The following is a 288,358-nucleotide window of genomic DNA, read 5'->3' as shown; positions in this document are numbered from 1 at the left end:
TTTTTCTGGGTTCTCTATTCTGTTCCATTGATGTGTCTGTTTTTATGCCAGTACCCTGCCATTTTGGTTACTGTAGCTCTGTATAATAATTTGAAGTCAGGTAATGCGACTCCTCCAGTTTTGTTCTTTTTGCTTAGGATAACTTTGGCTATTCTGTGTCTGTTGTGGTTCCATATAAGTTTTAGGATTTTTTTTTTTCTATTTCTGTGAAGAATGTCATTGGCATTTTGATAGGGAATGCATTAAATCTGTAGGTTGCTTTGGGTAGTATGGACATTTTATTTTATTTATTTTTTTGAGATGGAGTCTTGTTCTGTCACCCAGGCTGAAATGCAGTGGCATGATCTTGGCTCACTGCAACCTTCACCTCCTGGGTTCAAGTAATTCTCCTGTCTCAGCCTCCCGAGTAGCTGGGACTACAGGCGCCTGCCACCATGCCCAGCTAATTTTTGTAGTTTTAGTAGAGATGGGGTTTCACCGTATTGGTCAGGTTGGTCTTGAACTCCTGTCCTTAGGTGATCTACCCGCCTTGGCCTCCCAAAGTGTTGGGATTACAGGCGTGAGCCACCGTGCCTGGCCAGACATTTTAACAATATTGTTTCTTCCAATCCATGAACATGCACACCATTTTTTGGTGTCCTCTTTAATTTCTTTCATTCAGTGTTTTATAGTTTTCATTATAGAGATCTTTCACTTGTTTGGTCAAGTTAATTTCTAGGTATTTAATTTCATTTATGGCTATTGTAAATGGGACTTCTTAATTTCTTTTTCAGATTGTTCACTGTTGGCATATAGAAATGCTCCTGATTTTTGTGTGTTCATTTTGTATCCTATAACTTTACTGAATTTATCATTTCGACTGGTTTTTTGGTAGAATCTTTAGTTTTTTCCAAATATGAGATTATATTATCTGCAAACAAGGATAATTTGACTTCTCCCATACCAGTTTGGATGACTTTTATTTCTTCTCTTATTGGATTGCTCTAGCTAGGACTTCCAGTATGATGTTGAATAACTGGTGACAGTGGGCATTCTTGTTGTGTTCCACATCTTAGAGGAAAGGCTTTCAGTTGCTCCCCATTCAGTGTGATACTAGCTGTGGGTCTACTGTATATGGCTTTTATTATGTTGAGGCATGTTTCTTCTGTATACAGCTTTTTAAGGGTTTTTATCAGGAAGGGATGTTAAATTTTATCAAATGCTTTTTCAGCATCAATTGAAATGATCATATAGTTTTTGTCCTTCATTATGTTAATGTGTTGAATCACATTTATTGATTTGTATATGCTGAATCATCTTTGCAGCCCATGGATAAATTCTAGTTAGTCATGATGAATGATTTTTAAAATGTATTGGTCGAATTCTCTTTGCTAGTATTTTGTTGAGGATTTTTGCATCAATGTCCATCAGAGATACTGGCCTGTAGTTTTCTTTTTCTGTTGTGTCTTTGTCTGGTTTTGGTATCAGGGTAACACTGGCCTCATAGAATGAGTCTGGAAGTATTCCCTCCTCTTCTATTTTTCAGAATACTTCGAGTAGGATTGAGTAGTTTTTCTTTAAATGTTTGGTAGAATTTAGGTGTGAAGTCATTGGGTCCCAGGCTTTTCTTTACTGAGATACTTTTTATTACAGCTTTGATCTTGTTACTTGTTATTGGTCTGTTCAGGTTTTGGATTTCTTTATGGTTCAATCCTGGTAGGTTGTGTGTATCTAGATTTGTGTCCATTTCTTCTAGCTTTTTCAATTTATTGGCATATAGTTTCTCAAAATAGCCACTCATGATCCTTTGAAATTTTGTAGTATCAGTTGTAATGTCTCGTTTTTCATCTCTAATTTTGTTTATGTGGGTCTTCTCTCTGTTTTTCTTAGTCTGGCTAAAGGTTTGTCAACTTACTTTAACTTTTCAAAAAACCAGCTTTTTGTTTCATTGATCCTTTGCAGTGTTTTCTTCATTTAAAAATTATTTATTTCTGCTCTGATCTTTATTTTCTTCTACTAGTTTTGGGTTTGTTTTGTTCTTGCTTTCCTAATTCTTTGAGGTGCATTGCTAGATTGTTTATCTGAAGTTTTTCTTTTTTTTCATGTATACACTAACAGGTATAAACTTCCCTCTTAGTACTGCTTTTGCTATATTCCGTAGGTTTTGGTATGTTGTGTTTCCATTATCATTTGTTTCTAGAAAATTTTCAATTTTCTTAATTTCTCCATTGACCCACTTGTAATTCTGGAGCATATTGTTTAATTTTCATGTGTTTGCATAGTTTCTGAAATTCTTCTTGTTACTGATTTCTAGTTTTATTCCTTTATGGTCAGAGAATATTCTTGATATTATTTTAATGTTTTGAATGTTTTAAGACTTGTTTTTGTGTTTGAGACAGAGTCTCACTCTGTCACCCATGCTGGAGTGCAGTGGCATGATCTTGGCTCACTGCAACCTCTGCCTCCTGGATTCAAGCGATTCTCCTGCTTCAGCCTCCCAAGTAGCTGAGATTATAGGCATGCACCACCATGCCCAGCTAATTTTTTTGTATTTTTAGTAGAGACGGGGTTTCACCATGTTGGCCAGACTGGTCTTAAACTCCTGACCTCAAGTAATCCACCTGCCTCGGACTCCCAAAATGCTGGGATTACAGGCGTGAGGCACCGCACCCAGCCCAAGGCTTGTTTTTTTGATCTAATATATGGTCTATCCTTGAGAATGATTAATGTGCTGAGGAAAACAACATGTATTCTGCAGCCATTGGATGAAATGCTCCGTAAATATCTATTTGATCCATTTGGTCTATAGTACAGATTAAGCCTGATGTTTCCTTTGTTGATTTTCTGCTGGGATGATCTAGCCAATGCTGAAGGTGAGGTATTGAAGTCCAGCTATTATTGTATTGGGGTCTATCTCTCTTTTTAGCTTTGATAATATTTCCTTTATATATATAAGTACTCTAGTATTCGGTGCATAGATATTTACACTTGTTATATTCTCTTGCCGAATTGACCTCTTTATTATTATATAGTGACCTCATTTGTGTCTTCATATGGTTTTTGTCTTGAAATCTATTTTGTCTGATATAACTATAGGTACTCCTGCTCTTTTTGGTTTCCATTGGTATGGAATATCTTTTTCCCTTTCTTCATCAGTCTATGTGTGCCTTTATAGGTAAAGTGTGTTTCTTGTAGGCAACAGATCAATTAGTCTTTTTTTTTTTTTTTTTTTTTTTTTATTCAGTTACTCTGTGTCTTCTGATTGGAGAGTTTAGTCTATTTACATTCCCTGTTATTACCGATAAGTAAGACTTACTCCTGCCATTTTGTTATTTGTTTTCTGGTTGTTTCGTGGTCTTCTGTTCCTTCTTTCTTTCCTTCTTGTCTTTCTTTAGTGGAAGTAATTTTCTCTGGAGATATGATTTAGTTTCTTGCTTTTTATTTTTTGTATATTTGTTGCATCCTTTTTGGTTTGAGGTTCCCGTGAGGCTTGCAAACACTATCTGATAACCCATGATTTTCAGCTGATAACAACCTAACACTGTTAGCATAAGCAAACAAACAAGCAAAAAGGAAACTAATAAAAACTCTATCCCTTAATTGCATCCACCCACTTTTTAATTTTTGTTGTTTCTATTTGTATCTTATTGTACTGTCTATGCCTTGAAACATTGTTGTAGTTCTTGTTTTTAACTAGTCCATTATTTGGACTTTCTACTTAGGATAAGAATAGTTTATGTATCACAGTTACAGTGTTATAACTTTCTGTGTTTTTCTATGTGCTTACTATTACCAGTGAGTTTTGTACCTTCTGGTGATTTCATATTGCTCATTAATGTCTTTTTGCTTTTGATTGAAGAACTCCCTTTAACATTTCTTGTAGAACAGGTTTAGTGTTGATGAAACCCCTCAGCTTTGTTTGTCTGGGAAAGTCTTTATTTCTCCTTCATGCTTGAAGGATATTTTCACTGGATATACTATTCTAAGGTAAAGTTTTATTCCTTCAGCACTTTAAACATGTCATACCATTCTATCCTGGCCTGTAATGTTTCCACTGAAAAGTCTGCTGCCAGATGTATTGGAATTCCATTGTATGTTATTTGTTTCTCTTCTCTTGTTGCTTTTAGAACACTATCTCTATCCTTGGTCTGTGAAAGTTTGATTATTAAATGATTTGAAGTAATCTTCTTTAGGGTAAATCTGCTTGGTGTTCTAGAACCTCTTATACTTGCATATTGATATCTTTCTCTAGGTTTGGGAAATTCTCTGTTATTATCCCTTTGAATACACTTTCGACCTCTGTCTCTTTGTCTACCTCCTCTTTAAGGCCAATAACTCTTAGATTTGCCCCTTTGAGGCTATTTTCTAGACCCTGTGGGTGGGCTTCATTGTTCTTTATTCTTTTATCTCCTCTGACCATGTATTTTCAAATAGTCTGTCTTCAGGCTCACTAATTCTTTCTTCTGCTTGATCAATTCTACTATTAAAAGACTCTGATGCATTCTTCAGGATGTCAATTGCATTTTTCAGCTCCAGAATTTCTGCTTGATTCTTTTTAATTATTTCAATATCTGTAAATTTATCTGATAGAATTCTGAATTCCTTCTCTGTGTTACATTGAATTTATTTGAGTTTCCTCAAAACAGCTATTTTGAATTTTCTGTCTGAAATGCCTTATGTTTATTTCTGTTTCTCCAGGGTCAGTCCCTGGTGACTTATTTAGTTTATTTGGTAAGGTCATGTTTCCCTGGAATATCTTGATCCTTGTAAATATTCATCTGTGCCTGGGCATTGAAAAATTAGGTATGTATTGTAGTCTTCACTGTCTGGAGTTGTTTGTACCCATCCTTCCTGGGAAAGCTTTCTGGATATTTGAAAAGACTTGTGTGTTGTGATCTCAGCTATATCTGCTTCAGGGGCAACCCAAGGTCAGTAATGGTGTGGTTCTTGCAGACTTGTACACATACCATGTTGATGGTCTTTGATAAGATCTGGGAGAATTATCTGGATTTCCAGGCATAGACTCTTGTTCTCTTCCCTTATTTTCTCCCAAACAAATGGAGCCTCTCTCTCCCTGTCCTGAACCACCTGATGCTGGAGGTGGAGTTACACAAGCACCCCTGTGGCCACCATCACTATGACTGCTTGGGTCAGACCTAAAGCCTGCAATGCACTTAGTCTTACCCAAGGCCTGCTGTGATCACTCCCTGACTACTGACTATGTTTGCTCAAGACCTTGGGGCTCTACAATAAGCAGGCGGCAAAGCTAACTAGGCATGTGTCCTTCCCTTCATGGTGGCGAGTTAGCCCAGTCCCAGGGCAGGTCCAGTGGTACCATCTGGGAACCAGAGTTTAGAGTCAAAAACCTTGGAAGTCTACCTGGTGTTCTATTATACCATAGTTCAGCTGACACTCAAACCACAGATGCAGTCCTTCCCACTCTTCCCTCCCCTTTTCCAAAGGCAGAGGAGCCTCACCCTGTGGCCACCACCACCACAGGCCCACGAGGAGTACTGCCAGACTACTGCGGGTATTCTCTTAAGGTACAAGGGCTCTTTAGTTATCTTGTGGTGAAAACTACCTGGCCTGGGGCTCATCATTCAGGACAGTGAGCTCCCCTCTCGCCCAGGGCATGTCCAGAAATGATTTCCAAGAGCCAAGTTTTAGAATCAGAGACCCCAAGAACCTACTTGGTGCCCTACTGTACTGTGGCCAAGCTGGTACCTAAGATATAAGACTAAGTCCCCTTTACTTTTCCCTCTTCTTTTGTCAAGCAGAAGGAGTCTCGCCCATAACCACCACAGCCAGGAACGTCCTGAGTCTCACCTGAAGCCAGCAAATCTCAGAGGCTCATGCAAGGCTCTCAATATAGTACTTGGGTAGTGCTGCTGGTTATCCAGGGCTCAAGGGCTCTTCAGTTAGCAGGTGATGAATTCTGTCAGGACTGGGTCCTTTCCTTCAAGGCAGCAGGTTCTCTTCTGGCCCAGGACAATATCTAGAAATGTCATCTGGGAACTAAGGGCTTCACAACTCTGACTGGTTCCTCCTCCTGCTGTGGCTGAGCTGGTATTCAAGATGCAAGACAAAATTCTCAACACTCTTCCCTCTCCTCCCTCCTCCTCTCCTCTCCTCAAGTGGAAGGAAGGTGCCTCTTTTGGAGCTGTGAACCGTGCAGCCTGGGGTGAGGGGAAGGGTGATGCCAGCATTCCACTAGATGCCCGGGCTGGTGTCTCAGTAGGTTGCATCACCCCATCTAGTGGTTCTGAGCCCAGTTTAGCACTAGCACTCATGTAAAAGTTGCAGTTCTTATGGCCTAGACTGCATTTCCAGTTTTTTAAGAGCCCCAGAACACTTTAGCTTGTGGTGGTGATTGCAGGGATTGGCAATTCCCCTCCAACTAAGGCTGATTTAAATGCTCCCTCTGCAGGTGGGCATCAGCTGAGTTTGGTCCAGTTTTCCTTTCTGAATTTTAGTCTTTATAAAGGTGTTTTCTTGTATAAATAGTTGTTCAATTGGTGTCTTTCTGGGGTTGAAGGGGGCAGGGAGGATAAGTGGAGACATTTATTCTACCATCTTGCTCCACTGTCTTATGATTGAACTCATTTCTTCATTGTTTACACTTCCTTACTCCACTGAAATGACTCATGTTGTGGATTGAATTATCTCCATGTCACTGAATTCAAAGGACATTTTAAAACCCCATCTTTATTGATTTCTTGGCAGTTTTTGATACTGATAACCACTTCCTCCTTGTAACATTTCTCTTGCTTTCTGTGTCACCATATTTTCCTGTTTCTACTTTGCTTCTTCTCAGACTCCTTTGCTGGGTTATCTTTACCATCATGATCTTGATTAGGTAGAGTCTTTGAGGCTGTATCTGAACACCCTTCTCTTATTCAAGGATCTCCTTCTAGGAGTTCCGTCTATCACAAAATCCTGTTGTTACACTGAAGAAACAGTGTCTGTCCCACCCACAACCATACTCTTGTTTTTCATTTGTTTGTTTGTCTTTGTTTTGAGGCAAGGTCTCACTCTATTGCCCAGGCTAGAGTGCAATGGTGTGATCACAACTCACTGCAGCCTCAACCTCCTAAGCCCAAGAAATCCTCCTACCTCAGCCTCCAAAGTATCTGGGACCATAGGCCTGTGCCACCATACACAGCTAATTTTTAAATTTTTTGTAGAGATGGGGTCTCCTATGTTGCCCAGGCTTGTCTCAAACTCCTGGGCGCAAGCAATCCTCCCCAGTCAGCCTCCCAAAGTGTTGGGATTACAGATGTGAGCCACTGTGCCCAGTGGCTCGTTTTATCCTTAACACTTACCAGTGTGTGGCACAAAATTAGACACCTGATAAATGTGTGTTGAATGATTGACTGAATGAATGGCTAGTACCCTTTCATTTATGACTTGATCAAGGATTATCTGATAAATTCTCAGGTTTTCAATCATCTTTGTGCCATCTACTTTTGACATTTTTTTATTTTACATTTCTTCTAGTCTTCTTCCTTTCATAAAGTTTACTTTTTTCTTTTTTTTTTTTTTTTTTTTTTTTGAGACGGAGACTCGCTCTGTCGCCCAGGCTGGAGTGCAGTGGCCGGATCTCAGCTCACTGCAAGCTCCGCCTCCCGGGTTCCCGCCATTCTCCTGCCTCAGCCTCCGGAGTAGGTGGGACTACAGGCGCCCGCCACCGCGCCCGGCTAGTTTTTTGTATTTTTTTAGTAGAGACGGGGTTTCACCGTATTAGCCAGGATGGTCTCGATCTCCTGACCTCGTGATCCGCCCGTCTCGGCCTCCCAAAGTGCTGGGATTACAGGCTTGAGCCACCGCGCCCGGCCAAGTTTACTTTTTTCATTTCATCTTTGGGACAATGGCATTCTCCATGTAATACCACAGACTACTCTCCCTTAATTTTGTCTGAGTTTAGCTTTTAAAGTCTATTCCTTCCTACCAAAACATTCATCTTAATATTCTAACTATAGGAAAGTCTCCTTTTATAATAGGGCTTTGTAATTTCAAGTCACAATATTCCTTGATATCCATCCTTGAAGCCTATAAAGGCTTTTAATTGCAGGCTTCCATTGCTCTTTCACTTTTGAAGAAGGTGAACATATGAAAACATACTCAATAACTGTGCATTTCTGAGATTTAATCACTCCTCATAAATTTATTTTTAGTGTGTGAGAAAATGAAAAAGAAGGCACTTCCTCTCTTTCCCCATAACTTTAAGTCTCTGTCCATTCGTTGACTACACCGATGGGGGAGTCACTAATTTTATTGCTTAGAGCCCAGATTATTAGTTGGGATAGTGTTGCTAATCGGCAGGATTACAGTACCCTAAAGTGTGTGCCTATAGACAGTCTGTTGTCTTGTGGTAAGTATCCTATACCTGGGGCAGGCTCAACACCCTCCTCCCTTCCATACCACGTGGCTTCCAGGGTCTCAGGACCCTTTTATTTGGGCAAAAGGAATGAGATCTTGCCTGCACTTTCAGCAGAAACTACATTCTCCAATCCAGGTAGGGACCACTTCCCTCTTTGTGGGAGTATCAAGCGCTTGCTCAGCTATTAATGAAGTAGAACGTTGTTTTGCATTTTGAGTTTTCTTTTCACGTGGCCAGAGCCAATTGAGTAGGAAGGATGCTTGGCAGTGCGGGATCTGGGCATTTCTGGGTCTCTTGTTTAATATGCTCAAAATAGGAGTATAAACTTTTACCTCCAAACTCTAATAACACACTTGTTTCTTTAGAAACTCTGAATTATAATTTCAGAGCTTATGCCATAAGGGTTTCACTTCTTGGTAGAATCTTTAAAATGAATAATAGAAAAGTCTCAATAAGTCTTCCAGTCTGTCTCCCCCAAACCAGAACAGGATCATTTCCTACATTAGGTCCAGCTAATGTTTTATCTGATTTAATTTTTAATATTTTGGATGATGACTTTCACAATTTCCCTGAGGAGGCCCTTTCATAATTTAATATTTATCTTCCGGACAGGGAGTGTTTCCAGTAATCAGCCTAAATTTTTAAATTTCATTTTGTTCTCTTGGAGATTAAATATTTCCTCTCTGTGAAAAGTTAACATTTTCAAATATGGTATTAATGTACCAAACAATTCCCCAGTATGCAATCTATTTCTTTAGTCTCTTCAAAGAAATTAATAGTTCTAACCATTCGTGGTTGTTCTTCAGAGATGGGGTCTTGTGATTTTGTCCAGGCTGGTCTTGAACCTTCAGGCACAAGCTCAAGAAATCCCTAACCTTGGCCTCCTGAGTATCTGAGATTGCAGGTGGAAACCACCGTGCCTGTTCCTAGCCATTGATTTCTATTGCTTTTCTGAATACAGATCATTTTCTTCTATCCTTTTATCATCTATATGAACTAAATTTTCTACTGTGGTCTCCTTTTTTTTTTTTTTTTAACTGTCTTTTATGTGGTGTTTTTTGTGATAAAATGTACACAACATAAAATTTACCATTTTAACTTTCTTTTTGTTTTAGCTTTTTAGAATTGAAATTTTAAACATTTACAAAAGCTGAAAAATACTGTATTATTCAACTTGAATAATTATTAATATGTGGTCAGTCTTTTAAAATTATTTTAACCTTCTTTGTTTTATTTTTTGAGGCAGGGTCTTGCTCTGTTGCCCAGGATGGAATACAGAAGCACAATTACAGCTCACTGCAGCCTCAACCTCCCTGAGCTCAAGCGATTCTCCTACCTTAGCCTCCCAAGTAGCTGAAACTACAAGCCCATGCCACCATGCTTGACTGACTTTTGTACTTTCTAAAGAGGGAGGATTTTGCCATGTTGCCCAGGCTGAGTTTAAACAAACCACCTGCCTCGGCCTCCCAAAGTGCTGGGATTACAGGTATGAGCCACCATGCCCAGCCAATAAGCATTTTAACCATTTTTAAATGTACATTTCAGTGGCATTAAGTACATTCACATTATTGTACCACCATCACCACTCTCCATCTCCAGAGTCTTTCATCTTCCCAAACTGAAACTTTATTCTAGTAAACTCTGTTCTAGTAAAGTCCTCATTCTCTCAACCCCAGTTCCAGTGGAAAGTAGAATCCTATTCTATTTTCTGTTGCTATGAATTTGACTATTTTAGGTACTTTGTCTAAGTTCATTCTTGTTTTTTCAAAAGAAATAACACTTCTGAACTCTAACATGTAGTAATTTTAGATGACAAAAATAACAATAACCTTATTACAGCCGTATTGATTCAAGGATGATATGAAAAATATTAAACAACTGGCATGACAGGGGCACTGGGCAATTGGAATGAAGCCCAGCCCAGTCAGAGTGGATGACTGATGGACCAGACCAGAGCGCACAGCTGCACAGCAACCCTTTATCTATTACATAACTCACCCTAATGCTGCTATTTGCTTTGTGGCATTTTTAGATATTTTCTTTTCATTTAATAGTTGTGCAGCTGGCTTTATTGGCTCACTGGATTTTTTGCAGACCTAGTGAAATTATAAATTCTTTAAAGTACTTGGGGGAGAGAAATACAATATATGTATTTCTCTATATGTATACATATATCTCAAGGAGAGTGCTGTCAGTGACCAGCCACAGAAAACTCCACTGAAGTAGTCCCATGGATGACAGAATTGAAAACTTGGCATAAAAAAGCATTTTGATGTATAAATTCTAACAGGAGTTAAGAGTTAGAATTTATGGTGATAAGCAAAAGAAACACATGTTTACAAAGGCTCCTATGAGATAGTAGCCTGGGGAAAAGTCAAATCATGACTTTCATATAAATATATAGTGGACACATGTTAAAAATTTATTTAACTCATTAATGAGTAAAGCAGCAGAATGATTCAGTTGATTCAAAGAGTATCTAGAAAGCTGATCTATAGGATTGGTGGAAAAAAAAAAAGACTCCTGGAGGAAGATGGCAGAATTAGATACAAAACTGATAAATGTCCTACAGGGCAATAAAGTCATAACCTTTGAGGTTATCTTATTAATGGGACAAAAATCATTATCAAGGTAATATTGAACTTTACAGAGTCCAGGCTCTAATCATCAGTAAATGGTAAATCAAACAAGATTATATCTTCTAGAGAATCTAAAGTCTTAGGCAGGCGTGTTAGATAATGATCTATTATGATATTGAAAGGCCATACAGTACTTTCTGTTTTATTTGCAAGTTTTGGACTTAAAAAAAAAATGGTGTATAGAGGCCGGGTGCAGCGGCTCACATCTGTAATCCCAGCACTTTGGGAGGCCAAGGTGGGCGGATCACCTGAGATCAGGAGTTCAAGATCAGCCTGGCCAACATGGTGAAACCCCATCTCTACTAAAAATACAAAAATTAGCCAGCTGTTGTAGGCACCTGTAATCCCAACTACTCGGGAGGCTAAGGCAGGAGAATTACTTGAACCTGAGAGGCGGAGGTTGCAGTGAGCCAAGATGGGGCCATTGCACTCTAGTCTGGGGGACAAGAGAGAGACTTCTCCTCAAAAAAAAAAAAAACAAAAAAGTATATAGAAAACATGATTCCTCAAATTTCCCCACTATCATTACTGAAGACATGTTGACTTGGTGGAAAATTCTTCCTACCAGAATGAAGTCCTTATAGGTTGGGAGAAGACCTGAATGGAGGCTGACCAAATTTTTTGTATCTCTAATCATGTTGGCTGGAAACTCCAGCACTAGATAGTTACAAAACCTAACCTTAGACAGTTATATTATCTGCCTTTAATGAGTCATAGTATCTAGATCTGACATTTGGGTACCAGATATAATTTCTTGTTATGCTACCAGTGCCATGGAAATATCACAAAAACAGTGCTACAAACACCCATGTATCCTTGACTTAGATTCACTAATTGTTAATGTTTTTTACATTTGTTTTATCACTTTTTTCACACTCCCATAAATATATTTTGTTCTTGAATCATTTGAACCGTACAGTATATATCATGAAATTTCACTTCTAAACACTATACTGTGTACTAAAAACAAGGACTTTGTTTTGTAGTGGATACTACAAAACTCTATCCAGATCCCCATTCAGGAATGAAGAGCTCATTCTCCCGTATTTTTTGGAGTATCACCAGCAGATTGCCCTTAGCTTCTTTGGAAATTGTCTTGGCTGAAGAGACTCAGCTCAAGCTCACACCCCACCTCCGCACTAGGGCCATCTGCATCCGATGACTGATGTGCAGGTCTAAAGGCCTGGGTTGCTTTCTTACTCCAGAAACCCGAAGGGCCAGACCAGCTTCAGCTCCCCAAGGTGCCAGCTGAGGCCTTTCTTGAGTCTGCTTTGCAGGCCAAACTTTCTCTCTGCCCAGTTCTGCCTGGCTTTCTTCCAGTCTCTTGCACAGGTATTGATCCCAAGAGCATTTCCTCATAAAATTCATGCACAACAATCTCCATTTTATGCTCTGCTTCTTAGGAATCCCACCTGTGCATTTGGTGCTAGAGGGAGCCTGAAAGAGCTGAAACTATTATTGGTTTTAGTGAGTCATTCCAGAATCTTAGCATCATGACAATTAAAAAGATTTTCTCATGCTAGACTCAAAACTCTCCTGTTTCAACAGACTCCCAGATATGTTAAATGAAAAAAGCAAGATACAGAATGTTGTATATCATGAGGTTTCATTTTCAAAAAGCAAAATGGAGAAATACAGTTACATATATGCTTACTTTTAATAGAATATCTTTGTAAGGAAATAAAAGAAATATGTGACAGAGGTTGCCTCTGGGAGAGAAGGCTAGGGGCTTGGGAATAGAGGAAATAGAGGATTTTTTTTTTTTATTGTAAGTCCTTCAATAATATTGTAATTTCTATCATGCACTGTAAGACTGCCTTTTTTTTTTTTTTTTTTTTTAAGGAATGTAGGAAACACAGTAAAACAAAATGGTAGTGGTTGTTAATTCTGGGTGGTAGAAATGTAGGTTTTGTTGGTTTTTTTTGTAGTTTATAAAATTAAAATTTCAAAAACCAAAAGGCTATGAAAAAAATTTTTTTTTAGAGGCAGGGTCTTGCTCTGCTACCCAGGCTGAAGGGCAGCAGTGCAATCATAGCTCACTGCAGCCTCGAACTCCTGGGCTCAAGCAACCTCCTGTCTCAGCCTCCCAAGTAGCTAGATCTACGGGTGTGCACCACCATGCCTGGCTAATTTTTAATTTTTTTTTTTTTTTTTTTTGTAGAGACAGAGATCTTGATACATTGCCCAGGCTGGTCTCAAGTGATCCTCCCATCTTGGCCTCCCAAAGTGCTGGGATTACAGGCATAAGCCACCAGGCCCAGCCCCTTCTGTTTAAACTTAATTAATTAATTCATTAATTTTTTTTTTTTTTAGACGGAGTCTCGCTCTGTTGCCCAGGCTGGAGTGCAGTGGCGCAATCTCAGCTCTCTGCAAGCTCCGCCTCCCAGGTTCACGCCATTCTCCTGCCTCAGCCTCCCGGGTAACTGGGACTACAGGCGCCCGCCACTACGCCCGGCTAATTTTTTGTATTTTTAGTAGAGACGGGGTTTCACCGTGTTAGCCAGGATGGTCTGGATCTCCTGACCTCGTGATCCACCTGCCTCGGCCTCCCACAGTGCTGGGATTACAGGCGTGAGCCACCGCGCCTGGCCAGAGGGTAGGTTGTTTCTTATCCACTCCTTTGGTTTCTATGACAAAGGATTTTTCCAACAAACTCAGCCTCTGTTGGTGCCTCTTATTCCTGCCTATGGATGGAGATGGAGTGGGCCACTCAGCTAGTGAATCTGGGAAAGGATCTTGAGGCTGGTGGTGGTAGAGGCATAGCCTGGCCCCACTGTCTTCTCCTCCCTTGGAAACACATTCAGTTCTTCCTCTCGGGGTGACTTCCATGGGGGCCCGTCCAGTGGGCATGTGTGTAGAATTTCCAGCACAGTGGAGACTGGGTGAGTGAGGCTGCCTGATTTGGGTTTTTACTGGGGATACCCATGTTTCTGCACATCTAAGCCTCATTTTTCAAAAACTGTGTTAATTGTAAAACTGACATTTTGATCTCCATCTGATTCCTTCTGGCATATCTTAACTCTCAGTTGGTTCTAAACCCAGTCAGGGAAAAGAGAAGTCTTACTTCTGGGTCCCCCACCTCAAACCTGAACATCATTTAACAAATCTTTTTGTGGTAAGTGTTGTGGAAAAGACAGTTGAGATCTGAAACATGAAGCAGAGTAAATGCCAAGAAGAAGATATGGTAAGAATTTCCAGGTTGAAGGAGGAAGGCCCTGTGGTAGGGGGACATGCAGATGTAAGATCTTGAAGGCAGGCTGGGGAGCTGGATGCAGAGAGGGAGGAGGATATGCATCCAGTAGGGGCTGATGTAGGCAGGCGGGGGCCACATTTATCCTAAGGGCAGTGGAAAAGCCATGGGAAAACTTTGCACTGTGAATGATCACTTCGGCTGTTCTGAAGGAGACCAAAATGAATGTGGATAGACGAGTCAAAGCTAGAGGATTTATGATCTCTGTGTGGTTTGAAGTGACAGTGGTAGATGTGAAGAGGACAGATTTGAGAGATATTTAGGAGGCCAACTGATCCAAACTTTGTGATGGATTGGATGTGGGCAATAAGAAAGATGGAAATGTTACAGTAAGTCCTGGGTTTTCAGCTTGCATAACTGAGAGAATGGGAAGCACCGTTCAATGATATCAGGAGCAAAGGAAGACCAGGTATTGAGAGAGAAAGAACATGTGTTCAGTTCGGATATGTTGAGTCTGTGGTGCCTTTGAAACGTCCAAGTAGAGAGAGAGAGATGATATATATATATATGATGTTATATATATAGTAATATATCATATATATTACTATATATAGTGTAAACTATATATACGCTAATTATACTATATTATTTACACTATATATAATATATAATACACTATATAGGCCGGGCGCGGTGGCTCAAGCCTGTAATCCCAGCACTTTGGGAGGCCGAGACGGGCGGATCACGAGGTCAGGAGATGGAGACCATCCTGGCTAACACGGTGAAACCCCGTCTCTACTAAAAAAAATACAAAAACTAGCCGGGCGAGGTGGCAGGCCCCTGTAGTCCCAGCTACTCGGGAGGCTGAGGCAGGAGAATGGCGTGAACCCGGGAGGCGGAGCTTGCAGTGAGCTGAGATCCGGCCACTGCACTCCAGTCTGGGCGACAGAGCGAGACTCCGCCTCAAAAAAAAAAAAATACACTATATATAGTGTAAATTAAAGACCAGGATGTAGTGAGATGACCTTGGGAGAAAATATAGCTAGATGGAGATGAGAAGGTGACCCAAGACTGAGCCATGGAGTCCTCTAACAAGTAGAGGTCAGATAGGGAGAAGTAACCCCTAAGACAGACTGAATAGAAGCAGCCAGAGAGGTGAGAAGAAAGCAAGAGAGCGTGAAAGGCGAAACAAAGGATGTTTCCAGAGAATGTCTGTTGTACTGAACTGGATATCTAACAAAATGGCTCTGCACCATCCATCCTAATTGTTATCCCTGTTTATGCAGGTTCTCGGAAATTGCTTTAATTTTTGCTTCCTACCTGTTTCAGTCTGTTCAGACTGCCACAGCAAAATCCCTTAGACTGGGTAATTTACAAACTATAGAATTTTATTGCTCACAGTTCTAGAGGCTGGGAAGTCCAGGATCAAGTTGCCAGCAGATTTGGTGTCTGGTGAGGGCCCATTTCTCATAGATGGTCCCTTCTTGTTGTGTCCTCAAGATGACAGAAGGGACAAACAGTCTCCCTTGGGCCTCTTTTATAAGGGCACTAATCCCATTTGAGGAGGCAGAGTCCTCATGACTTTATCACCACCCAAAAGCCCCACCTCTTAATACTAGCACATTGAGGATTAAGTTTCAACATGTGGATTTGGGGAGGACACGAACATTCAGACCACAGCACTACCTATGCTAGAAAATAACTTGCTTCACATTCTGTGTGCTCAATGCTCACTAATGATAACTCCATCAAAATATGCTGGAAGTTTTTGGCATTACTTCCTCCACTTTAGGAAAGAGAATGAACTTCTGAGGCTTGTAGGCAGGGCCTCTCAGGGGCAAATAATAGGTGGAAAGCAATGCAAGCTCCAAAGCTCTGGAAACCTGGTGGGCTGCACTAACTGACAGGCTGGAAATGATAAAAGAAAATGGTTTGCAAACACTTTGTTTTGCATTTAAGAGTCTGAATTTTGTGAGCTAATGCAGCCCTGATATGATTTGGCTCTGTGTCCCCACCCAAATCTCATGTTGAATTGTTATCCCCAATGTTGGAGGTGGGGCCTTGTGGGAAGTTACTGGATCATGGAGGTGGATTTCTTATGAATGGTTCAGCACCATCCCCTTGGTGCTGTTCTCATGATAGTGAGTGAGTGAGTCCTCAAAAGATCTGGTTGTTTAAAAGTGTGTAGCACCTGCCCCCAGGCTTGCTCGTACTTCTCCTGACATGTAAGACGTGCCTGCTTCCCCTTCATCTTCTGCCACCATTGTATGTTTCCCGAGGCCTCTCCAGATGCCAAGCAGATCCCAGCATCATGCTTCCTTCACAGCCTATGGAACTGTGAGCCAATTAAACCTCTTTTCTTTATAAATTACTCAGTCTCAGGTATTCTTTATAGCAATGCTAAATGGACTAATACATGTCCCAAATGCTATAATAATGACAACCTGGAGTACTTACTGTGGATTTTCCATTACCAACAGTTTATGACTCAGAACAACAGGGTGTCATCATTTGAGGGAAGGCATGAAACATGAGGGGTTGTTATGGTGTGACAGGGGCCTGGAGTGACAGGGCAGCTAGAGTGACATCTACTCACCTTTCTCAGTATGTCTGGATGACACTTGCTGGGAATATGAATGAGAATTAGTACAGCCCCTGTTTTCTCCTTGTGCTCATTTTTGGTTCAGGGCTTTTTGGGGTGGAAAAAGTGTCAGCCATCAATACTCTTTTGTATTTATTTGTAGTTATTAGACCAAGAATTGTAAAAACTGGGTGGCACAATTAGTTGTAAACTTCCAGAGTTTTGGAACTTTTGTTTTGTTCACCGCTGTAACCGCAATGCCTTCTGAGGCATTGTGGACTCAGTAAGTATGTATTCTGTAAATGAAAGAATAAAGGATACTCTTCATCAATTACATAAATAGAGAAATATGCTATCAACTGAAACAGAACCACTGAAATTATGCCCCCTGCCAAGGACGCAAAGTGAACTAAAATGAAGAGCTTGCTATAGCCAGTTGGATCCTTGCCATTCTGCCTGCTGTGCAAATGGCAGAGCTTGATTAGATTAACTCCTCAGTTGATGTCATGCATACTAGTAAGGCAGAAAACCACAGAGAGGGAACAGCTAGCACAGGCTTTGTACTCAGGAGACACTCAGCAATTTTTTTTCTCATTTTTCTCTTTTTAGAGACAGGGTCTCACTCTGTCACCCAGGCTGTAGTGCAGTGGCATGATCAAAGCTTACCACAGCCTCAAACCCCTGGGTTCAAATGATTCTCTGGCCTCAGCCTCTCTAGTAGCTGGGACTGCAGGAGTGTGTCATTGGCTAATTTTTCTTTTATCTTCTTTAAGAGACAGGGTCATGCTATATTGCCCAGGGTGGTCTCAAACTCTTGGCCTCAAGTGATTCTCCTGCCTCGGCCTGCCAAAATGCTGGGATTACAGGTGTGAATCACCACATTTGACCCTCAGTTTTGGCTCACTGATGACTATTTGAATCCTTACCAAAGTATTTAAATCTAAATGCCTGATGTTTTATCTTCTGGGATACATCATGAATTAGCCTTGCTTGTAGCAGCTTCTGAGGACTAATATATTCTTGAAAACTGGAAAAAGGCCAACTTAATGTCTTACTGAATGAAGGATGAAAGGGATGACCTTGAAAATTATTAAGCTTGCAGCAATACCTTGAAAAGTAGTGCAGTAAATCAGCAGATGTCAATTTAGAAATGCTGAGAAGGGAACAAAGCATAAGGCATGGCTTTGTAATAAATGATTCTTGTCTGACTTATCCAATTTCCTTCTGGGCAGATGTTTAAGACTGGTTGAAGGAAAGGGAGCAATAAATAAAACAATTTTTTAAACCTATCAAGAATGTTCATTTTGTCTTGTATAGCAATTTTAAATGAGAAAAACATATTCTAGGCAGATATATTGGTAGGATAATTAAATTCTAAGAAAAATCATTGTCAACCGCATAGAAATGGGTTGACAATGAGACTTCAAAAGTATTGAGTTCTACTGACTCTACCTTCAATTATGCAAAGCATATTCATTGAAAACTTACTTTTTTGCAGGCACTATTCTAGATGCTGGGGACATAATGCTGAACAAAACAGATTACAATCCTTGCTCCCATGGAGCTTACATTCTAGAGGGAGAATGGCAAATATACATATGATATATTAGATAATGTTAAGTGTTAAGAAGGGGAAAATAGGCAGGTAAGTGAGATAGAAAATGTAGGCACAAGGACGGGCGCAGTGGCTCACGCCTGTAATCCCAGCACTTTGGGAGGCAGAGGCGGGTGGATCACTTGAGGCCGGGAGTTTAACACCAGCCTGGCCAACACGATGAAACCCTGTCTCTACTAAAAATACAAAAACCAGCCAGGTGTGGTGGCAGGTGCCTGTAATCCTAGCTACTTGGGAGGCCGAGGCACAAGAATTGCTTGAGCTGGGGAGGCGGAGGTTGCAGTGAGCTGAGATCACATCACTGCACTTGCACTCCAGCCTGGGCGACAGAGTGAGATTGCGTTTCAGAAAGAGAGAGAGAGATAGAGAGAGAGAGAGAGAGAGAGAGAGAAAGGAAGGAAGGAAGGAAGGAGAGAAAGGGAGAAAGAGAGACAGAAAGAAAGAAAGAGAGAGTGAGAAAGAAAGAAAGAAAAGATAAGAAAAAGAAGAAAGAAAATGGGCACAAAGTGGGTGTATATATTTATGGGGTACATGAGATATTTTAATACAGGCATAAGATGCATAGTAACCACATTAAGGTAAATGGGGTATCCATCACCTCAAGCATTTATCCTTTCTTTGTGTTATAAACAATCAAATTATACTCTTTTACTTATTTTAAAATATACTGTAAATTATCATTGACTGTAGTCACCCTATTGTGCTATCAAATACTAGATCTTATTCATTCTATCTAATATATTTTTTGTATTCATTAACCATCCCCACTCCCTCCAACAACCTTTCTCAGACTGTGGTAACTATCCTTCTACTCTCTATCTCCATGAGTTTATTGTTTTAATTTTTAGATCCCACAAATAAGTGAGAACATGTGAAGTTTGTCTTCTTGTGCCTGGATTATTTCATTCAATACAATGTCCTTCAATTCCATCAGTATTGTTGCAAATGACTGATCTTATTCTTTTTATGGTGGAATAGAACTCCATTGTGTATATGTACTATCTTTTTTAAAATCCATTTGTCTGTTGACAGACAGTTGGATTGCTTCCAAATCTTGGCTATATTTGTCAATAGTGCTGCAATAAACATGGGAGTGCAGATATCTCTTTGATATACTAATTTCCTTTTTTTCAGGTATATACATAGCCATGGGATTACTGGATCATATGGTAGCTCTATTTTTAGCCTTTTGAGGAACCTCAAACTGTTCTCCACAGTGGTTGTGTTAATTTACATTCCCACCAACAGTGCACAAGGGTTCCCTTTTCTCCACATCCTTGCCAACATTCGTTGTTGCCTGTCTTTTGGTTAAAAGCCATTTTAACTGGAATGAGGTGATATCTTATCGTAGTTTTGATTTACATTTTTCTGATGATCTGAGCACTGTTTCATATACCTGTTTGCCATTTGTACATCTTCTTTTGAGAAACGTCTGTTCAGATCTCTTGCACATTTATTTATTTTTACTTTTTTTAAATGGATAAAGTAGGATGCAGTTTTGCACATTTAAAAACTGGATTATTGGCCAGCCATGGTGGCTCACCCTTGTAATCCCAAAACTTTGGGAGACTGAGGTGGGTGGATCGCTTGAGCTCAGCAGTTCAAGACCACTTTGGGCTACATGGCGTAACCCCATCTCTACAAAAAATACAAAAATAAGCTGATATGGTGTCGCATGCCTGTAGTACCAGCTACTTAACAGGCTGAGACGGGAGAATGGCTTGCAAGATCGGCTTGCAAGGATGGCTTGCATATCTGGCTAAAGATTTGTCTCTTTTCTTTAACTTTTCAAAAGCCCAACATTTCTTTCACTCATCTTTCATATTTTTTAAAATTTCAAATTCTTTTATTTCTGCTCTGTTCTTTATATTTCTTCCATTAATCTTGGGTTTGGTTTGCTCTTTCTTTTCTAGTTGTTTATTTGAAGTTTTTCTGCTTTTCTGATGTAGGCATTTATTGCTATAAACTTACCCCTTAGTAGTGCTTTCACTGTATCCCGTAGACTTTGGTATGTTGTGTTTCCATTATCATTTGTTTCAAGCAATTTTTCAATTTCCTTCTTAATTTCTTCATTGGCACACTGATCATTCAGGAGCATATTGCTTAATTTCCTTGTGTTTGTATAGTTTCCAAAATTCCTCTTGTTGATTTCTAATTTTATTCCATTGTGGTCAGAGAAGATGCTTGATATTATTTCAGTTTTTTTTTTTGAATTTTGTTAAGACTTGTTTTGTGGCCTAACATAGGCTTTATCCTCGAGAATGATCCATATGCTTGCTCAGGAAAGCAGCAGGTATTCTGTAGTCATTGACTGAAATGTTCTGTAAATATTTGTTAGGTCCACGTGGTCTATACTGCAGACTACATCTGATGTTTCTTTGTTGATTTTCTGCCTGTATGATCTGTCCAGTGCTTCAAGTGGGGTATTTAAATCTCCAGCTGTTATCGTATTGGGGTCTTTCTTTTTAGATCTAATAATATTTGCTTCATATATATGAGTTGTCTGGTGCTGGGTGCATAGATATTTACAATTGTGATATCCTTTTGCTGAACTGATCCCTTTATCATTATATAGTGACCTTCTTTGTCTCTTCTTAGCATTTTTATCTTGAAATCTATTTTGTCTGATGTAAGTATAGGTAGTCCCGTTCTTTTTTGGTTTTCATTGACATGGAATATCTTTTTCTATCTCTTTATTTTAATAGGTGAGGTGTGTTTTTTTAATAGGCAACAGATCAATGGGTTTTGCTTCATTTTAAATCCATTCAGCCACTCTGTGTCTTTTGATTGGAGAGTTTAGTCCACTTATATTCAATGTAAGTAAGGACTTACTATGGTCGTTTTTAAAATTTGTTTTCTGGTTGTTTTGTGGTCTTCTCTTCTTTCTTTCCTTCCTGTCTTTCTTTTAGTGATGATGATTTTCTCTGGTAGTATGTTTTAATTTCTTGCTTTTTATTTTTAGTGTATCTGTTGTATGTTTTTTGATTTGTGGTTACAATGAGGCTTGCAAATGACATCTTATAACCCATTATTTTAAACTTATGACTTATTTATTTATTTATTTATTTTTGAAGATAGAGTCTCACTCTTGCTCAGGCTGGAGTGCAGTGGCATAATCTCGGCTCACTCCAACCCCCACCTCCCAGGTTCAAGCAATTCTCATGCCTTAGCCTCCCGAGTGGCTGGAATTACAGGTGTGGGACACCACGCCCAGCCAATTTTTGTATTTTTAGTAGAGATGAGGTTTTGCCATGTTGCCTAGGTTGGTTTCAAACTCCTGGGCCCAAATGATCCACCTGCCTTAGCCTTTCAAAGCACTGGGATTACAGGCATGAGCCCCTGTGCCCAACCACTTGTGATTGCACAAACAAACTAACAAACAAAGAGAAAACTAATAAAAACTCTACACCTCTACATTTTAACTTCATCCCCTACTTTTTAACTTTTGTTTTCATGTATACCTTATTATACTATCTATGCCTTGAGATGTTACTGTAGTTATTATTTCTGATAGGCTCATCTTTTAGTCTTTCTACTTAAGACATGAGTAGTTTACACACCACAATTACAGTGTTATAATATTCTGGGGTTTTTTTTTTTGGTGTACTTACTATTACCAGTGAGTTTTGTACTTCTGGTGATTTCATATTGCTCATTGATGTCCTTTTTTTCAGATTGAAGAATTCCCTTTAGCATTTCTTGTAGCACATGTCTAGTGTTGATAAAATCCCTCAGCTTTTGTTTTTCTGGGAAAGTCTTTATTTCTCCTTCATGTTTGAGGAATATTTTCACCAGATATACTACTCTAGGGTAAAAGTTTTTTTCCTTCCACACTTTAAATACGTCAGGCCTTTCTCTCCGGGACTATAAAATTTCCACTGAGAAGTCTGCTGCCAGATGTACTGGAGTTCTTTAGTATGTTATTTGTTTCTTTTCTCTTGCTGCCTTTAGGATCCCTTCTTTATCCTTAAGCTTTGGGAGTTTGACTATTAAATGCTGGAGGTAGTCTTCTTTGGGTTAAATCTGCTTGGTGCTCTACAACCTTCTTGTACTTGAATATTGATATCTTTTTTGGGAAGTTTTCTGTTATTATTCCTTTGATTAAACTTTCTGCCCCAATCTCTTTCTTTTGAGGCTATTTTCTAGATCTTGTAGTCATGCTTCGTTCTTCTTTATACTTTTATCTCCTCTTACTGTGCATTTTCAAGTAGTTTGTCTTCAAGCTCACTAATTGTTTCTTCTGCTTGATCAATTTTGCTATTAAAAGACTCTGATGCATTCATCATATGCCAGTTGCATTTTTCAACTCCAGAATTTCGGCTTGATTCTTTTTAATTATTTCAATCTCTTTGTTAAATTTATCTGGTTGGATTCTGAATTCCTTCTAGGTGTTATTTTGAATTTTTTTGAGCTTCCTCAAAACAGTTGTTTTGAATTCTCTGTCTGAAAGGTCACATATCTTGGTCTCTCTGGGACTGGTCACTAGTGTCTTATTTAGTTTGTTTGGTGAAGTCATATTTTCCTGAAAGGAATTAATGCTTGTAGATATTTATCAGTGTCTGGGCATTGAAGGGTTAGGAACTTACTGTATTCTTCCCAATCTAGGCTTGTTTGTGCTTTTGCTTCTTGGGAAGGCTTTCCAAGGGACTTGGGTGTTGTGACCTGTCTTTGGTCACTGCAGCTGTACCTGTGTTAGGGGGTATGCCCATGCCCAGTAATGCCATGGTTCTTGTAGACTCATAGAGGTACCATCTTGGTGGTCTTGAATAAGATCTGGGAGAATTCCTGGGATTACCAGGCAGAGATTCTTGTTCTCTTCCCATACTTTCTCCCAAACAAACAGAGTCTCTCTCTGTCTCTCTGTGCAGAGCTATGAGACCAAGGTTGTGAGACCCAGTGCCGTTCTGCCTTCAGGGTCCACTGCCTGGCTACTGCCTATGTTCACTCAAGGCCCAAGGGCTCTATAATCAGCAGGTGGTGAATCCATCCAGGCTTGTGTTTTTCCCTTCAAGGAGGTAGCTTCTTCTGCCTTGGACAGGTCCAGATATACTGCCTGGGAGCCAGGGCCTGGAGTCAGGAACCCTAGGAATTTACCTGGTGCCGTGGATCCAAGCCACAGGATAAAGTTCTTCTCACTCTTCCTTCTCCTTTCCTCAACAAGTGAGTCTTTCCCCATGGCCACCACTGTTCCAGGCCCACAGTGAGCACTACCTGACTCCTACCAATGTTCACTGAAGGCCCAAGGTCTCTTCAGTCAGTTTGTTGAATGCTGCCAGGCCTCAGTTTCCCCTTCAGGGTAGTGGTCTCATCTTCAGACCTAGGGTGGGTCTAAAAATGTTTTCCAGTAGCCAAGGCCTTGAATCGAGGATCCCAGCAGCTGGCTTGGCCTTCTACTCCACTGTGGCCAAGCTGGTACTCAAGCTGCAAGACAAAGTCTCCTTTACTCTTCCTTCCCTTTTTTTCAAGCAGAAGGAGCATCTCCACATAGCCACTACAGCTGGGAATGTGCTGGGTCACACCTGAAGCTAGCATGGCTCTGAGTTCTGCCCAAGGCCCACAGCAAGTTCTGCCTCGCTACCACTGCTGATTATCTGGGGCCCAAGGGCTCTTTAGTCAGCAAATGATGAATCCTGCCATGATTGGGTGCTTCCCTTTAAGGCAGCGGGTTCCTTTCTGGCCCAGGGGTGTCTAGAAACGTCATCTGGGAAATAGGGCCTGGAATAGGGACCTCAGGACTCCACCTGTTACCCTGTCCTGCTGTTGCTGAGCTGGTATCCAAGTTGCAAGACAAAGTCCTCTTTACTCTTCCCTCTTCTCTGCTCAAATGGAAGTAAGGAGTCTCTCCTGGAGCTGGGAGCTGCACTGCCTGGGGTTGGGGGAGGCTGACTCAAGCACTCCTTAAACCCCCAAGCTGTGTCTCACTAGGTTGTATGTACCCCAAGTCCACTGACTCTGAGCCTAGCACAGCACCAATACTTGCCCAGGAATTACAGTCCTTGTGGCCTAAACCAGCAGTCCCCTGTCTTTTTGGCACCAGGGACTGGTTTCATGGAAGACATTTTTTCCGTGGACCAGAGGTGGCAGAAGGTTTTGGGATAAAACTGTTCCACCTCAGATTGTCAGACATTAGTTAGATTCTCATAAAAAGCATACACCCAGATCCCTTGTTGTATGGTTTGCAATAGTGTTCACGTTGCTATGAGAATCTAATGCTGCCGCTGATCTGACATGAGGTGGAGCTCAGGTGGTAATGCTTACTCGGCCACCGCTCACCTCCTCCTGTGTGGCCGGGTTCCTAACAGGCCATGGACTGGTACCGGTCCATGGCCCAGGGATTAAGGACCCCTGACCTAGACTGCCTTTCAAGTTCATTCAGGACCCCAGAGCATGTTAGCCTGCAGTGGCAGGGCTTGCCAGAACTCAGGTTCCAACCCCTGGGATGAATGAGTCCACTCTGGCTAGGGCTGGTCTAAATGCTCCCTCCTGGGTGCTGGCTGACTTCTGCCCTGTGTTGCTTTCTGCTGTGACCAGACAGCACTGAGTTCCAATGCAAAGTCCCACGGTCACTGTGCTCTTCCTCCCCTGAGCACACAGATTCTCTCTCTGCACCATGTGGCCACTGCCAGGGGATGGGGAATGGGTGGTGGAGGCAATTCAAGATGGTCTTCTGTACCCTCTTCTGTGCCTCTTTCAGGAATATGAAGTTAAAACCAGGTACTGTGATTGCTCACCTGATTTTTGGTTCTTATGAAAGTGCTTTTTTCGGTGTGTGTGGATAGCTGTTAAATTTGATGTTTTTGTGGGGTAGGGGGTGATTGCTGGAGGCATCTGTTCAGCCATCTTGCCCTGCCTCCCTCTCAGGTTTACAATTTTAAATAGAATGGCTGCAGTACAGTGTTATAAGAAGGCAATATTTGTGTAGAGACTTCAATAAGGTGAGAAAGGGAGCCATACAAATGTTTGGGGAAGAGTATTTCAGAGATGAAAATAGCATATGCAAAGGTCCCAAGGCAGGAACATGATTGGTGTTTTGCATTGAGACTAGAACAGAGTGAGTAGAAGTTGAGGTCAGAGAGGTAGCAGGGGCCAGATCAAGACAATTTACTGTTTTTGGCAATGACTGCTGAATGTACAAGACTAGATAGCTCTTTGTATTTGGGGACAGTACTCCATAATGTAAGTCTTGGTAGGAGGTAGAATACCCTCAGCTCCAACTTTTCAAGTTGAAAGGATCCTCTCTCCACTTTCTGGTAGATAAAGGAGCAAATAGAATTGATTATTCCTATCCAGGACTTGGAGCCATCGAGGAGAAGAAAAATCAACCCTGCAGGTTGAGGAATGGTGGTGCTGACAGCTCTGCAGAAACAGTGCCTATTGCACAGTGTGTACAGCACCAGCAGCAGTGCCCTGTCCAGTGTCCTTGTGATATCACTGTGGCTATGCCTTCCTGCCCAGCCTTCCTTAGAGTCTGCCCATATTCCGAGTTTACTTATTTAACCTTCGTACCTTCTGTCAGCTACTTGATAAACCAACAACAACAAAACCTTTCTGCTTAAGTTAGCTAGAATTGCTTCGTATGCCTTGGAACCAAAAACACTGACTGACACACACAGAACTCAGGATTATAACTCGACACATTCTTTACCAGATAATGTATTAATTAATGAGGAGATGGACATACAGGGAGAAAACTAATGCTAGATTCATTACTACTGCCTAGAACTGGGATTTATATTGAATTACCAACTAACATAAAATAAGTCTATGTAGTGTGGTAGCTCATGTTTCCAAAGAGGGCTGCAACACCATCTCCCATCTTGCACAATCTATTATGCTGTGACTCTGCCACTCCCCGCACTCCCCCAACAGGATGGGAATATGTTTCCTTTCCCCTGGAATCTGGGCTGGCCCTGGGACCTGTTTTGACAAATAAAATGTAGCAGAAGTGATGTTGTATGACTTCCAAGGCTGGGTCTCCATCTTGGAAGCCAGCTGTCACGTGAAAATGCCATTCTGTGGGAGACAGACAACTGGAAAGAAGACTGAAGACACTTGGAACATTCCAGTTCTGGCCAAACTCACAGCTGAATGCAGCTCAATGAGTGAGCCCAGCCAATGTTACATGAAGCAAAAGGACCAGTCAGCTCAGCCCAGTCCAAATTTCTGATCCACAGAATCTTGAGCTAACAAATCATTGTTGTTTTAAGCCACTAAGTTTTGGGGTTTTTTGCTACACGGCAATAGATAACTGAAACATACAGATATTGTCACAGTAAAAATTTTTAAGCACTTATGGCATATAGTTTCAGTCATGAGGTAACAAAGACGTGTGTGTGTGTGTGTGTGTGTGTGTGTCTGTGTGTCTGTGTGTGTAACATCTGCCTACCAGGGCCTTTACTTTGTAGTAGATAGAACTCTCCCAAGCACAAAAGTAAAATACTTAGACTATGGGAGAAAATCACAGAATTGAGATATAGTTAATATCATATTTAGATTAAATATGGGACAAAGATAAGTGGTATGTGTCTGTCTGTGTGTTGGGGAAAAGTCAAGGAGATTTCTGGGACAACTGAAAGGGAAGAAAGGAGAAAAGGAAAAGCAACCAATAGAAAGGTTCACTTTTCTTTCAGAGCCATATGCCAAGCTCAGGGCTTTGAACTCGAAAAGCACTAGAATTAAGTTTATTGGACTAAATCATGTTCAATTATTGGTCATATAAAATGTCATTCATCTACCACTACATCCTTCAGTAGAAATTGTCAGAAACATGATTTTGCCAGTTTTGCTCACTGATCCATGCCCAGTGACTGAAACTGGGCCTACCTCATAGGTAGTCACTGAAAACTTATGGCAGAAAATAAACTCAAAGGCAAACAGCAATATACTTAAAAATGTTTACCTAATAAATATCAGAAGTGTAATAGAGTTCATCCAACTTAGGGTTTCCAAACTGACGACTGGTTAGATCAGAAGAGGTGGAGTGAGTTGATGGAAGAACATTCCAGAAACCTGTAAAATAGATATATATCATTACCAGAAACTCAAAAAGGGTTAGGAAGGCTAACACTCCAAATAAAGCCAACATTCGTAAAAACTATGCATAAAAGCGTTTTTAAACCTATGTTTCTTAGCAACAGTTTCCTCTAACTTAGACCTCTAATTTTACCTGCAACTTTTTCTTTTCTCCTATTTCCTTTACTCAGAAAATAATCTTCATATTGGTAAGTATAAGATATACATGTAAAGAGCTCAGGCAAGTAGAGCATCTCGCGTCTCTTGGCTTTAAATGAGTTTACGCCTCTGGACCCTGCAAGAAAGCTTTAGTCAAGGGTAGCATGGCCTCACTGAGTGTCCGTAGTTGGATCTTCTTCAGTGGGTCTGGAGGTCCAGTCACCCTGATCGGAGGTGAGTCTATGTCTTACAGGTTTGTTCTTGAGCCCAGGTATTATTTGGGCTAAGCAGCTTCATAATGAGCCCTATTAGCCCCCTTTGAGGAAATGTGCTTTGATAAGCTGGTGGTAAGTCTCAGCAGTATTCGAATGGCCCTTTCCAACCCATCACTCTGTCCTCTGGCAGAGGTAGCACACCCCATGCCTGAGGGCTCTCCTCACTAGGCAGTCTTGCCAACCAGGCCCTGCCAAACAGGCTGCACAGGAGGGGTGGCTGGATGGAATTTCTCCTTTGGTCAAATGGGATGCCAGTCTCCATAACATCACGTATTCACAAGATAAACATAGAGAATCCTGTACTTGTCTGTTCTGTACTGGGGAACAGTCAGAAAACCACCAAGTGACCTCTCAGCCTCTGGAATGAGGCAAGTTTTGAAACTGATGCATACCTTCCTCAAAAGGCCAATGGTACACCGGTTGTGGATAGACATGCTGAGCCTTTCTCCTTTTTATAAACCTCTGCTGCGTTAGCATCTCCAATACAGTTTAAAATATTACTGATCATCAAAATTACCAAAATGAGTGAGCTTTTTCCCCAAGAACTCTGGAATGCTGCTTTGTTTAAATGACCTTGGCAGAAGCTAGGAAGTTTACACATACGCTGCCTGCTCTATTGAAATGAACTCATACTCTGCTCTATCTTCCAACATTCTTATGGATAAATGCCCAGAAATGAACTCATTAAGTTGAATAATTTTTCAGGCTATTGATCTGTTGTCTAACCTTAATTTATCCTTTAGCAAATGTCACATATTGGTTGGCCCACTGATTAAAAGAAACACTTTTTGAAATGTACAAAATGTTAAAAGATTTATACATTGAATTATATGGCATCATATCAAAATTAAATGTGTCATTTAAGTATTATTTTCAGAAAATATTAGAAGTAACTCAAATATCTATTAATAAAGGTTTTGTTAAATAAATTATGATACATCCAGATGATGGAATACTATGCAGCTGTTCAAAAGAATTAGGAAGCAACAGGTAAGGAAAGGTTTCCAAAACATGTTTAAAAAAATTCAGTTAAAAAAAACAAAGCCCAGAAAAGTATGTCATGCTTTGGCAAAGAAGGCAGAAATGTAAGAATGGGCAGGGTGTGGTGGCTCATGCCTATAATCCCAACACTTTGGGAGGTTTAGGTGGGTGGATCACTTGAGCCCAGGAGATCGAGACCAGCCTGGGCAACATGGCGAAATCTTGTCTCTACAAAAAATAAAAAATTAGTCAGGTGTGGTGGTGTGCACCTGTGGTCCCAGCTACTTGGGAGGCTGAGCTTGGAGGATCACTTGAGCCTGGGAAGGGAAGGTTGCAGTGGGCCATGACTGAACCACTGCACTCCAGCCTGGGCAACAGAGCAAGACTTTGTATAAAAAAAAAAAAAAAAAAAGACATTTAAGAATACATATTCATAATTTGCTTCTATGTGTTTTAAACAACTCTGGAACTAAGTACATGTAAGAAATTAAGCAGAATGGTTACCTGTGGAGTGAAGGAACTGGGAAAATGGGAGCCATGGGTTAGGGTGGGTTTCACTGTATAATTTTTTACATATTTTGGTTTTGACCTATGACAACATATTACCTATTTAAGAATTTAAATTAGGCCAGGCATGGTGGCTTATGCCTGTAATCCCAGAACTTTGGGAGGCTGAGGCAGGTGGATCATCTGAGGTCAGAAGTTCAACACCAGCCTGGCCAACACAGTGAAACCCCATCTACTAAAAGTACAAAAAAAACTAGCCGGGTATGGTGGTCGGCGCCTGTAGTCCCAGCTACTCAGGAGGGTGAGGCAGGAGAATTGCTCGAACCCAGGAGGCGGAGGTTGCAGTGAGCCGAGATCACGCCACTGCACTCCAGCCTGGGCAATAGAGTGAGACTCCATTTCAAAAAAAAAAAAAAATTAGCCGGGTGTGGTGGCGGGCGCCTGTAACCTAACTTCAGCTACTCAGGAGGTTGAGGCAGGAGCATCACTTGAACCCAGAAGGTGGAGTTTGCAGTAAGCTGAGATCACGTCATTGCACTCCAGTCTGGGCAACACAGCAAGACTCTGTCTCAACAAACAAACAAACAAACACAACAACAAAGAACACAAAAACAAAAAACAAAAAACAAAAAACCAAATTAAAAAAATACATGTGTATGAGACAAACTTCATTAATTCAGTTTCTAGTCAATGGGCATCTGTGGTGAGTGGATCACGTTAAAGGCAGGGGTGATGGTTTATTTCTTCATTCCATGGGGAAGACAGAGGCTCAGAAACTCTGGAATAGAAGCAGGCTCTTCTCCCGAGTCTCCAGCTCATGCAGAGAAGCAAATGGGAAAAAAGGGACATGCCCCTCTCCTTATCCCTGCTTTATCCATGTCCTCCACAGGAATTTCAGTGTTCTTGCAAGTTTTTAACAAAAGCCTAAAACCACTGGAGATGTGTGCATTCAGTAAACATTTGTCAAGTACCTAGTATGAAGATTCAAACATAAAGAGTAGCCCATCCCAGTCCTTTAGAGAAACACAGTCCAGGAGTTGGGGCAGGCAGGCAGGCACAGGTAGGCCCATCACGGGACAGCAGAGAAGCGGCTACTGCAGCCTTTGAAGGTGAACAGATGTGTGGGTGGTGAGGGGCGTGTCGGGGTGTAGGCAACGGGGAAAGAGTTTTTCAGCAGGACAGGTGAGCTGTGTTTTCTAAGACCACCAGGAGTAAAGTGAAAAGGAAGGCAGGAGGGAATTCCAGAGAAAGGGTCACAGAGTCACCATCCTCCTGCCTTGTGGGGTGGGGGAGAAGTAAGGGGAGGGCAAGGAAATGACCATGGGAGGATAGGAGACAGAGACCAGATTATGAAGGGCATTGAATGCCAGGCTAAGGAAGCTGGATTCTGATCTAGACACTAAGGGGACTTACATGTTAGGTTTGGGTTGTGAAGATAGGTGAACCTGGAGATGCTGAAAATTCAAGGTACCACTGAAAGAGGGAGGTGTAATAATTTGCCTGTGAATTATTGCTTGTGATTGTTTCTGGTTGCCCTAAAATGTACAACAGGCTTGCTGGGTTCTGGGAATATACTATGTGCAATATTTGGTGTTAGTATTTTTGAGAATGAAGACAGAGAATGATTATCTTGGTCAGAGTGCTAAGAGAAAGCAGATGCACACTCAGAGTAGGACAATTCTAGGAAGGTTTATTTACAGAGGGACATGACAAAGTTGGGCATAGGGCAAAGTCCCTGTAAGGGATGCTGTAGTAACCTGGGTTCGTAGCAGCCTGGCCGACACCACAGCCCTAGGCCCAAAGGGACAAGGGCAGGGAACCCATCCCTGAATCCAGGAGCCACAGAGTTGTGTAAAACAGGCCAGTGGAGTGAGCAGTGAACTTCTATTAGGAGACCTAGCCAGCCCGACAGATCTTGCAGGGAGCAAACCAGGGCAAGAAGTATTCTGACCTCCTCCTCCTCCCTCCTTATTTCCCAGCAGTCAGAGGGCTCAGAGGCCCAGAGATATGGGTCAGTCTTCAGGATACAGAAGGAGGGAGCTCGGGTCTAGAGGGGCAAATGAAAGGTATCTGGCATACATATTATAAGTACATTTCCTTCAACTTATCCTTTCTTTTGTCCACCCCCCTGCAAAGAAAAACAAAGGATAAAAATTTTGCTAGGCAAGTATATAAGTTAGGAAAAGCCAGCCACGGTACCAAACTGACCTTAAAATGTATGATGGCTGAAATACCGTAGCGTTTATTTCATGTTCAGGTAACAGTACTGGGTACACCTCACAGGCCAGCAGAGTGCCTCCTTCATTTGGGCACCCGGGCTGATGGAGTCTCTGCTGTTTATAACTGGTGGCTTTCAAGCTTTCAGGGTTGCCCTGGGGGTCATCTTCATTCCAGCCAGCTGCAAAGAGCAAAGAAGATGAAGCATGGGAAGTTGTAATGGGGCAGACCTGGAAGTGGCACACATCACTCCAGCTCATTCCATTGGCTAGACTCAGCCACGTGGCCACTCCTCCCTGTCAGAGGTGCTGAGGCATGTGGTCTAGCCATGAGCTCAGGAAGAAGAGAGCATGGTAAGGAAGCAGCTAGCATCTCTGCCACAGCATGTAAGTGATGTCCGTCAGCAAGATTGGTTTGCACTAAGTAATAGACTAAACTCTTGAAAGACCCACACTACTCTGAATGGTTTCAGCTCTTAACAGTGAAAATTGTTAAGTGTAGTGCAGTGCATGGACCAAATCACTAAATAGCTGAATTGGCTGAAAATGTAAAATTTTAATTTCAAAATGTATAGCCTCTTTATTTTACTTTCCTTACAGTGAAACCTCTCTCTGCTTCCAATTTATTCCTCATATTTGATGTTGTCATCCTTCCATAATGTACGTGAACGAACCCAGTCAGGTCTTTGAAAGTTGCTAAGAGCACATCAGAAATAGTACTGGCTGGGCACAGTGGCTCACGCCTGTAATCCCAGCACTTTGGGAGGCTGAGGTGGGCGGATCACTTGAGGTTGGGAGTTTGAGACCAGCCTGGCCAACATGGTGAAACTCCATCTCTACTAAAAATTAAAAAATTAGCTGGGCGTGGTGGCACAGGCCTGTAATCCCAGTGACTCAGGAGGCTGAGACAGGAGAATCGCTTGAACCAGGGAGGCGGAGCTTGCAGTGAGCCAACATCATGCCACAGCACCCCAGCCTGGGCAACAGAGTGAGACTCTGTCTTAAAAAAAAAAAAAAAAAAAGACACTACCAATAATCAAATAAGTTGACAGCGTAAGAGGAAAACACTTGTCTGTTTAGATGACCTGGAAGTATGGTTATAGAATTGTAATAGAATCCATCATGGATCCATTAACTACATTAATCATCCCTATGACTTTTACCACATAAGCTGTCCTCTTGAAGCTCCCAAACACAGCAATTCACCCCTTCCATGTGGGTTGCTGTGTGCTACTATTGCTCCCATCAGTGTGAATCGTACATATATACCCAGTTACAGGTTCGTCGCCCTCTGGAGAGCAGGTTCCCACCTTATGGCTTTTATAAATACTTAGCCTCTAACACATTACAAAGCACATGTAGGCAATACATTTGAATGAAAGAAAGAATGAATGAGCATTAATGACTGCAGTTTTATTTTGGGTCTCCGGAGATACTGACAGATGTAGTAATAATCATTATCTTTAAACTTCACATTCACAGGTAAGCCTATCTCAGCTTTCCATTTGGTAAAAACATAAGCAACCCAAAATGGCCTGTGTCCTGGGATCCCTGTCTTTTTTTTAATTTTTATTTTTTTAAAGGAGACTAATTGTAACAATCATTACAGCCTGCCTCCACTTTTATTCAACCACATTACAGAAGGTACAAACGTACCCTCACAATTCAAACAAAGTTATAACAAAGAAATTAAATAAGTGAAGAAAGAATATATCTGATTTGCAAACAGGTTTCAGGTAGTAGCAACATAACAAAGCACCAACATTTCATATGCCAAACTGTTAATAGTAATACCACAGTTCTTTATATAAACAAATTAATAGTTTGAGTTTGATTAAGCAATTGGTGGTTAAAAGATACTTTTATGTAACTCTGTGACAGCTACATCACAGTTTATAGGAGCAATAGGAATTCTATGCTATATTTTTCTTTAACTGTGTGTTTGTGTGTGTTTAAGTAAAGAAAGGCCCAAGATAAAAAAAAAAAAACTTGAACAGCATGAGGACAAAAATGCCTCTGTCCTACCTTTGTTCCGCTAATTTAGTCCCTATCACCAGAGGCATCAAATGATACTCTTTCTTGTGTACCCTGAATTTAGAGAGAATTCTCAGCATTTATAAGCAGGGTTGTTTATTTTTTAATTTTATTTTTTTGAGACAGGGTCTTACTGTGTAGCACAGGCTGGAGTGCAGTGTCACTATCATGGCTCACTGCAGCCTTCAACTCCCAGGTTCAAGCAATCCTTCTACCTCAGCCTCCTGAGTAGCTGGGACGACAGGTACACACTACCATGCCGAGCTAATTTTTTTTTTTTTTTTTTGAGACAGAATTTCATTCTGTTCCTCAGGCTGGAGTGCAGTGGTGTGATCTTGGCTCACACTGGTAACCTCTGCCTCCCAGGTTCAAGCGATTCTCCTGCCTGAGCCTCCCAAGTAGCTGGGATTACAGGCGTTAGCCACCATGCCCAGCTAATTTTTGTATTTTTATAGAGATAGGGTTTTGCCATGTTGGCCAGGCTGGTCTTAAACTCCTGACCTCAAGCAATCCTCCTGCCTGAGAAAGCGTTGGGACTATAGGCATAAGCCACGGTGCCCGGCCTGCAGGTTATTTTAAAAAAGTTACACATGCGGTTAGCAATATGAAAAAATGGTCTGAGTCATCAATTGTTAGGTAAATAATGGAAACGATCCTTCTTGATCACTTATAATCAGAGGCCCAAGGGATGGGGGTCTCTGATACAGATGTATCCCGTGTTAGTTTGCTAAGGGTGCCTTAACAAATTGCCACCAACTGGGTGATTTAAAACCACAGAAATGTCTTCTTTCATGGTTCTGGAGGCCGGAAGTGTGAAATGAAGGTGTTGGAAGTGCCTTTCTCTCTCTGAGGCCTGACAGGAGGATCCTTCCTTGCCTCTTTCAGCTTCTGGTGGCTTCAGGTGTTCGTTGGTTGGTGGCAGCAAAACTCTAATTACTGCCTCCACCTGCATACAGACTGCTCTTTATGTGTCTCTGTGTTTCAAATCTCCCTCTCCTCTTAGAAGGGTACCAGTCATTGGATTTAGAGCTCACTCAAAATCCAGCATCATTTCATCTGTGTGCAAACGGAGTCCCGTCTTTGTCACTGCCAGAAAGCCTGTGAAAGCTATCCCTTCCCAGCTACCCTGCCATGGGGAAAATGCCTTGTTCCAAGTCCCAGCCACTCTGCCATCCTCCTTAAGGCTCACTTACATCATCCTCTGTGCTGGGCCTGAAGCACAAAAGCTTCTTTACTTTTCATTGCGGGAAGAAGAGCACTAAGGACCACTCAGACTTTTAGAAACAACCAACATCCAACAAATTTAGCACATACAACACAACGAGTAATTAAGCTGGGAGTGGGGGCACTCTGTTGTAACATTTCCTTCTGCCCACCACAGCAGCAGTGGGCTGTGAATATAGAGAGAAGTCTCCACTCCGCCCAGCCTTCATTTATTTACTCAGGATGCCACTTGGATTTCCGTTTTCATCCCTAGGGCATCCTAAGGGCCTTTGGAATCACTGTGAAATTTGGAAAGAAACACTGGGTGTTTCATACCTGGTATTCATCTGTTCATTCTTAAGGGACAGGCAGGCACTCTAGTAAGATGTTGGATGGGGAGAAGCCAATTTCCACCCCAAAGCCCTCCACACACTCCAGTGGTGGATGACAGACATGTAAACAGACAGATAGGATAGGAGGTGGGGAGTGTAAGGACGGGTATCTGAAAGCAATATTGTGGGTCGTCCCTGCTTCTGGAGTATGACAGTTACTACGGGGGTGGCTTTCCCCAGGCAATGCTGTTGCTGCCTGTTTTGAAGCTAATCATATCTTTTGATAGTTTAGAGTCCTGGATGAACTATGAACTCATTCATAAAGGTAATGAGACCTACTAGTTTTAAATATCCTCAAAAATAAATGATTGTAATTAATCCAATGTAGAAGTTACAACAAAAAAGCTAAAATAAGAAAAACACAGAAACTGACTCAGAATGGTTTCTTTTTTTTTTTTTTTTTGAGACGGAGTCTTGCTCTGTTGCCCAGGCTGGAGTGCAGTGGCCGGATCTCAGCTCACTGCAAGCTCCGCCTCCCGGGTTCACGCCATTCTCCTGCCTCAGCCTCCCCAGTAGCTGGGACCACAGGCGCCTGCCACCTCGCCCGGCTAATTTTTTGTATTTTTAGTAGAGATGGGGTTTCACCGTGTTAGCCAGGATGGTCTCGATCTCCTGACCTCGTGATCTGCCCGTCTCGGCCTCCCAAAGTGCTGGGATTACAGGCTTGAGCCACCGCGCCCGGCCTCAGAATGGTTTCTAAAATAAGGAAATGTATTCACTCATATAATAAGAAGTCCAAAGATTGACAGGCTCAACAATATCACCCATCACCCCTAGTTTTCCTGCCTCTCTTTGCTATTGTCCATAGGCTTCATGTGAACGCTGGTTCCCTTTGTCTTCCTATCATGACCCATAGCAATTTTGCCGCATAAGTCCTTGTGTGTATCCACTAGGTGAGAGAGCAAGTAAACATCCTGGTAGACCAATTTAGTTCACATGCCTGCCCCTGGATCCATAACTCTCACCGAAGGGAATGCCATGTGCTGTTTTGTTCAAATCTAGATGACTGAACACTGGCAAAAGAGGAGAGAAGGAATTACTGAAATTAGTTTAGGCCAATCAGAGCCCATGCCTTGAATGGGAATTGGGGATACAGCCGCCTTCTCCTGAATCTCCTTGGCTGTTGAAGTTGCGTGCAGGACTGCTGGATGGATTAATGAAGCTGAGGTTCTGTTAGGAAGGAGGGAAAGGAGAACCATAAAGGATAACTGCAAACCCTGATCTACAATAATGAGGAAGGGCTTCCAGTAAAAATCAGTGAGGGCTGGTGAAGACCCCAGGATGGAACCTGCAGCCTGAGTCCCAGACACATTCTCCTATATGGTGTATCATGAGGGGTCACTCAACACTCCCTGGTTAGAAGTGATGTGCACAGGATGCTTAGGCTGGCTGCAGGAGTTTCCAGGGGGCACTGAGGAGTGGTAGGGGGAGGTGAGATTAAATGAAGAAGCACACAATCTTGTTCTAGTTGTAGGAAACAGTCTGTCAGGGAAGCAAAGTAGGAAAAAATTACCTGTGACTTGTGAACAGTCTCACAGTTGTTGATTGCTGCTGACTAGGGAACAGAAAGGGCATCACACATATACCAGACACACCCACACCCTCGTGTTACAAGGAACCAAAAAGAATTTTTGCCAGCGGAAAACACCAGTTTAGTCCCTCCATCATTGAAACCTCCTACCCATTGCTCTTCTGGAAATACCCATCTCATGTCTGGTTCTGCCCTTACTAGTTGTATGTTCTTGGAAAGTTGTTTAGCCTCTCTCTATTTCAGTTTGCTCTTATGTAAAAATGGGATAATAATAGTACCTACACTCATAGGGTTGTTGTGAGGGTTAAGTAAGTTAATAAATGTTAACATGTTAACAGTTAGAAAGTTACCTAGAACTTAGTAAGCATAAAGTGATGATAATGGTTATTGGCTGGGCATGGTGGCTCACACATGTAATCTCAGCTCTTTGGGAGGCAGAAGTGGGAGGATCGCTTGAGCCCAGGAGTTGGAGACCAGCCTGGGAAACATAGTGAGATCCCATCTCTCCAAAAAAAAAAAAAAAAAAAAAAAAAGAAGGCAGCAAAGGATAATGCTGGTTAAAAGAAGAGTAATATAAAATGAACTCTGTGTGTGTGTGTGTGTGTGTGTGTATGTGTGTGTGTGTAAAAAGAGAGGAGCAAGAAAAAATGAATATATGAAATAGAGTAATACTGCAATTGAGCTATGGACATTTTGAACAAACCTAAATCTGTGTGTTGCCATGCACCAGTGACTCCTGTGTACCTCCTGTTTTCTTCCTTTTTGAGTAGGAATGCCTCTAGCTGCTATCCTTCTCCTGTTCCACCATTGTACGTTGGGTGTGTGAGGCAAACAGCTTGTTTCACTTTTTTTTTTTTCATTTCATAGTTTTGCAAGTCTGCAGGAAGAGGAATTGTGCTCCAGGAGCTGGACTTAATGAGTTACACCTGAGGAGCCTCATCCGTACACCTGGACCTGATTTAGATGATGAGGTTTTGGCCTTCAAAGTGACTCTGTAATGGAATAAGACTTTTGGAGGACTTGAGATGGGGTAGATGTATTTTGCATATGGGAAGGACATGGAAGGACTGGGGGCCAGAGCGTGGATTATGGCAGACAGGCTACATGGCTCCCAATGAGCCCCACTGATATGGTTAGGCTCTGTGTCCCCATCCAAATCTCATCGCGAATTGTAATCCCCAGGTGTTGAGGGAAGGACCTGGTGGAAGGTGATTGGATCATGATGGTGGTTTCCCCCATGTTGTTCTTGTGATAGTGAGTGAGTTCTCATGAGATCTGATGGTTTTATAAGGGGCTCTTCCCCCTTCTTTCTCTCCTGCCACCTGAGAAGAAGGTGCTTGCTTGCCCTTTGCCTTCCATCACGATTTTAAGTTTCCTGAGGCCTCCTCAGTCATACGGAACTGTGAGTCAATTAAATCTCTTTCCTTTATAAATTACCCAGTCTCGGGGAAGTTCTTTACAGCAGTGTGAGAATAGACTGATATACACACCTCCTAGCATTCTCTCCTTGTATAATCTCCTCCCCTTGAGTGGGAATGGAACCTGGGACTTGCTTCTACCAATAGAGTATGGTATAGGAGATGGAATGTCACTTCTGTGATTACTTTAGGTAAGACTGTAACTTCCATCTTGCCAGAGACTCAATTGATTTTGCCCCTGCTGGCTTTGATGAAGCTGCCAACGTGGAGAGGCCCATGTGGCAAGAAACTTAGGGTACCCCCTGAGAGAAGGCTAGGAAGGAGCTGAGTTCCTCCACCTGACAAGCAACAATGAACTGAATCCTGCCAACAACCATATGAACTTGAAGGCAAGTCCTTCTCCAGTTGAGTCTTCAGTGAAACCCCAGGCTTGGCTGATACTGTCATCGCAGTTTTGTAAAAGACCCTAAAACAGAGGATCCTGCTCACCTGTGCCTGAATTCCTGGCCCAATAAATGGTGTTGCATCTACCAGAGAGCCAGCTGGAAAAAGATGTCAGTGGAGGCCTACTTATCTCATCACTACAATAAATTCTGGCTGGATTGCAGATATAAATACTCAGCACAAAATAATAAATCTTTGAGTAGAATATATCGTGAAAATTTTTCATAATTTCAAGGGAAATATTATCTAAATGATAAACTTTCTAGAGGCCAAGAATGAAAAGGTAAATTCAAAAACATAAAACTGGAAAGACTTCTGTATAAAACAAACACTGTAAGTATGGAGGCAAGAAGAAACAAATGGGGGAAAAACCCCTCCTATATGTACATTGACAAAACGCGATTTTCCCTGACATGTAGAGTTCAACAAGTCAAACAGCAACGTGATAGAAAACAGGCAGAGAACATGGTTCACAGAACAGAACATGCAAGTGGCTCTCAAACACAGGCAAAGATGTTCGACATTTGATAAAGATGAAACCAAATTAAAATTAGGATAAGGTATCATTTTTTAACCTATCAGTTGGGATAGGTTAAAAAGTTGGAATATTCTGTGCTAAGGGATGGGGAAACAGGCCCTCTCCTTTTGTTTGAGACACAGTCTCACTCTGTCACCCAGGTTGGAGTGCAGTGGTGCAATCTCGGCTCACTGCAACCTCTACCTCCCAGGTTCAAGTGATTCTCCTGCCTCAGCCCCAGAGTAGCTGGCACTACAGGTATATGTCACCTCACCTGGCTAATTTTTTTTTTTTTTTGTATTAGTAGAGATAAGGTTTCTTTGCCATGTTGGTCAGGTTGGTCTCGAACCTGACCTCAGGCGATCCGCCTGCCTCAGCCTCCCAAAATGCTGGGATTACAGCCGTGAGCCACACACCGGACCGGAAACAGGTACTCCCAGACCTGTGCGTATAAATTGGTACAATCTCTATGAAGGGCAATTTGACAAAATATCTATCAAAATATCCAAATCTGACATAGAAATCTCACCTCTAGAAATGTTACCCACACATGATATATTTTAAAAGATTGTCACTGAAGCACAGTTTGTAATAGGGAAAGATGGAAAATAACCAACATGTATATAAACAGGGTACTGTTTAAATATCTAGTGAAAATGAACGAATAAGGCAGTTCTGTTTGTACTGACATGACGCAGTTTTCAAACAAAGAGGAGAATATTGTGTATTGTATGCCATTTGTACAAAAACACTTACATATACCAGACATGTTTATACATGCAAAGAATATTTCTGGAAAAATACACAAGAAACTTGCTTCTAGGAAGAACTAGGTGGCAGAGGGAAAACAGACACTTCTTATTTTACAGTTTTTTGAATATTTGGGATGAATATTATGAATATATTCTCCATGCACAATTGTTAATACAAAAATGAAAAGGAAGTAATGTTTTGACACCCAAAGGCTCTCTCCAGGACTTAAAAGGGAGGGGTGTTTTTTAGGCAAGAAAGAGCCAGTGAATGCCCCTCTGTGGGTGCAAAAGGAGAGAACGCCCACTGCATTTTAAAAGTACATCTTAAAATAGTGCGTTGCAAAGCTCAGTGGGCTCAGCCCTTTATGATTGTTGGTTAGAAGACTGTCAGGGATCATTTTCCAAATGCCAACTTACAATCCCCTATCATCCAGAAAGTTCTTATTCCTGGGAGAATTTTTAGAATTTAGAGAATGGCTAGTAGGGCTGGCAGCCCCACGCAAAGCAGCTGGGGGAGCTTCAGAGGAGTGGTCCCCGTGCAGCTATTTCTCATCGTTTTCTTTCCTCGTTCCAGCCAGTGCTACCGGTCCTCTTTCCTGGGTCTAGCCTTTGACATAAACTGTGCAGCTGAGACCCCTGACCTCTCTCCCCGCTTCCCTGTCTTACTTAAGCCTGGAACAGCTCTTGCTGGCACCTCTGCAGCTGTGACTCATTGCAAATGCTTTGCATTCCGGGATGTTCTGCAGGGTTTTGGGTCTCCCCTGTGGCTCAAAGAACCAGGCAAGTTGAAAGGGAGGAGAAAAAGAGGCCCTGCAGCTGCCAAAACATTGCAGACATGAGGCGGAAAATTGTTAGGAAAACTGAAAAGGTTTTGTGCTGGAAGGACCCCAGCCAGTTGCTCCCTCGCTTGGGCCTGCTTGTAGCTGGAGCAGAGCTAGGGGACGCCTCCGTGGAAGCTGAGTCAACTGTGGGTTGTCCCAGCCCCCATGAGGTTCCATTCACAGATCCAGAGGCACCGCACCCCATCTGGAGACCATCTCCTTGTGTCCAGGAAGGACGGGGTTAAAGCTACTCTGGAAAGCAGAAATGGGGGTGTCATCTAGAAGTATTGTTTGTCTCAAGTGTTGTTAGTTTACCTTTACGTCACTGGAATGATTTTGTCAGCTTGTTCCGCCTCCTCACCACCTTCAGCTGTACACGATTTATGTTTATGTTTATATTCAGGTCAATTGACATCTACTCTTCTGACAGCTGTGTTCTTCCCTGCCCCTTAAAGCTATGAGACCCTATGTTGAAGGTCTTTAGGTAAAAGAAATTAGTGTCTAGCTGTCCAGGTTAATTCAATGGAGATGGGGGAGGGTAAGCTGTGCCCTCTCATCTTCACTTCTTTCCTGATCCTCTATAAAGACTCCAGTGGGACATCATTTTAAAAACCTTTTAAATAAACTTTATCGATGTAAACTTACGTATAAGAAAACACACCTGGGTTGGCTCCGGTTGCAGAGCTGAGTGTCCTGAGAGGTCAGATTGCCATCAGACATGGCTCATGAACATGGACACAGTAAAATGGAACTTCCAGATTGTAAACAATGGAAGATAGAGGGGACACCATTAGAAACTGTCAAGAAGAAGTTGGCTGCACGAGGGCTAAGGGATCCATGGGGCCATGATGAAGCTTGGAGATATGTGAGTGGCTTTGCAAACAATGGTTCCTTTATTGGTGCATTATTACAAGGATTCAAATGGAGATTTGCTGCATTTGTGGGAGCTGTAGGAGCTGAATATTATCTGGAGTCGCTGAATAAAGATAAGCATCACTGAAGATAATACCTGGAAGTATCATAGTGGTTTCTTAGCTCTCCAAAATAAGATTTCTTCACTATAGCCTACTTGTCTGGCTTATCCCTTAAAGAATATTAGTAAGATTTAATAAAGTAAAATATATGCAAAAAAACCCCACTCATTTTTGGTGTATAATTTTATGAATCTTGTGGCAAATCTACATACCCATGTAAGGCATAATTTGAAGCCAATGGCTTAATAGACATGAAAACAATGGAATAAATGCACATGAGGGGGTCAACAGTATCTCATATTCATCTACATTTCTCTCACCCTGTGGGTGCAACATCATCACATGTTAAGGCTCCTTTGCTATCAAACAATATTCAATATAGTTTTACTTGGATTTCATAGGAGGAAACAACTTGGATTGAACAGAAAACAAAATATGAAGTTAAGTGGAAAGGGAAAAAATTGCTAGATTTTTTAAAAATTAAAATTAAAATTAAAATTTTTTTTTTTTTTTGAGACAGAGTCTCGCTCTGTCACCCGGGCTGGAGTGCAGTGGCCGGATCTCAGCTCACTGCAAGCTCGGCCTCTCGGGTTTACGCCATTCTCCTGCCTCAGCCTCTCGAGTAGCTGGGACTACAGGTGCCCGCCACCTCGCCCGGCTAGTTTTTTGTATTTTTTAGTAGAGACGGGGTTTCACCGTGTTAGCCAGGATGGTCTCAATCTCCTGACCTCGTGATCCGCCTGTCTCAGCCTCCCAAAGTGCTGGGATTACAGGCTTGAGCCACCGCACCCAGCCTTTAATTTTTGTTTTACTTTAGTTCAGGGATACATGTGCAGAACGTGCAGGTTTGTTACATAGGCTAGATTTCAAATAATTTTTTTCTGTATAACAAGTATTAGCTCTTAAAAGTTCTTTCTGAAATTAAGAAATTTCAGAAGTAATGATGCTTTTTTTTGTGAACCACACATTTCAGTGTTATACATTGATTGACTTCCACAAATAAATGAGGATTATCATACTTTCTATCCTCACATTACCCTCTCCTCAACTTTCATATTTTTATTTTTATTTATTAATTTTTGAGACTGAGTTTTGCTCGTCGTCCAGGCTGGAGTGCAGTGGCACAATCTTGGCTCACTCAACCTCTGCCTCCTGGATTCAAGCAATTATCCTGCTTCAGTCTCCCAAGTAGCTAGAATTACAGGCACCTGCCACCATGCCTGGCTAATTTTGTATTTTTAGTAGAGATGAGGGTTCTCCATGTTGGTCAGGCTGGTCTTGAACTCCTGACCTCAGGTGATCCGCCCGCCTCGGCCTCCCAAAGTGCTGGGATTACAGGCGTGAGCCACCGCGCCCGGCCTTCATAGTTTTATTTTGACAAGTTTATAACACTAACATTGTCTTCAGTGATAGTCCAACAGTTTTGTGTTGATCTATATTTAAATTAATTTGGTGTTCATGAAAACCTTTTTTTTTTTTTTTTTTTTTTTTTTGAGACAGTCTTACTCTGTCATGTTCTCGGCTCACTGCAATCTCTGCCACCTGGGTTCAAGTGAGTCTCCTGCCTCAGCCTCCTGAGTAGCTGGGATTACAGGCACCTGCCACTGTACCCAGCTAATTTTTGTAGTTTTAGTAGACACAGGAGTTCACCATCTTGGCCAGGCTGGTCTTGAACTCCTGACCTCGTGATCCACCCACCTTGGCCTCCCAAAGTGCTGAGATTACAGTCATGAGCCACCATGCCTGGCCCACCAAAACCTTTTATATGGCTTCTGCTCCTTTATTTCTTTCTCAAAGTCTTCTCTTAATTGCCAGGATATCATCAAGTAGTTTTTCTGAGAGAGGCTCATGGATGCTGTGCTTCCTGATGTTTTTCTTGCTTGGGAGAGTCCTCTTTGCCCGTGTGTGGGAACTTACTTGCATAAGATCCTTGGGTTATACTCCATTAGCCATTGGTCCACTGTCTTCTGTCATTAAGTTCTGAGGTCAGCCTGTCCCCTGAATAAAATGTGTTATTATTTGTCTGAATGCCTGAAGAATTCTTTATTTTTGAATTTCAATAGGTAGGTCAAGATACGTCTTAATATTGAATGTTCTATGTTGAAGTTGTTTGAAACACAACGTGTTCTTTAATTCTACAGAGTCGCTTTTCTTTGTTTCAGGGATATTCTCTTGAATATTTTTCTGTTCAATTTGTTGGACTTTCTACTTCAGAGACACAGTTTGTCATTATATTACTTCATCATCATCTAGTTCTCACTTCTTCCTATTGTAGAGGAGGGAAAATAATTTTCTCTACCTTTCATAGTTCTTAGTGAGATTCTTATAATCAAAGACAGATTAACAAGAGAAAAACAGAAGTTGATTAACATGTATACCTCAGGAATACATGGGAGATACACAGAGAAATGAGTCAATCTCAAAGAAGTGGCTTTGAATTCAGCCTTATATACTATAGTTCACTGAAACAAACAGGTGTGGGGAAGGCCAGTTATGGAGAGGTAACCAGGGAAAGCATGGGTAAACCAGGGTAAGGTTTGTCATGTGGATTTAAGTTGGTGCCTTCTCGATTGACAAGAGTCTTTTGTTATTCAGACTCATCCTCTCCTCCTGGTACAGAGAGAAGTCATCCTTACAAATGGAATTTTCCTTACAAGATGGTAATTTGTTTTCAGAGCTAGTCCTTTGCTGTTGCTCAAAATAATCCTTGTGCCAAAAAGGCATATTTCGGGTGGCATATTCTGGTCTCCTACAGCCATATTTCAGATGTTATATTCTGGTCTCCTACACCACTTTATTTATTTGAGACAGGGTTTCACTCTGCCATCCAGGCTGGAGTGCAGTGGTGCAATCTCGGCTCACTGCAGCCTTGACCTCCCAGGCTCCAGCAATCCTTCCACGTCAGCCTCCTAAGTAGCTGGGACTATAGGTGCACGCCACCACACCTGGCTAATTTTTGTATTTTTTGGTAGAGACGGGGTCTTGCCATATTTCCCAGGCTAGTCTCAAACTTCTGGGCTCAAGTGATCCTCCTGCTTCAGCCTCCAAGTAGCTGAGACCACGCCTACCACACCCAGGTAATTAAAAAATTTTTTTGTAAAGACGGGGTCTTGCTATGTTGCTCAGGCTTGTCTGGAACTCCTGGTCTTAAGTGATCCTCTCTCCTTGGCCTCCCGAAGTGCTGGGATTACAGGTGTGAGCCACCTCACCTGGCCTAGTTTTTTTTTTTTTGAGACAGGGTCTCACTCTGTCACCCAGGCTGAAATGCACTGTTGCAATCATGGCTCACTGCAGCCTCTACCTCCCACCCTCAAGTGATCCTCCCACCTCAGCCTCTCAAGTACCTGGAACACAGGTGAGAGCCACCATGCCCAGTTAATTTTTTTTTTTTTTTTTTTTTTTGTAGAGATGGGGTCTCCCTGTATTGTTCAGACTGGTCTTGGATTCCTGAACTCAAAGCAATCTTCCCACCTCAGCCTCCCAAAGTGTTGGGATTACAGTCATGAGCCACCATGCCCAGCTAAATTGCAGCCTTGGTTAGACTCTTTGGGCTCTGCTTTCCTGAAATTTTGTTAAATATCTTGTACCAGTTTTGTTTTGCCCAGCTGGAGGTTGTATCCTATTCTTAGGTTGGAATGACTGAGTGGGGAGAAGGCATACTCTCAAGTTTAGGATTATTTAGTGAAGAAGTGAAGGACATGTCACCCCAAAAACATATGCTGCTTTGGCATGTTGTTTATTTTGAGCTGAAGGCACTTGAAAAACAGCAGAAGCAGGAAGGGCTCTCTGATCTACCCTTTTCTACGTAAGAACAGGCCATAAAATTCCCCATAAGAAAGGAGCCCTCCCTGTACAAGGAAGAGAAGAACATCCTTAACACCAGAGTCTGGGAATCAACACCGAGATCGATCTGCATAAACTTGCTAAAGCAACCCTTATCATCCCCTAGTTTTATCTCCCTCCCAATATATTTCCTGGCCACTTCCCCACAATTTACTGTCCCTACCCCAAACCCCTTTGTCTGGTCATCACTTCAAAAAGGTATCATTGCTTTGACTAGAAGGTATAAAAGCTTTTCTACTCTGTTCAACTTCTTTGGGTCTTCGTTCTCTTGTGAAGGGTTCCATGTGCATCTAAAAATTTAATAAAACTTGTATACTTTTATCCTATTAGTCTGTCTTGTCAGTTTAATTCTTAGGCCTATTGGAGATCCTAGAGGGTAGAGGAGAATTTCTTTCCTCCCCAACAGTTCTGGTGATGAGGAGGGAATTTCACTGCTTGCCTTGGCTACTGTAGCTACTGAGAGATCTTTGGACCTTTGACAAAAGCCAGCAGAAGGTAGAAATTCTTACCACTTCAGTGTCCTAGATCTCTGCCTGCAGGGTCTGGTTGAAGCAAGACTGATGAGTCTCTTTTTTTCTTTCTACGCTTACATTAGCGGAGAAAATATTTGTGTGAAGTCATTCCTTGGGTGTGGCAACTTTGGCATTTTCTGTTTCAAGTATTCTTGTTTTCTATTTGATCCCATTCTTCCCAGAGATGGTCATTGTTTTCCTTTGTCTTCATCTTTTGTGTCATATGCTACTAGGGGGAACCCAGGTCTAGGGCCTGTAGTCTTGTGTTCGAGCTGGCCTCATGGACTGGTGAGTGCACACTTCTTACCAGATTGGTGTCTGTTTAGATAGTCTTTGTATGGGTCCCTGAAGCAAAAACAAGATGAGATTCTTTTACTTGTTTTATGTCCTCAAAGCTTGGCTTTGTGACCAGTGAGAATATTCTCTCTGGGCCCCACTAGCTCAGGGGAGTAAGTGTTGGCTTGCTTTGTGTCAGGTGGCCGGCCTACAGGGTGGAAGCCTGAGACACGTGATGACAGGTAGCATTCTCTTTGTTGGAACATGCCAGCTTCCAGGGCAGGTCCCAGTCCATAAAGGCCATTTGCTATCTCAATCTTCTTTGTCTTATTAGTACTGGGAATATCCCATCCTAGGGTTGCCCCCCTGGTGCTACAGATTGGTGGGTCTGTGGCTGGAGGTGTCCTATGTCTTATGAGAGACCAGAGACACCATTTCCATAAACAGAATTCTCACTGCTGGTGACAGCAAAGGTCTTTGCTTTCCTAGGCCACCTCTGGGTGTGAACTTTTTAGGATCATGTGGGTGCATCTTTTACACTCACTCTAGGGATGCCTTTTGCATCCAGGGTGAAGATTTATTCTAAGCCTGGAAAGTTATTTCACAGTCTTTCCATGAAAAGGTTTATTGGTTTCAGTTGCTATTGGAATAAACACATTCTTGGATATCGTATTGGTCAATGGCCAGATGATGGATCCTTTGAATTGGAAAAACTTCCCTATTTGAAAAAAATTTTCTCATCCAAAACAACTGTCCTATTGGCACTATGGGAAGATCACATTGTAAAGAGGACGTAGAGGAGGGTAACAGCTAGCTTTAGGGAAGAACAGATTTAAAACAAAAGTTAAAGTCCACACACACTACAAATCCTTCTCCATCCACTTATACTTCCCTGCACCCCCAACTCCCTGTCTCTGAGCCCCTGGCTTGAATCACCCTCCTCAAAATACGGCCCCATCTCTTCAGCAAAATCTTTTAACTCGTAAAAGTTTTCCAACTTTTTAGAAAATCCCTTAAACATTCAGCTGCCTGCTTTAACTTCCCTTTCTTGGGAAGATTACAGAGCACCCTCTGGCCTGATCTTCAGGCCTGGGGTATACAGGTTGCCTGTGTAAATGCTGATGGCCAGGAAGTAAATCTGGCCCAGGCTCCAAGAAGACTCCTCCTACTTCCCAGGGTTCTGCAAACTCTGTCAACTCCAGAGCTTTCTTTGCTGTGACCCCTGTGAATGTTATACTGGATCCCCACCACAAAGAATTTGTCTCCAGACTGCACTAGACCCTTTATTTTATTAAAAAAAAAAAAATATTTTTTGAGACGGAGTTTTTTTTTTTTTTTTTTTTTTTTTTTTTTTTTTTTGAGACGGAGTCTCGCTCTGCCACCCAGGCTGGAGTGCAGTGGCCGGATCTCAGCTCACTGCAAGCTCCACCTCCCGGGTTTACGCCATTCTCCTGCCTCAGCCTCCCGAGTAGCTGGGACTACAGGCGCCCGCCTCGTCGCCCGGCTAGTTTTTTGTATTTTTAAGTAGAGACAGGGTTTCACCGTATTAGCCAGGATGGTCTCGATCTCCTGACCTCGTGATCCGCCCGTCTCGGCCTCCCAAAGTGCTGGGATTACAGGCTTGAGCCACCGCGCCCGGCCTTGAGACGGAGTTTTGCTCTTGTTGCTCAGGCTGGAGTGCAGTGGTGCAATCTCAGCTCACTGCAACCTCCACCTCCCGGGTTCAAGTGATTCTCCTGCCTCAGCCTCCTGAGCAGCTGGGATTACATACATGTACCACCATGTCCGGCTAATTTTGTATTTTTAGTAGAGACGGGGTTTCACCATGTTGGCCAGGCTGGTCTTGAACTCCTGACCTCAGGTGATCCGCCTGCCTTGGCCTCCCAAACTGCTGGGTTATAGGTGTGAGCCACCGTGGCTGGCCTAAATATTTTTTATTAGTACAAATTTATGGGGTAGTGTGAAATTTTTAAATGTATATATAATGCATAGTGATCAAGTCAGTATTTAGGGTGTCCATCTCCTGAGTACAATATATTTTTGTTTACTATACTCACTCTGCTATGAAACCTTGAATTTCTTCCTTCTGTCTAATTTTGTGTTTGTACTCTTTAACCCACTTCTCTTCATCATCCCTCTTCCTCCCACTCACCCTTACCAGTCACTGTTATTTATCTTTTCACATTCTACCTTCATGTGATCAAATTTTTTAGTCCCCATATATAAGTGAGAACATGTAATACTTGTCTTTTTGTGCCTGGCTTATCTCACTTAAGATGATGACCTCCAGTTCCACCCATGTGGCTGTAAATGACAGGATTCCATCTTTTGTATGACTGAGTAGTACTCCACATTTTCTTTATCCATTCATCTGTTGATGGATATTTAGGTTGATGTTGTATAGTAGCAGGTCTTTTAAATTACAAAGCCCTTGGGTCCCCACTTTCAGAAGATTCTACCAGATTTAGAGAGGCATTAGAAGGATTGGTAGCCACTCATAATCCCACTCACAGGGACCTCAACTGGCCACTAAGATGTGTTCTTCCTACCGGTGATGATACTGTAGTTATTAGACAGGCCCCCCGACTCTAGGGGAACCAACTCTTCCCTACCCACCTCCAACCAGGAAATAGGTGGCTGGAACTACTTCTAGACCCTACTGCAAGAGACCAGGAAATGGCTCAGCTAGAGGCCAGTATTCCATGCCTAATGGAAATGATGAAAGAGGCCTTTCTCCCTAAGGTGAATTGGTCTCAGGTTGAAGTATACACTCAAAGGAAGGAGAATCTCTTAAGGTTCTTATGGAATACTTTATACAAACTTTTAAAAGCCACAATTAAACCAGGAAACCCCAGAACATAGAAATCTTTTAATTTCTGGCTTGGTTGGAAATCTTCTCCCTGATATAAAGAGGGAAATTCAGAATACTGTGGCTGCCTGGTTGAGTCAGTCTCTGAGTGTTATTACAGAAGCAGCTATGCAATTCTTTGAAAATAGCTTGCAGAAAATAAGAGGAAAAAAATTAAAACTGACAGCTCTGCCTTCTAAATCTATATTTACAGAAACAAAGCTATGACTCTATGAGTAACTCAAAATCCCCTCATTTTTCTTACCGACCACACTGCCTGCCTTGTTTGCCTCCAGATGTCTACAGATATTTAAAAAACCAGGACACTGGAAAAACAACTGTCCTGCACTTCAAAGAAAGATGAAGAAGAAAGAAAAACTGGGGTCCGTAGATCCCACCATCCTCAGAAGTTTCATTTTCCCCTTCTGAGGGATAATACCCCATTAACTGATGGGGTCAGCTGATCCTCAGCCACACCCCCAAACCCATCATTAAACTTTAAGCAGAGGCTTGGGAACTGGATTTCTTAATTGACACTGGTTTGACTTCTACCATAACACCCAGAGCATTTATTTTTACCTGTCACCTCTGATTCTATTTAAGTTGTCAGAGTCTGTGGGCAACCTATTTCACTGCCCATGTCTTAGGCCACCCCAGTATAATTAGGCCCTCTCAACATTGTGCTTTTGTAGTTTCTGACTCCTTACCAGCAAATCTTTCCAGAAGAGATTCTAATGCAAGTTTAATGTAAGCATATGATGTAATGAGAAAGATGTTTTTATTTTCCTGCCCTCGGAACAAACCTAAAACTTTCTACTTTCCTTAATGGAAACCCATCTCAATTTAAAATGCAACCTTAAAAGATGCCCGCACTAGTCTTTGGGCCTCGCATGTAAATGACACTGGCTTGCTACTAAGCACAGGGCCTGCGCACGTCGCCTGGGAAAGAAACAAACCTTTCCCACCAGCAGCCCACAATCTTCTCTTACGAGATGCAATGCGAGGAATCAAACATATATTGGACTCTTTTTTTTTTTTTTTTTTGAGACGGAGTCTCTCTCTGTCGCCCAGGCTGGAGTGCAGTGGCGCGATCTCGGCTCACTGCAAGCTCCGCCTCCCGGGTTTACGCCATTCTCCTGCCTCAGCCTCCCGAGTAGCTGGGACTACAGGCGTCCGCCATCTCGCCCGGCTAGTTTTTTGTATTTTTTAGTAGAGACGGGGTTTCACCGTGTAGACCAGGATGGTCTCGATCTCCTGACCTCGTGATCCACCCGTCTCGGCCTCCCAAAGTGCTGGGATTACAGGCTTGAGAATCGACTCTTTTTTACAGCAGGGTGCTGGGGTCTTTATTTCTTCACCCTGTAGCGCCCCAAGCTTGCCAGGAAGGAAAGAAGAGAAATTTGGTTCTGATGGGGGTGGGAAGGGGGGTGGGGGAATCACTTCTATCCAATTGTACAAGATCCAAGAGCCAAAAGCAACTCCTTTGTAATTCCTTGCTACCCTACCCCGTAGTCCCTAATCCAGCTACCATTCTTATCTCGATTCCTGCTGACACAGCCTGGTTTACAATAATTGACCTCTGCTTGATTCCATTGCACCCTGACTAGACATTTCTCTTTGCATTTACATATGAGAGAGATAATTAACATGGACTCACATTCCTCGGGGATATCATGAGTCTCCCTTAATGCTTTCCCAGGTCTTTAAAGCCCACTTAGACTCTTTAGCCCTTACCCAAGGCTCCACTCTTGTGCCATATGCTGATGATCTCCTCTGAGCCTTAATATTAGCATTGTTCATACACTGCCCTTGGCTTACCTAATTTTGACAACCTTTTCATCTGTATTGCCATAAAAATAATGAGATAGCTGCAGGTATTCTAAGACAACTGTTTGGATCTCAAATATGTCCTATAGCATATTTCTCATGTCAGTTAGACCCTGTGGTAGCAAATATGCCCTCATGCCTGTGTGCAGTTACTGCAGCTGCCACCCTAATTGGCAAAGGCAGTACTCTTATACTAGAATCCTCCATTTACCTCTATGTTCCCCGTACTGTGTCTGTCTGCTTTCTTATAAGTTTAAAAAACACAGGACCTCTCTACATGATGACAGACCACTTCAGAAAAGCCCTGTTAACCATCCCTCCATCACGTTACATCACTTTAGCACTTTCAATCCAGCTAGTCTACTGCCTCTCCCTGTTGATGAAGAGCTTCATTCCATTTCTCATCATTCCTTGATGCTGTAGAAATGGTCTCGAAGCCATGAGCGAACCTCTTAGCTATCCCTTTGGACAAACCAGACTTACTTCTATTTTGCGATGGCTCTTGTAGATGAAATTTCCAGGGAAACATAACAATGGCTAGTTTTCCCACATGAAACACTTGAGGTGTGCTCTTTGCTCGTTGTAAGATCAGCCCAAGCTCCTGAACCGATAGCTGTCACTCAAGTTCGCACACTGGCAAAAGAAAAAATGGCCACTCTTTACACTGACTCCAGATATACCTCTGGAGTCTGCCATTCGGTTCGCATTATCTGGAAATGCCTTGAATTTTTAACTTCTGCTGGTGCTTCTATTGCCAATGGGCATATAATTGTTGATCTGTTACAGGCTATTTTCCCCCTACTAAAATTGCTGTTGCTTATTGTTCAGCCCATACTAAGGAGTTTGGTATTATATCTCTTGGGAACAATAGGGCTGACAAAGCTGCTAAATACACAGCCAAAAATGGGCCACCTTTTTTTTTTTTTTTTTAAATCTAGTTTCTAAACCTACCTTTATCTCTAGCTGATACTATTGGTTATCAGGCAGATGCTCCATGATCTGAAAAGACAAATGGATACAAAAGCGTTCAAAACAATGATCAGATGGATTATACATTGGGCCAAAAGGTTTTCCTAGGGCCCCCATTCTTTCAGCCTTTTGGCTTGCACTTTTCTCCCATCAAATGGGATGTATGTGCAGAAAGAGGATAGTTAAGGGCCTACAAGATAAACCATCAAATGGGATGTATGTGCAGAAAGAGGATAGTTAAGGGCCTACAAGATAAATGGGGGCCAGGTGCAGTGGCTCATGCCTATAATCCCAGCACTTTGGGAGGCTGAGGTGGGTGGATCACCTGAGGTCAGGAGTTCGAGACTAGCCTGGCCAACATGGTAAAACCCCATCTCTATTAAAAATACAAAAAATTCGCTGAGAATGGTGGCAGGCACCTGTAATCTCAGCTACCTGGGACACTGAGGCAGGAGAATTGCTTGAACCAGGAGGTAGAGGTTGCAGTGAGCCGAGATTGTGACACTGTACTCCAGCCTGGGCAACAACAGTGAAACTCTGGCACCCACAAAATTTCTGGCCAAATTATTTCCCAGTGTACTGCTTGTAAATCTCACCAAATTTCTGGAGGAAACCAATATTCCTCAGGAAGTCCTCGAGGCCTACATTGCCTCTTGTGGCACTCCAAGTGGATTTCATAGATATATCTCCAGCTTTAGGTTACTCTTACTGTTTGCTTATTGTTTCTATGTTTAGTGGATAGACTGAATGCCATCTGACTAGATGTGCTGATGCCACAACAGTGGTGAATAAATGAATAACTAAGATTATTCTTTGTTTTGGCATTCCTTTATGAATTGAGCCAGACCAAGGAATTCATTTTACAGCAGAAATAAACCACTTGCTTGCAAAAACTTTAGGATATTCATTAAAATTTCATACCTTGATCATCCTTTATCTTCAGGGCAAGTGGAACAGAAAAATCTAGACATAAAAAGGACTTTGGGGACAGAAGCATTGGAGGGACTGGGTTGTTTTCACTGCCCTAGTGAGCATGAGCTTGAGTGTGGTGTGGGGAGGGCGTTAGGAGCTGAGGTGGCTGGTGCTTGGCGGGGGGTTGGGGAACCACAGTCCTCCAGAGAAAGCAGATAAAGTAGAAGTTCCCCCACATCTTTAAAAAATATTTTATTTAAAACAATTTTAGAGATAGGGTCTTGCTCTGTCACCCAGGCTGGAGCGCAGTGGTGTGACCTTGACCCCCTGGGCTCAAATGATCCTCCTACCTCAGCTTCCCAAGTAATTAGGACTACAGGCATGTACCACCACACCCAGTTAATTATTTTATGTTTTGTACAGATGGGCATCTTACTATGTTGCCCAGGTTGGTCATGAACTCTTCCTGCCTCGGCCTCCCAAACTGTTGGGATTACGGGTGTCAGCCACCATGCCCAGTCTCCCATGCTTTCTAAATCAAGTCTTCAGGCAGCAGAAGTCTCACCTTCAAATGGAGACAAGTGGTGAGTAACTGGCCCATCTGAATGACTTCCTGTTTGTTCACTGATTAGCAGAAGAGTCCAGGACAAATGCCTGTGAGAATAAATGTGGAGTCATCAAAAAGGAGCATGTACTGGCTGCAGCAAAGGGAATTCTAAAGAACAGAGGCTCAAAATCAACACATTCTTGAAAATTGTATGATGCATTATCTTCAGTGGTAACAGGTTGTAAAAGCACTTTATGAATCCATTAATATTATGGATTATTAAAATATTGGCTAGTTAAAAACGAAAAACTTTAGGAAAATTCTGTCAAGAGACTGCACTGAAATGGCCAGAAGCATTCCCCTAAATACATAAAACCTGGAATACTTGAAAAAGAAGGCATGAATTAACCCCTTTTGAAACAATACTTGGTTGTCCTATGCCTAGTGGTATCTCTAAGCCTTCTATTCTTGAATTGAGTGAACCATTATGGAGACTTAAGCAAACAATTTGATGCTATGACTAGTTATATACAGGAACTGACTCGTATACTTCGAGCATATCAGCAGGTAAAAATGACACGGCCTCTGCCAACTGACAATGCTTGCCATCTCTTTTGACCAGGAGATCTACGTACATCAAGGTTTTTAGAAGACATCACCTAGCTAGGAAGGACCTTATGAAGTACTGCTAACAATTTATGCCACTATCTGAATAAAATAAAAATCCTCATGGATTCCTGCAAGCCATGCTAAGCTAGGTCAGCAGTCTTAGGACAATTGAGAGAACCCAGATCAACACTCTCAGGACAATTTGGAAGACCATCCCTGCAAGTGACCTTAAAGTAAGGATTTCCAGGGTTAATCCCCAGGCCCTGGAAGCAGACAACATCATGAAGTAGACAGTTTTTTTCTAAGGTCATTAAGAAACTTCACTTCCACCGATTTCCTCCCCCATTACGTCTTCCTACTCCAAAACAAAAACAAAAATACCTCTTCCTTTTAATGAAGACTCCTTTTCTTTGGCCATTTATTTAAAGGCTGACTAGAGATTGCTCCTCTCAATCTATCCTGTTTTCACTCTGATTCTCCACTATGGGCTCTCTTCCAAACTCGATTAAGCTTTTATAAACTCTTCCTGTTTTCTCAACAGGCCAAGCAGAAACCTGACATTTTCCTACACCAGTTTCCCAAACCCTGGCATATTAGTTAATCAGATTGCTGGCTATGTCCAACATCTAGATCACACAGAAACTAGGCCAGGCGCGATGGCTCACGCCTGTAATCCCAGCACTTTGGGAGGCTGAGGCAGGCGGATCACCTAAGGTCAGGAGTTCGAGACCAGCCTAGCCAACATGGTGAAACCCTGTCTCTACTAAAAATACAAAAATTAGCTGCTGTCGTGGTGCATACCTGTGATCCTAGCTGCTTGGGAGGCTGAGGCAGGCGAATTGCTTGAACCCAGGAGGCAGAGGTTGCAGTGAGCCAAGATTGAGCCATTGTACTTCAGCCTGGGCGACAGAGCAAGACTCTGTCTCAAAAAAAAAAAAAAAAAAAAAAAAAACCTGAACCAATTTTAATTCCTGCCAAGGAATGACAGGTACTTGCAAAAAGCTGGTAGACCAAGACTGGAAAATAGATCTATGACAAGATATGGCATTTATCACCAAGGAAACAATGTCACTCTACTTCTCCTTTTAGTAAGTTACTTGGATATGGAAAAACTTTCAGGGACGCTCGAGGACTATCCTTTGCTCAGGTAAAGTCATTGGAAGGGAATTTTCCCCTTTGTCTTGAAAACAGGAGTGGTGCTGGGCCTTTCCTGTGTGACATACCAAGGCAAGACATACTCTGTGGTTTGATTTCACAGGCAGCATCCTCAAACCTCTTATGAAGGTCATAAATGGTCCTGACACTGATTCTTATGGTACAAACAATTGTCAAATTACCAGATGTTACAGCTGAACCACAAGCCACCCTTGTGTAACCTCGGGTAGCTCATCTGCTTTCCTCATTAGGCTGCCAAGCAAGCTGGTGACCCACGAAAGCTGGTTGCTGGCATAGTTTGAAGACCTGAGAGCCAGAGAGCCAATGGTATGGATTCCACTGTGGATCTAAAGACCTGGGAACCAGGAGTACTGAGGGCAGGAGAAGATAAATGCCTCAGCTCAAGCCGTCGGGCAGAGGGAGTGAATCCTTCCTTCCTCTACTCGGGCCCTCAATGGATTGGATGGTGCACATTCACATTGCGGAGGATAATTTCCTGTACTCAGTCTATCAATTCAAATGCAAATCTCTTCTGGAAATACCCTCACAGGCACACCCCAGGAGTCATGTTTGACCAGATATTTGGGCATTCCATGATCGAGTCAAGGTGACACATCAAATTAACTGTCACAGGATCTGACAAAACTTTTCTTAATACCTCTTATTTAAACGGCAGGATGGAGGTCTGTGTACTGGGTTATTCAGCAATTAAGAGGACCATAGCTGGTTGGTTAGCCATTTCGTTAAGATTAATGTATGTTCTTTAAATTAGAGGAAAGCCTGGTTACAATGATGGCTTCTGACCCTATCCTGTGCAATTCTTTGAGTCTGGAGAATCACAAAAGACTATCTAAAAAAGTGTGTAGCAGCAGAAACCTGGAAGTGTAAGCTCACTGGCTGGCAAAATCATTACTTGAGAGATATGATTCTCAAGTGATGAGCCCAAATTAACAAAGTGAAATTTTAAATATTTAAATTTTTTTTTTTTTTTTTTTTGAGACAAGGACTTGCTCTGTTGCCCAGGCTGGAGTGCAGTGGCAAGACATCTGCTCAGTGCATCCTCAACTTTCCGGGCTCAGGTGATCCTCCCACCTCAGCCTCCCGAGTAGCTGGGATTACAGGTATGTGTCACCATGCCTGGCTAAGTTTTTAATTTTTTTTTAAGAGGTGGGGATTTGCCATGTTGCCCAGGCTGGTCTCAAACTCCTAGGCTCAAGTGATCCACCTGCCTTGGCCTCCCAAAGTTCTGGGATTAAGGCATGAGCCATTGTGCCTGGCCTATAATAGATATTCATAATTTAGGTGGTCTAGCATCCAAACCCTTTTATTTATTTATTTATTTATTTAGAGACAGAGTCTTGCTATGTCACTCAGGCTGGAGTGCAGTTGTGCGATCACAGCCCACCGTAACATTGATCTCCCAGGCTCAAGTAATCCTCCTACCTCAGCCTCCCGGGTAGCTGGAACTACTTGTGGGTACCACCACACTTGCCTTTTTTCTTTGTAGAGACGAGGTCTCACTGTGTTGCCCAGGTGATCTTGAACTCTTAGACTCAAGTGATCCTCCTGCATTGGCCTCCCAAAGTGCTGGGATTACAGGTTTGAGCCACTGTGCCCAGCCTAAACTCACCTTATATGTGTATATATTACTTACAAATTCTTCTAGCTTCTATGTGGAATGTTGAGGATTGAAATACTTGAAGATATTTTGCATTTGTGAGAAATAAAAATATTGAAGGTAATTAAACCCTTTTGTTAGCCTGTATTAGATTGGTACAAAAGTTTACCTCAATGGCAAAAACTGCAATTACGTTTGCACCAACCTAATATATAAACTGGTTCTACAACTCCCAGGATCTATTGGCATCAAGAATTGAGAGAAGTTCTGGGGAAATGGAGGCCTTCTCACCTTTAACTCTCCTTGGCACAGCACAAAGGACCAAGGCTTCTTCCTGGGAAATACAATCTGGGTACTCAGTACTGGCAGGATTTAGAGTCAAACAAGAGCTTCATTCAGGCTAATGAGAGTTGGTACAAGTAATATTGCTGTAAGGATTCTTCTGACTACTGAGCATGCATATTAACCAGCTTAACTTTTGTTCCTTGTTTTTGCAGTTATGGCAAGTGATCTGGGTTAAGCCATCTTTCTTCCTTGTTTTTTTGCTTCGTGACACTTATTTCTGTAGTCTAATTGAGCCGCACCAACAGAACAGGCTGTGAGCTCCTAAGGTGGGAGTGGGGAGGTGGAAGGAGAGAGGCTTGGCTTACTGAGTTTTCTCTATCACCTCGGACAACTGCAAGCACATAGGAAATTACTGTTGGATTGAATTGAACCAAACTGGAATGGAACTAACTGACCCATAAGATGAAAACCACATACAAACAAGGAATGCTTGTGTTGGGGTTCAGAGAAAGATCCCTAAAATATGACACTTTGACATGCTGAATGAAAGAAGCAGGCTCAAGGTCTCTCTGACCTCCCTGCCCGCTTCTCTTTCAATAGTCTCTCTCTCCCAAAGCACAGGATGTAGCTGTTCTCGGAAGTTCCCTTATCTACCTAGAAACTGGACCCATGAAAGAGAAACACAGTTGTCTTTGATCCCCTACCTGAAATTTCATAAACCAGAGATTAAAACTCGTATCACCAAGGAAGAGGCTGAAAATTAAACACCACATCTAGAGCTCAGCTGAACTTTTTTTCCAAACTATTCTCCGTTCTCTGGTTCCATTCAATTCCCCAAAATAATTATTTGGTAGTCATTGTCTGAGCATTGGACCCATTCATTTCCCCTAAAAATCACTTATTACCTACTATAGTTTGGATATTTGACCCTCCCAACTTCATGTTGATTTTTTTTTTTGGACACAGAGTCTCACTTGTTGCTCAGGCTAGACTGCAGTGGCACAATCTTGGCTCACTGCAACCTCCATCTCCTAAGTTTGAGCAATTCTCTTGCCTCAGCCTCCTGAGTAGCTGGGACTACAGGCGCACAACACCATGCCCAGCTAATTTTTGTATTTTTAGTATGGACAGGATTTCACCATGTTGGCCAGGCTGCTCTCGAACTCCTGCCCTCAGGAGATCTGCCCGCCTCGGCCTCCCAAACTGCTGGGATTACAGGCATGAGCCACCGTGCCTGACCTTCATTTTGAAATTTTATCCCCAATGATGGAGGTAGGGTCTAATGGGAGGTGTCTGGGTCATGGGATGGATCCCTCATGAATGGCTTGGTGCTGTCCTTGAGGTAAAGAGTGAGTTCTTACTCTATTAGCCTTCAAGAGAGTTTCCCCAAGAACTAGTTGTTCAAAAGAGCCTGGCATATCCCTCCCATCTTCCTTGCTTCCTCTCTCATCATATGATCCCTGCACACTGGTTTTCCTTTGCCTTTCACCATGAGTGGAAGCAGCCTGAGGCCCTCACCAGAAGCTGAGCAGGTACCAGTGCCATGCTTCTTGTACAGCCTGCAGAATTGTAAGCCAAATAAACCTCTTTTCTTTATAAATTACTCAGCCTTGGGTATACCTTTATAGCAACACAAATGGACTAAGACACTACCCCTCAAAATGGCCATATTTCCCCCATCTCCTTTCCCCTATGAAGAAGGGTATATAAGCATATGGACCTCATTAGGTTGTTAATCATTCTCCTGCAATTCCCCTGTGTTTATGCATATTAAATAAACACATATACCTTTTTCTCCTAATAATCTGCTTATCTGCATTCATTTTCAGTGAACCTTTAGAGGGTAAAGGGGAAACTTTCCCTTGGTCTCTACACTTGCTAAATATTTAAACAATTAAATTAGTAGATAAAGCAACTTTGGACAGGGAGAGAAGCTGGGGATGTGTTTTTCCTTGATCTTCATATTATAGCCTGAACTATTGTATAATAATTTATTAAAAATTAAGGGATGCCAGGCGCGGTGGCTCATGCCTATAATCCCAGCACTATGGGAGGCTGAGGTGTTTGGATCACCTGAGGTCAGGAGTTGGAGACTAGCTTGGCCAACATGGTGAAACCCCATCTCTACTAAAAATACAATTAGCTGGCGTGGTGGCAGGCTTCTGTAATCCCAGCTACTTGGGAAGCTGAGGCAGGAGAATCGCTTGAACCCAGGAGGCAGAGGTTGCAATGAGCTGAAGTTGCACCATTGCACTCCAGCCTGGGCAACAAGAGCGAAACTCCATCTCAAAAAAAAAAAAAAAAAAAAAAAAAAGGAGGGGAGTGGTTGCAGAGGAAGGCCAGCTTAAGGAAAGTCAATTAAATGGGCATTAAAAAAAACTCCCATTTTTAAATGAGTGTGGTGGCTTATGCCTATAATCCGAGCACTTTGGAAGGCCAAATTTGGACTCAGATTACTTGAGTCCAGGAGTTCAAGACCAACGTGGGCAACATGGAGAAACCTCATCTCTACTAAAAACACAAAAGTTAGCCAGGCATGGTGGCGCATGCCTGTAGTTCCAGTACTTTGAGAGGCCGAGGAGGGCAGATCACGAAGTCAAGAGACCAAGACCATCCTGGCCAACATGGTGAAAACCCATCTCTACTAAAAATACAAAAATTAGCTGGGCATGGTGGTGCATGTCTGTAGTCCAAGCTACTTGAGGGGCTGAGGCAGGAGAATCTCTTGAGCCCAGGAAGTCGAGGCTGCAGTGAGCCAAGATCACACCACTGCACTACAGCTGGGTGACAAAGAGAGACCCTGACTCAAAACCCAGAAAACTCCCAAAATTCCTATTGTCACATTAGGTATGTGTTGCTTCCAAAAAAATAATCAACAATTCCAGAACCACAAGCCCTAGACAGTTAAACTTGTAATTATACTTACCTAAAGAAAGAAAATTAAGGACTTCATTCCACCTTTGCTCTCCAAATTTAATTCTCCTTTAATTTTTAAAAATTCTTCATATGGAGAAGAATAAAGATAGCACATTAATTTTTATTTAAACAGTTTCTGAAATGCTACAGTGGGCATGAACTGGCATTATTGCACCTAATACAGCAAAAGAGAGAAATGCATAAAGATAAAAGTAGTTACTTAAAAACCAGAAAACAGAAAAATAGTACTAATAAATAAAACCAAAAGCTAAAAAAAAAAGGTTATCTTCATTGTTTCAAAAGAAGAAAACAAATATACTAAAAATAGGCAATAGAAATAGGTTAATTACCACAGATATAGAGAAAATTAGCAGACTGAAGCTAATTTTACTTAGTGCTATGCAAAATAGTTTCTATGATTAAAGTGGATGATTTTCTAGTAGATATTACTTGCCAATGTTGTCCTCACAAGAGATAGACAATCAAAATACAGCATTCATTGTGAGAGAAATGTGGAAAGTTGTCAGCCTTCTTACCAAAAATAAACAATGCCCCAGTCACAGATAATTTTACTAGTACATTCTACTAACATTTAAATAACAGATAAAATCAAATGTTCTAGAGTATGCCGAAAAGAAAAGCCTCAAGGCTCTCATGACGAATCCAGCCTATAATTGATTTCAAAACTCAACAAAGGTAACAAAAAACCCCACAGACCAGTAGCACTTACGAATATGTAGAGGAGGGAAAAGTTTTCTTTTACCTTCTTAGGTTTGGTAGCTGAGGCCTTTGAATTAAATTGTGAATAGACAGATTAACAAGAGAAAGGCATACACATTTTATTGATGTTAATATTTTTATGTGCATGAGGGCTTCACAGAAAAGGAGAGAAAACCCAAAACAGCAGTAAGACTTAGAAGTGTATATACCATTTTAACAAAGAGTGATACATTGTGAAGTGATTAGATGAAAAAGGGAGTTGGGCTTCTACAGATGACGAATTGTGAAAAGGTGACTAGAAAACATATGGGGAACTAAAGAAAGATAAGAGTTATTTTAGTAAGGTCTGTTTGTGCAGACTTTTTTTTTTTTTTTTTTTTTTCTGAGACAGTTTTACTTTTGTTGCCCTGGCTGGAGTGCAATGGCACAATCTCGGCTCACTGCAAACCTCTGCCTCCTGGGTTTAAGTGATTCTCCTGCCTCAGCCTCCCAAGTTGCTGGGATTACAGGTGCCCACCACCACGTCCAGGTAATTTTTGTATTTTTAGTAGAGACAGGGTTTTGTCATGTTGGCCAGGCTGGTCTCAAACTCCTGACCTCTACCTGCCTCAGCCTTCCAAAGTGCTGGGATCACAAATGTGAGCCACTGAGCCTGGCCTGTTTGTGCAGATTTATTTTGGTGCTGATTTTCTGTCCCTGGTGATAAAGTTGTTCTCCTTATCATGGTACAACAGAGGAGATACCTTCACAAGGAAAATGTATGTTACTTTACAAAGAGAAATTTATGCCTTGCTTTTGGGAAATAAAGATTATTCAGTTAAAAAATGATTGTTTCTTTATGTATGTATGGAGAAAAAATGGTTGGACAGTTACCTGAGTGAACTTTTTTTTTGACAGTCTAACTCTTTCATCCAGGCTGGAGTGCAGTGGTGTAATCATGGCTCACTGCAGCCTCAACTTCCTAGGCTCAAGCGATCCTCCCACCTCAGCCTCCCGAGTAGCTGAGACTAAAGTTGTGTACCACCATGCCCAGCTAATTTTTGTAGAGACAAGGTTTCACCATGTTGCCTAGGCTAGTCTTGAACCCCTGGGCTCAAGCAATCCTTCCGCCTCAGCCTCCCAAAGTGTTGAGATTACAGGTGTGAGCCACCGTGCCTGACCTGAGTGACTATCTTAAAAATATGAGATTGTGTCCCCCTACTTCACTCTGTATACCATTAAATAATTCAAACCTAAAGCTGTTAGAACTTTAAATTATTTTGAGACTCGGGAGCAATGTGACTATGTGGCCTGAGTCACAGCATGCAACTGCAACTTCTCTTTCTTTGATTATAGATTAAATATCTTCCAAATTCTTGTCCTGTAAATGATTGGGAAAGGTCAAATAGCATCAGAGATCAAACCCCTCAAGACCATTACCCCTCCTTATAGGATGTGAAAGCAATCTTCATTGGAATATAGCAAGCTGTAACCAGTCAAATCACTATAATGTATGTATTGACTTTGTATGGAGACTGTTGCAACCCTGTTAACCCTTTTCCCGTTTTGAAAAAACAAGTGTGGCTCACTGCCAGGACTCACTTAATTTTATATAAACACACTCTTTGAGGCTGAAGCAAATCTGATTTTCAGTGTGAAAATAAAATATTAAAAAACTTCTTGGAGTTATTTCTAAACAGAACATCAGAATTGTCTGAATCATTAGAATTGTCTATTTTGGAAAAATCATTCATCAGATTAATCTTTGGCCAACAACAGTTTGAGAATGATGTTAACATCACATGTAGGAATGCTACGTTTTCTAGGATTTGAAATTTTCAGTGACTGAGGATGACTGCATTTTATAAATGAAAACACCACTACTAAAAACAGAGTGCTGTAAATAGAATGATGTCTTTTGTTTCCAAAGTCGATATACTAGAGTGATGCAAAAATAATAATAAAAGTGAGATATTCTGTGGCAAAGTTTTCCGGGGGTAAAAACTGTAACCATGAACACTGCTGGTGAGTATTTTTGGGGCAAACGGGAAAAGGGTTAAACATCTCTATCTCTTGTAATCCCAGCACTTTGGGAGGCCGAGACGGGCGGATCACGAGGTCAGGAGATCAAGACCATCCTGGCTAACATGGTGAAACCCCGTCTCTACTAAAAAATACAAAAAACTAGCCGGGCGAGGTGGCGGGCGCCTGTAGTCCGAGCTACTTGGGAGGCTGAGGCAGGAGAATGGCGTAAACCCGGGAAGCAGAGCTTGCAGTGAGCTGAGATCCGGCCACTGCACTCCAGCCCGGGCGACAGAGCGAGACTCCGTCTCAAAAAAAAAAAAAAAAAAAAAAAAATCTCTGTCTCTGCTTATATAAGAGAAATCTTAACTTTCTCACTTTGGGATGCTGACCCATTCTTTTGGAGTCTGTGTTTCCTGGATGGTCATCAAGATTTGTGCTTGAATAAACTCCATAGTTAATCTTATTTTTTGAATCTCATTATTTAAGGTTGACAATACCAAAATAAATTTGAGATAAAGATTTAACTGTAAACAAACTAATTCATAAAAGTACTAGACAAAAACATGGGAAGATTTTTATGAGCAAATTCTTTTTTTTAAATTATACTTTAAGTTCTAGGGTACATGTGCACAACGTGCAGGTTTGTTACATATGTATACATGTGCCATGTTGGTGTGCTGCACCCATTAACTTGTCATTTACATTAGGTATATCTCCTAATGCTATCCCTCCCCACTGCCCCCTCCCCACAATAGGATGCGGTGTGTGATGTTCCCCTTCCTGTGTCCAAGTGATCTCATTGTTCAATTCCCACCTAGAGTGAGAACATGCAGTATTTGGTTTTCTGTTCTTGTGATAGTTTGCTGAGAATGATGGTTTCCAGCTGCATCCATGTCCCTACAAAGGACATGAACTCATCCTTTTTTTATGGCTGCATAGTATTCCATGGTGTATATGTGCCACATTTTCTTAATCCAGTCTATCATTGATGGACATTTGGGTTAATTCCAAGTCGTTGCTATTGTGAATAGTGCCACAATAAACACACATGTGCATGTGTCTTTATAGCAGCATGACTTATAATCCTTTGGGTATATCCCCAGTAATGGGATGGCTGGGTCAAATGGTATTTCTAGTTCTAGATCCTTGAGGAATCGCCACACTGTTTTCCACAATGGTTGAACTAGTTTACAGTCCCACCAACAGTGTAAACGTGTTCCTATTTCTCCACATCCTCTCCAGCACCTGTTGTTTCCTGATTTTTTAATGACTGCCATTCTAACTGGTGTGAGATGGTATCTCATTGTGGTTTTGATTTGCATCTCTCTGATGGCCAGTGATGACAAGCATTTTTTCATGTGTCTGTTGGCTGTATGAATGTCTTCTTTTGAGAAGTGTCTGTTCATATCCTTTGCCCACTTTTTGATGGGGTGGTTTTTTTCTTGTAAATTTGATTGAGTGAGCAAATTCTTAGAAAGGTCTTTGGAGGAAGCAAGTATTTAAAAAATCTCAGGAGAAACTGGAAGTCTTGTGAAGCCGAATTTTCTGACCAAGCATTGGAGACTCGGTTAGCTTGAACTTCTTTAAAGTGTGTTGCCTATTTCTAGTCTCATGACACAGGTCTTGAATGGAGGAATGTATGACCCAGATGTCAGCTGAAGCACCTTTTCCTTTGAAATTCAAAGAAAATTAGCTTGAACTCTTGTGTCCCTCCTCAGGAAAATCTGGGTGATTTATGCATTTTCCAGTTACCTCAGTATTTGGAGAATTTGTATTTATTTTAGAGATTGAGTCTGTATCCCCAGGCTGGACTTAAGATCCTGGGCTCAAGCAATCCTCTTGCCTCAGCCTCCCAAGTAGGTGAGACTACAGATGTGTGCCACTGTGCCTCCCCATCTGCTGTTACTCTCCTGCATTGCTTTGTCCCAACTGAGGACTCTCAGCCTTTCCCCCCTCAGCCCCCCTCAAAACAATAATAATACTCACACAAGGCATTTGTGTATGAAACAAACTGTACTGAAGGCTGCTTGGTTTCCCTTTCCCTTTTCACAGCTTTTTTTTTTTTCACATGTTCCTATCTTTTTTTTTTTTTTTTTTTTTGAGACGGAGTCTTGCTGTGTCGCCCAGGCTGGAGTGCAGTGGCGCGATCTCGGCTCACTGCAAGCTCCGCCTCCCAGGTTCACGCCATTCTCCTGCCTCAGCCTCCTGAGTAGCTGGGACTACAGGCGCCCGCCACCTCGCCCGGCTAGTTTTTTGTATTTTTAGTAGAGATGGGGTTTCACCATGTTAGCCAGGATAAAGTTAACTGCTTCTGTGATTCTCTACTCTTCACTTTACTTCTTTCTTTCTATGCAGAACTATTTTTAAGTTTGGGGTACACGTGCAGGTTTGTTACAAAGTAAACTGTGTCATGTGGGTTTGTTGGTACAGATTGTTTCATCACCCAGGTATTAAACCCAGTTCCTATTAGTTACTTTTCCTGATGCTCTCCCTCCTCCCACCCTCACCCTCCACCTTCCGATAGGCCCCGGTGTGTGTTGCACCTCTGTGTGTGTCCATGTATTCTCATCATTTAGCTCGCACTTATGAGAACATGTTGTATTTGGTTTTTCTGTTGCTGCATTAGTTTGCTAAGGATAATGGTCTCTAGCTCCATTCATGTACCTGCAAAGGACATGATCTCATTCTTTTTTATGGCTGCATGGTATTCCATGGTATATATGTACTACATTTTCTTTATCCAGTCTATCATTGATGGGCATTTAGGTTGATTCCACATCTTTGCTATTGTGAACACTGCTGCACTGAACAGACACATGCATGTGTCTTCATGATAGAATGATTTATATTTCTTTGGGTATATACCCAGTAACGGGAATTGCTGGGTCAAATGGTAGTTCTATCTTTAGGTCTTTGAGGACCTAAATGTTGTCTTCCAAAATGGTTGAACTAATTTACACTCCCACCAAAAGTGTATATGTATTCCTTTTTCTCCACAACCTCACCAGCATGTTATTTTTTGACTTTTTAATAATAGCCAGTGTGGAACTATTTTGATTCTTTTTTTCTAGACCTGCCCTGCCCTATCTCAAAACTCATTAGTGTGTTTTACAAAACAATGGCTCATCTAAGGAATATGAACCTTGAGCTATAAGGAGAAGTGCAGTCAAAGGCTTTTCTTTTCAGCCTTTCTGAAGAAAAGCATGGGGACAGATAGTTAAATCATCCTACTTTTAAAGATTGATCCTTTATTCCTCTAATTCTGAGTAAGGCATTTCTTTCCTAATCTCACATCCTACAATCTCCTATCTGTCTCTGGGTTAGTAAACATGTTAATATTGCTCAATACTCTCAAAAGAATAAGGAACATTTAAGTTCCTTGGTATGTAGACTAGTATGTAAAATTATCAGAGATTATTCCTGTTATTTCTGCTACTAATGCTTTTTTGTTTCTTAAAAGATAAAACACAGTTTTGAATAGGTAACTCATGCAATTAAATATTCAAAAGGCACACAAAAAAAGTGTATATAGCTAAAATAAGCATACCTTCTACTCCTGTCCCTCAGTTATCTAATTCTGTTTTGCAGAGGTAACTACTAAGACTAATTTCTTGTTTCATCTTTCAGAGGTATTATATCCTATGTCTTCCTAACTGCCTAAAAATGGCATACATTCTAAACACTCTACAATCTATACATCCTGTTTTGCATTTGGGTTTTCATACAGCTTGGGGACTGTGCCATACCTGTACATATGGAACTGCCTTATCTTTAATCTTTAGGCTATACACAATTCCACTTTATAGAGGTACCATTATTTCTTTTTTTTTTTTTTTTTTTTTTTTGAGGCGGAGTCTTGCTTGTCGCCCGGACTGGAGTGCAGTGGCCGGATCTCAGCTCACTGCAAGCTCCGCCTCCCGGTTTACGCCATTCTCCTGCCTCAGCCTCCCAAGTAGCTGGGACTACAGGCGCCTGCCACCTCGCCCGGCTAGTTTTTGTATTTTTAGTAGAGACGGGTTTCACCGTGTTAGCCAGGATGGTCTAGATCTCCTGACCTCGTGATCCGCCCGTCTCGGCCTCCCAAAGTGCTGGGATTACAGGCTTGAGCCACCGCGCCCGGCGAGGTACCATTATTTCTTTAGCTATTCTCGATCAATGGAATTTACATTGCTTTTAATCTTTTGCTGTCACTAACAATTCTGTAACTAATTACTTTATATGTAAGTCATTTTTCAGGAGTGGTAATATTTGAAGGACAGATTTGTAGAAGCAGAATGGTTAGGTTAAAGGGTATGGGCATTTTCAGCTTTGATAGATATTGCCAGACTACCCTCCAAAAATGTTGTACCTACTCATATTTCCACCAGCAAATGTTTGGGAGTAACTTTTCTTGTACTCTCACCAACACAGCATGTTATGAAGCCTTTAGAACTTTGTCAGTCTTATAGATAAAAAGTGGCACCTCACTGATTTTTATCTTAGACTCTTCTTATAAATGATTTGAAATGCGTTTATCATATACTAAAATTGGCTATGTATCTGATATATTTCTCAGCTTTCTCATCTATTCTATTGGTCTCTCTTGTCTCTTCATACACTATTACTCTAGTGTTTTGATCACAACAGCATTATACTATGTTTTACTATCTAGTTGGCCAATTGTCCTCATTACTCTTCTTTCCCTCTTGGAAATTTCCTGACTATTCTTATTTTTTCTATACAAATTTAAGACACAGCTTGCCCAGTTCCAAAAAAGATCCTGTTGCATTTTTGAGATTGTATCGTATTAACAGATTATTTAGGATACTATCACTCACTTGGTAAAGCTTACTGTTGAAGCTTATCATTTGTCCATATGCTTTGAGTTGTATCTTCCTTGTGCTTATCACAACAATGATACCTTACCTAAAATGTTGTCTTATTAATTCTTTACAACAACCTTGGGAAACAGGTAGGGTAGTTAGAAGATTAGGGATTAGCTCAAGATTATATATGATAGATCACCCTAATCCAGTTTTATGTCTACTACTTGGTAATACGTCCACAGAGATTTCATAACAAATTAAAAAGACAAAACAGACTTTCCTACTAAGGGTTATATTTCCCTATTGCAAAAAGCCAGCAATATGCAAGCACAGTTCTACAGTGTATTTCTTGTGTGACAATCTGTGGCCAAGCACTGTGGAATGCATTCCAATCGTGGATTAACAATCTCAAAAGAATGTTGAAACCAGAGTTGGCTTGAATGTTGTACAATGACACCAAGGATCTTGGCCCAGTTCCCAGGTTTTCCCTTTTCGGTTTTCTAGCAAGTTCGATTATGCCTGGGAATTTGCGGAATATGGCACTTGGATCAGTGACTTCCTGAATATGACATTGAGATCAATGGCATTTGTCTGCCTGAAAGATTTTGGACTATGATTTTTAGATATATTGCAGTTATAAATAAGTTCTCTGTTGAAATGGTACTCAGGAAGCCTTGACACAGGGTACAAAGAGGAAGAGGAGTTTGTGAATTGCTTTTGGAAGGCAAAGATCTTGAAAGAAAGTTCTTTTGTGAATAGTGAGTTGCATACCTGGGCACACTGACATTCCAGCTGGAGGATCTTCAAGTCTTTAAAAAAAGATCTAGTGGATTAAAATCTATCTTTAATGCTTCATTTGACAAATGGCCACTCACCAAGGGTCAGCCAGACTGTTATAAACTGGGTCCCTCTTCCCATCGCCCTAGTTCAGTTGAGAGCTGACAAAGAGCCTGCATTAGTTACTGAATTATTTTTGAGGATAAAACTATGTGTTGACTTGAGCATATTTTTGGATTACATTTCCAAAACAAATAATGCATTCATCATTTTGTTGTAGTCAAACTTTTCTCAATGCCATGAGTAATTAAGAGCTGACTTAAAATTTTAAAAAGATGTTTAGCAGTATGATATACATACCTAGGTAAGTTTGATTTTCTGCCACCATATAAATGAGAACATTCTTTAGTTTGTCCCGCTGCAACAAAGACTACTGTGTTCTAAACTAGAATGTTATGCAAGAATCTGAACAGCATACAGTTTACTGAAAGCTCAGCCTGTATAGTGACAATCAAAAAGTAGGACAAAGGTTAAAAGCAAAAACTTGGGGCAAGTTCTAAGCAATAAAGTTAAAGGCATATGGGTGATCAAATATTTACCAACGCAGAGACCAGGTTGTAAAATCTGGCTAGTAAAAGTGTAAAGATGAGTTGTGATTGACATGGCTATTCAATTCAATGATCTCATTGGTTTGTTGAGCATTAAGAATGTTGCCGGCCGGGCGCGGTGGCTTAAGCGTGTAATCCCAGCACTTTGGGAGGCCAAGACGGGCGGATCACGAGGTCAGGAGATCGAGACCATCCTGGCTAACACTGTGAAACCCCGTCTCTACTAAAAAATACAAAAAACTAGCCGGGTGAGGTGGCGGGCGCCTGTAGTCCCAGCTACTCGGGAGACTGAGGCAGGAGAATGGTGTAAACCCGGGAGGCGGAGCTTGCAGTGAGCTGAGGTCTGGCCACTGCACTCCAGCCTGGGCGACAGAGCGAGACTCCGCCTCCAAAAAAAAAAAAAAAAAATTGCCAAAATCATGAAATTAGACCGCTTTTAATAGAGATGAGGTGGCATGATGGTGTAACATATAATGTGCCTTTTATTCCCACAATAAAGGCAACCCCTCAAGCTATAAATATTAACTATTTGTACATGAGAAATTATTGAAAGGTGAAGCAAAATAGGCAGCAAAAAGAAACTGTTACATTAAATTAAGCATAAAGCATATCAAGTTAGGAGAGCATTTTCAATTCTAGGAAAATGACCTAATATAGATTTCATGATTCTCCACATATATTTATATTTTAGAGGCAGGGTCTTGCTCTGTTGTCCAGGCTGGAGTGCAGTGGTGCAATCATAGCTCACTTGCAGCCTAGAACTCCTAGACTCAAGTGATCCTGCCACCTCAGCCTCCTGAATAGTTAGGACTACAGGTGTGTGCCACCACACCTGGCTAATTAAAAAAAAAATTGTAGAGAGGAGGTCTTACTATGCTGATGAGGCTGGTCTTGAAGGCCTGGGCTCCTGTAATCTTGTCTTGGCCTTCTTCTAAAGGGCTTAGGATTTCAGGTGTGGCTACCACATGTGGCAGATTGTCCTTATATTTATAGAATTTGTCTCAACTGAGTTATATGAGGAACACTTTTTACAAACAGACCATGCTGAGTCTTAACATGTACCTTAAGTATCATTAAGTGCTGTGGTTACAAGACTCAGCAAATCTCAAATAAATAGAAATCTGAGTCTGACAAGCCTCTCAGAAAAACGTAAAATATGATTCCAAAACTAAAGGGTATTCCAGTTCCTTTTGATGACAATTTTTAAAATTTAAGATTTGTGGACTCATTAAGGACCTCTGTATAGCTGAGAACCTGAGTGTCTTAGTTTTACATATATATACACACACACACAAATAAAACATATATATGACACATATGCCACATATGTGTTGTATGTGTGATTCCGAAGAACCTTTGAAAGATTTCAGGGTCTTTATTCTGGAAAAGACTTCACGCTGTTAAAAATGTGGCTCCAGGATGATTATGACAGATTATAATACAGGATATTTTCAGACTTAAACATGGGGAGTGTGAATTGAACCACTCCCAGGACTATGTTATTCCTAGATAAGAATATTTAGCTGTTGTATGTACTGGAAGGAATACAGGTAAGATTATATTCACTGGGAAAATCACTTGTCAAGATACCAGCCATTCTGCTCAAAGCCCAGAAGAGGCAAAGCAGGATGTGATCACCTTGGTTTCTTCTTCCATGTGAAAGGTTTCTCTCTATTCCACTCGTGCAAACTATAGTTATTTCACTAGTAACTGAGATCACTAGCAGGGGAGTAGGCTAGACTTTTGACTGAGTTACAATTATCAGGCCTCTACATACAGACATTTATGTGGAGTCTGGTCTCAAGGCCCATCTAGAAGGTGTTCCCAAACATTAAGCTGGGAGAGGCAGCAGAGTACAGGATTAAGCATAGACATACCACGGCTCTACCATTATCTCATAGCTGTGTGACTATGGTTACCTAACCTTTCTGTGCCTTGGTTTCCTTGTGGAAAGTTAAGAGCTAACAACGGTATTTCCCTCATAGGGATATTGTGGACAGTAAATGAGGGGAGGTATCTAAAGCACCTACAGTGCCAGGTAGATAGCAAACCTTCAGTAATGTTAACAGTGATGTTAATACAAGCTGCACAATTAAGGATTTAATAAATTTTGCAAGCTAGTAAGCTCTCACTCCTATACACACAGTCACATCCTTAAATCTTTTTACAGTTGATGGGGAAAAATGAGAATTCTTTGAAACAGGTGGTGTTAGCAAATATTTAAAGCCGCTGATCTTGTTGAGAAAAATGCTCAGTCTTTGATGTATCAGCAATGAGTATTCTCTACTTTGGCATTACTATGAGGAGCCAGACTCAACCCCTAAATAAGATGCCCCAGTAGTCTCCGTAGATTAAGTAACTTTCCACCATTACTATCTGTGGGAGGGGTTTATCTCCCACATTAGTTCTCCCTCTTCACTGTGTTGTGGTTTTCTCTCCCCACAGAAACAATTTTTAGTACATTAGTCACACCTTAAAATGCATTTATATACTGGTAGAAACTGGTGATCCTTAGCTTCCAAAATAGTTGCATTCCTGAAGTTAATAGCTATTTATTTAAAACTTGGAATATATTCCCTTCCTTATAAACAAAACACAACAACAAAACGTTGTAGTATCCCTCACAAAAGCAAACTAATTAATCACCATTTTCCACAAACCTCATCTTTTTCTCCTTTGCTTGTTTTCCCTTCCATTTTATTTCAGTTGCAGAATGAGTGAATCATAAATTACTGTCTGGCTTAGAGACAAAATAGTCTGCAGCTTAAAGGCACTGAGAAAGCACTGGGAATGTGTCTTTTTTCCAACTGCAACTCATTGCTGACTTCAAAATATATGAAAGTTCAATACATGGAAGTTTTCAGGGTGAGGGGACAGCAAATGCAAAGGTAGAGAGGGGTGAACATGCACTGTTATGTTTAGGGAACAGCATAGGGCAAGGAGGAAATACTTCTTGGTTTCTGTAGGAAACTGCCACTGAGTTACTATGGGACCAAGTTGGGGAGTGCCTGCAATTACAAATATTTTGTTAGGGATTTTAGCACAGGTTAATGTAACAGTTTTTTAAAAGAGCACACCCCAGTTCTGCATTCAAGTTCACCCTGACATATAATTTCTACTCTTCTGCCTTGCCCCACAAGCTACTAATTTTTCTTTCTTTGGTTGTGGAGAAACAATGTTCCTTTAGTCTGAGTCTTTTTGTTCTAGGTAGGGTTTGCCCTTTCTCAAGGCTTCTCCCAATTCAGCAGTTCTCATTATTTTGGTCACAGAGTTTGAGGGCAAAGATTTTTGTATTTTTAAAATTCATGGTTATTCCCAGCACTTAGAGCCTGGTTTATATACCGGTGTAGATATAATTCAGTAAATTTAAGCACCATACTATGGAGGGTCTGGTGATGATTAGGATTTCTCCCCTGCTTTAAAGAACTTACACACACAAGTGGGAGACTACAATGAAACCCCAAATTAAGGCAAAATGAAACCAGTGCAATTATTGAGAAGCACTTTTTTTTAATAAAAGATATTTTCAACTTTTCATTTAGAAACAATGGGTAAATGTGCAGGTTTGTGACAAGGGTATATTGTGTGATGCTGAGGTTTGAGGTACAGATCCCATCACCCATGTAGTGAGCATAGTACCCAATAGGTAGTTTTTCAACCTATCCTTCTGCCCTCCTCACCCATACAGTGTTCTAGTCTGCAGTGTCTGTTGTTCCCACCTTTGCATCCTCAGGTACTCAATGTTTAGTTCCCATTTGTGAGAACAGGCAGTACTTGGTACCTTTTGTTCTTAATTTGCTTAGATTATGGCTTCCAGCTGCATCCACGTGGCTGGCTGCAAAGGACATGATTTTGTTCTTTTTAGGGCTGCATAGTACTCCATGATTTATATGTACCACATTTTCTTTATCCAGTCCACTGTTGATGGGCAGCCAGGTTGATCTGTCTTTGCTACTGTGAATAGCACTGTGATGACCATATGTGCTTTTGGTAGAAGGATTTATTTTCTTTTGGGTATAGACCCAGTAATGGGATTGCTGAATGGTAGATCTGTTTAAAGTCATTTGAGAAATCTCCAAACTGCTTTCCACAGTGACTGAATTAATTTACATTCCCACCAACAGTGTATAAATGTTCTCTTTTCTCTGAAGCCTTACTGGCATGCTACTAGACTTCTTTACAATAGCCATTCTAACTGGTGTGAGATGGTATCTCATTGTGGTTTTGATTTGCGTTTCTCTGATGATTAGTGATGAGCATTTTTTCATATGTTTGTTGGTTGCCTGTATGTCTTGTTTTGAGAAGCACCTGTTCATGCCCTTCACTCATTTTTTTTTTTTTTTTTTTTTTTTTTTTTTTTTTTGAGACGGAGTCTTGCTCTGTCGCCCGGTCTGGAGTGCAGTGGCCGGATCTCAGCTCACTGCAAGCTCCGCCTCCGGGTTCACGCCATTCTCCTGCCTCAGCCTCCCGAGTAGCTGGGACCACAGGCGCCCGCCACCTCGCCCGCTAGTTTTTTGTATTTTTAGTAGAGACGGGGTTTCACCATGTTAGCCAGGAAGGTCTCGATCTCCTGACCTCGTGATCCACCCGTCTCGGCCTCCCAAAGTGCTGGATTACAGGCTTGAGCCACCGCGCCCGGCCTGCCCTTCACTCATTTTTTAATGGGGTTGTTTTTTGCTTGTTAAGTTCCTTATTGATTCTGGATCTTTGTTGGATGTCTAGTTTGCAAATATTTTCTCCAATTCTGTATGTTGTCTGTTTACTCTGTTGATAGTGTCTTTTGCTATGCAGAGTGCTTTAGTTTAATTAGGCCCCGACTTGCCAATTTTTGTTTTGTTGCAATTGCCTTTGGGGATTTAGCCAAAAGTTCTTTGCCAAGGCTGAAGTTGATAAGGGTATTTCCTAGGTTTTCTTCTAGGATTGTTATAGTTTGAGGTCTTACATTTAAATCTTTAATCCATCTTGAGTTAATTTTCATATATGGTGAAAGGTGGGGGGGGGTCCAGTTTCATTCTTCTGCATATGGCTAGCCAGTTATCCCAACATCATTTATTGAATAGGGATGAAATCCAACTTCCCTCATGATAAAAATCCTCAACAGACGAGGCATCAAAGGAACATACCTCAAAATAACATGAGCCATCTACAACTGACCCACAGACATCATACTGAATGAGCAAAAGCTGGAACTATTCCTTTTGAGAACTGGAATCTCGAGGATGCCCAGTCTCATCACTCTCATTCAACTTAGAGCAATCAGGCAAGAGAAATAAATAAAAGGCATCCAATTGGGAAAAGAAATCAAACTAGCTCTCTTCGCTGATATGATTTTACACCTAGAAAACCCCAAAGACTCTGCCAAAAGCTCCTAGCCTGATAAACAACTTTAGTCAAGTTTCAGGATACAAACTCAATGCACAAAAATTAGGAGCATTTCTATACACCAATAACGTTCAAGCTGAGAGCAAATCAAGAACCCAATACCATTTACAATAGCCATTAAAAAAAACTGAAATACTTACGAATACACCTAACCAAGGAGGAGAAAGATCTCTACAAGGAGAACTACAAAACATGGCAGAAAGAAATCAGGGATGAAACCAAAAAATGGAAAAACATTCCATGTTCATGGATTGGAAGAATCAATATAGTTAAAAAATGGCCATACTGCCCAAAGCCATTTACAGAATCAATGCTGTCCTATCAAACTACCAACCTCATTTTCCATAGAGGTTAGAAAATTTTCACAGAATTAGAAAACAACTATTCTAAAATTCAGATGGAACCAAACAGCGAGTCTGAATAGCCAAAGCAACCCAAAGCAGAAAGAACAAAGTCAGCAGCATCACACAGATGTGGCTTCAAACTGTAAGACCACAGTAACCAAAACAGCATGACACCGGTACAAAAACAAGACACATAGACCAATGGAACACAATAAAGAACACAGAAATAGGCCGGGCGCGGTGGCTCAAGCCTGTAATCCCAGCACTTTGGGAGGCCGAGACGGGCGGATCACGAGGTCAGGAGATCAAGACCATCCTGACTAACACGGTGAAACCCCGTCTCTACTAAAAAATACAAAAAACTAGCCGGGCGAGGTGGTGGGCGCCTGTAGTCCCAGCTACTCGGGAGGCTGAGGCAGGAGAATGGCGTGAACCCGGGAGGCGGAGCTTGCAGTGAGCTGAGATCCAGCCACTGCACTCCAGCCCCAGCGACAGAGCGAGACTCCGTCTCAAAAAAAAAAAAAAAAAAAAAAAACAAAACAAAAAAACACAGAAATAAATCTGCACACCTATAGCCAACAGATCTTCAGCAAAGCTGATACAAACAAGCAATGGGGAAAGGAACACATCGTTAATGGGGGCTCACAAGCAGTAATTAATTTCAACCACGGGATCACAAGACATTATCTTCAAAGACAACTCCATTAGGAATATGGAGGTAATTTTTTGTTAAATGATTATTAATTTGAACTCTTTTGGATCCAAGAGACAGAGATCCACCTCAAAAGAGTGTAAGCAAATAAAAGTACAACTGATCTGGAGGTGATACTCGCTTCAGTTCTCCAGGAACATTGGCTCATTTCTTGTGTAGGCTTCCTTTTCATGGCAGATGCACATAATCCATGTCCCAGGAAAGGGTGGAGTTTTGCCATGGATGGCTCCATCCTCATATCACCCCATGTGCCACTGGATTGTGTTTAACAGCCATAGAAGGCTACCTGCATATCAGGGCCACCAAATAAAATCCTATGGAAGGCTTCTGCCCTATCTAGTTAGGGTCCTGTGCCTATTTCTTGTCTAATCACTGTGGCTTATGGGGTGGGAAATAAGGTCTGATCTGAGTCATGTACTCATCTCCTGGCCATGGTGCAGACAGTGCTATGATTGAGCTGTTGGTGCTTACAGGGACTCACACAAAGCAGAAAATAATTTTAACTAGGAGCAGGAAAGGGTTCAAGACGACGTATGGAATTGGGTAGGAGAGGATCCAAAAGGAGGGGAAATAGGATGCTGGGCAGACAAAAACAGGTAGCCACTATAGTAACTAAAATGCAAGCATTTAAAGGCAAATGGAATGTAGTTTATTGTAGCAAAAATATAATTTGATTGTTGAAGGTAGGCAGAGGAGAAGCAGGCAGGAGAGTCAGGTTGGGCAGGCTGTGGGGAGCCTTGAGTGACAGATGGCATCATCAAAGGCCTTTGGTTGTCTTTAGACCTATGTGTCCCTATCCCCTTTCTCAGAAACAATGCCTCTGAAATGTCTAAGCTGTCAGACTGTCATGATCATGCACCAATCTCTTTCCTTTCACACGTTTACCTTTTCTTTCCCCCAATAGTCAGTACACTGTCCCATCTCAGTTCTATATGTAGTCCCTATAACCTGGCCACTTATTTCTCATCTAAGGTCAGTACCACCTCAGGGAATTGCTTTTGTTCAGCACTGAAATTCCTGGACTCTTAAAAAACAAGCACCTAAAACTTGACTTTTTAAGTCACTTTGGTAGCAAAGGTGGGGGAATGGGAAGGTGAGTGGAAATGTAGTAGGAGTAGGTCTCTATCTGCACGGGTTCTTGGAGTTAGCGTGAAGACCTCAGAGCTATTGTCATTGACTGAAGTCTGGACTGAGAAATTGTGAATGCACCATAATCAGAATATGCCTATTTTTTCTTATATATAAGTGTACTTTATCCTCTGATGTTCTAGAGAGAGTTGTGGCCACCAGCCTTCCTAGTAGAACGGAATGTGGTAGCCATAGTTGATGAATAGGGAGATCTTTCAATCTTCATAAACTTTTTGGAAGAGTTACCACAAACTGCATGATGAGGATTATTCTCCCCAGAATGCTTAGAACAGACTAGTATGAGGTTGCTCACTGTAGGGCACAACTACTTCTTTCGGGTGAGCAAGATAATAGATCAATTCAGCTAGAGAAACACAGTATAATGCAGAATAAAACATTTACTTCTCACTTCTTTGAAATTATTCAATGTGCGTGCATCAGTTCCAACTGAGAAAAATCAGAATTGGACAATGCTACAATAAAATTTTAAAGTTTCTGTCATCCAAACTGATCACTGCAGAGAGAAAACAGAAATAATGCATGCTTCAGTAAAACCGAAGATCCTGAGAAAACTAACCTGCCTTGGCTATTGAAAATAAGAGGTAACAAAGAAAAGGAAAAAGAAAAAGCCTGCCTTCAGAGAGTTGTGATTGCAGTCACTGACAAGTTTTGGTAGTGTTACGGAGAGTGAACATAAGAAGTCACAGGAACTGAAAGAAAGGAAACAAGGGTCTCAGGAGAGTCATGGTGCCAGCTGCTTCTGAGAAATGTCCCTATGAGCAAAAATTCTCCATCTTCTTACTGGCAACGTTGGGATTATGGCAGCCTTAGAACCAGAAAATGGTTATAATTTTTTGTCATGAAGCTCAAAGGGAAACAAAAAGTTTGAGACATCAAGCAGGGACGGAGGTGGGTGTGGGTACAGTCAAGGGAAGGTATGAGTGACGCTCCTAGATATTCAATGTCTTCCAGGAGAAAGCACTAAAGGTCGAGTGTTAACATACTTGTTTTTCGTCTTACTCCAACAGAAGACCAGATGTAATCTTCCTAAAGAATATTCCCCAACATATCCTGACAACTGTTGGGTGGGGAGGAAGCAAGTTGTACCATGTTACATATAAATGAAAAACCATAAGGTAGCAGACAATACTAAGCATGCACCCGCCCCTATTCAAACACAAAGGCAGAGGAAAAGTTCACGCTAACAATCTACCAAGGGACTATTTTTGGGGAACGAACACACACACACACACACACACACCAAAAAACAAAACAAAACACAATAGTAAGAACTCTTCTCGTAGTCTCCAAAAAGGATAGTACTTAAATTTTAAATTTCTGAGTTAACCTATGTTGGAACAGTTTTGGAAGTGACCTATTTGTCATGAATTGATAAAAGGCCAACACATAAACACTGCGGAAAGGAATGTTAAACATTAGTTAATACTGTGTAACTTGTTTCCTTAAGTTTGCATTTGTCACCAGAATAGAAAACTAACAAAATATTTCCTGGACATTTTATTTTTTTTCTTGATTTTCTTTTTGTTGTTTTGTATTTCTTTTTCTTTTTCCTGGGTATTTTGAATCTGAGGCATAAGAGGAAGTCTGTCCAGACCTGATAGTGTACTCTTACGAGAGTTTGGAAGGAAGGGACCAACTGGGAACTCAAGCCTATAGCCATGTGTTAACAGCTTGCTGAGTAAAGGATCAGATTACAGAGGTGTGTGTGTGGAGGGGAGGTTGGGGAACAAAAATGAAGACACGCAGTTTCTGCCCTTTAGGAGGAGTTTCCTATCAATTAGGGGAAACAGTCTGATATAAGACATAGTTGGGAATCAGGGGACTAGGTTCTAATTCTGATTCTGTCATTGATTGGCCATGTGATTGTATAGGGTGGAATTGGTCACTTACAAACTGAAGGAATCACATGAGGAGGTGAAACTGTAAAATTAAGGAATTAAATGTGATAGCATTTCTCTAGGTAAATGCCAAATTAAAAAATATGGTTAAATAAATTTGGAGGCCCCCACACAGCACCAGATAGATTCACAGAGCATTTAGTGTAGCAAAGGCTCCCAAAGCCCTGCTGTAAGGGAAATTTTTGAATTTGTCAATTCCTAAACTTAGTTTTTGACATGACACCTGTTAATATTTGCAAAATATTATTCAGAAAAGAATGGTCTCTATGCCCCTTCCAGCTTTAAAATTCCATCATTAATATTTTTTACTTTACCACTTCCCTCAGTTGTCGCTGTATTTAGTCTTTCATCGAGTCTGCTGCCCTTCACTTTACTTTTCATGACCTTTACTGCTATTTAAATGCTGACATGATACTATAACAGGGTTGGATTAAATGATCTCTAAAAATCGGTACAAACCTGGAAATTTTACAGTTCTTTGAAAACTATCACAAGCAAATAACCCAGGCTGTCACCAACTCAGCACTAACATTTACTAAATGAGACCTTTGAGATTCTTACGTTTTAAGTTCAGCCAGAGTACCATCAGATTCCTGGCAGAGCCTTGAGGCACAGGAATGACAGAAGAATACAGATAAGGGATAGAAAACTTCAGAATAACTACAGAGGTCAACTACCCCAAACACAGTTTAGTAAAACTTAGTTTCTTTTTCTAGCATATGATTGCTACTTTCTTTTTTGCTCTGCCTTGATCTTTAATATCTTACATTGTTTTAGAAGAGCAATTTTAATACATACACTCAAATTAGTTTTCTCTATTGTCCACACACCTTACTCATTAATTAGCTGAGAAGACAGAAATACCAATCTAATTGATCAAAAAGAAATTTATTTACTTGTCTTGTACTACAGACTTTACAGTAAAATTTCTTGGTTTGATCTGATTCCACTGGAAGGGGCTCATGTACTATCACTGGAATGAACAGAGGCACCAGCTGTGATACTGCACTGACAATTTCTTTTCCTTTTGTCTACCGGTTAGGCGATGCAAAGCTGGAATATGGTGTGTTAAATTTCTTGTAGACTAGGATGCTTTAGCTCCCAATGAGGAAACAGAGAGAAAAAAGAGACCAAGGATGAATGTTTACACGTCTGAGGCCTTTAGTGTGAGTATTCAGCATGAAGCATGTTCAGTGTGAGTACTTCAAAACATAACAGATGCCGTTTAACAGAAAGAAGTAAAACATAAGATTCCTAAGGCTTGCTTAACATACAAAAGAGCAGTTATGAGAACATCCAGTGTGTGTGTATGTGTGTGTGTGTGTGTGTAAACATATATATATATATATATATTTTGGATACAGGGTTCAGCTCTGTCACCCAAGGTGGAGTGCAGTGGTGCAATCTTGGCTCACTGAAGCCTTCACCTCCTCGCAATCCTACCCACTTCAGCCTCCTCAGTAGCTGGGACCACAGACGTGTGCCAACACACCCAGCTAATTTTTGTATTTTTTGTAGAGACTGGGTTTCACCATGTTGTCCAGGTTGGTCTTCAACTCTTGGGCTCAAGCAGTCTTCCCTGCTTGGCCTCCAAAAGTGCTGGGATTATAGGCATGAGCTGCCACACTTGGCCAAAATCCAGTATATTTTTAAATTATGTCCTAAAATACAGTAACACTGGATTATAAACAAAATTACTGTTGAAAAGAAAGTATGAACATAAGGCTTAGCAAGACTAATTTTAAAGTAAAAACAAAGCTAGATTTAATCTAAGACATTCTTACTCTGTCAATAATTCTTGGGAACCTAACTAAAGTTCAGTGATCTAATCAGTACTCGGGAGAATCATCATAGCATGTACACAAAATAGAGAATAAAATTTTAATGGTATCAAAAACAAAACTTTTTTTGGCTGATTTAGTACTTGCTGGAATAAAGTTGCAAAATGTTACTCAGTAACTGACTTAGCTTCTAATCAAGCCAGAAGGACACACAGTCTGTATATTAAGTATATACAAATACATCCAATATTAACATGCACAGACATAGAAACAAGGATACTACAAAACCAAAATCACCATCTCTACTGATAAAATAATGAACTGAAAACAAAACATCCATCCTCTAGTCCAGAACATCTTATTTTTGAAAAGGTTTTGAATATTGCTCTTTCCAAGAATTCAAATAAACTCCAAATGGTTAAATTTGACTGTTTCCTCAATATGAAAAAAAGGAAGCAGACATATTCCCATGGCTATAGGAACATACCTTTTACTCAGTGATATCAAATTAAAAGGTTTGATATAATTTCACTCTTCTCAGGTAAAAAGGGCTCTTCATATTCTAGTGGTTAAGGATAAATCCCTTAAAGTTCTTATGCATTTGAGTGTCATACCACCTACAGCAACATATGCTCAAGTACCTTTAACGATACAGTCATATAGCATGAGTTTAATTTTCCTGAGAACTAAATTAGACCTACAAAATAAACAGGCTATGAAAATGACCTGAGTTCATAGGAATCTCTAAGTTAGAGATTACTTTAGCTTTGCTAAGATTTCATCAAAAGCCTTTTATAGCAAGGGTTTCTTAGTGAGTCACATACTTGGTCATGGAGTCTTGGAATTTTTTTTAAACATTAAAAACAAGTGCTTCATGTTGTTGTGCAAATTCAACAAAAGGCCAAAGCAGCCAACAGTACTGAAGTGCTAAGTAAAACCTACAAGTAAGTCACAGATTCTACTATCTTATGAAGAAAGGAGGAGGTGAGATACAGCTGACCAACTTTGCTCCCAGTTTGACAATGATTATTGGGAAGCTAGGCAATTCCTTGCAAGGTAAGAAAAGACAGCACCTTAAGTGGAACCTAGTGGAAACCACTCAGAAGTGAGGGTTGTGTGCAACAGGGATGGCTACTGATCCCCTCTAGGTAACTCTTCTTTTGTGTGAGAATCCAAGAACCTAGAAATCAAGCAGGGAAACACCGGGTTCATGGTCATTTATCCGAATTATCAATTGCAACTTCTGTTGTTATTGTTTGCAAACTACTAAAGATCACATGTGAATTAAGTCATTGAACAGCATATGAAAGAGTATGGTCTGGCTTCAACCCAAGCTTTTCTTTGTATTTTAGAGACAGGGTCTGGCTCTGTCACCCAGGCTGGAGTGCACTGGTGCGATCAGAGCTCACTGCAGCTTCGAACTTTTGGGCTCAGGTGATCCTCCTGCCTCAGCATCTTCACTAGCTGGGACTACAGGTGTACACCACTACAAGTGGCTAATTTTTGTCATTTTTTGCAGAGAAGGGGGTCTCACTATGTTGCCCAAGCTGGTCTTGAAATCCTGGGCTCAGGTGATCCTCCCAAAGTGCTGGGATCACCTTGGCCTCCCAAAGTGTTGGGATCGCAGGCGTGAGCCACGGTGACCAGCCCAATCCAAGCTTTTCTGATTTGTGATGTAATCTAATTCAAGGCACTTTAAATGTTTTGGTGCCTTGCTGTATTAACATGTAACATGAGAACAAGATTTATTTACTTACCTCAAGAAGCTAGTACGCGGGTTATTGAATGTACTCCTCTTAAACTTTGAGCCCCTCAGATGAAAAGCACTGTGGAAACAATTACAGCTGAAGAAAACCCTTCCAATGCCTCAGAATCCTGACTTACTGTGCCTTGTGTCTCAATGGCACATTTAGAAACAATGTGCACTAGTTAGTGGCATCCCATTCCTTCATATATGTTGTTTGGCACACAAATGTCTGTACATTTAAAACAGCTGTCATACTACCTATTCAGAAGCATTTACTAGTTTTCTAATAAAGCTAATGAAATGTACCCATTATGGAGTACTCTGTGTCAAGTTTAGAGAAACTTTAGCTTTCCCTGAAGTACATGTAACATAATAAAAAGTTTATTTAAAAAATTGAACTAGTGTTATATGAAGCCATAAGTTTTTAATGAAAAAAGAAAATAATGTATGCCACAGTGTCTATATATTCATCTGAAGAGTACAAAGATGGAGTTCTGAGAAAAAAGGGTTAAACACTATAGAAAATAAATCTGGTTCTTAAATTATGTTCAAAGCAAACATTAAAACAGTCATGTCTCATACATTGAAATAAAGCAATTAGAGGTAATAAATTATAAATACAGTAGTTCAAATATTATTTTAAGCATTAGTTTTTCCTAAACAAGTTAAATTCAAAACATTTTTAATCTGTTATATTTTTTCAAAGGGATGTAAAAATGAAAGCTTTCATAGAAATCTAAAACAATGATACCACCTTGTGATCTTCATATAGAATATGCTGAACCTTGACTATTTTTAATTTATAACATACTTTGGTTAATACATTATGTTCCATATGCCTTTATATTTGGGAGGAATCAGATTGTGATTTGTAGCCTTTACATGCAGTTTACCCAAACCTTCTTCACATCCAGGTCTTGCTTGATTCTCTGGAGAAGGTTTTGTCAGACTCATAATTAGAATGATAGAAACTGTAAATAACTTCTTCAGAACTGAAAACATTTTTTTTTAAATAAAGTGCTTTTAAATTCAAATATCTGTTGCCCTAAACAAAACTAAAATATACTTTAACCCTGAAATCTCCAATATCTTGACACACACATTTTAACAGGAAAAAAAATCAGTTTTAGGCCATTCATGTCCTTCCAGAGTTCAGATTGGATCTAAATTGGGTTTTGCATCATTATCGTGCTCATGTTTGTACATGAAGGTTAAAAGAAAAAGGGCAACATCCAAAGATGACCAATAGGCAGTATGCGACGTGACAGCTGACCAATAACGGCTCTCCACAAGGCCTTCTCTGAGTTCAAAATCAATCCTGTGATCCAATTCCACTAAAAAGAAAAGAAGTTAAACAAATGAATACAGATTACAATGAAATATGTTCTATATAGACTTACTAGAGTTGAGAGTAAAAGTTTAGCTAAATAGAAGTGATTCTGTCACTTTTTTAAAAAGTGACTTTCCATTATCATCTTATAAGAAAAACACTCAAAAGAGTCTCAGTAGTATAGGATTCTATTTGTGAAGTTCTTTCCTTTGTATGCTAAAGTTAATATGAAATAATAAAGGAAGACAAAAAAAATCACTTGGTATATCATAGAATATTTTCAGAGTTAAAAAAATAGCTTTCAAAACTTGGCATTACTATTTAATCCTTGTGCCTAATCTGTAAAATAATGAAAACACCCCTCTTGAAGATTTACGGGCCAGGCTTGCATGCAATAATGCCCGTGGGAGTACAAGAGATCATTCAATCTCTTCCTTAGGGAGGCCCTATATATCCACTGGTTGCGTGGGGGATATGTTAGAAGATAACCATCTGTGTACAGTCCTAGAATGCTTTCTTCTCTACTAGGCTGAAGGCCTCACAGGCAACCCCCATAAACCCTAGTCTCCATCCAATCAGCAGGGTCTAACATGTGCCTGGGACATACAAATGCTCATTAAGTGTTTGTTCAACAAAAGAAGAACATGCAGGGTGGCTGGGAAAGTTAAACAGGGAGGAGCAGTGGTGATTCTTGGGAGGAAGGACTTTGCTTGTAACAGTGCTGTCCACAAACAATTCAGTGAATTCAATCAACTATTTTCTAAAACCCACAGAAAGTCTTTGCAATACCTGTTAGAGAAAAATCACCTTAACAAATCAAGGCTCTAAGATAATTTCAGTGAACTCATTTAATAAATCCTTAGAGATAAACACTTAAGAAAATGACATCTTGATCTTTAGGAACTCCTTTAAAATTGTTAATAAGCCTTACAGTGTTCTGAAGGGTCTATGTTACAAACAACACAAAAATACTCAAATCGCTACCAACCAGACACTGTAAAGTCTGCCCCTGAACAAGCACCACAAGGATTTTAAGAGTAAAACTGGCACAAATTAAGAAGGAGATTGGAGAAAAAGTTGGGTTTTGATTTATAATGGGAATTTGGCAATCATACATAGGAAATCATAATACTCTAGGGAAATACTTCATATAAATGCTTAGTTAATGCTTATTTTAAATAGGTATTTTGTGAAAATACCATTTGGTAATTTAAAAATGCTTATACAGTTATTTTTCTGTTCAATTGTGCTCTTCTTACAAGGTATGTTCATAAATCTAGCTATACATTTTCAGAGGTGGTTTACACTTAAGTGATATAAATACCAATTAGGTTATAAAATACTTGTAAAATACATTGACCTGGGATTTTTACTAAGTTTTTTGGGCTGCTTTTTTTTTTTTGAGACAGAGTCTCACATTGTCACCCAGGCTGGAGTACAGTGGCACAATCTTTGCTCACTGAAACCTCCCTCTCCCGGGTTCAAGCGATTCTCCGGCCTCAGCCTCCCGAGTAGCTAGGATTACAGGTGCCCACCACCACACCCCACTAATTTTTTTTGTATTTTTAGTAGAGACAGGGTTTCACTATGTTGACCAGGATGGTCTTGAACTCCTGACCTTGTGATCCACCCGCCTCAGCCTCCCAAAGTGCTGGAATTACAGGCGTGAGCCACCGTGTCCGGCCTGGACTGCATTTTTAAAATTTAAATTACAATAAGCTAACCAATAACAAGTCAGAAATAGCTGAAATCCATGTGGACTGGTGAGTTAGTAAATGTCCTAATCTTTTGTATTCCATGGGACATTTGTATTAGATTTGTAGGTACATTCTGACACAACAGACAGGAAGATAAAAATAGAACAAGAAACTGGAATGCTCAAGCACAATGAAGATGAGTCAAGATGAATTACAAAGGAAAAAGAAGATGAAAAACAGATGGGAAATGTGTTACTATTAGTGAAGACCACAAAGTTATAATTTTTAAGAATTCACTTTCAAATGCCACTCCATAATGTTTTCCTAGTCCAACACTTTTTAGTTATAATTCTGTTTTTTAAGTCAAAGAAAGGAAGCTATTTCCTGTTTATAACACGTGTTATTTGGCTCCACTTTGATTTTATGTTCCTGAAATTATTCTTAATGTGCTATTACTGTCTTACAACACTGCCTTTGAGTAGACACTCAAATGTTAAATTTCATTCTTGTCCTATATTATGTGCCCGTATCATTTTATCACTTAAAGGGACTTTACTCGGTGTCACTAACCAGATTGGCTCCCTCTATCCTTCTATACTTATCTATAGGTTGTCTCCATCAGAACGGGTATTAGGAAGCTAGCTTGTACGTGATGAACCTGTTTCAGTTTCTTGTCCTCCCTGAAGAGGTTTATTCCAGGCAGTCTGGCTGTCGGTGCAGGGGACCTCACACGTATGTTGGTTATGCAGGTGGATGGATGAAACTAGGTGGGCCTATGTTCCATTTTTTTCTCTCTCAGGTAGATCACAGAGTTCCCAAGGGAGTGAGGGTCTACCTGGCAGCGCCATTCTATATGTGTTGTGAGATCAGCTCTTGGCCAAAGTAGGCTCAAATCTACATGGAGTAGCCTAGGACCTACTTTCTCATTATTACCATCTCAAGAATGGATGTTGTCATACAGGTTGGTAGTTTTTCCCTGCTTTCTCTAGCTGAGCTAGGTAAAAAAAAAAAAAAAAAAAAAAAAAAAAAAAACATGGAGAACATAAAATCATCACTCCTTTTTCTCTCGGGAATGCCCAAGTGACAGAATTTCTCTATCCATAAAAAAAAAGAATCAGGTTTCTAAACAGTTGAAGAGAAGTAAAAATGAGAAAAGAAAATGTGTTTTTAAACAATCACCAACTCTTTGCTTAAACTGTTTTAAAACATGGATTATTTTCTTTCTGGGGTGTCACATACATGGGCATATTTCTTTCCCTGTTCTCCAAAGTAGAGTATCTGCCACATTCCATGTGGAAGTGCTTGACAATCAAGGAATCTCCATAGTGTGAAGGTCAAGTGTCATCAGTAGTGTGCTTTCATCAGAGAATTATTGTGTACACAAGGCTTGTCAACAGACATACAATAAGTAATTATAATATATGGTAGAATGTGATGAACCACAAAGCAGAGATACAGTGAAGGACTCTCTCAGTTCTAAGGAATGAAAGATGGCTTTCACCTGGAGAAATCATAAAAGGCTCTCTGGAAGGAGGAGGATTTGGACATGTAGAGATTAAAAGACATTGCAGGGAGAACAAACAGAATGAGTGAAACCGCAGAGGTGGGAAGCATGGGGCATGAAGGGAAATATGTTAGTTTTCTTGAGAAAAACCAGGAATGATTAAAAGGGAGTAGTTCTGACTTTGACTAGAAAATTTTGTCAAACCAAATTGTGAAGGGTCCAACAATCTAGCCATTCATTTCTTTGTATGAATGAGTGAGACCTCTCTCCAGGTGAAAGCAATCTTTCATTCCTTAGAACTGAGAGTCCTTTACTGTACCTCTGTTTTGTGGTTCATCACATTCTACCATATATTATAATTACTTATGCAGTTATCTACCTTCCCTACTAGAGATTATGCTCTCTAGAAAATATATAATTTTCACACTAGCATCTTTATAGGCAGAATTGAAATTTGTTTCATCTTATCTTTTCTAGTGATTACCATGGTCTCTTGGCTCAAGGTAAACAGTGAAGTAAACAATTGTTGAGTGAATGAAAACAGGAAGCGCAAAAAGAAGCCATATAGATATTACCACCTGAATCATTTTGTGTAGTTATGATTACAAGTTTAACTGCTTAGGTAGCCAGGTAGGATGGTTTTGAGATACTGGATATATGGGCTACTTGGTTGCAGGACAAATACACGAGTGAATTAATTTTCCTTTCTCCAACCAAAAATGCAAAAAACATAAATAAAATTATTTCTTTATGAAAGAGGCTGGCTTGGGCAGAGACCGGAGAGAGCACTTACGTAAGATAATTTCTTAAGGGAATTCACTGAGTTAGATCAACACAAACTGAAGTAGTATAAGAGTTTTTTTTTTTAATTGAAAAAATTTATGAAAATTGGTGATCAAATAAAGAAATTGTAAAATGAGATGTGGTTAAAACATTAAAAAACAAAACAAAACAAAACAAACCAAACCCCAAAACGCTGAAATGTGATTTGTCAAAGACAAAATCCAGTATTTTTTTTTTTTTTAAAGAGAAGCTGTGGAAAAAGGAATCAGAAGTTCGTCATAAAAATAATTTTAAACTGCTAAAGTTAATCCATAGTGATACATTTAGAATATACTGAAAATTAAGAGATTAAAAATATCTCTTACATCTAAGAATACTGTTTTTTAAAGTGAATGTACTCCCCTAAACTACATTAAATATTTGTGTTGAAAGCAATCAGCTATGACATACCTGCAACCCTAAGTGGTAAATTTACTGATACCTGAAATAACCAAGAATGATTACATTCTTTGTACTATTAGAAACCCTTTTATATCTAAATGTATTAAATGAAAAGAAATAGCAAACCTCTTTGGAGCCTTTAGGACAATAAAGAAGAAAGAAAATGACCTTATGCTTTTCTTCAGGTTCCTTCTTTGTAGAAGTATACACTAATATACTTTAGCACATTAAGTGGCTAGTCAATTTTCAGGTTTTAGAACCACTACCATTTAAGATTAGAAAATATGGGAAGAAAATACACATAAAATAGTCTATAATGGTAACACTGAAGCTGATCTCATAGAAGAACTGATCCAATTTTTCAATGAGCAGAAGAACTCTAAGTAGATCATTTTTATAGTATTCTGAATGCTATTCCTGACATATACCATACCGAGGGCATTATCTTTATTCTGCATTACATTTTCCGGAAAAAGAAGTTGTGGGAGATTAAAGAACGATTCTTGAAGTCTGAAATCTGTGAAAAAAAAAACACAAGATGCTGTAAAGCGCTGGCTGATGATTAAAAATGGCCTTCAAAGATGTAGTGGCCAAAAGTTAGAACACTACTCCCAAATAAGTTGGCTAAATCTAGCATACATAAAGTAGTACACATCTAAATTTTTGTAAGGAGCTCTTTCATGGAAAATGTAAGCATAAGTAACTTGAAATATAATCTCATAATCTGTTAACACCCAGATATTCCCCAAATTCATAGCTAATTTAGTTTCTAACCTCGATGCAAAACAATGCTAAAAGAAACAGATCTTTGCATTATATGTTAGAAAAGAAGTCTAGACTTTTCAAAAGAAATGAAGAATAGCTATGTAAGATGCTTCAACTGGATGAAAATAAAATAGGTTTCAATTGACAACACTCATTCTTCACATAAAGAAACAGATCATGAATTCTAAGCCTGTGCCCCATTTTACCCTCAAATAGCAAGTGAATCAAAGTTGGTAGCTTCAGAATAAAGGTTATCCAGAAGAAACGAGGCAACCAATGTAAGTAGAAGGAAGGAGGGAAGCCAGAATCACCTAATTACAATGACCAAATTTCAGAAAGAAGATTTAATGAAGAAAAGTTTTATGATTTGCACGATATAGCCAAGACAACATTTACGACGAGAAATTATGATGATTACACAGATTGCATTAATGAAGCAAGCCAAATAATTAGTAAAGCAAATCTTGGGAACAGGATTTAAAAGGCAGAATCTTATTATAATTAATAGTCTAATTTTAATAGTTATATCTATATCTAGAGGTGAGTATGTGTAATATGTATAATATGTTAAGTACGTGTAATATATGAATATGTGTAAGACTCAATGATTACTTCACATTGAGTCTTGTTGACAACAAATTTACCATCTGGACTATCAAAGAATTTATGTGTAAGAATGACACAGTATGTATTTTGTTACGCTCTCAAAATAAAAAGATGCAATACAGCTATGCACTTCTACTAATTGCTGTTCTGGAAGAAAAAACTGGGTGTTTCTCTATTACTTTGAAATTACTACGTTAAACAGAAAAAAAAACTAAAAAAAAAAGTTGTATTCCCTCAGATCCTATAGATTCTATACATACGCTTTCATTACCTTTTTCTAGGGGGTTAAACCCCTGTTCTTCTTGCTCCCTCACTCACTTTAATGTTTACCAGCACTACTGTTGTGCATTAATGACATTACAGAAAAGCGTGACTTTTTATGTTACCTTACAAAATTCTTCGAAATTAATTTTTATCAGGAGTTAGTTTTCTTGACATCTGCATGTCACAACAGAATTTTGTATTTTCACAGTCACATTTTTGATATTAAGTAGAAACAAGTCAGAAATAGTATGAGAACTCATAGGAAAACTAAAATATATTTAATGCAAATATCAAAGCCTAAAAAAGAATTTTCCAGAGGTGCAACTATAAAATTTTAGATACCGAGTCTGGCACAGATAGAATTAAATTAAAAATGCTGTTGGCCCAAGTAGGAATGTTCAACCCTATTAATAATTCATCCCGGAGTGGAGTTGACTATGGAAGAATTATTCAGCCTCTAGGAGTGTCACACCTGAACTTTCTAAGGATGGATGGCAATGAATGCCATCATGTTACAATTTAGAGTAGCAGACACAGTAAGAACACAACACGATAAGTAACAAATAAAATTTGTTTAAAAATTTCTAGAGAAAGAAAAGTTTTCTCCCTGCTATAGTTACAGAAAAGGAGTAGCTAGTTTCAGAATTTATATTTCTTTATAGGTGTCGATGAAAAAATAGGACTTGACGTTTTAGTTTTATTTTACTAGACACCTAAAAATAATGGTCAAGTTCAGACTCTTGGAAATAAATCTATACTAAGTGTATTAGTGTTTCACAACTACTCAACATTTCAAACTTTGTAAGTCCACTGGAGAAAGCTTAAATAAAGATCCATTATAATGCTAAGTCCAACATAACTATCCATTTATTTACTCGTTTTTTCAATATCTGCTTTACACTAGGTAACTGGGATAGAATTGGAAGCCATTCAGCAGATCCAACAAAATTTCTAAGCTTTGAATAGAAGCAGGATGACTTTGGTATAGCAGTTTTTAAAGTCTCAAGACCAGATACCGCACAGATCTAAAGCAATAATTACATGATTTTTGAGACTGAGAAGATCATATTAGTAAAAATCTACTTTATAAACCTCAGGGGGTACTTACCCTAAAGAGATTTGTTTTATGTTTGATGTTTAAGACCCTGTGCCACAAGGCCCTAATTATTAATATTCTATTAATTCGCCAATGCAGAAAGTAAAACTGCATTTTCCTGGAAATTACTGTTAAAAATATAAGCAGAAGAAAAGCATTTTTTTCTTTCAAAGTTAAGGCACACTTTAGATCTTAGAGTTGACTAGCTGGTATTGATATCTTATACCTCCCTGCCCTCCCCAAGTTTTAAAAAGATACAGTATAAACTTAAGGAAATAATGTATGAACTAACATGCAGAATCAAGGAAGCCAGAACTGCTATGTGGAAGGGTCTGTGTTGCCACGGTGGTAGCAGAAGGTGAGGCGACTGGCTTCTTCTCATCTTCCATTGAGTCTTTTGATGTTTCAGATGACGGTGTTGTAGATGAGCGTCCAAATCTTGAGAACAACATTCCTCCAAGTCCCTTTCCAATGCTAGCAGCCCCTGTATTTCACAAAGCAGGGTAGTCATTCTGTTGAATTACACCACACACTAAGCTAAAGAGCACCACCCATAATTACAGCCAACTGGCAGAGGGACCAAACCCTAGTCATGTTTTTCCAGGGTGGGAACATAAGAAAATTATAATTTATATTGCAGGTTTCTAAATAAAAATGGTGAATAGAAAGACAGTGGTATAAGCTCTAGGAACATAACATAGGAATATATAAACAAAGGAATCAAGATTCTATTTTATTCAAGTGATCATGGTTTATTAAAATATTTGGCAAGATTAAAATCTTTAATAAAAGAACCACGCCATTGATATGAGTATAGATTTATTATTGATATACTTACTACTGAATTTAAATGGATATGTAAGAAAAAGCCATCAATAAACAATGTATTTTTTTTTTTTTTGAGATGGAGTCTCGCTCTGTTGCCCAGGCTGGAGTGCAGTGGCCAGATCTCAGCTCACTGCAAGCTCCGCCTCCCGGGTTTATGCCATTCTCCTGCCTCAGCCTCCCGAGTAGCTGGGACTACAGGTGCCCACCACCTCGCCCGGCTAGTTTTTTGTATTTTTTAGTAGAGACGGGGTTTCACCGTGTTAGCCAGGATGGTCTCGATCTCCTGACCTCGTGATCCGCCCGTCTCAGCCTCCCAAAGTGCTGGGATTACAGACTTGAGCCACCGCGCCCGGCCTAAACAATGTATTAATACGAGAAAGTGAAACAGCAAAAGAGTCCAGCAGATAAAGCCTATTTATAGTGCCACCTTGTGGGACTTTATATTAAGGCAACTTGTAACCAAAGGCAATGGACAGATTCAAATAGCACATAATCCAGTTCCAGTGATACAGCCAAATACTGTGCTAGTACTGGAGATCATTCAAAGAAAGATTAAACATCCTTGTCGCCCTCAGGAATCACATAGTTTGAGAGACTTTTAGAATAGATCAGAGAACTGGTTGGTAGGGAGCACCCTCTGACACAAGTGCTTTCTTATTTCACAGATGAGCAAGTAGAGCATTAAAAACTGTATTATTTGCTCAAGATCTCGCAGCAAGTGGTAGGATCAAGATTAAAACGAGGAACTTAGAACAGCTTTTACTGGTCCATCCAGCTATCTCATATTCTAAAACTATAAGATCTGATCTAATCAGAGAACGTTAGAGCTTTTTGGGCCTCAAATATGAACATTGGGAGGGTAGTTAATTCTAGACACAGGGATCAACTATTGGGAGTTTCCTAATATACAGAATGCTTCTAGCTCCCCAAACTTTATGTCTATAAAAGTGCTTATATGCATAGATAAGGAATACTTAAGATAAATTACCTAGTATGCTTGCTTTGCCTATATTTGTTATAGACTCTCCGTAGTGTCGGCGGGACAATACTGGTGAGGTCACGGGGCTTGGTATGGTTGAAATGCCTTCATTCTCTGAAACTGAGGTAGGTTCTTTAGCTGGGTTGAGGAAGCTTGGCTTCATATGTTCATAAGGTAGAGGATTTGAAGTATTGTACCAGTGGATCTGGACAGGTGAAATGTTGCTGTAGTGTTTCAGTATTAATGGTTCTAATCTATAAGCCTTGATTAAAAAAAAAAATTCAAAGAAACACAGCGTTAAAGCACAATGCTTGGATTTTAATAAACTATTCTTACTCTATTGTATGCTACATAAGCCTCAGAGACGGAATTTAATTAAAAAACAACAGTTATTTCAAACATGTATTTCTATTTGTTCACTGTTAGTATACAGTTGGTCTAATGATGAGATTATGAAAAACAGTCTAGGCTAATAATGTCTATCAATTAATTTTTCAGAGAAATATTTTTATTATGTTCTGATATGATGTAATTAGATTTATTTAGTCTCATGAGCAAAGTTGAAATAGTAGATGGTAATCCTGGGAAACAGCAAATAAGGCTAATTTTTAATATTTTAGGAGCCCTATTTAAGCTCTATTTTAGCTCTATTTTAAAATAGATTGATATAGTAACAGCATAAATCAGATGCCAGCATAAGAGCATCTGTCTGATGTGAAGTAGCGATGAGACAGCAGAAAAGGCAATGGATATGGCATCAGCATCCCCCAAATTCATATTCTGGCTTCTACCACTTATTTTTTAATTTACATTTTTTGAAAATTTTATTTTTTAAGATGGAGATAGGGTCTCACCATGGTGTCCAGACTGGTCTCGAACTCCTGGGCTCAGGCAATCCTCCCATCTCAACCTCCCAAAGTGTTAGGATAACAGGCACGAGCCACTGCACCCGGCCTTTGTCACTTATTAATCGCATGATGCTTGTCAAGTCACTAGGTCTCGGAGCCCTTAGTTTCCTGAGATGTAGAAAGGAGGTAATACTTCCTTTCTTTCTTTTTTTTTTTTGTGATGGAGTCTCACTGTCGCCCATGCTGGAGTGCAGTGGCGCGATCTTGGCTCACTGCAACCTCCGTTCCTGGGTTCACGCCATTCTCCTGCCTCAGCCTCCCGAATAGCTGGGACTACAGGCGCCCACCACCATGCCCGGCTAATTTTTTTTTTTTTGTATTTTTAGTAGAGACGGGGTTTCACCATGTTAGCCAGGATGGTCTTGATCTCCTGACCTCGTAATCCGCCCACCTCGGCCTCTCAAAGTGCTGGGATTACAGGCGTGAGCCACGGCGCCTGGCCAACACTTCCTTTCTTACAGAGATGTGAGAAAGAACAGATAACATTTGTAAAAACTGCCTTGCAACTTTCTGACATAAACTATTTAACAAAGTATTAATTTTTAAAAAAATCAGAGAAAGTATAAAATGAATAATAAAAATGTATGAGTTTGGACCCTCCTTTAAAGTTACAACAAAGTTTAAGATATACAAAGGACAGGGCTCAGAGCAGACCTATGGACTGAAATTCACTTTCAAGTTATGAGACAATGAATAAAATGAGTATATGTTAATGAAATGCTTATTGTCTAGCTGGGTGTATATATATATTTTACTTAATCCTAACAATCCTAGAAGGCAAAATATTATTATCTACATCATACTGATAAGATACAGTCTCAGAAATAACTTGGCCAGGATTGTGCAGTTTGTACTTGAATCTTATATAAACTTCCAGTTCAGTGAAGTCAATATAGCAGTTGTAAGTCTTTATATGGGAGATTTTCTAAAATTCAAATGGTTAGTCAATGTTATATTTATTTGGTACTAGCTAAAAGGATCCTTTAAAAGACTTTCCATAATTATATAAAGCTATTTTTTCAGAGAATAAATGGTATTTAAAATAGTTTAATATTCAGTTAAACCAGTCTTGTCCCAAAGAAGTTTTAAGGGGACATTTTTCTTGTTTAAAAAGCTTACTTGGCATTACACTGTTTACCAGGATGCAAGGTTCTTCCATTAAAAAAAAATATTTACAGCATAAACATAACAGAGAATAGAAAAATCCAACATTTTACAATTCTATTAGGCTATAATAAAGTTTTATTTTGATGTTTAATATTTGAATGTTTTCATTTTTCAGAGTCTACAAAACACATTCCAATATTGTAGCATATTTTAGATAAAAAAGTATTTAGAGCAGGATTTTTAAGATTTATGGTTTCTAGGTTACTGGTATTACAATTGGTTAAGGTTTGAAAGTCCAGTAGACTCCTGTCTCTTGTATTAATTGTCTGGGAATAATATTTTTACATTACATTCTTGTATTACAAGTGCAACATAACCAGACCATCTCTAAGGTATTCTATCTCATGAGCTCTAAATTAACCAAAACACGTTTAATAATCAGATAAATGAAGTGTTATTCGTTAATTCCATGGCACCTTGTAAGATGTCTTAGATAGATTTTTATTTTTTGGAGACGGAGTCTCACTGTGTTGCCCAGGCTGGAGTGCAGTGGCACAATCTCAGCTAACCGCAACCTCTGCATCCCAGGTTTAAGCGATACTATTGCCTCAGCCTCCCGAGTAGCTGGGATTACAGCCATGCCCAGCTAATTTTTTGTATTTTAGTAAAGACGAAGTTTCACCATGTTGCCCAGGCTAGTCTCAAACTTGAGCTCAGGCAATCCGCCTGCCTTGGCCTCCCAAAGTGCTGGGATTATAGCCATGAACACCGCGCCTGGCTTTTTTTTTTTTGAGATGGAGTCTCACTACTCTGTCACCCAAACTGGAGTGCAGTGGCATGATCCTGGCTCATTCCAACCTCCACCTCCCAGGTTCAAGTGATTCTCCTGCCTTACAGGCACGCACTACCATGCCCAGCTAATTTTTTGTATTTTTAGTAGAGACGAAGTTTCACCATGTTGGTCAGGCTGGTCTTGAAGTCCTGACCTCTGGTGATCCGCCCGCCTCAGCCTCCCAAAGTGCTGGGATTACAGGCGTGAGCCACAGCTGATAGATTCTTTTTAGGAACAACTTGACATTGAGAAAAAAAGAGTCTATATTGCAACTCACCACTGGATCTGTAGGATGAAAAATATTTAGTAACCGGTTACAAATCTCTCTAGGCAAAATATGGTCTTGACTTCCTGTATTTCCTGGGCGGATGCCACGCAACGCCAAGAAAACTGCTAATGGGGATCCCATACAGAAGAAATTCTCAACCTAAAATGATAAAGTCCTCTTAAAGTTTAAAAATGGTGAAGTGTTATTTTTCAACAAAATTTGGGCATAACAATATATGGCAAAATACAAATAATAAAATTATCTCTGAGTATATTCATTTTTAATAAGAGTTATCCAGATGGGCTCTGCTACCCGTTAACTATTCTAGAATAATCTATTTCCATGAGATACTTCATTATCTTTAAATCTAATACAAGTTGAATAAAAGGAAGATAAGGATCATTTTCTTTAATATTTGTATACACTAATCAAATATTTATTGAGGTACTACTTTGTGTGAAGTAATATGCTAGGTGTTGTGATGGATATAAAGACCAATAAGGCACAGCTTCTGCACCCAAAGTTTACAGTCCTGTGGGTAAGGCAGAATAAAATACGTGCATAACAGAGGGAAAGAATGCTTTAAGAGAGTGAAAAAAATAATTCCAACTTTGAAGGCTTTACAGAGGAGGTAGCATTTGCATTGGCCAGTAAAAGACGAAAAAGCTTTCTACGGCTGAGGCTGGATATTGGTGCTGGAAAGAATAACATTCCAGACTGATAGAACCAAATGAACTAAAGCCAAGGTGGGAAATAACTTGGTTTATTTCATTATTATTTTTTGAGACCGAGTCTTGCTCTGTCACTCAGGCTGGAGTGCAGTGGTGGTGCGATCTCAGCTCACTGCAAGCTCTGTGTCCAGGGTTCACGCGGTTCTCCTGCCTCAGCCTCCGGAGGAGCTGGGACCACAGGCGCCCTCCACCACGCCCAGCTAATTTTTTTTTTGTATTTTTAGTAGAGACGGGGTTTTACCGTGTTAGTCAGGATAGTCTCGATCTCCTGACCTTGTGATCTGCCCGCCTTGGCCTCCCAAAGTGCTGGGATTACAGGCGTGAGCCACTGTGCCCGGCCATAACCCGGTTTATTTTTGAGAATAAAAAGTCTGATAGGCTGGGTGCGGTGGCTCACGCTTGTAATCCCAGCACTTTGGGAGGCCGAGATGGGTGGATCACAAGATCAGGAGTTCGAGACCAGCCTAGCCAACATGGTGAAACCCCATCTCTACTAAAAATACAAAAATTAGCTGGGCGTCGTGGCAGGTGCCTGTACAACCAGCTACTCGGGAGGCTGAGGCAGGAGAATCGCTTGAACTGGAGAGGCAGAGGTTGCAGTGAGCCAAGATCACGCCACTGCACTCCAGCCTGGGCGACAGAGCAAAAAAAAAAAAAAAAAGTAATGATGGTAGAGATGAAACTCAAATTCTACAATGGGACAATGGGATTACTCCAAAGACCATACTCTTATGGCTTTTAAAAATATGTTATAACTTACCATATGGTTTTAAATGTATGGTGTGCGTGTGTGTGTGTGTGTGTGTGTGTATCTTAAACACTTTGTAAGTAATGGAGATAGATTCAATTAAAAAACTCCTGATGTTTTTTTTTTTTTTTTTTTTGAGGCGGAGTCTCGCTCTGTCGCCCGGACTGGAGTGCAGTGGCCGGATCTCAGCTCACTGCAAGCTCCGTCTCCCAGGTTTACGCCATTCTCCTGCCTCAGCCTCCTGAGTAGCTGGGACTACAGGCGCCCGCCACCTCGCCCGGCTAGTTTTTGTATTTTTAGTAGAGACGGGGTTTCACTGTGTTAGCCAGGATGGTCTCGATCTCCTGACCTCGTGATCCGCCCGTCTCGGCCTCCCAACTCCTGATGTTTTAAAGCAATTTCTGCATCATTCCACATCTTAACCTGTGTAAGTTCTTGTGATAAAAGAAACACATTTCAAGGAGAGGTAATATAGTATACTAGACATGAGCAAATATTCAACAGGAAATGAGTATTAGGAAACTTACGACACTTCTCATTTAACACTGCAAACAAGTTATTTGTTATCCAGCTACAGGGTATGTCCTTTCCAATAGTCTAGTCAATGCTGACACCTCTGCCACATTTTCCTAAAACACTGCTTTCAACAGGTAATTATGATACTTAAAAACCCTGCAAAGCTTCCCAATGCCCATATCAAATACAAGTTCATTATTTCTAGCTATTCCTGCTCTCTTACTGTCTCCTTGTTCTGACGCCTGTATATTCTAGCTAAATTAAGTTTGCTCGCCCAGCTCCAAGCTAACCCTGTGCACCTCTGTCTTGTGCTTTTGTTATATATTGTTCATCCACTGAAATGCCAGCTTTCCATCCCTGGAATCATTACTCATATACTTCCTCTGATTTTTTCTCACCACTGACCAACTAGTTGGTCATTATGATTTCTTAATTCTAAATAGTAAATATTTCTCATCAGTCTCTATTTTTCTCTACCACTATTCTAGATTAGTTGATGTTTCTTGGGGTATATGAAGTTATACCCCTCCCTGCCTCTGTTTATGCCATTCCTCTTACACAGAAGAGCATCTCTCCTTTCTTTCCCTTGGCAATATCTAATTTACTGAGACCAAGTACAAATATCACTCCTTTGTAAACTTTTGCAAGCAAAGTTAGAACCTCCCTCTGGTACATATATTGTTCTGTATACTGATAATAGCATTAATAATACTGTGTTGTACAACCTAAGGACTGGGGAACTGACTTGTCTATTCTTTTCTTTGTACAACCAGAAACTAGCAGTGTCCAACATATAGTATATGTTGAGTAAATATTTATTTTGAAAGGACAATAAACTTTCATTTGAATCCTAACGGCATATTTCAAATGACGTTAAAAAAAAATACTGAGATCAATGTTGAAGAACACATTGCTCTTTCCTTACCTTAAATTTTAAGGCAGGTGTTTGTGTCATAGATGATGCTTTCAATCCATGCAGCCGTTCTTCTATTTCCTTCAGCCTAAGAAGGGGTATGAGATTATATACACATACATATTTATAATTTCATCAATATTAGATGCTTGCTAGCTTACTAAAGTATAAAGATGCAGATGATGTGATGGCCCATTATCTCTCACATTAATCCTGGTTGACAGTATTTAATAAATGTCTCTGCCACAGTACAGAAAGTGTATAAAAATTTATGAAATAATTAGTAAAAGTACCCCTAGTTGTCATGATACCTGCTGTTAATGGCTTTTTTTGTAGTACAATGTGAGTCACATACAAGCACATATACACCTTTAAAAAAATTATACCAAATGGTTAATACCATATATACTGTTCTATCTCTCTTTTCTATACTTAAGACTTTAGAGATCTTTTCATTTCATTGCCTCCTGACCTACTTCAATTTTTTTTAACAACTATGACTGTCCAAAATACAGGTGAACCATAGTCTAACCCCTCTCTGTGATGAACATCATTTTCAATTACAACGTTTCATAGCTACTTACATTTAGTAAACTATGGAATTAAGTTATTATTATTATTATTATTTTTTTAAAGCTATAGTTGGCCAGGCGCAGTAGCTCGTGTCTGGAATCCCAGCACTTTGGGAGGCGCAGGTGGGTGGATCACTTAAGGTCAGGAGTTCAAGACCAGTCTGGCCAACATGGTGAAACCTCATCTCTACTAAAAATACAAAAATGAGCTGGGCGTGGTAGTAGATGCCTGTAATTCCAGCTACTGGGGAGGCGGGGACAGGAGAATCACTTGAACCTGGAAGACAGAGGTTGTAGTGAGCTGAGATTGTGCCACTGCACTCCAGCGTGGGCAACGGAGCAAGACTCTATCTCCAAAAAAAAAAAAAAAATCTGTTATTTTCCATGCTTTTTTTTTTTTTTAAGTTTTACTGGATTTATACATCTAAAATGCTGCTCCAAGTCTTGCCAAACATGACATTTTATTTCAAAACTATCAATTATTTTGACACTATAATATTTATGTGTCTAGCCTATGGTACTTAATAAGATTCTAAATGAAATCCTTAGTTAACATCTGTAAGACAAAAACGAAACGAGTAAAACTTTTAGTCAATTAGCACATTTGTTTTAATATGCTAGTAAATTATCAAAATGAATGATTATTCATTGTTACATTAGAATTAATCAGATAAAGAAAACAAAGAAGATAAGGCATGTAACTAGAGATGAAGATAGGAATGTAGCAAATAATTAAAAGATAGCATCAGGAAGGCCACAAGTGATTAAATAATTATAAAATCTATTTATAATTATATAGAACACATAATGATGTTTATATATATAACATATGTAAAAAAATATATTTGCCAAAAAAAGTGCTTAAAAATTATTTTCAGAACAATAAGAAAGGTAGAAACCCACCTCAAAAGGCCAGTAAAACTACAAAAGATTATAAACTGGTAAACATTTTCAATAAGGATTCTACGCAGTGACTAAGCTTGGAATAAGTTTTAAATTTCACTCCTAACAAATTGTGAAGAAAAGATGAAAGGAAAACAAGGAGAATAACAAAAGAATTTATTTTATGCTACAGGAAAATGCATGTAATTAGGAGGAAAATCAACAGTCTCTAGCTTGATTACGCATGCTATGTAGTAATCGTTGTATCCTGAACAATGCGTTATTTCTTTATCATGAAATTCTTAGTTTTCTCCTAAGAGGTTCGGTAATTCCATAAAGACATTTAAAAATTTTTCAAAAGATTAGGATATTTTACCGTCGTTTTGTTATATAGAGTTCATCAAGAAGATGTCGTTCTTCATAGCTCATCCATCGTTCATCAGGCAACTCTTCTTCCTTTTGCAGCAACTGTTCATAGAGTCGAACTGGATTCCAGCCAGTCATTATGTCATAAGTAATTACACATCCCAAGGAATGTGATACTATTGAGACTTTACCCCCTTTTTCTTCAAAGTCTGGATTCCGAGAACAGAAAAGGGAATATAATCGATTCAGCTCTTGCTGAAGGCCTTTAACGAGCTGTTTGAAATAAGAAAACATTATCATATTAGAGTTGTCACTGACTACTATATACTTATTCTAAACTCAAATACATTAAGGTAGAAAAACATACATTACTGATTAAACATACCTAGGTTATTAAAAGTAACTTAGGTCTTTCAAAATCTTGCAGGAATGAAGTAAGGTATACATACTATTGTAATCCATATCATCACTAAGAATATAAGCAGATATTACATAGATCCTTTTGTCGTCCTTAAACCTAAAACTGTATAGGCCAGTAGTTCCATAGATTAAAAAAAAAAAAAAAAACCAAAGTTCTACGCAGATACTAGTAAGATTTTCTTTTTTTTTTTTGAGGCGGAGTCTCGCTCTGTAGACCGGACTGGAGTGCAGTGGCCGGATCTCAGCTCACTGCAAGCTCCGCCTCCCGGGTTTACGCCATTCTCCTGCCTCAGCCTCCCGAGTAACTGGGACTACAGGCGCCTGCCACCTCGCCCGGCTAGTTTTTGTATTTTTAGTAGAGACGGGGTTTCACCGTGTTAGCCAGGATGGTCTCGATCTCCTGACCTCGTGATCCGCCCGTCTCGGCCTCCCAAAGTGCTGGGATTACAGGCTTGAGCCACCGCACCCGGCCACTAGTAAGATTTTCAAAGACCACTGTAAATTTCTTTTTTGTTGTAACTTACCCACATGCAATTCTAAATTTTTGTACCTTGCAGTTTTTAGTCAGTAAATTTTAGAAAATGAGTATCTGGGCTTATGCTGACAGGTATACTAACATATTATAAATTATTGTGCTTTTAGATAGAGTAATGTAATAAAAGGCCACTGTATGAAGAAAAAACTAAAGTTGATCTACTGGATATTTCAAAATTCCCACTAAGTTGGCAATACAGATATAAAAGTAAAAAGTTGCTTTCTATGTCTGGAAAGCAGTGCTATTTTAAGTTTAGAAGTTAATAATGTGGGATTTTCATAATTTTTCTTTGTAAAACTGCTTTCTTTGAAATTAAGCTTTAACAAATATTACTGAAATATTCCATAAAGTCAGAATAAGGTTCTCTTGTTACTCAAACCCATCCTGGGCCCTGACCTGAGTTTTAAGGCAGTCTTATCTTCTTCCTACCACTGTTTACTTCTATTTGATTATGAATTTCCTGCTGGATGTTCAATTTCTCATTTCAGTACTTCTTAATATACCAGCTGCTACTCTGACATATAAATATTAGTTATTTGTTGCTTCCATTTTCAAGCTTGTTACTATGTCTCAAGAGAAAACTAGCCACTATCAACATTTATTGAAAATTCTTTATCTGCTGACACAACCTGAAAATCATTCTTTATGTACTTTATGATTGGCAGGGTTAGCAGTGACATGAATAAAGGGATGATGGTCTCTGTTGACATCTCAGAGCTTCACAATGCAATACTGGTTAAAGCTAAAGGTCTAGTCAAAGCTCTGAAACTATCATGTCTGATGAAATATATTCAGCTGATGAAGAAAGAAAAGGAAAAGACAAGCTTGAAGCATGTGGAAGGATGATAAGCTGCCTTTTCTCTAGGGAGAAATGCCAAAGTTTTATTTTAATTAGACTCTTTTTTTATCAGGAAGTAAAAAAGAATTACATGCTTTAGTGCAATGGTTCTCCAATTTGCAACATGCATCAGAATAACCCAGAGGGCTTGTTAAATACAGATTTCTAGGTACCATCCCAGACTTTTTGATCCCGAATTGCTGAGATGTGGCCTGGGAATTTGCATTTCATTATGCTCCCAGAAGATGTTGATGCTACTGGCCTGAGGACCACACCTTAGAAACTACTGATTTAATGGCAATGTACATAAATATCTTCTAAGACATGGGTTGTAAGTAAAACTCTAATTAATATAGTTTCAGGAATATGCAGTGTGAAATACTATATTGCTGTTTGAAGGGAGCTATAATGTGCTTTGGATTTGGCTTTGATAACAATATCAACCAATCCTTAAAATTTCATTATTTTCCTGATTTACAATCTACATGAGGTAGGTACAGAGAAGGCTAACGCTTAGATAAAATAATTTCCTTTAAAAGCAACAGTTCTTAATCATTTTTATTTTTGAAGACCTTGATTTTAAGACTTGCACCATGTAAATCTCAAAGCACTAACAGATACATACTTTAGTACTCTGACAAAACATACCCAATCTTTTTGTTTTTATAAAATACCAGCCTCCTCCCATATTAAAGTTTTTTTTTTTTAAAGGAAATAACACTACCAGTAATTAACCTATTTCATATTCAAAAATTTTAAAACATCTCTCACTACACCAAATACTTCATTAGTTTGGCAATCACATATGGGTAAAAAAACAAGATCAAATTATCTAAGGCAGAGAAAGTCTATTTGATACTAAAATATTTCACTATGGAATGAGGCATAGCACGGACAGTTTCTGAAGAGCTGATGATGTCATCTGTTTTAATAATTACACACTTGAATAGAAATGGCCTTTGTATTTCCTTATTAGAGCATATCTGAATATGGTAGCATTTTCTTTTTCTACTGCTTATGCATATATATGGGACATCTGTGGTCAGACATTATGATTCTGAAAGCCAACTTTTTAAACAGCTTTGTACTACCTCTAAATGCTTCTGTATCTCATCTGCTCATCAGTGAAAGGAGAAATTCATATCTATATTGTATCCAACAAGTTTACTCTAATTGGAATTTTTTTTTTCTTTTCCTTCTCGTTTCTGATCCAATTATATTCTCCCAATTAGGATCCCTTTGTGACCAAGTGTATTCATTTGGGACATCTCAGCCAAGATTAACAATATACCCTGGGATCTTAACTTTATTATCTATTAGATCTACAATATGATCTAATCAAGTCAGCAAACCTCTTACACAGTAAGCACTGGATAGCTTTTTAAAAGTTTTAAACAATTTCTAATTTCCATGACCACTGCTCAAGAGTAAAAATTTATGAAGGAAATGAACGTAAGGAGGAAAAACCAGGGAGTTTCAAAGAGTTGAGTCCAAAACACAAAATATGGCTGAGGAATACAGTTAGTCCTTTGCTCTCCCTGCTTCAAGAAATTGTGATGAGAAAATGTAATTTAGAGAGTTCTAGTCATATACATCAATTATATAATTCAAATAATGTCAAGATACAGCTAGGACAATTCTCTATATAATTCTTCATTTTTAAAAGCTACTGAAAAGAGAGTTCAGATTTACACAAGACGTACAGTTCTCTCTGGATTTCTTGTGTTACTTTAGGGTTGAAGTAAGGGCCAAAGGCTCTCTGATGATCTCTTGATAGTCTGAAATTAATTTTTTTGGTTGATTTTTTTAAACTGGTCCTCACAAAGTCATCTGAAAAGTACTGATTGATATACACAACTCTTCCCCTAACCATGACTTTTCAGGAATTATTAGGAAAATCATTAATTAGGGTTCTCCCATGAGTATGTAAGACTGTGAGAGTTAAAAGGGACCTCAGCGATGATCTAATTTAAACTGCTGTGAAGCTAGGAGTCCCTTTAGTAGCATCCCTGAGAAGTGGTCACTCAGTCTCTACTTTAGTGCACATCTCCATTTTTAAAGTGTCCACTTCTATCTTTAGAGACAGCTTTGTTACTACAAAGCTCCGTACAGTAAACAAACATGTTCCTTCCCATATTTTCTATCCACTGACCTTTACTTTTTAGAGTTAACAGAATAAGTCTATTAAAAATATGGTGGCCCTTGAAATATATAAATACAAATATGCACAGAATCAATCATAACTTGAATGTCTAAGGACCATGAATTGTACTGGAAACTTTATACACATTTCATCTTTAATCCTAATGACAAACTTTATCAGTACATATTTTATCCCATTTTATAAGTGGGGAAGCTAAGAAAGTGAGAAATTTGATCTAAGAACACAGAGCTGGTTAAGTGGTAGGTTTTGTTGTTGTCATTTTTGCTTTTTTTAGATGGAGTTTCACTCTGTCACCCAGGCTGGAGTGTAGTGGTGCAATCTTGGCTCACCGCAACCTCCGCCTCCCAGGTTCAAGTGATTCTCCTGCCTCAGCCTCCTGAGTAGCTAAGATTACAGGTGTGCACCACCATGCCTGGCTAATTTTTGTATTTTTAGTAGAGGCGGGGTTTCACCATGTTGGTTGGGCTGGTCTCGAATTCCCGACCTCAAGTGATCTGCCTGCCTTGGCTTCCCAAAGTGCTGGGATTATAGAAGTGGCAGGCTTTGAATCTCCATCTATTTGACTACAAAGGCTCAGAGAAGAAGGGGGGAAAAGGCTCTTTAAAATGCCTCACAAATAAACCAAACAAGGTTCATTCACCAGGCATGTGACTTACTCGAAATCATTCCTTTCCTAAGGCAACATATACTTTTAAATAATTTATCCTAGAATATTGCCTAACACCAATCTCATGTTAATGGATTTTAATTTACAGAATCAACTTCTCTTTTTTAAAAATAGGAATACGCCAGGCACAGTGGCTAACACCTGTAATCCCAGCACTTTGGAAGGCCGAGGTGGGAGGATCACTTGAAGTCAGGAGTTCAAGACCAGCCTGGGCAACGTGGTGATACCCTGTCTTTACTAAAATCACAAAAACTGGCTGGGTGTATTGGTGCATGCCTATAGCCCCAGCTATTCAGGAGGCTGAGGCATAAGAATCACTTGAGGCCAGAAGATGGAGGCTGCAGTGAGCTGAGATTGTACCATTGTACTCTGGCCTCTGTGATAACCCGTCTCCAAAAAAAAAAAAAAAAAAAAAGTTTGCCCTCCTCTCACTTAGGAAGCATCCCTTTGTTCTTCACAATGCCTTAAGCAGTGTTTTCCCAGAATTCCTGGGATAGTATATCAAGTAGGGGAACTGTCAAAAATACAAAATCAGGCTCCATCTCAGAACCACCGAATGAGAATCTCTGGGAGATCTTTTTTTTTTTTTTTTTTTTTTAAATGAGATGGGCTCTCCCTCTGTGGCCCAGGCTGGAGTGCAATGGCGTGACCTCGGGTAACTGCAACCTCCGCCTCCCGGGTTCAAGAGATTCTTCTGCCCTGCCCTCACGAGTAGCTGGGACTACAGGTGCCTGTCACCATGCCTGGCTAATTTTTCTATTTTTAGTAGAGACAGAGTTTTGCCATGTTGGCCAGGCTGGTCTGAACTTCCAGCCTCAAGTGATCTGCCCGTCTCGGCCTCCCAAAGTGCTGGGATTACTAGCATAAGCCACCATGTCCGGCCTCTTTTCTTTTTTTTTGAGAGGAAGTCTCGCTCTGTCGCCCAGGCTGGAGTGCAGTGGTGCGATCTTGGCGCACTGCAAGCTCCGCCTCCCGGGTTCACGCCATTCTCCTGCCTCAGCCTCCCAAGTAGCTGGGATTACAGGCACTTGCCACCACGCACGGCTAATTTTGTATTTTTAGTAGAGACGGGGTTTCTCCATGTTGGTCAGGCTGGTCTCAAACTCCCAACCTAAGGTGATTCACCTGCCTCGGCCTCCCAAAGTGTTGGGATTACAGGTGTAAGCCACCGAGCCTGGCCCGGCCTCCTCTCATTTGAAAATAATTTCAAATATATAAAATGTTGCAAAATAAAAATAACACAAAGATCACTCATATAACCTTTATCCAGGTTCACATATTGTTAGCATTGTATCTCACTTGCTTTATTCACTTGTTCTGTTTCTATGATAAACACATAAACCCTCACCTTTTTTGGGAATCATTTGAGGATATATTATATATGTCACGGTCTTTTACCCCTAAATTCTTCAATTTAGATATGGCATTAGCTACATGTCTCTTTAGCATCCTTTAATCAGGAACATTTTCCGCAGCCACTCTGCCTTTATGATACTGATTTTCTTTTTCTTTTTTTTTGCGATAGGGTCTCACTCTGTCACCCAGGTTGGAGTACAGTGGTGTGAGAACAGCTCACTGCAGCCTTGACCTCCCAGGCTCAAGGAATCCTTCCCGGCCTCAGCATTCCGAGCAGCTGGGACTAGAGGCCCAAACCACCATACATGGCTAATTTTTAAAAAATTATTTTTGGTAGAGACGGGGTCTGGCTATGTTGTCCAGGCTGGTCTAGAACTCTAGGGCTCAAATGATCCTCCTACCTTGGCCTCACAAAGGGCTGGGATTACAGGCATGTGCCACTGAACCCAGCCTGATAACGATATTTTAAAAGAATACAGTGTCATTCCTGCTTTTCATTACAACATCCTCATTTTGTGTTTGTCTGATGTTTCCTCATTGTCAGAATACTGTATAAGTGATGTGTTCTCCTCTGTGTGTCATATCCAGAGGTGCATAATGTCCATCTGCTCCTCAGGAATACCCAGTTTAGGTATTGCTTGATTTCTCCAGTGTATAATTATTGTTGCTCTTTCTTAAATGAATAATCAGTTTGTGGGGATATATTTTATGACCATGTAAATATCCTGCTCCTCATCAAAATACTGCCTTCAATTTAGTATCTATCGATGATTTGTGTCCAGTCTTCTCTTACCTGATCCTACCATGATAGCTGCAAAACGGTTTTCCAACTCCAGGATTCCCTCCATCAGTTGGCCTTTGGCATTCTACTGTAAGCAAGGATTCTCCTTTCTCCCCATGTATTTATTTATAGTCAATATGAACTTATAATAATTTTTTCAATGATTTATAAATAATACTTTTGGTGCTCAAATTGTTCCAGATTTGGCCAGTGAGAGCTGCTTAATTTGGCCCTGTGTTCCTGTGACCTACCCCATAATTCTTTTGAGCATCTTCCTACCTTCTGTCATAACAAGTTGTTCCAGCCCCAGAATCAGCCATTTTCCTGAGGAACCCTGATTTTCCTCAGTGGGAAATAATAGCACTAGAGGAAGAGATCTGGGTGCTAGGTGTGCTCGATTAGGGTGTCTTTGCTTATTGGCCACTTCAGTGGGCAAGGTTAGGAAGTACATGCATGAACAGGCATACCCTGTTTTATGGCACTTTGTAGACATTGCATTTACACTGAAGGTGTGTGGCAGCCCTGCACTGAGTAAATCTACTGTTGCCACTTTTCCAACAGTGCTCACTTCATGTCTGTGTGTATTTTAGAGCAATAAAGTATTTTTAAATTAAGGTATGTATACTTGTTTAGACATAATGCTGTTGCACACTTAACAGACTACAGTATAGCATAACCATAATTTTCTATGCACTGGGAAACCAAAAAATTTGCATGACTTGCTTTATTGTTTTTATTGTTTTATGGTGACATTCACTTTGTTGCAGTGGTCTGAAACCAAATCTACAGTATATCTGAGGTATGCCTGTATATATACATATTCACCTACATATATAAGTAATACTCACAACACACATGCATATTTTAGAAATTGTTGAATTTACAATGATACCCTCAAATTCCAGTACCCGCCACCCCCACCCTGGGTTTATTTTTGCTGTTATTTTTAATGAGTATAGAAATTATTCTCATCAGGGATGTTTGAAAATCACTGCTAAAGATTGCTGATGAATTTTAGTCACAAGTTCTCATGCTCTCCCATGAAATTCATCTGGATCAAAAGACAGACTAATTCAAAGGACTAGGTGTTCCCTTTGCCCCCCATTTATCATAGCCATTGGTTCCCTCTTCCTACTATCTATTTTATTCAGTTCCATTCTGAGGACAATTATCTTTCCACATATAAGAGCATTACAGAAAGTGACCATTTGCTCAGTTACCACTAGCCAATGACCAGAGCTTTGAGCCCTCTTAGGGGTACCACCAATCATATATATGCAGGTATGTGTATGCGTATGGTAACATGCGCTCTGATATCCTCCTCCCTGCACTCGCACTGGTTTCACTTCTAATATTATAGTCTGCACTATACAACTCCAGAAGGGAATCGTAAACATACCAAAAATTTACAAATATAATTCATTATTTTCCTTATGTTCTACTCTCTTCCCCTACAAAAATCTGCTTCCCCTTCCTCCATTTATAGTTAATATCAGAACCATCTACGAGTTGCCTAAGCTAGAAATTGTAAGCATCATCTGTCTCTTCCCTTCCTGTATCACCCATAACAAATCATTTCAAGACCACTTAATTCTATCATATTTTGAATCTATCTCTTCTCTTTATTCCTATTAACACTATTTTGGGTTAGAACCTTGTTATCACTCACTTGAATTTATAAAGATAGAATTGGGGTATGGGATAGAACTGTTTTTTCCTTTTTTCATCCTCAAGAACATAAAAATATTGGAGAGAAATGAGATACAAACGATACTATCTGTTACTTCCTTTGCCAAGTTTATGCCACTTTACTAGCTTAAAAAAACAAAATGTGTCAAAATGTGCTCAGAAAATATTTGGCAAATTACATTTATAAGTTAATACATATAAAACAATAAACCTGTTAACTCTGAAATGCTTTACATGTCTATTATAAAGATAGTTATAGGTTATGGAACCTTAAGAAATCTAAGATCTTTATACAGAAAACATATACACAAAATCCTGTCAGGCTCCACTCCATACTTAGCTTTTCAAAGCTTAGTTAGGAATATTTTTAGATTAAAAAAATTGATAAAAGAAAGCTCCCACAGAAAACATCAAACCCTTCTTTCTCTTACAAAAGCAGAGGTATCTATAGGCAGCAACATGTCTGTTTCAGCACTGGAGAATTTTACTCAGAATTCGAAAACTAAAATGATTTGATATTATAGTACCTGTAATAATAGTAATTCTTGACTGCCATGTGCCACATGTTAATATAAGCATTACCTCAATTAATCTTTACAAGAATGCTATGAAGTAGCTACTTGTTAGAATATCCACTTTGCAGATAGAGAAGCCATACAGAAATTAAGTGCTACAGTGGGACTGGAATCAGGCAGTCTATATCTCTAGAGCCCATATACACTTTGCAAAAAGTAATTTCTACTGCATGGTTTTTAGAACAAAAACTGGGGCCATATATGATTATGATGAAATATGGAAATGTAATTTAAGTACTATAACAATAAGCCTAAATGCTTTTTTCAGAGGGAAAAAAAGAATAATTGCAAAAATTTCCATGGATTTCTCTTCCTTCCACACATTTCATAAATGTGGACCTACGTATTATAATATTTTAACCTTTCTTGAAGGCAGAGACTCCCCCTTATACAAGATCCTTGTACAGTATCTTATACATAGTTCTCAATAAACATATTTTCAATAAACATGTAGACCATATTCTTAGTTCAAAACACCTTTAGCCAGCTGATTCAGAATACATAAATATTATCAAATCTTACCTGGGATTCCTGATAAATAAATTTTACCAACGTGACAGATCTTACTTTCAAACACTTGTACTGATTTTCCCTGTCTCCCTGCTAATGAAGGGTAAGAGTCTGCAGTAAAGTGGCCCCCTGTTAGCCTGTGTTCGGCACAGAGTAGGGCTCACTAAATATGTACTGATTAAAGGCCCAGGAAAGTCAAAATAATCAGCCAATAAAAAACAGAGAGACTGGCTATCTTGTGAACACAGAGGAGAGAAGTGGTAAACAGTGTAAGCTGTGAAGCTATATTGCTTGGGTTCAAATACTGGCTCTGCCAGTTATTAAGCGAGACACAATGAGCAAGCCTTAAAATCTCTCTTGGCATCAGTTTCCTCCTTCAAATGAGGATACTAATCATACCTACTTCACAGGATTTTTTAAAACAAGGATTAAACAAGTTAACACGTTAGGCAATTAACAAATGTTAGTTATTCCTACTAAACAGAATTCCTTTCCCTCTTATCAATAAAGCGACAAAATGCATTTGGTGGAGATTCTCTCATCTTCTTGAATAAACCTTCACCTCTTGCCCCAGTGTTACTCTTGGGAGGCATCAGCTCCACTACCATTTGAAAACTGTATGAATTCATTACAGAAGTGAAGCAATAAAAGTCCATCATATACAAAAAATTTAAAGGACATTTTATGTCTAAAACTCTTTTGTGAAGACAACAGTCACAGATATAATTAATCAGATTTATGAACACTGTTATTTCTCAAAGAGCTATTTTCTAACCAGTCCCCCACCTGAGATTATCTGTTTCATTAAGCGTCCTAATATCTCGTTTGAAGACTATCAAATTTGTTAAAAGTAGGCTATTTATAATGAATTCCTGTAATTTCTCATTTGCTTAAAAAAATGTAAAAATTCAGGACATTTATAAGCTACCACTAAAAAATACCCACCAGCAAGATAATCATGATACTTACTTCATCTCTATAAAGCGGACTAGTATAATACATTATGTCCATTGCACTGCTGTTCAGCATATCCCTTAAACCTCGTACTTTGTCAGGAGTAATGGAATCAACAGTGTCTACAAAAGCAAAAAAACCGAGTAAATTAAACTTACAGAAAGGCTCTGTTATACGGAAATAATAGCGAAGAAAATTACATTGCACGAAATAGTAACTATTTAACATTTAAATATTCAAGACCAGCTTTGGCTCTAATGAATCTTCCTTTCCTGTAAAACACCGCAAGAAAAAAACAGTAAAAGACAAAATAGGAGATGAAAAGAAATATTAAAGGATGAAAGCCGTTATCAAATCTATAAAGCGTCACCCTTTTTTGTATGTTATGGCTTCTGTATTGAAATTCAGGGGTACCCAGAGCAAAACGAGGCCACATATTTTAGAACAAGTGTCAGAACACAATCCCAAGTCTTTTTGTACCTCCTTTTCTGTTTCCTCTCCTTTTTGAGATGGAGTTTTGCTCTGTCCCCCAGGCTGGAGGGCAGTGGGGTGATCTCGGTTCACCGGCTCAAGCGACTCTCCTGCATCAGCTTCCCGAGTAGCTGGGATTACAGGCGCATGTCACCACGCCCAGCTACTTTTTGTATTTTTACTAAAGATGGGGTTTTGTCATGTTGGCCAGGCTGGTCTCTAACTCCTGACCTCAAGTGATCTGTCTGCCTAGGCCTCCCAAAATGCTGGGATTACAGTTGTGAGGCATGCACCTAGCCTGTTTTTTTGATCTATGCACCTTCAGCTTGGCAATACACATGTAGACTGCCTAGAGCCACTGGTGGCAACCAGCAACAAATTAAAAAGTCATACTACAATTTGCATCTATCTTTAGTGAGCCAAAGATTCTGTGGACAAGAACTGTCAGATCACAAATATGCACAAAGGCAAATAAATCAGCAGTGTTTATCAGTAACAAGATAAAGGTGGTGTAATTTACTCTATTGAAAAAAATTGCTACATAAACTGATTTTCAAACCAGTACACCCTTCCATGAGTTATGCCTAACCTATGGAAATTCTACCATGGAAAGATTATTCTATTAGACACCTAATAAAAATATTAGAGATACAGAAAATTTTACATTTCTTATAGAAATACAAAGCACTATACTTGGATGAATACTGTGATTTGAAAGCACAAGGTGAGCAGAAGGCATATAATTTTAGTGAAACAAAATTTCTTTTATTCCTTTTCACTTTATTGGCTTAGGTTATTTTATTTATTCCTCCACTTTAATACAATGTAATAATAACAGGAAGGCAAAGACAAGCAAAAGTTCTTTTTTTTTTTTTTTAATTGTAAAGGGAAATATTGTTGCTGTTTGTGGTTGTACAACATATTTACAGGCTGCACCTATTTTTAAATTATAAAAGTGAAAGGTGTACTACCATGCTGATCTGAAAATACTTCAAATGTCATTTTAATGCATTTCCAAAAAAAGTTTTTACTGTGAAATACAGACACATATAAATAAAGGTATTTAATTATGAATGGGCAGTTTAAAGAATAATTTATAAAAAGAAAAACATGTTCATACCATCTAGTTTAAGAATACTGCTAGTATCTTACAAACCCACCATATATTCTGAAATGATCACAGGCCTCTCTAGCAGAGAGGGAGAAGTAACTACAGGTAAGAGGTTTGTATTAATTGTGCTTTTCCTTTTCCTTATAGATTTACTACATGTCCAATAATATTAATAACTGCACCCAATTACTTCTACAGAATTTACTATGTGCCAGAGCCTAAGTATTTTACCTGATTCTGAACAATGTGTAAACTGAGGTATTATCTATGGTTTGCTTGCACTCTTCCACCCAATCTTATGTTTCTGAGATTAATCCAAGTTGATGCATATAGCTGCAATCCACTCTTTTTCACTGTTGTATAATATGCCACTCTATACCTATATCAAAATTTATCCATTCTCTTTCTAGAGTTATTTGAGTTTCTGGTTTTTTGCTACTACTTATAAATCATGATCCTAAATAACACTGTTTTACATGTCTCCTGGTGCACATGTTTAAGAGTTTCTTTAGAGTATATCTCTAAGAAGTGGAACTATTGTGTCAAAGGGCACATGCACCTTCAACTTTATAAGATGATGTTAAATCTTCCAAAGTGACTATACCAAGTTTCATTCCCAACAATAGTGAATGAAAACTCTCACTGCTATACAACCCCAACAACACTTGGTATTGTCACTTTCTTAAATTTTTGCTTGATGGGTATGAACGATACTTCACTGTGGCTTTAATTTGCATCTCCTTGATTACTAGAAAAAAATATACATACATAAATTTAAAAAACCTTTTCTTTCCCACTTAAGTTTCTTGTCCTTTATTCTGGATATGAAACCTTTGGCGGTTATATCTGTTGCTCTGTTGTAACATCTTTTTCTCAGTTTGTGGCTTGTCTTTCGTTTTTTATGGTCTATTGGTAAAGAGAAGTCCTTAATTTTAATCTAATCAAATTTGTTATAGTTGCATTTTTTTGTATATTAAGAATTCTTTCCCTGCACCTTGAGGTTGTAAAGGTAGTGTTTTGTATATTTTTCTAAAAAGTTTTAAGGTCTTGGCTTTCATATTATCATGTTTTTGATCCATGTGAAATGTGAAGTAGAGATCATTTTTTACTTTTTTCCCCCATAGGACACCCAGTTTCCATATGCCATTTATGGAACAGGCCATCCTTTCACCAACGACCTGTAATGCCAGGTATGACAGGTTTCCTGTTTAGGGAATCTCTAATCTGGTACACAGGTCTATTTGCCTATCCTTGTGCCAAGGATATTTACAGAAGTTTGAATACAGTACTAGGTATGGCTACCTAGTAGGTCAAGACTCTATCCCTCAAATCCGTCATTCTGTGTTTCGGCTATTTTCAGACCTTTGTTCCTTTTTTATTTCATTTTATTTTTTTTTTAAGTTTTATGGGTACATAGGAGGTATATACATTTATGGGGTACATGAGATATTTTGATACAGGCATGTAATACATAGTAATCACATCATGGAAAATGGGGTATCCATGCCCTCTAACATTTATCCTTTGTGTTACAAACAATCCAGTACTACTCTTTTAGTTATTTAAAAATGTACCACTAATTTATTATTGATTATAGTCACCCTGTTGTGCAATCAAATACTAGGTCCTATTCATTCTATTTTTTTGTACTTATTAACCATCCCCACCTCCCCCGTATCCTTCCCAGCCTCTGATAACCAGCCTGCTCTCTATCTCCATAAGTTGTTGTTTTGATCCAACAAATGAGAACATCTGCTGTTTGTCTTTCTGTGTCTGAGTATATAATGACCTCCCGTTCCATTCATGTTGTTTCAAATGACAGGATCTCATTCTTTTTTATGGCCAAATAGTAATCCATTGTACATATGTACTACATTTTCTTTATCCATGCATTTGCTGATAGACACTTAGGTTGCTTCCAAATCTTGGCTATTGTAAACAGTGCTGTAACAAACACAGGATGCTGCAGACATCTATTCAATAATACTGACTGCCTTTCTTTTTAATATATACCGAGCAGTGGGATTACTGGATCATATGGTAGCTCTATTTTTAGTTTTTTGAGGAACCTCCAAGCTGTTCTCCATAGTGGTTGTACTAATTTACATTCCTACCGACAGTGTACGAGGGTTCCCTTTTCTCCACATTTCACCAGCATTTGTTATTGCCTGTCTTTTGGATATAAGCCATTTTAACTAGGGTGAGATATCTCATTGTAGTTCTGATTTGCCTTTCACTGATGATCAATGACGTTGGCACCTTTTCATATGCCTGTTTGCCATTTGTATGTCATCTTTTGAGAAATACCTACCAAATCTTTTGCCCATTTTTTAAAATAAGATTATTAGATTTTTTTTTCCTATACAGTTCTTTCAGCTCCTTATATATTCTGGTTATTAATCTCTTGTCAGATGGGTAGTCTGCAAATATTTTATCACATTCCGTGTGCTGTCTCTTGACTTTGATTGTTTAGCCCTTTGTTCTTTGATAATCATTTCAGAATCAGTTTGTCAAGTTTCATGGAAAAACTCTGGAAATCCTGATTGGAATTACATGGAATCTATAGATCGATTTGGGAGAATCCACACCTCTAGAATAACGAATTTTCCAATCTAAGGAAATTATCTTTAAGTTGTGTTTAAGGTCTTTTAATTGTTTCTTTAATTTGTAACATAAATATACTTCTTTTGCTGGATTTATTTCTTGGAACTTTATATTTTTGATGCTATTTGTCTGTTCTTGGTATACAGAAATGCAATTATGTTTATATATGGAATTTCTATGTCACAACCCTAATAAATTACTTTATTAATTCTAATAATTTTTTTTTTTTCTTTTTCTTTTTTCCCGGATATGGGGTCTCTCTGTTACCCAGGCTGGAGTGCAGTGGTTATTCACAGGTGTAATCCCACTAATGATCATCACAGGAGTTTTGGCCTGCTTTGTCTCCAACCTGGGCTCTTTCACCTCTCCCTGCTCCTGAAAGGTCACCATATTGATAGTGAACTTGGTGTGAACACCTGCTTGGCATAGTGCACTACAGCACAGAACTCCTGGACTCAAGTGATCCTCCTGCCTATGCCTCTGAGTAGCTGGGACTACAGTCACATGCCACTCTGCCCGGCCTAATAATTTTTCTGTATATTCTTTTATATATTCCGAGTAGACAACCATATGACCTACAAATCAAAACAGATGTTTCTGAGTCTTTGTAACTATTACTTCTTTTTCTTATCTTACTGCACTGCTAAGACTTTCAAGCAGAATGTTTAAATTGTAAGAGTGGATATCTTTGGCTTATTCCTGATTTAAAGGAAATGAATTTTAGCCTTTCACTGCCAAAGAACACAATGATGTGTGCTATAGGTAGATACCCTTTTAAAATTATTTTTAAATTTACACATAATAAAATTGACTCTGAGTTTTAATGCATGTGTAGTTTTATGTAACTACTGCCAGGATCAGGATATTGAACTGTTCTATCACCCTGAAAAACTTCTACATGCTGCTCCTATAAATTCAAATCCTCCCTGCTTCCCCTAACTCCTGCTAATCAATGATCTGTTCTCTGTCCCTGAAGTTTTGCCTTTTCCAAAATGTCATGAAAATGGAAGCATAAAGTATATAAACTTCCAAGACTGGCTTTTTTTTTTTTTTTGAGACAGGGTCTCACTCTGTTACCCAGGCTGGAGTGCAGTGGCATGATCTTGGCTCACTGCAACCTCTGTCTCCTGGGTCCAAGTGATTCTCGCGTCTCAGCCTCCCAAGTAGCTGGGATTACAGATGCCCACCACCAAGCCCGGCTGATTTTTTTTGTATTTTTAGTACAGACAGGGTTTCACCATGTTGGCCAGGCTGGTCTCAAACTCCCGACCTCAAATGATCCACCTGCCTCAGCCTCCCAAAGTGTAGGGATTACAGGTGTGAGCCACTGCGCCCAGCCTAAGACTGGCTTCTTTCATTCATCAGAATGCCTTTTATACTACCAAAGTAGCTTAAACCTAACAGAAATTACAAACTCAGGAGTTTTACTAAATGGTAATTCAGCCATATTACATACTTTCCTGAGAAGCCTGAGCAATTTACCTGTATGAATCGGAGAAGTTCAAGGGATCATGTTGTTATCATACTAGAACTTTACATATCAACCACTGCTGCTGAGCTCTGTTTTGGTCAATAACATTCCTTTTCTTTTTTTTTTTAACTCATTACAATTTTTGATGCAATTTGGGTTTGATAAACTACAATTGACATTCCTAACTGACTGTGAGACAGAATCACAGACCTGGACGAGTCCTTATAAATCGTAACTGACTATGAGACAGAATCACAGACCTGGACACCCAGGGAGGCAGTTTAACACTGTGATAAACATGGAATCTGCCATCACACAGAGCTAGATTCTGCCTGCCACTCTTAAATTTGCCTTTTAGTGAGTTTTAGTTTTATCAGTAAAATGGAGAAAATATAGCAGGTATTTCATGAATTTTTGAGACAATTAAATGAGATACTCCATGCAAAATGCACAGCAGACTGCCAGGTACACAGCAAAAGGCTCTGCAAATGGCAGCTGCTAATATTATAACCAGTATAACAACTCTTTCATTTTGCAGATTATGTAAATAATCAATCTAAACGTTCTGTTTTTATGATTTTAATATTTAACGGACATAACTTTGTGTAAAGAAAGACACATATTTTAGTTGATGACAGATCTTTAAGGAAGACAACTAAACTGATTTTATTTAAACAAATACACAAATTCTCTATGCTAGATTGTAATTCACCAGCCCAGGGAACGTATGAAAAACAACAAAGGAAAAAAAAATCCTGAGATTTTTATTTTTCGATTATGAGGGGAAAATTATTAGAAAGAAAAATGTAAGCTCGTATGGAATTGGGGAAAACAAATATTTTTAAAGTGCTGACAAATCAACTCAGTGTCAAAAATTTTAGAAAACATTTTGTTCCCGCTATATCCCTCCATCCGCCCTCACAATCCACAGAGGGCATGCATGAAAACAGTGCTACCTATGAAATCTATATAGTGGTTCAAATGATATTAGTCAGTATAATTATTTTAGAAATCAATGGATTTTATTTTCTTAAATAATCTAGAACAAAGGGTGAGTATACCTCAAGACAATTAAATTGAAGACACTATGTTCTCAATGAACAAGAAGTATTTTCTAAAACTTTCTGCATTTGTTTTGGTAAAAGTTTGCCATTGGCTAAATCATTCAATTTTTAAACAAAATATACCTCCATCAAGAGTAAGTTTTGACCGCCACTCAACAGGCAGAAATTCAACATGTGTTGCATGGTTGGAAAAATGCCTTTCTTCTATTTTTCTTGCAGCCTCTCTCATCCTAAACAAACAAACAAAAATGCAAACAAAGCTTTATGAGAATAACTTCACATATAAATGTATATGAGATAGAATGCATTTAATCATAACACTTCCATTTGCTTATAGCTTTGTCCAATTACATTCCAATGACTACCACACTAAGCAAGTGTGTGTGGATACCTTCATTTTGCAGTTATTTTCCTAAATTTGCCATCTACGATTTCAAATATTCCAAGCTTTTACATTATATTCTAAATAATTATATGTAAGAATTTTCAGTAGATAGAATGGCATAATGAATACCTCAGTGCCATCACCGAGCTCCAAATATTAGCAAGTCATGACCTATCTTGTTTCATCTATTGCTCTCTTCATCCTTTCCATAATGTAAATTTTAAAATTTTATTTTAAATATGAAGATACTATAAAATTGACTCTTTTCCCCCTTTTGGTGTCAGTTATATAAATTTTAGCACATGTGCAGATTTGTGATTAGTATTACATAATTCAGAACAGTTCATCCAGAAAAACTCCCTCATGCTATTCCTTTAGGAGTCACTCCCTTCTCCCATATTTAAAAACAAATCCTAGATATTGCATTATTTTGTCTGTAGTTTAGTATATATTTCTAAAACATAAGAAAAACATAACCTATTCAGTATTATCATACCAAAGAAATTAATCATTCTTTAATTTCAGCAAATATGTAGTTCAGTGGTCCTATTTTCCCAATTGGACTATAAATATTATTTTATAATATTAAAATTTTTTTTTACACTTGTTTAAACTGAGCTCTAAATACAATCCATGCACTGCAGTTAGAAGACATGTCTCTACTACAGGCTCCTTTCTCTGTTTTGCCTTGTAAAAGCATACCTTGTTTTACCACATTCATTTTTTTTTTTTTTTTTTTCTGAGACGGAGTCTCACTCTGTCGCCTAGGCTGGGGTGCAGTGGCCAGATCTCAGCTCACTGCAAGCTCTGCCTCCTGGGTTTACGCCATTTTCTTGCCTCAGCCTCCCGAGTAGCTGGGACTACAGGCGCCTGACACCTCACCCGGCTAGTTTTTTGTATTTTTTAGTAGAGATGGGGTTTCACCATGTTAGCCAGGATGGTCTCGATCTCCTGACCTCGTGATCCGCCCGTCTCAGCCTCCCAAAGTGCTGGGATTACAGGCTTGAGCCACCGCGCCTGGCCCGCATTCATTTTTTTAAAAACTTGCACTCTGCAGATATTACCTTTTTCTCCACTTTTTAAAAAACTGAAGGTCTGTGGTAACCTTGCATGGAGCAAATCTATTAGTGCATTTTTCCAATAGCATGTGCTCACTCTGTGTCTGTGTCACATTTTGTAATCCTCACAATATTTCAAACTTTCTCATTATTATTACATCCACTATGGCAAACTGCACCTGTATAAGATGAGCTTAACCGATAAATGTATGTGGTCTGACTGTTCCACTGACTGGCTATTCCCCAACCTTTCTCCTGCTCCGAGGGCTTCTGTATTATCCCTGAGAAACAATATTGAGATTAGGGCACTTAATAATTCCATACTGGCCTCTAGGTGATCAAGTGAAAGGAAGAGTCGCATATCTCTCACTTCAAATAAAAAACCAGAAATGATTGAGCTTAGTGAGGGAGGCAGTCAAAAGCCAAGCATGCCAAAAGCTGAACCTCTTGCACCAGTTAGCCACTTTGTGAATGTAAAGGAAAAGTTCTTGAAGGAGATTAAAAGTACTACTCCAGTGAACACACAAATAAGAAAATGAAAAAACCTTATTGTTGATAAGGAGAAAGTTTTAGTGGTCTGGATAGAAGATCAAAACAGCTACAACTTTTCCTTCATTTAAGCCAAAGCCTAATCCAGAGCAAGCCTTAACTCTTTTCAATTCTAAAAGACTGAGAGAGGCAAAGAAGCTACAAAAGAAAAGTTGGAAGCTAGCAGGTTAGTGCATGAGGTATAAGGAAAGAAGTTGCCTCCATAACATAAAAGTGCGAGGTAAGTGCTAATGTAGAAGCTGCATCAAGTTAAGAAGATCTAGCCAAGATAATCAATGAAGGTTGCTACATTAAACATATTCTCAACGTAGACAAAAAAGCCTTCTAATGGAAAAAGATGCCTAGGACTTTCACAGTTAGAGAGAGTAAGTCAATGCCTGGCTTCAAAACTTCAAAGGACAGTCTGACTCTTTTGTGAAGAGCTAATACAGCTGGTAACTTAAAGTTGAAGCCAATGCTCACTGACCATCCCAAATATCCTAGGGCCCTTAAGAATTATACTAAATCTACTGTGCCTGTGCTCTAAAAATGGAACAACAAAGCCTGGATAGCAGCATATCTTTATTTTTACAGCATGGCTTACTGAATATTTTAAGCCCATCGTTGACACCTACTGCTCAGAAAAAAAAAATGATTCCTTTCAAATGATTACTGCCTACTGACAATGTACCTGGTCACTCAAGAGCTCTGATGGAGATGTTCAAGGAGATGAATGTTGTTTTCATGCCTGCTAACACAATATCCACTCTGCGGCCCATGGATCAAGGAGTAATTTTAACTTTCGAGCCTTACATTTAAGAAACAAATTGTATAATGTTATAGCTGCTATAGATAGTGGATGAATCTGGGCAAAGTAAACTGAAAATATTCTGGAAAGAACCCATCATTCTAGATGCCATTAAGAACATCTGTGATTCAGTCATTCATGGGGGGTGAAAATATCAACATTCCAGAAGTTTGGAAGAAATGGCTTCCAACCTCATAAATGACTTTGAGGGGCTCAAGACTTCAGTGAGGAAGTGACTGCAGATGTATTGGAAATAGCAAGAGAACTAAAATAAGAAGAGTGTGAAGATGTGACTGAATTGCTGCAATTTCATGAGAAAACTTCAGAGGATGAGTAGTTGCTTCTTATGGATGAACAAAGAAAGTGGTTTTGAGATGGACTCTTGGTGGAGATGTGAATATTGCTGAAATGGCAACAAAGAATTCAGAATATGCCATAAACTTAGCTGATAAGGCAGTAGCAGGGTTTGAGAGGATTGATTCAAATTTTCAAGTAAGTTCTACAGTGGGTAAAATGCTCTCAAACTGCATTGCATGTTACAGGGAAATCTTTCTGAAAGGAAGAATCAATTGATGTGGCTAACTTCATTGTTGTCTTATTTTTTTATTTTTTATTTTTTTTATTTTTATTTTTATTTATTTTATTTATTTATTTTTTTGAGACGGAGTCTTGCTCTGCCGCCCAGGCTGGAGTGCAGTGGCCGGATCTCAGCTCACTGCAAGCTCCGCCTCCCGGGTTTAGGCCATTCTCCTGCCTCAGCCTCCCGAGTAGCTGGGACTACAGGCGCCCGCCTCGTCGCCCGGCTAGTTTTTTGTATTTTTTAGTAGAGACGGGGTTTCACTGTATTAGCCAGGATGGTCTCGATCTCCTGACCTCGTGATCCTCCCGTCTCGGCCTCCCACAGTGCTGGGATTACAGGCTTGAGCCACCACGCCCGGCCATTGTTGTCTTATTTTAAGAAATTGCCACAACCACCCCAAACTTCGACAACCACCATCCTGATCAGTCAGCAGCCATCAACACAGAGGCAAGACCCTTCAACAGCAAAAAGATGCTGTGAACTCACTGCAGCCTCAAGATAACTGGTTAGCAACGTTTAGCAGCACAGCATTTTAAAATTAAGATATGTACATTGATTTTTAAAGACAATATGCTATCACATACTTAATAGTTTACAGTGTAGTGTAAACATAACTTTTATATGCACTGAGAAGCCAATTTGTGCAACTTGTTAATTATAGTATTTGCTTTATTGCAGTGGTATGGAACCAAACCCACAATATCTTTGAGGTATACCTGTAATTTTGTGTTTATGTTTCCTATAAAGTTACTCAGAGTCCGATTTTCATTCACTGCATCCCTATGGTGTTAACATATTCTTGTCCTGTTTCCTATAATTTGGTAGTTAGTTATAAGGGCTTCATCAGATTCAAGCTCTGTTTTGGTGAGACTACTACTCCATATGTACATAGGTACATACAACTCTTCTCTTTTTGGTGATGATAGCAGTTACTGATGATCATTGTTTAAATCCATTAGTTTTCATGGTGGCAAAAGTGCCTTTTAAATTCCACCACTGTTCATTTGTTTATAGACTTATACTTCTATAAAGAGAAATTTCCTTACATTAAATATTTAGCTGCACTGGGGTATAACTGCATGAACTGAGTTTCTGCATGAACTGAGGCACAGTTAATCTAGAAAAGGCAGGATAAATGGTTAATTCTTCCCCTTTATTAACAGTTCTCAAAATAACAAGTTATTAGGTTTTAGATATTTTGATATCATTACTAATTCACAGATTTAAGCATATTTGATGCATATGAATCCACTGTAGTTATTATCCTTACCAAGGTTCAAATTGTCTCCTATTTTAGGTCTGTGAATCTCTCTCTTCAAGTTGCTTTTGATACAACTTCACTAGTTTTTTTTTTTTTTTAAACAATTGTGGCTTTTAATATATTCAAAGACTTAGGCAACTATCACCATTATCTAATTTTGTTAACACTTTCATCACCCCAGAAAGAAACACCATACTCATTAGCAGTCTCTACCCCTTTTCCTCCCACCCACCGGCACCCACTAATCTGCTTTCAGCAGATTTGTCTATTTGAGCATTTAATATAAATAGAATCATACAATATGCGGTCTTTTGTGTCTGGCTTTTCAGTTACTGTAATGTTTTCAAGTCTCATCTATGTTGCATCATAAATCAGTACTTCATTGCTTTTCATTGTTGAATAATATTTCATTATATGGATATGCCACTTTTGCTTACCACTCATCAGTTGATAGATGTTTGGGTTGCTTCCATCTTTTTGGCTATCATGAATAATGCTTCTATGAACATTCTTTAACAAGTTTCTGTGGACATACATTTTCAGATCTCTTGGGTATACACATACCGATATTGCTGGCTCATACACCAACTTTAACTTTTGGAAGAACTGCCAAACTCTTCCCAAAGCAGCTGTACTATTTTCTAATCTCACGAAAACCATGTAAGGGTTGCGATTTTTCTTCATCCTAGCTAATACTTGTTAATTTCCATCCTTTTGATAAGAGTTATCCTAGTGGGTATAAAGTGGTACCTTTAAAGTGGTAGTGTTCAAGGTCACATCTCTCTAATAACTAAAGATGCTGAATATCTTTTCATGAGTTTATTGGCCATTTGTATATCCTATTTGGACAAATGCCTACTCAAATCCTTTACCCATTTAAAAAAACTGGGGTCTTCCTTTTTTAAAAACTGTTGAGTTGTAAGAGTACTTTATATATCCTGGATCCTAGACCTTTATCAGATATGTGGTTTGCTAATATTTTCTCCCATTCTGAGGGGTATCTTCATTTTCTTCAGTGTCCTTTGAAGAACAAAAGGACTTTCTAATTATAGCAGCATGCCATCTGCAAACAGAGAGTTTTATCTCTTCCATTCTAATCTAGATGTCTTTTATTTCTTTTGATTAATTGCTGTGGCTGAAATGCACAGTACAAATGCTGAACAGAAGTAGTGAGAGTGGGTATCTTTGTCTTGTTTCTGATCTCAAGGAGCAGCTTTCAGTCTTTCACTATTAAAGAATAAGTTTAGCCACAGGCTTTTTGTAGATGCCCTTTACCAGATTGAGAAAGTTGCCTTCTGTTTCTAATTTCCTGAGAGCTTTTATTATGAAAGTATATTGAGATTTTGTCAAATGTCTTTTCTGTATCTGAAAATCACATGATGTGGGGTTTTTTTTTTTTTTTTTTTCCTTCATTCTACACGTGGTGGATTACCTTGATTAAAAAAAAAAAAAAGGTTGACCCTATCTTGCATTCCTGGGATAAATGCCACTTAGTCATCGTATATAACCATTTATATATGTTGCTGGATTCAGTGTGTTGGCATTTCATTGAGATTTCTGTGGTCTGTATTCAGTAAGGGATATTGGTATAGTTTTCTTTTCCTCATGATGCTTTCATTGGTTTTTGGTATCAGGGTAATACTGGCTTCATAGAATGAGCTGGGAAATCTTCCTTCCTTTTCTAGAGTTTGTAGAGAAGTGGTGCTTAATTCTTTTTTTTTTTTTTTTTTTTTTAACAGACATGATCTTACTATGTGGCCCAGGCTGAAGTGCAGTGGCTATTCACTGGAACAGTCGTGTACCATAGCCTGGAGCTCCTGTGCTCAAGCAATCCTCCTGCCTCAGCCTTCCATGAAGCTGAGACTGCAGACACATGCCAATGAACCCAGCTTAATTCTTCTTTTGATGTTTGGTAGAATTAACCAGTACAATCTTCAGGTCCTGGGCTTTTGTTGTTTTGGTGGGAAGTTTTTTGATTATTAATCCAAATGCTGTACTTGTTATAGGTCTCCTCAGACTTCCTATTTCTTACTCATTACCAGATCAGTTTTCCTAGTTTGTGCCTGTCTTGGAAAGTAATTACTAAAACAGTTTTGGTAGTTTGTTTCTAGAAATTTGTCCATTTCATCTAGGTTATACACTCTGTAGCATAGAATTGTGCATAGTATTCCCTTATAATCCTTTTTCTTTCTCCAAGGTTGGTAGTAGTAATGTCTCCTCTTTTACTTTTGATTTTAGTAATTTGAATCTTCTTTTTCTCTTGTTTGGTCTAGTTAAAAGGTTCTCAACTTTGTGAATCTTTTCAAATAACCAGAGTAATACACAGAGATCTTCCCTATTTTACAACTGCATACTACTCCATTATATAGATAATAGCTGTAGCTTATCAACCTATCTCTTATTGATGAACATTTGACTAGTTTCCCACATGATGCTGCAATCAAAAGCCTTGTGCATGTCCTTTTATTTTTGCTGATATTTTTTGGGATACAGTCCTGGAACTAGGTTTTCCAGGTCAAAGGATAAATACATATGTAATTTTGATAGATACTGCCACATACTCATTTTCATTGCATTCTATCAGCTGTACAAGAACATCTATTACCTACAGCCTGGCCAAAAAAGCATGTCATCAAATTTTGAACTTGTGCTAATCTGATAGTTAAGGAATGACATCTGTTTGGGTGCGTTGCTCATGCCTGTAATCCCAGCACTTTGGGAGGCCGAGGCAGGCAGATCACTTGAGGTCAGGAGTCTGAGACCAGTTTGGCCAACATGGTAAAATCCAGACTCTACTAAAAAAAACACAAAAATTAGTTGGGTGTGGTGGTGCACACCTGTAGTCCCAGCTATTTGGGAGGCTGAGGCAGAAGAATCGCTTGAACCCAGGAGGTGGAGGCTGCAGTGAACCAAGATTGCGTCACTGCACTCCAGTCTGGGTGACAGAACAAAACTCTCTCAAAAAAAAAAAAAAAAAAAAAAAAAAAGACTTTTCATACAAAACAGCCATTTCCTTTTCTAGGAACTACTTGCTTATATCTTTAGCCCATTTTCCCATAAGGTGGTTGAACATATTTTTATTTTTAGCATGATTTCACATATTAAGAATCCTTCATCTATAAGTTGAAAATGTTTTCTTTCAGTTCAACTTAGTTTTTCTTTGCCATATATTTTTTTCTAGATGATATAATATTTATCAATATTTTTCCTTATTTCTTGTGGATCAAGTCATAGAATGGTTTTCTCTATTCCTAAGTTCTAGAATAATTCAAGCTCTCCTTTAAAAAAAAATCCCTAATACTGTATAATTTCATTTCTTTTCCTTCACCCCGGCCTTTTTTGTTTGTTTGTTTAGAGATGAGGTCTTGCTATGTTGCCCCAGCTGAAGTGCAGTGGCTATTCATAGGTGTGGTCATAGGGCACTACAGCCTCGAACTCCTGGGCTCAAGCGATTCTCCTGCTTCAGCCTCCCAAGTAGCTAGGAAAGTAGCTAGGACTATAGGCATGTGCTACCATGTCCTGGTTTCATTTCTTTCACTTAAATGTAATCCAATTGAAATTTATCCTTGTGTGAGCAACAGATCCAATTTATTTCTTTCTATATGCAAATCTAGCTATCCCAATAGTACTTGTTGAAAAGTCTATCTTCATTTTCAGTATATTTTAAAAGGCATTACATTATAATTATGTTTATTGTTTGCATATCCCCAAAGTTGGCATTTTAAGAAGCCTAAATAAATTCTACTTTGCCAAAATAAAGATGTGTTTCCCTTATCATCACTGAAAATAAAATGATAGCCAAAACTTTAGACTTGAAGGCAGGTTCTCTTTATTATCCACAGAGTCTACAAAGTTCCTTTTTTACATCAGATACTCAAGTAATGGTCACAGAAACATTTTTAAAGTTTCTTTGTCATCTTTTCAAAGGTTCAGTTTTAAAATTTCTAATATTTTTCTACCCACTCATTCAATTTTGATGGCTGTGTAGTTTTTAGGTAAATAATTGTGATATAGTAATTAGGAAGTGGTACATGTGTTGCTGTTTGGATTTGCACACAAAAGAGTTCATTTAGATTACTGGTTCTCAACCATGGACAATTTTGTACTTCGAGGGACACTTGGCAACGTTTGGAGATATTTTTGGTTCTAACAACCAACGGTTTTATTTGCATCAGTGAGAAGAGGCTAGGGATACTGTTATACATCTTACAATGTATAGGCCAGCCCTCATAATAAAAAATTATCCAGTCAAAAATGTCAATAGTGATGTAGCTGGGAAACGCTAACTTTGAGTTCTCAACTCGGAAACACTACATCTGCTTAAAATGTTGTTTTTTTCTAAAGCAAACTTATACAATCCTTCCCTCCACAAAATCGCTATCATAATTCTCAAATGATCAAAAACTGATCAAACAGGTATGTCTACTGAATCATTTGGAGTACTGGAGTGACTGTTAAGAAAAAAAAGAAAAGGAAGGAAAATGAAAAAACAGTGAGGGAAGGAGAAGGGAGAGGAGGGGATGCCAAAGAGAGGAAGGAGGAGACAGGGAGAGGGAAGAGAGAAGATGGGTATGTTCTGGCTAGATGCCCAAATTTGCCTTACTAAAAGCAGTAAAATCTATTTCTTAAATATCTCATAAGAACTACTGAGACCAATGGGGGATAGAGAAAATGAGAAAAAGGAATGATTAAAAAATATACTATATCTCAGACAATGACCCATTACTGTGCTGCTATGCATGCACAAAAATCATGATTTCAGTCCTGTTATAAGCTTATTTCAACTTCCATGTTCTCTGAGCAATGAATGTTTACCTCATATTGTAAGAAGAGAAGATAGAGATTAAAAGCATTTAAGAATTACTGTACAACTAGGGATCATTAAATAGCTGTAAAAAGTAAGTCTTCATAATTCCTCTCAATTAGAAAAAAATTGGTAAACTAATTGGTTTTAAGAAAATATATGTGTGATATAAATATAGAAAAAAATAGAAAAAGATATAAATAGAAAATCATGAACAGTAATCTCCAAGATACTTTTTTTTTTTCAGAGTGAACAGGCAACCTACAGAATGGGAGAAAATTTTTGCAATCTACTCATCTGACAAAGGACTAATATCCAGAATCTACAAAGAACTCAAACAAATTTACAAGAAAAAAACAAACAACACCATCAAAAAGTGGAGAAAGGATATGAACAGACATTTCTCAAAAGAAGACATTCATAGAGCCAACAGACACATGAAAAAATGCTCATCATCACTGGCCATCAGAGAGATGCAAATCAAAACCACAATGAGATACCATCTCACACCAGTTAGAATGGCAATCATTAAGAAGTCAGGAAACAACAGGTGCTGGAGAGGATGTGGAGAAATAGGAACACTTTTACACTGTTGGTGGGATTGTAAACTAGTTCAACCATTATGGAAAACAGTATGGTGGTTCCTCAAGGATCTAGAACTAGATGTACCTACCATATGACCCAGCCATCCCACTACTGGGTATATACCCAAAGGATTATAAATCATGCTGCTATAAAGACACATGCACACGCATGTTTATTGCAGCACTATTCACAATAGCAAAGACTTGGAATCAATCCAAATGTCCATCTGTGACAGACTGGATTAAGAAAATGTGGCACATACACACCATGGAATACTATGCAGCCATAAAAAAGGATGAGTTTGCGTCCTTTGTAGGGACATGGATGCAGCTGGAAACCATCATTCTTAGCAAACTATCACAAGAAGAGAAAACCAAACACCGCATGTTCTCACTCATAGGTGGGAACTGAACAATGAGATCACTTGGACTCGGGAAGGGGAACATCACACATCGGAGCCTATCATGAGGAGGGGGAAGGGGGGAGGGATTGCATTGGGAATTATACCTGATATAAATGACGAATTGATGGGTCCTGACGAGTTGATGGGTGCAGCACACCAACATGGCACAAGTATACATATGTAACAAACCTGCACGTTATGTACATGTACCCTAGAACTTAAAGTACTATAAAAAAAAAAAAAAAAAAAGAGATGAGGTTGACTGGGCATGGTGGCTCACGCCTGTAATCCCAGCACTTTGGGAAGCTGAGGCAGGTGGATTGCCTGAGGTCAGGAGTTTGAGACTAGCCTGACCAATATGATGAAGCCCTGTCTCTACTAAAAATACAAAAATTAGCTGGGTGTAGTGACGTGTGACTGTAGCTCCAGCTACTAGGAAGGCTGAGATAGGAGAATTTCTTCAACCCAGGAGGCAGAGGCTGCAGTGAGCCAAGAACATGCCACTGCACTCCAGCCTGGGGAACAGAGTAAGACTGTCTCAAAACAAACAAACAAACATGGGGTCTTGCTTCACTGTCCTATGCTGCAGTGCACTGGAAACTCACAGGCATGATCATCGCACACCACAGTCTTGAAATTCTGGGCTCAAGCAATCCAAAATACATTTTTAAAACAAACAAACAAACAAACAAACAAACAACAAGGTCCAGAAGTCTATAGCATGCATGTTTTGTGTGGAAAAAAATTTGCATGCGCCTAAAGAAAATCTAGAAGACTATAAATGGGGATACAAGGACAACGGAAAATGAGGGAAGATGGAGACAGAAATGAGAATCAGCCTTTTTACTCCACATTTTAATATTTTGTTTTGTGAACTACATGTGTATATTTCCTGTGCAAAAAAATAAGTTTTGTTGATATTCTTGTCACTATTGTTTATTCTCCCATTTTTTTCTGTACTTATGGGTTTATGCCTTTCTCCTTTTTAAAATTCTTTTTTATATCATGTTCAAAGAGGTTTCAGGAGGGAATAAGATAAGCTCATGTGTTCAACCCACTGTGTTTAATTGAAAACCTCCTTATATTCTTCTAAGATTATAGCTTTAAAATGACTAATTTAGGACATTAGATATACAAGTTCTATGACTAGTTCCCTTATAAGGAAACTCCACAAAAAGTAAATCCAGTTGTATTTAAAATGCCTTCCATTTATTCCTTTTAGTAAACTATATCTGACATTCCCAGAAGTTGTCTAAAAATTTGCTTCTCAGTCTGTGTTAAGTAGTAAACATATTTTTCTGGAACAAAGGTGATTAAAGCTAGTTTGAACTAATCATTAGCAGGTTTGCTAAAATAATGTTAAGCGGGAAAACTCTCTATTATTCAGGAATCTAAGACATGATTTAAAGAAATCCTGAGAGAACAAAAGGCTGTCAAATCAATCACAAGTACACACAAGCTTCAGGATGGCCCTGATAAGGATGAAGTTTTGTACAGGCATGAACACTGAACTTAGGAATGACAGCAAGCAGGGAAATGGTAAGAAATCATATAGATTTTCCTATCTTTTAATCGTTTATTATGCAGAATTCCTTTTTATATGAATATTTTCCATTGATTACTAAGTTATATGTAGAATTATCCATCAAATTAACCTGTCTATGAAGAAATGATGGCAATCTTCCCTGTAGTGGACACTTGGATTCATTCATCATACTTCCAATAATAGCTTGTGATTTTTATCTGTAAATCTAGCTCTTCCTATAGTTAAGATGAAGTCAACTTCCATCTGATTCTAGGTTGGGAATATGACAAGTTTAGCCAATTATACCCTGCATTACGTGCATAGATTCAGGAAGCTGGATGCAGCATCATTAGTCACTGAAATGCATAGACTAGCTGGGACTTTTGGAAAAAAAGACTAATTCTTTCTTCTTGAATTTGAACACAAGATTATATAAATAATATTTGGAATCAAAGGAGAGGTGTGATAATGGCTCCACAATGAAGGTGATAGAGCAGATAAAACTGGATTTTGATGACTTGTTTGGCAATTTAACTCCTAGACTCCTCAGTTTTATGAGTTACTAAATGCTGCTTTTGCCTTAAGCCTTTTTGGGTTAGGATTTCCCTCACTTGTACTCAAAGAAATCAAACTGATACCTTCTTATTTATGAATGGCTCCAGAGAGAATATGCAAGTAAACCTAGTTCTCAGGTTCCTAGATACCAAGCAAAATATCTGCATACTAACATAAAAACATAACCATCATAGGACGTAATATACAACTCATCAGAAAGTAAAATCAGGATCAGAGGGAAGAGATTCCTATAATATAAGCCATGGAGATTGAAAAGGATCAGAGTTGGCCTGGCACTATGTGACAAGGTTTTTTCTTTAAAAAGTTGAATTGTGAGGTCTGTTCCAAGATGGCTGAACAGGAACAGCTCCGGTCTGCAGCTCCCAGTGTGACTGATGCAGAAGACTGGTGATTTCTGCATTTCCAGCTGAGGTACCTGGTTCATCTGATTGGGACTGGCTGGACAGCGGGTGCAGCCCATGGAGGGCAAGCTGAAGCAGGGCGGGGCATCGCCTCACCTCGGAAGTGCAAGGGGTCTGGGATTTCCCTTTCCCAGCTGAGGGAAGCCGTGACAGATTGCACCGGGAAAATCAGGACACTGCCACCTAAATACTGTGCTTTTCCAACAGTCGTAGCAAATGGCACACTAAAAGATTACATCCCGCGCCTCGCTCAGTGGGTCCCACACCCATGGAGCCTTGCTCACTGCTAGTGCAGCAGTCTGAGATCGAACTGCTAGGTGGCAGCCTGGCTGGGGAAGGGGCGTCTGCCATTGCTGAGGCTTGAGTAGGTAAATAAAGTAGCCGGGAAGCTCAAACTGGGTGGAGCCCACCGCAGCTCAATGAGGCCCACCTGCCTCTGCAGACACCACCTCTGGGGGTAGGGCATAGCTGAACAAAAGGCAGCAGAAACTTCTGCAGACTTAAACACCCCCCACTGTCTGACAGCTTTGAAGAGAGTGGTGGTTTTCCCAGCATGGAGTTTGAGCTCTGAGAACAGACAGACTGCCTTCTCAAGTGGGTCCCTGACCCCTGTGCAGCCTAACTGGGAGATACCTCCCAGGCAAACGGGGTCTGGAGTCAACCTCCAGCAAACTCCAACAGACCTGCAGCTGAGGGACCTGACTGTTAGAAGGAAAACTAACAAACAGAAAGGAGTAGCATCAACATCAACAAAAAGGACATCCACACCAAAACCCCATCTGTAGGTCACCATCATCAAAGACCAAAGGTAGATAAAACCACAAAGATGGGGAGAAACCAGAGGAGAAAAGCTGAATATTCTAAAAACCAGAGCACCTCTTCTCCTTCAAAGGATCGCAGCTCCTCACCAGCAACAAAACAAAGCTGGATGGAGAATGACTTTGTCGAGTTGGCAGAAGTAGGCTTCGGAAAGTTGGTAATAACGAACTTCTCTGAGCTAAAGGAGGATGTTCGAACCCATCGTGAGGAAGCTAAAAACCTTGAGAAAAGATCAGATGAATGGCTAACTAGAACAGTGTAGAGAAGACCTTGAATGACTTGATGGAGCTGAAAACCGTGGCACGAGAACTACCTGATGCATGCACAAGCTTCAGTAGCCGATTTGATCAAGTGGAAGAAAGGTTATCAGTGACTGAAGATCAAATTAATGAAATGAAGCGAAAAGAGAAGAGAAAAATGAGTAAAAATAAATGAACAAAGCCTCCAAGAAATATGAGACTATGTGAAAAGACCAAATCTATGTTTGATTGGTGTACTTGAAAGTGATGGGGAAAATGGAACCAAGCTGGAAAACACTCTCTTGGATATTATCCAAGAGAACTTTCCCAGCCAAGCAAGGCAGGTCAACATTCAAATTTAGGAAATACAGAGAACACCACAAAGATACTCCTCGAGAAGAGCAACTCCAAGACACATAATTGTCAGATTCACCAAGGTTGAAATGAAGGAAAAAACGTTAGGGGCAGCCAGAGAGAAAGGTCAGGTTATCCACAAAGGGAAGCCCATCAGACTAAAAGCAGATCTCTCGGTAGAAACCCTACAAGCCAGAAGAGAGTGGGGGCCAATATTCAACATTCTTAAAGAAAAGAATTTTCAACCCAGAATCTCATATCGAGCCAAACTAAGCTTCATAAGTGAAGGAGAAATAAAATCCTTTATAGACAAGCAAATGTTGAGAGATTTTGTCACCACCAGGCTTGCCTTACAAGAGCTCCTAAAGGAAGCACTAAACATGGAAAGGAACAACTGGTACCAGCCACTGTAAAACATGACAAATTGTAAAGACCATCAATGCTAGGAAGAAACTGCAGCAATTAATGGGCAAAATAACCAGCTAACATCATAATGACAGGATCAAATTTACACATAACAGTATTAACCTTAAATGTAAAGAGGCTAAATGCCCAATTAAAAGACACAGACTGGCAAATTGGATAAAGAGTCAAGACCCATCAGTGTGCTGTATTCAGGAGACCCACCTCATGTGCAGAGACACACATAGGCTCAAAAGAAAGGGATGGAGGAGGATCTACCAAGCAAATGGAAAGCAAAAACAAAAACAAAAATAAAAAAAAACAGGGTTTGCAATCCCAGTTTGGATAAAACAGACTTTAAACCAACAGATCAAAAGAGACAAAGAAGGCCATTGCATAATGGTAAAGGGATCAATTCAACAAGAAGACCCAACTATCCTAAATATATATGCACCCAATACAGGAGCATCCAGATTCATAAAGCAAGTCCTTAGTGACCTACAAAGAGACTTAGACTCCCACACAATAATAATGGCAACCTTTAACACCCCACTGTCAATATCAGACAGATCAATGAGTCAGAAGGTTAACAAGGATATCCAGGACTTGAACTTGGCTCTGCACCAGCAGACCTAATAGACATCTACAGAACTCTCCACCCCAAATCAACAGAATATACATTCTTCTCAGCACCACATCACATTTATTCCAAAATTGACCACACAGTTGGAAGTAAAGCACTCCTCAGCAAAGGTAAAAGAACAGAAATGACAACAAACTGTGTCTCAGACCACAGTGCAATCAAATTAAACTCAGGATTAAGAAACTCACTCAAAACCACACAAACACATGGAAACTGAACAACCTGCTACTGAATGACTACTGGGTACATAACAAAATGAAGGCAGAAATAAAGATGTTCTTTGAAACCAGTGAGAACAAAGACACAACGTACCAGAAACTCTGGGACACATTTAAAGCAGTGTATAGAGGGAAATTTATAGCACTAAATGGCCACAAGAGAAAGCAGAAAAGATCTAAAATTGATACCCTAACATCACAATTAAAAGAACTAGAGAAGCAAGAGTAAACAAATTCAAAATATAGCAAAAGGCAAAAAATAACTAAGATCAGAGCAGAACTGATGGAGATAGAGACACAAAAAAGCCCTTCAAAAAAATGAATGAAACCAGGAGCAGGATTTTTGAAAAGATCAACAAAATTGATAGACCGCTAACAAGACTAACAAAGAAGAAAAGAGAGAAGAATCAAATAGATGTAATAAAAAATGATAAAGGGGTTACCACCACCGATCCCACAGAAATACAACCTACCATCAGAGAATACTATAAACACCTCTACACAAATAAACTAGAAAATTCAGAAGAAATGGATAAATTCCTGGACACATACACCTTCCCCCAAGACTAAACCAGGAAGAAGTTGAATCGCTGAATAGATCAGTAACAGGCTCTGAAATTGAGACAATAACTAAGAGCCTACCAACCAAAATAAGTCCAGGACCAGACGGATTCACAGCCAAATTCTTCCAGAGGTACAAAGAGGAGCTGGTACCATTCCTTCTGAAACTATTCCAATCAATAGAAAAGGAGAGAATCCTCTCTAATTCATTTTACGAAGCCAACATCATCCTGATACCAAAGCCTGGCAGAGACACAACAAAAAAAGAGAATTTTAGACCAATATCCCTGATGAACATCGACTGGAAAATCCTCAATAAAATACTGGCAAACAGAATCCAGGAGCACATCAAAAAGCTTATCCACCACGATCAAGTTGGCTTTATTCCTGGGATGCAAGGCTGGTTCAACATACGCTAATCAATAAACGTAATCCATCACATAACCTGAACCAAAGACAAAAACCATATGATTATCTCAATAGATGCAGAAAAGGCCTTTGACAAAATTTAACAGCCCTTCACGCTAAAAATTCTTAACAAACTAGGTATTGATGGAATACATCTCAAAATAATAAGAGCTATTTATGACAAACCCACAACCAATATCATATTGAATGGGCAAAAACTGGAAGCATTCCCTTTGAAAATTGGCACAAGACAGGGATGCCCTCTCTCACCACTCCTATTCTACGTAGTGCTGGAAGTTCTGGCCAGGGCAATCAGGCAAGAGAAAGAAATAAAGGGTATTCAGTTAGGAAAAGACGAAGTCAAATTGTCCCTGTTTGCAGATGACATGATTGTATATTTAGAAAACTCCACTGTCTCAGCCCAAAATCTCCTTAAGCTGACAAGCAACTTCAGCAAAGTCTCAGGATACAAAATCAATTTGCAAAAATCACAAGCATTCTTATACACCGATAACAGACAGAGAGATAAATCATCAGTGAACTCCCATTCACAATTGCTACAAAGAGAATAAAATACCTAGGAATCCAACTTATAAGGGATGTGAAGGACTTCTTCAAGGAGAACTACAAACCACTGCTCAACGAAATAAAAGAGGACACAAACAAATGGAAGAACATTCCATGCTCATGGATAGGAAGAATCAATATCGTGAAAAAGGCCATATTACCCAAGGTAATTTATAGATTCAATGCCATCTCCATTAAGCTACCAATGACTTTCTTCATAGAATTGGAAGAAACTACTTTAAAGTTCATATGGAACCAAAAAAGAGCCCGCATTGCCAAGACAATCCTAAGTCAAAAGAACAAAGCTGGAGGCATCATGCTACCTGACTTCAAACTATACTACAAGGCTACAGTAACCAAAACAGCATGGTACTGGTACCAAAACAGAGATATAGACCAAAGGAACAAAACAGAGGTCTCAGAAATAACACCACACATCTACAACCATCTGATCTTTGAGAAACCTGACAAAAACAAGAAATGGGGAAAGGATTCCCTATTTAATAAATGGTGCTGGGAAAACCGGCTAGCTGTATGTAGAAAGCTGAAACTGGATCCCTTCCTTACGCCTTATACAAAAATTAATTCAAGATGGATAAAAGACTTAAATGTTAGACCTAAAACCATAAAAACCCATGAAGAAAACCTAGGCAATACCATTTAGGACATAAGCATGGGCAAGGACTTCATGACTAAAACGCCAAAAGCAATGGCGACAAAAGCCAAAATCGACACATGGGATCTAATTAAACTAAAGAGCTTCTGCATAGCAAGAGAAACTACCATTAGAGTGAACAGGAAACCTACAGAATGGGAGAAAATTTTTGCCATCTACCCATCTGACAAAGGGCTAATATCCAGAAACGTAAAGAAATTTACAAGAAAAAAAATCAAACAACCCCATCAAAAAGTAGGCAAAGGATATGAACAGATACTTTTCAAAAGACATTTATGCAGCCAACAGACACATGAAAAGATGCTCATCATCACTGGTCATCAGAGAAATGGAAATCAAAACCACAATGAGATACTATCTCACACCAGTTAGAATGGCGATCATTAAAAATCAGGAAACAACAGGTGTTGGAGAGGATGTGGAGAAATATGAATGCTTTTACACTGTTGGGAGTGTAAACTAGTTCAGCCATTGTGGAAGACAGTGGGGTGATTCCTAAAGGATCTAGAACTAGAAATACCATTTGACCCAGCAATGCCATTACTGGGTATATACCCAAAGGATTATAAATCATGCGAATAGAAAGACACATGCACATGTATGTTTACTGTGGCACTATTCACAACAGCAAAGACTTGGAACCAACCCAAATGTCCATCAATGATAGACTGGATTAAGAAAATGTGGCACGTATACACCATGGAATACGATGCAGCCATAAAAAAGGATGAGTTCATGTCCTTTGTAGGGACATGGATGCAGCTGGAAACCATCATTCTGAGCAAACTATCACAGGGATAGAAAACCAAACACCACATGTTCTCACTCATAGGTGGGAACTGAACAATGAGAACACTTGGACACAGGGTAGGGAACATCACACACTGGGCCCCACCGGGGTAGGGGGATGTGGAGGGCATAGCCTTAGGAGACATACCTAATGTAAATGACGAGTTAATGGGTGCAGCAAACCAACATGGCACATGTATACATATGTAACCTGCACATTGTGCACATGTACCCTAGAACTTAAAGTATAATAATAATAATAATAAGTTGAATTGTATTTTTACTTTAATCCATTAGCTGACATTAAGAGATGTTACAATAAAAAGTGAAATAAAACTCAGCATTGCATTATTATTATACTGGTGTTGCTGAGGACACACTTCCTAGTATCATAACACCGTTTGCTTTATAAGGACTCAAATAAACCTTTATAAGCCTCAGAATCAAATAAACTGGACTTGTCAACAACAGACTTGTTCTCTTGGCATCATCTATAACCGATTATATTTTTCTTTATACTGGCTGCTAGCTCAGAGCCAAGTTTGTGGTGGAACCCTTAACCCTAACATGCCCTTTTAACAAAGTCGTTAATGTTTTTGAAACACGCAGATATCATATATACCCCTAAAACATCTTAAAAAGTTTTAGGATAAAACTGAATATAAATAAACTAATGAGGTAAATAACCTGTCTGGTGTGTTGGCAAATAATCCACTGTTTTCCACGTAAAATTCAGAGTTCAGTTTCCTTGGGTAGCAATTAATCAGATAGGTTAAGCTGCTAATTGGCTAATTCTTAGCCTTTTAGAGTTGTGCAACTTTGCAGTATTCTTAGTTTCTGAAGTTCAGAAAGTAAGATATAACCTAAAACTAGATATTTTTCTTGCTTTCAACCTTAGACTATAAATTAACTTAATATATTAGCTTAAAAAAGGCTTCCTTATCCCTCTTCTTCTCCATACTGTGGGGAGAAAAAAATCAAACATCATCATCATCCTGTAGACATAATCTCTCTCAAAATTTGGTCCAGATACTTGATCTATGACTTGAGGTATTCGAATAGTTGGCACTGGAAGAACATGCAGTGGAATTAGTATACTGTTAATATCTCTTATACTCTGGATGAAAGTTTGGATTCTAGACTAGATATAGAATGTATTCATCAAAGAACTTACATGGCTGTATTTTTTATAATTCTTCCTTGGTCCATTTTCTGCCCAATGCCATGCACAACAAATACAATATGGGTAGTCTGTGATGGCTTGTCTTCTAATGTGGCTTCTTCTACATAACCTCTATGAAGTCTGGTCCCACTACTTGATGCTGTAGAAAAATTTTAATTCTAAATTTACTATTTAATCTGAGAAAAAGCATTTTCCACAATATGTTTAAAGAAAAAAAAAGAAGTAAAAGGAATATTATGAAAAAATTTCACTGGCTGTGGGGGAGGAAATAAAAACTGTAAGAAGGTATATATTGATCAGCTGTGATATAAAGTGAACCGGACACAATACCAAAGCCGGAAACTACAAAGAGAAAGAAATGGAAGGAAAGAAAGACAAATTGAATACATAAAAATTTAAAGCTTCTATATTATAATAAGAAAATATCAGGAAAAAAGAAATGGCAAACTGGAAAAAATATGCAAAATATAACACATAATTACTTAAGTATACAAAGAGAGCTTACTAATTAAAAAGTAAAGACAACCATTCAAATAGCAAATTAAGCTAAAGTTACACAAGGTAATTCAGAAAATAAATACAACTGAGTAATAAACATAAAAAGATATTCAAAGCACATTATTGAAATTAAAAATGTAAAATATGGTATAAAAATTGTATCAAACTTTAAAATTCTTTTTACATTATTTTTTGATAATGCTCTCACATCTTCCCCAGGTATCATTCTCTCTTTTCTTTCTTTTTTTTTTTTTTTTTTTTTTTTTTTGAGACGGAGTCTCGCTCTGTCGCCCAGGCTGGAGTGCAGTGGCCGGATCTCAGCTCACTGCAAGCTCTGCCTCCCGGGTTTCCGCCATTCTCCTGCCTCAGCCTCCCGAGTAGCTGGGACTACAGGCGCCCGCCACCTCGCCCGGCTAGTTTTTTGTATTTTTTAGTAGAGACGGGGTTTCACCATGTTAGCCAGGATGGTCTCGATCTCCTGACCTCGTGATCCGCCCGTCTCGGCCTCCCAAAGTGCTGGGATTACAGGCTTGAGCCACCGCGCCCGGCCTCTCTTTTCTTTCATGTAGTCAAACGTGTCTAAAGATTTGTCAGGCCAGGCACTGTATGTCAAGTCTGTAATCCCAGAGCTTTGGAAGACCAAGGCAAGAGGATGGCTTGCAGCTAAAAATGTGAAACTAGCCTGGACAACCTAAGGAGACTCTGTTTCTACAAAAAATTAAAAAAATTAGTTGGGCATGGTGGTGCATCCCTGTAATCCTAGCTACTGAGGAGGCTGAGTTCAGAGGATTGCTTGAGCCCTTGAGGAGGCTTGAGTTTGGGGGACTGCTCTGTCCCCTAGGGGAGAGAGTGAGACCCCATCTTAAAAAAAAGAAGAAAAAAGAGTTGTCTATTCTCATAGCTTCCATTGCTTTACCTTCTACTTACGCTTCAACCCATGCCGATCTGGTTTCTGCCCCATCAATCCATCTAAGTCACCAATGACCTCCAGGTCACTAAATATGATGGAAAATTTTCAGTCCTCATCTTCCTTGACACTATATTTCAACTGCCACAATTTAGGTTTAACAGCTTTTGTGCTTTTAGAAGTATAAAAGATATTTATTAATCTTGTCAAATCATTCTAAATATATAATTATTCCTTGACGAACACATCACCTCAACTTAAAAAGTTTCATTTAAAAAGGAATCTGTCACTAAATTTAATACACTTAAAACATACTAAAAACAGAACATGAATTGTCTATTTTGAATATAAGAGAAAAAGTCAGATTCCCAAAATTTTGGTAAGCTATAGTAATATTTAACGATTACCTTTAGAAAATCCCAGTTTTTGGGTAACTGTTCTTGCAATTTTAGATGTTGTCGCATCACTATAAAGATATACTTCATCCACACTGTGCCAGTCCACATGGTTTCGACTCAACTTGAAACTATGAACAGCTATTGCAAAAAGGAAAAGCTAATTTGAAAGTCTCCAAGACAAACTTTATTTGTTTGAAAAATTATAACACTCAGATTTTTAAATCAATGTTTTCTAACAAACTCAGATATGAAACTTAATTCAATAAAACACTATTTCACATAAAAGTTATGTGAAGCAACTAATGGATAGGGACTTTTATAAATGATTAATACTGCTATAGGGAATGGCAACTTTTTAAACCATTGAGTGACTTAACTATCATAATTTTAACCTCTAATATACAGTTTCTATGTGTTTTGATAATTAAACAACTGCTTTCCCAGGTGATGTGGTTGACTCTTCATTGGGTCTAAGACATATATACTTCAAGCAACTTAACTTCAGTTTCTTCTACTGATTTTACTAAATATATCAAATGATTTATAAAAATTTCATTAAGTGCTAGACAAAATAAGACTCAGGGGAAAAAAATTTACCTTTAAACTGGGAAAAGAATAATCTATTAGAAAATGAGGTATTTTTGGAATGGATAGTGAAGGCAATAATTACTGGATATTGCTCATCATAGCACAAATCCAAAACTTAAAGATATTTTAGTATACAGAATTAAGGAAATGTTTTTCTGCCACGATGTTCAAATCAGTATGGATGGCTGGGTGCAGTGACTCACGCCTATAATCCAGCACTCTAGGAGGCTGAGGCAGGAGGATCACTTGAGCCCAGGAGTTTGACAGCAGCCTGGGCAACAATAGTGAGGCCCCATCTCCACATAAAAACAAAAAAATTAGCTGGGCATGGTGGTATGTGCCTGTGGTTCCAGCTACTTGGGAAGCTGAGGCAGGAGGAATATTTGAGCCCAGGAGGTCATGCCTGCAATGAGCTATGATCATGCCACTGCACTCTAGCCTGGGCAACACAGAGAGAGAGATCCTGTCTCAAAAAAAATCAGTATGGTTGCTGCATTTCTGTAACTGGGGTAATGCCTGGCGAAAATGAGGCCTTCAAGAAACTCCAAATCTATATTCTTTAGGAATTCGTAAGTCCCAGGAGCCAGGGACTGTGTCTTGATCATTTCTTATATCCCTAGCACCAAAAAGAATATCCTATCACAGTGTCTGACACATATACCACAAATACAGCAATGTTTGTGGAAGCAGTAAAAGAATAAAAAGAATTTTATTCTTTCTTAAAGAATTTTATGCTTGATTTATTTTCTTAAAATTCTTTCAAGGCAAAATATTATCTCCCATTTTACTTATAAAAATACAGAGGTACAAAGACATAAACTGACCTGCCACAGAGTTAGCTACAGGCAGAGTCTAACTCTTCTGATTTAAAGATGGGCTGAAAATAACCTCAAGCTAAATATAAAAAAATATAGCTCTGGTCAAGATCTATGATCATAAGACATTTTTATGAAAACCTATTGCCTACTAGGATACAAGGACATTATAAGGAACAGTACTTCTTAGTTATATTAAATATGCAATTTCAAAAATCTATGAAAAACCAATTTATATTTTACTTACCTGCCACAGCACATTACTAACACTGTATACCAGATCAAGATTCAATTAACATAATGAACATAAATTATATCTTCAGCTCCAAAGAAAATAATAAGGTCAGCTTTTTAAATAAAAGAACTTTTCATAAACTAAAAAAAATCTTTTGCAAGGGTTTAACAATCACTTTTCTAATTACATATCTGATCCATGCCATGACTTCAAGCTTTTATATGTTTCTAAACCACATTTTTGTTAAAATAGTTGTGAGCAACAGATGCTTAAAACGTTAAACTATAAGACCAAGATATTTAGAGATTAATGTTAAGCCAGAAAAATTCTTTTCCTCCTTAAATCATCCACGTATCATCTTAAATGAAACCATTTTAATGTTTGGGAACATCTATCTGAACATCCTGTTACTGGACTACATACACTGTTTACCAATATTTATACACATAATAAAGTAGCAGTAAACAAAATAGTACAATGGACACATTTTAAAAAAACTAATACTTTCTTTGCTTTAAATGCAACTAAATGCTATAAGCCAGGAATATAACTACATGGAGAAATAAAACTACAATTACTGTACCTTGGGAACGCTTTCGTTTAAGACCTGCCGCATCTGTACTCTCCTTATATCTTCTCCATTTGAACAGAGAAGGGAGGGAGAAGGGAGGGAGGTGGTAGACAACTAAGAAAGCAAAAACACTGAGCTTCAAAGTAAATTTTAAATGAGATTTGCCATTTTGCCTTTTTGTTCTAGTATTAACTTTAAAAAACGAGTTGTATTTGAAAAACATTATTCTAAATGCTTTATTTATATAATTTCTAAGAATAGGTAAAGCAAAACATTAGTATAATGTTTATCAAATAGCTGCTGTGCCTTTACTGAAAGAAAAAAGGCAAATGATATCTAAATTTATTAAAAACAACTGTGATTATCATGTTTAATGTCTTTGCATAGAAAGAATTTTTTAAAAAGAACATAACATTTTCAAATGCTAAGAGATTTATAAACTCCATCTTTACAATACTAAGGTTATTTACTCTCACCAAATTTGTGACTGACATAGCCAACAGCTGATGTACAAATTGAGAATGCAATAAATAACATTTTACATATCTAATGCAGTCTCCCTGAGAAGATACCACAGCATACATTCTACTAGATGCTTTCCACTACTGAAGTATAATGGAATCTTCCCTTAGGGGGAAAAAAAAATTCTTTTCTCAACTCCATTCAAGTTATTAAAAGACTTTAAAAAACAAAACTTTTACTAAAAAACAAAAATCAAACTGGAAGCTCTGCTTTTAACTTTGCCTTTGAAAAGACTGTAATAAAATAATGAAAAAAGTCATTAGTAAAAATGTATGCTGTGACAACTTGGAAGCACTAAACAGACAACGTAGAGTAAAGCGAGGCACAGACTTGATATTTGGCAAATCAGTAGATAACCTTAAAGTCAACATTTTCCCTGTCAAATTTTGGTAGTTATATAAATTTGTTTATATTTTAAGCAAGCAATTATTTAAAAGTTCACTTGAACTTGAATCTTACAAATTAGTTTCTCACCAGTTAATAAATTACAGAATCTTTATGATTAGCTCAAATTTATGTTCAAATATATTTGATTTTCATCCTCGCTCCCTTCTATATTAATGTGACATTGGAAGGTTAAATACTGCTCAAATACAAAAATACTTAATTCCTGTTTTATAATACTAGAAATTGAACAAATCTGTTGAATATGCAGATATAGTATATGCAAAGATTTGTGTAATAAAAGTAATTGAGACATGCTTACAAGACACTTAATAACTATATCTATATATATGTAATCAGACAGCTACAAAAACTGTAAACTAGAACTAAAAGCTGGATTGCTACGTCAGGATTATAAAAACATTTCATTGTCACGGAGAGATAGAAAATGACAACTGATGCACTTTTCTTCACTGAAAATGTTTCTTCTTTCATGTGCCTTCTGGTCAGTTACTGATGAGCAGATGTACCACTTAGACCAGGAAACAGTTTTAAACAAAAAATTCATTAGGAAAAAGATGCTAATATATCAGAGTAAACCAAACTGACATAAACTTGATACTTTACTGCTTGAAACAAAAACTAGATTTTGTAGATCTGGTAGTAAAACTAACGTGAACCAATTCCATATTATTAAAAGAGAACGAAATGGGAAATATACGGACCATTTGACCATGTTTTAAAATTATGTAAACGCTTTCAGAAAGCTAGCCAAGGTACACAAATGAAGGCTTTCTTTTCTAAAATAACAGTATAACTTAAGGATTAAAAAAAGACAAACACCCCATACACAGAGAAACAAAGAAAAACTTTTTTTCACCCTCCAGAGAAACATATTTAAAACTTTTTCACAAAATTAAATAGACATGGTTCTTTCTTTTCAAATGTAATTCTTATTTTCACTTGAAAGTCATTTGCTTTATTTATTACACATCCTGTAGCATGCAGAGCTTAATTTTTTCAACCCAAAGCACAGAATTAGGGGTACTACGATAAGTACAGTAGAGGAAAAAAAGTTTACTATCGATCAAACAAAGATCACTGTTAAAGAAAATTCAAATGCCAGAAAGCACTATTTAATTTTCTTTTTTAAAAATAAACTTTTAGTTAGAAATTCTTACATAGTATTAGCAAAAGATGCATAAACTCAAAACAGAACTGCAAATACTAATTTATTAATGCTAACATTTCAAATTTTAATATGTTAAAGTCTTACATAGCAATGAAAAAGATTTAAAATACCAAAAATATTTCCAATAAATTTCCTTACTATATCTTAAGGAAACTTTCTGCATTATATCATTCTGAAAGCACTAGAGTATTGCAAAAGAGGGTTACTGCTGCTGATGACATACTAATTCCTACAACAGAAAAACTAACTTTTCCCTTTAGAAAAGCTGGTAACCTGAAAAATTCCAACCCCAGGGAAGCAGTCTTACACATCTCAAACCTGCCAACTATAATGAGAAAATTCCTGGCATATTTCTTGGACCTCAGAGAAATAAAGCTAGATAAATTTATAAAAATTAAATAATAACTAAAAGCTAGAAGGTGGGAATCCTCTTAGTCACCAAAGAGAGGAGAAAAGGAAAGCTAGTTAGAAGGTGAGCACCCATCCATCTTTTTAATTGAACTTTGAAATGCTATCTTCACAGTAAGGGGTATATTTATTCAGCTACAGTGATAGGAATACATACTTAATCCATCAGCTTGTTAAATGTCATAAATCTTTACAGAGACACCAACACCTGTGCTGCTATGGCACCTGAAATTACCTGGAACTGTAAAAATTCCAATCTTTTACTTTCAATCTATCTGTAATTTTTATAGTCAGGTCTTGCGTTCTCAAACAATCTGTCACTTTGCCTTTTAATCGGAGTAATAGCTATCTTATATATACAAATATATTTATATTTGTTGTTACTGATATGGGTGAATAGGTCTGTCATTTTTCCATTTATTTTTCTCTTTGTCCCATCTGTTTTTTGTATCTCTGTTCCTCTTTTCTTGGTTTACTTTGGGTTAATTGAATATTTTTTAGTACTTCATTTTAATTCTTCTACTAGACTTAAACTTTGTAATTTAGAGTAATTTTAGACTTAACAGAAAATAGCAAAAATAGTACAGGGAGCTATGATATATCCTTCATCCAGCTTCCCCTAATGTTAGCATCTTGCATAACTATAGTATAATTATCAAAACTAAGAAATTAACACTGGTACAATACTATCAACTAATACACAGACTTTATTCAGGTTTCTCTAGTTTTTCTACTAGTATCTTTTTCTGTTCTACGATCCAATCCAGGGTACCACACTGCGTTGTGTTGTCATGTCTCCTTAGTCTACTCTATTCTGTGACAAATTCCTCAGTATTTACTTGTCTTTCATGACCTTGACACTTTTGAAGAATGCTGGTCAGTCAATTATTTTGTAGAACCATCCTCAGTATGAGTTTTCTCACAACTGAATTGAGTTTACTCATTTTCTGGGCAGAGTGATGTGCTGCACTTACCCATTCAGTTCAACTTTTTTTTTTTTTTTTTTTGAGATGGAGTCTCGCTCTATTGCCCAGGCTGGAGAGCAGTAGCGCTATCTTGACTCGCTGCCAGCTCCGCCTCCCGGCAATTCAACCTATTTTTTACTGACTACTATATATGTTTGGATGGGTAAGATGTAAAATGAGTAAAACACTAATCTAGCAGATTTAAGTATTAATGTTTACCAAATTACTTGTTAAAGTCTTGATTTCTATTTTTATGTTTCATCCCAAGTGAAACAATAGGCTTTCATTTGTTAAACTACTAGATAAACATTTTCTAGCCCAGGAGGTAGGGTAAGAAGAAAATCAATTTTCATTTTAGCTCTCACAGAGAACTAAGTTTGGATTAAAGTATCTAAATCACAAAGTCATTATCTTTTTGTGGGTTATCTTTATTTGTATGCTACAAAGAGCTACACAGTGTACCAAATTTTCATGTCTTGTTAATTCAATGCTCATTTTGAGATTAGTTAGGGAAGTCAATAAAGAGGAAAATATTAAATACAGTTGGCATCCCTGATCTGCAGATTCAACCAACCACAGACCAAAAATATCTGGGGACAAAAATAAAAAAATAAAAAACATTATCAATCAAAAACCAATACAGTATACAACTATTTACATGGCATCACACAGTATTAGGTGTCATAAATAATCTAGAGATTATTTGAAATACACAAGAGAGGGCTGGGCACAGTGACTCACACCTGTAATCCTGGCACTTTGGGGGTCTGAGGCAGGAGGAACACTTGAGCCTAGGAGTTCAAGACCAGCCTGGGCAACATAGTGAGACCCTGTCTCTACAAAAAATTTTAAAAAAAAAATTAGCCTGGTGTGGTAGTGTGCATCTTCTTGGGAGGCTCAGGTGGGAGGGTCCTAGAGCCCAGGAGTTAGAAGCTGCAGTGAGCTGTGATATGCAAATACCACTCCATTTTATTAAAGGGACTTGGATGTCCTCAGATTTTGGTATCTGGTGGCGGGGGGGGGAGGGGGGCGGGGGGCGGTACGCCTAAAACCAATCCCCTACAAATACCAAGGGATGACTGTACATCTAATCTGTTTGTGGCAAGAACAACCCTAACCAAACAGCCAAGGTCGGAAGAAAAAGGAATTATTATTTATTTTAATGTCCCTGTCAGCAAGAACTATTAGTTTCTTTGATATTCCCTAGAGCATTTAATAAACATCCCTGAATATAGTATTTTTAAATGTTTTAAATTATTAAGTGAGGTTTTTCCAGAAAGCCTTATGTGAATAATTCCACTGCATTGTGATTATCTACTCACTTTATTCCAAGTATCTTTTCAGAATATGTAATATTGACTGTCTAATACTATGACTTCTTGTACTTACTCTTTTGTAACTGTTTTCATCTGCTGACTTTATTTACTCTAATAGGCTTAAAACTCCTTGAGGGTAGAAACCATGTCAATTTCTCTCACAAAAGTGCCTACCACATTACTACACATGGGATCATTCAAAATCTGACAATATGAATAGTCAAGGCTTTATACATGAGAAAATTTAGGTGGAAAGGGTATTTTCCTCCCTCAAACGAATGAAGTATAAAATTTCAGAAGCTTAGAGGTAACAGTACATTAAAAAGATTATAATATTTTTTAGTCTTTGTAGTTATAAGTTTGAATTATTTTCCCAACAATGGTGGCTTTTTGGATAGGAAATGTTCTTTCCTTAAGACTTGTTATTAATTTCAAATGTACTACGCAATTTCCCGTAATTTTCAAAGTCAAATGTCACAAGATATAAATATGTTTAATACTGAATAAAAATAAAGTGACTAAAAATTATGACAAAGATATGTTCAGTTGAACGTATCTTTGCTAATAAAAGAACATGCTGAATGAATCTTATATGCCACAGTACACTATAAAAAAATTTTTCTTCTAATGAACCTCAAAGAATCATTTTGGAAAGATTACAATGCAAAAATGTTCTACTAACTTAATAATTTTCCATTACTAATTAAAATTTTAGTACTCCATGTATATCCATAAAGATAACAAAAAAATTACAATATCTGAGAGACTGCTACCCTAGAACTGACATATACACTCACACACACACATATGCAAAGACATTCTAAAAAATGTACTCACACAAATAAACCATCTTCTTACACCAGTCTTATTTAAATTCAAACACTTTCAGAAAAACTGAAGTATCTTGCTACATTTAACATTTAGGCAGGAAGCAGAAGTAAAAAGGACATATTAAATTTGAATTTTTATTGTAGTAAAAAACAAGATTAGAAACAGGTAGAATCTAGAGATGAAACAGAGCTGATGATTAATCTCCACAGGATGACTTAGCAAATGGAAAAAAAAAAAGTTCAGAACACAGAAAGAGAAAGGGGAACCATCTACTTGTATTTTTCATATCCATCCTCTTTTTCCTCCAAGCTCCTGGATTTTTTTCATGCATTAATAATAATTCAGGTGGCTAAACTGGGTTTGTGATGGTGAAATTGACATTTTTGTGGCAGAAGACTTAGGAGAATAGAAGGAAAAAAAAATCTGGAAGTCAGACTTCTCCAATGGCAGTAAGATTATTTTATGATAAAAGGTTTGCCGTTCAAATACTATGAAGTAGACTTTTGAAATTATTCTGATCAATAGTGATGAGAAGTTATAAAATATTTCAGTCACTACCATAAGATCACAGATATACAAAACTTTCTATTTTTGCTATAAGGAGATCAAAGTATTACACGGCAATCTGTAGAAACAGCTCCTATACTGGGCTGCTCCTTATTTATTGACATGTAAGAACCTTTACATTTTACAGTGAAATGAGGACATATTTGATTCTATAGATTAGGAAAATAATATATTTAGAATTCCCAGAGTACGGTATCTGGCACATAACAGACAACTATTATTATATAAATTTGTTAGCTTTAATTGCCAATTTATTCAGAAGTCACAAGTTTCCTCAGTCATGTAGACTTTTAACCAACTAGATGTAAATGATATTTTAATTTGATATAAGCTAAACTACACAGATTCTTGTGACAAATATATACATATGTTCAGAGAGGTAAGAGAGAGCAAAGAGTGGAAGAGAGAAAAAACATGGAATATTATTAACAATAAGAAAAAAAAATCCCCTGCCAACTTAAAGCTTACTGTTGACATTAATTATGTTATATAAACAATTACTTCCAACCATATAATTCATCTTTTTCAAGCTTCATTCTGTAAATTACCTGATCAATATTGAGTTTTTCTGCCTTAGAGATGTTTTGGGAGGGGAAGGGAAAAAAATAAATTCATATTTTAATTCACTGGATTCAGCAGAGCTTGTCAAGAAACCTCCCAAATAAAGGCTAGCATGGATGAAGAAACGCTTTTAGAAGAAAAACTTCAGAGAAAACTACAAATTCTAATCTACCTGTACAGTTATACTCACCGGAATAGCTGATCCCACTGCCTGCAGTAAATGGAACAATAGAAGTATTTTTAACTTTACCACATATTTTGAAGTTTACTCAAGATTTAGACACATAATGAAAACGTGGCAATCTTGGCTATTATACAGTATTTTTAACTGTTACAAAAATATGCAAGTGCTGAATAAAGAAATGTAAGGAGTAGATTGTTCCAAATTAAAACTTGATATGGTTTTCAATAGGGGATAGCTGAGAGATACACAAAGATTTATTAAAGATTTTTTTTTGAACTTCAGGAAAAGAACACTGAAATATTAGTGAAACTTGTCTTTTGATATAATGACAAGGAATTTTTTGGTTAAGTTCAATTTCCTTTGATAACTAAAAAGTTACTAAAAAAGATTAAATAGGGAGTACATTGTAACAATTTGTACATTTATAGTAAACTGTTAATATCATGACATTGATCATACATATTAAAATAAAAATTGATAGTTCAGATATTTATAGCAGTTAATTTTTAAATTCTAGACTAATCAAATGTTTAAAAAAATCAAATTTTCTAATTCTAAACCTCCTGAATTATTATGTCAAATTTACAAATTACTCTAAACTTTATCAACAACTTACTTGGTTTGTAGAATATATTAAATGTATCAATCGATCTTACCATCTTTGCCATCTATGGATTTTGACACTTCAATATCAAAATTTTCCTGCATCTGCTGGCCTCTAAAACAATTGAGATGTTCTTGCTCAATTAAATTACTTTCTTCCTCTTCTAGAGGCTGCCAAGTGCCATCAATAAACCACTGTCCACGCATTACTGGTATTTTATCAGCCTCTGAAAAAGAGAAATCACAGAATTATACATTTTAAGATTCAACTTCCCCAAAAGAGACATAGTATCTACAATCTTATATTTTGCTACTGCTGTCACAAAAACAGATTTTCATGACCCAATACAATCATATAAAGTTTTATTTGTATTTATTTATTTTGAGATATTTATCTTGCTCTGCTGCCCAGGATAGAGTGCAGTGGTGTGACCACAACTCATTGCAGCCTTGATCTTCCAGGCTAATTTTTATATTATTCTGGTAGAGATGTGGTTTTGCCATGTTGCCCAGGCCAGTCTCAAACTCCTGGGCTCAAGAGATGCGCCCACTTTGGCCTCCTAAAGTGCTAGGATTACAGGTATGAGCCGCTGCGCCTGACCCATTTAAAGTTTTAAAATCCAGATTTTGAGCCAGAGTGTATCATATTCTATAGCATATACTTTTACTTATATTAAATATTACACCTAAAAATCACTTTAGCACTAGAAAAATAGATGAGCAGCTATGTATATAATTGAGACTCTGAGTAACCAAAATTAGCAGCCTAAGGCATTAAAACGAGTTTCATGCAAGGCTCTGATGATAGTTCCAATGTCTTAGAAAATATTAATATAAAATCCAGAATAGTGTTTAGAAATAGTGTGTGTGGTAGTAGTGTGTGGCACTTTTTAGAGCTGCCTTAGAGACTAGAGGCTTCTAGTAAGTATACAGGATAAATGAAACTATTATATTAGCAAATATTTAATCTACTTTAGAGAAAAAAACTTTTTTCTTGGCTAACTTTTGATTAAACACTGTCCCTAGAAACCTAAGACTTCCAGTTGTTATTTAAAATAAACCACAACTGTCAGCTAAGCTATCTTGAATTCTTTAACACAATTTTTTAATATAGCAAAAATAAAATAAAAATAACAAAACCCTAAAAGTAAACAGCAAAATGAAACAAATGAATCTAATCATGTAGAATGTGGGTGGTTTAATCACATAAAGAGAAATTATTTCAAGTGAATTTAAAACTCTGTCATTTATACATACATCTTTGGAAATAAAATATGGAGAAAAAGAACAGCAAACATCTTAAATCTTTTGCAATAACCATATTGTCAGTAATACTATTTGTATTACTAATTTGAAATTGTAGGTTAAGATGAATGTATTCATTTTATTAATATCATTAGGAACCTAGATTTTAAGCATAAAACAAAAGAGATACAAATATAAAAATCAAATAAAAAAGCTTGTAATCATAAATTTTAATGAAAAATTTCAGTATGGACTAATGATGTATTTTCTCTTTGAAAAAAAGGTCCTAGTTAAGGCCTAGAATTGAAGACAAACCCAGTATAAGTGAACACTCCTAATACAAAGATTGTGAACTGTAAATATCATTTCCCACTAAAAGAAACCAAGAGTCCTTGAAAAAAAATGGCTAAACTTCAGGTTTGAGACAAGAAACATACTAGATGATCTTAAAACATCTTGTCATACCAGATTTTTACTGTGATGTATTTAAAATTTTCTATTATGTGTTTCTATTGCTACTTGTATTCTCCTATATTCTGCTGTAGTGATTCTGGTATATTTAGGTGTTTGTTGTGTCATTTGGTATCTAGATACCAAAAAATATTATAACTTCATTGTGAATTATGGCTTTAACCACTATAAACATACTGTTCATACTGAATAGTTTTTGCCTGGATTCTCCTTTATCAAAATGGAAACTCCTGATTTCTTATTTTTTCCATTTGCCTGTAATATCTTTACATATTCCTTTATTTTTGATGGCTGGAATCACTGTTTTATACATCTCTTATGTAAGGCATAGAATTGAGTTTTGCTTTATAAAGCCATTTGAACATCTTTTTATTTTAATAGATGAGTTAAGCCCATTTATGTTTACTAATATGATTGACATATTTGAACTCAACTCTATATAGTTACCATGTTTATTATTCACATTTATTCTTTTTTTTTCCTTTATGTTGTATTTCTGCTATTTTTGCTTTTTTTGTACTTTCTTTTGGTAGTTAGGAAAATTTTAATTTTTTGTTCCAGTGGTTCTCTCTCTCTCTCTCTCTCTGTGGTGGTGGTGGCGTGTGTGTGTGTGTACGTATGTGTTTTAGAGTAACCCAAATCTCCTTTTTGCTTACTTTACTTTTTATCATCTGGTCAATCCATTTAAATGGTATTGCATGACTCTCATTTATTACCTATATTGTGGAGAATGACCTTAATTCTATCTCTCTTTCTCTGTTCACCCACTTATTTTTAGTTTTATTCTTTTTACTTTGTCAGAACATATAAAAATTATACCTACGTCCCCAGCACTGTTTTAAGTCTTGGGTCTACATTTAAATACAGTAAATTATCACCACATATTTCCTAAATTCTTGTGTGTTCAAACTGTTTATCTGATACTCTAAAGACAGGTTGGCTAGCTTGTGCTTTATTTCTTCGAGTTTTTAAAAATGGTGCTCCACTGCAGCATTCTTTGAATATTGTTCTAGGCCAGGTGCAGCGACTCATGCCTGTAATCCCAGAACTTTGAGAGGCTGAAGCAGGTGGATCACTTGAGGCCAAGAGTTTGAGACCAGCCTGGCCAACATAGCAAAACCCCATCTCTACTAAAAATATAAAAATTAGCTGGGCATGGTGGTGCATGCCTATAATACCAGCTACAGGAGGCTGAGGCATGAGAATCACTTGAACCGGGGAGGTGGAGGTTGCAGTGAGCCAAGATCATGCCACTGCACTCTAGCCTGGGTGACAGAGTGAGACAGGAAAAAAAAAAAAAAAGAATATTGTTCTTAAGGAATCTGATGTCAGCCTTTTAATAATATAATCTTTTTTCCCCTCTCAAGAGGTCCAGGAAAAAACTCTTTAAAATCTAATAGTTTTAACTAGGCTATGACTCAGAGCTGTTCTGTATTAATCTGTCCATGATGGGGCCTTTTAATATGTAAAATTTCAAATTTCCTATTATTTCTGAAAAGTGTTCTTGAGTTATGGTTTAATTAGTTCTGTTCTAGTGATTTGCTTTTCTTCTTCAGGGACTCCAATTTTAAGTATGTTAGGTCTTCTTTTGTCTATATTGAATTTAAACTACTTTTTACATTCTCTTGGTTGTTTTCCTTCCTTTTATCAATGGTTCTTATTAGATTTTTATTTGAATCTATTCTCCTATTGGCACCTTGTAATTAATATATAGTAGTGCCCCCTTGTCCGTGGGGGATACATTCCAAGACCCCCACTGGATGCCTGAAGCCTTAAATAGTACTGAACTCTATATATAATGTTTTTGTAATATACACGTATTTATGATAAAGCTTACTTTATAAATTAGGCACAATAAGAGATCAACAACTAATAATAAAATCCAACAATTATAACAATATGCTAGCATCACTACTCTTGCACTTTGGAGCCATTATTAAATAAAGGCTACTTGAACACAAGCACTTCAAAACCACCACAGTTGATCTGATAACCGAGACAGCTACTAAATGACTAATGGACCAGTGGCATAAACAGTGCATATCCTAGACAAAGGAATAACTCCCATCCTGGGCAGGATGGAGCAAGATGGCTGGAGACTTCATCACACCAATCAGAAAAGCATCCAATTTAAAACTTGTAATTGTGGCTGGATACAGTGGCTCATGCCTGTGATCCCAGTACTGTGGGAGGCCGAGGCAGGAGGATCACCTGAGGTCAGGAGTTTGAGACCAGACTGACCAACATGGTGAAACCTCGTCTTTACTAAAAATACAAAAATCAGCCAGGCATGGTGGTGCACATCTACAGTCCCAGCTACTTGGGAGGCTGACGCAGGAGAATTGCTTGAACCCAGGAGGCGGAGGTTGCAGTGAGATGAGATCATGCTGAGAGACAGGACTAGCTGGATTTCCTAGGCCGACTAAGAATCCCTAAGCCTAGCGGGAAAGGTGACTGCATCCATCTTTAAACGGGGCTTGCAACTTAGCTCACACCTGACCAATCAGGTAGTAAAGAGAGCTCACCAGAAAGCTAATTAGGCAAAAACAGGAGGTAAAGAAACAGCCAGTCATCTATTGCCTGAGAGCACAGTGGGAGGGACAATGATCGGGATATAAACCCAGGTGTTTGAGCCAGCAACGGCTACCCTCTTTGGGTCCCCTCCCTTTGTATGGGAGCTCTGTTTTCACTCTATTAAACCTTGCAACTGCCCTCTCTTCTGGTCCTTAATTAAGGCTCAAGCTGAGCTTCTGCTCACTGTCCACCCCAATGTTTGTTGCCACCGCAGACCCGCCGCTGACTTCCATTCCTCCGGATCCAGCAGAGTGCCCGCTGTGCTCCTGATCCAGCGAGGCGCCCACTGCCGCTACCAACTGGGCTAAAGGCTTGCCGTTGTTCCTGCACAGCTAAGTGCCTGGGTTCATCCTAACCGAGCTGAACACTAGTCACTGGTTTCCAAGGTTCTCTTCCGTGACCCATGGCTTCTAATAGAGCTGTAACACTCACCACAGGGCCCAAGATTCCATTCCTTGGAATCTGTGAGGTCAAAAACCCCAGGTCAGAGAACACGAGGCTTGCCATCGTCTTGGAAGCAGCCCACGACCATCTTGGGAGCTCTGGGAGCAAGGATCCCCGATATTTGGCGACCAGGAAGGGACCTCCAAAATGGTAATATTGGACCACTTTCGCTTGCTATTCTGTCCTATTCTTCCTTAGAATTGGAGAAAATACCGGGCACCTGTTGGCCATTAAAAACGATTAGTGTGGCTGCCGGACTTAAGACTCAGGTGTGAGGCTATCTGTGGAAAGGCTTTCTAACAACCCCCAGCCCTTCTGGGCTGGGAGCATTGGTCTGCCTAGAATCAGCTTCTGCTTTCAGTTTTCCTGGGGAAGCCCAGGGCTGACTAGAGGCAGAAAGCTGTTGTCCCGAACTCCTGGCATTAGCTGGTTGAGAACATGGCTAGTCTCTATTCAACAGTCACCCGTGCGTGCACCCCTACCTTTCCTTCTGACCCATACCCTGGGTCCCGACCACGACTTTCTTGAAAGTGTAGCCCCAAAATTCTCCTTACCTCTGAATCTACTTCCTCTGATCCCTGCCTCCTAGGTACTAATGGTTCAGACTTTCTTTTTTTCTTTTTTTTTTTTGAGACGGAGTCTCGCTCTGTCGCCCAGGCTGGAGTGCAGTGGCCGGATCTCAGCTCACTGCAAGCTCCGCCTCCCGGGTTTACGCCATTCTCCTGCCTCAGCCTCCCGAGTAGCTGGGACTACAGACGCCCGCCACCTCACCTGGCTAGTTTTTTGTATTTTTTAGTAGAGACGGGGTTTCACCGTGTTAGCCAGAATGGTCTCGATCTCCTGACCTCGTGATCCGCCTGTCTTGGCCTCCCAAAGTGCTAGGATTACAGGCTTGAGCCACCGCGCCCGGCCAGACTTTCATTTCCTGTAGCAAGTTGTATCTCCAAAGGGATCTAAGGAAGCTCTACGCTGTGTCCTTAGGCATCTAGGCTATAAACCCAGGGATTCTTATCCCTAGTGTCCCTCCGGATTTAGATATACAGCTCTCGACATGGGCAGTTACGTAGGACCCGTTCCCCACCACCCTTGCCAGCGCCCCAAGTTTGTAATGGCTAAGAGGAGGGGAGAGAGAGAGACGGAGGAGAAAGAGAAAGAAAGAGAGAGAGAGAGAGGAAGGAGAAAGAGACGGAGGAGAAAGAGAGAGAGACGGAGGAGAAAGAGAAAGAGAGAGAGAGAGAGAGATGGAGGAGAAAGAGAGAGACGACGGAGAAAGAGAGAGACGGAGGAGAAAGAGAAAGAGAGAGATGGAGGGGGAAGAGAGATGGAGAAGAGACAGAGACGGAGGAGGAAAAGAGAGACGGAGGAGAGCGAGAGAGATGGAAGAGAGACAGATGGAGGAGAGAGAGAGACGGAGGAGAGAGAGAGAGAGAGATGGGGAGACAGAGAGAAAGAGAAAGAAATAGTAAATAAAACCAGTGTGCTCTATTCCTTTAAAAGCCAGAGTAAATTTAAAACTATAATTGATAATTGAAGGTCTTCTCCGTGACCCTGTAACACTCCAATATTACCTTGTTGTCAGTGTAAGCAAGGGCATAGCCTGAAAACACTGAGACCACTGACAACTTGTAGCTTTCCTATCAAAAATCCTTAACACAGTAACCCGCGGATGCATTCAATCTGTAGCGGCAACTGCTTTGCTAACAGAAGAAAGTAGAAAAGTAATTTAGAGGAAACCTCACTGTGAGCTTCCTAGTTCAGAATTATTCTAAGTCAAAAAACCAAAAAGGTAGCTTACTAACTCAAAAATCTTAAAGTATGGGGCTATTCTGTTTAAAAAAAGGTAATTTAACACTAACTACTGATAATTCCCTTAACCCAGCAAATTTCATAACAGGGAATTTAAATCTTTATTACCATACAAAGGTCTGACCAGACCTAGGAGGAACTCCCTTCAGGACAGGATGATAGATGGTTCCTCCCAGGTGATTGAGGGAAAAACCAAAATGGGTATTCAGTAATTGATAGGGATACTCTTGTGGAAGCAGAGTTAGAAAAATTGCCGAATAATTGGTCTGCTCAAAGGCGCGAGCTGTTTGCACTCAGCCAAGCCTTAAAGTACTTACAGAATCAAAAAAGATATCTTAATCCTGACTCAAAAGGTTACCTACATCCTCTCTGAAATGAATTTGTGTAAGAACTGTTGTTTATGGGAATGCATTTTGATGGGGCAGCTGGGTTTTATGAAATACTCCGGAACCCAGCCCAGCTCTAGGACTCACCCCTGAGCACAAAGGCAATGTTGGGCACGCTGGTAAAGGACCACTAGAATCCAGCAGCCTGGACCCCTTTCTTTGTGGTCAAGAAATGAGGGAAAAGGGGTATAGGACTGCTACATCGGTGAGCATAACTGATCCGATAAGCAGAGGTCCATGGGTGGTTACGCACCCTGGAAAGGAATAAGCATTAGGACCATAGAGGACGTTCTAGGACTAATGCTCATCGGAAAATGACTAGGGGTGCTGGCATCCCTATGCTCTTTTTTCAGATGGGAAACGTTCCCCCCAAGGCAAAAACGCCTCTAAGATGTATTCTGGAGAACTGGGACCAACTTGACCCTCAGACGCTAGGAAAGAAATGACTCATATTCTTCTGCAGTACCGCCTGGCCATGATATCCTCTTCAAGAGGGAGAAACCTGGCCTCCTGTGGGAAATATAAACTATAACACCATCTTACAGCTAGGCCTCTTTTGTAGAAAAGAAGGCAAGTGGAGTGAAGTGCCGTATGTACAAACCTTCTTTTCATTGAGACAACTCACAATTATGTAAAAAGTGTGATTTATGCCCTACAGGAAACCCTCAGAGTCTACCTCCCTACCCTGGTGTCCCCCTGACTCCTTCCTCAACTAATAAAGACCCCCCTTCAACCCAAACGGTCCACAAGGAGATAGACAAAGGGGTAAACGATTAACCAAAGAGTGTCAATATTCCCCGATTATGCCCTCTCCAAGCAGTAGGAGGAGGAGAATTCGGCCCAGCCAGAGTGCATGTAGGGCCTTTTTCTCTCTCAGACTTAAAGGAAATTAAAATAGACCTAGGTAAATTATCAGATAACCCTGATGGCTACATTGATGTTTTACAAGGGTTAGGACAATCCTTTGATCTGACATGGAGAGATATAATGTTACTGCTAAATCAGACACTAACCCCAAATGAGAAAAGTGCTGCCATCACTGCAGCCCGAGAGTTTGGCGATCTGTTATCTCAGTCAGGTCAATGATAGGATGACAACAGAGGAAAGAGAACAATTCCACACAGGCCAGCAGGCAGTTCCCAGTGTAGATCCTCAATGGGACACAGAATCAGAACATGGAGATTGGTGCCGCAGACATTTGCTAACTTGCACGCTAGAAGGACTAAGGAAAACTAGCAAGAAGCCTATGAATTATTCAATGAGGTCCACTATAACACAGGGAAAAGAAGAAAATCCTACCACCTTTCTGGAGAGACTAAGGGAGGCATTGAGGAAGCACACCTCTCTGTCACCTGACTCTACTGAAGGCCAACTAATCTTAAAGGATAAGTTTATCACTCAGTCAGCTGCAGACATTAGAAAAAAACTTCAGAAGTCTGCCTGAGGCCCAGAGCAAAACTTAGAAACCCTATTGAACTTGGCAACCTAGGTTTTTTATAATAGAGATCAGGAGGAGCAGGCGGAATGGGACAAACGGGATACAAAAAGGCCACCACTTTAGTCACGGCCTTCAGGCAAGCGGACTCTGGAGGCTCTGGAAAAGGGAAAGGCTGGGCACATCGAATGCCTAATAGGGCTTGCTTCCAATGTGGTTTACAAGGATACTTTAAAAAAGATTGTCCAGATAGAAATAAGCCGACCCCTAGTCCATGCCCCTTATGTCAAGGGAATCACTGGGAGGCCCACTGCCCCAGGGGATGAGGGTCCTCTGAGTCAGAAGCCACTAACCAGATGATCCAGCAGCAGGACTGAGGGTGCCTAGGGCAAGTGCCAGCCCATGCCATCACCCTCAGAGAGCCCTGGGTATGCTTGACCATTGAGGGCCAGGAGGTTAACTGTCTCCTGGACACTGGCGCGGTATTCTCAGTCTCACTCTCCTGTCCCGGACAACTGTCCTTCAGATCTGTCACTATCCGAGGAGTCCTAGGACAGCCAGTCACTAGATACTTCTCCAAGCCACTAAGTTGTGATTGGGGAACTTTACTCCTTTCACATGCTTTTCCAATTATGCCTGAAAGGCCTACTCCTTTGTTAGGGAAAGACATTCTAGTAAAAGCAGGGGCCATTATACACCTGAACATAGGAGAAGGAACACCTGTTTCTTGTCCCCTGCTGGAAGAAGGAATTATTCATGAAGTCTGGGCAACAGAAGGGACAAAATGGATGAGCAAAAAATGCCCGTCCTGTTCAAATTAAACTAAAGGATCTTGCCTCATTTCCCTACCAAGGGCAGTACCCTCTTAGACCCAAGGCCCAACAAGGACTCAAAAACATTGTTAAGGACCTAAAAGCCCAAGGCCTAGTAAAAGCATGCAATAGCTCCTGCAATACTCCAATTTTAGGAGTACAGAAACCCAACGGACAGTGGAGGTTAGTGAAATATCTCAGGATTATCAATGAGGCCATTGTCCCTCTATACCCAGCTGTACCTAACCCTTATAGTCTGCTTTCCCAAATACCAGAGGAAGCAGAGTGGCTTACAGTCCTGGACCTTAAGGATGCCTTTTTCTGCATCCCTATATATCCTGACTCTCAATTCTTGTTTGCTTTTGAAGATCCTTTGCACCCAACATCTCAACTCACCTGGACTGTTTTCCCCCAAGGGTTCAGGGATAGCCCCCATCTATTTGGCCAGGCACTAGCCCAAGACTTGAGCCAGTTCTCATACCTGGACACTCTTGTCCTTTGGTACGTGGATGATTTACTTTTAGCTGCCCGTTCAGAAACCTTGTGCCATCAAGCCACCCAAGTGCTCTTAAATTTCCTCACTACCTGTGGCTACAAGGTTTCCACATCAAAGCTGTAAAACTACAAACGGTTCTTCAAATGGAGCCCCAGATATATATAGTCCATGACTAAGATCTACCACAGGCCCCTGGACTGGCCTGCTAGCCCATGCTCCGATGTAATGACATTGAACGCACCCCTTCCGAGGAAATCTCAACTACACAACCCCTACTACGCCCCAATTGAGCAGGAAGCAGAGCAGTCACCGGCCAACCTCCCCAACAGCACTTGGGTTTTCCTGTTGAGAGTGGGGACAGAGAGACAGGACTAGCTGGATTTCCTAGGCTGACTAAGAATCCCTAAGCCTAGCTGGGAAGGTGACCGCATCCACCTTTAAACACCAGGCTTGCAACTTAGCTTACACCCGACCAATCAGGTAGTAAAGAGAGTTCACTAAAAAGCTAATTAGGCAAAAACAGGAGGTAAAGAAATGGACAATCATCTATTGCCTGAGAGCACAGTGGGAGGGACAATGATCAGAATATAAACCCAGGCATTTGAGCCAGCAATGGCTACCCTCTTTAGGTCCCCTCCCTTTGTATGGGAGCTCTGTTTTCACTATTAAATCTTGCAACTGCCCTCTCTTCTGGTCCGTGTTTGTTAAGACGCGAGCTGAGCTTCCGCTCGCCATCCACCGTTGTTGGCTGCTGTCGCAGACCTGCCGCTGACTTCCATCCCTCAGGATCCGGCAGGGTGACTGCTGTGCTCCTGATCAAGCAAGGCGCCCACTGAACCCCCCATCGGGCTAAAGGTTTGCCATTGTTCCTGCAGGGCTAAGTGCCTGGGTTCGTCCTAATCGAGCTGAACACTAGTCACTGGTTTCCAAAGTTCTCTTCCATGACCCACGGCTTCTAATAGAGCTCTAACACTCACCACATGGCCCAAGATTCCATTCCTTGGAATCTGTGAGGCCAAGAACAGGAGGCTTGCCACCATCTTGGAAGTGGCCGGCCGCCATCTTGGGAGCTCTGGGAGCAAGGACCCCCAGTAACAGTGCCATTGCACTCCAGCCTGGGTGACAGAGAAAGACTCTGTCTCAAAAAAACCAAAACCAAAACCAAGTTATAATTGCTTATTTCTGGAATTTTCCATTTAATGTTTTTGGACTCTGGTTGACTGGCTAACTGAAACTGCAGAAAGCAAAACCACAGCTCTAAAGCTGGATTACTGTAGCCTTCTGAGATGGCTTTGCCTTTCTCTTCAATTTCTTTCCTGTGTTCAATAAAATTTTGTTGCACTTCTTCCTTTTTCACTTCTTTTTTTCTCATGTCAGAGTTTAGATTTCTGCTTCTAAGTTTGTGGTTTTTGTAGTATGTTCACAGATTTGAGGATATTTTATTTGGTTGAAGCACTGAGATCCCCTTTCCCTTTGTATTTGCTTTTTCGGGGAGAAGTTTTATCAACTGAAACACTTTCATTCAAATTTCTATATTCCTCTTAAAGTAGTTTTGTGTAGCATTTGATTCATTTCTATTCTTTAGCATTTTGTGAATAGGGTTCTTGGGCTCTTAGTTTAAGAGCATTCACTTCTGCAGATTAGTAAAGAGGAGCGCCTATAATGGACGGTGCTATGGTGGAGTTGTTGGGTGGGGGATGGGTTGCCGTGCCTTGTTTCTCTTTCATTTCTCTAGAAGCCTCAATTTTATCCCCACTTCCTTCTTTCCTCTTGCTGCCATGCCTCCATGAGGTATTATCTTTTCTCTGTCTCTTCTTGTAGGAGCAATGCTACTCTGAAGCTTCTTGTAGGAGCAATGCTACTCTGAAGCTGCTACTCGTGGTCCCGCTCACTTTCATACAGCTTAATGTAGCTAGTTCTAGAAATTACCAAGTCCTAGACCTGTCTTTGTATTTGGCAAAGTTGGGGACTTTTTCTGAGGGTGATTTTTGTCCGTGCTTTATTTTAACCTCTAGTCCCTTCTTTTCTTTTCTCAGTCTCTCAAGCCTTTCCTTACCCCATTCTTCCCACTCAGAGTTGTAGCAGCAACAGGAACCATTGAATGTATAAAGGTAATTAAAAATTCATGGTATCATCCGTCTTTCAGTAGTGCTGAAAGTGTGAGTTATGTATGGTTTGTGTGTGTGCATGTGTGTGTGAAGTCCTTTTGTTCTTACAGCTTTTGGGGAGGATATGTGGATATATTTAGATTTGGACAGTTGCCATTATCTTCCAGACCCAGAAGTTTATCTAACAGTAATCTTAAAAGGTTATTAATCTCCCAACTTTACAAATGAATAAGCTAAGTCTTAGTGAAACTAAATAATTTGCTTAAAGGCACATAGCTACTAGTAATGTGAGAACCAAGATTCCAACCAAAGTTTGAGTTCACAGTTCATTCAAGCTCTTTCTACTACATAATATAAACCTATACTCTCAAATAGAAAAAGCACATTTTTAGCTCTCATTTAGCTCTTGCCTCCCAAGCAATAGAGGTTCTTTAGTGGTGTTCAACCACAAATAGTCATGAAACCCTTAGCTTCCTGGAAAAAAAATTGAACAAAACAGAATACACAGCTGTTTCTCCACCTGTGTTCTCTATCACAGTGAATGGAAAGCTGACAATATTTAGGTGGCTACTCAAGGCAGAAAACTGGGAGTCATCCAACATGCTACCTCCTTAAGTACTTCTTACAACTGGACACTAAGTGCTGTTTATTCCATCTCCTAAATCACTTTCAAATTCATCCCTTGCTTATCAGGCCTACAGTCATTTTATGAGTTCACACTAATCATTTCTTGTATTATTTCAGAAGCCTCCTATGTAAACTCAGTATCCCTAGTTTCAACTCTACAACACTCTTACCACCATTACCCAATGCCTACTCACAAGCAAGTGTATATGTAAGTACATGCACATACATTCAGATTTCCTTCATTTACTGTCTCCCCCTTAAAACCCAGAATGTGTTGTGCTGGTTCTTACTTCTGTATCTTGCATATGCTGTTCCTTCTATCTGGGATGCTCTTGCTTGTTTTCTACATTTAGCTAGCTTTTATATTTACTTCTTCAGGAAAGTCTTTCATCACCTTCTATGATTTCACTGAAATAATTCTGTACATGTCTGTCAGTATTTTTCTTAACTGTATTCTATTTAGTCTTCCTCCCTTCCATAGGATTCTTAGATACAGGTGTTATGTCTTCATACATCTTGAGAACTCAAAAGATAACAGTAACTATCATAGCCAGGAATGGTGGCTCAAACCTGTAATCCCAGCACTTAAGGAGGGCAGATCATCTGAGGTCAGGAGTTCGAGACTAACCTGGCCAACATGGTGAAACCCTGTCTCCACTAAAAATACAAAAATTAGCTGGGTCTGGTGGCACACGCCTATAATCCCAGCTACTCAGGAGGCTGAGGCAGAAGAATCTCTTGAGCCCAGGAGGGAGAGGCTGCAGTGAGCCAAGATCGCACCCCTGCACGTGCACTCCAGCCTAGGTGACAGAGCGAGAGTCCATCTCAAAAAAAGAGAAAATAACTAAGTCATTATCCTAATTACAATTATTAGGAAGAATGGTCTTTATTGGAATCAAAAGAAGAACACGGGTTCTTCTTGACTGAAAAATAGTTCTAAGGTCCATTTTCTACTTTGTAAACGCTTGAGTGGATCTCATGTGTGAGTAGGAATACATTTGCAATGAAGACATTTATGGCCGGGCGTGGTGGCTCAAGCCTGTAATCCCAGCACTTTGGGAAGCCGAGACGGGCGGATCACGAGGTCAGGAGATCGAGACCATCCTGGCTAACATGGTGAAACCCCATCTCTACCAAAAAATACAAAAAACTAGCCAGGCGACGTGGTGGGCGACTGTAGTCCCAGCTACTTGGGAGGCTGAGGCAGGCGAATGGTGTAAACCCGGGAGGCGGAGCTTGCAGTGAGCTGAGATCCCGCCACTGCACTCAGCCTGGGCGACAGAGCAAGGCTCTGTCTCAAAAAAAAAAAAAAAAAAAAAAAAAGATATTTATGTGGCTGGGCACAGTGTCTCATGCCTGTAATCCCAGCACTTTGGAGGCTGAGGCAGGTGGATCACCTGAGGTCGGGAGTTTGAGATCAGCCTGATCAACATAGAGAAGCCCCATCTGTACTAAAAATACAAAATTAGCTCTGGGCGTGATGGTGCATGCCTGTAATCAAAGCTAATCGGGAGGCTGAGGCAGAAGAATCATTAGAACCCAGGAGGCGAAGTTGCGGTGAGCCCAGATCGCACCATTGCACTTCAGCCTGGGCAACAAAAGAGACAAACTCCATCTCAAAAAAAAAAAAAAGATATTTATGTATAAAAAGCTACACTTACACCAAGAGTCAGAGGGAGTTTCTATGTATAGGATTCCTAAAGGTCTGTTTCTGAGAACTGTTTATATCCATATTAAACTTTGCAACATACATGTGTACAGAGAAAGTCTTAAGGACCACTTTCCTTATGTGGTCAGGCTGCTACAGCTTACTCACTTAGGTCCAAGCCATGCCTATGGTTCAAATCTGACCACACCTGACTTAAAGAGGAAAGAAGTCACAGAGCATGGGAAATTAGGAATGGTGGAGTATTGGTATTCTAGGGAAGAAGAAAGCAAGGATTAGAAATAAGTAGAAAACATAAGAAAAGGGGAAGGAGATATAAGAGACAAGGAAGATAGAAAAGAAAGAGGTAGAAAAGTAAGGAAAATGCAGACATTTATTCTTAAGGTTTATTGTAAACATACTATCTGGGAACTATGAATATATTTCTACAGAATTAATGCTATAAATTGTGTCTAAATTCCAGATCAGCCCCACTTGAACTATTAAATATCTAATCTATTAATGCACTGTTGCCATCAAACCATCCTTTATGTTTTCTTACAGAAAAACGTATTCTAAGTTGTAATTTAGACCATCAAGCATTTATTTCTCCACTGGGGCAAAGACTAGATCCCATAAATATTTGCATTTATTTTTTTAACAGTAGCTAGGACTGGGTAAGTATTGGTGATAATGACTCTACTTTCTTCCTTGTAGTTAACGTGCTTACAGCAGAGGCATCAGGCTTTTTCTGAATCAGAAAGACAAAAGGCAGCTTGGGACCTGTGTACTGCAGACTTTGAGTTTTCCTGTACAGGTCATGCAAAAGCTGTTATGCACTACTAAGAGGAGGCTAGGTATCTTGGTGTTTCGCTAATTATCTTTAAAGTTGATTACCCCTCCAAAAAAATACATTAGACGCAGCAAATTAAGAATTTTTCACTTTAATGCTTGATATGTAATATACACTGAATTAAAATCCATTTTACAGAACTACAGAGTTGTACAGAAATACAAAGTTTCAGCTATTCAGGTACAATTTCTTTGCTTGACAACCTCATTAAAATTAGTCTGGTTACTGCAATGTAATATTGTGGATAATTAACATATCCCAAAGCTAATTGTCCAATTCAAAGCACAAAACACTTCCTAAAGTATTTAACACTTCCCTTAGTAAACAGAATAGGGTAAATATAATTTTATATTTTCAAGCCACTACCTTAATTTATTATGAAAGGGAGCTTTGTTGTGGAAGCTATATATACTGCTTATATTGAAAGGATTTTGACCACAGAATAGATGTGTGAAACACTGTCTGTGTCTCTACTGTCAACTTTGTCTACTGCTAATCTGTATCAATCTTAGATGAATATAAGAAGTTACACAGGGCCAGGTGTGGTGGCTGACTACTGTAATCCCAGCACTCTGACAGGCCGAGGTGGGCAGATCATGAGGTCAAGATATTGAGACCATCCTGGCCAACATGGTGAAACCCCATGTCTCTACTAAAAATACAAAAATTAGCTGGGCATGGTGGCACACTCCTGTAGTCCTAGCTACTCGGGAGGCTGAGGCAGAAGAATCACTTGAACCCGGGAGGCAGAGGTTGCAGTAAGCTGAGATGTTGCCACTGCACTCTAGCCTGGCAACAGAGCGAGACTCTGTCTCAAAAAAAAAAAAAAAAAAAGATACACAGTTTAATGTGACATGAATCGAGCTATGTAAAATTAATTCCTATATCAAAGCCTTTTCAAACAGATATTTTCTCAAATTACCATAAACAAAACCATTTTCTATGGTGACTAAGTTTTTTGCATGCTCTCCATGCCTCTGATATTCAACACCTATATCTCTTATTCTACATTACTAATATAACTTACTTATCAATCTGCTCATCAAAATATCTATGTCCTTATCTACTATTTTCTGTTCCTATTTATGTAAGTAACATATGGAGTAGTCTTTACAGCATCTATCACCTATACCAGTATAATTTGTGGAGCCTACACATTCTTTATTATTGCAAGACAATGGCAGACATTCTTCACACCTATCACTAAGCCCTGCTTGACTTTAACACAACTGGTTGCATGCTATTCATGATACTGAAAATCCTGAAGAGTGCCTGAACATAAAAAAAGATATATTAGAGTCACTTGGTAGAGAAATATGGAATAATTTAAATGTGACTTTCACTATCTTTTTGTTTTTCTGAGACATGGTCTCACTCTGTTGCCCAGGCTGGAGTGGAGTGGCACCATCTCAGCTCACTGTAACCTCTGCCTCCCAGGTTCAAGTGTTTCTCCTGCCTCAGCCTCCAGAGTGCCAGGAATACAGGGGTGCACCACCATGCCTGGCTAACTTTTGTATTTTTTTTCTTTTTTTTTTTTAGTAGAGTCAAGGTTTCACTATGATAGGCTGGTCTCAAACTCCTGACCTCAAGTGATCTGCCTGCTTTGGCCTCCAAAAGTGCTGGGATTACAGGCGGGTGCCACCACGTCCAGCCATCTTTCACTATTTTTTTAAAAAAAGGTTAGAACTAGAAGAAATTATTTATAATGCATACAGCCATTCTATATTTTCTTTTAAAAAAAATCCTGTACAAGCCAAATAAAAAGTATGAGAAACTCTATTTTAAAATATGGGCAAAGGAGGAGAGGCCAAGATGGCCGAATAGGAACAGCTCTGTTCTGCAGGTCCCAGTGAAATCAATACAGAAGGCGGGTGATTTCTGCATTTCCAACTGAGGTACCCAGTTCATTTCATTGAAGAAATGAACCCACAGAGAGTGAGCAGAAGCACAGTGGGGTGTTGCTTCACCTGGGAAGTATAAGGAGTCAGGGGACCTCCCTCTGCCAGCCAAGGGAAGCCATGAGGGACTGTGCTACCCAGCTGGGTTACTATGCTTTTCCCATGGTTTTTGCAATCTGCAGATCAGAAGATTCCCTTGTGTGCCTATACCACCAGGGCCCTGGGCTTCAAGCACATAACTGGGTGGCTGTTTGGGCAGACACCGAGCTAGCTGCAGGGATTTTTTCGACACTCAGTGGTTCCAGGAACCCCAGTGAGACAGAATAGTTCACTTCCCTGGAAAGGGGGCTGAAGCCAGGGAGCCAGTGGGTCCCACTCCCACAAAGCCCAGCAAACTAAGAACCACTGGCTTGAAATCCTCACTGTCAGCACAGCAGTCTGAAGTCAACCTGGGATGCTGGAGCTTGGTGGGGGGAGGGGCGTCCATCATTACTGAGGCTTTAGTAGGCGGTTTTCCCCTGACAGTGCTAAGGAGCCTGGGAGGTCTGGACTGGGCGGAACTCACCACAGTGGGGCAAAGCAGCTGTGGCCAGACTGCTTCTCTAGATTCCTCCTCAGTGGGCAGGGCACTTCTGAAGAAAAGACAGCAGCCCCAGTCAGGGGCTTACAGATAAAACTCTAAACTCCCTGGGACACAGCACCTGGGGGAAGGGGTGGCTGTGGGAACGAGGCTTCAACAGATTTAATCTTTCCTGCCTGCCAGCTCTGAAGAGAGCAGTTGATACGAGGTGATTCTCCCAGCACAGTACACCAGCTCTGCTAAGGGACAGACTGCCTCCTCAAGTGGGTCCCTAACCCCTATATCTCCTGACTGGGAGAGACCTCCCAATACAGGTCGACAGACACCTCATACAGGGGAGCTGTGGCTGGCATCAGGCCAGTGCCCCTCTGGGATCAAGCTTCCAGAGGAAGGAGCAGGCATCAATCTTTGCTGTTCCGCAGCCTCCACTGCAGGTGAACAGGGTCTGGAATGGACCTCCAGCAAACTGCAGCAGACCTACAGGAAAGGGGCCTGACTAATAGAAAAAAAACTAACAAACAGAAAGCAACAACATCAACAAAAAAGACCACCACACAAAAACCCCATCCAAAGGTCATCAGCCTCAAAGATCAAAGTTAGATAAATCCACGAAGACGAGGAAAACTCAGTGCAAAACCAGTGAAAATGCCAAAAACCAGAAAGCCTCTTCTCCTCCAAATGACTGCAACTCCTCTCCAGCAAGGATACAAAATTGGACAGAGAATGAGATTGACAAACTGACAGAAGTAGGCTTCAGAAGGCGGGTAATAACAAACTCCTCTGAGCTAAAGGAGCATGTTCTAACCCAATGCATGGAGGCTAAGAACCTTGATAAAGGTTACAGGAACTGCTAACTAGAACAACCAGTTTAAAGAGGAACATAAATGACGTGATGGAGCTGAAAAACACAGTCCAAGAACTTCATGAAGCATGTGCAAGAATCAATAGCCAAATTGATCAAGTGGAAGAAAGGATAGCAGGGATTAAAGATCAACTGACTGAAATAAGGCATGAAGAAAAGATTAGAGACAAAAAGAATGAAAAGGAATGAACAAAGCCTCCAAGAAATATGGGACTATGTGAAAAGACGAAACCTACGTTTAATTGGTATACCTGAAAGTGGTGGGGAGAATGGAGTCAAGTTGGAAAACACACTTCAGGATATTATCCAGGAGAACTTCCCTAGCCTAGCAAGGCAGGCCAACATTCAAATTCAGGAAATACAGAAACCACCACTAAGATACTGCTGGAGAAGAGCAACCCCAAGACACGTAATTGTCAGATTCTCCACAGTTGAAACAAAGGAAAAAATGTTAAGGGCAGCCAGAGAGAAAGATCAGGTTGTCTACAAAGGGAAGCCCATCAGACTAACGGCAGATCTCTCTGCAGAAACTTTACAAGCCAGAAGAGAGTGGGGGCCAATATTCAACATTCTTAAGGAAAAGAATTTGTAACCCAGAATTTCATATCCAGCCAAACTAAGCTTCATAAGCAAAGGAGAAATAAAATCCTCTACAAACAAGCAGATGCTGAGGGATTCTGTCTCTACCAGGTCTGCCTTACAAGAGCTCCTGAAGGAAGCACTAAATATGGAGGAAAAATTGATATCAGCCACTGCAAAAACAAAACAAAATATAAAGACCAATGACACTATGAAGAAACCACATCAAATGATGTGCAAAATAACCAGCTAACATCATAACAGGATCAAATTCAAACATAACGATATTAATCTTAAATGTACATGGGCTAACTGCCCCAATGAAAAGACACAGACTGGAAAATTGGAAAGAGTCAAGACCCATTGGTGTGCTGTATTCAGGAGACCCATCTCATAGGCAAAGACACACACTGGCTCAAAATAAAGGGATGGAGGAATATTTACCAAGCAAATGCAATGAAAAAAAGAACAGGGGTAAATCCTACTCTCTGATAAAACAGACTTTACCAACAAGGATCAAAAAAGACAAAGAAGGACATTGCATAATGGTAAAGGGATCAGTGCAACAAGAAGAGCTAACTATCCTAAATATATATGCGCCCAATACAGGAGCACCCAGATTCATAAAACAAGTTCTTAGAGACCTACAAAGAGACTTTGACTCCCACACAATAATAATATGAGACTTTAACTACCACTATCAATATTAGACGGATCAATGAGACAGAAAATTAACAAGGATAATCAGGACTTGAACTCAACTCTGGACCAAGATGACCTAATAGACATCTACAGAACTCTCCACCCCAATCAACAGAATATACATTATTCTCAGCACCACATCGCACTCATTCTAAAATCGACCACATAATTGGAAGTAAAACAATCGTCAGCAAATGCAAAAGAATGGAAATCATAAACAGTCTCTCAGACCACAGTGCAATCAAATTAGAACTCAGGATTAAGAACCTCACTTAAAACCACACAACTACATGGAAATCGAACAACCTGCTCCTGAATGACTACTGGGTAAATCATAAAATTAAGGCAGAAATAAAGAAGTTCTTTGAAACCAATGAGAACAAACAGACAATGAACGAGAATTTCTGGGACACAGCTAAAGCAGTGTTAAGACAGAAATTTATACCATTAAATGCCCACATCAGAAAGCAAGAAAGATCTAAAATCAACATCCTAACATCACAATGAAAAGAACTAGAGAAGCAAGAGCAAACAAATTCAAAAGCTGGCAGAAGGCAAGAAATAGATCAGAGCAGAAGTGAAGGAGATAGAGACATAAAAAACCCTTCAAAAAAATCAATGAATCCAGGAGCTGGGTTTTTGAAAAGATTAACAAAATAGATACACTGCTAGCTAGACTAATAAAGAAGAAAAGAGAAGAATTAACAAAATAGACAGACTGCTAGCTAGACTAATAAAGAGGAAGAGAGAAGAATCAAATAGACACAATGAAAGTGATAAAGGGGATATCACCACTAATCCCACAGAAATACAAACTACCATCAGAGAATACCATAAACACCTCTATGCAAATAAAATAGAAAATCTAGAAGAAATAGGGGTCGCTTCCAAGATGGCCAAATAGGAACAGCTCCAGTCTGCAGCTCCCAGCGAGATAGACAAAGAAGTGAATGATTTCTGCATTTCCAACTGAGGTACCTGGTTCATCTCATTGGGACTGGTTGAACAGTGGGTACAGCCCATGGAGGGCAAGGTGAGGCAGGGCGGGGCATCGCCTCACACGGGAAGCACAAAGGGTCAGGGGATTTCCCTTTCCTAGCCAAGGGAAGCTGTGACAGACTGTACCTGGAAAAATGGTATACTCCTGACCAAATACTGCGCTATTCCCAGTCTTAGCAACCGGCAGACCAGGAGATACCCTCCTGTGCCTGGTTTGGCGGGTCCCACGCCCATGGAACCTTGCTCACTGCTAGTGCAGCAGTCTGAGATTGACCTTTGAGGCGGCAGCCTGGCGGGCGGAAGGGGCGTCTGCCATTGCTGAGGCTTGAGTAGCTCACAGTATAAACAAAGAGGCCAGGAAGCACAAACCGGGCAGAACCCACTGCAGCTCAGCAAGGCCTACTGCCTTTATAGATTCCACCTCCAGGGGCAGGGCATAGCTGAACAAAAGGCAGCAGACAGCTTCTGCAGACTTAAATGTCCCTGCCTGACAGCTCTGAAGAGGGCAGTGGTTCTCTCAGCAGGGCATTCAAGCTCTGAGAATGGACAGACTGCCTCCTCAAGCGGATCCCTGACCCCTGTTTGCCTGACTGGGAAACACCTCCCAGTAGGGGCCGACAGACACCTCAAACAGGGCAGTGCCCCTCTGGGATGAAGCTTCCAGAGGAAGGATCAAGCAGCAATATTTGCTGTTCTGCAGCCTCTGCTGGTGATACCCAGGCAAACAGGGTCTGGAGTGGACCTCCAGTAGACTCCAACAGACCTGCAGTTGAGGGACCCGACTCTTAGAAGGAAAACTAACAAACAGAAAGGAATAGCATCAACATCAACAAAAAGGACATCCACACCAAAACCCCATCTGTAGGTCACCATCATCAGAGACCAAAGGTAGATAAAACCACAAAGATGGGGAGAAACCACAGCAGAAAAGCTGAAAAATCCAAAAACGGAGCGCCTCTTCTCCAAAGGATAGCAGCTCCTTGCCAGCAAGGGAACAAAAATGGATGGAGAATGAGTTTGGTGAGTTGACAGAAGTAGGCTTCAGAAGGTCAGTAATAACAAACTTCTCTGAGCTAAAGGAGCATGTTCTAACCCATCATAAGAAAGCTAAAAACCTTGAAGAAAGGTGAGATGAATGGCTAACAAGAATAAACAGTGTAGATAGAGAAGACCTTAAGTGACCTGATGGAGCTGAAAACCATCGCACAAGAGCTTTGGGACACATGCACAAGCTTCAACAGCTGATTCAATCAAGTGGAAGAAAAAACATCTGACTGAAGATCAAATTAATGAAATAAAACAAGAAGACAAGATTAGAGAAAAAAGAGTAAAAAGAAACAAACAAAGCCTCCAAGAAATATTGGACTATGTGAAAAGACCAAATCTACTTTTGATTGGTGTACCAAAAAGTGACCGGGAGAATGGAACCATGTTAGAAAATACTCTTCAGGATATCATCCAGGAGAACTTTCCCAGCCTAGCAAGGCAGGCTGACATTAAAATTCAGGAAATACAGAGAACACCACAAAGATACTCCTCGAGAAGAGTAACCCCAAGACACATAATTGTCAGATTCACCAAGGTTGAAATGAAGGAAAAAATGTTAAGGGCAGCCAGACAGAAAGGTCAGGTTACCCACAAAGGGAAGCCCATCAGACTAAAAGCGGATCTCTTGGCAGAAACCCTACATGCCGGAAGAGAGTGGCGGCCAATATTCAACATTCTTAAAAAAAAAATTTTCAACCCAGAATCTCATATCAAGCCAAACTAAGCTTCATAAGTTAAGGAGAAATAAAATCCTTTACAGACAAGCAAATGCTGAGAGATTTTGTCACCATCAGGCGTGCCTTACGAGAGCTCTTGAAGGAAGCACTAAACATGGAAAGAAACAACTGGTACCAGCCACTGCAAAAACATGCCAAATGGTAAAGACGACTGACTCTATGAAGAAACTGCAGGAATTAATGGGCAAAATAACCAGCTAGCATCATAATGACAGGATCAAATTCAAACATAACAATATTAACCTTAAATGTAAATGGGCTAACTGCCCCAATCAAAAGACACAGAATGGCAAATTGGATAAATAGTCAAGGTACCATTCCTTCTGAAACTATTTCAATCAATCAATAAAGAAAGAATCCTCCCTAACTCATTTTATGAGGCCAGCCTTATCCTGATACCAAAACCTGGCAAAGAGACAACAAAAAAGAAAATTTTAGGCCAATATACCTGATGAACATTGATGCGAAAATCCTCAATAAAATACTGACAAACCGAATCCAGCAGCACATCAAAAAGCTTATCCACCACATACAAGTCAGCTTCATCCCTGGGATGCAAGTCTGGTTCAACATATGCAAATCAATAAACATAATCCATCACATAAACAGAACCGATGACAAAAACCACATGGTTATCTCAATCGATGCAGAAAAGGTCTTTGATAAAATTCAGTATCTCTTCATGCTAAAAACTCTCAATAAACTAGGTATCAATGGAACATATCTCAAAATAATAAGAGCTATTTATGACAAACCCATAGCCAAAATCATACTGAATGAGCAAAAGCTGGAAGCATTCCCTTTCAAAACCGGCACAAGACAAGGATGTCCTCTCTCACCACTCCTATTCAACATAGTACTGGAAGTTCTGCCAGGGCAATCAGGCAAGAGAAAGAAATAAAGTGTATTCAAACAGGAAGAGAGGAAGTCAAATTGTCTCTGCAGATGACATGCTTGTATACTTACAAAACCCCATCGTCTCAGACTAAAAACTCCTTAAGCTGATAAGCAGCTTCAGCAAAGTCTTAGTACACAAAATCAATGTGCAAAAATCACAAGCATTCCTATACACCAATAATAGATAAGCAGACAGCCAAATCATGAGTAACTCCCATTCACAACTGCTAGAAGCAAAATAAAATATCTAGGAACACAACTTACAAGTGACGTGAAGGACGTCTTCAAGAGGAACTACAAACCACTGTTCAACAAAATAAAAAAGGACATGAATAAATGGAAAAAAAATTCTATGCTCATAGTTAGGAAGAATCAGTATCATGAAAATAACCATACAGCCCAAAGTAATTTATAAATTCAATGATATGCCTATGAAGCTACCACTGACTTTCTTTGCAGAATTAGAAAAAAATACTTTAAATTTTATATGGAACCAAAAAAGAGCCCGTATAGCCAAGACAATCCTAAGCAAAAAGAACAAAGCTGGAGACAACACACTAACTGACTTCAAACTATACTACAAGGCTACAGTAAGCAAAACAGCATGGTACTGGTACCAAAACAGATATACAGACTAATAGAACAGAACAGAGACCTCAGAAATAGCACACATCTAAAACTATCTGACCCTCAACAAACCTGACAGTAACAAACAATGGGGAAAGGATTTCTTATTTAATAAATGGTGCTGGGAAAACTGGCTAGCTACATGCAGAAAACAGAAACTGGACCCTTTCCTTACATCTTATACAAAAATCAACTCAAAATAGATTAAAGACTTCAATGTAAAACCCAAAACCATAAAAACCCTAGAAGAAAACCTAGGCAATACCATTCAGGACATAGGCATGGACAAAGACTTCATGAATAAAACACCAAAAGTAACTGCAAAAAAAGCCAAAATTGACAAATGGGATCTAATTAAAGAGCTTCAGCACAGCAAAAGAAACTATCATCAGAGTGAACAGGCAACCTATAGAATGGGAGAAAATTTTTGCAATCTACCCATTTGACAAAGGTCTAATATCCAGAATCTACAAGGAACTTAAATCTACAAGAAAAAAAAAAAAAAACCATCAAAAAGTGGGCAAAGGATATGAAGAGACACTTCTCAAGAGAAAGCATCTATGTGGCCAAAAAACATGGGAAAAAAAGATCATCATCACTAGTCATTAGAGAAATGCAAATCAAAACTACAATGAGATACCTCTCATGCCAGTTAGAATGGCAATTATTAAAAAGTCAGGAAACAACAGATGCTGGTGAGGCTGTGGAGAAACAGGAAGACTTTTATACTGTTGGTGGGAGTGTAAATTAGTTCAACCATTGTGGAAGACAGTGTGGCAATTCCTCAAGAAGCTAGAACCAGAAATAGCAAGAAGCTAGAAATCCAGCAATCCCATTACTGGGTATATACCCAAAGGATTATAAATCATTCTACTATAAAGACACATGCACACGTATGTTCACTGCAGCACTATTTACAATAGCAAAGACTTGGAACTAACCCAAATTTCCATCAATGATAGACTGGATAAAGAAAATGTGGCACATATATACCATGGAATACTATGCAGCCATAAAAAAGGATGAGTTCATATCCTTTGCGTGGATGAAGCTGGAAATCATCATTCTCAGCAAACTAACACAGGAACAGAAAACCAAACACCCCATGTTTTCACTCATAAGTGGGAGTTGAACAAGGAGAACACATGGACACAGTGGGGAGAACATCACACACCAGGGCCTGTCAGGGGCATCAGGGAGCAAGGGAGGGAGACCATTAGGATAAATACCTAATGCATGCGGGGTTTAAAATCTAGATGATGGGTTGATAGGTGCAGCAAACCACCATAGCACATATATACCTACGTAACAAATCTGCATATTCTGCACATGTATCCCAGAATGTTTAAAAAAAAAAAAAAAAAGCAAATGATACTGTGTAAATTACCCATTTACTGCCTCTTAGCTCTAAATCTACCCTTCCTTGTGTGCTCTACAATAATGGAGCTGAACTCTGTAAATAGTTCTCCCTTGCCAGCTGGTCCAATTAGGCTTTACCAGTAGATGACACTTGAAGGATGCTGGAAGAAGAAGGTGTTTTTCCTCTGGTTCCAGTGTGCTTACCTTATTAGGCTCCTGCAGGATGCAGATTTTAATTTTTGGCAGTGTCCAGGTGCTAACAGCAGTGACACCTTCTCATGAGCTGTTTCCCTGGCACCAACCACCCCAGACCTCCTGGCAGTTTCATAGTGAAATGTCACCTGCTATGTAACTCCCCTTGGACTACTTTTTTAGCACCTACTCAGGCAGCTTGCAATGAGTTCCACAGCTAGGCACCTCGCTGGGGAAGACTATCCCTGATAGCACTCCAGAGGGCAGATTTCTAACAGTCCCCATGGGGCAGCACTTGGTGACCACTGCCACACTCTCCAACTAGGTCTGAATCTCAACCTTAAGAAGGAATGGTCTCTTCCTTGGGTGCTCTATCTTGGTCCCAGAGACAGTGGCTGCTACCTGTATCTACTATTTCTGTATTCTTTACAAACTTTTCTTTGCTCTATTACTTTGTTCCTCTGCTAATAATAATTTTTTTTTTTTTTTTGATGGAGTCTCACACTATCGCCCAGGCTGGAGTGCACTGGTGTGATTTCAGCCCGGGTTGAAGCAGTTCTCCTGCCTCAGCCTCCTGAGTAGCTGAGATTGCAAGCACCTGCCACCATGCCTGGCTAATTTTATTTTTATTTTTAGTAGAGATAGAGTTTCACCATGCTGGTCTCGAACTGCTGACCTCGTGATCTGCCCACGTCTGCCTCCCAAAGTTCTGGGATTACAGGCATGAGCCACCGCGCCCAGCCACTAATTCTTTATGTTATACTCTCTCTGTTGAAATTAGAGTGGTTTCTGTCTCCTGATTAAAATACAACAACATTTTTACAGAGGGAGAAATGCAAATAGTTAATAAAACTATAATAAAAAATATGCTCAGATTCACTGGTAATGAGAGAGACAGAGAGAAAATTTGAAACACTCTATTCCTAAAGTATATATCTACAGAAATTCTGGCACATTTGTACAGAGAGACAAATGTGCCAGATAATTGCTGTAATTATTATTATTATTTTTTGAGATGGAGTCTTGCTGTGTTGCGCAGGCTGGAGTGCAGTGGTGCCATCTCAGCTCATCACAACCTACGCCTCCAGGGTTCTAGTGATTCTCCTGCCTCAGCCTCCTGAGTAGGTGGGATTACAGGTGCCTGCAACCACGCCCAGCTAATTTTTGTATTTTTAGTAGAGATGGGGTTTCACCATGTTGGCCAGGCTGGTCTTAAACCCCTGACCTTAGGTGATCCACTGACCTTGGCCTCCCAAAGTGCTGGGATTATAGGCATGAGCCACCATGCCTGGCTAATTGCTGTAATTATTACAGCAATGCTTGTAATAGTAAAACAAACCTGCAAACAACCCAAATGTCCAAAGAGGAAAATAAACTGTGGCACATTTACGGAATGAAATACTACTATGCAAAGTAAAAACAAATCACTGGAACTATATGCATCAGTATGAATAAATCCTGAAAACCTACATTAAACCAAAATGCAAGTTTTAGGAGGATACAAACAGAATGAGACTGTTTACACAAAGCTAAAACAAGCAAAAAATGCCAATGGGAATAATAATGCATGGAAATAAACACATATTTGGAAAGGTGGTTACTTCTGGATTAAAAACGGAGAATGGAGGAGTCAGGAGATTTTGATTGTGGTAGATGAAAGAGGTACTGATTATATTTTTTTACATGTTTGAAATATTTCATTATAAAGTCAACAATTAAAAATAATAAACTGACAATACTCAGATGGGTGATAAAAACATATTAAGTTGGTCGGGCATGGTGGCTCATGCCTGTAATCCCAGCACTTTGGGAGGCCAAGATGGGAGGATCACCTGAAGTCTGGAGCTCGAGACCAGCCTGGCCAACATGGTGAAACCCCATCTCTACTAAAAATACAAAAGAAATTAGCCGGGCGTGGTGGCGGGTGGCTTTAATTCCACCTACTCGGGAGGCTGAGGCAGGAGAATCACTTGAACCTGGGAGGCAGAGGTTGCAGTGAGCCGAGATCATGCCAGTGCACTCCAGCTTGGGTGACAAGAGTGAAACTCTGTCTGGGGGGAAAAAAAAAAAAAAAAAAAATATATATATATATATACACACACACACACACCACACACACACACACACACACACACACAGAGAGAGAGAGAGAGAGAGAGTTAAAAATTAAACATTTAATTGGTAAATGGAATGAAAGGTAGTAACTTAGGATCTAGTATCAAAATGCTACCTTGCATTAGAATACCTGAATGCCTGTTCATTCACTAGCTAGGAACTGTAATCTGAAAGAATATAATGTAGGACAAAAGTAATTAATCATTATCCTAATAATCATTTAGCTTGCCTGCTAAGTTGGATAGTAGTTAGCAATTACACAGAATTTTATCTTACATAAAAAATAGCTATACCTCAAAATATAACTGGGATCGCATTTGAAAGTAAGTCATGCTAAGAATACTAAATAATGCTTCAACAAGGGATAATGTCAATAGTATTTACAAACCACTTTGATAGAGGTAAAGAATCTGGACAATGTAAGTATACCCTAAATACCATTTGCTAATTTTGATTCAAGAAACAAGGTTGTAAGGGTTTTAAAACCTGCATATATGTCTCAGTGCTTCAGCAGTGTAGCTGTAAAATTAATGAAAAGATTCATTGTCCTTGTATTAGTTAGCTAGGGCTGCTGTACAAAATACTACAGATTGAGTGGCTTAAACAACAGAAATGTATTATCTCATAGTTCTAGAGGCTAGAAGTCCAAGATTAAGTTGTCAGCAGGTCTGGTTTCATGTAAGGCCTCTCTCCTTGGCTTGCAGATGGACACCTTCTTGCTGTGTCTTCATATGGCCTTTCCTCTGTGTGTGTGTGTGTCTCTCATGTCTCTGTGTGTCTAAATTCCCTCCTCTTGAAGACACCAGTCAGACTGGATTAGGAAGTTTAGGACCTACCCTAAATGTCTCAATTTAACTGTATCACCTATTTTATAGGTCTTATCTTCAAATACTGTCACATTCTGAGGTATCAGGGCTAGGATTCCAACATAAGACTCTTAGCCTTTTTGCAAATTTTAATTCACAGAGGTAACTTTTATATATTCTCAATTCTTTGCATCTCAATTTGGAGAAGAGACTTTAAATCATAGGCCATTTTATATCAAGTCTTCCAAGTTTAATGTTTTGGGGGATCTAGGCAATGCAGACTTTTATATGCTTAGGGAAAAATTTTTCTCTAGGTACTTAGCTAAGAAAAAATATTTGATATAATCTGCATAGATATGGAAGAAAAACCTTGCTAAATAAAATGGAGTACACAACAGTAAAATAGATGTCTCAATTTTCAGTGTTGATTTTAGCTTAGGAGACACAATCAATTCCACAATGATTATAGCCATTCTATCAGATTATTAAAATCAGAAGAATATGTATTAACATAGCTGACACTTTTATATCAGCACAAGTATCATTCAAACTTTTCTATTTTCTTTTTCTACTCTACATATTTTCCATGATTTAAACCTGTAGTTTCCAAACCTGGCCTATAATCAGAATCACCTAAGAAATTAAATTAAAAGATGGATTTTTTTTTTTTTTTTTTTTGAGATAGAATTTCGCCCTGTCACCCAGGCTGGAGTGCCATGGTGCGATTTTGGCCCACAGCAACCTCCGCCTCCTGGGTTCACGTGATTCTCCTGCCTCAGCCTCCCAAGTAGCTGGGATTACAGACACCCGCCACCATGCCCAGCTACTTTTTTATATCTTTAGTAGAGACAGAGTTTCACCAGGTTGACCAGGCTGGTCTCGAACTCCTGACCTCACTATCTGCCCGCCTCGGCCTCCCAAAGTGCTAGGATTATACGCATGAGCCACCGCACCCAGCAAAGATGGATTTTTTAAGATTCCTTCCTAAACTTAATAAACCAGTCTCTGGAGATAGGGTCCAGAAATATGTACTTTAAGTTCTCCAAGTCATATATACCACAAAACACAGTCCTCGCATAAGTGATCACTGGTTCCCAACTAGTTAAAAACAGTTAATTCTCTAAATCTGATCACTTACCCAAGGTAAAAATATTTTCAATATTCTTATGTATACACATTTACAAATTATGTATATATATTACTGTTCTAAAATGTTTGATTATGATATACAAAAATAGAAAAATTGAAAGGGTGAAACAGAAATATGAATTTAAACATTTTTATTATAATACATCTAAATGTAGTGTCTGCATACCCTATTTTATTCTTTTTGAGACAGGGTCTCACTTCCATCTCCCAGGCTAGAGTACAGTGCAGTGGAGCAATCACGGCTCACTGCAGCCTCGACTTTCCGGGCTCAGGTAATCCTCCCACCTCAGCTCCCAAGTAGCTGGGACTATGGCTACGTGCTACCATCCCCAGCTAATTTTTTGTATTTTTAGTAGAGATGGGGTTTCACCATGTTATCTAGGATGGTCTCGAACTCCTGGGCTTAAGCAATTTGTCCACCTTGGCCTCCCAAAGTGCTGGGATTACAGGAATGAATCACCCACCTGGCGGATGTAATATACTTCTTTAAGACTCAAATCAAGCATCAATTTCTCTGGAAAGCTCTTTACTTGACGTAGAAGTGATCATTCCCATCTTTTTAACCTAGTAAATATTAACTGAGTATTTGTTGAATTAAAGAATTAAAGTTTTGAAAAAATGTATTGAAAGAAAACAATTCACATTACAAAAGAGAAGCACAGCATTTAGGAAGATGGCAAACAAATGTCAGACTGTCAAAATAGTTACTCGTCAGGAGGATTAACTAGCTATAAATAAAACAATCACGTCAGAATTTAAGCTCTAAGTGGGGTCGAAATCAAAAGAGAATCTAATTTTTTTTTTTTTTTAAAGAACACAGAAAAAGGAGAAAAAGGTTTGTATAGTCAAAATTCATAATGCTAACAAGCACAGATGTAAACGTTTGAACATTTTTTTTATAAGAAAAGTAGAAGAAACATTTAAGAAACTCTAAAGTTACCACTTACTTGAGAAATCTATTTAGAAAATCATCAAACGTAGCAGTAAAGTTGAGTGAGGGAATTTTACATGGTTACAGAATAAGCCAGGATATTAAGTACTATTGGCAACCTAAGCTTCATATCTGCTCGAATCGTGTAAACGGTGAAGTTGCAGAGTGTACAACAGTAGGAAAAAAACTGGGTTAAGGACTCACGAGGCCTAGCCCAACATTCCAGTTCGCCCCTTAACCTCTCTGAGCCTCAGCTTATCATCTATAACATGAGGATATTGTCTCACTGCAGGGTTACAATGGGGATTAATTTAAAAAGTACATGAAAGTACTTTGTAAACTACAAAATCTCATCCCAAATTATGGCATTATTTTAATTTGTGGAATATTGTTTGAAGTTTATAAAACCACATGCAGTAGTTACACATAGCTACATCAAGACTAACCGTCAAGAATCCTTAGCCATTTGGTACAACTAAACCTCATTTTACCCACCAACTCTTCTAAAATACAAACTTTATGCCATGACAGCTGGAGAACCAAGCCCAGAGAACCAAAAAACAAATACATACTAAGACCTGAAGATGAGATCACAGACACACAATGACTGGCAAGTTAACTCAGTGCTCTGATTTACTTCCTGGTGTTATTAGTAAAAGGTAGGTCGGTCTTTTTATGTGAAAATAGATCTTAAGAGTCTGTGTTTACATTGAGTTGTATAGTTGTATGAAACAAGACAGAATAAGAAAGGTGGAATGACATGGTTTGGCTGTGTCCCAACCCAAAATCTCATCTTGAATTGTAATTCAAATTGTAATCTCCACCTGTTGGGGGAGGAACCTCATGAGAGGTGATTAGAACATGGGGGTGGCTCCCCCATGCTGTTCCGATAGTGAGTTCTCACGAGATCTAACGGTTTTACAAGGGGCTTTCCCCTGTTCGCTCTATTATTTCTCTCTCCTCCTACCATGTGAAGGACACTGTTTGCTTCCCCTTCCACCATGACTGTAAGTTTCCTGAGGCCTCCCCAGCCATGCGGAACTGTGAGTCAATTAAACCTCTTTCCTTTATAAATTACCAAGTCTTGGGTACTTCTTCATAGCAGCATGAGAATGGACTAATATATGGAGACTAATGGTCTGTCTTAGTCCATGTAGGCTGCTATAATAAAATACCATAAAGTTGGTGGCTTGTAACAATGGAAACTTATTTCTCACATCTCTGGGGACTGCCAAGTCTAAGATCAAGGCACCAGCAGATATGGTGTCTGATGAGGATCCACTTTCTGTGTGGCTTCTCACTGTGCCCTCACATGGTGGAATTGAGGAAGGGGCAGGGTGTTAATGTGATTCATAGGACTCTGCCCTATGATCTAATTACTTCCCAAAGACCCCACTTCCCCAATACCATCACCTAGAGGTTTAGGATTTCAACATATAAATTTTGGGGAGATATTAACCTTCAGCCCACTATAGAAGCATAGAAATTAAGTTCAATAGTTGGTTCAATTAGGCCATGTGTATTATGTCAGCAAAAAAGGGCCAGAAGCAAACAGTTCTGATACAAAAGTCTATCACTTCTACCTACAGCCCATAACTGCATAATGTCAGGCCTCTGAGTCCAAGCTAAGCCATCATATTCCCTGTGACCTGCAGGTACACATCCAGATCGCCTGAAGCAACTGAAGAACCACAAAAGATGACATTCCACCATTGTGATCTGTTCCTGCCCTACCCTAACTGATCAACTGACCTTATGACAGTACACCCTCCCCGCCCTTGTGATAATGCACTGTGATATTCCCCCACCCCTTAAGAAGGTACTTTGTGATATTCTCCCCACCCCTGAGAATGTACTTTGTGAGATCCACCCCGTCTGCCTATCCCAAACCTGTGAGAACTAATGATAATCCTACCACCCTTTGCTGACTCCTTTTTTGGACTCAGCCCACCTGCACCTAGGTGAAATAAACAGCCTTGTTACTCACATAAAGCCTGTTGGTGGACTCTCTTCACATGGATGCACATGACATTTGGTGCTGAAGACCCGGGACAGGGGGACTCCTTTGGGAGATGAGCCCCCTGTCCTTGCCCTCACTCTGTGAGGAGATCCACCTATGACCTCAGGTCCTCAGACCAACCAGCCCAAGGAACATCTCACCAATTTTAAATTGGGTAAGCAGTCTTTTCACTCTCTTCTCCAACCTCTCTCACTATCCCTCCACCCTCCAATCTCTCCCTTCCTTAATTTCGATTTCTTTCCCCTTCTGGTAGAGATAGAGGAGACACGTTTTATCCGTGAATTCAAAATTCTGGCACCGGTCATGGACTTGGGAAGACAGTCTTCCCTTGGTGTTTAATCACTGCAGGGATGCCTGCCTTGATCCTTCACCTTGGTGGCAAGTACCGCTTTCCCTGGGAGGCAAGCACCACCCCTCCTGGGTGGCAAGTACCACCCATCCCACCCCACACACACCCCCTACCCCGTCTTTACCCTCTCTTTTCTCTGGGCTTGCCTCCTTCACTATTGGCAACCTGCCACCCTCCATTCCTCCTTCTTCTCCCTTAGCCTATGTTCTTAAGAACTTAAAACCTCTACAATTCTTGCCTGACCTAAAACCTAAGCGTCTTATTTTCTTCTGCAACATCACTTAGCCCAATACAAACTTGATAATGGCTCTAAATGGCCAGAAAACAGCACTTTCCATTTCTCCATTGTACAAGATCTAGATAATTCTTGTGGTAAAATGGGCAAATGGTCTGAGGTGCCTGACGTGCAGGCATTCTTTTACACACTGGTCCCTCCCTAGTCTCTGCTCCCAATGTGACTCGTCCCAAATCTTTCTTCTTTCTCTCCTGTCTGTGCCTTTAGTTTCCACCCCAAGTTCTGAGTCCTTTGATTCCTCCTTTTCTATGGACCCACCTGACCTCTCTCCTCCTCCCCAGGCTGCTCCTTGCCAGGCCGAGCCAGGTCCCAATTCTTCTTCAGCCTCCGCTCCCCCACCCTATAACCCCCACCTCACCTCACACCCTGTCTGGATTACAGTTTTGTTCCATGACTAGTCCTCCCCTACCTGCCCAACAATTTCCTCTTAAAGAAGTGGCTGGAGTAAAGGCATAGTCAAGGTTAATGCTCCTTTTTCTCTATCAGACCTTCAGACCTTTCCCAAATTAGTTAGCATTTAGGCTCTTTTTCATCAAATATAAAAATCCAGCCCAGTTCATGGCCCATTTGGCAACAAACCTTAGACACTTTACAACCCTAAACCCAGAAGGGCCGGAAGTCCGTCTTATTCTCAATATATATTTTATTACCCAATCAGCTCCCAACATTACAAAAAGCTCCAAAAATTAGATTCTGGCCCTCAAACCCCAAAACAGGACTTAATTAACCTCGCCTTCAAGGTGTACAATAACAGAGAAGAGTTGCAATTACTTGCCTCCACCGTGAGACAAACCCCAGCCACATCTCCAACACACAAGAACTTTAAAACGCCTGAACCGCAGCGGCCAGGCATTCCTCCAGGACCTCCTCCTCCAGGACGTCCTCCCCTAGGATCTTGCTTCAAGTGCCAAAAGTCTGGCCACTGGGCCAAGGAGTGCCTGCAGCCCGGGATTCCTCCTAAGCCGTGTCCCATCTGTGCAGGGCCCCACTGGAAATCAGACTGTCCAACTTGCCCGGCAGCCACTCCCAGAGCCCCTGGAACTCTGGCCCAAGGCTCTCTGACTGACTTCTTTCCAGATGTTCTCATCTTAGTGGCTGAAGACTGACGCTGCCCTATCTCCTCAAAAGCCTCTTAGACCATCACAGACACTTTGGGTAACTCTTACAGTGGAGGGTAAATTCGTTCCCTTCTTAATCAATACAGAGGCTACCCACTCCACATTACCTTCTTTACAAGGGCCTATTTCCCTTGTCTCCCTAACTGCTGTGGGTATTAATGGCCAGGCTTCTAAACCTCTTAAAACTCCCCAACTCTGGTGCCAACTTGGACAACATTCTTTTATGCACTCCTTTTTAGTTATCCCCACCTGCCCAGTTCCCTTATTAGGTTGAGGCATTTTTACTAAATTATCTGCTTCCCTGACTATTCCTGGGCTACAGCCACACCTCATTGCTGCCCTTTTCCCCAGTTCAAAGCCTCCTTTGCGTCTTCCTCTTGTATCCCCCCACCTTAACCCACAAGTAACAGGACACCTCTACTCCCTCCGTGGCAACTGATCACACGCCCATTACTATCCCATTAAAATCTAATCACCCTTACTCGGCTCAACGCCAGTATCCCATCCCACAACTGGCTTTGAAGGGACTAAAGCCTGTCCAGGATCTTCACCTTATTAATCAAATGATCCTTCCCATCCATCCTATGGTGTCAAACCCATATACTCTCCTATCCTCAATACCTTCCTCCACAACCCACTACTCTGTTCTGGATCTCAGACATGCTTTCTTTATTATTCCTTTACACCCCTCATCCCAGCCTTTTGTCGTTTTCACTTGGACTGACCCTGACACTCATCAGTCTCAGCAACTTACCTGGGCTGTACTGCTATAAGGCTTCAGGGACAGCCCCCATTACTTCAGTCAAGTCTTTTCTCATGATTTACGTTCTTTCTATCCAACTGCTTCTCAACTTATTAAACATTTTGATGACCTTCTACTTTATAGCCCCTCCTACAAATCTTCCCAACAGGACACCTTCCTGCTTCTCCAACATCTATTCTTAAAAGGACATTGCACACCCCCATCCAAAGCTCAAGTCTCTTCCCCATCTGTTATCTACCTCAGCATGATTCTTCATGAAAACATGCATGCTTCCCTGCTGATCATGTCCGGCTAATCTCCCAAACCTCAACCCCTTCTACAAAGCAACAACTCCTTTCCTTCCTAGGCATGGTTAGGTAATTTCGCCTTTAGGTACCTAGTTTTGCCATCCTGACTAAACCATTATATAAACTCACAAAAGAAAACCTAGCTGGCCCCATAAATCCTCAATCCTTTCCCCACTCCCCTTTCCATTCTTTTAAAAACAGCCCTAAAAGCTGCTCCCCACTAGCTCTCCCTAACTCATCCCAACCCTTTTTCATTACACACAGCTGAAGTGCAGGGTTGTGCGGTCAGAATTCTTACACAAGAGCCGGGACCATGCCCTGTAGCCTTTCTGTCCAAACAACTTGACCTTACTGTTTTAGGCTGGCCCCACATTATTCCTGATACCATATCTGACCCCCATGACTGTTACCTCTCTGATCTAACTGGCATTCACTTCATTTCCCCATATTTCCTTCTTTCCTGTTCCTCACCCTGATTACACCTGGTTTACTGATGGTAGTTCTTCCAGGCCCAATCGCCAATCACCGGCAAAGGCAGGCTATGCGATGGTGTCTTCCACATGTATCATTGAGACTACCGCACTGGCCCCCTCCACTACCTCTTAGCAAGCTGAACTCATTGCCTTAACTCAGGCCCTCACTCTTGCAAAGGGACTACGTGTCAATATTTATATTGACTCTAAATATGCCTTCCATATCCTGCACCACCATGCTGTTACATGGGCAGAAAGAGATTTCCTCACTATGCAAGCATCCTCCATCATTAATGCCTCTTTAGTAAAAACTCTTCTCAAGGCCGCTTTACTTCCAAAAGCCACTTTACTTCCAAAGAAAGCTGGAGTCATTCACTGCAAGGGTCATCAAAAGGCATCAGATCCCAGCACGCAGGGCAATGCTTACACTGACAAGGTAGCTAAAGAAGCAGCTAGCCTTCCAACTTTTGTCCCTCACGGCCACTTTTTCTCCTTCTCATCAGTCACTCTCACCGAAACTTCTATCAATCTCTTCCCATAAAAGGCAAATGGTTCTTGGAGCAAGAAAAATATCTCCTTCCAGCCTCACAGGCCCATTCTATTCTGTCATTATTTCATAACCTCTTCCATGTAGGTTAGAAGCCACTAGCCCGTCTCTTAGAACCTCTCATTTCCTTTCCATCATGGAAATCTATCCTTAAGGAAATCACTTCTCAGTGCTCCATCCACTAATCTACTACTACTCAGGGATTGTTCAGGCCCCCTCCCTTCCCTATACATCAAGCTTGGAGATTTGCCCCGCCCAGGACTGGCAAATTGACTTTACTCACATGCCTTAAGTCAGGAAACTAAAATACCTCTTGGTCTGGGTAAACACCTTCACTGGATGGGTAGAGGCCTTTCCCACAGGGTCTGAGAAGGCCACCAGTTATTTCTTCCCTTCTGTCAGACATACTTCCTCGGTTTGGCCTTCCCACCTCTATACAATCTGATAATGGACCGGCCTTTATTAGTCAAGTCACTCAGGCAGTCTCCTAGTCCCTGGGCATTTAATGGAAACTTCATGCTCCTTATCACCCTCAATCCTCAGGAAAGGTAGAAAGAACTAATGGTCTTTTAAAGACACATCTCACCAAACTCAGCCTCCAACTTAAAAAGGACTGTACACTAGTTTTACCACTTGCCCTTCTCAGAATTCGGGCCTGTCCTTGGGATGCTACAAGGTACAGCCCATTTTAGCTCCTGTACGGATGCTCTTTTTTATTAGGCCCCAGTCTCATTCCAGACTCCAGCCCTCTAGGTGATTATCTTCCAGTCCTCCAGCAAACTAGACAGGAAATTTGCCGAGCTGCTAATTTTTTTTTGCCTACTCCAGATTCCCAGCCATATGAAGACACCCTAGCTGGATGATCAGTTGTTAAGAATCTGACCCCTCAAACTCTACAACCTTGATGGACCAGACCCTACTTAGTCATCTATAGTACCCCAACTGCTGTCCGCCTACAGGACCCTCCCCATTGGGTTCACCGTTCCAGAATAAAGCTGTGTCCGTCGGACAGCCAGCCTGAAGTCACAAGTACTCTCCCCCACTTCCCTTAAACTCACTCGCATTTCTGAAGAACAGTAATAACTCTTATGAGCCCAATACATCCCTTCATTCCATTAGGTCTATTCGTCCTTACCCTACTTTTCGCAACAGGGCTTTACGCAGTCACTTCCACTACTTGGACTGTGCCCCAAAAACTTGTCATCCCTACTGTCTTCTGTCTAGTCATACTCCTATTCACCATTCTCAACTACTCATAAATACCCTGCCCTTGTTTACACCACCAGTTTACACTTTTCCTCCAAACCATCGTAGTGGTTATCTCCTGGTACTATCCCCAATCCACCACTCTTGACTCCCTCTTAGAGTGAATAGATGATCTTTGCTGATAGGGCACACTCCAGTACTTCCACCCTGATGAAGTTCTATTCTTTACTTTTATACTCACTCTTATTCTTGTTCCCGTCTTATGCCACCCTCTACCTCTCCCCAGCTGTCTCCACCACACTGTCAATCTCACTCACTCTCTCCTAGCCATTTCTAATCCTTCCTTAACAAACAATTGCTGGCTTTGCATTTCTCTTTCCTCCAGAACTGTGGAGGCCTGCACTTACTGCTAAAAACAAAAGGCCGGGGGGACTCTATATTTTTAAATGAAGAGTGTTTGCTTTTACCTAAATCAATCTGGCCTGGTATACGACAACATAAAAAACTCAAGGATAGAGCCCAAAAACTTGTTAGCCAAATAATTATGCTGAACCCCCTTGGGCACTCTCTAATTGGATGTCCTGGGTCCTCCCAATTCTTAGTCCTTTAATACCTGTTTTCCTCCTCCTTTTATTGGGACTTTGTGTCTTCCGTTCAGTTTCTCAATTCATACAAAACCGCATCCAGGCCATCACCAATCATTCTATACGACAAATGCTCCTTCTAACAACCCCACAATATCACCCCTTACCCCAAAATCTTTCTTCAGTTTAATCTCTCCCACTATAGGTTCCCATGCCGCCCCTAATCCCGCTCGAAGTAGCCCTGAGAAACATCGCCCATGATCTCTCCATACCACCCCCCAAAATTTTCACCACCATTTTGTTTTGTTTTTCTTATTAATATATGAAGACAGGAATGTCAGGCCTCTGAGTCCAAGCTAAGCCATCATATCCCCTGTGACCTGCAGGTATACATCCAGATTACCTGAAGCAACTGAAGATCCACAAAAGTGAAAATAGCCTTAACTGATGACATTCCACCATTGTAATTTGTTTCTGCCCCACCCTAACTGATTAATGTACTTTGTAATCTCTCCCAACCTTAAGAAGGTTCTTTGTGAGTCTCCCTACCCTTAAGAATGTACTTTATGAGATCCACCCCCTGCCCGCAAAACATTGCTCCTAACTCTACTACCTATCCCAAAACCTGTAAGAACTAATGATAATCCCACCACCCTTTGCTGACTCTCCTTTTGGACTCAGTCCACCTGCACCCAGGTGAAACAAACACCCTTGTTGCTCACACAAAGCCTGTTTTGGTGGTCTCTTCACACGGATGCGTGAGACAGCAGAAGCCTAGTGCTAGATTTTCCAGGCAATAGCACAGGGAAAGTTAATCCAAACAAAGCCTAACACTCTGAGTTTTGAAAGAGCTAAGAGTTCAGGAACGCCAAGACCTAGAATTTGTGAGGCAAAATGTAGTACAGGGCATTTTGGCACTGTAGAAAGACAGTGCCAAATATCTCTAGAAGAGTTCCCTTTATTCTTTAGTTGAGTACTGGCTTACGCACAGGGCATTTTGGCACTGTAGAAAGACAGTGCCAAATATCTCTAGAAGAGTTCCCTTTATTCTTTAGTTGAGTACCGGCTTATGCACATAAAGGAGAAAACTACCTGAAGCCAGGGAAAAGAACCACCGGAAAGGAGCAGGTGGAACAATCTCCAGAGCTCATATAGGACAACAAATAGTTCATGTTCCAATCAGCAGTCAGAATATAAAGACCTAATCCAAGAGGCATTGAGCAATGTCCTCAGAAAGGTAGTGCCTCAGTAGCAGAGATAAATTATCCCCACATTAAATGCTGCTGTGACTACCCTAACAAAGCTCAAAAGAAAGCCTCAGATAGAACAAATTAATTTGAAGTATCTTAACTGTCCATTGGAATAAAGCCCAACAGTACTAAAGGAATCCTACACAATCTGAAAACATCTAAAGCATATACCTAACAGGTATCCAAAGAAGCATGAAAATTTAACACATACCCAGGAGAAAAGTCAGTCAATAAAAACATCCAGAAACAACATGGATGGGAAAACTGGCAGAAAAAGATGCTAAAACAACCATTCCTCACTCCCTAGATTCAAGAAGGTAGAGGAAAAGACAAACATGAGGAGGAAGAAAACAGAAGATACAAAAAATACCTAAAATGAACTTCTAGAGATGAAAAGTACAATACCAAAAATAAAACATATAACAAACGAAATCAATTGTAAACTAGAAATTACAGAAGAAAAGATCAGTGAAATTCTTCAAAGTCATAATATAGCACTAGAACATGTTAATTCAAGGAAACAGCAATAGAAACTAACATGAAATACAAAGAAAAAAAGAAAATACAGGGCAGACCAGGTGCGGTGGCTCACACCTGTAATCCCAACACTCTGGGAGGCCGAGGCAGGTGGATCACTTGAGGTCAGGAGTTTAAGACCAGCCTGGCCAACATGGCGAAACCCTGACTCTACTACAAATACAAAAATTAGCTGGGCGTGGTGGCACACACCTGTAATTCCAACTATTCGAGAGGCTGAGACAGGAGAATCACTTGAACGTGGGAGGCAGAGGTTGCAGTCAGCTGAGATTGCACCACTGCACTCCAGCCTGGGTGACAGAGTGAGACTCTTTCTCAAAAAAAAAAAAAAAAAAAGAAAAGAAAAGAAAATCATAGGGCTACAGGGCAATATCAAAATGTACAGTTGTTAAGCAGCATCAAAGCATACTGACTTACATGTAGTAGGAATCCGAGATAAGGAGTAAGATGAACAGAAAAATAAATCTGGAGAATAGCCAAATTTGATGAAAGTGATAAAGCCACAGTTCCCAGAATCTCAACAAATCCCATGAAGATGAATTATGAAGAAAACCACAGCAAGACACATCATAATCAAATTGCTGCAAGTCATCAGTAAAGTCAGGAGGTTGTGGGGAGGAAGCTGTCAGGGAAAAAAAGATGACATTTAGAAGAACAAAGATAAAAACAATAGCAAGCTTCTCGTCAGAAACTATAGAAGTGAAAGACAATGAAGTGATGTTTGAAGTTGTGAAGGAAACAAAAATGTCCACCTAGGATTCTATATCCAGCAAAATTATGTTTCAAAACTAAGAGAAATAGAGTTCAAAGAAATTGTTTTTTAAAAATTGACTACTTAAAGGCTGGGTGCGGTGGCTCATGCCTGTAATCCCAGGACTTTGGGAGGCCAAGGTGGGCAGATCACTTGAGATCAGGAGTTCAAGACCAGCCTGACCAATATGGTGAAACCTTATCTCTACCAAAAATTAGCCAGGTGTGGTGGTACACATCTATAATCCCAGCTACCCGGGAGGCTGACGCAGGAGAATTGCTTGAGCCCTGGAGATGGTGGCTTCAGTGAGCCAAAATTGTGCCACTGCACTCCAGCCTGGGCAACAGAGTGAGACTCTGTCTCAAAAATAAATAAACAAAAATAAAAATATTGTATTTTGGTGTTTATAACAAATAGTAATGACATGTGTGACAATGGCAAAATGGCTATGAAGACGATAAATGAAAGTATGCTAATAAGACAGCTGAGGTCACGAGGCAACTAACTAATAATAGCTAAGGGAAAATAAGATGTAAGTACTTGCTTACTTAGGGGGAAGACATCAGATGCCACACAAGCCAGTAAAAAGATTTCAGCAAAAATGTTTGAACAATTTGCTAAAGGTCCAGTGTGGGCTACAGTAAGAGTATAAAACTTCTGGGGCTTCAGACACAAGAGCAAATTATACCTTGTTGCAGGTTCTTCTCCACAGATATTACCAGGAACTCATAAGAAAGACTGAGGTAAGGGCAAGAAACCTGAAAAAGTATCCCCTTCATAGTGCAGGGTTGGGAGAGGGGAACAGTGGCAGGTATGGAAAGGTCTGCCTGGATCCTTACAAGGTCTTGTCTAGATCCTTACTCCCTATCTCACCTAAGGAATGAAAGCCTTAAGCTGCTGCTAGAAAAGCAACAACTAAAGAACCATAGCAGCTGGGAAAAGGTAACAGAAGAAAACAAAAACAAAAACAAAACACACACACACACACCCACCCACATAGGCAAACTATCAGAGGCAGGAAATTGTCCTGAGCCTAGAAGATGAGGTCATTCACGGCTGGGCTAGGGCAGAACTGCTGAGAAGGCTCCACTCTTGAGACCCAGAGACACTGTGCCTAAGAATAAGGCAGAACCAGAACAACAGAGGATGTCCCTTCCACACTCTCGCCCATACCATCACCACCAAGTTAGGGAGTTAGTTTCATCTATTTCTGGGGGAGAGTAAAAGCATGAAGAACCTTCTTTGAGATAAAGGTGGAAAGGGAAAACCTGATGCTAAGAACAAAGCAGACCTGAAGGAAAATCCTTGGTGAACCAGCCCTCTAGGTATGGTAATGCTATGGGAATTTAAAGCCTGTGGTGCACTGATAGTAACTACAGCAATAATGAAAGCCAAATGCAGATCAACTCCCAACTAGGTTGCTCAATCCCCCACACTAAACATCTAGCAAAATACAAGGTGTGTCTTGGGCATTACTTGAACCTGGGAGGCAGGGGTTGCAGTGAGCTGAGATCACGCCACTGCACTCCAGCCTGGGCAACAGTGAGACCCTGTCTCAAAAAAACAAAACAAAAAAAACAAAAAACAAGGCATGCCTATTTCTAGGCATAAGTACTCTACTACCCAACACAAGATGTCCAGCTTTGTATTAAATTATGAGACATTCAAAGAAGATGAAGAAACCAACCCACTGTCAAGAGACCACACACACACACAAAAAACTCAACAGACCCAAACCAGAAACGCCCACAGATGCTGGAACTATTAGAAAAATTAAAATAACTATGATTAAAACACTAAAGGCTCTAGTGGAAAAGGTAAACAACATGTATACTTAGATGAGAAATTTCAGCATGGAAATAGAAACTACAAGAGAGTCAAACAGAAATGCCAGAAACTAGAAAAATGGTAAGATAGATAAAGAATACCTTTGATCAACACAGCTGAGGAAAGCATCAGTAAACTCAACAATAAGTTAATAAAAATTATGCAAATGGAAATACAAAGAAAAAAAAGAGTGGGCGAAAAAATTAAACAGAATAGAGCATCCATGAGCTGGGGAGCTGTATCAAACGATCTAACATATATATGTAATTGAAATACAAAAAGCTTAGAAAGGCCGGGTGCAGTGGCTCACGCCTGTAATCACAGCACTTTGGGAAGTCGAGGTGGGCAGAGCACCTGAGGTCAGGAGTTTAAGACCAGCCTGGTGGTCTTAAATGAGACATGGTGAAACCCCGTCTCTACTAAAAATACAAAAATTAGCCAAGTGTGGTGTTGTGTGCCTATAATCCCAGCTTCTTGGGAGGCTTAGGCAGGAGAATTGCTTGAACCTGGGAGGTAGAGGTGGCATGAGCTGAGATTGTTCTACTGTACTCCAGCCTGGGCAACAGAGCGAGACTTTGTCTCAAAAAACAACCAACCAACCAACCAAAAAAACCCAGGGAACACAAACCAAGATAAATATGAAAAAGTATCCCTAAAAACTAATATTAAAGATAGAAGAGAATCATTAAACAAACTCCAATCCCAAAGAAGGCAGGAAAAGAGAAGAAAGGGAATGAAGAACAAAGGGGACAAATAGAAAATTAGTAGCAGGATGTTCATTTAAAAATCAAACTTAGCATTAATCATACTAAATGTAAATGGTCTAAAATGCCAATTAAAAGGTAGAGGTTGTCAGAATAAATTTTAAAAAGCAAGACTCAACAGATAGGTAAAGACGCATACAGGTTTAAAAGTAAAAGGGCAGGAAAAGATATAAATTACGAATACTAATCAAAAGGAATCTAGAGTGGCTATATTAGTATCAAATAAAGTAGACTTCAACAAAAGAAACATTACCAGAGATAAAGGGGGATATTTCAAAGTGATAAAGGCAATATTTCATCAAAAGGATGTAATAATCCTAAATGCATACACATCTATAAACAGAGCTTTGAAATACATGAAACAAAAAACAAAATAACTTTATTAACAGGCTAACTACATCCACAATTACAGTTGGAGATTTCATCCTCCTCCTCACTCACAAAATAATACAGAAGATCAATAAGACACAGAAAGTTTAAATTAGAAGGACAGTGTGGCAATACATAGGTAGAAAGAACAATGGAGATTAAATAAAACTACCAATTTGCCAGAAGAAGGTTAACTCCCCTAGAATCTCTAGAAATGCAACCTTGGACTGACTGAACTGGTAATTCTCTGAGTGTAAGTGAAAACAAGTGAAGATGAGGCAGCTTCCAGCCATTTAGACTAGGGGGTTTATGAACCAACGGAATTACCAAAGTAAGGTCTTCGAACCCCTTGCAAATAGAATTTCTTCTATTAAAGAGAAAGATTCTCTGGCCCTAGCTCAGATCTCTTGTACCAAATCTCCAGGGATAAGATCTGAGAATCTGTATTTTAACAATCTTCCCAGTAACTGTTACACTCAATTAAATCTGCAAACTACTGGTTACACAAAAGTGCTAGAAATTAACAACAAAGGTTGCCATTCTGCAGACTACAGAATCCAGCAGAGGCAATCAGAGGCTGAAGAGTATTCCACTGCCTTCATCTTACCTAGAAAGGTCTACATTTTCTTCAAACTCAGAGTTCAAAGGGGGAATTAAGGTGAAGTATGAAACTTCACTGTGACTCCCAGAACTCTTGGAGTGATTAAGTAGTTTTAAGATGAGTACACGAAAATATATATAGTACATGTGTGTATGTATGTGTATATATCAAGTATAGGCTGAAGTAATTTTGACAGAGTCATAGCTTTCCACCCTTCCCCCTAACTCCAAATAGAACAGGTTTACCACGTATTTTTTTTTAATTTCCAGAAGACAGGCTTCTAGTTCAAGAGCAAATATACCAGCCTGGCTTAGCTAATGCTTATTGACCTAGGTACTGTGCTAAGCATTCTGCATATATGTACTTCAATGAAATTTTAATAATAATAATCACCTGATAATAACTCTTGGCAGCAGGAATGATCCCCATTTACAAAGGAGAAATAAATTAGGGCACAGAGATTATAACTTGCTCGAAGGCATATAGGTATGGTAAATCAAGGATTCAAAACTAAGGGAATTTGACAACAAAGATCTGTTTATCTGTTCCCACGTGGTTTTTATTGCCAATGCTGGATAAGGAATGGCTGCCATGTCCTTTGACTAAGGAGAGATTCAAGATTACTTTATACTGTTAAATTTTACACTAAGTGCCAGAACCTAGCCGCCATCCTTACTACTACTGGTTTAACTGCAGATCAATTAAGAGAATTCTCCTAGTTTTCATGCTAAGGTCTCCATCATAAGAAGAACTGTTGGCCATTTTTTTCTTGCCAGCATGGCAAAAAAAAAAAAAAAAAAAAAAAACAAGAACATTACTGGCTTTGCCTTAACTGAAAACTGAGCAGTCTTTTAGAAAACTGTAAAGTTCTCTATTTTATCAAAAATCCTGGTAGCTGGGAGCGTCCTCTAAACAAGCTCTGGGGATAAAGTTGGTATCTCTCACATTTGGTGACAGGATCTGCATAGCAACAAAAGCAGATGCTCAAGAATTTAGAATGCTTTTTACAGGAAAGAATTCCTCCTTTCTCATAGGCAATAGATTTGTAAGAGAATGACTGGTGAACTCCTCCCAGGTCCAAGACAGAACTCAAGACAACACCGACCTTTCTGGGGCCTGAGAGACCAGACAAAAACCACAGCTTCTCATAAACGCAGGCAATAGTTACAGAGAAACTAGGGCTGTGCCCATTTGAGAGTTGATTATCAAGATGGCAGGCCAAGAATATGCCATGTGAGGAAAGAGACTACAAATTGAAACAAGAGAGCGAAGAATGTCAAGCGGATTGGAAATTTGGAAGGATTGAACAGGCAAGGAAGACGGAGAAACAATCATAGCTAACAGTTTTATAGAACTTACTATTCATCATGGGATATTTTTAAGATCTTTAAATATTTTACCTATTGAAAACAATCACAAGAGGTAGATATTATTGTCCACATTTTATAGAAGAAGAAAGTAAGACACAGGGAATTTCAGTTGCTCAAGGTCACAGTGTACAGCAGAGCTGGGATTTGAGCCAAGACTGGATCCAGTGGTCCTTGACATTCTTAGAACACTAAACAATGTTGCCTCCCTAGAAAAACCAGTAAGAATTGAAATGGAGGTGGCAGAGATGAAACTGATGAACTGTGGTAAGGTGAGTGAGTGGTGATTTGAAAACAAATGCTGTAAACCATGTTTGTTAGAAATGCTTGTTCCTCGGTGCCGTAAAGAAATAGCTCTTGAACATAAATTTAATTTCCTCAGCAAGGCCATTCTTACTTTCCGCAGAAAGCGTACACTCGCCAGCAGTTTTGCCATGAGAGTACGCGGAACCAAGGAGACAGGGTCATTTATAACCTGACGCGTTCATCTTACTGCTGTGTCTGGTTTCTATTGGCTGGAACGGGACTTCATATTCTGTATTTGTCCTGATAGGCTAGCAACTTAGAACTTTTTAAAAGAAGCAAAGGCAGAGGAGAACAAGGGAAGAAGTAACTTGTGGAATGCTGAGAAAAGTAAAAACACCTTCAAATAAGGAAGAGGAACAGGTTATGACTTAATGCTTGCTTGGACCAGTATAAGCATGCGAGGGCAAATATTTAGGCTAAATTGTAGGAGCTAAGAACATAAAGTACATTGATATCTTTATTACGGCTAGCAGATGTTTATGAAAGTTAGCACAGGTCTTTGAATAAATTTTGCTTCTAAGAGAAATTACTCTTTATTCTTAATTAGATGGGGAGGAAAGTCTTTGAAGAAGAACTTCTTCTTTACTTTTTACAAGGTTCAACCTTTATGTGTGGCCTATCATACTCCTTAATGGATTGTAGGTCTTTCCATAAAAGGCAGAATCCTGCCAGGCAATTAGAATTCCAAATGATTCAACCCAGTATTCCAAGATTAGGGGCATTCACTATACATGAGATATAGTTGCACCTGAGATATAGTTGTACCAAAACAAATGTAATAGATAATGTAGTTTATACAAAATAGCATAACAAGCTAAACAGTAAATAGGTTAAAGAATAAACTGCAACTACATCCAACCAGATATTCTAAAATATAAAGTCCTAATATTTTCCAATGAAAGGCAAAGAGCGGAAACATGGGTAACTTGTGCTAATCTTAAATAAGCAGCATAATAGTGATTGGCTATACAATGAGAACATTAAGCAAAGGCAAGTATCTTTTCCTAAATCTTACAGACAGGTACACTTGTCTCATATGGTGTTAGCCATATAGGAAAGGTTCATTTCAGCAGCAGATAGCTACACTGGAAGAATATGAGTCACTGAAAGTGCTTCAGCAACCACACTGAAATTTCCTCAGTTTGGGTGCTAAACAACATCTTTGGTTTGAAGTAGATTCTCTCTTTCCTACAAGTGTCTTTTGATTTACAGCAAAGACTTTGTTTAAAAAAATCATAAACTTGGGTGCACTTAATGTTAACACATATGCCAGATGTTAAAATGCAAGTTTTACTGAAGGTCTAAGTAGGTGTATCACGTACACATAAGATACCCTGGGCCTAGTTAGAAGCAATTCTACAGAATGAGAATAACGGACTCAGCCAATAAAATATGAACTAAAAGTTGCTATTAAGTAGTTGTAGTAAGTTGTAAAATGTAAGAGTGGGATTGCATTTAACTAAATATCTACACTAAGGCTTAGAAGTAATTCTGACTCTGCTCCCTGTACATCATCTAAAATTACTGAGCAAAGGCCAGGCGCGGTGGCTCACATTTGTAATCCCAGCACTTTGGGAGGCTGAGGCAGGTGGATCACCCGAGGTCAGGAGTTCAAGACCAGGCTTACTAACATGGTGAAACCCCGTCTCCACTAGAAATACAAAACTTAGCCGGGGGGGACGGCGCAAGCCTGTGATCCCAGTCACTCAGGAGGCTGAGGCACGAGAATTGCTTGAACCCGGGAGGTGGAGGTTGCAGTGTGCCGAGATGGCGCCACTGTGCTCTAGTCTGGACGATGAAGGGAGACTCCATCTCAAAAATAATAAAAACATAACGTTACTGAGCACAGCATTCCATGGCACATGCTTTAAAATCTTCAGTTTTAAGAAGGCTGGGTATGATGGATCATCCCTGTAGTCCCAGCACTGTGGGAGGCTGAGGCAGGAGGACTGCTTGAGCCCAGGAGTTTGAGAGCAGCCTGGGCAACATAAGAAGACCATGTCTCTACAAGTAATAATTTAAAAAATTAGCTGGGCATAGTGACGTGCACCTATGGTCCTAGCCTCTTTGAAGTCTGAGGTGGGAGGTTTGCCTGAGCCTGGGAGGTCAAGGCTGCAGTGAGTTATGATCACTCCACTTTACTCTGGCCTAAGCGACAGAACAAAATCTTGTCTCAAAAAAAAAAAAAAAAAAGTTTTAACATAGTACAACTAGTTATTTGTCCCATATCATGTTTCTCAAAGGATATCCTACATCGATGTTCATAAAGATAGTCCACTGAGAAGCAGCCAGAGACAATTAGTAGTATCAGAGAGATTTCCATCCATATAGTTAATATTACATTCCAGCACATAAAAGCTTAATTCTCCATTATTTGGAAAAGTCATCCATTCAGATGGAATTTGTATTTCTCAAGGATTTTCCAGTATCTGAGGTCTCAGAATACAGAAGTACCAATAACAGTGTCATTTCCAAAGGGTGACCTGACCCCTGGCGGTCATTCAATAGACTTTATTTAAACATACAAGAGCAGTGATTATAAAGATTATCTAGAGATAGCTTAATGTAATAAGACATTAAAATAAACATTAATGGGCCAGGTGTGGTAGCGCATGCCTGTAATCCCAGCACTTTGGGAGGCTGAGGCAGGAAAATCACTTGAACCTGGGAGGCAGAGGTCTCAGTGAGCTGAGATTGCGCCATTGCACTCCAGCCTGGGCAATAAGAGCGAAACTCTGTCTCAAAACAAGGAAACAAACAAACAAACAGGCTGGACACAGTGGCTCACAACTGTTATCCCAGCACTTTGTGAGGCCACGGTGGGTGGATAACTTGACATCAGGAGTTCAAGATCAGCCTGGTCAACATGGTGAAACTCCATCTCTACTAAAAATATAAAAATTAGCCGGGCATGGTGACACATGCCTATAGTCCGAGCTACTAGGGAGGCTGAGGCAGGAGAATCACTTGAACCTGGGAGGCAGAGCTTGCAGTGCACTGAGATCACACCACTGTACTTCATCTTCGGCAACAGAATATCTCAAAAAAAAAAAAAATTAATGTACAATTCAATCTTGTTGACAATTTGCTGATGCTAAAAAGCAGTACATAAAATAGAATTACTTTCATATGATTATATCAATTTTGCTACTGTTTTTCTTCAGTTCTCTGGTACAGGCAAGTTCCAATTTTTTACCACTTGAATTTCACTTGTCTCCTAATCTAGGAGTATCAGAAAGTATCTGCATTGTGGTTTTCATTCTATTAATTTACTCAATTATCAGTGATTCAATACTTCTTATGGGCACAATTTCCCTTTACCACTGTGGACACAAAAGAGTAGAACTGTAGATTATATACAGTAACTATAAAAAAATTTTTTCCTTGTTCTACTTTTTAACTGAACTTTTAGAGTGTATTGTGGAAAAAAAGAAGGGATTCTGTATATCTGTACCCTTCATCAATGCTGGCAGTTTTTTTTTTTTTTGTATAACATGCACAGTTTAAATTCCAGTACATTCACGAAAAAACAAAGGTCTTAGGTCAGATTCCCTAGTTATTAGGAATTCCATAACTATGTACTTTCCAATTTTTTTTGCCAATATTTTTCATCTTAGGCTTCCTGTGAATAATATGTTCTCCTTCTAGTTCTCCTCTCTGACTTCCACTGTCCTCCCCCGGTGTCCATAATTTTCAGAGGATTCCTTGACCAGCACATCCAGACTTTTCTTGCTCTCTACAAAAAAGGATCAACTGTAGGTTCCAGACATCAAGGTTCTCAGCAAAATACAAACTATAAAGAGCGATATGGAGATAAAAGACCCAAAATAAAATTTGGAAGAGAGAAGCATACACAAGATCTCTTTTATAAGAAAAGGGTAAAAGAAGAAAGAAAAGCAGAGGGGGTTTACAGGGGTAAGAAAACCACAATGATTGCTCTAAGCATTTGCATAAAGCACTTGCAAACCATGCATTCATTATAACATTTTGGCCATACATAAGGTGAATCAGTAACTGATATTAGATCAGTTTTTAAAGTAATGATGCATTTCAAAGGGAAAGAGAAACCCCAAATGCCATGGTCAGGTGCCAGGTCCTGCCCTCCACACATGTCACTATCCATTCACATCCTTGTTCTGTTTTAGTAGGTCACTGTGCATTGTAAAACGCACTCTAAAGCAGATTTGATCTGGGATGAGGTGGGTTCTCAGAAAACTGGGGCCTTGGTACTGTAAACCTGAGCAGTCAGGGTTCAATGCAGTCCAAGGCTGCTTTCCAGTCCAGGCTAGTGGGGGATAACACAGTTATAAAGAGTGAAAGATAAAAGTCTCCAACACTTTTTCAGGGTCAGGCACTATCCCTATAGTCCTGCTTTATTGGAGACAGAAATTGATCAAAAAAAGAGTGCCTTCTGACCCTGGGACTCCATTATTTTCCATGATGCCCTGTGCCACACAAAGGATTGTTATTACGAATAACATGGTCACATCTACACCAAGTTTGTAAACATCATGTAATTAAGGGAAAGGCTCTAATTGTTTTTTTATCTCATTTTACTGGGAATATAATTTTCCCTTTGTTGCAATATACCACAAAAACAACTGGTTTATTTCTAAAGCATTTGAAACTGAAAATGGTTTAAAATTACAATAATGCAAGTAGGCTGCATAAGTATACCAGAAGGCGGGCGGTGACAGAAAAGAAATCTGTGGTTTATAGACTCCTGGATACTACATATAAAAATGTGGTCAATAACTTTATTAATTTAGTCAATGAATAGAAATCACACAACCCCCTAGTGCAAATTGCACACATCACTGCCATCAGAATTATTGAATTATTCTTTTTTTTTTTTGAGATGGAGTCTTGCTCTTGTTGCCCAGGCTGGAGTGCAGTACCACGATCTCGGCTCACTGCAACAGCTGCCTCCCAGGTTCAAGTGATTCTCCTGCCTCAGCCTCCCGAATGGCTGGGATTACAGGCACCCGCCACCACGCCCGGCTAATTTTTGTACTTTTAGTAGAGACGGGGTTTTGCCATGTTGGCCAGACTGGTCTCGAACTCCTGACCTCAGGTGATCCACCCACCTCAGCCTCCCAAAGTGCTGGGATTACAGGTGTGAGCCACCACGCCCAGCCTAGAATTGTTGAATTATTCTAAGCTCATGAAATATCTCTAGAATGTTCCACATGCCTTCCCATCTGCTATTACTAAATGCTTTGGCCACTTTCTTGCCAATATTCCTTACAGACATTCTTTCACCTCTGATGAGGTATTGACTAATAACAAGAAATTGTGGGCACTCAACAACTGTGCACTGGTTAACTTTACTAACCTGTATGTGCACTTCTAAAAATAAAGTGTATAGCTTTTTTGAGATCGACATATAGTTAACACCTAGTACAATGTGCCAACCACTGTAACAAGGATGTTACATGTAATAATCCTCAAAACAAGTCTATGAAATGAATACAAACAGGAAGAACACTGTGAACAAGAGAGCTCACAACCATTACTCAGCATGATTAGTTTTTATCTAGAATGTCCACATGCAGCCAGAAGAATATCTAAACATACAATAAAACAAAAATAAGTTTACAACTAATATTTTTTCATATGTAATAATATTGGCTCCTCATTAATAGAAGACAAATTCTGTTCTCCTTTCTGATTCATGTACCCCAAATTAGTTCAAATTTTATCTGCTAGTCAAGTTCAAAAGGAAGAATAAAATAAAATCTTTCTTTTAGAATAGGTATAGCTAACTTGTTGGCCTTGACACCCAGATGCAGTGGGCTAAATTAGGACACAAAAATCTAAATGGCCAATGGATTCATACCACCATTCTACACAGGAACTTACTGGCCTTTTTTTATTTTTAAACTCTTTTATTACCACTAACCAGACAGTTTCCAAAACAGCTAAAAAGGAAAAGTAAAATGTCAGCAAGGTCAAAAGCTGCAACATATAGTATGAGTTTTTCTATTTGAAGAAAGGCTGAAGAACCCATACGGGGACTGGACCCTCCTAGAAAGTGTGAAAACGTACACACAGAGACTTAAGAAACCAATTAAAGTTATATGAGATTCTGTGAGAAATGGCAAATTACAGGATAGATAAAAAGCATGATTGTGATTTTATTATAGCTCATATGAGGGCTTGGACATCCATAGGACTGTATCTTGTAGAGAATTATTTAGAAAATGCTAAAATAGAGATAAAAACAGGTGTTGCTCTTATGCTAGTTAGCAAAAATTTATAAGCTATAATTGGCCTAATGGCTCTTTGCTTTAGGAAAAAAGACTGGAGAAAGATAAGTCCACATTACCTTTAGGTTAACTTTTGTAGGCTTCCACCAGTTCTCACTTGATTTATGACACTAGCATTCTACTGATATTCTGCTTCCAACTCTCCAGCTCAATCTTTGCATTGTCATTAATCACATGTAAGTATAAAGAACCTTCTACTGTTTGGTTCTTCATTACTCACAGGATAAAGGCCAAACTCCTTAGCACTGCTTATCTACTCTGTCCGTTTTCCAGCTATTCTCCCAAATGTGCCATTCATGTGCAGGTGCTCCCTTCACAATCTCCATCCTGTCCCTGACCAAACACCAGCCTTCACATACCTCGGTCTCTGTGGTTGGTCAAAGCCCAAACCCAACCCCATGTGTCTCAGTGCCTGCAGGTGTAGACCTCACTTCCTTAAAATGCCATGCAGTTTCAGACCTGTGTCCTTGTGTATGCACCCATCTAGCTGGAATGCCCTTCCCTCTATTTCTCTGCTTCATTAAATTCATCCTGTAAGACTGTCTTAAATCTTCTGGGACGCTTTCCTGATATCCTCACCCTTGGATGGGTCAGAAGCTCTTTGCATACCGCACTGTATTCCCCCACTAGACTAATGAATGAACTGCTTCATCACTTTGTAGCTGAGTGACCTTGGACAAGCTCATTAATTTCGCTGAGCCCATTTCTTCATGTATATAATGTTAGTATTAATTTGCTATCACTGTAAAATAATGAACGTCAAAAATCACTTGTAAACAGTGAAGCACCATGCGGGCATTAACAATTTTATCAAAAACCAAGAGAGCACACAGTATTCTTGGTGAATATACTTCAGTTTAATCTAAAGGTAAGATTCATCTCTCGGTTTCTGTCCCCTCTCCAAGGATACCCTGTATTTTTATCCAACCTTCTGACTCTACTAAGTCTTGGTACTTCTATCTTCAGGAAAAAAAATATATGATGATGTTTAAGTCATTTGAAGGAAACACCGAGCGGGAAGCTCTGAAAGGGTAAGGATTTTCCTTTTCCCCATCTGTCTTAATGCCTTCACAAGAGTACCGTTATGGACATACAAATACTCTGAATATGAAAGAACTGAATGAATATAGTGAGCTTGTAATCTAAATCTGTCTTTAGTGAGCTTATAATCTAAAAAAGTGAATGATGTAACAGATCTCACTGAATCTGACCTTATAAAAATGGTAATAAATGCCTTTAGTATCATCTTAATGTGCAGTAAATTAAATTTCCTGCTATTATTTTATTTGGTGATTTGACACACGTTGGAATTGCTATCTTAGTAAGTCATGCTTAACATATGAATGTTTTAACATTATCAGAATCACTGATGCAATTCAATACCTAGTTATTGAATATGTATTGCACTAGGCCCTATCAGAGTACAAAGGTAAAGGTGATGGGCTCTGCCGATGGTAAGGTGCTAAACATACAGAAAGGAAGCTGTCATCAATCCATCTAATTAATAGAGGGCAGAGTGCTGTATGGAGGATTTAAGGGTTGTGACAATCATTGAAGACACCTAAGTGAGGGCATTGGGCCCATGAAAATTAAAAGTGTATATTACATACAATACTGGTGGTAAATAACTTCTGTGACTATTGAATATCTACTAAATATTACATATGTAGTATTTGCTGTATGCACTGGCAGATATTTATGGTCACCTTCTTCCTATTCAACTATAAACCCATCTGTGTTGTTGTCTAATAAATACTGTTAACACTTGTATCACACGTAAGTACCAACCATAGTTCCAAGCCCTTGAGGTATATTTTCTAATTTACTTTCACAGCAATCCCACGAGGTAGGTACAATTTCTCCCCTTTTACAGATGAGGAAGACGAGGCACAGAAATAGTAATTTTTCAAGGTTAAGATGCAAAGACGAAAATATGTAAATGAGGACCTAAGAGACAGAATCCAGTATTCCATCGAGGGAGCGGAGCCACTTGCCAAAGCTGCTTCACGCAGTGCTTTCCACCTCTCTCGGAACACACCCAGTGGGAACAACCTATCTCCTTTCCCGCCAGGGATTCTTTTTCTTTTCCTGAATCCATAACTAAGCTGTTGATTATCGAGCAGATCCTCTCAAACGTTCCTACTCCAGAAGACGTGCCGCTATTTAAATCATAGGCTGTTCAGGGTAAATGAGACCGAACCAGATCTCCAGGTGGACAAAGCTGGTAGGATCACGAAATTAAACCTCGGGCTGCGGATCCGTTCCTGGATCACTTCCAGGGGATGGCAGCAGCACCCGGCTCACCCAGGAGGCGCTACCCCCGAAGGTATCCAGTCCTCCTGACCCCAGGCAGCTTGGGTTTTGCCATCTGCTCGTTTACCCTTCACCTGCCGACGCTCCAAGCGCAATCTCCATCCTGTCCCGGACAAACGCCAGGCCTCACGCTCCTCCCTCTTCGCGGCGACCAGTCCCAAACCCATACCGGTGCACATCGGCCCATGCAGGGACAGCCCGTCCCGCCCTAACCCCGGCCCGCTACTCACGGTTCCAGTACACCGGGTAGCACTCTCCTTGGGTCACATCCACCTCGTAGAGGCCACCCCGCACGCACACAGGCTCGATGGTCACCAGTTCCACCATCTCGGGCTCGTGCCCCGTCGTACTCTGGCAGAAGCCACAGGCGCGGTCCTCATCGTCATCTCCGGAACTGGAGGCTGGGCCCGTGGGGGAGCACACATGTTCGCCGTCCCGGTCCTCGCCCTGGCGCCGGGCACCCGTGGCCTGCAGCAGGGTCCGGAAAGCGAGCTCGATGCGGAGCGAGTCGTAGCCAATGAAGGGCTTCCAGGTCTTCTTGTCCTCCTTGTAGAACCAGCGTACCTCCTCCGGGCCCAGCTCCGTCACTACCTCATAGCGGTGCCGGGCCGCCGGGCCGCCAAGCCGGGTACGCTTCCTTTCCCCGGGGACCCCTCCTGTCGCCCCGCCGCCCCCCGAGTTCGTCGGGACCAGCGGAGGCTGCTGCGGCGGGTGCAGCGACAAGGAGCTGCCGCCGCCGCCGCCGCTCTCGCCCTCGCTGTAGTAGCGCAGTGAGGAGCCCGACTCAGCGGAGCTGAAGTCATAGTTCTCGTCACTGAGGCAGGGGTCCAGCGCCAGGTGGTGGTTGTGGTCCTCGGTGCCCGGCGCCAAATGCAGCCCGGGTTCCCCGCGAAGCAGCGCCAGGGGCACGTCGCCGTCGCCCGGGTCCCCGCCGGGCAGGTGCTCGAAGCAGCAGACGCCGCCGCCGAACGCCGGCCCCGCGTCTGAGCCCAGCTCCCAGACGCCGCCACCGCCTCGGCCGTTATGCTCTGGGCTCCGCGGGGACCCGCGGCCCGGGTAATTCATGCTGTGGAGACGCCGCCGGCTGCCCGGCGGCGCGCAGAGCCGTGACCCCCAGCGCTTCCGCCACACATTCAACGCCGCCGCCCTCTCCACCCAGAGTTTTTAATCTTTCAAATCCCGACCCGAGCTGCGGCGGCAGCGGCAGCCGCTCCGCCCCTACGAGACCCGCATCCGCCGCAGCCGCGTTCTGCGGCCCGCCCCATTGTCACGCAGCCCGACGTAGGCGGTGCTTCGGACCGGCCCCGCCCCCCGGCCGCGCGCGCCGCCCCGGAAGCCCGGGCTGCCGCGGCGCAGCGCGCGGGCCGCCTCCGGTACCCCTCTGGCTGGGAGTGCAGGGTCGCCTCAGGTCGCCCGCCGCTCTTGGGCCTCCTCGGCCCCCTTCCTCTTTCCCTGCGGTCTTCATGCACTGCTGCCTCGGTGCCCCACTTCTGGAGTTTACAGCCCAGATGTGGATAGGCTTTATCCCACTCATCCTTGCAGTGTGGGTCATGAGCCCAGAGCCTTAAGCTGCGTGTCAAGAGGGCCCCGGGATGTTGGATTCAGCATTGCTTTTTTTGACCTTAGGCCCTACTGCGGCCTCACCTGGACGTTTTGTCACCTGGCCCTGGTCCCTCCAGACAGAACCAGGACGCATAGGTGGGTGGATACGAGGGCACTCCACCCCACACCCATCACTCACCTTGGTGTCACCACTCCCAGTGGGAAGCTGGAATCTAAACCTCACTTCATATGCCATCTCATATTATTACTTATATTTTAATGCTTGGATTTCCTGTTTTCTCAACCTCATTGCAAGGCACTTGACAGAAACCAAGTTTGTATGTCAGCCTCTCCCACACAGTGGGTGTACAATCAGTCTTAATTGATTATAATGATGTCAAGTCCAGCCAGCTGTGGTAAAGAGTATTAGATTGAGAGCTAGAAAGCAACTAGGTTCTAGATTTAGCATTGCTAACCAGCCACAGGCAAATCACATAATCTCCATAATCTTTTTGGTTTCCTCGTCTGTAAAATTAAGATTCTTGGACCAGATGATATCTAAAGTTCCTTCTAGCAATGGAATTCTATGAACTTTAAGGTTTCTTCCAGATTTTTATACATCTCTGATTCTGTAACTCATATTCTGGGATCAAGTAGAATACAGAGGCTCCCTTATGTGGGTCTTTTTTATTTAAAAAATTTGTTTTATAAGCACATCACCCTATGTTGAGAATCCAGAGAAAAACTATCTCCAATCTCAGTGTTTTCTTTGTAAGAATAGACTATCTTCACTGTTTCTTTTACTCTCTTTCTGGTGGAATCATATTGGTAGGGCAATTTTTCATGCTCCTGAGATGTAACCTGTCAGACATTACTCTGTCATTATTTAAGTCAGGACCATCTGAAGTTTGTACAGTGCCTTTGTAGGAATTTGAAAAAAGGCATTGCTTCCTGTGGGCAGATACAGAGCAGTGTTGGAGTTTATGGCTTGTCAAATAGAATACAGGCTGGATTTTCTGCCCCAATTAGTGCCCTTAGCTGGTTAACCTTGTGCAGTGAACAACCTATCCAATTGTATACTGCAGCTCTGACTGAAAGCATCTAAGATCAGAACGCTCTTTACCACTCAAAAAAAAAAAAAAAATTTCTGAGTACCTGCTTCCCAGTTGCTCCTCCAATATTTCTATTGACAATATGCAGAAAACGATATTGGGTATGAGTTTTGATCTATTTACTAGCTGTAAAAGCATTCATTCTACAGGGTTTGAATAGGTGCCTGGCACCTCTATGCTAACTTCTACTATAAAAGAGAATGGGAGAGAGTTCTTTCTTTCTTCAAGGAGCTTACAGCCTAGAGGGGGATACAGACAAGTAAACAGATACCTTATATTATAGGACAGTATGAAAAGTACTATGAAGGGTATTATAAATAAGGAATATCACAACATTTAAAATAACTCTATTCCTTTATGTTTCTTGATAGAATGTAGCCTAACTATATAGTTATCTGGTCAGATTATTTTGGCCAGATTTTAACTCTTGACTACACAATTTCCATTAACATTATCTGCTGTTAAAAAAAAAAAAGATACTTTCTGCTTTGCATTGAATGAATGTTTCTATTAAGTGTTGTGCTTGTTTGATTATTTTGAGAAGGTTATACTCTTGTGGTTCACTGGGGAAATGCCACACTCTGTTTAGGTAGAGTGATCATTTTTGAAGGAAATGTTGATTCTCAACACAACCCAGGTGGCAGAAGAAGGGAATCCTAGATTCTCTGCTGACCTTGTTATCTTGGTCTAGAGCCAGGTGTGTGTAATCTTTTGGCTTCCCTGGGCCACACTGAAAGAACAAGAATTGTCTCGAGTCACACATAAAATACACTAACACTAATGGTAGCTGATGCGCTTAAAAAATCATGAAAAAAATCTCATAATGTTTTAAGAAAGTTTATGAATTTCTGTTGGGCCACATTCAAAGCCATCCTGGGCTGCATATGGCCCATGGGCTGCAGGTTGGACAAGCTTGGTCTAGACCTTGTTCAGGGGAGATGTCAATCAACATTTGTGGGCTGAGATTGCTTCTGCCCCTTGGAAGTAAGCTGGGGCTATGGCAGACCCATATACCGGGTCCCAGGCTGACAGTGCTCAGAAGATATTTGAGAGCACAATATCTAACTTCATGTGACTGCATGTATTTATTTCCTTTTTACTCCCTAGCCATATCAAAGCAAAGATCATAATGTTTTTCTTCTCAACTTTTCTGCTTTAAAAAGTCTTGTTGGCCGGGCGCAGTGGCTCAAGCCTGTAATCCCAGCACTTTGGGAGGCCGAGACGGGCGGATCACGAGGTCAGGAGATCGAGACCATCCTGGCTAATACGGTGAAACCCCGTCTCTACTTAAAAATACAAAAAACTAGCCGGGCGACGAGGCGGGTGCCTGTAGTCCCAGCTACTCGGGAGGCTGAGGCAGGAGAATGGCATAAACCCGGGAGGCGGAGCTTGCAGTGAGCTGAGATCCGGCCACTGCACTCCAGCCTGGGTGGCAGAGCAAGACTCCGTCTCAAAAAAAAAAAAAAAAAAAAAAAGTCTTGTTTTATCTAATGCTTCCTGTTCCTACTCTCCTTTTGCTTTCTAGAGCATCTTCATAGGTAATATGATCCTGACCAGAGGGAGATGGATTGGGGCATCTATTTTAGTCCCCACCTGCCAGAATAGGTGTCAGGTGGCTCCTCACCACTCTACATCATTAGTGTGTACAATGGACACAGCATTATCTGAACTTCCATGGCTCTATGTAAAGCATTCCATTGTATTTTAATAATTATGCAAGACCAGGCCTCTTTCACGTAAGGCAAATAAGTGTGATTGATTCAGACTTCTGGCATTACTGGGCCAGGCTGCCACAAGAAACAGGTGCATGTGGAATCAAGCCTGATGGAGTTATTGGTGTGGAGGAAAAAAAAAGAGGTAAAACCAGTTGATTTGTATACAAAAGACTAAAACAGCTCATCTGTGTATCCTACCACTTTCCTGTCCCCATTAGGCATATGGCAAGACCTATCTGGTAACAATGGCCATCTCCTCCATGCGTCTCAAAGATGTGTTTGCGTGCTGTCTTTCCTTTTTCTTCTTTTCTTAAAGTTTGTCCCTGTTGTTCATTTTATTATTTTAGAGATAGGGTCTTGCTGTTGCCCAGGTGAAGTATAGTAGCCCAATCCTAGCTCACTGCACACTCGAACTCCTGGCCTCAAGTAATTCTCCTGCTGCAGCCTCCCCAGTAGCTAGTATTACAGGCACAAGCCACTGTGTTGCCCATTTTAACCTGTCTTCACCTTTGTAATTAGGGATCGCTTGATGCCAAGTAATTTATCCTGAGCCAACATCCCACACCTGCACTTGAAATAGCTTCATCCAAAGTATATGATGGAAGACATCTATTTAGAATGAAAGAAAGAGGGCAGACATAACCATGCCACCATCTGTATCTCCTGTTTGATAAGCTGTCCACCACACCTTAAATTTTATTTCACTTTTTGGTTTTAGGATTACCACTTATCCAATTTTTAAAGATGGGAGTGTTTTCTTTGATGCTCTGACTAAATGAAACAACAACCTAGACTGAAGCAGGGAACATTCACTGGACATTTCAGGCACTGTGCTAGGCTCTACAGGGAAGTATTCACAGTCTAGTGGTGTCTATAAATAAAACCACAATGCCAACTTTGTAATGCCACTATAGCTGTATCACTACCACAGGGGTCATTCTCTCCCTAAAAACAGATTAATAGACAAAATCAAATTACAATCCAAAGGAAGCAAGGTGGGTAGAAATAATGTAGGGATTCATAATGAATAAAGTCATTAATCCTTCCATTTATTCATTCAACAAATATTTATTGTCTAGTGCTATTGTGAAGAAGGTTTTGGTTTTATTTTTAACTGAAATCACACTTAAAATTTAGAATTATGAAATGCATTTACTTAAAGATTTATAAGAGGCCTATCCACAAAACCATACTTGCGAAAACCCTATAAAAATGCTTTCTATTCCTTTTGGAAATAAAGATCAATGGTGCTGAAGGTATATATTCTAATGAAAGAAAGTATGAATCAATACAACATTGATGAATACTCTGTGGAGGCAGCCACAAACTCCTCGTCATCTTGTTTATATCAGACAGATTTGGCCATCTTCCTGCCCTTTCATTATAGAAAAATGAGTTGGGCCATAGCTATCGGCTGCTGTGAGGCCCACATTATGCATCCCTTGTAGATGCATTTAATGACTTCTGTGCTCTAGGGTTTTTTCCTACCTCCACAGGTAAGTTGAAAGTGTATATTTGTTCACAGACTCATGTGAGCCTTCAATGAAAAGTAATTGATAATCATAATATGGTGCTGAGCAAGACTTAGAGGCAGCACCTTGTATATATGTATTTTATTCTGATTTTCATAAATAAGTTAAAAAGGAAAGAAAAGAGAAGCTTTGTTCCAATAAGGATTTATTTCCACGAATGTAACTGTCAGTAATTTGCTGAGCATTTAAAGGACTGAAGGGCAGAATTGACTGTTTTTGCAACTGCTGCTTAAAAAAGTATATTTATCCTTACATCATAAGTCAGCAATTCATTTAAAGTTTCAGCTTGAACAAAATATGATTCTAGGCTGGGTACAGTGGCTCACGCCTGTAATCCCAACACTTTGGGAGGCTGAGGCGGGCAGATCACAAGGTCAGGAGTTCGAGACCAGCCTGCCCAACATGGTGAAACCCTGTCTCTACTAAAAATACAAAATTAGCTGGGCGTGGTGGTGCATGCCTGTAATTCCAGCTACTAGGGAGGCTGAGGCAGGAAAATCGCTTGAAACTGAGAGGCGGAGGTTGCAGTGAGCTGAGATCTTGCTACTGCACTCCAGCCTGGGCACCAAGAGTGAAACTCCATCTCAAAATAATAATAATAATTATTATATATATATGTATATATATATATGATTCTAGTCTCACAAGCTCACAAATTCTTTTTGTGGGTCTCCCATTGTGTTATTTGAACCATACTAGATAGCCGTTAGGATAATACCGTTAATAAATGTAAATGACATGGTAGGAAAGCAAAGTTCTTCAGAAATTTTATCTTCAAGATCAGCAACATGTATTTTAAATATGATAAATTAGTAACAATGGCCCTGCATTTGTGACTCCTTTCTTCACTTAAGTTTACAACATCAGATTCACACTAATTCTTAATCATCTGCAAGAACTCACAAATAGTCCTTCTTTTGATTATTCATATTACTGTGCTTCTCAGGTTAACAATTGTAAACTTTGATCACTCATGTGACTGTACTTCTCAGGTTAGAAATTATAAACCTCTGGGCCAGGTGGATCAGGCCTGTAATCCCAGCACTTTGGGAGGCTAAGGCAGGAGGATCGCTGGAGCTAGGAGTTCATAACCAGCCTAGGCAACATGACGAAACCTTGTCACTACCAAAAACAAAACAAAAAACAAAAACAAAGATTAGCCGGACATGGTGGTATGCCTATAGTCCCAGGTACTCAGGAGGCTGAGGTGGGAGGATTGCTTGAACCTGGGAGGCGAAGGTTGCAGTGAACTGAGATCATGCTACTGCACTCCAGCCTGGGTGAGAGTGATAGCTCAAAAAAAAAAAAGGCTCTCTCTCTCTCTCTCTCTCTCTCTCTCTCTCTCTCTATATATATATATAATTATAAACCTTAAGAAGATATAGAGGGACAGTGTATTCGTTTCCTATGGCTGCACTGCATGGTTTAAAACAACAGAAATGGCCAGATGTGGTGGCTCATGCCTGTAACACCAACACTTTGGGAGGCCGAGACAGGTGGATCACCTGAGGTCAGGAATTCCAGCCAACAGGGGAAAACCCTATCTCTACTAAAAATACAAAAATTAGTTGAGCGTGGTGACAGGTGCCTGTAATCCCAGCTACTCAGGAGGCTGAGGCAAGAGAATGGCATGAACCCAGGAGGTGGAGCTTGCAGTGAGCTGAGATTGCACTACTGACTCCAGCCTGGGCGACAGAGTGAGACTCCGTGTCAAAAAAAAAAAAAAAAAAAGACATGCAAAAGAACAAATATATGTGAGAAAATTGGAGAAAAGGGAAAATTGAGGTTAGAAAAATAAAAAATCAAGGAATAAAACATACTGGGCAAAGCCCTATATATTTGTAAAATAGAGATGGGCCACAATTAGATTCTGAGCTTTCCAGCAGATTAGCTATATGATTCATAGTCTCAATCAGATGAAAGTTAGTTACTGATATTCTTTATATGTAAGCAAGGGAATAAAACATTATTCAGTAGAAGGAATTACTTATTTTCATTTTTAGAATTTCAGATGAAATGTAAATTAATAAATACATATTTTTTTAGAGAGAGTCTTGCTGTCACCCAGGGTGGAGTGCAATGGTGCAATCTTGCCTCACTGCAACCTCTGCCTCCTGGGTTCAAGCGATTCTCGTGCCTCAGCCTCCCGAGTAGCTGGGAGTACAAGTACCTGCCACCACACTAGGTTTTTTTTTTTTTTTTAAGTAGAGGTGAGGTTTCACCATGTTGGCCAGGCTGTTCTCAAACTCCTGACCTCAAGTGATGCACCCACTTCAGCCTCCTTAAGTGATGAGTTTACAGGTGTGAGCTGTCTGCCTGGCCTGATAAATATATTATTGTAATACTTTGCTACAGATGTTCTTCTCTTTAATTTCTCAGATAAGTCATGGATTTTTCTAAAAAATATTTTTGGGAAGCCAATGGGAGAGAGAGTATCTTTCCTAAACCCTTACTGACATAGATATAGGTATTAGACAATATAATCCAAAGTGTATTATCTCTGTTTTGAAAACCAAGCAAGAACAAAAAACCAAAACCAGAAAAACTGAAAACAGAAAGCTATTCTATAGTAGAAAATATCTTGATCTAAGAATGAAAATAGCAGAATGGTTAAATAGCCTATGGTACATCATGACTATGGAACACTATGGAAAGAAGAGCTAAGCTGGCATGGTGGCTCACGCCTGTAATCCCAGCACTTTGGGAGGCTGAGGCGGATGGATCACCTGAGATCAGGAGTTCCAAACTAGCCTGGCCAACATGGTGAAACCCTGTCTCTACTAAAAATACAAAAAAATTAGCCAGGTGTGGTGGCGGGTGCCTGTAATCCTACTCACTCAGGAGGCTGAGGCAGGACAATCGTTTGAACCTGGGAGGCAGGGGTTTCAGTGAGTCGAGATCATGCCATTGCACTCCAGCCTGGGCAACAAGAGCAAAACTCCGAATCAAACAAAAAAAATAAAAATAAAAACAGCTAAAAAGAATGTACTGGACCAGAAAGAACTCAAAGACATATTTATTAGAGGAAAATGTCAAGTTACAGAATAACCCATGGTTTGATCTTATTTTTACATTAAAAACACAAACATCCCCACACTATCTCTATGCATATATACATATATGCATATATTTTTGTATATTTACCAACATATATGCAAGTTGTTGAGAAAAGGATATGTTTGAATGGATATGTTCCAAACTATCCGCATAGTTAATTCTAGATGGTGAGGGGGAAGTAAAGGTAGACCTTAAGTTCTATATCTGAAGTTTATATGATGAGCACATATTCATATGTTACTTGTAGAGTTAAAAATAACTTTTAAAAATAAGTAAAATAGGCCAGGCATTGTGGCTCACGCCTGTAATCTCAGCACTTTGGGTGGCCAAGGAGGGGGGATCACTTGAGGTCAGGTGTTCAAGACCAGTCTGGTCAACATGGTGAAACCCTGTCTCCACTAAAAATACAAAAATTAGCTGGTTGTGGTGGCGGGCACCTGTAATCCCAGCTACTCAAGAGGCTGAGGCAGGAGAATCACTTGAACCTGGGAGATGGAGGTTGCAGTGAGCTGAGATTGCGCCACTGCACTCCAGCCTGGGCAACAGAACAAGACTCTGCCTCAAAAAGAAAGAATAAAATAAGTAAAATAAAAGAGAAAATACAATTTAATATGGACCACACCTACCTGCTTTTAGAGATTTTTCTTCAAGCAGCCCTTTCCTTTCTGGACTGTATCAATTTAGACAATTAACATATTTGAATAAAATCACTGTCTACAGGTGTCATACAAATCACGTGCAGATTGCAGACAGAGCTAGGTTGAGTTTTGAGTCCTGTGAAAGGACTGAGTGTGAGCTTTGAGTCTCAGATTCACCATGAGTTACATGGGAATAATAATAATACTTGCCTCACTTTGGTGTGGTAAAGATTATTTAAGACAAAATGAGCTTATGTGTATGAAAGCTCTTGTGGTACCTCCCGTGATTGTCACTTGCCATAGCTGGCAGCAAACATATTATGCAACAAAGACTTCCTATTTTGCAAAAGTTTTTTCCCCTTGCTTTCTTTTTATGTGTAAGTCTTACAAAGTAGAATTGGTGAGAATCAGCATCTAAAACACCTTATTTGCATTTCTTTCTATTCCTCTGATACTTTAGTTACTCAACCTTGTTCATCTCAGAACTGTTGGCCAATCTACACAGAGATGAGGAAAAGGGACTCAACCTTTCAGTCCTCAAAGGGCCTGAACTACCCATGTTCTCTTCTCTCAAGCTGTTCTTAAACCCTTTTTGGCCTCTCCATGTTAGTACAACTTCTTGGAAAGGCCACAGACCTGAATTCTAGATCACATGAAGTCCTTGTTGCAACTTTGTGCTCTCCCCTACTTAATAGTACTGACCTTCTTAATACTAGTAGAGGAATCCATGGAGTTTTAAAAACTAAAATTTAACCCACTCTTTTTTTTTTTTTTGAGACGAAGTCTGTGTCTTGTCCCCCAGACTGGAGTGCAATGGTGCGATCTCGGCTCACTGCAGCCTCCACCTCCCAGATTCAAGAGATTCTCCTGCCTCAGCCTCCCGAGTAGCTGGGATTACAAGCGCCTGCCACCACGCCCAGCTACTTTTTGTATTTTTAGTAGAGACAGGGTTTCACCATGTTGGCCAGGCTGGTCTCGAACTCCTGACCTCAGGTGATCTGCCTGCCTCGGCCTCCTAAAGTGCTGGAATTATAGGCGTGAGCCACTGCGCCTGGCCAATTTAACACACTCTTTGTGCTTTGTTTGAAATCTTCTTTAGAAGAGTCCAGGAACCCATGAGATTCTTTTGTGCCTACAAATTCTGATCTCCTTTAAAGGTCATGAAAACTGTGAGAACCCCATTAGAGCTAAATGAGTTTTAAGTTACTTGGAGTTTTCTGATTGATGATCTGGTAGTCTAAGTCACAGGTGAAAACATAGAATTCTTAGGGAGAAAAAAGATGCAAATAGAATTTTATGCTCAGTAGCATATTTCAGCTCTTATAAATAATTGTCAGGCAATATTTTCCTACTTGTAAAATGAGGGACAATGAAAATGATCCTTCTCTCAAGAATGATGAGTTATTAGAGTAATTGACAAAAGGTCAACTCCAATGAAGACATATGTATTGAATGTCTACTATGTATCAGCCAAGTACTGTCATCCCTCAGTAGCTGTGGGTGATTGGTTCTAGGACCCCCTACAGATGCCAAAATTTGTGAATGCTCAAGTTCCTTACATAGAATAGCACAGTATTTGCATATAACCCATATGTATTCTCCTGTATACTTTAATCATCTCTAGATTACTTATTAATATACTACCTGTATTATAAAACATAATGTAAATGCTATGTAAATACTTGTTATACTGTATTATTTAGGGAATAATGATAAAAAAACGGTCTGTACTTGTTCAGTACAGAGACAAGCATTATAGGCCTACCTGCATTTTTTATCTGTGGCTGGTTAACTCTGCAGATGCAGAGTCCATGGATACTGAGTGTTGACTGTACTCTTTCAGGGACAATAATAGACTGACCCATATAGGACTTATGATATAGTGGAAAAAGTAGAAAATATGCAGTTGTAAAGTGTGAAAGAAGCCATAAGAAGGGCTTGAAGGGTGCTATTATGGTATTTAGAGGGATGAACAACCCATCAATTGGGTGTGAGGATGAGAACATTCATTTGCAGAAGCCATACCAGAAAAAGAGATACTGTCTTCATCTGTTTTATTTTGCTATGACTGAATACCACAGATTGAGTAATTTTTAAAGAAAAAAAAATTAGAATAAAAAAAGAAATGAAATTTTAAAAATATGAAGAAAAAAGAAAAAGAAAAGAAATGTATTTAGCTCATGGCTCTGGAGGCTGGGAAGTCCAAGAGCATAATACCAGCATTTGGTGAAGGCCTTCTTGCTGGATCATAACATGGCAGAAAACATCACATGGTGAAAAGAAAGAGCATGCATGTCAGCTCAGATTTTTGTCTTCCTCATTTTATAAAGCTTGAACAGTCCCATCACGGGCCCCCAACCTGATAACCTTGTCTAATCTTAATGGCTTCCCAAAGCCCCACCTCCAACCAACATGAATTTGGGGAATAAGTTTCCAATATATGAAATTTGGGGAGCACATTCAAGCCATAGCAGAAACCCAAGCCAAGACTTGAAAGATGAATAGAAGGTAACTGAAAAGGGGAGTGGAGGTGGAATGCAGAAGAAAATTCCAGGCAGAAAGAATCATGTACCTACTGATCCAAAGTCATGAAAGAGCTAGACAAACTGGAAAATAGAGAATAAGCCAGGAATGATGAGGAAGTGTTGATTACTAGAAAAGTCAAACAAAATAAAACAATAATTATCTTGAGCCAGGCATGTTGGTGCACGTGTCTAGTCTCAGCTACTTGAGAGGCTAAGGTGGGAGGATTGCTTGAGCCCAGGAGTTCGAGACCAACCTGGACAACTTAGCAAGACCCCATCTAAAAATCATCTAAATATAGCAGATGCCATAACATACTTAAAGGGTGGGCTTAAGTCCCTAGCAATAATCAGAGCTATGGCCTTCCTTAAATCAATTTGACTGGAAGCACTTTGATAGCTCCTTCAGCATGTAGCACAGGGCCTTGCACATAATTGCCACTCAGTCCATATAATTGATTGAGGGCATCTCTAGGTATTTGTTTCACTCCATGACCAATACTGATACCATTATTCTCATATGGTCTTCTCATCTGCTCATCCTCAGTCATTGTGCTGATTTTGATGGAAAGGACATCACAAGGCTCAACCCGCTTTAAAACACTTCCTCAACAGGGCATTGCCTTCCTACATGGTTTGACATACATTCATAACAAAGGTAGGAACACTGTCCTTGTTTGTTTGTTTGTTTGTTTATTGAGATGGAGTTTCACTCTTGTTGCCCAGGCTGGAGTGCAATGGTGCGATCTGGACTCATTGCAGCCTCTGCCTCCCAGGTTCAAGCGATTCTCCTGCCTCAGCCTCCCAAGTAGCTGGGATTACAGGCATGCACCACCATGCCCAGCTAATTTTGTATTTTTAGTAGAGACAGGGTTTCACCATGTTGGTCAGGCTGGTCTTGAACTCCTGATATCAAGTGATCCACCGGCCTCAGTCTCCCAAAGTGCTGGGATTATAGGCATGAGCCACCGCACCCAGCCTGTATGTGTATTTTTAAATGTGTGCAGCTGGTATGACCAGGCTTTTCACTAGATATACATGAGGTCATATTAACTTTCTAATGCTCCAAATATAACTTGAGCCCCCACTTAATTGATTCCTAGTCAAATATTTCCCAAATATTCCCTGTTGTCCCCCAAAGGATAGCTTATATCTGCTTACAGTCTGTCCACTACAGTAATCATCCAAGCCAACCATGTTCCTTTTCTGCTAGCCTAGCAACACTGTGTTCACCCACATGCCCTGCCTGTCCTCTGAGTAGCTTGAAGGAATCTCGTTCCATGGTAATGATGCTGTACCCTCCTGATATTGGTGGTAGCCTTGCCAAGAGCATGGTCTTCTAATTCCCTCTGGCTCTACCATCCAGATGCCAAGCTGAGCAGGAAGGAAGGGATACCTCCAGCTCTGAGCCATGCCTTTCACCTGAAACTTCAACTGATCCTCCTGCCTCAGTCTCCTGAGTAGCTGGGATTACAGGCATGCACCACTACAGCTGGCTAATTTTTTGTATTTTTAGTAGATATGAGGTTTCACCATGTGGGCCAGGCTGGTCTTGAACTCCTGACCTCAAGTGATCCACCCGCCTCGGCCTCCCGATGTTCTGGGATTACAGGCATTGAGCCACTGCACCTGTCCAGAGTCTGCAACTCTTCAGTGACAACTTCCTTACTTCTATCACCCAGGTTTCAAAACTGTTAGGGCCAGGCCCAGCTAAAACACTTTAGGCACAAAGGAAACTCTGCCATCCAGAGGGAAAAAGGTAGCTCCTTTGCCATTAACCTAATAAACTCTTAATTATTTAGCAGATTGGTAAAGACATGAAGGGTCTAAACTCTGAAGACCAACCAATGTCAGTGTGTTAAATACCTGAGACTGGAAAACTCTAGGTGGTTTCATATGAATCTGGTAGAAAATGGGAAGAACAGAGGATGAGAGGGAAAGCTTCCAAAAAGAGATTCTAGACATAAATTGTATGTAAGACAAACTCTGGCCTATCAATTAAGCTGTAAACTTTTTGACTTTCTAACATCACCCATAAGTTAATATCAAACCCATAAGTTAATAACAAACTCTTAAAGTGTTGTCATAAATATGACTGACATAAGATTACAAACCTCAATAAATAAAGAGGTCCTTTTCACAGACTGGAAATCATAATAGGCTTCCTTTAGAAAAGTGGGCAGAAATTATGAACATAAATTAACAAAAGAGGAAACGAAAACTTGAAAATTGTCAAGAGAATAGAATAAAGACTTCATCTGGTACAGTAGCAAAAAATGTAAAGTAAAACAATAATTGCATGCCACTTGTGCCAAAGTTTGTACCTGAGCAGAGAGGACCCCTAATGGCATGCTCATGAGAGTAGAATTTATTCTGTACATAATATGAAAACATTGAAGGATATTTTAGCAGGAGAGTAACATCATGTCTGCCACCCCCACCTTTTTTTTTAAGGAAAAGGAAGATTAAGTAGTCAATGTGATATAGGATGAATTAAAGAAGATGAGACTGGCCTGGCGCAGTGGCTCACACCTGTAATCCTAGCACTTTGGGAGGCCGAGGTGGGCAGATCATAGGGTCAGGAGATCGAGACGCTATTCTGGGTAACACGGTGAAACCCCATCTCTACTAAAAATACAAAAAATTAGCCGGGTGTGGTGGCAGGCGCCTTGAGTCACAGCTACTCAGGAGGCTGAAGCAGGAGAATCAGTTGAACCCGGGAGGCAGAGGTTGCAGAGAGTTGAGATTGTGCCACTTGCACTTCAGCTTGGGTGACAGAGCGAGGCTCCATCTCAAAAAAACAAAAAGATGAGACTGCCTGCCATAATTGTAAAGATGAGGGAACATTTCCAGAAATGGTCTGTGTAGACATACTGTTGAAGATCTAGCTTTGGATAAACCCATAAGAAAGGATTGAATTACATGCTAACTTCTTGCATTCATTATACTGTCTCTCACTAGACCTTGCTTCCTGATAAGGGATGCCATTATACCACAAGACTCTTTATAAAATAATATCACACAAGAACATCCAATAACTCATTTTTAAATTAAATAGAGGTGTCCTTTTAAAGAAATTTCTTTCACAAATACTAGGAGGTACCAGCCTCAAGAATTAGAGGACTTCTATTTTCAAAAAGTGCTTTTTTTTTTGTTCATGAAACATGAGGAACAATTTTTTTTTTCTCACCCTGCCTTATAGTGCTGAGAGGAACAATTTTATCAGCCTCCTTAAAATGGCTATGCCATCCGTTTTTAACAGTCCTGCTTTACTGCAAAGGTAGTGTAATTAAAGGAGACTTCCTTAAGTTTGGCTTTTCCCCAAAGACAAATAATTTCCTGATACTTATTTTTTAGAATATTTCAACCTTATCTTAGAAGATCCCTTTTCCTGAGTGAACATAAATATTGTTTCCTTCTATCAAAGAAGTAACTGAACAGCAATTCTGTTTAATTGGCAATAACATTGAGCAAAAACTTATTTTGCCTGCCCAGATTTCTTCTGTTTACTTTCTATGTTTTAACTGTGTTCCCCAGAGCTCACTAAGACATGCTGATGCAATGGTGGTTTACCCTTTCCCCAACTAAGGCTTGCTGTCACCCCAGCCATCAGTGTACTCAAGTGACAAAAGAATCAATTAATTTTTAAAAATTATTTGTTATTATTGCATGGAGGCCTTTTTCAGAACTCCTCCAGGCAGAGCTCTAGGTATGGAGGAACAGAATATTTGGATTATAGTAACTTTCTCTTTCTCATTGTAGGTAGGTGCTTTGGGCCTTGCTTGGTCCTAGCTGTCCTTAGCAATGTCCTTCATAGACAGAGGGAAAAAAAGTTAGTCTTCTTGGTAGAGATCAGGGAAAGCGTGTGTGTTTCAAGATGTGTAGCTAATAGCGGCATGTGGGAATGAAGGAACGGAATAAGTATGGGACAGGAAATTAGGAAACCTAGATTCCAGACTCAGCTCTGCCACTAGTTAGACATGTGACCTGTGGCAACTCTTTCACTCTCACAGGGTCTGGTTATTTCTCATCTGTAATATGAGGAAATTTGTGACCAGTGGCAAATCTGTACAAATCTGCAGCAACCTCAATTCTTGCCTCCTCAGAAGAAAGAATTGAACTGAGGGGCATAAGGCAGAAGGAGAGACAGACAATAACTTTAAAACAATAATTTTAAAAATAATTTTTAAAAATTAATTCTTTTATCACTTGAGTACACTGATGGCTGGGGTGACAGCAAGCGTTAGTCGGGGAAAGAAAAACCACCATTGCATCACCATGTCTTAGTGAGCTCTGGGGAACACAGTTATTTATTTATTTATTTATTTTTGAGATGGAATTTCACTCTGTTGCCCAGGCTGGAGTGCAGTGGCCCCATCTTGGCTCACTGCAACCTCCCCCTCCTGGTGCAAGCGATTCTCTTGCCTTGGCCTCCCAAGTAGCTGGGATTACAGGCACCCGCCACCACGCCCGGGTAATTTTTGTATTTTTAGTAGAGACAGGGTTTCACCATGTTGGCCAGGCTGGTCTCAAACTCCTGACCTCAAGTGATCCGCCCTCCTCGGCCTCCCAAAGTGCTGAGATTACAGGCGTGAGCCACTGTGCCCAGCTGAGGCAAGTTTTAGAGCAGGACTGAAAGTTTATTAAAAAGCTTTAGAGCAGGAAAAAAAGGAAGGAAAGTATACTTGGAAGAGGACCAAGCAGGCGACTTGAAGGACAAGTGCCCACTTTGACCTGTTGACTTAGGGGTCTTGCCTCCCTTCTCCCCTGATTCTTCCCTTGGGGGTGTGCTGTCTGCAAGCGCAGTGGCCTGCCAGCGCTTGGAAAGGGAGCATGGGCAGTGTGTTTACTGGAGTTGTATACATGCTTACTCCAGGCATTCTTCACTTACCTGCCAAATGTCCCTAGGAGGTCATATACCAGTTAAACTGCCCCATTTTGCCTCTTAGTGCACATTGTGAGCCCACTCAACCAGTTCCTGAGATATTACTGGGAAGCTGCTGATCACCAGTTTCAGGTTTTTTCCATCTGTTGGGAAACTGCCTATCCCTGGTGCTCGCTGCAACCAATTATTATTTTAGGGAGAGACTTAGCAACCGCCTGACCATCACCTGATGATCGCCTGATATTCTTGGTAGGGGGTGGGGAGGGTGCCACCTCCTGTCCTGCTCATGTCTGCCTGATTACCTACTGTAACAAACTGAGCTAAGGTCATTTTTAGCTACAGCCTTTTTTTTTTTTTTTTTTTTTGAGACAGAGTTTCGCTCTTGTTGCCCAGCCTGGAGTGCAATGGCACGATCTTGGCTCACTGCAACCTCTGCCTCCTGGGTTCAAGCAGTTCTCCTGCCTCAGCCTCCCAAGTAGCTGGGATTACAGATGCCTGCCACCATGCCCGGATAATTTTTGTAGTTTTAGTAGAGACAGGGTTTCACCATGTTGGCCAGGCTGGTCTCAAACTCCTGACCTCAGGCGATCCACCCTCCCCGGCCCCCCAAAGTGCTGAGATTACAGGTGTGAGCCACCATGCCCAGCCTACAGCCTTTTATGATTGTTTTTCCAACCCCCAAATCAGCATTCATGACTACATAAACTTTTTGGCCCTTTGACCAAATGGGGACATCTGGCATACTGCTATCAACCAATATGTAAGTAATTGAACTTTGATATATCACGTCAACCCAGAGGAAACTACAGCTATTGAGGTAGCAGCAGTGTCCCGGGGGACTGGGAAAGGGTGGATGTGGCCTACAGACCGCTTCCATGATCTCATGTATTCTCTTTTTTATACTTCCATATTTTCACAATTATCTGATTTTTGCGTTTTATATTATTTTATATTCTTCTTCCAACCCTGACCCCTTTCTTTCCTTTACAGTGTTTGAGCTTTAGTGTTCTTACAAAAGAATTTTCAGAAGTTGGGGTCTGAAATAAATGTATTATACTTCATGCTAACTGAAATATGTTCCTAGCCAACTTCATTCATCAGCTCACACTGGGCAAAGCCTCTGGAGCGTGAGGTGGGAGGTGCTGCTTCTGCAGGAGTTCCTGGCACTGGAGTCCTAGGGATAGGACCCTTATACAATGTCATCTCAGCACATGGACCCTGTGGTTCACCTGGTGTAAGGCAGAGGCTCTCAGTGTACTTCTATGTCCACCTTGTGCCCTATCTTCTTGTTTCTTAAACATGTATTTCTATTTGTTCACATTGCACCTTGTTCTGTTAACCAACATAGTGGGTGTACATTTCAGGCTACACATTCGATTGTATAAGAGACATACTTTATTTTTTCTCTGTTCTGCCAGGTAGTTGAAAATTAAGCTCAGGGTCTGAGTTCTGGGATGTTCACCTGTGCCAAGGAGTCAGAATGGAGGTGAGGAGCTGGGAGCACCTGTTTTATGTTGTCATCATTTATCCATTCTGGCATTTGCCAAAATTGTCAATGTTCCTGTCTGATCTTCGATGGTGGATCAATGGATCACTGGTTTGTCTTCTTTATCCCAAGCTCAAGGCTTCTTCAGGCCTGCTAGCCTTTTCTCAGCTACATTTGTAGTATTTTTTGAGTGACATGGTGACCTATAGAAAATGTGAGGCCCTCTGAGCAGGGGAAAACATCATGCAGCTATTTACACTCTGTCATATCCAGCTGAGTGGGGAGAACTGAAGGACCTAGCAGGCTCCTTAGGTTCTACCTTGAGACAGTGAAGATGGAATGTCCTAGCTGCCAGGGCTCAGGGAAGGGCAAGTGGAACTAAGAAATACTGGGTAGGGTAGGGGAAGAAAGGATGTGAGGAAGGAGAGGAACTCTAGGTTAATAGCTCAAAATATTATTCGACTACACAAATATTAATGAGTCTATATTTTGGGTCTCTGATTTTGGGTGTAAGACAACAATAATAAACCTGTAAACTATTTGACTTACTCATTCTAAAGATGTAGCTAAGATAAGATATTGTCTGAAAAACTTCAATGCTGTTCATATTAATAGCAAAACTGGAAAGCAGTGATGTTGTCTGGTGCTTCTGGTTTCCTTTTTGTCTCTCTCTCTTTTTCAATTGCTTTCTCTTCCCCAGGCATTATCTTGGTCTCTTCGGACCCAGGGTTAAAAATTGAGATACATTCATTTATACTAAAATTTTCTGTCTTGTAAAAATGTTTAAATTTTAGCTGGGCACAGTGGCTCACATCTGTAATCCCAGCACTTTGGGAGGCTGAGGCGGGTGGATTACCTGAGGTTGGGAGTTCGAGACCAGACTGGCCAACATGGTGAAACCCTGTCTCTATTAAAAATACAAAATTAGCAGTTGTGTGCATGGTGGCACGCACCTGTAGTCCCAGCTGCTTGGGAGGCTGAGGCAGGAGAATTGCTTGAACCTGGGAGGCAGAGGTTTCAGTGAGCCAAGATCATGCCGTTGCTCTCCAGCCTGGATGACAGAGCGAGACTCTGTCTCAAAAAAAATCATCATAATAATAAACAAAAGAAGCACTTAAATTTTTAAAAAGGCAGCCCCCACATTTAAAATAAAGGAATGGATCATTATAGATGAGATTGAAGATAATTGGAGTGTGCCTGAGATTTTTCTGGGAAGAAGGAAAAAAAAAGGAAAAAATACACACACACAAAAAAGATAATTGGAAAGGAGAGATTTTTATATTTTTCTCACTATTGGAGTAATCCCTGCATGGTTCTAAGTAAAGGAAAGGGTGCTCTCTCTGCTTTCCCTGGAAGCCTGGAACAAATCAGTTAAGGGAGGGACAACTCAGAGAAGGAAGCAGCTCCAATACAGAAGAGCGCTCGTATATAAGGGTACCTATCAGGCCAAAGGGGCAGAACTGCAGAAGACTGTCAGAAGGAGCCTGTCAGAGTCAGATATTAAACAGGGCTGGTACATGGAAGTGTTCAGACAGGTTGGGAAGTAGGAAGACCGAGGGTTTCTCAGGTAAAGTCCAAAAGAGGGAATGGAAAAGGACATTTGCTGTATATATGCTTGGCATGTGCTGTGGGTTTAAAGATACTGAGCCAGAATGGTTAGAGGCTCCTGATGATGATGAGGGAAGTGGTCTCTTTAGTGTTCTTGAAAAATTCTTACCATGCAAGTATGCTCTTTATTGCTTTTGGAAATATAGTCAGAATTGATTTTCAAGTGTAGCCATTTGGTATATACCTTTAGATATTTATGTCTTAAATTAATGCCTTTCAAATGTAACTTTTTTTTTTTTTTTAGACTGAGTCTGGCTCTGTCACCCAGGCTGGAGTGCAGTGGCGCAATCTTGGCTCACTGCAACCTCCGCCTCCTGGGTACAAGTGATTCTCCTGCCTCTGCCTCCCGAGTAGAGGAGCTGGGACTACAGGCATGTACCATCACGCCCGGCTAATTTTTGTATTTTTAGTAGAGATGGGGTTTCATCATGTTGGCCAGGCTGGTCTTGAACTCCTGACCTCAAGTAATCCGCCTGCCTTGGCCTCTCAAAGTGCTGGGATTACAGGTGTGAGCCATCGCACCCGGCCTAACTTCTTTTTTAAAAATTATCTTTTATTTTACACATACACACACACACACACACACACACACACACACATATATATATAATTTTTTTTTTTTTTTGTGGAGATGGGTCTTACCATGTTGCCCAGGCTGGTCTCGCACTCGTGGGCTCAAGCAATCCTCCTGCCTTGGCCTTCTGAGTAGCTGGAATCACAGGTGTGCACCACCATGTTCAGCTACTTTTTGTATTTTTTGTAGAGATAGGGTTTTGCCACATTGCCCAGGCTGGTCTGGAATTCCTGGGCTTGAGTGATCCACCTGCCTTGGCATCACAAAGTGCTGGGATTACAAGCATGAGCCACTGTGCCCAGCCCAGATGTAACTTCTAATGACCTACATTCTCAATGCAAAAATTGTAAACAATGTTACCTCTAATATTTTCCAACAGGGTTGAATCCTTTCATTTTATCTTGGCCCAGCAGAATGGGCCAAGCCCAGTACACAAGGAATTATTTCAAATTTTCTTAGGCTACCATTGTCTTGCCTGACTTGCCCACATCTGGTTTAATGTCTCCTTACTAGATTTGGCTAGTCTCATTGCATCTGTATCTATTTAGCCAGATGATTGGTCAGGATTCTGGGCTTTGGCACCATTCTCCTGCCTTCCTGATTGTAGATTTTCACTCTAGGCCAGATAATGGCTGCATGTCTCAAGCCTTAGGACCTCCTCTTGGTCAGGATTCTGGGCTTTGGCACCATTCTCCTGCCTTCCTGATTGTAGATTTTCACTCTAGGCCAGATAATGGCTGCATGTCTCAAGCCTTAGGACCTCCTCTTGGTATGTTATTGCCCGGGCATGAGGACCTTGATTAGGGCTAATTGGGGTGATGGCAATCAGAAGCTGGGCACAGTGGCACTGTGGGAGGCCAAGGCACGAGGATCACCTGAGGTCAGGAGTTCAAGACCAGCCTGGCCAACATGACGAAACCCCATCTCTATTAAAAATACAAAAATTCACCAGGCGTGATGGTGTGCACCTGTAGTCCCAACTAGTTGGGAGGCTGAGGCAGGAGAATTGCTAGAACCTAGGAGGTGGAGGTTGCAGTGAGTGTGAGATTGCACCAGTGCACTCCAGCCTGGACAACAGTGCAAGACTGTGTCTCAAAAAACAAACAAACAAACAAAACACAAGTGGGAGTAGAACACAAAGAAAGATGTTTTAACTATGCTCTAATTTTCCCCATCTGGGGGCCAGGTGCAGTGGTTCACGCCTGTAATCCAAGCACTTTGGGAGGCTGAGGTGGGAGGACTACCTGAGGTCAGGAGTTGGAGACCAGCCTGGCCAACATGGTGAAATCCCGTCTCTACTAAAAGTACAAAAATTAGCCAGGCGTGGTGGTGGAAGCCTCCTCTTGGTCAGGATTCTGGGCTTTGGCACCATTCTCCTGCCTTCTACTTGGGAGGCTGAGGCAGGGTTATTGTTTGAACCTGGCAGGTGGAGATTGCAGTGAGCCTAGATAGCACCACTGCACTCCAGTCTGGGCAACAGAGCAAGACTCCGTCTCAAAAAAAATAAATAAATACAATAAAAATAAAAATAAATAAAAGAAAGACAGTTTCACAAACGCAGCCCGGTCTTGCAGAGAGCAGTCTTACCTTGTACCTAGCAAGAGGCAGTTTGGCACAGTGGACAGAGCTTGGGCTTTGGAGCCAGAAAAGCCTGAATTGGAACCCTCGCCCCGTACATTTATGGCTTTGTGCTTTTGCACAAATCATCAAATCTTCCTCAATCTCAGTTTTCTTCAAGCATGAAATAGGAGATTATCTCAGGGGTTATTGTAATGATTAAAGGCAATGCATATAAATCTCTTGGCCAATAAATGGTTGCTCTTATTTCAATGAAGGTCAAATTCTAGTGACTCTCACAGTCACTATGAGGCTTGTTATCTGGTTATGATGGATAATACACATGTATTTCTGGATTCCAAAGCACAACTCAGGATGCTTTGTGCTTGCCAACATGTTCCACCAGAGGCCTGTTTCCAGACCTTCCTTATTTTTGCCAAGTAGAGATAAATGCTGATGGAAACTGTTACTTGTCACATTCCCAGCACCCAGGCATCTCCCTAATCTCTGTTTCTTTGCAAGCAGGGCTGTCAGGGAAGGCAGATCAAGAGCTCAGACAACAAGGGACTACAGCTTTGGTCTCACTCCTTTGTCCATTCAAAGAGATGTGCCAGATGCTTAGATCCGGCTTGGAGGAACAGGCTAAAGGAGCCCAGATAGTTTAATAGTAAAAGATCCCCTTAAACATTGGTTTTAAGCAAAAGACTATATGTTTGTATGATAAAATATTACCACTTAATTGTGGTCCTAGCTAGAATTAATCACAATTTTAATCAGCAATGCTGTAATGTAAGTAAGAAGGGGGTCCTGGGAAAATGCTCTAGACTTTTAAAATATATCTCAGTGGAATGTGTTGAAAAACTTCTGGGTGTTACTGCTGACATGGATTCTCACTTACTACATGGGTTCTTATTTCCTCATTTAGTCCCCAATTTATTTCAAAATATGACTCTGCTTCCCGCTAGTGACCATCAGAGTGATAGTGATTTCATAAGGTCAGTCTGGAAATCAGAATAAGCTTTGTTTTCACTCTAGTTCCTCGACTGTCTTGCAGTCAGTCTCAAATGAACAGTTTGTTCATTCAGTGCCTCAATTGCCTCAAGTCAAGGTGTTATAAAGTTTTGGTGCCACCAAATAAATAACACTCAAATATAAAACTTTAATTATCAGCAAGGCAAGTTACTTCTACAGAAGGGTGTGCCCTTATAGATGGAGCAATGGTGAGCGTACACTTGGACAAGGAAGGGAAAGGGGTTCTTATCCCTGATGCATGTGGCCTCTGCTGCTGTATCGTTCCCCTATTGGCTAGGGTTAGACCACACAGGCTAAACTAATTCCAACTGGCTAATGGCTAATTTAAAGAGAGTGACGGGGTAAATGGTTTGGCGGGAAAAATGGTTATGACAAAGCGGGTAATCGGAATGAGTCAGGGTGGAGCAAGTAATTGAAAAAGGTTGCTTTATGAGGAAGTTAAGTTTAAAAGTAGAAGGCAAAGAATTGAACATACTGAAATATTGATTCTTTGAAATTTAGAACTCGTATCTAACAACCCCTCCTCTTGCATTTCTTTACAGCTTTCTTTTCAAACTTTTTAACATGTCTTGGCTTAGTTGTTCTGCTTGATTTTCTACGAGAAGCTTCTCTGGATAAGGTGGAGGACAGTTAAGGGAGGTTTTAGTAAGTGCCATTTTTATAAGCCTCTGCACCAACCCACAGATGCATGGTGTGACACAACACCAGACAAGAATAAGTATACCCATTATGGCTGCGAGGGAAGTAAGAATTGAGGCTATTACTCTTTTCCATTTACTGAACCACTTTTCTAACCATTCTGTAAAGGGGTCATTAACCCCTGAGTTGATGGGTAACTCATTGGATAGAGCAGTCAGACCTTGCAATGCCTTTGTTATACTTCCATTAGGGGCAGTGTTGTTTGGAATGAAGGTGCAACATTGAGTTTTAATCATAATGCAGACTCCTCCTCTTTCTGCTAATATCATGTCTAAGGCTATCCTATTTTCCCAAGCCATCTGGCTAGTAGCCCCTGATTGCTCAGCTATTCCTTTAACAGTACCTCTAGTGTTGTTAATAAATCACTGTTGGTTGTAATAGATGTAGTTTTTCCACTCTACATTTTATTAATTGTCACCCAACAAAATATTGACTCAAATCCTGCAGCTATTTGATTTTGGGCTTTAAATTGATTTGGTATTCCCCGTGGGACTCCAATGGCATTTAAATAGATGTGAGAATTGAAAGACTCATAAGGGGCTTCTCTGTCTTATTTTTCCTTCCTCTGGTTGATGAAATGCCAGGGTGAATGGGATAGCCAATTGGACTAAAGCACAGGTGCCACTCCAGTTATTCGGCAGAGTGTCCAGTAAAGGTCCACCACAATACCACCACCCATCCACTCAGGGATGAATAAGGGCTGACTGATTGACAAGCTCTTGAAAATTCTTAAGCTCACCACATCCCTTCAGGTCTCCAAGGAATGCTAAGTTTCCTCCCTGTCATGAGAGACATGAAGTGAACTGAGTGTTGGGAGACGGAAGCTGGAGGGCCCTCGGGGGCTGACCTGCTGAGTGTCAGGATATAGCAGAGACAGAGCATGGCACGACTTGTTACTCCAAGCTGTAGAATCCTGGAAAAGAACTGCCATGCAGCCCACGCCTGGTAGACTGGAAGACCACCCTAGTGGAAAGGGGACAATGTGGGCCCCTGGCCTGCCGTGCACACAAGCATAACAATTGCTTTTGTTTAACGTGCAGATGGAATATTTGATCCATTCCAACCAGGCATTTGCATCTTGATATCCTGTCTTAATTGGCAAAGTTTGTTTTAAGTCTTTAACTTCTACCATAGCTGTCTTGGTCTTGTCATTAGATGGAGGAGGAGCAATTGTTCCATTGTAAGAGGTTTTAGAAGAAGGCTTAGAGAAAGGTGCAGGCTGCAGGGGATCAAAGAAATGCATTTCAAAGAATGCAATAGTGTCTGTCTCTGAAATCTCAGCCCCCATACCGTAAAACCAGCTTAAAGAAGGGAACCGGCTTAGAAAAGGGGGAGAACTTTGAGAGTTTGAGATAATAACCTGTATAGGATTGCACTGGTTTAGCTGACAGTTGGGGGATGGGGGTGGGGGCAGGCTGTCCCTCTAGTAAAATGGTTTTAGGAAATTATAAAAACCGATTGGGGCAGTCCATCCTTGCTCTTTAGTGGTTCACAGAATGTTGGACCAACTATAGCATAAAAACTCTACATCGGGGAGCAAGACTCCTGGTTGACACTGGGGTCTTTATTGAAATCTCCCTGGATTAAATGGTCCCAATTCACTAATGCCCAGTCTGAGGAGAGTCAGGAGGGACAGAGGTACTTTTCTGAAGTAGAGAGCTGTATTTGAGTTGTCAAGTCCCCACAGGGTATAACAAGGCAAGCATTAAATGCAATAGTTTGAGGTGAAATTGACTTGGTTATGTTAATAACTAGATGGTCAGCAATAGAGTGAGGAAAGAAGAAAGAGTAATAGAATAGATGAAAGAGAGTTAAATTTTTCTTAACTTTAGTTTCCATAGGGTTTTCCCCTGGGACTATGGCCCACAACTCTGGAGGGGGCGGCACCTTCTTGACTCGAGTGTGATGAGTCCATCCCTTTTTTGCTATACAAACAGCTGTCTTGGTGGTTAGCAGCCCAAGGTAGGGTCCTTCCCAGGCTGGCTCTAGTTTTCCTTCTTTCTACCATTTGATGACAACGTGATCCTCAGGCTGGTGCAGGTTTACCGGAAATTCTAGGGGTGGTACTTGTGCTAAAAGACTTTTAGTTTTGAGGGAAAGGAAAGTGGAAGATAAACCAATTATATAATTTGTAAGAAATTGACACTTTGTTTTAAATGTGGGGACATCAGCAGTGGACTTTATAGTCCTTGGTGCCTTCTTACTGAGAAATTTCCTTTAGCACCTATTTTTATTACTTTTTAGACCTAAGAAAGCCAAACACCATTTTATATTTCACAGTGCTTCCTGTATGATTTTTATACAAGCTAAGCTAAATTTCACCTTTATATTAGTGTGTTATTATGTTAAACTTAATTTTAATAAAACCTTGTAGACATATTTATTCAATTTTTAATGTCTGACCATAAGGTAAGATTTTTATAGTCTCTTTTTAACCTTTTATAATTTTTGTTAAAGAGCAGGTTAGTGCTTCAAGAAAAACTTGTGCTTTTATTTTAATGTCCAGTTCACAGAAAAACTGGATGATACCCTTTTAACTTTGGCCAATATGTTTACACACAGAATTTCCTTTACAATTAACATTTCAAAACTTCTTGCTTAAACCTTTAAAACAAAAATTTTTAAAACATTTTAATGTAGGTAAAAATCCACATTCTTATGCCTCCTTATAATCCTTTAACCAAAGGTATATTTTACTTTCCTTATACAACTTGCACATAAACTGTTTCTTCAATAGTTTTACATTCAGGAGGTCTAATTACTTTTATTATACAACATTTCTTGCATAAATTCCCTGTTATAACTTTTTTTTCACAACTTTTACAGACAATTGTTCAACATGCCTCAACTTTTTGACTTGTTGCAAACATCCCTTTCTTTAAACAACCTGTTAATTTATTTTAGGACAAGAATTTACCACATAACATTCCTTTTTACATAAACTCTCCCCACACCCTTTTTATTTTTTCTCAAAGATGATAACCATTCTTTTCCAAAGCGAACTTCCTTCATGTCTGTGGACTAGACTGTCTAAGGCCACAGATTAGAAGTTAGGATAATACATGTTACACGGTTAACTTTTAGCCAACTTTACTTTTGTAAAGTTACTTTTTGAAAGTTTGGGATTTCAATTATTCTTTGCTATTAATAAGACCTCATTCAGTCCATATTAACATATAATTGGTATAGATGGCTCATTCCTGATTCTGTAAGTACTTTAAGGCTTGGCTGAGTGCAAACAGCTTGCAGGTTTGAGCAGACCAATTTATTAGGCAATTTTCCTAACTCTGCTTCTATAAGAGTTTCCTTATCATTTACTGAATACCCACTGTGTCTTTGTCCCTCAATCACCCGGGAGGTAGGAACCATCTATTGTCCTGTTCTGAAGGGAGCTCCTCCTTGGTTTAGTTGGACCTTTGTAACGTAATTAAGATTTAGATCCCTGTTAGGAAACCTTCTGGGTTAAGGGAATTTTCAGTGGTTAATGTTAAATCATGTTTTTCTAACAGAATAACCTTATACTTTAAGGTTTTTGAGTCAGTAAGCTACCTTTTTGCTTCTTTTTTTTTTTCTTTTTTGACTTACGACAGTTCTGACCTGATGACCACAGTGAGGTTTCCTCTAAAAGTTATTTTTCTACTTTTTTCTGTTAGCAAAGCAGATGCCGCTACAGATTGAATGCATTTGGGCCATATGCAAGTTCCTGGGTTAAGGATTTTTGATTAGGAAGGCTATAGGTTGTCAATGGCCTCAGTGCTTTCGGACTGTGCCTTTGTTTACACTGACAACAAGGTGGTATTGGAGTGTTATAGGGTCATGGAGAAGACCTTCAATTATCAATTATAGGTTTTGAATTTACCTTGGCTTTTAAAGGAATAGGGTACACCGTTTTTTCTCTTTACTACTTCTATTTCTCTTTTCCTTCTTTGACTTTGTCTCTCTTTTTCTCTCTCTTTGACTCCCTCTTTGTCTCTCTGTCTCTTCCTCTCTCTCTCTCTCTGCTTCTCTTTTTCTCTCTCTTTCCCCTCTCTTCTCTCTCTCTCTCCCCTCTCTGCTGGTCTTTCCCTGCACAGCCGCTTATGCTGCTGTTCTCCCCTCTTTTTCCCCTTCGAGTGGGATGGGCGGGAGTGGAGCTACTCTTTCTTCCCCCGAGAAGAAAGGAAAGGGGGGTTCTGAATATTTTTCTTACTACCAGAGGTTTGTGTGAGGTTCAACCCCCTCCATGGGGATTTCGTATCTCTTTTTAAGGTTCACCGCCCCCATGGGGATTTCTCACCTCTTTTTGAGGTTCACCCCCCAATGGGGGTTTCTCACCTCTTTCTGAGGTTCAACACCCCCCATGGGGATTTTTCACCTCTTTTTAACCTCCAAGACATCCTGACTAAGGAATACTTCACCGACCCCTGCAATTTTCTTTCCCTAGTCCCGACTAAGGAATGCTTTATTGCCCCTGCGGTTTCTGTCTCCTTGGTATGTCCTAACCAATGAATGCTTTACTGCCCCCTGACGTTTTCCTTAGTCCTGACCACCAAGGAAATACTTTACCGGCTCCTGCGGCTTCACCTTCCTTGGTCTGTGCACAGAGTCGTCACCGCAGTATGTGAGGATCCTTTAAGCTAGGTTGCTCGTCAGTTTCTTTCCATGTTGTTGAGAACTTGGGTTATTCCTCGCACTGGGTGAGTCCTGATTTCTCACCCCTGAGGCTGCCACAAGGGGGTGGGGCGTACCTCCTCATGAGAGAGAACTAGAGACCATGGTGGAGGGGAATGTAGTCACGGGCAAGCCCCCAAATTGTTTTAATAAGGTTTTGGTGCCGCAAAAGAAATAGCACTAAAATATAAAATTTTCTTTTTAATTATCAGCAAGGCAAGTCACTTCTATAGAAGGGTGTGCCCTTACAGATGGAGCAATGGTGAGCGCACACTTGGACAAGGCAGGGGAAGGCGTTCTTATCCTTGACGCATGTGGCCCCTACTGCTGTGTTGTTCCCCTACTGGCTGGAGTGAGACCACACAGACTAAACTAATTCCAACTGGCTAATTTAAAGAGAGTGATGGGGTAAGTGGTTTGGCAGAAAAAAAGGTTATGACAGAGCAGGTAATCGTAATGAGTCAGGGTGGAGCAGGTAATTGAAAAACCTTGCTTTACGAAGAAGTTAAGTTTAACAGTAGAAGGCAAAGAATTGAACATACTAACATATTGATTATTTGAAAAGAAATTTAGAACTCATATCTAACAAAGGGACAGAGGATATTAGGATCACTGTCACCACAGACATTATCATCATGAGGAGCATTTGAAACTGCCATTGTGAAATTACGACAGTAAGAGAAATCTGACATAACTCCATCTTGCTTCTCACCTTCAAGTTGTCCATGATTGTTCCTGAGCATAGGTGAAACTAACCTTGGGAGGAATTTAGTTTATAGTTTAACCTTTAAGCAAGCATGATAACAGCCCTTCCCAAAATTAAACTGCCTTTGAAAAACCAGTGAAATTCCACGAGGTTAGGATTATGAGAGAGGTCTGCACTCTGCTAAGAGGTAAATGTAGTTTCTAATCCCTTACCGCTCTGGGCTCATGTGGTGAGAGATCACAAGATTTGTGACCTTCCCAGTTGCTCCTATAGATCACATCACTGTTGTAGAACCTAATACGGGTCTTTTTGAGATGTTTTTCAGACTGAGTACACTTGAACTCTGCTGATCCTGTGGCCCAAACCCAGAGATGGACTTGGTGCATGAGGATAGTTTTCCACACCCCTATGATTTCATCCCAACCAATCAGCAGCACCATTCCCTAGCCCTCTGCCCACCACATTGTCCATATAAACCCCTAACACCCGAGCCTTTAGGGTGACTGATGTGAGTGATAACTCCAGTTCTCCCATGTGGACTGGCCTTGGGTCAATTAAACTCTTTCTCTACTTAATGCCGTGGTCTCAGTGAATTGATTTTGTCTGTTCAGCAGGCAGGAAGAATTTGTAGGTTGATTACATGTTTATCATAAATTCACTGCTGCATGATGCCACATCAAGGAAAATGGGCAGAATAATTACCCATGATCAGAGACTGTTTAACCCATGAACATTTTCACAGAGCCCTCCAGACCTTTGTGCAAATCCTTTAACAGAAACTTTGTAGGATACTACATTGCAACAAAGACAAAGTATGTGGATAAAGGGGCAGGAGAGTTGGTAATATTCTAAAAGTTAATTACAATATGTAATGTATATTTCTATCGCCTTAGCTTTAAGATCTTCATAAAAGGAAAGTGGGAAGCACTGCACTGTAGTTCAGTGGTGTGGTATAACATGAAATACAAACAGTATCTTTGATCTTTGTCTCCAGTTCCTGACACACTTGGAATTTCCTGAGTGATAGAAATGTCTTTTGTTATTCACAGGGAGCTCCTTTGATAATGAGGAAGTTTATGCTAATAAGGCGACTTAGGGTAGGGCCCCTCAATAGCCTCAGGATGGGGCCAAATGACCAGAAAGACCAAGTGATTAGAAGGTTGGAAGTTTTGGCATCAACCTCCAGGAAAGGGGGTGGGGCTGGACATTAAACTGTAAAAACTCCTCAACAAGGGTTGAGCTTCAGATAGCCGAACAAGTGGAAGTTCCTAGAGGGTGGTGCCCAGAGAGGGCGTGGAAGGCCTGCACCTCCCCCAACACCTCACCCCATGATTCTCTTCATCTGGTGTTCCTTTTTATCCTTTTAAAGTGTCTTTCATCAATAAACTGGCAAATGTAAGTAGTGTTCTCCTGAATTCTGTGAGCCACTCTTGCAAATTAATTGAACCTGAGGAGGGCTAGAGGGAGCCCTGATTTATAGCTTGTTAGTCATCAGTATAGGGGACAACCTACTGCTTGAGATTGGATATGAAGTAGGGGGCAGTCTTGTGGGATTGAGCCCTCAGTGTGTGGGATCTGACACTATCTCTAAGTAGACAGTGCCAGGTTGAGTTAGAACACACCCAGCTGGAGACACTACTGAAGAATTGCTTGGTGTGTGGGGAAAAACCACAAAACATTTGGTCATAAAAATGTTCCGTGAGTGTGTGAGAAGGAGAAAAAGAGCGTAATTTTCCCTTTTAGAAGTGGTTTCTAGATACTTTTGTTGTATAATGCTTGTTCCTTGGTGCTGTAAATAAATAGCACTGGAACATAAATTTAATTTCCTCATCAAGGCTATTTTTATACTTTCTGCAGAAAGGGTACACTCGCCAGCAGTTTTGCCACGAGAGGACACCAAACAAAGGAGACAGGGTCACTTACAACCTGATGGTTCACTTTACTGCTGTGTCCTGTTTCCATTGGCTGGAATGGAACTTTCTGTATTTGTCCTGATTGGCTAGCAACTTAGAACTTTTTAAAAGAGGCAAAGGAAGAGGAGAACAAAGGAAGGAGGCAGCAACTTGTGGAATGCTGAGAAAGGTAAAAACACCTTCAAATAAGGAAGAGGAACAGGCTATAACCTAATGCTTGCGTGGACTAGTATAAGCATGCCAGAGCAAATATTTAGGCTAAATTGTGGGAGCTAAGAACATAAAGTACACTAATTTCTTTATTATGGCTACCAGATATTTAAGGAATGTTAGCACAGGTCTTTGAATACATTTTGTTTCTAAGAGGTTACTATTTATTCTTAATTAGATGGGGAGGAAAGTCTTTGAAGAGGAACCTCTACTTTACTTTTTACACTTTGTTTTTTACAAATCAGTTATATTTAAAAACAAATTGGAGAGACAATTATAATTTGCCAACTTTTAATTTTGTCAGATAAGGAAATTTAAAAAGGGATTTACTAGAAATAATTGATATAATTTTATGAAGAGAGTTTAATACCAAAGTGATAAAGTGGATATAATTCCAGAATAAACAGTGGGCTTTCAAACTGAATAATAGTGGCTAACATTTATTGAACACATAGGCAAGATGCTGATCTAAATTATTTGAATGTACTCTTTTACTCACATAACCTTATGAGATGGATACTGTTATTGTTCCCATTTTACAGATGAGGACATTGAGGTACAAAGAGGTAATATGTTCTAAGTCATACAGAAATATCAGAATTTGGATTCATTTCTCCAAAGTCCATAGTTTTAAAAACTATGTGATAATCCTTAATAAAGCCTTATACATTTAGCTTCCCTAAAATAGTGGTTGGTTATGTTTTAGTTTGTTTGGATTGCCATAACAAACTACCATAGACTGGGTAGCTTATGAACAACAATTTTTTTTTTTTGAGACGGAGTTTTGCTCTTGTCACCTAGGCTGGAGCACAATGGCATGATCTTGGCTTACTGTAACCTCTGCCTCCCAGGCTCAAGCAATTCTCCTGCCTCAGCCTCCTGAGTAGCTGGGATTACAGGCACGCACCACCACGCCCTGCTATTTTTTCTATTTTTAGTAGAGACAGGGTTTCACCATGTTGACCAGGCTGGTCTCGAACTCCTGACTTCAGGTGATTCTCCTGCCTTGGCCTCCCGAAGTGCTGGGATTACGGGTGTGATCCACTGTGCCTGGCCCAGAAATTTATTTCTCATAGGTCTGGAGGCTAGAAGTCCAAGATCAAGTTGCCTGTAAATTCAGGGTCTGGGAGGGCCCATTTCCTGTTTCACAGCCTGCTGTCTTCTTGCTGTGTACTCACATAATGGAAGGGGTGAGGTATCTCTCAGGTCTCTTATGCGAAGGCACTCATCCCATTCTTGAGGGGTCTGACTCCATGATTTAATCATCTCTCAAAGGCCCCACCTCTTAATACCATTACCATAGGGGTTAGGATTTCAACATATGAATTTAGCAGGGACACAAACATTCAGACCACAGGAGTTACATCATTTATTTTTCTCATTTTGACATCAACAGGTATAAAAACGTGGTCACAGACCTGCACCAGTTTGAAAATCAGGGTCTCTCCTGAAGAATGGGCAGGAGATTGGCAGTGATCTTGGAAGGCCAGAGTAGGCCTGGACCTTAGCTATGAGGGGCCTCAGATTAAGAATCTTGATGTTATCCTCAAACATTGTTATCCATACAGACACCTAGAGACACCACCTGATTTAAAAGACAAAATAAGTCATTCACCAAACTTCTGGTATATCATTATCAGACATATCACCCGTAGTGCAGTATGACTTGGTTTTTCAAAGTACATTTTGTAATTATCTTCTGAGAACTATCATTCTACTGGCATTGGAACCACACTATGGGGGAGAGAGTACTTCTTTCCCACGCCTTGTGTTTCCATAGAAGGAATCGATGATCCACTCCCTTCCCCAGCAAAGAAAGACATGCCAGGACACATTTTATCTTCTGCTCTCTCTCTTCTTCAAGGAGATGTGATAACTTACCTGACTGGTGAAGTCGCTTAGCTCAGTGCCTTTTGGGTTTGTCTTGCAGAACCAGTCTATACCCAAAATGCCTACATTTTCTGCTCTTCCCTGTGGTTTGCCTGCTGAAGCATCTCTGCCCATAAGGAGAGGGAAATTCAATTTGGGGAGGGGTGTTAATAAGCCCCTTTGGTTTCATATCTAAAATCACACTATCCAATGAGTTTTATCTGTTTTAAAGTTAACAATTTGATATTTATCTTTCTGTCTTCTGTGTTTTATTTCTGATTTGATTACCTATTATGGAAGGGAATAAAGTAGCTGTTATTTAAGCCCTGAACTCCAAAATGATGTGGCATCATACAGTTGTGAGAGGAAGTTTGGAAGGGGCCTTAAGAGGCCACCTGAAACATGTCTAAGCTAAAGACCTTTTCAGAATAATCATCCTTTTTTTATTTTTAATTTTTTAGCACTTAGTATGTCACAGGCACTGAACCACAAGCCTTCTGCAGGAACGATCTCATTTAATTCTTACAGTAATGCTATGAGATAAGTAGTATTGCTATTACCATTATTACTAATTAGAAACTTGAAGCTTGGCAAGGTTAAATAATATGTCCAAAGTTGCAGAATGATTCAGTAGCAGAGGCTCATTGAGGGTCAAACAAGATCAATCCAATCCCATTCCTGTGTGAAGAAGACAGACATTAAACAATTAACCAAATAAATAATTGATGATAGCTGTAATGAGTGCTATGACAGGTGCTGAGCCAAGGCATAACCTCTATTCTGAGGGGTCAAGGAAATCATTCTTCCCTGACAAAATGACATTCAATCATGGACTCCCACAGTGCTTAGGAGCTGGCAAGGCAAAGGCTTGGGTAGGATGGGTGGGATGAATGTAAGAATGAGGAGTGAACAGTATTCTAGCTGGGAGGGTCCAAAGTGGGAAGGGGCATGGCAGACAATGGAACTGAAAGAAGGCCAGCAGGCAGGCTGCAAAGAGGGTGAGGGAGGAGGCAGCACCAGATGAGACTGGAAAGCCAGGTCGGGGTGTCATGATAGAGGCTTTGTAGCCATGAGAAAATGTTGGGTCAGGCCAGGTGGAGTGGCTCACACCTGTAATCTCAGCACTTTGGGAAGCCTAGGCAGGAGGATTGCTTGAGGCCAGGAGTTTGAAACCAGCTTGGACAATATTATCAGACCTCATTTCTACAAAAGATAAAATTAGAAAAAAATTAGCATGGTGATATATGCCTGTAGTCCCACCTACTTTGGTGGCTGAGTCTCTCACTTGAGTCTGGGAGATCGAGTCAGCAGTGAGCTGTGATTTTGCCTCTGTACTCCACCTGGGTGACAGACCCTATCTCAAAAAATAAGCAAACAAAGCAAAGAATGTTGGGCTGTATTTTAGGAACAAAGCAATGCCATTGAAAGGTTTCATAAAGTCAGTGGCATTTGTGCTTATTTCTCTCTGAATGTCCTCCTGCTATTTTCTGAGCTTTGAATTCTGACTACATTAGAGAGAAATTTGCTATTAAGATGCTAGTCTCTCTTTTAACATCTTGTGTGTGTGTGTGTGTTTGTGTTTATGAACTACTAATCTCCCTCTCAATAAAGGACAGGGTGTATGAAGGCTATTCAATAGTTGTCAGCCTTGGCTGCACCTTCGAATCACCTAAAAAAACTTTTAAACACTGATATGAGGCCATACTGAAGACCAATTAAATCTGAGTCTCTAGGCATGGGAGCCACACATCAGTATTTTTTAGACCTAGCAGCCTCTGTAATTCAGTTTAACAAATGTTTATTGAACACCTAATTCCAGGCCCTGTGTTAGGTGCTGCACAAACATAAATAAGTATGAACAGCTGTCAACTATTCCAAAGTTGTAGCTGCTACAGCTGCTATAAAAGGCAGCGAGGCTGAGGTTGCCCCAGGAATCACGAGGTAATTAAAAGCATCCTTGAAGTCAGTGAAAATAATAAGGCATGCGATTACAAGTCCGCAGTGTCTCTCTTGGTCTGTTCACTGCATTACCACTGAAAACCCCAGAAATCAGCAACTCCAAACCAAGAAAGTGGATGCTTATTCTCATGGTATTGTGTGTGAGGATTCAGATTAGTCCAGGCAACCTGCTGCCTGCTTGCCTGGGAGAGTTAGTTGGAGAAAGAAGGCAACACATCCAGTTATTCAAATAAGCACCTATGTTGTGCTAGGCATTGGGGCTAGAAAGATTATCCACCTTTCCTGAACTTGTTGTTGACAGAAAACAAGGAATCTAATCTGTTTTTTTAGTTTATTGGATAAGAATGAAAATACTTTCTGAATGTTTTTCAAAAGGCTGATCTGTGGACAAAAATAGGTAATAAATATTCCAGTGCTTTGGGAAAAAAAGAATTCATGGTGCACCATGAAATTCTGTATCTTGAATCATGAAACCATAAATCTTCAAGGTTGGTATTTATGCTATTGACTTTGAAACATATTTTCAGAGACCAGGAATGATTTATTTTTCTCTTGTTTTATGAGCTTTCTAGCATTGTATCAGGCAGAAAAGGGCTTTTAACCAATGTTATTTTGATTATGATTAAATGACTATTCAAGCTAGAAAGGATAAATTTTTTTTTCTGAACAAACTTTAACAACAACAACAACAAAAAAGAGAGATTCCAGTATGAAACAGAACAAGCGTTGACGCCAGTACAGATATGAAAGCTTTAAAAGAATGTAGAATCATATCTCATTTTTAAAGCTCTAGATATAGCCTAAGTTTGCAGTGGACTCTGGGAGCTTGAATTCTAGGATTTCAACCAGAATAAGATAGGAAGACATCTTTGTTTAATACATATTCAAGTTTCCATTTAAGTGCCTTAAGTGCTTCTCTTACTTGGCTCCACTTTGAGATAACGTGAGAGAAAATAAAGATATATTTCATAGCTTAGAGACTCTTAGATGGGAGGTGGAAGGAATCCAGAAGTCCATCCAGTATGACCTAGAGAATTTTGTTGGAGAGCACCTTCTAGGCCTGGGATGGGGTGGTGGTGTGGGGTCTAACTGGGCATGGGGGACTGGCATGGATGCTTTTCTTTTTCTTTTTTTTTTTTTTTTTTGAGATGGAGTCTTGCTCTGTCACCCAGGCAGGAGTGCAGTGGCACAATCTCGGCTCAGTGCAACCTCTGCCTCCCAGGTTCAAGTGATTCTCCTGCCTCAGCCTCCTGAGTAGCTGGGACTACAGGTGCCTACCACCACAACCAGCTAATTTTTGTATTTTTGGTAGAGACGGGGTTTCACCATGTTGGCTAGGATGGTCTCAATCTCCTGAACTCATGATCTACTTGCCTTGGCCTCCCAAAGTGCTGGGATTACAGGCGTGAGCCACTGTGCCCGGCCCATGGATGCTTTTAAGAAACTCTTCTAATGGTTCTGATGCCTATTCTAGTTCAGAACCACTTATCAAGTCCAATTACTCTGTTTTATAGATGAATAAACTAAGACCCAGAGATATGAAGTGAGCTATTCAAAGTCTCACGGCTAGTTAGTGACAAAACTTAATATTATGCTTTTGATTATACCACATAAATTTCTGTATTTCTGCTTACATTGCTATTGACTCAATTCCACTGGAACAGCCTTTGCTCTGTAAATAATTCAAATGTATTTCTTCTCAGATGTTGTATAAGAGGGGAGCTTAGCTTTGAATGGACTAGTATGCCTGATCACCAGCAGCAGTTAAAAGGTATGATTATACATGCTTCAAACAATCATTTAATAAAAGATAGGAGTTTAATGGTCTTCAAGGATCTAGAATTAAAAGGAAACTGAAAAATCATTCACTTTGGGGTGTGTGTGTGTGTGTCTGTGTTTAATATGTTATATATATTATTTATATAGAAAATTATATATATATATGTATATAAAATCTTTAATAGAGACTGAGTCTTGCTAAGTCCTCAGGACTGGTCTTGAACAATTCTCCCGCATCAGCTTCCCAAAATGCTGGGATTATAGGTGTGAGCCACTGTGCCCTGTTTTTTTTTTTTTTTTTTTTTTTGTGAAAAGTACACACTCAAAAAAGGGGAGTGTGGGTGTACTCAAGAGAGAGTCGCCCACTTGGTTTAAAAAACGGAACTCTTTTATAATACAGACTTTTTTGTTCTACTCTGACTTTAGAAGTGAAATATACTTATGTTAATTAAATAATATCAAAAACCATAGCATTATATATGAAGACCATATTTAAAATTTTCTCCTTTTTTTTTCAAACAGGTTCTTACAGGGTCTTGCTCTGTCACCAGGTTAGAGTACAGTGGCATGATCACTTCTCACTGCAGTGTTGACCTCCCAGGCTCAAGCTATTCTCCTACCTTAGCCTCTGGAGTAGCTGGGACTACAGGTGCATGCCACTATGCCTGGCTATTTTTTTGTTTTTTAATTTTTGTAGAGACAGGATCTCACTTTTTTGCCCAGGCTGGTCTCAAACTCTTGAGCTCAGGTAACCCTCCAACCTTGCTTCCCAAAATGTTGGGATTACAGAGGTGAGCCACCATGCCTGGCCTAAATTTTTCTTTATAATATAGTAATGTGGTATAGGCACTTTCTTCCCACCTGCTGCTAAAAATTTTGAGATACTTTACCCTCCATCTCAATTTTAAGTATGATCAGAAGTATATATCTAATTGAACTAAATACACATTGAGTAGAAAGTTATGTCACAGTTTGAATTTCACTCATATTCTGACTTATATCCATTTTGAAATACTCAAGAGATTAGGATGCACAACACTATTTATTTTAGTGTTAAATAAGAATAGTTCCAGTGAAATTGCAATTATGTTTGTTTCAACAGCTCTGGTTTATAAGGTGACTAATGTGTTTTTGAGCACCTCTTCTCTGCTCTTTCTAAAATTGCAATTGCCCAGCTGGCTTAGCACATGGGTAGACTGAAAGAGCAGTGTGGGTGGGAGGGGTGTGTGTGTGTATGTGTGTGTGTATGTGTTTATGATGGAAGAAGAGACGAGGTTAGAGTAGGGAGTTCCATTGAACTACTGTGAATAACTAGTTATGCTACTATGACTTCCAGGTTCCCATTCAGCGAATAACCCTTTACTTTATTCTGTTTCCACGCAGCTTTCTCCTTTTTATTTCTTAGAGAGACAATGTTATACCCCGATGTTAGCTTAAATCATTCGTAGTACCACAAAAAGTGTTAAACACCAAGTAACAAAGGGCCAAATTTCCAGATGCTCAAAACCTTGAGAAAAATAAAATCCATACCATGAAGCTGTCCATGATTCCTTCCTCAAAGTATGACCCTTCCTGGACCTTGTAGAACTTTGCCTGCGCCCTTTTAAGGCCACATGGCATCTTCTGCTTTGTACCCTTAACTCCACAATACAATATAATTATGTTGCAGCCAGTATATATTTCCTATAGTCCCTAATCTGATTCCTTGTGCATAGTAGGCACTCATAAAGGAGTGTCAGAAGACTGCATTTTTAAGATTAACTTGGGGAGAGGGGGTCTCTATTATTAAAGGAAGTGGCATAAAACATTTATGAAAGGTTTAAATGTACCAGTTTCATTAAAGAGCTATTCTCACATTACATAGCCATCAAATAGATGATTCAAGAGGCAACAGGTTTCTTTCAATTGGTATGTCATGTAATGGGACTTTGAAAGGAGATACACTTAATAATCTAGAAAGGTCTTAAGAGAAGCTCCCTACCTCTTTAGGAAAGTTAAAAATAGGAAAGGTAAAGACCACAATGAAAACGTTTATGGAGGTTCTCTTCACCTCTCTCTCTGATATATTAAATAATGTTCCAACTTGACAACCTCTCAGAGATAAAATAACCTGCCTCCAACTATCAACTCCCTGAGGTTCTCTACCTCCCTGGTTCTAAAAGTAAGGTTCTGAACCAACAACCAACAGTTCATTCCCTGTAGGAATTTGTAAGGAATACAAGATTTCTGGCCCCATCCTGGACTTACTGAATCGGGAATTCTGGGGTAGAGTCCAGCCATCTGATTATGACAAGCCTTCCATGCGATTCTGCTGCAAGCTAAAGTTTGAAAACCACTGCTTCACCCTGACCCTTCCAGACTACAGTGCACTAGTAGCTCTGGTCACCTGGGAAATGCGCCCTTGGGCCTTAGGCTATTGTACAGAGGAGAAAATAAATGTTTGTCAAGAGGGAATGAAGCCTACCTTCTTTTTTGTCCTGTTAAAATAAAAATACCCTGTCTCTCCACTAAAATAACACCTTAATTATCTGTTCTAATCTTAATAGGGATTTGCCAATTCAGCTGAGAGCTAGAATAGTGCTTAGTTGGACACTGACTTGATCTAGGATGCACTGGACTGAGCCAGCCTAAATTGACATTTGTCTTCTGTCAGGGAGGAAGGAAGAAGGTTTATATATGATTGATTATTTTACTACACTACTGCTTCTGGGCCAGGAAATAAGATAATCAATCATATAAACTGTTTTTAGAAGTATGTTTAATTTGCATAAGAGAAAATATCAGACTTGCAACAGGCCTTAGAGACCTCTGATGATTTTTCTGCTCTCCTCATTTTACTGAGTTCTCACAGCTAGTTGGTGATATAGTCAGGACCACACACAAAGTTGTTATCATTCATAAAGGAGTGCTTGTTCCAGGGATTCTAATGTTCCAACACACAGCCTGCACTGCCAGGAGTACCTTATATCACTCAACATTTATTTACATTTCAACATTTTCCTTAACGCTAAATGGATGGCAAGTCTAAATTTAAGGTAGACGGAAGATGAAAAGATAACATCTTGCCCTCAAGGAATTCAGTCCGATGCTTCACAGACATCTTAATATCTGTTTAAGTTCTAGTTGAAAAACTAATTATACTCATTCATTGTTTTGTCAAATAATCCCAGAAAAGTGGCTAAAAATCTGTTGGATCGAAACCGTCTTTGCAAACTTATGACTGAGACAATGAAAGAGATCTAACTTAATTGGCTTCATCTTGTTTCTAACCTCCAAACTGTCCTTGTTCATTCCTGGGTGTAGGCTGAACTAACTTTGGGAGAAACTTAGTTTATGGTTTTTAGTTTAAAACAAAGATGATAACAGCCTTTTCCCAAGGCAGACCTTCCTGCCCAGGGACTAGATTGACTTTGTAGGACTAACTTGAGCCTCATCTGATCTTGTGGTCCCCACTCAGGAACTGACTCAGCACAAGACAGCTTCGACTCCCTATGATTTCATCCCTGACCATTAGCACTCTTGGCTCACTGGTTTCCCCCAGCCCACCAAGTTGTCCTTAAAACCTCTGCTCCCCGAATGCTCAGGGAGACTGATTTGAGTAATAATCAAACTCCAGTCTCCCGCACAGCTGGCTCTGCATTAATTACTCTTTCTCTATTGCAATTCCCCTGTCTTGATAAATCAGCTCTGTCTAGGCAGTGGGCAAGGTGAACCCATTGGGTGGTTACAGTATTAGTTATAATTATTTTGGTTGCAAGAAATAGAAACCTACCTGAGCCAGCTTAAGCAAGAAGGGATCATTGATTACAGTGGGATCAAAGAAAGGGATGAACAAGCGGGCCTCAAGAGGGTAGGAACTGGGATGTGGAGCACTGTAATGTGCCTAGGAAGTCCTCTTTCTGGGTCTCCTCCTGCTCTGCCTCTGCCTACTCATCAATCTCATTCTTTCAAGGAACAGCATGGCATTTTTCTGTCTCACAGAATACAAGGAAGTTAAAAAAAAAAAAAGCCACAGACAGTCATGCATATTTATTTATTTATTTTTTTTTGAGATGGAGTCTTGCTCTATTGCCCAAGCTGGAATGCAGTGATGCAATCTCGGCCCACTGCAACCTCTGCTTCCTTGGTTCAAATGATTCTCATGCCTCAGCCTCCCAAGTAGCTGGGATTACAGACATACACCACCACACCCAGCTAATTTTTGTATTTTTAGTAGAGGTGTGGTCTAGCCATGTTGGCCAGGCTGGTCTTGAGCTCCTGCCCTCAAGTGATCCACCTGCTTCACACTCCCAAGATTCCTTGGATTACAGGCATGAGTAACTGTGGCTGGCCGGTCATGAGTTTTATATGTTGAGTATAGAAATGACCACTGAAACACTCAATAGTCTTCTTCTCCTTCTTTTTTTTAGAGACAAGGTCTAATTATGTTATGTTGCCCAAGCTGGTCTCTAACTCCTGGGTTCAAACAATCCTCCTGCCTCAGCCTCCTAAGTAGCTGGGACTACAGGCATGAGCCAGCATGCCCAGCTTTCTTTTTTCATTTTTAACTAATTTTTAAAAACTAAGTTTAAACTAAAAAAGAAAAAAGAGCTTTATTGAGATACAATTCACAAATTCACACACCATAAAGTTAACTTTTAAAGTATACAATGGAGTGCTTTTTGGTAAAATTGATCCTTATTATTCATGGATTCTGAATTTGTGAATTCACCTATGAGCTAACATTTATTTGTAACCCCCAAATCAAGATGTATCACACTTTCCTAGTCATTTGAAGATGTTTGCAGAGTGGCAAAAATTTCGAGTCACTGGATATGCATATTCCAAAATGAACTTGAGCAAGACAATGCTCTGCCTTCTGGTTTCAACTCATGCTATAGACAAGGGTCCTTTCCATGGTCCATTTAGTGCCAAGTTTTTCACATTTTTGTGCTCTTTGTTGATGATTTCACTGTTTAAAATGGTCCCCAACCATAGTGTTGAAGTGCTGGCTAGTATTTCCAAGAGCGAAAAAGTTATGTGCCTTGTGGAGAAAACACGTTAGATAAGTTTTATTCAGGGCCAGGCACGGTGGCTCATGCCTATAATCCCAGCACTTTGGGAGGCTGAGGTGAGTGGATCACTTGAGGTGAGGAGTCTAGACCAGCCTGGCCAACATGGTGAAACCAGTCACTACTAAAAATACAAAAAATTAGCCGGGCATGGTGGTGCATGCCTGTAGTCCCAGCTACTCAGCAGGCTGAGGCTGGAGAATCGCTTGAACTTAGGAGGCAGAGGTTGCAGTGGGCCAATATTGCATCTTTGCACTCCAGCCTGGATGACAGAATGAGACTCCGTCTCAAGAAATAAAAAATAATATATAAAATAAAATAAAGTGTTCATTCAGGCATGAGTTATGGTGCTATTGGCTGTGAGTTCAGTGTTGATGAATCAACAAAGCAGTACATCCAGAAAAAGGAAGAGGAAATTTGCCAATCTGTACATGAGGTTGCCCCAGAAAATGCTAAAATAACATCTATGTAATATGATGAAGCTATAGAAAAGATCGGAGGGGGCAAAATTTGTGGATCTGTGAGATGATAACCTATTAAAAAAGACGTAGCAGACAGTATTGTTGTTAGGCTGAAAGCCACAAAAATTTACATTCATATTACCCAGGGTCAGGAAAATATTAAACCTTTCTTGGCTAGTGTTTTAGTATTAAAAACCCACATATAATTAATTATAAGAAATATATATGAAGTATCTTTAAATAGAAACATACATAGAAGAAGGTTCTATATTGATTGGTTGATGAAACTGTGACCAGGAGCTTTTGGGAACCCAATGCTGTATTCCCTTAGGAACAATGACCCAGTATTCACTAACTTAATATTTGTGTCAACATTGAACATAGCTATACTATAGAAAATAGCTACCATGAATAATGCTATTCACAAAATTATGTCTTAGTCACTACTAAGTCCAGAATATTTTCATTATCCCAAAAGGAAGTTCTTTACCTGTTTTTTTTTTTAGACAGAGTCTCGCTCTGTCGCCCAGCCTGGAGTGCAGTGGCCGGATCTCAGCTCACTGCAAGCTCCACCTCCCGGGTTTATGCCATTCTCCTGCCTCAGCCTCCCGAGTAGCTGGGACTACAGGCGCCCGCCACCTCGCCTGGCTATTTTTTTTTTTTTTTTTTTTTGTATTTTTTAGTAGAGACGGGGTTTCACCGTGTTAGCCAGGATGGTCTCAATCTCCTGACCTCGTGAGCCACCTGTCTCGGCCTCCCAAAGTGCTGGGATTACAGGCATGAGCCACCGCGCCCAGCCGTTCTTTACCTCTTAACAGTCACTTTCCATATTTCTTCTACCCCAAATCCTTGCAGCCACACATCTGTTTTCTGTCTCTATTAGTTTGCCTACTGTGGACATTTCACATACATAGAATCATACAATATGTGGCCATTTGTATCTTCGTTTTTTCACTTAGCATAATATTTTCAAGGTTCATTCATGTAGCATACATCAGTAGTACTTCACTTCTTTTTGTGGCTGAATAATATTCAATTGTATGAATATAGTATGTTTTGCTTATCCTTTCATCCACTGATGGATATTTGAGTTGTTCATACTTTTCACTACTATAAATACTACAGCTATGACTATTTCTGTACACATACACATGTCCACATAAAAACTGCACAAGTTTTTATGTGGGCATGTTTTTATTTCTCTTGAGTGTAGAATTGCTGGACCATGTGATAACTCTGTTTAACTTTTTGAGGAATGGCCAAACCGTTTTCCAAAGTGGCTATATCGTTTTTCAATCCCACCAGCAATGTAGGAGAGTTCCAATTTCTTCACATCCTTACCAACACTTGTTAATTGTTTTCTTTTTTATTATAGTATTCTAGTGGGTGTGAAATGGTATCTCATTGTGGTTTTGACTTATATTTCCCTAATGACTAATGATGTTGAGTGTTTTCTTAATGTGCTTATTGGCCATTTGAATATCTTCATTGGAGAAATATCTATACAAATCCTTTTCCCATTTAAAAAATTGTGACATGTCTTTTTATTGTTGAGTGTAAGAATTCTTTATATACTTTGAATACAAGTCTCATCAGATACATGATTTGTGAATATTTTCTTTCATTCTGGTGTTTGTGTTTTTATCTTTTGATGGCTAAATAGATTTTTGATCCAAATGCCAAATTCTCACTGGTTTGGCTTGTACAGGTGTCCACTCTTCAGATGACGAGGCAACATTGGCAATTTCTTCCTGCAGGAGAAAGGGCAATTCTCAGACATGGGGCTGGGCAGGGGTTTACTACATTACATAATTATGTCATTTGCTTTCATTATAGGGAGGTATACACAACTACCCTAGACATTATAATCATTAATGCTCAGAGGGCCAAAGATATATTACTTACTGATATTGACTTTTTAAATGACAACATACTTCTTGAATTTAAAAAATTATTTTAGGCCAGGTGCAGTAGCTCATGCCTGTAATCCTAGCACTTTGGGAGGCCAAGGTGGGTGAATCACCTGAGGTCAGGAGTTCAAGACCAGCCTGGCCAACATGGCAAAACCCCGTCTCTACTAAAAATACAAAAATTAGCCAGGCATGGTGGTGCATGCCTGTAATCCCAGCTATTCGGGAGGCTGAGGAGGAAGAATCACTTGAATCCGGGAGGTGGAGGTTGCAGTGAGCCAAGATCATGCCACTGCACTCCAGCCTGTGTGACGGGAGTGAGATTCTATCTAAAAAAAAAAAAAATTTAAATGCCTGATTTATGGCCAGGTATGGTGATTTATGCCTATAATCCCAGTACTTTGGGAGGCTGAGGCAGGAGGATTGCTTGAGCCCAGGAGTTCAAGACCAGCCTGAGCAACATAGCAAGAACTCATCTCTACCAAAAAAAAAAAAATTTCCCAGTCATGGTGGCATGAACCTATAGCCCCAGCAACTCAAGAGGCTAAGACAGGAGGATTGCTTGAGCCCAAGGGGTCAAGGCTACAGTGAGCCCGCAACTGCACTCCAGACTAGGTGACAGAGGAGCCTCTGTCTCTTAAAAAACGGTAACAACAACAACAGAAGGCCAGGCATGGTGGATCAAGGAGGCTGAGGCAGGAGAATCACTTGAACCCAGGAGGTGGAGGTTGTGATGAGTCAAGATCGTGCCATTGCACTCCAGCCACTCCAGCCTGGGCAACAAGAGCAAAACTCCATCTTAAAAAAAAAAAAAAAAAAAAAAAAAAAAAAGGCTGATTTCTCATGAAAATATGTAAACCCAGAAAAGATATATATTGATATTTGAAAATCATCCATTTGTTTATTTTTAGTAGAGAAAAAAATGAATGGCATTTATAAAAAGCTATTACTTTTTAAAAATTACTTTCTTTTTTTTCTTTTCTTTTTTTTTTTTGAGACAGAGTCTTCATTCTGTCAACCAGGCTGGAGTGCAGTGGTGGAATCTCGGCTCACTGCAACCTCTGCCTCATGGGTTAAAGCAATTCTTGTGCCTCAGCCTCCCAAGTAGCAGGGATTATGGGCATGCACCACCATGTCTGGCTAATTTTTGTATTTTTTGTAAAGATGGGGTTTCACCATGTTGGCTAGAATGGTCTTGAACTCCTGGCCTCAAGTTGTCCACCTGCCTCAGCCTCCTAAAGTTGGGGAGTAAGCCATGGCACCTGGTGCAAAATTACTTTTATAAAAAGCCATTATAGACTCAAATAATAGTCTCTTTTTTCAAAGTTTCAGAGGTTTCTCAAATAATGCTCCTAAAATGTAGCATTGTCTAGGTACTATGTACAATTATAGTAAAAAAAAAAAAAATGAAGAAATTTCAAATTTGTTCCATCTAAGTATGTACTTCTGAAGGGTACCTGAATATACCACACCAAAATATGCCTCTTTGACATATGGATTATTTTGAGCTAAAGGCAATTAAGAACGAGCTGCTGCAGGAAAAGTTTTTTACCTCCACAAACTGCTTAAAAATAGAGTATAAATGTCTGCTTTTGTAAAGGAAATTTTCATTTATAAAGAAAAGTTCCATTTGTAAAGGTATCTTCTTACCAGCAAGAGAGCTACTCCAAGAAACAGTTCTTACCATCTGAGAGACATTTACCTGCATAAGACAGCCCTTACTTTTTATTTTATTTTATTTTGTTGAGAAGGGGTTTTGCATGTCACCCAGGCTGGAGTGCAGTGGCACAATTTCGGCTCACTGCAATCTCCACCTTCGGGGTTCAGTAATTCTGCTGCCTCAGCCTTCCGAGTAACTGGGATTACGGGTGCCTGCCACCACGCCTGGCTAATTTTTTGTAGTTTTAGTAGAGATTGGGTTTCACTGTGTTGGCCAGGCTGATCTTGAACTCCTAATGTCATGATCCGACCACCTCGGCCTCCCAAAGTGCTGGAATTACAGGTGTGAGTCACCGCGCCGGGCTGAGTCTAACTTTTTAGTGAAATTTCTGTGTGTAGGTGTTAGGGGTGGCGAGTATCCAAGTTAATGGCAGTGTATCTGTACAGGTCTGTGGCAGCCTCAATTCTTGCCTCCTTAGAAGAAAGAATTCGACTGAGGGGCATAAGGCAGAAAAAGAGACTGAAGCAAATTTCAGAGTAAGAGTGGAAGTTTATTAAAAAGCTTTAGAGCAGGATTGAAAGAAAGGGAAGTACACTTGGAAGACACCCAAATGAACATCTTGGAGTTCAAGTGCCCCGTTTAACCTTGAACCTAGGATTTTATATGCTGGCCTTCTTCCGGTGTCTTGCACCTTTTTCCCTTGGTTCTTCCCTTATGGTGAGCCACTTGTATGTGTGGTGCTCTGCTTGCGTTTGGGAGATGAGCATGCACAGGGTGTTTACTGGAGTTATATGCATGCTTACATGAGGCTTTCTTTCATTTTCCAGCAGAATGCCTCCAGTCGGTCATACTCTACCCTTTTGCCTCTTAATGTGTATGCGCTAGCCTACTTGCTCAATTCCTGAGATCCTATTGGAAGCTGCCAATTACCAACTTTTTTTTCTTTTTTTAAATTTTTTTGAGACAGAATCTCACTCTGTCACCCAGGCTGGAGTGCAGGGGTGCGATCTCGGCTCACTACAACCTCTACCCCCCAGGTTCAAATCATTCTCCTGCCTCAGCCTCCCAGGTAGCTGGAATTCCCAAGTAGGTGGAATCATGTGCCACCACCCTTGGCTAATTTTTATATTTTTAGTGAAGACAGCGTTTTGCCGTGTTGACCAGGCAAAACGCTGGGTGTGGTGGCGCGTGCCTGTAGTTTCAGCTACTTGGGAGACTGAAGAAGGAGAATTGCTTGAATCTGGGAGGTGGAGGTTGCAGTGAGCTGAGATTGCGCCACTGCACTCCAACCTGGCAACAGAGCAAGACTCCGTCAAAAAAAAAAAAAAAAAAGAAAGAAAAGTTTTCTTTTTTTTTTTTTGAGGCGGAGTCTCACTCTGTCGCCCGGACTGGAGTGCAGTGGCCAGATCTCAGCTCACTGCAAGCTCCGCCTCCCGGGTTTACGCCATTCTCCTGCCTCAGCCTCCCGAGTAGCTGGGACTACAGGCGCCCGCCACCTCGCCCGGCTAGTTTTTGTATTTTTAGTAGAGACGGGGTTTCACCGTGTTAGCCAGGATGGTCTTGATCTCCTGACCTCGTGATCCACCCATCTCGGCCTCCCAAAGTGCTGGGATTACAGGCTTGAGCCACCGTGCCCGGCCGAAAAGTTTTCTTCTTTTTCCCTTTTCTCTGGACAATCTTCCTTGAGAACAAAGACTCACATGCTTCTGACTATTGGCCAGGTACTTTTCTAAGTGCTTTATTTGCTCAACGGATATTTTTTAAGTGTCAGGTAGTCTTCTAAGTGTTTTGGATGCATCAGTGAAAAAGAAAAAGAAAATTTTTTTTTGCTTTTGGGGAGTGAGCAGATTGACAGTGAACCATAACCACAATAAATGAGTAAGTAACATATAATATGTTAGCAGGTGAAAAATGTGATGGAAAAAATAGAGTAGGTTAAAGGATATCAGGAGTTGAGTTTACACCCAAGAGATGGCATTAATCTGTTCATGAGGGATCTGCCCCCATGCCCGAGATTGCACCACTGCACTCAGCCTGGGCAAACACCAACCCACTAGGCCCCACCTCCGAACACTGGCAATAAAACTTCAACATGAGTTTTGGTGGGGACAACCTATCTTCAAACCATAGCACCATCTTCAGACACGTGATGCTCAATCATGGCCACCCAAAGGGTAATGCAGATGTGGACTGATTACGTCCCAGATGTTAAGCATCACACCCTTCAGGTCAGGCTTAAAAATGAGCACAAGAGAGAACACAGAACTGAAGACATCTATAGACAACAGCATGTCTTCTACATTAACATTACTTGTTTTAATCAAGATAGCTTTATTATTTCAGGACACTCTGAGAAACATAAAAATTGCAAGTAACTGTATTTTCCATTTCAAGAACTTTCTTAAAATTTTATTTAAGTAAGCATCCAAGTGTTTAATATATAGCATCATGATAATTTGCTCTCCAAGAGTTTCTAAAACCCTTGCTTTAAAACCCCTACCTTGCTACGTACACAAATTATTATTATAACGTGATTCTTTTTTTTTTTTTTATTTTTTTTTTATTTTTTTTATTTTTTTATTTTTATTATACTTTAAGTTCTAGGGTACATGTGCATGACGTTTATATCATGTTAAACTCCCAATGCAATCCCCCCCCTCCTCCCCCCTCCCCATGATAGGCCCCAGTGTGTGATGTTCCCCTTCCCGAGTCCAAGTGATCTCATTGTTCAGTTCCCACCTATGAGTGAGAACATGCGGTGTTTGGTTTTCTCTTCTTGTGATAGTTTGCTAAGAATGATGGTTTCCAGCTGCATCCATGTCCCTACAAAGGATGCAAACTCATCCTTTTTATGGCTGCATAGTATTCCATGGTGTATATGTGCCACATTTTCTTAATCCAGTCTGTCACAGATGGACATTTGGGTTGATTCCAAGTCTTTGCTATTGTGAATAGTGCCGCAATAACATACGTGTGCATGTGTCTTTGTAGTAGAGTAATTTATAATCCTTTGGGTATATACCCAGTAGTGGGATGGCTGGGTCATATGGTACATCTAGTTCTAGATCCTTGAGGAATCGCCATACTGTTTTCCATAATGGTTGAACTAGTTTACAATCCCACCAACAGTGTAAAAGTGTTCCTATTTCTCCACATCCTCTCCAACACTGTTTTTCCTGACTTCTTAATGATTGCCATTCTAACTGGTGTGAGATGGTATCTCATTGTGGTTTTGATTTGCATTTCTCTGATGGCGAGTGATGATGAGCATTTTTCATGTGTCTGTTGGCTGTATGATGTCTTCTTTTGAGAAATGTCTGTTCATATCCTTTGCCCACTTTTTGATGGGGTTGTTTGTTTTTTTCTTGTATATTTGTTTGAGTTCTTTGTAGATTCTGGATATTAGCCCTTTGTCAGATGAGTAGGTTGCAAAAATTTTTTCCCATTCTGTAGGTTGCCTGTTCACTCTGATGGTAGTTTCTTTAGCTGTGCAAAAGCTCTTTAGTTTAATTAGATCCCATTGTCAATTTTTGCTTTTGCTGCCGTTGCTTTTGGTGTTTTAGACATGAAGTCCTTGCCCATGCCTATGTCCTGAATGGTACTACCTAGATTTTCTTCTAGGGTTTTTATGGTATTAGGTCTAACATTTAAGTCTCTAATCCATCTTGAATTAATTTTCGTATAAGGGTAAGGAAAGGATCCAGTTTCAGCTTTCTACTTATGGCTAGCCAATTTTCCCAGCACCATTTATTAAAGGGAATCCTTTCCCCATTTCTTGTTTCTCTCAGGTTTGTCAAAGATCAGATGGCTGTAGATGTGTGGTATTATTTCTGAGGACTCTGTTCTGTTCCATTGGTCTATATCTCTGTTTTGGTACCAGTACCATGCTGTTTTGGTTACTGTAGCCTTGTAGTATAGTTTGAAGTCAGGTAGCGTGACGCCTCCAGCTTTGTCCTTTTGACTTAGGATTGTCTTGGCAATGCGGGCTCTTTTTTGGTTCCATATGAACTTTAAAGCAGTTTTTTCCAATTCTGTGAAGAAACTCATTGGTAGCTTGATGGGGATGGCATTGAATCTATAAATACCTTGGGCAGTATGGCCATTTTCACGATATGATTCTTCCTATCCATGAGCATGGTATGTTCTTCCATTTGTTTGTGTCCTCTTTGATTTCACTGAGCAGTGGTTTGTAGTTCTCCTTGAAGAGGTCCTTGACATCCCTTGTAAGCTGGATTCCTAGGTATTTTATTCTCTTTGAAGCAATTGTGAATGGAAGTTCATTCCTGATTTGGCTCTCTGCTTGTCTGTTACTGGTGTATAAGAATGCTTGTGATTTTTGCACATTAATTTTGTATCCTGAGACTTTGCTGAAGTTGCTTATCAGCTTAAGGAGATTTTGGGCTGAGACAATGGGGTTTTCTAAATATACAATCATGTCATCTGCAAACAGGGACAATTTGACTTCTTCTTTTCCTAACTGATACCCTTGATTTCTTTCTCTTGCCTGATTGCCCTAGCCAGAACTTCCAACACTATGTTGAATAGGAGTGGTGAGAGAGGGCATCCCTGTCTTGTGCCAGTTTTCAAAGGGAATTTTCCAGTTTTTGCCCATTCAGTATGATATTAGCTGTGGGTTTGTCATAAATAGCTCTTATTATTTTGAGGTACGTTCCATCAATACCAATTTATTGAGCGTTTTTAGCATAAAGGGCTGTTGAATTTTGTCAAAAGCCTTTTCTGCATCTATTGAGATAATCATGTGGTTCTTGTCTTTGGTTCTGTTTATATGCTGGATTACGTTTATTGATTTGCGAATGTTGAACCAGCCTTGCATCCAGGGATGAAGCCCACTTGATCATGGTGGATAAGCTTTTTGATGTGCTGCTGAATCCGGTTTGCCAGTATTTATTATGAGGATTTTTGCATCGATGTTCATCAGGGATATGGTCTAAAATTCTCTTTTTTTGTTGTGTCTCTGCCAGGCTTTGGTATCAGGATGATGTTGGCCTCATAAAAAGAGTTAGGGAGGATTCCCTCTTTTTCTATTGATTGAAATAGTTTCAGAAGGAATGGTACCAGCTCCTCCTTGTACCTCTGGTAGAATTCAGCTGTGAATCCATCTGGTCCTGGACTTTTTTTGGTGGGTAGGCTATTAATGTTATTGCCTCAATTTCAGAGCCTGCTATTGGTCTATTCAGGGATTCAACTTCTTCCTGGTTTAGTCTTGGAGAGTGTAAGTGTCCAGGAAATTATCCATTTCTTCTAGATTTTCTAGTTGATTTGCGTAGAGGCATTTATAGTATTCTCTGATGATAGTTTGTATTTCTGTGGGGTCGGTGGTGATATCCCCTTTATGATTTTTTATTGCGTCTATTTGATTCTTCTCTCTTTTCTTCTTTATTAGTCTGCTAGCAGTCTTTCAATTTTGTTGATCTTTTCAGAAAACCAACTCCTGGATTCACTGATTTTTTGGAGGGTTTTTTGTGTCTCTATCTCCTTCAGTTCTGCTCTGATCTTAGTTATTTCTTGCCTTCTGCTAGCTTTTGAATGTGTTTGCTCTTGCCTCTCTAGTTCTTTTAATTGTGATGTTAGAGTGTCAATTTTAGATCTCTCCTGCTTTCTCTTGTGGGCATTTAGTGCTATAAATTTCCCTCTACACACTGCTTTAAATGTGTCCCAGAGATTCTGGTATGTTGTATCTTTGTTCTCATTGGTTTCAAAGAACATCTTTATTTCTGCTTTCATTTCGTTATGTACCCAGTAGTCATTCAGGAGCAGGTTGTTCAGTTTCCATGTAGTTGAGCGGTTTGGATTGAGTTTCTTAGTCCTGAGTTCTAGTTTGATTGCACTGTGGTCTGAGAGACAGTTGTTATAATTTCTGTTCTTGTACATTTGCTGAGGAGTGCTTTACTTCCAATTATGTGGTCATTTTGGAATAAGTGCGATGTGGTGCTGAGAAGAATGTATATTCTGTTGATTTGGGGTGGAGAGTTCTATAGATGTCTATTAGGTCCGCTTGGTGCAGAGATGAGTTCAATTCCTGGATATCCTTGTTAACTTTCTGTCTCGTTGATCTGTCTAATGTTGACAGTGGAGTGTTGAAGTCTCCCATTATTATTGTATGGGAGTCTAAGTCTCTTTGTAGTCTCTAAGGACTTGCTTTATGAATCTGGGTGCTCCTGTATTGGGTGCATATATATTTAGGAGAGTTAGCTCTTCCTGTTGAATTGATCCCTTTACCATTATGTAATGGCCTTCTTTGTCTCTTTTGATCTTTGATGGTTTAAAGTCTGTTTTATCAGAGACTAGGATTGCAACCCCTGCTTTTTTTTGTTCTCCATTTGCTTGGTAGATCTTCCTCCATCCCTTTATTTTGAGCCTATGTATGTCTCTGCATGTGAGATGGGTCTCCTGAATACAGCAGACTGATGGGTCTTGACTCTTTATCCAGTTTGCCAGTCTGTGTCTTTTAATTGGAGCATTTAGTCCATTGACATTTAAGGTTAATATTGTTATGTGTGAACTTGATCCTGTCATTATGATATTAACTGGTTATTTTGCTCGTTAGTTGATGCAGTTTCTTCCTAGCCTCGATGGTCTTTACATTTTGGCATGTTTTTGCAATGGCTGGTACCGTTGTTCCTTTCCATGTTTAGGGCTTCCTTCAGGGTCTCTTGTAAGGCAGGCCTGGTGGTGACAAAATCTCTAAGCATTTGCTTATCTGTAAAGGATTTTATTTCTCCTTCACTGATGAACTTAGTTTGGCTGGATATGAAATTCTGGTTGAAAATTCTTTTCTTTAAGAACGTTGAATATTGGCCCCCACTCTCTTCTGGCTTGTAGAGTTTCTGCCGAGAGATCTGCTGTTAGTCTGATGGGCTTCCCTTTGTGGGTAACCCGACCTTTCTCTCTGGCTGCCCTTAAGATTTTTTCCTTCATTTCAACTTTGGTGAATCTGGCAATTATGTGTCTTGGAGTTGCTCTTCTGAGGAGTATCTTTGTGGCGTTCTCTGTATTTCCTGAATTTGAATGTTGGCCTGCCCTACTAGGTTGGGGAAGTTCTCCTGGATGATATCCTGAAGAGTGTTTTCCAACTTGGTTCCATTTTCCCCTCACTTTCAGGCACCCCAATCAGACGTAGATTTGGTCTTTTTACATAATCCCATACTTCTTGCAGGCTTTGTTCATTTCTTTTTCTTCTTTTTTCTTTTGGTTTCTCTTCTCGCTTCATTTCATTCATTTGATCCTCAATCGCTGATACTCTTTCTTCCAGTTGATCGAGTCGGTTACTGAAGCTTGTGCATTTGTCACGTATTTCTCGTGTCATGGTTTTCATCTCTGTCATTTCGTTTATGATCTTCTCTGCATTAATTAGTCTAGCTGTCAATTCTTCCACTTTTTTTTCAAGATTTTTAGTTTCTTTGCGCTGGGTACGTAATTCCTCCTTTAGCTCTGAGAGGTTTGATGGACTGAAGCCTTCTTCTCTCATCTCGTCAAAGTCATTCTCTGACCAGCTTTGATCCGTTGCTGGCGATGGGCTGCGCTCCTTTGCAGGGGGAGATGCGCTCTTATTTTTTGAATTTCCAGCTTTTCTGCCCTGCTTCTTCCCCATCTTTGTGGTTTTATCTGTCTCTGGACTTTGATGATGGTGACGTACTGATGGGGTTTTGTATAGGTGTCCTTCCTGTTTGATAGTTTTCCGTCTGACAGTCAGAAGGACTGTCTGTTGGTCTGTTGGAGATTGCTTGAGGTCCACTCCAGACCCTGTTTGCCTGGGTATCAGCAGCAGAGGTTGCCGAAGATAGAATATTGCTGAACAGCGAGTGTACCTGTCTGATTCTTTCTTTGGAAGTTTCCTCTCAGGGGTGACTCCACCCTGTGAGGTGTGGGGTATCAGACTGCCCCTAGTGGGGGATGTCTCCCAGCTAGGCTACTCAGGGGTCAGGGACCCACTTGAGCAGGCAGTCTGTCCGTTCTCAGATCTCAACCTCCGCGTTAGGAGATCCACGGCTCTCCCCAAAGCTGTCAGACAGAGTCGTTCGGGTCTGCACGGCCCCCGCTCTTTCCCCTAATGGACTGCAGCTGTGCGCTGTCCCAGAGGTAGAGTCTACAGAGACAGGCAGGCTTCCTTGAGCTGCTGTGAGCTCCACCCAGTTCGAGCTTCCCAGCGGCTTTGTTTACCTACTTAAGCCTCAGCAATGGCGGGCGCCCCCCCCCAGCCTCGCTGCTGCTTGCTTGGATAGATCGCCGCAGACGGCTGTGTTAGCAGTGAGGGAGGCTCCGTGGGCGTGGGACCCTCCCGGCCAGGTGTGGGATATATCTCCTGGTGTGCCGTTTCCTTAAAGCGCAGTATTGGGGTGGGAGTTACCCGATTTTCCAGGTGTTGTGTGTCTCAGTTCCCCTGGCTAGGAAAAGGGATTTCCTTCCCCCTTGCGCTTCCAGGTGAGGCGATGCCTCGCCCTGCTTCAGCTCACCTGGTCAGGCTGCAGCAGCTGACCGCACCGATTGTCCGGCACTCCCTAGAGAGATGACCCCAGTACCTCAGTTGAAAATGCAGAAATCACCGGTCTTCTGTGTCGCTCGCGCTGGGAGTTGGAGACTGGAGCTGTTCCTATTCGGCCATCTGCTCCGCCCTCTCTATACGTGATTCTTACCCAGCATTAATCAAACCACCCCCTATTGGAAGACCTGCCTTAAACTCAATCTGTAAGCCCCATAAATGTCCTGACTTTGCATTTCTGCTCCAAGATACTACTGAGAATTTATCTCACTACTAAGGTAGTGCTCTCCAATAGTGCAGTAATTAATACACTCAGCTTTGCCTTATCAATAGATTAGTTTGGTGGTATTCTGAGGGAGCACATATTCAACAATATTTGGTATGGGCACCTGCCAGTCGGAAGACATGCTGGCTGTGTCACGGGAGCAAGTCCTGGAAACCCTGCCGTGCCTAGAAATACCCTTTAGTTATTGGATTGTGGGAGAGGTGAGGGAGGCTCCAAGGGTGGAGGAGAGTTGGGGTGGCTGGGTCTGGTGGGTGGAGTAGTGTTTTGGGCAGCATCTGTGTACCAACTGGCTTAGAAGTATTTCAGTACTTTGACAACTGGCTAAAACATTATCCTGGCTATAGTTGGTGGGTAGTCAAATATTGATCCTTGGTGAAATGATCAAAAGAGCAGATGGAAAAAAGTATGACTCATGTATGCAAGCATGTATAGATACCTATTCTAGGGAATAGGTGTATTTGTCTATTGAATGCCTTGCCAAACTCTAAACCCACGAAACTTAAAAATAACCCTGGGAAATAGGATATCAAATTGGTTAATTAAGTTTTGCCACTGGTTGAATAGAAATTCCATGTAGATATTATGTCCTGCTCTAGAGAAATAAAGTGACATTCTTAAAATACATTTCAGTTTTTCGGACTGAAATTTAGAAGTGCTAATATACATTTTTTCTTTTTATAAGTGAGATCACTACTTTTTCTCACTTAATAAGTCTATAATATAACTTTTCAGTGACCTACCTCATTTTTCAATACGGTTGCATAGTATTTTGCATAGTGTTTTATGGTATGAATGTATTATGTTTTATATAACCACTTCTATGATAGACATTTACATTGTTGTAGTCATGTTGCCATGGGAAACATTGCTGTAAAAAACATCCTTTTATATACATCTGAGGAAAAATTCCTACGAGTAGAATTTCTGAATCAGATATTGCCTAATTACCTATCAAAAAGGTTGTATCAATTTACATTTCACACTAACAGTGTATGAAAGTTGTATTTTCTGTTATTATTACCAACACTAGATGCAATAGTTAATGTTAGGTGTCAACTTGATTGGACTGAAGGATGTCTAGGTAGCTGGTAAAGTATTGTTTCTGGGTGTGACTGTGACTATGTTGCCAGAGGAGACTGACATTTGAGTCAGTGGACTGGAAAAGAAAGACCCACCTTCAATGTGGGTGGGTACCATCCAATTGGATGCTGGTGAGGCTGGAACAAAGCAGGTGTGAGAAGGTGGGATAAGCTGGCTTGCTGAGCGTTCTGGTTTTCATCTTTATCCCATGTTGAATGCTTCCATTCGTTCCTCCTGCTCTTGGACATCAGACTCCAGGTTCTTTGGCCTTTGGAATCTTGGACTTATACCAGTGGTTTGCCAGGGACTCTCGGGCCCTCCACCACAGACTGAAGGCTGCACTGTTGGTTTCCCTGCTTTTGAGGCTTTTGGACTCAGACTGAATCACTACTGGCTTCTTTCTTTCTCAGCTTGCAGATGGCCTATCGTGGGACTTCGCCTTGTGATTGTGTACGTCAGTTCTCCTTAGACGCCCAATCTCCTAGGTAGAAAACAATGTTTTTTTTTTAGATGTTTATTTATGTAAGTAGAAATGAGGTTGAACATATTTTTGTATTTTTAGTGGCCATTTGTGTGTGTGTATGCATGTGTATGTGTGTGTACTCCCTGTTCATATTCTTTGCCTGCTTTGAAAAAATTTGTTGTTGATTTTGGTGAGATGTGGGCTCTTTTTCTATTGAAGAAATTATCCTTTAATCTGTTGTGTGTTACAATGTTTTCTCACTTTTTTTTTTGACTTAGTTTATGGTAGTTTTGTTATATGGAAGTTTAATATTTATATGTAGTCAAATTGCTAAACTTTTTCCCTTCATTTTTCTAGATTCAATATGCTACTAGTATAAGACTGGAGGGAATTTTCCTTCCTCTCTTTTGAACGTTTGATACTTTGAGTCTATAAGATAAACTGACAATAGATAGATTAATAGGAGAAAAGGCATACAAATTTATTATGTGTACATATGTACAGAAGCCACACAAAATACTAGACTGGAAGAAGGGCCAGATGACTGAGGTTTTTAAACCATAGAGAAAGGGGTAGGGGCTTGGAGTTCCTGGGGATGGGTGAGTAGCAGCAGATTATAGGTGGTGAGGGGAGGAAACACATGGTAAGCAAAGCTGTCTTGTTATACAGATTAAATCTCTTAGATAATAGCTGTCAAAAGATTAGGTGACAGCTTATGGTAATCTCTATTTGGGGAAAGTGTCAGATCTTTATCGTTTTTAGGTAGATAAAGGGGCCTCAAAGGAAAACCTCTGCTTGCATCTCTGTTTATCTTACTGAGGTAGATAGATGTAAATTTCCTTCATAAGAGGACAGCTATTCCTGTCTGCCTTTCTTTGAATCACCAACTGGGTAAGTGCCAAAGAAGTATTTTCTGGAGCGGCATATTCTGGCCTCCACACTATAAAGTCTTTTTCATCCAAGAATATTATTATTAAAAAACTTCAATCATGCTCCTATTACTTTCATGATTCCTTTTTTAGGTTTGGATCTTTGATATATTTGAAAGTCATTTTAATGTAAAATATGTGGTATGATCCAGTTTTATTTTTCATAAGATTCTTCTTACTTTTTACTTGTTCAATATTGAGTATGTTGGGATAGGTTGTGAACTTGTTTGGAATCCTTAAATGACATTTTCCCAAGTCTATGTTTATGAGAGTGCTTAAATTTCACATTAGGAGTAGACTTAGCATTCCATTTTGCATATTGTTTCCTGCATATGCTGGCTGACCGCAATGAGAAAAAAAAACTGTGTTGAAAGTAGAACAGACCATACAGACTATAGCTGCTTTCACATAGTAGGGGAGTGGCATGATTCATGATGGGCAAAATGAGTCTTTGTTTTAAAAAATATCTTGGAAGATTTTTTGAATGGGAAAGGTGAAGCTCCTCTCTCTCCATCCACCTCACTCCATGGCAGAGTTAGGAAGCCATGAGTGAATTGATTTGCATATGAAAAGTAAACAGAAATTGAGAGTCAGAGGCTGGCAGCTCAGAAAAACAGGGGATGGAAAAAGACCTTGGGAGAAAGTGAAGAAGACACACCAGAGCCCTAGGGAGAATAAGTAGTGACTTTTTAGATCAGTGATTTTTAATATTCCATTTTAAGTTGTTGCTTTATGCTATTCATTATGCTATAATCTCATTCTGTTACCCTGCATCTCCTATAAAAGCCTATTGTACACACCCACTTGTATTTGTGGTGTGCTATGGAGAATGAAGAAAGTGAGACTAGTATTTCCCACCAGGGCAGAGAGAGGTGGCAGCAGCTAGCAGGATACATGGGACTACCAGGAAGTGGGCTGCAGAGTGGATGCACCAGAGCAGCTTACCTCCTCCTCATTTCTCCTACCTCAAATGCACACAGAGAATGTAAACTCCATGAGGGAAGGACTTTTTTTTTTTTTTAAACCTGCTTTTCATGTTCTATTTCTAGTGCTTAGAATAAAAGCTTGACACATTGAGTAACAGTAGCTACTCAATAAAAAGTTGTTGGAATGAATGAACAAAAATCCTAGCAGAGGTTCTGAACCATCTACAGTGCTCGGAATGGGGGTTTGAGCTGGAGCATTTGGATGTTAAAGCAAAAGGTGAACCCAGAAAGCTGGAGACTTGAGAATCTAGCGTTAATTTATCAGCCCTGAATCTTGGCTATTTCAGCTCTAGTCTCTTATGTGAGATGTCTGTTGTGTCTATCTGAATTTATTCTCTATGGATAAGCAATTTGTGATACTGCAGTGAATGGAGAGCTCCTTAAAATCCCTAATTGCTTCCTAAATGGAATCTCAGCTGCAAATGGATCTTTCAGTGCATATTACCATGACATTTCCTATGTAAGTCTGTAACCACCCAATGGGTTCATTTTGCCTGCTGCCCAGATAGAGCTGATTTATCAAGACAGAGAAATTGTAAAGACAAAGAGTTTAATTTACACAGAGCTGGCTGAATGGGAGACTAGGGTTTTATTATTACTCAAATTAGCCTCTCCTGAAATTCAGAGCGTAGGGTTTTTCAAGGATAGTTTAGTGGGCCAGGGAATGGGTGCCACTGATTAGTTGGGGATGCAATCATAGGGGTGCAAAAAACAGCCCGCTTCTGGGTGGGGGCCACAGGATGGTTTGGTGGGTCTGGGTGGAGCCATCATCCTCAGAAATAGAAAAATCTGAAAAGACAGCTCAAAAGGGCAATCTTAAGTTCTATGACAGTAATGTTATCTGCAGGAGTAATTAGGGAAGTTGCAAATCTTGTGACATATATAATAATGGCTGATAATCGTTTATGTCTACACCTCAGCAGAATTCAGGCTCCTCTCATCCTCCTAACTTGGTGGTCTGTCACTAGCTTTACAAAGGCAGTTTAGATTTTGGGGGGGGGGGCTATTATCATTTAAACTATAAATATCTCTCAGAGTTAGCTTGGCCCAAGCCCAGGAATGATTAAGGGCAGTTTGGGGGTTAAAGACAACACAGGGGTTGGTTAGATGATATCTCTTTCACTGTCTTAATTTTCTCACTGTTATAATATTTGCAAAGGTGGGTTCAAGTCTGTTAAATCAATCCTTCAGGGGATGTTACACTTACAATGAGGTGGGTTTGGGGGCTGAAGGGTGGCATTTTAGATGGAAGTTTATTCTCCCATATGGGGTCAGTTAATCTTAGGGAATGAGGAGATGCAGGAAGGGAGGTCGTTTGTTCAGGAGTTGTGTTGTGACCATGGTAAAAAGGCATTAGTCTCAACAAGAAATGGCCACTGTGAGTCCTGCAAGATGAGAATTAGAGACCTGATGAAGAAGTCTTTCAGAATCTTGGATGCCACCACCATAGCTGTGATTCAGGTGATCATCAGTGATATGGGTTGGCTGTGTTCCCATTCAAATCTCAACTTGAATTGTATCTTCTAGAATTCTCGTGTGTTGTGGGAGAGACCTAGGGAAGGTAATTGCACCATGGGGATTGGTCTTTCCCATCCTATTCTCGTGATAGTGAGTAAGTCTCATGAGATCTGATGAATTTGTCAGGGGTTTCCGCTTTTGTTTCCTGCTCATTTCTCTCTTGCTGCTGCCATGTAAAAAGTGCCATTTGCTTGGCAATGATTCTGAAGCCTCCCCAGCCATGTGGAACTGTAAGTCCAATTGAACCTCTTTTTCTTCCCAGTCTTGGGTATGTCTATCAGCAGCATGAAAATGAAATAATACAGGAAATGGTTACCAGTACAGTGGGATGTTGCTGAAAAGATACCTGAAAATGTGGAAGTGACTTTGGAACTGGATAACAGGCAGAGATTGGAACAGTTTGGAGGGCTCAGAAGAAGACAGGAAAATGTGGGAAAGTTTGGAACTTTCTAGAGACTTGCTAAATGGCTTTGCCCAAAATGCTGACAGTGTACATTAAGGTTCAGGTTGAAATGGTCTCAGATGGAGTAGAGGAACTTGTTGGGAATTGAAACAAAGGGGACTCTTGTGGTGTTTTAGCAAAGAGACTGGTGGCATTTTGCTCCTGCCCTACAGATTTGTGGAACTTTGAACTTGAGAGAGATGATTTAGGGTATCTGGTGGAGGAAATTTCTAAGCAGCAAAGCATTGAAGAGGTGACTTGGGTGCTGTTAAAGGCATTTGGTTTTATAAGGGAAGCAAAACATAAAAGTTTGGAAAATTAGCAGCCTGACAATGTAATAGAAAAGAAAACCCCATTTTCTGGGGAGAAATTTAAGCTGGCTGCAGAAATTTGCATACGTATCAAGGAGCCTAATGTTAATGCCTAAGACCATGGGGAAAATGTCTCCAGGCTATGTCAGAAAACTTCATGGCATCCTCTTCCATCACAGGCCCAGAAGCCCAGGGGGAAAAAGTGGCTTCATGGGCTAGGCCCAGAGTCCCTGTGCTGTGTGCAGCCTAGGGACATGGTGCTCTGCATCCCAGCTACTCCAGCCGTGGCTGAAAGGGGCCAACATACAACTTGGGCTGTGGGTTCAGAGGGTGGAAGCCCCAAGCTTTGGCAGCTTCCATGTGGTGTTGAGCCTGCGGGTGCAGAGAAGTCAAGAATTGAGGTTTGGGAACCTCTGCCTAGATTTCAGAAGATGTATGGAAATGCCTGAATGCCCAGGCAAAAGTTTGCTTCAGGGGTGGGGCCCTTAGAGAGAACTTCTGCTAGGGCAGTACAGAAGGGAAATGTGGGGTTGGAGCCCCACACAGAGTCCCTTCTGGGGCACTGCCTAGTGGAAGAGGCCATCATCCTCCAGACCCCAGAATGGTAGATCCACCAACAGCTTGCACCGTGCACCTGGAAAAGCCGCAGACACTCAATGCTAGCCTGTGAAAGCAGCCAGGAGGGAGGTTGTACCCTACAAAGCCACAAGGGTAGAGCTGCCTAAGACCATGGGCATCAGCATGATTTGGATGTGAGACCTGGAGTCAAAGGAGATCATTTTGGAGCTGTAAAATTTTACTGCCCTCTGGATTTCAGACTTGCATGGGCCCTGTTACCCCTTTGTTTTGGCCAATTTCTCCCATTTGGAATGGCTGTATTTACCCAATACCTGTATCCTCATTGTAGCTGGGAAGTAACTAGCTTGTTTTTTATTTTACAGGCTCATAAGGGAACGGACTTGCCTTGTCTCAGGTGAGACTTTGGACTGTGGACTTTTGGGTTAATGTTGAAATGAGTTAAGACTTTGGGGGATTGTTGGAAAGGCATGACTGGTTTTAAAATGTGTGGACGTGAGATTTGGAGGGGCCAGGGGCAGAATGATCTGGTTTGGCTGTGTCCCCATTGAAATCTCAACTTGAATTGTATCTCCCAGAATTTCCACATGTTGTGGGAAGGACCTACGGGAAGGTAACTGAATCATGGGGGCTGGTCTTTCCTGTCCTATACTCATGATAGTGAATAAGTCTCACAATATCTGATGGGCTTATCAGGGTCTCTGTTTTTGCTTCCTCCTCATTTCTCTCTTGCTGCCACCATGTAAGAAGTGTCTTTCACTCTCTGGCGTGATTCTGAGGCCTCCGCAGCCATGTGGAACTGTAAGTCCAATTAAACCTCTTTTTCTTCCCAGTCTTGATATGTCTTTGTCAGCAGTGTGAAAATGAACTAATACAATCAGTGACCAAGTAAAGCTATGACTGTATTGCATAGAGGTAACAAAGTGTGAAATGCATCTGTAGGAGTATTCTATTAAGGTTAGAAACTGCTCAGGAACTTGGTAGGTTGGGGCTTGGAATGGGGACTACTTTTCTAAGATGGCCAAAATATTTGGGGACAATTATCTGGGGAGAAAGTGTAAAGAAGGTGGCCCAGGCACTTGGCCTCTGATTTTTGGACACATAAATCTCTAAATCATCTGAGTTTCCATGAGGACGTACATAAAATGGAAGTGAAAATGCCTACCCCTGCTGCATTTTGGTGAGGTTTAAGAAGTAATTTATCTATAAATACCTAGCTGAGTGCTAGGTACACAAGAAACTCTGAATAAATTATAGCTATTAAGATCATAAATGGTTTTCAGATTTGCTTAGAAATAGCTATACCGTAGGACTATACAGTAGGTAGTTCAGGAAAGTCCAAATAAGGGGCTTGTGGAGGGTTAGAGTATTACCATATTAATGTACTGTAAACCAAAATGTATTTGAGACAAGTCTCAATCAATTTAGAAGTTAATTTTGCCAAGGTTAAGGACATGTCTGTGACACAACCTCAGGAGGTCCTGAGAACATGTGCCCAAGATGGTTGGGTGATAGCCTGATTTTGTATATTTTAGGGAGGCAGAAGTTACAAGCAAACATCAATCAATACAAACCATAGGTGGACTCAAAGATTTTCTGATTGGCAATTAATTGAAAGAGTTAAGTTGTTATTTAAAGACCTGGAATCAATAGAAAGGAATGTCTGGGTTAAGATAAGAGGTTATGGAGACTAAGGTTCTTATGTAGATGAAGTCTCCAGGTAGCAGGCTTCAGAGATAATAGGTGGTAAATGTTTCTTATCAGACTTTAAAAGGTGCCAGACCCACCCCACAGTCACAGACCACAGGCACATCACTCCTCTCTGAGGTAGCCTTGGCCCTGGCCTGGGCTAGGGCAAAATTACAGAATTTTAAAATTTTGGGAAAATGGCAGATAGGAGGCAGGACTAACTTGCAGCTTCCACTCAGACAGACAGAGAAGCATGTGGAGACCGACCCACATCGTGAACTTTTGCTCCAAGAACTACTACAGGAGCATACCAGGAAAGCCAAGATAATCCACAGACCCTTTGAATTTCAACTGCAGGCTCCATGGGACAGCCAAGGAACTCTGAAGACAAAGAAAATAACCTCTTGGGAGCTCTATGGCCCCACCCACCTCCTCATCCTCCCAACACTGCCACAGCTGTTGTGCTCTTGAAAGCACCACCTCCTGGCTGGAGGCCAACCAACACAAAACTAATGCAACACAACAAAAATACTACCAAGCACCCTCACAGAATCCACTTCACTCCCCTGCTACTTCCACTTCAGCAGGTGCTGGTATCCATGGCTGAGGGACCTGAAGATGGATCACATCACAGGACTCTTTGCAGACACTCCCCAGTATCAGCCTGGAGTCTGGTTGCTCTGCTGGGTGGCTGATCCAGAAGAGAAATAATGTTCACTGCAGTTCAGCTCTCAGGAAGGCCCAAACCTAGGAGAAAGTGGAGAGCACCATGTCAAGGCAGCACCAGGTGGGACAAAATAATCTAACCAACAGTCTTTGAGCCCCAGATCTTCCCTCTGACATAGTCTACCCCAGTGAGAAGAAACCAGAAAAACAATTCTGGTAATATGACAAAACAAAGTTCTTTAACAGGCCCAAAAGATCACAGTAGCTCAACAGCAATGGATCCAAACAAGACGAAATCTCTAAATTGCCAGAAATAGAACTCAAAAGGTTGACTATTAAGCCAATCAAGGAGGTACCACAGAAGGGTGAAGTCCATCTTAAAAAAATGAAAAAAATATGTAAATGGAAACATCTCCAGTGAAATTGATAGCCTAAATAAAAAACAATCACAGCTTCTGGAAAAGAATGACACACTTAGAGAATTGAAAAATCCATTGGAAAGTCTCAGCAATAGAATTGAACAAGTAGGAGAAAGAACCTCAAAGGCTAAAGACAAGGCTTTCGAATTAAGCCAATCCTACAAAGACAAATAATAAAGAATAATAAAAAAATGAAACAAAGCCTCCAGGAAGTTTAGGATTATGTTAAACAAGCAAACCTAAGAATAGTTGGTATTCCCAAGGAAGAAGAGAAATCTAAAAGTTTGGAAAACATATTTGAGGGAATAATAGAGGACAACTTTCCCAGCCTTGCCAGTGATCTAGACATCCAAATACAAGAAGCTCAAAGAACACCTGGGAAATTCATTGCAAAAAGATCATCACCTAGGCACACAGTCATCACATTTTCTAAAGTCAAGATGAAGGAAAGAATCTTTAGAACTGTAAGGCAAAAGCATCAAATAACTTGTAAAGGAAAACCTTAACAGATTAACAGCAGATTTTCAGTAGAAGCCCTACAAGCTAGAAGGGATTGGGGGTCCTATCTTTAGTCTCCTTAAACAAAACAATTATCAGCCAAGAATTTTGTATCCAGTAAAACTAAACTTCCTAAATGAAGAAAAGATAGTCTTTTTCAGACAAACAAATGCTGAGAGAATTTGCCACTACTAAGCTAGCGCTACAAGAACTGCTAAAAGAAGCTCTACATCATGAAACAAATCCTCAAAATACACCAAAATAGAACCTTCTTAAAACATAAATCTCACAGGACCTATAAAACAATAATAATAATAATAAACCACAAGGTATTCAGGCAATAAATAGCATGATTAACAGAATAGTACGTCACATCTGAATATTAATGTTGAATATAAATGGCCTAAATGCTCCACCTAAAAGGTACATAATGGCAGAATGGATGAGAATTCACCAATCAAGCATCTCCTGTCTTCAAGAGACTCACATGACACATGACTTGCATAAGGAATTACATAAACTTAAGGTAAAGGGTTGGAAAAAGATGTTCCAGGCAAATGGACACCAAAAGTAGGCAGGAGTAGCTATTCTTGTATCAGACAAAACAACCTTTGAAACAAGAGCAGTTTAAAAAGACAAAGAGGGACAGTATACAATGATAAAAGAACTAGTCTAACGGGAAAATATTTCAATCCTAAATATATATGCATCTAACACTGGAGCTCCCAGATTTATAAAACAATTACTACTAGACCTAAGAAATGAGATAGATGGCAACACAATAATAGTAGGGGACTTCAGTACTGCACTGACAGCACTAGATAGATCATCAAGACAGAAAGTCAATACAGACACAATGGATTTAAACTATACCCTTGAACAAATAGACTTAACAACTATTTACAAAACCTTCTACTCAACAACTGCAGAATGTATATTCTATTCATGAGCACATTGAACAGTATTCAAGATAGACCATATGATAGGCCACAAAACAAGTCTCAACAAATTTAAGAAAATCAAAGTTATAGCAAGTACTCTCTGTGACTACAGGGGATGAAAATTGGAAATCAAATCCAAAAGGAACCCTCAAAACCATGCAAATACATGAAGATTAAATAACCTGCTCCTGAATGACCCTTGGGTCAACAATAAAATCAACATGGAAATTAAAAAATTCTTTGAACCAGGCCAGGTGTTGTGGCTCACGCCTGTAATCCTAGCACTTTGGGAGGCTGAGGTGGGCAGATCACTTGAGGTCAGGAGTTTGAGACCAGCCTCATCAACACTGTGAAACCCTGTCTCTACTAAAAATACAAAAATTAGCTGGGCATGGTGGCAGGTGCCTGTAATCCCAGCTACTTCAGAGGCTGAGGCAGGAGAATGGCTGGAACTTGGGAGGTGGAGGTTGCAGTGAGCCAAGATTGCTCCATAGCACTCAGTCTGGGTGACAGAGTGAGGCTTCATCTCAAAACAAACAAACATTCTTTGAACTGAACAATAATAGTGACACAACCTATCAAAACTTCTGGGATACAGCAAAGGCAGTGCTAAGAAGAGAGTTCATAGTGTTAAATGCCTACATCAAAAAGTCTGAAAGAGCACAAATAGACAATCTAAGGTCACACTGCTAGGAGCTAGAGAAACAAGAAAAAAACCAAACCCAAATGCATCAGAAGAAAAGAAATAACCAAGATCAGAGCAGAAAAAATGAAATTGAAACAAGCAAACAAAATACAAATGAGAAATAAAACAAAAAGCTGGTTCTTTGAAAAGATAAGTAAAATTTATATACCATTAGAGAGATTAACCAAGCAAAGAGGAGAGAAGATCCAAATAAGCTCAATTGGAAATGAAATAGGAGACATTACAGCTGATACCACAGAAATACAAAAGATCATTCAAGGCTACCATGAGCAGCTTTATGTGCGTAAACAAGAAAACCTAGAGGAGGTGGATAAATTCCTGGAAATATACAACACTCCTAGATTAAATCAGGAAGAAACAGAAACTTTGAACAGACCAATAACAAGCAGCGAGATTAAAAGAGTGATTAAAAAGTTACCAACAAAAAAAGTTTAGGACCAGATGGATTAGCAGCTGAATTCTTTCAGACATTCAAAGAAGAATTGGTACCAATCCTATTGACACTATTTCAAAAGATAAAGAGAGAATCCTCCCTAAATCATTCTATGAAGCCAATATTGCCCCAATAACAAAACCAGAAAAGGACATAATAAAAAAAGAAAACTACAGACCAACCTCCCTGATGAACATAGATGCAAAAATCCTCAACAAAATACTAGCTAACTGAATCCAACAGCATATCAAAAAGATAATCCACCATGATCAAGTGGGTTTCATACCAGGGATGCAGGGATGTTTTAGCATCCACAAGTCAATAAATGTATACACCACATAAACATAATTAAAAACAAAAATCACATGATCATCTCAATAGATGCAGAAAAAGCATTTGACAAAATCCACCATCCCTTTATGATTAAAATCCTCAGCAAAATGAACATTAAAGGGACATACTTTAAGGTAATAAAAGTCATCTATGACAAACCCACAGCCAATATCATACTGAATGGGGAAAAGTTGAAAGCATTCCCTTAGAGAATTGGAGCAAAACAAGGATGCCAACTTTCACCACTTCTCAACATAGGACTGAAAGTGCAAGCCAGAGCAGTCAGACAAGTGAAAGAAATAAAGGGCAACCAAATTGCTAAAGAGGAAGCCAAGCTGTTGCTGTTTGCTAATGACATGGTTGTATATCTAGAAAATCCTAAAGAGTCATCTAAAAACTTCCTAGAACTGGTAAATGAATTCAGCGAAGTTTTAGGATACAAAATTAATGTACACAATCAGTAGCCCTGCTATACACCAACAGCAGCCAAGCTGAGAACCATATCAAGAACTCAACTTCTGGCCGGGCGCGGTGGCTCAAGCCTGTAATCCCAGCACTTTGGGAGGCCGAGACGGGCGGATCACAAGGTCAGGAGATCGAGACCATCCTGGCTAACACGGTGAAACCCAGTCTCTACTAAAAAATATAAAAAATTAGCCGGGCGAGGTGGCGGGCGCCTGTAGTCCCAGCTACTCGGGAAGCTGAGGCAGGAGAATGGCGTGAACCCGGGAGGCGGAGCTTGCAGTGAGCTGAGATCCGGCCACAGCACTCTAGCCTGGGCAACAGAGCGAGACTCTGTCTCAAAAAAAAAAAAAAAAAAAAAAGAACTCAACTTCTTTTACAATAGCTGCAAAAAAATAAAATACTTAGGAATATACTTAACCAAGGAGGTGAAAGACCTCTACAAGGAAAACTACAAAACTGCTGAAAGAAATCATAGATGCCACAAACAAATGGAAACACATGTCATGCTTATGGATAGGTAGAATCAATATTGTGAAGATGACCATACTGCCAAAAGCAATCTACAAATTCAATGCAATTTCCATCAAAATACCACCATCCGTCTTAACAGAACTAGAAAAACAAGTCTTGAAATTCATATGGAACAAAAAAAGCCCACATAGTCAAAGCCAGACTAAGTAAAAAGAACAAATCAGGAGGCATTACATCACCATACTTCCAACTAAGCTATAAAGCCACAGTCTCCAAAACAGCATAGTACCAGTATAAAAACAGGCATATAGACCAATGGAACAGAATAGAGAACCCATAAATAAAGCCAAATACTTACATTCAACCAATCTTTGACAAAGGAGGCAAAAACATAAAACAGGGAAAAGACACCCTATTCAACAGTGATGCTGGGGTAATTTGCACGTCACATGTAGAAGAATGAAACTGGATCCTCATCTTTCACCTTATACAAAAATCACCTCAAGATGGATTAAAGACTTAAATCTAAGTCCTGAATCCATAGAAATTCTGGAAGAAGACATTGGAAACACCCTTCTGGATACTTGCTTAGGCAAAGACTGCACAAGCAAGAACCCAAAAGCAAACACAACAAAAACAAAGATAAATAGATGGGGCTTAATTAAACATAAAAACTTTTTCACAGCAAAAGAAATAATCAGCAAAGTAAACAGACAACCCAGAGTAGGAGAAAATCATCACAATCTAGACACCCAACAAAACACTGATCTTCAGAATCCACAAGGAATTCAAACAAATCAGCAAGCACAAAACAAACAATCACATCAAAAAGTGGGCAAAGAACATGAATAGATAATTCTCAAAAGAAGACATACAAATGGCCAATGAACATATGAAAAAGTGCTTAACATCACTAATTAATAGGGAAATGCAAATCAAAACCATAATGCGATGTCACCTTACTCCTGCAAGAATGGTCATAATCAAAAAACCAAAAATAATAGATGTTGGTGTGGATGTGGTGTAAAGGGAACATTTTTACACTGTTGGTGGGAATGTAAACTAGTATTACCACTGTGGAAAACTGTGGAGATTCCTTAAAGAACTGGAAGTATATCTACCATTTGATCCAGTAATGCCACTCCTCTGTATCTACATAGAGGAAGAAAAGTCATCATGCAAAAAAGATACTTGCACATGCATGTTCATAGCAGCACAATTCTCAATTGCAAAAATATGGAACCAGCCCAAATGCCCATCAATCAATAAGTGGGTAAATAAAATGTGATATATATACCTTGGATGATATGGTTTGGCTGTGTTCCCACCCAAATCTCACCTTGAATTGTAGTTCCCATAATCCCCATGTGTTGTAAGAGGAACCAGATATATGGTAATTGAATCATGGGGGTGATTATGTCTGTTGTTCTCATGATAGTGAGTGAGTTCTCATGAGATCTGATGGTTTTATAAGGGGCTTTTCCCCTTTTGCTTGGCACTTCTTCCTGCTGCCATGAGAAGAAGGACATGTTTGCTTCCCCTTCCACTGTGACTGTAAGTTTCCTGAGGCCTTCCAAGCCCTGTGGAACTGAGCCAATTAAACCTCTTTCCTTTGTAAACTACCCAGTGTCGGATAGTACTTTATGTTTATCCTGTTAAGTTCAATCTGGTTAGATAGACCAAATCTAACCAGTTGGTGCAGACAGGTGTGACCTTTTTGTGATATAATTCAGTCATTTACCATTAATGGTATTTTCCACCTTCAAATTGTCTGAAAATTTGATCATTGGGCCACAAATACCTTCATTCAAGTTGTCAGTAAGAGCTTGAAGTAGTTAGGGACAAGAACGGTGCTCTGGGGAATGCTTTTGGCAGTCTCTCTCTGGGGTGACTTTGACTGATAACTCAGCATTCTTTGGGTTTGGTTCTATGTATACTTTTGAGCAGTCAATTTATTCATCTTGTCCATAAGGACATGAAGACTGCTGAAATGCAGATTTGTAATACCTATAGCAGTTCTGAGATTTTTACATTACGAATCTTAGGAAAAAATGTTTGTCATGACTGTTCTTGAATTCAGTGTAATTCCTTATGATCACAATTTTCTAAGTGTTTAATATATTTAAAATAATTAATTCTAGAGATTTTCCTAGAATCAATGGTGGATTTACTTGCCACCCATTTTGTTTTACATAATTTATATTCTTCCCTTTGTTGAAAATCAGTAGGGGAAAAGATACTCTCCAGATTTCTGGCACCTCTTCTCTTTTCTGTGGGATGTCATTGCTAATCTTAGAAAAGTTTCAGAAAAGGGATAAAACTGGAAACCAGATTTCAAGGTGCTAAGTTAATTAGAGGGGAATAAAAGCTGGATCTTAGGTTTAATAATGCTTTTCCTTAATATGTACAAAGCATTTTTGTGTTTTGAGTTCAGCCATAAGAATACAAACTTCAGTCCATTAGAAAATTTATGTGTAGAGAACCCTTTGGCCAATTCCTGGCACTTCTCCTTTCTGTCAGATGGTTATTTCACAATAGCACAATTTATTGAATTTGGCACATTTTCATCTTTTTTTTTTAACATGTATACAAATCATGCTGTTTCAAATATCTCTTTGACAATTACAATTGCCTGGAAATTTAAGATTACCAGAAAAGGGATATCATAATAGTTGTACCTAATGGAGAATTTTAACTATTAGTCTTCTGAAGGTTTTATTTCAATATTTTATTCTTAAAGAGTAAGAGGCTTGAGAGAGGTTTACTCAGTTCCTGCACTCAGCTTTGGTTTGACCAAATGCATAACTGAGCTTCTCTTTATCATTCTGAGACTCAGCTGCAGCAACACTAGAGTTGGCAGTGTTGGCGGAGTACCTCTTCCTAGTACTGTATAAGATATTTTAATGCACATTCTGGCAAGAGGAGACTCCAGCATCTGCTGACTGAAACCCAGGATTCAGGGAACTGAAATGGATTTTGTAGCCCATTTCTAGTACAATGTTAAAACAGATCACTCAATGTCTAGAAAGTTTTGTATTATCTGGGCTGCTTTTTTAAACACCAAGATCAAAGTTAGCCCTATAAACATTCCTTACATTATGGCACAGATGTCTTTGCGAAGAGTTGGTAGAAATTGAGTAGAAGATTGGATTATATTTTATAGGAACTCTGGTGATTTAAAAGTTAAAGGTATGCTATTAAGATCTTTGTTTTGTTTGAAACAACACTCTCTATCTTCTGTGTAGCTATGGATTTTTATTTGATAATTTTTCTTAAAATAGATTTTTTTAAAGTTACTTGACTCTGCTTCTTTAAGACAGACTATAAAAACAATGGGGGCTGGGCACGGTGATTCACGCCTGTAATCCCAGCACTTTGGGAGGCTAGGGTGGGTGGTCAGGAGAACACTTGAGGTCAGGAGTTCGAGACAAGCATGGCCAACATGGTGAAACCCCATCTCTACTAAAAATACAAAAATTAGCTGGGCATGGTGGGGGGCACCTGTAATCCCAGCTACTTTCAGGAGGCTGAGGCAGGAGAATTGCTTGAACTTGGGAGGCGGAGGCTGCAGTGAGCCGAGATCGCACCATTGCACTCCAGTCTGGGCAACAAGAGCGAAATTCTGTCTCAAACAAACAAACAGACAAACAAACAAAAAACAATGGAGCACTCTGGAAGCCAGCTTTTTAGGACCACATGCTGTGACATCTGACACTTGGCATCCTTAATGTTGAGGGCACTTTCTTTGGGAGGTACATTGCCCTATGCACTGGGGCCTATCATGGGGAGGGGGGAGCGGGGAGGGATTGCATTGGGAGTTATACCTGATATAAATGATGAATTGATGGGTGCTGACGAGTTGATGGGTGCAGCACACCAACATGGCACAAGTATACATATGTAACAAACCTGCACGTTATGCACATGTACCCTAGAACTTAAAGTATGATTTAAAAAAAAGAAAAAGAAAAATACATATCATAATTATCATTGTCTAAAACAGTTACTGTTTTTTTTTTTTAAAGATGGTAGTAATTTGAGAAACCTCAAGTAAATACTAAGTAAACTTTAAGTAAATACTAAGTAAAGCTTTATTTTAAAAGCTGTTAGAAGTTTCTTTTCTGGCTGTTTAGATAATGCCAGGTAAAGACATTATTTTACAATAAGTAAGTGATTTAAAGAGAATAAAATGATACATTTGGTATGATCAACATTAATACAATCATAAATAATAGAAAACTCTCATGTTTGGAACACACATGTAGCTCTCGAACTCCTGACCTCAGCCTCCCAAAGTTCTGGGATTATAGGTATGAGCCACTTCACCCCACCTTAAAATGCAGATTTTGATTCAGCAAGTCTAAGGTGGGGCCTGAGAGTTTGTATTTTTAATAAGCTGTAGGTGAGGCTAACACTGTCTATGACCCATATTCTAAGTTGCAAAGTTCTACTAAAAAAAAATACAAAAATTAGCCAGGTGTGGTGGTGGGTGCCTGTAATCCTAGCTACTCAGGAGGCTAAGGCAGGAGAATCGCTTCAGCCTGGGAGCAGAGGTTGCAGAGAGCTGAGATTGTACCACTGCACTCCAGCCTGGGTGAGAGTGAGACTCTGTTTCAAAACACAAACAAATCTGTATTGTAATTAGATTGCAGATTCATTTGCAACATGTTTTTCATAGCACTTTGACTTTAAAAGTGCTTTCATAGTCATTTTTATATTCATTTGTGTATTGTGTATGTGTGGGGGTCCATTTATTAAGTATCTGTTGGGAATGGACACTGTTGTAGATACCGAGAAACATAAAAGTAGGAATAAGATTTGGGCCTCCCTTTCAAGTAAGTTGCAAAGGAGTGGGGTGGAGGTGGGGTAGAAACAGATGTGGTGAGCAGATTGGGACCAGAGATGTAAAACAGCCATGCTGTGGAGCTATTGATAGCCTTTTGGGAGAAGGAACAGGGGATACCTCTCCCTTCTCTACCCCATCTTCACTCAGGGAGTGGGGTTTGAGATGAGTTTTTGAAATAGAAGTAGGCATAGGACCGGTGGTTCCTAAAGTGTGGTTCCTGGCCAGCAGCATCTGCATCCCCTGAGAACATGTTAGAAATGCCATTTGTTGGGCCCTTTCCTGATTTAAAGAATCACAAACTGAGGGTAGGGACCAGCCATCTGTTTTTTTTTTTTTTTTTTTAACATGCCCACCGTGAGATTATGATACACATCACCCAAGTTTGAGAACACTGGATGCAAGCACTTTCCATACAGAGAAGAGGGGAAGGAGCATTGCACACCATTGAAAAAGTATTCCCCAAATCAGAGGAAAGGTCGTTTGTAGCATTCTGTGAAGTTTGCCATGGCTTGAATTTAAAGTAAGTTGAACACAGTGAGCTGACTGCGCTAGGAATTTCCCCCAAATTTTGCTCAGATACATGTATTTTTATTGTTCCGGAAAGCTTAATCTTTCCCTTTTAGGTCATTGGATCATTAATTACATTGAGCAAGAAAGTTTTGTGTTTGGTTGTATTCATTTGTTTTTCTGAAAATTAAACTATGCAGTTGGCTGAACACTTTTTGTTATAATTGGAATGTTATAATTTTAACTAGAAGATTTCTATAGAAATGCATAGGAAGACTGAAGCATAGGGACATCCCCATTTACCTTTAAATAAGCCTAGTTGAAATGGTCTTTCGTGGAGTGTAGCTGAATTTACATTGTCTGTGATTTTCTCTGAGAGTGAATCTGTATGAACCAAAACCTCCAGGTCCAAACAACTTTAATAATGTTAGATTTTCCCATTTTTATATTTTCTTGTCATAATAGCCAGCATAGAGCAAACACTTTTTATGTTCCCTTTTTTCCTTCTCAAGTTGAACTGCTAATTGGCACCTTGGAGGCCAACTGGAGGTCACCGAAGAGAGGAAAAGGGCTGGATAATGAATCAGGAAATAGGGTTCAAAGAGAATTTCCATTCCAGTGCTGGAAGGAACCATAGAGATCAAACAATCCAGCCTTTTCACATCAGAGGCCTCTGAGAGCTTAAATGAGTTGCCTAGCGTCACACTGTCATATAGGAGCTGGAACCAGAAACCATGTATCCCAGCTCCTTGTTGAGTGTTCTTTCTACGACTTCCTAGATAGAGGTACACTGTATCCTCATGGGGAAACACACACACTAGGTGAGTGTTGCTGTAGAACATAATGATTAATTTTTCCCTTTGCCATGTGTAAGGGGCTAGTAATAGTCCAGATCTCATCCAATTTGGTAGCTTTAACTATATGTAAGGTATATGGATGTTCTTTGGTCGAGGTGAGGCCGAGGCAGACATCCAGGCCTGCATGATTCAGTGGGTTTAGGGTGCAGGCTCATACTCCATTTGTTATATAACCTGTTTATGTAAGTTCATTCTTGGCTTGGAGCTGCTGTTGTCTATAAAAGGTATAACTGCCCTGCTGACACTGTGCATGGGGCTTAGCTCTTAGGCATGGCTCAACATGGCTCTTGTGCTGGTGCCCAGAGAAAGAGAGAGAGAACCAGAGCTGTCTTGTCTTGTGGATGAACAGAGGGGAGCCAGGTCATGGCTTGGCTTGTCTCTCATGACCAGGGAAACAGAGAAAGAGTTAAGCTGCCGACTCTGAAGGCAAGCGAGAGCCGGTTGTACAGCTGTGTGTGTGGGAGCAGTTCAGCGCAAGCAGCGGAGACAGGAAGGACAGTGTGAGAGAGATAGTATAAGTAAGCTGCTGATGAGAAAGCTGTTGATGAGAGCTGCTGTTGAATAAAATAATCTTTCACCTGCCTAAGGCTCCCTGAGTGTTCTTTCTCCTCATCCACCCACTCCCTTTGGACCTCAACATGACAATTGGCATAGTCGTGAACCTGACACTATACATTGGTTGTTATGTCCCAAATCATCTTTGAAATGAATTACAGTGTGAATAGATAATAAAAAGCAAATAAAATCAATCAACCCAATACTGACTTCCCTACTAAGGCCAAGGTTATATATCTAATAGCCTCATAAACAGGTGTACCTGGACATTCCATATAGGCATTAAAAAACAAACATTTCCCAAATTGCATATTTACTCACCTAAAACTTGCCCCCCACCTTTAGATTCTATCGTTCTTTACTCAGAACCTTGAGAATCATCCTCAACTCTTCCTTTTTCTCTCACTCCACATGTCCACTCAATCACTAGCTTTGTCAATTTTATCTCCTGTCAACCTTAGCTCTTAAACAGTTTTCAAGTCCAATGTCTTCTCATCACCTGCACTTCCACTGCCCTAAATCAGGCCACTAATACCCCTTATCTGGTCTATTGCAATGGTCTTCGTCCTGGTTTTTCCTCCTCCAGGCTTGGGGTTGAAAATTTCTCTTTCATAGTGTTTTCAGCATTACCTTTCTAAACTGCAAAGCAGACCACGCCATAGCCTGTTTTACAATAACACTCCATCACTAATAGGATAAAACTTTAGAATGGCACAGACAACTCTCTATAATTTGACCTCTGCTTATCACATTATGTCCATCTCTGGTAACTCTTACCTATATACCCATGTCCTTCAAGATTAGACTACTTGTAGCTACTAAAACATCTTATTCACCAACTTATTTGACTGCCTGGTGAAAGCCTGTTCATTCAGAACACAATTCAGACATCACCATTTCATTGACATTGTCTCTGATGTCACCCCACTTTCCTCCAAAGCTAGAGTGAACTGTCTTCTCTGTACCTCTGACCCTTAAACATCTTTTATACTCTCATATAATTTTCTTCAACATTTCATTATGAAAATTTTCAAGCAGACAGAAAAGTTGAAAGTATTTTGCAGTGATCATACAATTAATGTTTTATTGTGCTTACTTTGTCACATCTCTCTCTCTATCCATCAATCCATGTTTTCAGAAAAATACTTTTCAAAGTAAGTTGCAGATATCAATATACTTTTTTCCAAATAGTTCAGAATACATATCACTCGGAGTTCCTATATAACATATAGAGTTGTATATTTGTTTGTAATTCTTATTTTTAAATTTCATGTTAAATTTATGTACAATGAAGTGTGAAATGCACAAATCTTAAGTGTACCATGAGATTCACTAAATCATACATGTGAGTAACCTACACACCTGTCAAGATATAGAATATTACCCTGACCCTGAAAAGTGTACTCAAGCCCCTTTCCGGGAAATCTTCTCCGCTAGAGGCAATGACTCTTCCAATTTTCTTCCAACTAGTTTTGCCTGTTATAGAACTTTATATAAATTGAACTGTACAGTATATTCTCTTTCATGTAAGACTTCTTTCACTCAGCATAATGTTTTTGAGATACATAGGTCATATGTATCAGTAATTTTTTTTTTTTTTTTTAGATTCAGGATCTCACTCTGTCACCCAGGCTGGGGTGCAGTGGTGCAGTCATAGCTCACTGCAGCCTTGAACTCCTGAGCTCAAGGAATTCTCCTGCCTCAACCTTTCAAGTAGCTAGAACTACTGGTATGCATTACAACCCCTGGCTAATTTTTTATGTTTTTTAGTAGAGACAGGATCATCATTATTATTAGTAGTATTTTGTGACAGATTCTTACTCTGTTGCCCAGGCTGGAGTGCAGTGGCATGATCTTGGCTTACTGCAACCTCTGCCTCCCAGGTTCAGGTGATTCTCCTGCCTCAGCCTCCTGAGTAGCTGGGAATACAGGCGTGTGCCACCACACCCAGCTAATTTTTGTATTTTTAGTAGAGACAGGGTTTCTCTATGTTGGCCAGGCTAGTCTTGAACTCCTGACCTCAGGTGATCTGCCCACCTCGGCTGCCCAGAGTGCCAGGATTACAGGTGTGAGCCACCGTGCCTGGCAGGGTCATTATTTTTTAAAAGTCTTTAAATTACCAAGTAATATTCCATTGTAGATACACTAAATTCTAAAAATCCATTCTTCAGTTGAAGCACACCTGGGCTGTTTCCAGTTTCTGGCTATTTTGGATAAAGCTACTATGAATATTCCAGTGAAGGTCTTTTTGTTGATACACACATGCACACACTCACACTCAATTCTAGGACTGATATTTTTGGGTCATAGAATATTTACATTTAGTTTTGTTCTTAAAAAAGCTGCTAGACTTTTCCCCAAAATGATTATACCATTTACACTCGCACCAAAAATGTGTTGCTTCATATCTTCATCAATATTTGGTATTGTGTGAGTTTTAAATTGTAGACATTCTGGTGGATGTGTAATGGTGTTTCGTTATGGTCTCATAAAATTTTGGTTTACTAGTCTTTCTCTGCGGACTTTGAACTTCCTGAAGACAGACATTTTATACATATTTTCTGTACCTAATAATGTGTGATATAGAGTAGGGCTCAACAAATATTTGTTAAATTGAACTGTTCTGAATTGAATCCTCCTGTACATAGCAAATAAAAAAACCCACTTACTTCCTCACTTTATCCCTTTAATTAAAAGGCAGAATGAGGTTTTGTTTTGTTTTGGAGACTGGGTCTCACTGTGTCACCCAGGCTGGAGTGCAGTGGCGCAATCATGGCTTACTGCAGCTTTGACCTCCTGGGCTCAAGCAATCATCCCACCTTGGCCTCCTGAGTAGCTGGGACTACAGGCAAGTGCCACCATGCCTGGCTAATTAAAAAAAAATTTTTTTGGCCGGGCGCGGTGGCTCAAGCCTCTAATCCCAGCACTTTGGGAGGCCGAGACGGGCGGATCACGAGGTCAGGAGATCGAGACCATCCTGGCTAACACGGTGAAACCCCGTCTCTACTAAAAAATACAAAAAACTAGCCGGGCGAGGTGGCAGGCGCCTGTAGTCCCAGCTACTCGGGAGGCTGAGGCAGGAGAATGGCGTAAACCCGGGAGGTGGAGCTTGCAGTGAGCTGAGATCCGGCCACTGCACTCTAGCCCGGGCGACAGAGCGAGACTCCGTCTCAAAAAAAAAAAAAAAAAAAAATTGTTTTTTCCAAAGACATGGTCTCACTATGTTGCCCAGGTTGGTATTGAACTGCTGATCCCAAGGAGTCCCCACACCTCATCCTCCCAAAGTGCTGGGATTACAGGCATGAGCCACCATGCCTAGCTAGAATGAGCTCTTCTGTTATAAGCAGTAACATTTAAATCAAGATTAGGATGCTACCCACCTGGAGTGATTTAGGGGCTCAAAGCATCTCTTTCCCTAAATATTTGTCCCATTGCTCCTCTTTTTACTTTTAATTTAATTTAATTTTATTATTACTATTTATTGAGATGGAGTTTTGCTCTTGTTGCCCACGAGGGAGTGCAATGGCATAATCTCGGCTTACCACAACCTCCGTCTCCTGGGTTCAAGTGATTCCTCTGACTCAGCCTCCCGAGTAGCTGGGATTACAGGCATGCACCACCACACCCAGCTTATTTTTGTATCTTTAGTAGAGATGCAGTTTCTCTGTCTTGGTCAGGCTGGTCTCAAACTCCTGACCTCAGGTGATCCACCCGCCTCAGCCTTCCAAATTGCTGGGATTACAGGCCTGAGCCACTGCGCCCAGCCTATTTTTTAACATTAGTGCATTCTTTACACATTTTTCAAATTGACAAGTAGCAATTGTTAATATTCATGGGGGTACACAGTGATGTTTTGATACATATAATGTACAGTGATCAGATCAAGGTAATTAGCATCCATTATCTCAAACATTTATCCTATTTTTGTGTTGGAACATTTAACATCCTCCTTTTAGCTATTTGAAACTGTAATATATTATTGTTAACTTTAGTCATCCTGCAGTGATATAGAACAATAAAATTTATTCTTCCTATCTAGCTGCAATTTTGTGTCCTTTAATAAGTCTCTCCCTCTCCCTCTCCCTCTCTTCCTCCTACACTTCCCAGTCTCCAGTATCTTCTGTTCTACTTTTTACCTCTATGAGATCAACTTTGTTAATGAAAGTTAAACATCTTTCTGTTTCTGGCTTATTTCACTTAACATAACGTTTTCTACTTCCATCCATATTGCCATGAATGACAGGATTTCTTTTTGTGGCTAACTAGTACTCCATTGTGTATATATATATATCACATTTTCTTTATTTCTTTCTTCTTTTTTTTTTCTTGAGACAGAGTCTCACTGTGTCACCCAGGCTGGGGTGCAGTGGCTTGGTCTCGGCTCACTGCAACCTCCGCCTCTGGGGTTCAAGCAATTTTCCTGCCTCAGCCTCCCAAGTAGCTGGGATTACAGGCGCCTGCCACCACACCTAATTTTTGTATTTTTAGTAGAGACAGGGTTTTGCCATGTTGGCCAGGCTGATCTTGAACTTCTGACCTCAAGTGATCCACCCACCTCAGCCTCCCAAAGTGCTGGGATTACAGGCATGAGCCACCGGGCCTGGCCATATACCACATTTTCTTTATCAATTTATCTGTTGTTGGACACCTAGGTCAATTCCTTATCTTGGTTACTATGAATAGTGTTGTAATAAACATGGGGGTTCAGGTGTCTCTTTGATGTAATGACTTCCTTTTCTTTGGATACATTCCCAGCAGTGGGATTGCTGGATCATATGTCAGTTACATTTGTAGTTTTTTGGGGAAACTCTGTACTGTTCTCCATAGCGGTTATACTAGTTTATATTCCCACCAATAGTATATGAGTTCCCCTTTCTCCACATTCTTGCCAGTATTTATTTTTTAGTTCCTTGTATATTCTGAATATGAATTGCCTGATGAATGAATAGTTAGCAAATATTTTCTCCCATTCTGGGGGTTGTCTTTTCACTCTGCTGATTGTTTCCTTTGCTGTGCAGAAGCTATTTAGTTTGATATAATCTCACTTGTTTACTTTTGTTTTTGTTGTCTGTGCTTTGAGGTCTTATTTATAAAATCTTTTATCAGACTAATGTCCTGAAGTGTTTTCCCTATGTTTTCTTCTACTTGTTTTATTGTCTTGGGTCTTACATTTAGGTCTTTGATCCATTTTTAATTGATTTTTGTATAGGATAAGAGGTGGAGGTCTAGTTTTATGCTTCTTCATACAGATATACAGTTTTTCCAGGATCATTTATTGAAGGGACTGTGCTTTCCCCAATGAAAATGTTACTGGCATCTTTGTCAAAAATCAGTTGACTGTAGATATGTGGATCAGTTTCTGGGGTCTTAATTTTATTCCATTGGTCTATATATTTGTTTTTATATCATGTTGTTTTGATTATTCTATCTTTATAGTATATTTTGAGATCTGGTACTATGATACTTTCCGCTGTGCTCTTTTTTTGTGCAGGATTATTTTAGAAACTTCAGCTCTTTTTTGGTCCCATACAAATTTTAGATTTTTTTTTTTCTGTAAAGAATGTCATCGGTGTTTTCATAGGAATTGTGTTAAATTTGTAGATTGTTTTGGGAAGTATTGTCATTTTAACAATATTAATTTTTCTGGTCCATGTGCATGGCTTATCTTTTCCATTTGTATCTTCTGCAGTTTCTTTCATCAGTGTTTTGTGGTTTTTCTTGTAGAGATCTTTAACCTCCTTGGTTAGATTTATTCCTAGGTATTTTATTTTATTTTATTTTATTTTTGGTAGCTATTGTAAATGGGATTGCCCTCCTGTTTTTTTTTTCCAGATAATTTGTTGTTTCTGAATATAAATGATTTTTGTATATTAATTCTGTATCCCACAACTTTACTGAATTTGTTTACCAGTTCTAAGAGTTTTTTTGTAGAATCAGTCTTGTGGTTTTTCTATATATAAGGTCATATCATATATAAACAGGGACAATTTGACTTGTGTCTTTTCAATTTGGATGCCCTATATTTCTTTCTATTGCTTAACTGCTCTGGCTAAGACTTCCAGTACTATGTTGAATAAGAGTGGTATGCTTGGACAACCTTGTTTTGTTCCAGTTCTTAGAGGAAAAGTTTTCAACTTTTTTCCACTCTGTAAGGTGTTAGCTGTGGGTTTGTCATATATAACCATTACTATGTTGAGATGCTTTTCTTCTATACCTAATTTATTAAGCAGTTTTATCATGAAGAAATATTGAATTTTATCAAATTTTTTTCTGCATCTATTGAGATATGTTTTTTCTTCTTTATTCAATAGATATGATGTATAATATTTATTGATTTATATACATTAAACCATCCTTGTATTCTTAGGATAAATCTCACTTGCTCATAATGTGTTTATCTTTTTGATGTGTTGTTGGATTCAGTTTGCTAGTATTTTGTTGAGGATTTTTATGTTTATATTCATCAGAGATATTGGCTTATAGTTTTCTATTTTTGTTGTGTTCTTGTCTGGTTTTGATACCAAAGTTATGCTGGCTTTGTAGAATGAGTTAGAAAGAATTCCTTCTGCTTCAATTTTTGGAAATGGTTTGAGAATAACTGGTATTATTCTTTAAAGGTTTGGCAGAATATAGTGGTGAGGGCATCTGGTCCTGATTTTTTTTTTTTTTTTTTTTTTTGAGACAGAGCCTCATTCTGTCGCCCAGGCTGGAGTGCAGTGGTATGATCTCAGCTCACTGTAACCTCCATCTGCCTGATTCAAGTGATTCTTCTGCCTCAACCTCCTGAGTAGCTGGGATTACAGGCACGTGCCACCACACCCAGCTAATTTCTGTATTTTTAGTAGAGACAGGGTTTCACCATGTTGGTCAGGCTGGTCTTGATCGCCTGACCTTGTGATCTGCCTGCCTCAGTCTTCCAAAGTGCTGGGATTACAGGCATGAGCCACCATGCCTGGCCTGAACTTTTTTTTTTTTTTTTGGAAGATTTTTATTACTGATTCATTCTTGTTACTTGTTATTAGTCTGTTCAGGTTTTCTCTTTCTTCTTGGTTCAATCTTGGTAGATTGTATGTATCCAGGAATTTATCCATTTTTCTCTAGGTTTTCAAATTTATTTATTAGTGTATAGTTGTTCATTGTAGTCTCTGATGATCTTTTCTTTCTTTCTTTTTTTTTTGTGAGATAGAGTCTCACACTGTTGCTTGGGCTGGAGTGCAATGGCAAGATCTCAGCTCACTGCAATTTCTGCCTCCTGGATTCAAGTGATTCCCCTGCCTCAGCCTCCTGAGTAGCTGGGATTACAGGCATCTGCCACTACGCTTGACTAATTGTCTGTATTTTTAGTAGAGATGGGGCTTCACTATGTTGGCCAGGCTGGTCTTGAGCTCTGACCTCGTGATCCAACCACCTCAGCCTCCCAAAGTGCTGGGATTACAGGTGTGAGTCACCATGCCCAGCCTCTGACAATCTTTTCTTTTTCTGAAATATCCATTGTCATGTCTCCTTCTTCATTTCTAATTTTATTTCTAATTTTATTTATTTGAGTCTTCTCTCTTTTTTTTCTTAGTCTAGCTAATGGTTTGTCAATTTTGTTTATCTTTCCAAAAAGCCAACTTTTTGTTTCATTAAACTTTATTTTTTTATTTTTGTTATTCTCAATTTTGTTTCTTTCTGCTTTGATCCTTATTATTTCTTTCTATTAATTTTGAGTTTGGTTTGTCCTTGCTTTTCTAGTTCCTTGAGGTGTATTATTAGGTTATTTATTTGAAATCTTTCCAGTTTTTTGATGTAGGCCTTTATTGCTACAAACTTGCCTCTTAATACTGCTTTTTCTGTGAGCCCCATAGCTTTTGGTACGTTGTGTTTCTATTTTCATTTGTTTCAAGAAATTTTAAATTTTTATTCTTAATTTCTTATTTTACTCTTTGGTTGTTCAGGAGCATGTTGTTTAGTTTCCATGTATTTGTATAGTTTCAAATGTTCCTCTTGTTATCGATGTCTAGTTTTATTTCATTGTAGCCAGATAAGATACTTGATATGATTTGGATTTTTAAATATTTTGTGAGACTTGTCTCAGAATGTGTCTGCCTGTCCTAATATATAATCAATCCTGAAGAATGTTGCATGTTCTAATGAAAAAAAAAGTGTATTTTGCAGCTGTTGGGTGAAATGTTTTGCAAATGTTTGTTAGGTCCATTTGGTCAATGGTACAGTTTAAATTTGATGTTTCTTTGTTGATTTTCTGATAGAAAATTGGAGAGTTGACATCCTCAACTATTATTGAATTGGGGTCTATCTTTCCCTTAAGATCTAATGATATTTGCTTTATAAATCTAAGTGTTCTGGTGGTGAGTGCATATATATCTACAATTGTTATATTTTCTTCTTGAAGTGATCCTTTAATTATTATATAATATCCTTCTTTGTCTGTTTTTACTGCTTTTAATTTGAAGTCTGTTTTGTGTGATGTAAGTATAGCTACTCCTGCTTGCTTTTGGTTGCCATTTGCATGAAATATCTTTTTCCATCTCTTCACTTTCAGACTATGTGTGTCTTTATAGGTGAGTTGAATTTCTTGTAGGCAGCATATATTTGGGTCTTTTTTAAAAATCTATTCAGCCAGTCTACAGTTTTTAAGTGGGGAATTTAATCTGCTTATATTCAAGATTATTGTTGACAGGACTTATTTCTGTCATTTTATTTGTTGTTTTCTGGTTGTTTTGTATATCCTTTGTTCCCTACTTCCTCTCTGATTATTTATTTTTTGGTTGGGTGGTTTTCTGTAACAATAAGGTTTGATTCGTTTCTCCTTCTCCTTTGTTTATCAGCTCTACTAGTGAGTTTTATAGTTTCGCAGGTTTTCGTTATGGTGGTTATCATCTTTTCACTTTCAGATGTAAGGCTCTCTTGAGCATTTATTGCAAGGCCAATCTAGTGATGGTGAATTCCCTTAGTTATGCCTCGTCTGTGAAAAATTTTATTTTTCCGTCATGTCTGAAGGATGCCTTTGCTGGGTAAAATATTCCTGACTGGCAGCTTTTTTTTTTTTTTTCAGTATTTTGAATATATTAATATCATCTCATTCTTTCCTGGCCTGTAAGTTTTTTGCTGAGAAATCCACTGTTAGTCTAATGGGAATTTTTTAGTATGTGACTTGACACTTTTTTCTTGGTGCTTTTAAAACTATTTCTTTGTCTTTGACTTTCAACAATTTGACTCGAATTTGGCTCATAAAGGAACTGTTTATGTTGAATCTATTTGGGTTTTTTTGGGGCATCCTGGAATTGCATATCAATCTCTTTCCCAAGTCTTGCAAAGGTTTTTGTTATCATTTCATTAAATATGTTGTTCTTATGTTTTTCCTTGTCTTCTCCTTCTGGAATGCCAAATATTTGTTTGATTAATGGCGTTCCATAAATCCTGTAGGTTTTCTTCATTCTTTTTTATTTTGTATGCCTGTGTTATTTGAAAAGACCTATCTTCAAGTTCTGAAATTCTTTCTTCTGCTTGGTCTAGTCTGTTGTTGAAGCTCTCAATTGGTTTTTAAACTTTCGTTCATTGAATTATTTGGCTCTAGAATTTCTTTTTTGTTCTTTTTTACGATATTTATTTCTTTGGTGAATTTCTCATTCAAATCATTTTTCTGATTTCATTGTTTTGTCTATTTGTATTCTCTTTTATTTCACTGAGCTTCCTTAAGATTATTAGGGTTTGAATTCTTTTTCTGGAATTTCTTATATTTCCTTATGATTGGAGTCTGTTATTGGAGAATTACTGCTTTCCCTGTGAGGTCACATTTCTTTACTTTTTCATGGTTGATATGTCCCTTTGTTGATTTTCTATGCATCTGGTAGGAAAGTCACGTCTTCCAATTTTATGGAAGATTTCATAGGGAAATACTTAATGGGGTATTTTGGCTTTGGTTCTAGAGGGACATACTAGTGTAGTCTCCATGTGGTTTCTTCAGCTATAATCTACACTAATGACACTTGTGAGTTTCTCCACAGCCTAGACTGAGATAATTTGTGGTGATAGTGGTGCAACTTTGCTGACATGGCTTGCCAGGCTGTTTCTCAGATTAGGGGTGCATGTATGCCCACAATGGATCAGCCAGATTGGGATTTTGCTTGGTGGTATTGGGACCACAGGGCTGTTACTCTAGCCAGGAACATGAACGTACAATTGCTTGGCTAGCCTGAGGATGTTCTTGCTAAGAGCAGCTCACAGGACTGGTTCTTGGGCCTGGGATGTGGTCGCACAGCTGCTTGGCAGGTTTGGTGACATGTCTCCTGGGGGCAACCCACGGGGCTGTTTCTCAGCCCTAGGAACAGCTGCACAGCTGCTTGACTGGTCTGGGGGCAATTCTGTGGGAGGTAGCCCAGAAGGCTGTTTCACAGGCCTGAGACATGGGCCTATGAAATACAGTGCTGCTCAATTGGCCTGGGGGGCATACCTATCAAGGTGGCCCATGGGGCTGTTTCTCTGGCTTGGGACATGGGTTCACAGCTGCTCAGTTGTCCTGGGGGCATATCTTCTGGGGATGGGCCATGGGGTTATTCTTCAGGCCTGGGAAGTGAATATACACCTGCTCAGCTGACCTGGGGGCATGTAAGCTGGAGGAGCCCATGGGGTAGTTTCTCAGGTCTGTGATGCTAGTGCAAGGCTGCTCAGCCAGCTGAGAGGTTGTGCCTACCAGGGGCAGCTTACAGGGCTGTTTGTCAGACTCTTATCTTGGCACAGGTAAGCCAAGAACATGTCTATGGGAGGTGGGGGCACTGTGGGGCTGTTTCTCAGGTCCTGGCATGGGCACATAGTCATTCCACTGGCCTGGGGGCACATTGGCTGCTC

The 288,358-nt window shown here is 40.1% G+C and overlaps 2 protein-coding genes across 7 annotated transcripts; one reads left to right on the top strand and one right to left on the bottom strand.

Moving 5' to 3' along the window:
• The first annotated feature begins 41,346 nt into the window (after positions 1-41,346).
• On the top strand, positions 41,347-41,773 carry LOC117071184 (NADH dehydrogenase [ubiquinone] 1 beta subcomplex subunit 3-like). Its single transcript, XM_033190900.1, has one exon. It carries the CDS (start codon positions 41,365-41,367, stop codon positions 41,644-41,646), a length of 282 nt encoding a protein of 93 aa, XP_033046791.1. The 5' UTR covers positions 41,347-41,364; the 3' UTR covers positions 41,647-41,773.
• Positions 41,774-80,203: 38,430 nt separating this feature from the next.
• DDHD1 (DDHD domain containing 1) lies at positions 80,204-204,196 on the bottom strand. Of its 6 annotated transcripts, none has more exons than XM_033188007.1 (14): positions 203,137-204,196; positions 148,582-148,755; positions 147,932-147,952; positions 138,796-138,924; positions 136,975-137,122; positions 117,334-117,440; positions 110,505-110,611; positions 100,011-100,273; positions 98,193-98,268; positions 95,282-95,431; positions 92,167-92,419; positions 90,643-90,834; positions 88,053-88,136; positions 80,204-83,198 (listed from the first exon to the last, which is right to left on the bottom strand). In XM_033188007.1, exons 1-14 carry the CDS (start codon positions 203,969-203,971, stop codon positions 83,017-83,019), a joined length of 2,721 nt encoding a protein of 906 aa, XP_033043898.1. In that variant the 5' UTR covers positions 203,972-204,196; the 3' UTR covers positions 80,204-83,016. The 6 variants fall into 6 exon arrangements, with proteins under 6 accessions (XP_033043898.1, XP_033043897.1, XP_033043901.1 ...); XM_033188006.1 differs by lacking the exon at positions 147,932-147,952 and adding an exon at positions 141,008-141,109; XM_033188010.1 differs by lacking the exon at positions 88,053-88,136.
• Positions 204,197-288,358: the final 84,162 nt, after the last annotated feature.

This window comes from Trachypithecus francoisi, unplaced genomic scaffold (genome assembly GCF_009764315.1).
Source record: "Trachypithecus francoisi isolate TF-2019V2 unplaced genomic scaffold, Tfra_2.0 Lachesis_group3, whole genome shotgun sequence".
Taxonomy (NCBI): Eukaryota; Metazoa; Chordata; class Mammalia; order Primates; family Cercopithecidae; genus Trachypithecus; species Trachypithecus francoisi.
Note: the sequence above shows the minus strand (reverse complement) of the source record. Positions and strands in the feature narration are given on the sequence as shown.

Excerpts from the sequence above, each read along its gene's own strand:
- LOC117071184 (XM_033190900.1), top strand. The coding sequence starts at position 41,365 with ATGGCTCATGAACATGGACACAGTAAAATGGAACTTCCAGATTGTAAA.
- DDHD1 (XM_033188006.1), bottom strand. The coding sequence starts at position 203,971 with ATGAATTACCCGGGCCGCGGGTCCCCGCGGAGCCCAGAGCATAACGGC. Across the intron at positions 100,274-110,504 it reads GTCCGCTTTATAGAGATGAA|CTCGTTAAAGGCCTTCAGCA; the intron begins GTAAGTATCATG and ends TATTTCAAACAG. Across the intron at positions 83,199-88,052 it reads GAATAAAGATAATGCCCTCG|TGGAATTGGATCACAGGATT; the intron begins GTATGGTATATG and ends TTTTCTTTTTAG.